At 47.7% G+C, this 273499-nt stretch overlaps 8 protein-coding genes across 17 annotated transcripts; 5 read left to right on the top strand and 3 right to left on the bottom strand.

Annotated features, from left to right (window-relative positions):
- Positions 1 to 15304: 15304 nt before the first annotated feature.
- Neurl3 (neuralized E3 ubiquitin protein ligase 3) lies at positions 15305 to 22055 on the bottom strand. Its single transcript, XM_057751733.1, has 4 exons — positions 21874 to 22055; positions 17366 to 17854; positions 16829 to 16882; positions 15305 to 15609 (listed from the first exon to the last, which is right to left on the bottom strand). Exons 1-4 carry the CDS (start codon positions 21899 to 21901, stop codon positions 15416 to 15418), a joined length of 765 nt encoding a protein of 254 aa, XP_057607716.1. The 5' UTR covers positions 21902 to 22055; the 3' UTR covers positions 15305 to 15415.
- Positions 22056 to 46506: 24451 nt separating this feature from the next.
- Positions 46507 to 59633, top strand: Arid5a (AT-rich interaction domain 5A). Of its 3 annotated transcripts, none has more exons than XM_057752000.1 (7): positions 46507 to 46564; positions 53715 to 53830; positions 54351 to 54471; positions 54753 to 54805; positions 55155 to 55252; positions 55595 to 55757; positions 56092 to 59633. In XM_057752000.1, the coding sequence occupies exons 1-7, from the start codon at positions 46561 to 46563 to the stop codon at positions 57298 to 57300; spliced, it is 1764 nt and encodes a 587-aa protein (XP_057607983.1). In that variant the 5' UTR covers positions 46507 to 46560; the 3' UTR covers positions 57301 to 59633. The 3 variants fall into 3 exon arrangements, with proteins under 3 accessions (XP_057607983.1, XP_057607981.1, XP_057607984.1); XM_057751998.1 differs by having other exon boundaries at positions 46543 to 46564; positions 53712 to 53830; XM_057752001.1 differs by lacking the exon at positions 46507 to 46564 and adding an exon at positions 50675 to 50786 and having other exon boundaries at positions 53712 to 53830.
- Positions 59634 to 74175: 14542 nt separating this feature from the next.
- On the bottom strand, positions 74176 to 108445 carry Kansl3 (KAT8 regulatory NSL complex subunit 3). Of its 5 annotated transcripts, none has more exons than XM_057794631.1 (22): positions 108351 to 108445; positions 106987 to 107252; positions 103470 to 103640; positions 95971 to 96061; positions 95671 to 95856; positions 91953 to 92084; positions 91472 to 91588; positions 91141 to 91242; positions 90964 to 91035; positions 89327 to 89401; positions 88966 to 89123; positions 86970 to 87033; positions 86398 to 86598; positions 86091 to 86247; positions 84796 to 84873; positions 83701 to 83892; positions 82553 to 82634; positions 82077 to 82207; positions 81045 to 81151; positions 80432 to 80654; positions 79979 to 80112; positions 74176 to 76109 (listed from the first exon to the last, which is right to left on the bottom strand). In XM_057794631.1, exons 2-22 carry the CDS (start codon positions 107199 to 107201, stop codon positions 76089 to 76091), a joined length of 2709 nt encoding a protein of 902 aa, XP_057650614.1. In that variant the 5' UTR covers positions 107202 to 107252; positions 108351 to 108445; the 3' UTR covers positions 74176 to 76088. The 5 variants fall into 5 exon arrangements, with proteins under 5 accessions (XP_057650614.1, XP_057650613.1, XP_057650615.1 ...); XM_057794630.1 differs by lacking the exon at positions 108351 to 108445 and adding an exon at positions 107885 to 108049; XM_057794632.1 differs by lacking the exons at positions 84796 to 84873; positions 108351 to 108445 and adding an exon at positions 107885 to 108049.
- A 2607-nt stretch (positions 108446 to 111052) lies between these two features.
- Positions 111053 to 162870, top strand: Fer1l5 (fer-1 like family member 5). Its single transcript, XM_057751457.1, has 53 exons — positions 111053 to 111137; positions 114707 to 114759; positions 115478 to 115569; positions 116148 to 116256; positions 117644 to 117698; positions 118245 to 118354; positions 119813 to 119941; positions 121177 to 121239; positions 122095 to 122145; positions 124643 to 124673; positions 126241 to 126356; positions 126591 to 126711; positions 127487 to 127545; positions 128431 to 128499; positions 129823 to 129866; positions 129955 to 130037; positions 130118 to 130212; positions 131832 to 131960; positions 134470 to 134647; positions 142380 to 142504; positions 143288 to 143388; positions 144001 to 144178; positions 144256 to 144411; positions 145465 to 145593; positions 147523 to 147686; positions 147973 to 148087; positions 148977 to 149079; positions 149615 to 149790; positions 149893 to 150060; positions 150213 to 150348; positions 150461 to 150538; positions 152433 to 152614; positions 152822 to 152983; positions 153278 to 153382; positions 154339 to 154485; positions 154562 to 154724; positions 154872 to 154897; positions 156469 to 156519; positions 156670 to 156774; positions 157216 to 157335; positions 157739 to 157900; positions 158096 to 158187; positions 158592 to 158762; positions 158927 to 159075; positions 159323 to 159462; positions 160530 to 160618; positions 160845 to 160940; positions 161107 to 161248; positions 161472 to 161571; positions 161648 to 161838; positions 162023 to 162132; positions 162386 to 162533; positions 162646 to 162870. Exons 1-53 carry the CDS (start codon positions 111053 to 111055, stop codon positions 162868 to 162870), a joined length of 6177 nt encoding a protein of 2058 aa, XP_057607440.1.
- On the top strand, positions 140810 to 141361 carry LOC130890573 (RNA guanine-N7 methyltransferase activating subunit-like). Its single transcript, XM_057794635.1, has one exon. It carries the CDS (start codon positions 140840 to 140842, stop codon positions 141194 to 141196), a length of 357 nt encoding a protein of 118 aa, XP_057650618.1. The 5' UTR covers positions 140810 to 140839; the 3' UTR covers positions 141197 to 141361.
- A 559-nt stretch (positions 162871 to 163429) lies between the features above and the next one.
- Positions 163430 to 184390, bottom strand: Lman2l (lectin, mannose binding 2 like). Of its 2 annotated transcripts, XM_057794636.1 has the most exons (9): positions 184196 to 184390; positions 182824 to 182942; positions 179275 to 179392; positions 178430 to 178512; positions 171005 to 171037; positions 169825 to 169986; positions 169628 to 169742; positions 166082 to 166201; positions 163430 to 165767 (listed from the first exon to the last, which is right to left on the bottom strand). In XM_057794636.1, exons 1-9 carry the CDS (start codon positions 184377 to 184379, stop codon positions 165625 to 165627), a joined length of 1077 nt encoding a protein of 358 aa, XP_057650619.1. In that variant the 5' UTR covers positions 184380 to 184390; the 3' UTR covers positions 163430 to 165624. The 2 variants fall into 2 exon arrangements, with proteins under 2 accessions (XP_057650619.1, XP_057650620.1); XM_057794637.1 differs by lacking the exon at positions 171005 to 171037.
- Positions 184391 to 208953: 24563 nt separating this feature from the next.
- Positions 208954 to 252099, top strand: Cnnm4 (cyclin and CBS domain divalent metal cation transport mediator 4). 2 transcript variants are annotated; one of them, XM_057751404.1, is made up of 7 exons: positions 208954 to 210409; positions 241177 to 241320; positions 241607 to 241741; positions 242708 to 242877; positions 243153 to 243249; positions 248866 to 248951; positions 249640 to 252099. In XM_057751404.1, the coding sequence occupies exons 1-7, from the start codon at positions 208969 to 208971 to the stop codon at positions 249835 to 249837; spliced, it is 2271 nt and encodes a 756-aa protein (XP_057607387.1). In that variant the 5' UTR covers positions 208954 to 208968; the 3' UTR covers positions 249838 to 252099. The 2 variants fall into 2 exon arrangements, with proteins under 2 accessions (XP_057607387.1, XP_057607386.1); XM_057751403.1 differs by having other exon boundaries at positions 248770 to 248951; positions 249640 to 252098.
- Positions 252100 to 256356: 4257 nt separating this feature from the next.
- Cnnm3 (cyclin and CBS domain divalent metal cation transport mediator 3) lies at positions 256357 to 271667 on the top strand. Of its 2 annotated transcripts, XM_057751087.1 has the most exons (9): positions 256357 to 257614; positions 263076 to 263219; positions 264285 to 264431; positions 264757 to 264926; positions 265051 to 265147; positions 265454 to 265587; positions 265968 to 266106; positions 268653 to 268751; positions 269578 to 271667. In XM_057751087.1, exons 1-8 carry the CDS (start codon positions 256378 to 256380, stop codon positions 268700 to 268702), a joined length of 2118 nt encoding a protein of 705 aa, XP_057607070.1. In that variant the 5' UTR covers positions 256357 to 256377; the 3' UTR covers positions 268703 to 268751; positions 269578 to 271667. The 2 variants fall into 2 exon arrangements, with proteins under 2 accessions (XP_057607070.1, XP_057607069.1); XM_057751086.1 differs by lacking the exon at positions 268653 to 268751.
- Positions 271668 to 273499: the final 1832 nt, after the last annotated feature.

The following is a 273499-nucleotide window of genomic DNA, read 5'->3' on the forward strand; positions in this document are numbered from 1 at the left end:
GCTATCGGACACCAAGACCTGTCCAGGAGACAGCATTTCACGGGACTCCTCCCACTCCTGAGTTCCTTAATTCTTTTTAGCCCGTCTTCTGCAACATTCTCGAAGCCATGGAGGATGTTACACAGATGATCTCCTCGGGGCAGAGTGTCCAACAGTCAGTTCTTTTCAGTACTTCACACGTCATGTTACTAAGATTGGAGGTAGGGTATCAAACCTGCAGAACAAGTGCCGGGATTTGGACAGGGTTTCAGTGGTTTTCCAGAAATTTTGTGTCTTCAAACTGTGGTCCTCCCATGGTGATTTTTTTTTTTCAGATTTTACTTTATTTACATGCATGCATGCTTGTCTGAGTGTACGGAGATCTGATCTGATGGCTTCTTCTGCTCTTTGCGGGTATCAGACATACACACGGTTCACATACATTCATGCAGCCAAAACACTCATGCACATAAAATAAAAATAAATCTTAAAAAAAAATGAAAAGAATGAAAAGGTCAGTACTAATCATTGCCCTATAGACTATCTTACTTTTCTTTTTCAGACTCAAAATCCTTCTGCTTCAATCCCTCGAGAGCTGTGATTAAAGGAATGCTCAACCTTGCCTAGCTCAGACACTGGGTTCAGATGTGAGACTGTGCTTTCCCCTGCATTCTCCATATGAGGTTGATGGAAATGATTCTATGGTTGCTCCCTCATGCATTTTTTGTGATCATGTGGCCAGTCTGGGCTGTGACACAGAGCTAAGATGGGTTTCCTCCCTGGATGAGGGTCAGCGCTGAGAAGCAGGCACAGGGGGCCTCAGCTCTGCGTTTTACATCATGTGAGTGCAGGTCACATTCTAAGGAACAGCACTGGTCAGTGTCTGGGGAATAGGAACACTGTCTGGCCTCTTAATTTGAACTTGGGTGAGGCCCTGGTAGATAAACTATGGAAAAGAAAACTCCCAAGCTGGACCTTGGACACAGCTGGGACAGTCTCACATCTGGTGCTTGCGGCTGATCTGCCTGCCAGGAAGCCACCTGGGTAGTTAGCAGAATAACAAAGGGCCCAGGTCCTTTGAGACCCTGAAGTCCATTACAGCAACTTAATGTTATTAAAATGCTGTGTGTTTGGACCTCTGGGTATAGCTGAAGAGCTCTGTGCTTGCTAAGCCTGGGTGAAGCCTTGAGTCCTCTGCACAAGGTAGTGGTGGGGTAGTGTGGTTTCTCTGGAAGAAGGAAGCAGCTATCTCCGTGAATTTGGTCCTACACAAAATTGTAAACGTACTTAAAACATTATGCAGGGGTTTCTTTTGACATTTATTTTGTAGTTCGTTTACTTTGTGTATATTCTTGCCTATGACATTTGCACATGTGTGGAGCTACCCATGGGAGTCAGGTCTCCCCTTCCTAGGTGGTACCCAGAGATATAACTCAGATCAACAGGTTCGGTGGCAAATGTCTTCACTCCCAGAGCCATTTCACCAGCCCTTGATGGATTGGTTGATTGATCGATAGATCGGTCGATCCATTGATTGATTGATTGATTGATCACTCGATCGATGGATCGATCAAATTGAGACAGGGTCTCACTGTGTAGCCCTGACTGGTCTGGAACTAGTTTAGTAGACCAAGCTGGCCTCAAACTCACAGAAATCTGTGCCTCTGCCTCCTGAGTGCTGGGATTAAAGGCATGCTCCGCTAAGCCTGTCCCCAGTATTGTTCTGGTTTTAATGGAATGTGCTTTCTTGCATACTTGTTAAAAAAAAAAAAGGCTTCAGTGCTCAGTGCTGTTTTGTTTTACAGGTGCATGTATCTAAGTAAAACAGCTGAGAAAAACTAATTACCATCTCGGAGAGATTCCTCTGGTATCCCCTGGGACGGGAATTGTTTATCTAACTAGCAGACAGTTGTAATGGGAAGGTCGGGCATGCTGGCAGGCACAGATCTGACAGATTGTCCCTTTTGAAACATTACTTTGTATAAAAAGATAGACAGAACTCAGTACAACAAATAAAGATGAGCTTCTATAAACTAATTAGATTTAAATGTAACTTTATTTTGAGAGTTCTTCTATATCCCAGGCTAACTTCTAACTTGCCTCCATCCGTCTCCCAAGTGCTGGTATTACAGGCATATTCTATTACTTTGGTCTTATGTAACGGTGGCAATCAAATGCAGGGCTTTATGCATGCCATGCAAGCATCCTACCAGTGGAGCTGCAGCCCAGAGCTTAATGTTATTTTGTAGAAACTTTTCCTTCTTCAAGAAACACATACTGAAGCTTTAGGCTCTAAGGTTTAGAGTTAAACTCCTTCAGCCTGCACTACTTCCCAGGGGTCCAGAAAAACAAAACAAATAAACAAAAAAAACCTTAGGAGAATGCCTACATGCATGGGGAGAGCAAGGACTCCAAGCCGAAGTGTGTACTGCAGATATTGCTCAATTGGTAGCATCCTAGCATGTATGATGTCCTGGTCCTACCCTCAGCACAGCATAGAACAGGCCTGGTGGCACATACCTACAATCCCAGCACTGGAGAGGTGGAAGCAGGACCAGAAGTTCAGAGTCACCCTTGGTTAATTTAGATGGTTCTCTAAGGCCAGACTCTGTCTCAATACAAACTGCAAAAGAAAACAGGTATGTAGACCATTATTTTAATTATGGAGTCTGTGGTTAGTGAGCTAGCTCAGGTGGTGGAAGTGCTTGCCATGCAAGCCTGAGGACCTGAATTCATCCCCAGAATGCAGGCATGGTAGGAGAGAACTGACTCCTAGAAGTTGTCGTCTGACCTCCACGGGAGTACTGCCAGCACTCATAGACACACAGACACATACACTCACACACACTCACACACACGCACTCACACAGCACACACACACACATGCACTCACACATTCACACTCACGTGCACATACACACACAGCAATAATAATAGATAAATACGATTTTAAGAAGCACTGAATCTAACTTTTATTATAACTTTCATTAGTTATATAATCCTTTCAAGTCTTCTGTAATCTTTGAAATGTTTCAAAGTAAGTTGGAGGGGAAAATGACATAGCAAAGGGCTTCTAACGCTCAGCTTAAAGAAGTTAAAACCCAAACCATCAGGATGCTGTCTGTCTAGAGGGAAGCCTGGGGGAGGCTAGATATATACCAGACTTGCTGCTTTCTAGACTCTCTGTTCTGATTCTCCAAATCTGGGGACTCCAGGAAGGGAGTGCTTGGTACTCAGGATGAGACAAGCTTCAGCAGTCAAAGATATATCTGGCTGTGACTGTCAATTAGATAAATATGGGCGGCGGTGAAGAGTGATGGCGAGCAGCCTCCATCCAGTAGCGCATTCCTGGCCGGGAGGTGGCTCAGTAGTAAAGATGGTTGGTGCACAGCGTGGAGTCCTGAGTTTGGGTCCCAGCACCTTTGTAAAAGTCCGGCATGTAGCATGCCTGTAACCCAAGCACTAAGGGGAAGAGATGGGAACATCCTGGGACTTGCTGGCCAGCCAATCTAGCCAAAACAACAGATTTTAGATTTAGTGAGACTGCCTTGAAAAAAAAAAAAAAAGAAGAAGAAGGAAGGAAGGAAGTTGTAAAGTAAGTGAAGAAGCAGCCTGAAGTCCACCTCTGGCCTCTGCACATGCATGGCCAACCATGAGCACACCTGTTGCACATCCACACACAATCCAAATTAATTAATTGATTAAAATGGGTTTTCTTCCTAAAGGCTACCAGAGAACATCATTGAACCTACGACGTGTGAAGAGAATGTTCTCAGTGAATGCTGGTGGTTCAGGGTTCTCATTTTATGTCTATGGTTCACGGGTTGCAGTCCTCTCATGATGGACAGCTTATCCAGAACGGGTGGCCTTACTTTTGTGGGTTACCGAACCACATCCATTCACTTTTAGAATCCTGGCTGAAAGAACTGAAGGACCGTGGGGCTCCTAGTCTGTGTTCCTGGGGATCCCTCTAGAGGCCAGAGTGAGGTACTGACACGGGTAGCGAAGAACCCCGCTACAAAACCTCGGCGGTGAGGGGTTGTTTGTGGGAGATTCAGTAGTAGCCCTTACCTGACACCTGAAGGCAATATTGTCTGTTCTCGTGGGAGTTTGTAATTCCTCCAGGTACCCGTCAGGTACGTAAACAGGTGTGCTGTGTGCATGGGGAATCAAGGGAGTGACTAGCAGATGGGTGTGCATAGATGTGTAATAAGATGAGAGATTCTGTACAGCCATCCACAGGACACTAGCATCTTCCACTTTGAAGACTTTGTATGGGACTACATATTCTGTTCCTGAGCCAGGATTCATGTTTCTCTCCTTCCCTCCCTCCTCATCTCTCTTTCTCTCCCTCCCTCCCTCCCTCCCTCCCTCCCTCCCTCCCTCCCTCCCTCCCTCCCTCCTTCTCAGGCTCTCTAGATCATTTTTGTTTTGTTTTGTTTTTGTTACCTTTTGAGACAAGGTCTCATTATGTAGCTCTGACTGTCCTGGAACTCTGTAGACCAGATTGGCCTTGAACTCACAGAAATCTGCCTGTCTCTGCCTCGCAAATGCTGGGATTAAAGGTGTGTGCCCCTACACCTGGCTTTTAACCTAGATCTTAATCATGAGGACTAAAGGAAAGAGAGGTGCTGGGGAAGAAAAATATACCCTAAGCCTATTAGGTTTCTCATAGAGTCCCCAGTTAAGCATCTGAAATTAGCCCTGGATATCATTTTGGTGGCTCTCAAATGGTTGCCAAGAAACATCCTCTCTCTCTCTCTCTCTCTCTCTCTCTCTCTCTCTCTCTCTCTCTCTCTCTCTCTCTCTCTCTCTCTCTCTCTGATAAATGAGATTATAGAATGGCTCTAGAGATACCTTGGTAGGATGTCAATCAGATAAAATAAAACCAAGATCAACTAGGGTGGTACAAAAGGGGTTGGGACATATATTTTGCTGTAAACAGGGCTTCTAATGGGTTCCTGGAGATCCACGGGTGTACATCTGTGGAACGAGAAAGGTCTAAAGGGTACTGGAATTCTTGATTCTCAGGTGGTGAGAAACTTCACCAGAAGCTTTTCCTATGTGGGGACTCCTTTCTCTTCCTGTGTCCCCAGAGTTTTCTGCCTTTCCATCCTGCCTCAAAACCATGAAGGGTCTATCCTGAAGTAAAGGTCTCTTAGCGGGGTTTCCATCTTGTCTCAGCTATACTAAGGACTTCTGCACGGCCTCGGGCAAGTCAGACACAACCTCCGAGCCTCAGGTGGCTTCCCAATGGGACTGCCACCGCCTGCTCTGCTCTTCTTCCTCTGTTCTTCTTCTGAGAGAAGCTAGGTGCACCAGAGGACCACAGGGGAGGTACCACCTCCAGGCACATGTGGAGACTCTTCCTCCCTTTTCTTCAAAAAGAGATGTGGGGACATTGGTCAATTAGCATCTAGCTGGGAAGAGAGATGGGACAGTCACATGGATGGTTCCTATTTCCCCTTCAACCAGACTCAGGAATCCGGCCTGCCACTCCCATCCTTCCCTTGTGGACATCTTCTAAGCAGCTTATCTGAGGTGGGAGGCCTCTGCTGTCATGCTGGGGCTGAAGACCACGTGAGGCGAGGTTGTTATGGAGAGCAGGTCTGCCAAACACCTCGTCAAGCCATGGGAATTCCCTCATGCTCAAGGAAAGCCCCTCAGCCGTCCCAGGACCCAGCTAGGCAGCATCCTGCTCACACCACAATAAGGATCCTGCGTGGGGATTTTGCTTTCCTTTCTCTCTGCCAAGGTTCCTTTAGAGGGTGATTAACTAAACACTCCCTGTTTGCTTTGATCCGATTCCCTTCCATCCCAGCGACCTAGGAATCAAGCTGGCTTCCAGGAAAATGAACCTCACCAGTGGCCCACCTGTCACCTAGGAGACACAATGAGTGAGCAGGCCTGGATGGGATTAGCACCCAGCTGGGACACACCCCTGAGGCTTGGCTCTCCTGAAGACAGATAGGAAGGCAAGCCCTGTACTCCTCCTGCTTTGGCCAGGCTTGTCGTTGAACTTGGGGACCACAGTCTATACCTCAAGAATCCACATCTGTACTTATCCCCAAGAACCCAAATAAGAACAGCCAAGTTGATAGTAAAAGGCAGAAAGGGGAGAGTTACTCAATGTGACCACATTGGGAATTGTATCCATTTTGGGGATCCTGAAATGAGACTGTTTAAATAAGTTTAAATAAAGGGCTAGGAATAGGCACATCTCAGCAGTTCCATCAAGGTGTGGTCCTGCCGACCATCATTCCTGGTTAGTCTGGGCTTCAGTCTCATCAGGTAAGGTGCTTTGACAGATTGTTGGAACTCTGTGGAATGTCTCTTCCTAGGATAAAAGTTCTACCTCCCTGCTCTTGGCTGGGGGCCTTTTCTTTTTCCTGGAGAAGTTCTCATCTTGTGGGCCCTTTGTTTCGGCACTCTGCTGGTCAGATTGAGAGACATAAATGTCTCATTAGAATATCTTCTCCAGGGGCTGGAGAGATGGCTCAGAGGTTAAGAGCATTGCCTGCTCTTCCAATGGTCCTGAGTTCAATTCCCAGCAACCACATAGTGGCTTACAACCATCTGTAATGGGGTCTGGTGCCCTCTTCTGGCCTGCAGGCATACACACAGACAGAATATTGTATACATAATAAATAAATTTTTTTTTTTTTTAAAAAAGAATATCTTCTCTATCTTCCTAGCAATTGTGCTGTCAGGACCTGATCTCCGTCTGCCTAGGGGCCGTACTGTCAGGACCTGATCTCCGTCTGCCTAGGGGCCGTACTGTCAGGACCTGATCTCTGTCTGCCTAGGGGCCGTACTGTCAGGACCTGATCTCTGTCTGCCTAGGGGCCGTACTGTCAGGACCTGATCTCCGTCTGCCTAGGGGCCGTACTGTCAGGACCTGATCTCCGTCTGCCTAGGGGCCGTACTGTCAGCCCCTAGGGGCTGGTGTCACTCAGGTGTCCCTGTTCCAGGATCCTTACTGTCACCTTGATTTTCTCTGGCGTGCTCTTGGTTGTTTGGTTCCCCTACTATTAGTTCAGAGTATCATGGAGGGTTTTGGTTTGGCTAATACATTTTTTGTTGAGCTATAACTCACAGACCATAACCATCTACCTAAAAATGTGCCAAATGAAACTCACTGTGGCACCACACACTTGGAAACTAAGGCAGGAACATCACCATGAGTTTGAGGCTAGCCTGGTCTACACAGTAAGACCCTAGTCTCAAAAACAATAACAAACACAGATTAAAAAAAAATGCCAGTGATGGCTTTAGTACCTTCAAAGTTGTGCAGCCATCAGCAAGACCAGGACCCCACTCCTTATCTCATCGTGAGAACAGCACCCTCAGTGTTGTTCTGTTCGAGACAAGGTCTCTAACCCCCACGAACCTCCAACTTACTTCATGACTGAACGTCTCGTCCTCTTTCCTTCTGCACCTTCCTTGCTGGGACTGCAGGTGTGCAGTACCACGCCTTGTGTCTGCAGTGCTGAGGACTGGACCCAGAGCCTCCTGTCTGCCAGGCAAGCATTGCAGCCAAGGCTGCATTCTCCACCCACATCCTTTTCCTCTTCCCAGCCCTTGCCGCCCGCTAATTTCCGTGTCTGTGTTTCCTATTGTGGATGTTTCATGTGTATGGGCTCATGTAAACATGTGACCCTTTCCTTTCGTTTTTGTTTTATTACTGTTTTTTAGGATCTCTGTGTCTGAGTGTTTTATGTATGTGCACCCTGTGTGTGCCTGGTGTTCAAGGAGGTCAGAAGAGGATGTCTGTAACCCCTGGAACTAGAGTTATACATGGATGCGAACCACCATGTGGATGCTGGGAATCAAAGGTGGGCCCTCTGCAAGAGCAAATGTTCTCAGCCGTCGGAGCCATCTCCCGGGCCCCCTTTATCTCATTATCATTATCTTTATATTATTACTGTTGCTTATGTGTGTACCTGTATGGGACCAAAGTAGTCCAGGGGAAGGTGTCAATCATCTAAAGCTGAAGTTAAAGTGGTTTTGAGTCACCTGACATGGATGCCTAAAACTGAACTTGGATTCCTGTAGGTTGTGCTTTTAACTGCTGTGCCATCTCTGGCCCCCATGCGGCCCTTTGTGACAGGCGTCCTTCTCTCGGTCCGTCCCTCAGTCTATGGATCAGCTGTTCCCATCGTTTTCATGGCCGAGTCATACTCCACCACTGTGACTGTGTCTCTGCTCTGCCATCTCTCTTTCAGCTGGCACACACTGGGGTTGTTTCCTACTTGGGGCTATTATGAATGGATGGATGGCTCTTCTCTGAACCTTCGTTCTGCGTGGGCGTGTTGTTCCAGGCCAGTTGGCGTACACCAAGAGTAGAACTGCTGGCTCATATGGTAACTATGCTTTCTCAGAAGTCATCAGAGTGTTTTCCAAAGCAATTATTTTTGTTTCTTAACCAAAAAGTAATGTATTCCCAACATAAGAATAAACAACAACATAAGCAAAATATACATGACCTTTGGGTCACTCTCCTTTCTTTTCCAGGGTGACCTTTCATTTCGTTACACATTAGCATGTATGTGAAAATATGCATACACACATTAGTCTATGTATTTTAATCTACATGACATTGGCTATATATCACATTCAGGATGTCAGAAACAGGAAAGTCAGACCCAGTGGCATAGCTGGGAGACTAAGACAAAAGGATTTCAAGTTCAAGGCTAGCCTGGGCTACACAGAAAGACCCTGTCTTATAAAAATCAAAGCGGAGTTTTGCTCAGAAATAGAGGACTTGTGAATGAGGGATTTATCATTAATGCCAGGGAGAAAAGAATAGAAAGGAAGGAAGAAGAGAAGAAGAGAAAGGTCAGGGGTGGTGGCGCACACCTTTAATCCCAGAACTTGAGAGGCAGAGCCAGGCCAACCTCTGTGAGTTCGAGGCCAGCCTGGTCTACTGAGTGAGTTCTAGGACAGCCAGAGAGGACTACGCAGAGAAACCCCGTCTTGAAGAACAAAGCAAACAAAAAACTGTTACATCATCTTCAGATTTGCTCTCCAGTGAGGACATCACCAAGGTACCAGGTCTCTGCCACAGGCAAGTAAGATGGATAGATTTTATTCCTGTAAGCTATCTGACAAGAAGGCAGCCTGAAACCAAACAAGTAAGATGGATAGATTTTATTCCTCTTTTTCCAGGCAGCTAAGGCCTCATCCAGACTGACATTCCCATGAATGTCATGGCCCAGAGACACCTGAGGAAGCAAAGCCCGTGTCTTGATCACAAGCTCTCTGTCTAAAGACCCAGAGCGACTGGGGTTAACCAAATGGACTCTTTTCATGTGAAGTAGTAATTCTCTGGCTTACACATACACAGGCCTGTTCATTTTCTTTATCCTCCCTGACACGGGCCCCACTTCAACAGGCATTGTTTCCATAACAAAGATCTGGGCGGGGTGATGAACTTGCATCAACACACCACCTTCCGCCATTGACTGAACTTTCCACAGCTGTCCAGCTGTTCTGCTTATGTCTCAACCCCCTCTCTGTGCTTAGGGATCGCCTTTCCGGGAAGACCATCACTATTACTCAATGTTATCACGGCAGTTCTGTTTTTTAACACTAGGTTCTTTTTAATACTGACACCTCATGGTACTGTGCCACCTCAGTCCAACCTCCACCTCCACACTGACCAACTAAGACCGTGAGGTGTTGACCCTTCTCCCCAGGACCAGCGGGCTATAGTATCTTGGGTCTCAGGCCAGAACCACCCCCTATTCAGGCACAGATACTATGTATCTTTATTTTGTTTCAGCCTTACAAAACCATGATTGACATTAAAAATTGTATATTCTTAAGGTGCACAATGCAATGGTTTGGCATGTGTGTAGATTGTAAAATGATCACCACAATCAAGCTAATTAGCCTTTCTACCGTTTCTCATAGTCGCCATTTTTGGCTGGGACGAGAAGATGGAGGATCTATTCCCTTAGCAAATCCCATTTGCCCAGTCCATCTCACTCACTGTAGTCACCGACTGTGCATCCGCCTTTCACAGCTGACTCTTTTGGGGATTATTTGACCCCCTTTATTAAGGTTGAATAATAGTAAATAAATTTAAAAAATTTAAAAAAATAGTAAAATCCCCATCGCTTTTTGTTTATCCACTGCGTGTCAACAAGCCACTAACGTTGTCCCTGTATTTTGGCCACTGTGAATAATGTTGTGGCACGCAAGGCAGTGGGAAAAATGCTTCCAAATCTGGTTTATTGGCTTTGGCTGCAGGCCCAGCAGAACTGCTTGCTGCTTGTTTTATTTTTGAGGAACCTCCATGGTATCCGTACCCCCGTGACAATGAATAAGAGTTCTCATTTCATCACACCCTCAAAAACACTTCCCTCTTGATTTCTTTGATAATGACCATCCCTGCAGGTACGAAATGACGTTTCACTGTGGTTTTGGTTTGTAGCTTCCTGTTGTTAGTGTGAAGTTTTACTCTTTTTCACATCCCCGTTGGCCATTTATAGGTTTCTATGGTGTAAGTGTGGTTTGTCTCCTCCAACACTCCTGCGGAAGGGATTGCCACTGGAAGGTGGGGCCCTGTGGGAGATGTCGGCCATAGGGGTGAATGGATCAATGCCTCTCTGGGGTGGGGAGACAGGATCTACTCTCGTAGGCATCTGCCCCCACTCGCAGACTGTGCTGCCAGCTAGGATGTTTAGTAGGCCCCGTAGGCTCAATGCATTTGACTTGCGATGTTTTCAACCCAGGCTGGGTTACTGGGCCAGAACCACAAGGTGCGGAATGGCTTCACACTCCCACACGTCACAAAGGAAATAAATCCATCAGCTCTGATTTGGGTGGCAGTGTCCTCCTGTCTGCTTTCTCTCTCTTCTACTGTGATCTAATTTAGCCTTACTTCTTTTGTTTTTGAGACAAGATCTCACTACATAGCCCAGGCTTACTTCAAACTCACAATCCTCCCACCTTGGCCTTGCTAGGATTGCTGGTATGAGCTACCACGCCAGGCTTCAAATTATACTTTTTCACTTCTTGTTTGGAGGTTTCCTGAGATGTCTGTAAATTCTTGGCTGTCTGCTCAGATTTAAGACTAAAGCATAAATAAGCCACGTCAGCGTTAGCCCTGGAGAGCAGGACAAGGGACTTAAAGGGATCAAGCTGGATGACCTCTGGGAATGACTTGGTGTTGGTCCTTTTAGATCTTTTCTCTCGGGAACACCAGCAAGTGTTCTAGAAGATGCTCTTTCAGTCTTCTACTTGGAGCTGTAATTATAGCCAGGCTCTGTTATGTACCCCAGGCTCTCTTTGAACTTATAGGAATCCTCCTGTCTCTGCCTCTCAAGCCCTAGGATTATAACCATGAGCCCCAACTTGTAAGTGCTTCCTGTGTCCACCTGGACCTGGAATCTTTCAAATCAATGACCTTCTGCTTAGCCTTTCAGGAAGTCCTGCTTCTCTGATCTTCCTTTGAGTATCTCCTCCCGCATCTCCATTTCCTTCTTTTTCAGTTCCCAGCGATAAGCTTTTGAACTTCTGCACCATTTTCCTTGTCCTCATCATCTATATTCCTCCAGTTAATCACTCTGCAGAGAATCTAGGCAATTTCTGCTGTGGTCTTTCTGCTCCTCGCTTCAGCTAACTAAGTTTTGATTTCCAGTAATCAAGTTTCTGATTCCCAAGACATCTGACTTTTTCTAATCACAGCTGTGGGAACGCCCAGGTCTGTCGGCCCTTCTGTTCCTTCAGGTATGAATGCATTCTGTATAACTCGGTGCCTTTTCTTCCACACCATTCATGTTCCTCAAATGCTGGCCTTCTCTTGACTGTGAGCTTACTCTTACACCTGAGGTAGATCCCTCGTTAGCCTCAGTAGCCTCCTTGAAAGATGGGAGGTGCCAACACATAGCTATGATGTGTACAGTGTTTGGCTGTTTCTTTTCCAGTTCCCTTTCAGATGCAACAAACATCTTTTCTTTCAAAGTATGCCCCACTTCCTCCCTTTCCAGACCACAAAAATTGTTTTTCAGTTCCAGTCTGGCTCTAAGCCACCATTTCCTGACCCTACTTCCTCCTTATACACACACACACACACATACAAAACCAAAAACAATTTGTGCTTTAATTTTTTTTCTTCCTCATCTTACCTCGATGCTCTGATTAGCAACTCAGGTTTGGTTTCTGTGGTTGGTCCTCCACTCATAAGGACAGTCCAGCTTCTCTTTTACATCAGGGATAAAACAAGGAGGACTCCGCCATCCCTGTGCTTGGGCTACCGCTTTTGTGGGTAACAGTTCTTATGCAGAAGTAAGGATGCAAACAGAACACTAATTTTAGTTACAGTGGTTGTCTCTTTCTTTGCGACCTGGGAAATATTCTAACTCTCTGATAAAATACCCTAACCAAAGCAACTTAGGAGAGAAAGGGCTTAAGTTAGCCTGGGTCACAGGCCATCATTTCCGGGAGGTCACGGTGGCACAGCTGGTTAAAGTGTGCCTGTAGTCAGGAAGCAGATCACTGGATGGCTTGCTGGAGGCTCCCTCTCCTTTTCAGTCCAGGGGCATGAAATGGTGCCCCCCACATTCAAGGTGGGTTCCCAACGCAGTTAACCCAATCAGGAAAATTCTTCACAGGCCAACCCGATGTAGACACTCCCTCACTGAGACTCCCTTTCTCAGCGATTCCAGTTCCTGCAAGCTGATGACTGAAACCAATCATCACAGTGGTTGCTGGGCAAAGGAAGCTACGCTCAACTTTGGGGATGCAGAGACTTCCTGTCCCTGAACTGCAATCATCAGGTTGCCGGCTTTGCCTCGCTTCTCTGAGCCAAGTTTACCCAGGGGCTCCTGCCCCTAGGCAGATCCTCCATGACTCACTGTTTGGCCAGAGGTTCGAATCTCCGACCTCCTCTGGCCACCAGCTTTTAAAACTGGGGGTATAGAGTTCTTCAAGCTCCTCCTCTTTGCAGGAACCCCCTCATCCACAGTCAGCAAAGTCACTGCTTCAGTAAGTAGACTTGGGTGGGGTCATTTCTTGGGTCCATCGTCAGTGCCCTGTGGTGAGAGTTTTTTCCTAAAGTGAAGGTACTTTGCCTGGCAAGAACTCGTATTTCCCTGAATCTTCTTCACGCCAATTAGTCTATCTGGTTGGATTGTGAAGCTGAGCTCCCACAAATGGAATAAAACACGGTCACCACCCACATCACAGATCAAAGAGGGGGTCCGTGTTGGCCCCGTGTATTACTAGCCTGGCTTGGACACTGGTGCACCCTTTTTGAAAAAACAATCACCTTGCTGCAATATTTTCACGTTCCTTCTGTGTGTTCTCTTTCCAGACACCCAGATTCTTTCTAACACTCACTGTGGTGAAGAGATGAAAAGCCTCTCTCATCGGTCTTCAGTTTGGTCCATTTATTTTCTATCTTTTATCAAAGTTCTTGATTCCTGAGGTGTTTCCTACGTAGTTTTCTGTGAAACATATAAGTTTGTTTAGTTCATTCCCAGCTGTTTATAGCTGGGAACAGAAGGGAGCAGCTACATCGCCTGGTGACTTGAATGAGCGGAAAGAATGCAGTCAGGAGCTGGTTCTCTGTAGGGAGCCAGGGAAAAGGGTCCATGGTATAAACTGCAATTCCATCCCACTGAGGGTGCAGGCTCTGCGCTGAGGTGTGTGTGTGTGTGTTGCTGGAAATTCAGAGCTGTGACACATGAAGCAAGCACTCCACCTCTGAGCTACACCCATAGCCCTCCTTTAACTCCTAGACACGGTTTCCTTCTGGTTACCCTGATGTAGTGTAACAGCGGAATTAAAAGTGTTTGTCTAGTAAATCTAACATCTGGGCTCTCTCAAGGACCGTTTTGAGCAACCAGTGATGTCATAAACATAAGCCATACTTTCATTTATTTCAAGTCTCACATAGCTTGATACATAGAAGAAAAACTATCTCTTTGAGTAATATAATTTGGCAGTTCTGAAGAATAAAGCACCTCCACTCAAAGGCTTACTGTTCTTGCTATCTTATTGTCCTTGATGGTGTGTGTTTGTTAGTTTAGCAGCTTTCTTGGGTAAACTCTGTAGAGCTGTCTCCCTGTTACAGCCACTGACTGAATTCTCAGTACAGATAGGTTACTGGCCCGCTAATAACTGTGCAGAGGTTTTCAAACAATGCTTTGTTCTAGTAAGTGTCTACACCTTGCTAGACACACTGTGGGGGCTGAGGCACCTTCAGTCCGTAGGCAGTTTACAAGTATACCTTAGCCTTCATCTCCTTTGTACACAAGGCCTCAAGATCAGCCAGAATTGAGAAACTAGGGGGTGCTTCCAGGCCATTCCTGAACATGTACGAGTCTTATAGATCCTTAGGAACACATCAGAGATTTCCAAAATTCTCTACAAAATCTTATTTTCCTAATGGGCGAAACAATCCCACACCAGTTAGGATTTAAAGGGGTATTTATTTTGGGGGGGGGGGGGTAAAACTCACGAAACACCAAACGTCAGGAAAGGAGCCTAGTCGCCGGAGCAGGATCAGGAATCAAGCGCCGGAACCAAGCGCAGGAACCAAGAGAGTGCGCCGAGGCTTGCCGCTCTTTTTTAAAGATAAATAGACCGCGCCCCAGTGGGCTGGTATTTCAGCGGCTATTGGCTGAAGGAGCGGAAGGTCCTCCTACAGCATTTTCCAAAGACTCTTTTCAAGTTTTTACACCCCCCCCCCCCCCCCCCGCCAGCCTCACTTTAAACGGTATAAACTGATTACATTTAACATTTGACAATGTGCTGTGGATAGGGGTTCCTCCAGAAAGACAATCCCAGGTTGGGCTTCCTGGCCGTTAATACCTGCTTTCTGTCAATGGCAGAGCTTCTGGAAGTCCCCAGAACCCAAGCTGGCAAGACTCGAAAGCTGGGTGAGTTGACCTAATCCCAGCCATGTTCATTGAATAGAACCCATGGACCTGGTGCCCAGAGTTCCTTGCAGCCCTTACTGTAAGATCAGTGTGGTCAGGGAGGGCAGGACAGCATGTCCCCAAATGCCACTGAGTATGGCGAAGGAAACAATACAAAAACAAACTTTATTTTGCTGTCTCATAAACCAGCAGAGAAATCACCACGATACATGTCCCCACTTCTGGTTCTTCTGCCAGACACAGACTGTTCCATCCCTTCGTGTCCTCAGCTATAACATCAGGGCTCAGGCTGCCCCTGCTACACTGGGGACTTCCCGAAGTGGCCGGAGAGATTTCTCTTTGCCATATCAACCTCTCCCAAACTTCTGTCTGGGGAAAGAGTCACTGAGTCTCCCTCGTGGGGAACAAGGCTTGCTGACCCAAGATCAGGCGTGGTGGCCTATGACCGTGTTTGCTGACCCATGTCCAGACAGAGGTTTTTCCTTTCACAGAGGCCTGTCTCAGAGCCAAGTCCCATCTACCGCCCACTCTAGGAAGCTCTCTCTTCAGGAGCCTTCTCCAGTCTTCGGTGAAGGTTCCACAGCCACCTCCTCGATCTGCCAGCGGCACATGGGGCACCTGGCCGTGTCTTTGAAGATGTGCCAGGCACAGGAGCTGCAGAAGTGTGAGTGGCCACAGGGCATGAGGCGGGTGTTGGCCGTGTTGTGGAAACAGATGACACACTCCTCTCCTGATACAACTGGAAAAGGAGACAGCGTGTGTCAGACACACATATAGAGTAGTCCACCTACCTACTGATGCTCTTACCACAGGGCAAGAAAGCACAGTGGTTCCACCTACCTACTGATGCTCTTACCACAGGGCAAGAAAGCACAGTGGTTAGCTAGAGCAATGGCTCAGTTGGTAAAGTGCCTACTTGGTCTGGGTTGAATCCCCAGAACCCACGTGAAATGTCAGGCACATGTTGGGAAAGCAGAGACCAAAGAAGCCCAGGTGGAGGGCTGGAGAGATGGCTCAGTGGTTAAGAGCACTGACTGCTCTTCCAGAGGTCCTGAGTTCAATTCCTAGCAACCACATGGTGGCTTACAGCCATCTATAATGAGACCTGGCGCCCCCTTCTGGCTTGTGGGCACACATGGAAGGAATGCTGTACACATAATAAATAAATAAATAAATATTAAAAAAAAAAACAAGGTGGAGAACTCTGGACTCCACACACACATGTATAACAGACCAATGTGTACACACACATGCACAAACATGTATACACAAACATGAACAATCATGTACGCATACATGCACACACGCGCACACATGGCTGGGGATGCAGTTCAGTTGGTAGAGTGCTTATGCACAAAACCCTGGGTTTGATTTCCAGCATTGAATAAAACCAGTAGTGATAGCCCAGCCAAGTGGTGGTGGTGCACACCTTTAATCCCAGCACTTGGGAGGCAGAAACAGGCGGATCTCTGTGAGTTCCAGGCCAGCCTGGTCTACAGAGCTGGTTCCAGGACAGTCAGGGCTACAGAAAGAAACCTTGTCTCGAAACAAACAAACAAACAAACAAAATACAGAAAGAAAGAAAGAAAGAAAGAAAGAAAGAAAGAAAGAAAGGAAGGAAGGAAGGAAGGAAGGAAGGAAGGAAGGAAGGAAGGAAGAAAGAAAAGAAAAGAAAAGAAAAGAAAGAAGAAAAAACAAGATTAAACTAGGCTGCAATCCCAGCATTTGAAAGAGTATTGAGTAAACCTGAGTCCAGATTCTGCCACCTGTTTCAGACAAAGGAATATACTTTCCTAATTTGGGAATGAGCTAAAAGGCAGAAACATCACCTTGTTTCTGAATCTCTAGCTCTAGGTAAACTGTGGGAAGCCTCTCTGTGGTACCTAGAAAGATGGCTTTGAACAACCCGATTTCCCAGCCACTCCACTCGGTGCTGGGACCTGGGGATGAGTGCTCACCTTCAGACTCTGGCACAGCCTCCCCGCTGATGATCCAGGCGTTGGCTTTGGGATCTAAGGCAGAAAGGAAGGTCAGGGTTAGCACAGCAGCTCCAGAAATCCACAAGCACGCATGCGTGCATGCATCCTACCTTTCAGCAGCCACTCCCTTCCTCCCTACTGATCTCTCGTCGCATTAGGAACCCAACTGAGAACTCTCACATCTTTGTCGGGTTTTTTTCCTTTCTTTTTTACTTGTGTAGGGGTGAACTTCCACTTAAGCGGAAAGCCTCATCCAAATGCTTTCTCCTTTGTGAAACGCGACCAGCCTTCTAACATTATTTATGGCACTGGTCATATCTTATCATCGTTTAGGACAAGGCTAAGGCGTGTGCCCATTTAGAGTCTCCCGTGCGCATCCTTACACTAGGCCATGGGCTGATGGCATACTGAGCATGAAGGAATGAACGGTTCCTTCAGGGCCTCTAGACAGGCTCATGAAGCCACCCGGAATTCTGTCTCCACGCCACACAGTCCGAAACCACAGGATTGTCTCACCCAGCAGCTCAATGGCTTTCGTGGTCCCGTACACATCCATCACCGCCCAGAGCGGGGCGCCCTGGACCAGTACATCTTTGCGTAGCACGAGGGGGCGGCCAGCGTTGACCTTGGCGTAGAGCCAGCCTCTCCTGTTCACCCAGAAGCAGACCACATTCCCCGCACGAACGAAGCCCTCCGGAAGCAGCGCTGCCCACGTGGGACTCTGTTCCTCTAGGTCCGGGCACACGAAAGGCGGCAAGCAGGACGCGGCCACGTGTGCAGGGTCGAGGCGCGTGAAGCCCACGCGGAGGCCACCGCACCAGCCTTTCTCTTGTCGCAGCACGCGCAGCGCAACACGCTCACCGGGCCACACTGGCCGCTGGCTGAATACGATTCCATCATGGAACGTAGAGCGCCTGTGCGCTGTGCTCCGCAGGTCATCCAGATGCACCTGCGCGCCGGTGGCATCCCCATGGAAACTAAGGGCCTCGCTGGGCACCTCAGCGTCTGTGGGGCAGAGCAGATAGCCTGTCAGTGAGGGCCCATGCTAAACTACTGGCTCCCCAAATAACGACCAGCACCCTAGGCTAACCGGGCCTCCTACTGAGGACCACTTCAACTGCCCCAAGTTCCCTGGAACCACCTCCACACCCCAAATGACCTCAAGCCTCACCCGGCAAACCTCAAGGATCTACTAAAAACCCAAAGGGCAGCCCACTCTACCTGCCTGGGTCTGTTAACTTCCCCTGTCCCCAGCCTCAGCTGCCTCTTCTGCCTGGCGTGAAAATTAAAAGAACTTCTATCTAAACCTTGTCTAAACTCAACCCTGAACCATAGTTATTACTGGGATTGAACAGAAAAAGCAGCTTCTTGGTGTGGTGGTGCCGTAATTCCAGTGCTGGGGAGGTGTAGGCAAGTTCCAGGCCTGCCTGGGCTATATAAGGGGTTCCAGGCCAGGCCAGCCTAGGCTATATAGACAGGGAACTATTGTTAAACAAAATGAAACCACACAGTTAAGCATATGAATTTAGATGAGGTTTATTGATTGGGTCTTGTTGTTTGGTTGGTTGGTTGGTTGGTTGGTTGGTTGGTTGGCTGGTTTTTGGTTTTTCAAGACAGGGTTTCTCTGTATAACAGTTCTGGCTGTCCTGGCACTTGCTCTGTAGACCAGGCTGGCCTCAAACTCACAGAGATCCACCTGCCTCTGCCTCCCAAGTGCTGGGATTAAAGGCATGCACCACCACTGCCCAGTTGAGGTTTATTGGTTTTTTTTTTTTTAATTTTTTTTATTTTTTTTGACACTTACTTCTTTATTGGGTGCCAGGATGTATGCATGGGTGGAGGTCAGAGGACAACTTGCAGAAATCAGTTCTCTCCTTCTACCCTGTAGATTCGGGGGGATTGAACTACAGATGTTCAGCTTGTCGGCAAGCACCATTACTTGCTGAGCCCCTAGATGAGATGTAACACTCATGGATTCTCATGCACCTAGCCTGGAGAAGCGGAGCTGGCTTGCTGACTTGTGCACGCCCTGGCAGGTGGCCCACCATGGCCCACTATGGCCATGCCTTCCTCTCTGTTTCTCTAACCTCCTTTCCCCACAGGTGAGCTGTATCAATGTCAATGTCCCCTTCACCCCACAAGGTGACTTCCTGGTCCTGGGGGAAGAGGGAACACAGCAGTTTCCCACAGGACAGAGGAACAAGTTGAGAAGGGTCTGTGGAGATGCCTATGATCAGCCAAGGCCTGAAGTGGGCTTGGCAGTCAGGAGGGAAAGGTCCCTGCGGGGCAGCCCCTCTTCCCAGCCCTGGATTCAAGAGAGCAGGAGCTGATCTGCTCCCAGAGACCTGCCTTGCCTCTTTAAGTGGGGGTGAAGAGAGGAAGTCAGCTGACTGTTGGCTGAAAAAGAAAGATGAACTCAATCTGAACTTGAGCCAGATTCGGGAGAGTCCCCATCCCCCACCAGCTGATTGTCTCCTGTTCCGCTTACAGACCACAGGTCTGCTTGCAGAGCCAGACATAGGACTGAGGGCTCCTGGTGCTGCCGCCAGAGCCCACCCCATCACGCATGTGGGTCATAGCTACCATTCATGTGAGGGACTCAAGAGAAGACCAGGGATAGGCTTGGTAAGGGACCTTACCAAGTGGATGCTGGAAACAGTCACCTACCACCCTGCTGCTGGAAAAGCCAGATGTACTCTCCCGAGAGCCCCAAGCTACAACCCTGGTCCATCACAAGAGCAGAAATAGAGCTAAGTGGGACCTTCAGCCTCATCCACGACAGCCTCGGTGGAAAGGACTCGCATCCTCTTTGGGTCTGAGAACTTTGAACTGCTCATCTCTAAATGGTGTCCAGTCCTCCCTGGCTGTGGGCAGGTGTTCACCTGGCCATGCCCCATCCCCAAGAGGATAGAAGACTGGAAGGGGCTGTTCTGAGAGAGAGAGAGAGAGAGAGAGAGAGAGAGAGAGAGAGAGAGAGAGAGAGGCAGTCAGTTCACTGCCCCATCTGTTTCCTAGAGGAGAAGCAGGAGAGTCTGGCTGGCGGAATGTCCGTTCGTGAGGAAGGGGACTGCCCTAGGAATGCCCTCTGGGAGATGCAAGGGTCCCTTGGCACCCCAGGAAAGGAAATCTTGGTCTGGATGCCAGTTTGAGTGGGCAAATCTCCACTGTAATGCAGGAGACTCCTCAGTGGCCTGCGAGAGTTACCTTCTCATGTCCTATGTTACAGGAGAAACTGAGGGATCACACCGATGCCTCCACAGGTCGCTAGGTGACCAGAGCCTCTTGTACCACCTTCTCTCAACTGCATGCTCAGGCCTTGTATCCCTACCTTCAGTAGCCTCTGGGCAACTCCCTGAGTGTGGCTCTCAGGAAGAGTCACGGCAGGCAAGCGACAAGGAGCCTCTTGAGGCTTGGTCTCTCTACACTCACTCTCTCAGATGGTTTGTGTGGGTTAGTCACTGAACATGGCCCAGGTTGAGTAGGGAGGAAAGCCACCCTCACCCAGCAAGTCTATCAAAGGCCTTCAGGACTTTGTCCCCGACAGAGGCCCCACCTTTCCTTTACAACGAGTTTTGCTTCCTGACTTTAGAGCCGGGTCACAGTGGCACTAAAGGGGTGGACACCGTCTCCATTCTGCCCTGTTCCGTCAGCAGAACCTTGGAGGGATCCTCCCACCCGTTGACTAAGCAAACTGACAGATCCCACTGCTGGATTGGGGAGAGGCAGAGGTGGGCACAAGCTAAACACGACCCTCTAATTGGGTCTGTTCCAGCTGGCAGGGCTGGCGCAGGGTTCAGAGCACTGTCTGCTGAGGGGTTGCTGTTTTTGTGCTGAGCCCCATTTTCAGGTCAGATCTTGAGGCTCCATGGAACAGAGTTAAGTGGAGGACCCTCTTCAATGACTCTGCCTTTGGGTTCCCCAGTGTTGTAGGGAAGGGGCATTGCTGGCCTGAACCTAGACCACTAGGAAGTTTGAGACACACAAGTCGTGTCCTTAGGGTCAGCCTATGATGGCCTCCCACTGTCAGCATCTTCATCACCACCACTCCAGCCACCAAGGCTTTTGGGGTGCCAGGCACCCACTCAGCCCTTTGCAGCCTCCTGTTCTACTCTCTGCATCCTGTATAGAAGCACTCAGAGCTTGTGGGAGAGGGGAGAGAGTCTCAGGAAAGGTCCCTTCTAATCCTCCCAGCACCAAGGAGACTGTGGACTTGGCTGCACACACACACACACACACACACACACACACCTGCACCTGTTACACGACATCCCTTTCAGCATTGGTGCCCTGCCTTGAATCCAAACACAGCTGCCACACAGAGGTGGCTTAGGGTGTGGCCATCCACTGTGAGTGAGCCTTGGGTGCTCACCATGGGGCCCTAAGCAGGGTTCTGCTTGTGCATCTCCAGGGTGCCTGGTCCCAGACTCTGTTCTAAGAGCTGGAATGCTATCTCCTGCCCACTCACCCACATCCTTCCGCTAAGGGACACTGTGACCACAGGTACAGTAAGTATCTCAGAGAAACTTCCTATCTCGTTACTATTCAGACTTAGATATTTGGAGCCCTAAAGGCCATCAGGGTGGGTGGCATTATCCCCAACCTTCAGATGATAAAAACCAAGGACCCAGCGTCAAAATGACTTGCCCCTGGTGCCATCTCTAATATGGCAAAGCTGAAATCCCTCATCTTCTACCTTCAGCCCTCTAAATTCTACTCATCTACCCACCCTAGTCCTGTTTCTCTCTTTGTAGCCAAGTCTTAGATGAACACTGGCTACAGATAGTGGGTGGGGAAGGAGGGGTGTTTATCTCTACAGCCATCTTGGATCTGAGTCACCCAACCTCTCCTTGGTTCCTGGAGAGCCCGGAAAGTCACTGCCTCGTGCACGCCAGACCTTGGCAGAAACCTCCTCTAGCTGGCAATGACCTCAAGGTCTCCGTTCTCCCCCTTCCAGACCTCCCACCTGCACTCCCTGTGGTCCGGCCTCCAGAAGCCAGCTCAAGGCATACAGGAAGTCTACTTACTGGCCTCAGGGCTGAGGCGGGCACCCATTAGCTTGGGCTCCTCCTGAGAGACAAGTCCTTGTGTCTGGAGATGTCTGTGAAGGCCAGTGGTCAGGTTTACAAGACTCTGAAGGTTCCCCTTTTATAGGCTGGAGATCACGTTACAGGGTTGATGATTAATTAGATGCTGTCACGCATGACGATATCCGGGACTTTCCCCATGATGTCTCCCGGCTCATAGTAGACCTACTGCAGGAGGCTGGCCTGAGAAAAGGAAGCGGGGACTGTGAGTGTGGCTGCAGCATAGAGTTCTTCCTCTCTGCCTTCTAATCAGCCCTTGCCTGTGAATGAGAACTGCCCACAACCTGTTTAGTAAACATCTGTGCTCACCCCCAGCCCCCTGCAAGGACTCTGGTGTCCCTGGCCTGGGGTGAGATCTGGACATCGGAAGTTTCAAGGAGTATGCAGCCGGCATGGCTCACCATGGCAACCCCACATACAGAAGGTGCACAGCACTACTCAAGCAGCTTAAACTGAATGAGCTAAATCCCGAGACCTGTGCCATTGAGCCTGCCCAGTGGCAAGGGCGGTTTGGAGGCTTATAAATACCCTGTATCCCCGCCGCCCCCAATAGCAGCAGCAGCCACCTAAGTCCTTCCTGAGACTCCAGATCAAGGCCACAATCAGTGGCTTCTTTGGACCCTTACAGAAATGAATAGTGCCAGGAGGTAGTGGCACTATTTAATCCTTTAAATTAAAGGTGGTGGCACTTTTAATCCCAGCACTGGGGAGGCAGAAGCAGGCACAGCTCTGGGAGTTTGAGGCCAGTCTTATGTACAGAGCGAGTTTCAAAACAGTCAGGGCTACAGAGAGAAGAGCTGTCTCGAAAAACAAAAAAGAAGAAAGAGAGAAAGGAAAGAAAATTTGGTAGATGAATAGTCCTCAGCAGGTCCCTGGGGCACCTGAAATGGCAGTGTCCTCTTCTGAGGAGGGGGCTGGAGAGTTGAAGACCCAAGTTATGCCCGCTGTGTTACCTTAGGCAGATCCCTCCCTCGTCTTTAGCTCTTGTGTTCCCACGTTATAAAACAGGGAACTAGTGGACCTCTTCCAGTCAGCATGCTGTGCCTAAGTAAGAAGAAGTGGCTAGAGGAAGGTGGGGGACATCAGTCTAGCCCTGGTTACCTCGGACATCGCTATAGCCCCTGAACTTTTCTCCTTCCTGCCCCGCCCTTACTGAGTGCCCTTTGTCTCGGCACTCGCTGTATTACTTCTGCCAAGGCCAGAGGCAGCTGTGCAAGAGCAAGACCAAATGCCTTGGCTTGGAGGCCTGTGGATCCTAAGAGCTGTAGTTGACCCAAAGCCCTGGCGAGCCAGTCTGAGAGGCTCGGGCTCCTGGCACCTCCTGGCAGGCACACCAGTCCCTAGGCAGTGCTGGTTGCTCCTGCCTTGCTGGACTTCACCTGTGGTATTGGCCGCCTTGAGTGGCCGCCCAGGGCTGGAACCAAAAAACTCCTTTTTGATAAACCGCATTCCCCTACCACAGGTGTGTGTGGCACCTTATCAAGGGACCTGCTCTGGAACTTTAGACCTTACAGAAAACCACTGGGTTAGTCGTACACCTGTAGGCAGGGGGTGTGGCCCCACGGGCCAGCAGGCAGCAGGTGGAAAAGACAGGCAAGCCCAGACACCCACATACTCCACTGATGGGGTGCAGGACATCCGTTCTAAACAGGAAGTAGCAGAAACAGGAAGGTCCCTCTCTTTTACCCCACCTTTCTCCCACAAAGCCACCCCTGACCCCTCACACGATGCTTACCACTGACCTGGGGGGAGGGGGGAACCTGAGCACACCTCTCTTGCTAGGCCCCGCCCAGCTCATCACCATTTGTTCACACCCACTTTGCCCCAGTATCCTTCACTATACTAGTGTTTATAGCCACACTTGGGCTCAACTTCAAACCAGCGTATGCACGCAGACTTCCCCCTTCTCTGGGTCTTTTTTGAAACAAGTTCCCATATGACCTAGTCTTGCCTGAACTCACCACATAGCTGAAAATAACCTAAGACTCACAATCCTCCTGCCTCCGCTTTCCTGCTGGGGGTCTAAACTGGGGCTGAGAGGCTGGTGAGATGGCTTCTGGGTAAAGACGTGTGCTGCCTAGCCTGGCCACCCAAATTCAATCCCAGGGACCCACGTGGTGTATAGAATGAACTGGTGCCGCAAGTTGTCCTCTGACCATCACACGTGTGTCACGGAATGTGCATATCCACTCCCACAAAAAACCAATTCATGTAATTAAAAAAAAAAACACACATACATGCACACACATGCATGCACACACCAGGGCTTCATGCTTACCCTACCAACTTAGCTGCCTTCCCAGACCTGTGTCCTCATCTTTTTTCTATTTTTATTTATTCTTTGACAATTTCATACACATATAAAGTGTATTTTTCAATCTTAAGTTTTATTTTTATTATGTATATTGTATGTTTCTGTATGTAGCTACACACACCTGAACATGGGTGTCCTTAGAGGCCAGAAGCTTTGGATCAGCCTGGAGCAGAACTTACAGGCGGTTGTGAGCCCTCGTGATTCGGGTCCTCTGGAAGATCAGTAAGCCCACGTATGATATATTTTCATTATCATCGCCCTGTTCCTCTGTCCCTTCCTACCCCACCTGGACCTTTCTTCTTCTTTTTTTAATTTATTTTTGTGTTGTTATTGTTTTCTGAGACAGGCTTTCTCTGTAGCTTTGGAGCCTGTCCTGGAACTCACTCTGCAGATGAGGCTGGCCTCGAACTCACAGAGATCTGCCTGTCTCTGGGATTAAAGACACACACCACCACCACCCGGCTGAACCCTTTCTTCTTCCCAAAAAGTCCCTCTCCTACTTCTGCACCTTTTTTATGACCCACTGAGTTTAACTAAGCTTGCCTGCAGACATATATCTGGGTATGGGGTTACTGGCTGGATCGCAGGCAGCTTTCCAGCAATCACGCTCTGAGTGAAGATGAGCCCCCTCCCTCGGCAGGCAATAATTACCAAGAACCCCTCAGCTTGGGGTGGGACCTTGTATGCCCCTCCTCACCAGGGTTTCTATTTCTGGGAGGCTCCAGGTATCATAAAACTTTACATCCATACTAAATTCTGTACTTTACCACGGAGGTGCCCACTAACTCTTGGCTCCAGGTGAGTTGTGCAATCAGCCAAGGTGCCCATCCGGCAACCAATGAGGGCAATGTGTGCAGTGCAGTGTAGTGTTATCCAGCCATAAAGAATGGAGTTATGTCACGTGCAGGTCAGAACCGGAGATTATGTGGCGTGTAATAGGCCAGGCTCAGAAGGACAAATGTCACCAGTGTTCCCTCCTATACAGAATGCAAAAATTTTAAAAGGTAAGGCACATACTGGTAGGAGATGTAGCTCGGTGATACAGGGCTTGCCCAGCATGCATGAGGTCCTGGGTTCGATCCCTGGCAGTGGCGAAGGAAGGAAGGGAGACTTGAAAGCAAAGGGACTCTTTGCGGGTGGACTTTTGTTGACCTGAGACAGATTTCAGTCCTTTATCCCAGGCGGGTTTGGAATTCACAGCAATCTTCCTGCCTTGGGCTTCGAAGATTTGGGATCATAGGTGTGAGCCACCATGCACAGCTAGAGGGAACTAGAGAACAGGAGAAGGCAATGGGAGTTAAATATGATTAAATGTGTGTGAAAATGGCGGGATGAAGTCATTGTTTTGTACGGCGAATATGTACTCATAAGAAATGCATGTTCCTCTTCTTGCCGGGCTGTCTCATGTAGCCAGGGGCCTAGCCATAATCCCTGTGAAGGGAAGAACAGAGAACACTCCCCCAAACGTTGCTGTTCTAAGTCCAATACTGGGCTAAGTTGACAGTTCTTGGGGGGAAGTCCTCAGAAAGGGTCTATCTGGAACCACTCCCAGTTCACAGAAGGGGAAACGGAGGCACAAGGAGCATAAACAGTTCCTGGAAAATGGCTCCGTGGGTAAAGGTGCTTGCTTGCCGCATGACCCTGCCAACCAAGTCCACAAATTGTCCTCTGACCCACACACCTATACACATACATTGTGTGCGTTGTTCACACAGACTGATAAAAAAAAAAACTGAGTTCAAAGTCTTCCTTGGACACATAATAAATTTGAGGTTAGCTTGGGCTACATCAGATCCTATCCTAAAAAAAAGACTTCTGCCGTGTGGCTGTGCCTTCTTTAGTGATTCCTCACTGGCTCTTTGTGGGTATTCAGTTGACTGGGTTGACGCATAGTAGGAGTTTTACAAATAGCACTGGAGGCCTGCCGTGGTGCCTGCGAAGGAGTGCTCCCAGGACGGGACAAGCCATCCTAAAGAACTGCGGCAGGGACTGGGGCGGCCTCTGCTGGCGAGAGTCAGTATTGCAGAATTCACTGAGGCCCTGTGAACCTACAAACCCCGCATGAGGCCAGCAATTGCCAGAGCACCTTCTGAGGCTTCTACACATCTTCCAGTTACCCGGAAGCTCCCGAGACACTCCTCCTACCCAGAGCCAGCTTGTCCCCTCATTGAGCCTCCTGGTAGCAGTCAGCCCTCAACTTGTCCGGTCTCTTTCATTACCAAGTGTTCTTGTGTGGACCACCTCATAGAGATCTCCTTTTCTGAGAAGGAGCTGAACTGGTGAGCAAGCTGCAGACTGATTGGGGGCCCAGGCTATCCTGTGGCTTGGCAGAGGCAGGAGCCCTGCACGAACTGGGACTCCACTGGGCCCAGCCATCAACATCCTAGTACCCCTACATTATTACATAATACGGTGGAAGTCTGCAGTGCCAGAATGCTAGCTCCTTGAACAACCAAAGTCATGGACACAGAAGTGAACAGCAAGGTTTGCCAGGTGCAAACAGGGCGGTATCATAGCCTCTTTGCCCATCTGGTGACCTATCAAGACACTGGGAGGGTAAAGGTGTCTGTAACCATGCTTGCTGACTTGAATCTAATCCCGGGACTCACACGACGGAAGAAGAGAACCATCTCTCACAAGTTATCCTCTGGATGCCTTACGTGCACTGGAGCAACACCCTGGCACACACTACAAATGTAAAATCTGCCCATATGCAGCCTTGGCATGGTGGTGCATGCCTATAATCCCAGACAGAGGCAGGGGAATCATGAGTGCAAGGTCAACCTAGCCTTGTCTCAAAAGGGGAGAGAAATTTCACCTTCTGAGAAGACATACAGACCTGTCATTGTTCCCTAAACAATACGGTCTAACAACTACTTGCGTAGCATTTACATAGCATTGGGTGTTCCAAAACAATTGCAGATGGTGTAAGTTTACCTTTCTCCTCCAGCGTGCATACATAAGTTGAACATTAACATGCATAGGTTGAGGTTAAGGACCAGGGCTAGGGATATGAGTCCACTGGTGAAGTGCTGGGCTAGCATGCACAAAGCCCTGGCTTCCACCCCTAGCAATACATAAACCAGATGTGATGGCATGTACCTGTGAACACAGTGAACCCAGGCCTAGGGAAGTGGACACAGGAAGCTGTCCAAGGGCACCCTGAGCTACACACCAAGTCTGAGGCCAGCTTGGGCTACAGGAGATTTTATTTCAAAAAGAAGAATAAGCTCTAAGTGACGGCCATTGTTGAACACCGTGATTTGGGCATCCACAGGGGTCCTAGAATTATTCTCCATAGAGACCAAGGGATCACTGTACAAAACACTGTTTATCACCTCAAGACTCTGAGGTAGATGTCAGGAAAGATCCAGAATATTCATGCACACATGACTGCACACACACACACACACACACACACACACACACTTCCATTCACAAAAAGTTTAGATGTAAAAGTCAGGAGTGGGCTTCTCTCGAGTGTAGGACTGGAGAAGGACCCCGAAGAACTGGGGTGGCTGTTCTATATCTGTGTGCACAGACAGAAAGCGCCGTCACTTGGATTTTCAAAGGGCACGTAATCTAAATCTACCTAGATTTACTTCCTTCCATCCTGAAACTTCTGAATGAGCTCAGGGGAGCCCAAGAACAGCTTGGTTAGCACTGCCCCCTGGTGGAGACAAGAGGGAGTGTGGGAAATCCTGTCACCAAGATTCGAAAGGTTCCTGGGCACCGGTTATCAATCACCAGCTCAACTTGTCCCATGGGCATTCTAACAACTCTGGGGGGCCACTGAGTCCTCCGAGTCAATAGCCGAAGTCCCCAGGCATGTGTCACTCAGCTGTTCCTGGCGGTAGGGTCCAGAAGTGGTAGACCAGAGCTTGCTGACACAGTAGCAGGGCAGAGGACCAGGGTTCGATTCTCAGCACAACTAGAGCAGCTCACTTCCATCTGTAACTCCAGTTCCAGGAGATTCAGCACCCTCTTCTGGCCTCCCTGGGTATCAAGGACACAGTACACAGACATGCATGCAAGTAAAATATTCATATGTGTAAAATTAAAAATTAATCTTTATTTTTAAAAAGTAGCCAACTGTTTGTGAGGCCATGCAGGTGTTCCCCTTCCCACCACCCCAGTGAGAGAGAGAGAGAGACTTATAAAGTACCTACCATGCCCCAAACGTTGTCTTAATTCTGAGTAACCAAAGATTAAGGAAAACTCAATTATTGTCCATTACCCACTCAGGTAAGTCTTGGCATTTAGGTAAGTAGTACAAAATGATCACACTGAGGGCCACTGTTATGTCCAGGGAATGGGTGGTGTGGTGGTTTGAACAAGGCAGCCCCCACAGGCTCATAGGTTTGATGCTTGGTTCCTAGTTCACGATGCAGCTGTTTGGGGAAGTATTAGGAAGTGTGGCCCAGTTGGAGAAAGCGGAGCCACGCTGAAGGAGGTGTGTCACTGGGGGTGGGCTTGAAGGCTTTAAACTCCACCTCCCCCCACCTGCCACATCATTGCAGTTAGCTCTCTCTCTCTCTCTCTCTCTCTCTCTCTCTCTCTCTCTCTCTCTCTCTCCTCCTGCCTCTGACTTATAGATTAGATCTAAGTACTCAGTTACTGCTCCTGCACCAGGCCTGCCTGCTGCATGCTCCCCTCCACAATGGTCATAGACTCGCCCTCCTCCACTGTAAGCATGTGTAAGCAAGCCCTCAATGAAATGCTTTCTTCATAAGTTGACTTGGTCATGGTGTCGACATCTTCACAGTAACAGATCAGTGACTAAGACAGGTGCTGGAAGTTTAGGGGTGGGACGGGTATAGAATTGAGCCCTGAAGGAGACTTAGGGTCTCAACAAGAGGAAACAAAAGAAAGGTATTCTGGGAAGAAGAGAAAGCATGTGCCAAGTCACAGAAACACAGTCATGCCTGGGGCCGCATTCCTGTCTGTTGGGATTGGCAGTGCTTGCATAGAACAAGCTGGAAGAATGAAAATTTTTAAATACCCGTTTATTTTTCACATAAGTCGAAAGCATTCAGTCTAGGTAGCAGCAAGAGCTACAGTCCTAGAGGTGCTGGACTACCTTCTGCTACAGCTTCCGTGTGCGTTCCCCAAAATGGGTCACTTTGTGAACCAAAAGAACTGCTGGCCTTTGCCCATTGCCAAACCTCTTGTTGGCCATTGCCTCAACCATGAATCCTTAGACACCGCATCCACCATAGCAGAGCTAGGAGTGACCTAAAGCTTTCCAATAGGACCAGCTTTTAGATGCACCAAAACCTCCTGACAGTGCCATCCTGGAAGCATGTCTTTAGTGCATGAACCAGTGTGGGACAGGTGGGGAACCAAACTATAGCCTGGGAAATAATTAGATTTATTGGAAACAGCTCTGCATAGTAATAGAAGCCATAAAACAGTAAATAAAATTTTGTTTGCTTGTTTGTTTTTCGACAGGGTTTCTTTAGGTAGCCCTGGCTGGCCTGGAGCTCACTATGTAGATCAGGTTGGCCTCAAGCAGACAGAGATCCTACAGCCTCTGCCTCACAAGTGCTGGGATTAAAAGTGAGCACCACCACATCCAGATGTGTGTGTGTGTGTGTGTGTGTGGTGTGTATTAAGGCTAAAATAAACTTCCTGGTGTCACTCTAGAAGTTTGACTGAACTGGATTTCCTTCTTGCCTCCCTTAAATCAGTTTTCTCCCAATCTTAGCATTTGCAGAGGCCCCCACAAAGACTTCAACATCATCCCTGGCTACACAGTGAGTTTGAGGCTAGCCCTCGGCTACATAAAACCCTGGTCTCAAAAATTGAAAACAAAACAAAACATTTTTTTAATTTAAATAAAAATTAGGAAGGCTGGTCACACTCTATACATGCAATTCTCAAACGGGAGACGAAAGCAAGAGGGTGGTGAGTTTAAGGCCAACCTAGGATACATAGAAAAGTCTATCTCAAGAACCAGAGACAAATAAAAGAAGGAAGGAGAAAAAAAGATACCTCCCGACAAAAACAAGGTCTATCATTCAAGAGTCTCAATAAAAAAAAAAAAAAAAATGGCTGTGGCTTCTGCTACTGTAAGAAGGAAACCAGACTCAGAAAATGTGCGATGGTGCACGTCCCCAGTTATCTTTTCCTGCCACAAATCACCCCAAAGTTAATCAAGTAAAAGACCAACGATTTTATCTTTTACTTAAATGAATTAAATGTATTATTGTTACTTTTGTTATTATGTGGGGTTTTGGTTTTCTGAGACAGGTCTCATGTAGCCCAGGCTGGCCTCAAACTTGCTATGTGTGTATCTGAAGACAGCTTTGAACTCCTGCTCCTCCTGCCTCTGCCTCCCAAGCACTGGGATTGCAGGCGTGCGTTCCCCCGCCTGACTTAATCACTTCTCTATGTCGCTCAAACTCCTTGGGAACTCATTGTGTGGCCCAGACTGGTCTCCAGCTCTTCTTGTCCTGCCTTAGTCTCCCGAACACAGGGATTACATCGTGCCTGGCATTCAACCGTCTTATTGTAGTCTTAGCGTCCGTGGGTCAGGAAATCTCCCAAGCTATGTCAGGGGAGGCTGAACTTTGTCTTCCGATGTTTGGGGCCTCTGCTGCAGTCTTGAGTTGCTGGGGTCTGGAAGCATATGGAGACCTCTTCATCCACAAGCCTGAACTTGGATCTGAAAGACCATGCTTAATGGAGACTGGCGGCAAATGACCTGTGCCCCGGGAGTGTCCAAAACGAGAGTTCTAAGAAATCAGGGACAGCCACACAGCCTCAGAAGTGACACAGTGCCCCTTCCACCACATCCGCTGACTCAAACAAGTCACTATGGTTAGCCCAGATGCTGGAGAAGAATTAGACTCTGTCTTCATGGGCAGTACCAAGGTCATACTGCCTGTGGGATGGGAGATGCCGTCATCTTACCTTGGGGTAAACGACAGCCGGCCACAGTTAACAAAACAGCCGACAATGTTTAAGTGTAAAAAGTCATTGATTTTTATCAACAGTGATACTAAATAATTTACTATGGTAAAATCAAATTGAAACACAGGATTAGATTACAATGTATAGACAGGGGAGGAGGTGATGGGAGCTGAAGCTTTTAAGACCCTTGCCATTGCTTGGGAGGCACACAGAGGAAATTGATCAGTTTTATCTCTCAGTCAGATATGCACGACAGAAATATAACTTAATCACTGAAAGAATCAACAGCAGGGGAAGAGGCAGGAGGCTGATGCTGAGCCTCACCCCCACACGAAGCTCTCATGGCATGCTCACTTTAATCCAGAGGGCTCAGGAGAGTCGGCCCTCTGTAACCTGAGCATCTAGACCTGCAGTCAACCAGCTGCATATACAGAATATTCTAGAAAAGCAAAACTACTGCCACCGCACAGGTTCTCTTCTGTCACTTTCCCATAGTCAATGAAGTATGTGAATGATTTGCAGGCTGGAGAGCTCTCTCTGTGGTTAAGAGCCCTGGCTGCTCCTGCAGAGGACCTGGGCTTGGTTTCCAGCACCCACGCAGTGGCTCACAACTTTCTGGAACTCATTATGGTTCCAGGAAATCCAGTGCACTCTTCTGGCCTCTGCAGGCACCAAACGCACATGGTGCACAGGCATACATGCGGACAAAACATTCAAAAGAACTTTTATAGAATGGTTTTCCAGAGCATTGACATTGCACTAGGTATAATAAGCCCTCTGAAGATGGTTTACAATAGACAGGATGTGGGCTAGGGAGATGGCTCAGTGGGTTAGCACTTGCCACATAGCTGGCTAGTTTTACGTCAACTTGATACAAGCTAGAGTCATCTGAGAGGAGGGAGCCTCAGTTGAGAATGCCTCCATCAGATCCAGCTGTAGGCAAGCAAGCCTGTAAGGTGTTTTCTTTTCTTTCTTTCTTTTTTTTTAAGCTTTCTTTTTATTTATTCTTTGTGTCTTTCCCATCATGCATCCCAACCCTGCCATCTCCTGTGCCCTCGCATCTGCCCTCTACCCCTGCCACGCCCCCCCCCAAATAAAATGTAAGAGAAAAGTGGAGGGAGGGAGAAAGGGAAAACCTCGGCACGGAAGCTGTAGTGTGAGACAGGAGAGTCATGCAGTAACCCCTTTATCCATACATCTTTACGTGCGGTGGTTCATTGCAAACAATCGCTGATCTGACTCCGCCCCAGCCTCTGTACACTCTGGAACACTTCCTGGACATTGCCTTGCTGCCCTGTGTCATAGAGATCCTGAAGCCCTGGGTCCTCAGGACCCCCCCCCCCGTGTTCCAGCTGATCACAGATGGGGTGGATGTTGGGGTGGGCCAACACTTAACCCTGCTTCTGGGCCTGGGTAGTTGCAGGATTGGTGAGGCTACCAGCTCTCCCCCATCTTCACCACCAACCAGCATAGCCCTGGCTAGTTCACCCCTTGCAGCCATGAGCAAAGGGCAGGCCCGGTTTCCGGCTTTCACATCCTCAGGGTCGGCTGTCCCACACACACACCTTCAGGACCAGCTCTACTGTGCTGCCCAGGTGAGGTATAGGGCCCACTCTTTGAGTATGGCAGCTGGTGAGGGACAGTTCTCTGGCTTTTATGACCTCAGGGTCAGGACCCCCACCCGCCTCCGGAGTTGATGGGGGGCATCTCCCCCCGGGCCTGATGCCACAGAACAGATGAGTAATAGGTACAGCTCTCCCATGCTCACACCATTGGAGTTGGCTCCCCTACGCTACCACCACAGGGGTCAGCTCTAACTGTGCTGCCCAGGCAAGGTGCAGGGCCCACTTTCCTGAGTGTTGCAGCTGGCAATAGGGAGGGCCAGCTCCCTCACCCAGCACAGGTGGTCGGGGCAAGAGAGGGGAAAGGAATCTTTCTCTCAGTAGGGCATTTTATTAATTAGTGATTGATAGAAGAGGGTCTGGCCCATAATGGGTGGGGCCACCCCAGGACTGATAGTCCTGGGTTCTATAAGGAAGCAGGCTGAGCAAGCCAGTAAGCAGTGCCCCTCCACGGTCTCTGCACCAGCTCCTGCCTCCAGGTTCCTACCCACTTTGAGTTCCTGCATTGACTTCTCTCAGTGGATGGTGGCTAAGAATACATTAGCCAAATAAACCCTTTCCTCCCCAAGTTGCTTTTGGCCATGGTGTTTCATCACAGCAATTAGCCACCCTGACTAGGACATCACGCACTGTGAGGACCTGAGTTTGCGTTCCCAGAACCCACAATCAAGTTGGATGTGGCAGGGCACACATTTATAATAATCCCAGTGCACCTATGGCAAGATGGGAAGCAGAAACAGCAACAGCAATAGCCTGTGCCAGCTAGCCTAGCCTGTGCATCAGTGATGGAGATGTCTCAATCAAGGGAGAAGGACTGGCACCAGAGTGTCCTTTGACCTCTGCACTCACACACAAATATCCATATGTACACATACACACACACACCTTATACTCACACAGAAACACTTTTTAGACAAGTACACAGAATGTACATATGCGGTGCCCTCTAAGGGACTTGAACTTCCATGGATTTGCTGCCGTGGATTTGCTGGCGTAAGGGGATCTGAGTCTGTATTTCAGTATTTCAACTATATTCCCATTAGACAAATAACTAGAGGCCTGGACCGTTGAATGACAGACCTTGCTACCCTTTTGCTGAAGAGGAGACTGTGCTTCTGACTATGACCTAGCAGGTGTGTACACGTGTGAGGTGGGTGCCCATGTCCAGGCTAGGCGACTGAGCATCACACTCCCCGACTATGGCTGCCTCCTCCCCCGTCACAGCCAGCAGGAACCTGGGTTTGATTCCCATCATCCACATGGAAACGTACAGCCATCTCTGACTTGGTGTCTCCTGAGATCCCCCTTTCAGTCTCTTAACCTAGGTCAATCCAGGGACTAGACAGAAAAGGCTCCCTGAGCCTAGACGGAGCACAAGCTTACTCGGGAGCTGAGAAAGAGAAATATTTAAGGTTAGGAATTTAAGCCGAGCCTGGGCAGCACAGCAAATCACCATCTCAAAAAGAAAAATGAAGGGGAAAGAGGCAAGGAGAGAGGGAGGAAGGAAAGAAGGGAGGGAGGGAGGGAGGGAGGGAGGGAGGGAGGGAGGGAGGGAGGGAGGGAAGAGAAAAGAAACCAGCTCCCTGGGTGCATCAGGCTAAGACTCAAGTCCAGGCCCCTCTAGTCTCCTACATTTGCCCAGAATCCAGAGCCTGCCCAGCTTTCTCCTCAGATCATGTGTCCTCTCTGCCTTGGGAAGAGTGGGTCCTGTGTTAAGAGGGCAAGTGGGGGATCCAGCAAGACAGGCTGAATGCCAGGGAGACAGGACCCAGTGCCCTTCACCAACTGATTCTCCCCCAGGGGAAGTGCCAAACACAGAAAACACATAGGCTCCAGACACAGGGTCCTTGGCTAGTATGGCACAGAGATTACACCGACTTTTCTGAGGAAGGAGAATGTTGTCTCCCTGGGAGGATATCCATTGGAGCAGATGGCCCTTCGGTTCCGAGGACCCACTGCCAGCATGGAGACAGTGTGTGGTACTGACTGGTACTGGCTGCTTCTGACGCGAACTGCAGGCTAAGCATGACTCCTTCCTGTTACAACCTCGAGAGTCAGCACTGTGCGCACATTCGACGGATAAGGAAACTGAGGTTATTGAGGTTAGGTAACTTGACCAAGGTCACATATTTAGAAAGTGGTAGAAGCTTTCAAAATACTAAGCTGGGGAAATGCCCATCATTTGTAGAAAAGCTTTCAATAGAGCCCAAGAATGCAGGCTTCCAGTTAACCCTGCCTTACCCAGAAAAGTGAATTCCCCAGAACCCCCTGCACCCCGTGTGCATCTGGGAGCATGTTCTGATTAACAACCGAGGTCTCGGTAAGCAGGGCTGACCACAGGAAGAAAACTGTTCGGAAATCAGAAGTGGTGTTCTCTGCATGTACTGAGTGCTTGGAGATCCCCAGGGCTAGAGATGGGAACTGCTGCATCCTCTAGCCTGAGGGGCACGAGTTTCCAGAGGGCCCCTATCCAACCTCTGTGGCGCTCAAGGAAAAACGAAGCTGCTCAGACACTCATCGACAGTGCGGCACATCTCAGTCTCGGTTCCTACAAAGTGGGTAGCAGACTGTTCAGAGGGAAATCCTATGGATTCAGTTGCCAGTTCAGAATTTTCTTGGATCCTGGGGACCTCAGGGAGGAGCCTCATGGAAAGCAGGAAGGGGTCTCCTGCTCAGCTCACCATGGCTTTCCTGGCTGGACAGCCCAGTCTGGTATTCTTAGTTAGCTCTTATGTCCCTGCTTCCCATTGACAGCCGACAATGAACCTGAGATTGACTGCTCAGCGAAAAGGAAGAATGCCCTCCCTCACCGAGGGAGTCCAACTCATTAGCGCATGCATCCACCTACCAGTGCTAGTGAGCCTGTACCTCCCCGCCGCTGACCCAGGGCTTTAAGAAGCCAAGGGACCCCACCGCGCCAGTTCTTTGGTCCAAGCTCTACCGCAGCATCCTTGCTATCCCTCACTGACAGACTCCTTTTTGTGCACCAGACCCTAGGGGCTTCCCAGCGCCTGCCACCACAATGTAAAGCCACCTGTGCTTCCTGTCCTGCCTTCAAGTCATCATTCAGTGTCTGAAAGGGAAGATGTTCCCAGTTGTCTCCTGGAGTCAAAGACTCACTCTGCCCTTGGGATTAACACGTGTCTCCCCACCCCCAAACGGCCTATCACACTGTCGTGCAAGTCATAGGGACCGCTCCAAGTGACGGCACAGGGCACCAGTCTTCTATAGATCAAGGGCTATGCCCAGCCAGTCTTCCCTACCTAGAGCCCAGGATGAGGACACAGACAAGTGTATTCTGTTCAGAGGCTCATCTGACTCCGTGTAGCTCATCCTTATGTCTGTCGGGCACACACACCCTGCATACAACACCGTGTTTCTGCCACTGTGTGTGCTTGTAGGACTCTTCCGGAAGACAGCAGCCGTGTGCCTGCCTACCTAGGAGTTCAAGACAGATCTTGCTTACCGGGTAAACTTTGTGCTGAGATAGCAGCCAGGCCCAGGCGGTGGTACAGCAGGCCCCAGCCAGGTGTCCTGGGTAGCCAGGGAGATGAGCCAGCAGCATCTCTCTCACACACCTGTCTCCAGGTCAAGATGAACTTGAAGCCAGCAGGGGCCCAAGTCAGAGAATTGCTGACTCTGCAAACCCTTGGATACCCCTCGAAAGCAAGGAACTTCTTGCAGCAGAAGCCAGCTCTGTAGAGACCAGAATCCACACAGGTGACCTTCAGTTAAGCTCTTGAGGGGAGCAAGAGAGATCCCTTCCTGCCAGCACCCAGTCCCAGGAAGTTCAACCTATGAGAAATAGGTTAGAATAATAAATGCTGCTTGAATGAGATTAGTAAAATGTTGGTTAATTGGGACCTCTGAGTGAGGGCCTGAACGATTGTCAGAAGACATGTGCCACCAAGCCAAAGGGTCTGAAACAGATTTTAGGGTCTTGGGGCAGGACATGATGAATAAACACTGATTCTTTTCAGGTTGACTTCAGGTATTTCCTATAAAAGGAACCATCAGCAACCAAGAGTAACCACCCCCAGGAACGCCAATATCAGGCTTTCAGAAAAGCGTTCACTGTACCCGCCTGAGTGTTCTGGATGCTGCAAGCTGGGAAGAGAGTCCCCCTACAGGGTTGCTTGAAATTGGTGAGGGGATGGCACAGTAGAAGGAGCCCTTATCCCTTTCCAGATGCCCCATTCCTTGGGCCTCCAGCGAAGGGAAAGACAGTTCTGGATGGCCCAGGACCGCAGAATGCAAAGTCCCCTTGATCAGCCCTTTGTGCCCCCTGCCCTTCTTACTCCCTTTTGGGGCGGAAAGAGGAACTGTATGGGGCTTGGGGCTTTCAGCGACACCCGAGGGGCCCGCGACGCTCCCGCCCTGGAGCTCCTACCTGGCAATTATTTGGGCCCCAGAGAAATATCGGTGGCCTTGGCTAACCGAATTATTCTTTCGGTTTGAACCAGCTCCTCTTTTTGACTCAGATCCGGCGGGGGGAAGGAAAGCGCCTTCCGAAAGTCCCGCAGGTCCTCTGGGCTGGGAGAAGCTGCCGGGTCGTGCAGTCCCAGCTAGACCTGCTCGTAGCCCCTGTCGCTGTCCCAGCAGTTCCCAACCCTATATCCGCGCAGCTGCTGGCGCCAGGAGCCCGAGCCGGCGTCCCTTGGGTATCCCCGGCCATTGGGTGGAGGCTCGGTTGATCCAGCACGTGCTTGAGCCACCAAAATAGCAAAAGAAACACGCTTGGAAAGTGATCTTTCCCAACGAGTTTCGAATCGCATTTACGGGGAAAAAGTCAAAGCCTTGTGGGACTTCCTCACAGGCGACAGAGGGACGTGTGGTCCTTTGCAGCGTTTTGTGCTCCCTCCAGTGGTCTCTGGGGCCCTTGGGTCACTAACATTTTAGAGTCCCCATCTCAAATCCCTGGAGACACAGAGGCTGCCCAGCTGTTATTTTGCAGAATTTTTTTCTTGTAGCAGGCGACAGTTCTGCTTACTGCTCCTAGGACTGACTCACAAGGGGATGTGGGGATTTCTGAGCTGTTTCAAAATGTGCCCCGAATATTAGGGTGTTCATGTAGCCCTTGTTTATTTAAAATTTAAAAACTAAAAAGCCCCAAGGCTAACAAATAAGACCCGTGCACGCTGAAGCTGGGAGGGAGAGGTAGGCAGGGGCCTTCCAGGACTTAACGACCTCTGCAGTGTTGCAGCTAGGTCCAGAACCCAGGTCTCCTGGGTGCCCCCACCCCATACTGTCTGCTTTGTCTTGGGCTGTGGGTGACAGCGACAATTTATGAGTTGCTTCCTTCTGCCTGGCTCACTGTTAAAGGCTTTGTAAGAAATAGTTCTTCCAAGATAAGCCTGGCAGTAGAGATCTGTCATCCCAGATGCTGAGGCAGGAGGATTTTGAGTTTTAGCCTGACCTGGGTAACTTAGTAAGATATCTCAAAATAAAAACTAAGAGGGTTGGGAGTGTAGCTAGACAGTAAAACATTTACCTAGTATGCAAGAGGCCCCAGAATTAAAGCAAAAGAAACAAACCCTCATCTGGTGCTCCTCATAGCATTAGGCCACATGAGGACAGCTATGTCACCACTGTGACCCTCCTGAGTTATAGGTGAAGGTGTTGAGCACAGGGAACCTAGCAGATTTAGAGCCCTTGGTTTTCTTGGGGAGTGGGATACCAGCTATGGATCCTGCTAGGGCTGGCCCTGCCAAGTCACAGGCAGACCTCAGACTCAGTGAAGGTAAGTACAGAGGTCACTGGAATAAAGATCTGGGTCAGAGGGTGCAGTGGAGCCCAAGGGATCATGCACGTCCCTTCCACCCAGCCTCCTGGAGCCGTGGGGATACCCAGTAAAGGGATCCAGATGGGGCAGAGAGATGGAGTAATACTACAGTCCCTACATAAGCTCCCATGACCCAGACCTGGGACTCTAGGGTCGTGGGAGCTTATGTAGGGACTGTGGTATTAATATCCTGCCCTTGCCAGCAAAGTGGCATGGCCGGAGAGAGGGAAGGGCAGTCAGTGGCACAGAAGGGGCATTGTACCCCTCGGCATCCCTCCCTGGCCTTCCATGGATTCCTCATCTGGGGATCATCATTGGACACCTCACTCACTTCCTCCTCAATCTTTCCAGTTTGTTTACTTACTGACCCTGAGGGTTCGTAAGCTAAGATTAAGACAACTTCAGGCAAGCCAGTTCCCCTCAGAACCTGAGTTTTCTCTTCTGGAACAAAAGGAGTGACCTGGAGGCACTGGTGCAGTGGGAAGCAGAGTTAGGCAGCTAGGAGGCACTGTTCCTAACAGAGAGATGCCTGCGGATGCCCGCCAGTCACACAATGGCAGGGACTGTTCCAGGGAGCATGGTGGGCATGCGTGCCACAGCTGAGGAGTAGGCTGGAAGCAATAGGACACCTACTTTAGATAGTGCATGAGAGTTTGCTGGGCAGACCCGGTGGAAACCAGCAAGTCTGGGGAGAAAACAGCAAGCTCAGAGGGGAAGGTACACATAAATGCTTGGTACTAGCAGCACCGTGGACGAGCACCGTGAACGAGCACCACGGAAGAGCACCGCGGACAGTCTCCCAGTCTGGCCATACACCAAATAAGTCAGGGAGACGTAGACACCAAGACACCATGCCTGGAACCATCATTGATCCCAGCACAAAACAAAGAGAAGCCCTCTTCACAAAGCCTCTGCTTTCACCTGGGGCCAAGAAAAGGAGAGAAGGCAGTTATGACAGAGCAGAGCCCCGCCAGGCTATGACCCTGGGTGAAGACTACAGGGCATAGGTGGGCAGTTGAGAAAAGACAAGCTGAACAATTTTAGGACATCCATGGTGAGTTAGTGTCGTTAGTTAGCCTGCTTTGGAAACAGAATTCACCTGTAATGGACAGAGAATGTATATAGTTGTGAGCCTAGCCTTTAATGGCCGAGACATCTCTCCTGCCCAAGCATGTATGTTTTTTGAGCCTGTGTGAGCTGTAAGGTTCTCTGTACACACCTGCCTACACACACACACACATTTGTGTGAACACGGGTCAATGTCCATGCTAATTCGGTGCCTGCAGTGACTGGAAGATGTACAATGGGGATGAGGAGCACGTGGTTGACAAAGAGGGAAAGAAAAGAGGCTTGGGGGGGATGTAGGACCACTTTGACCTGGTGGGCTCTTCCTGCCTCCTGCTGTTTTCAAATAATGAATACTGTTACAACATCAGCAAGGGCTGTCCTCACCAGTGGCAGCCGCCAGCTGGATGATATCAAGATAATGAAAGCAGACATCTTGGGTCTGGGGGTGGGTGGGGGCTGTAGGAAGAATAGGGAACAATGGATCTTGTGTTTTTACACCAAGGAAACCGGGACCCCTCCAAGCATTACTTAAGTTTTTATATTTGAAAGACCCCTTGAGTTTATTATCATGAAGTATAGTGCTATATACCTTTAATTCCAGCACTTAGATGGCAAGACAGGAAGATCAAGAGTCCAAGGCTATCCTGGGCTACATAATGAGACCTTGAAAAATAATAAAGCCCCAGAGCCCATCTGAGCAACCTCTCTCCTGAAACCTGAGCTCCTGGTATGGAAGGGGTTAACAGTGACTGTTCAGATTAGGAACAAGTCATTGCCTTCTCACCCAGTTCTAGGCATTTGGGACAGAACCTGGAACCCCACCAAGGACCCAAGGGTTCTTCAAGCTGACTTGAAGTCTAGGAATCCTAATCTGGTGGAGTCTCAGGATCCATCACCAAATCACCAAAGCCAGAGCCTAGGACCACTCTGTCTAGGCCTACCCTTGAGTGATCAAGGGACAGGGCTGACTATGTGGCCAGGGTTTGGTCCCTGGTACAAGAAAGAGGGCTACCTGGAGGTGGTGGCGCACACCTCTAATCCCAAGACTTGTGAGGCAGAGGCAGGTGGATCTCTGTGAGTTCAAAACCAACCTGGTCTACAGAGCAAGTTCTAGGACAGCTAGGACTGTTACACTGTCTCGAAAAAAAAAAAAAAAGGAAAGAGGCCGGTTGTCTGTCTGTCTCTGTTGCTGCCTTTGTGACCCCCCCACCCGTGTGTGTGTGTGTGTGTGTGTATGTGTGTGTGTTGAAGGTTTATTTCCTACTCATTTCTTCCCTGAGGTAGAAACACTCTGCCAGGTTTGGATGAGAGTCCCCAAAGGTTACAACAGCAGATATTTAACCACACTGTCAGGTATTGGGGTACGAACACAATGGAGCTTGCAGTGGCAGGACACTCTGAGGGGTGGGGTCCCAGTGGAGAGGCCAGAGGAGACACACTCCTGCTCTGGTTTCTCACCATGTAATGTCCTCCGCCCCCTTGGGACTCTGTCAGTAAGAACTCATCACCAGGTGCTGGCCCTCAACTCCAGACTTTCAGAATCATGAGGCGATATGAACTTGACTTCTTCATAACTCAGTCACCCTCTGGTGCTGTGTTGGAAACAGCGAGGAGGCAAATACACACAGAATCAGCCCGGGCAGAGGCTATCTGCACAAAGTGAGACAGCCTGATCATCGGGAAGGTCTGTTTTTTGCCCTCATAGTAATCTTCCCAGCTTTCCTAAGCATATTTCAGTCACAGGAAAACTGATTAGAAAAGTCAGTCACACCACTTGCAAGTGAGTCAGTCAGCCAGGACTGGAAAGTGTCCGCCTGGTTCCAGAGCAGGAGAGTTACAACCCAGGCTAGTCAAAGAGTCTTTATAATACCTAACTCAGGTGGATATGTAGCTCCATGGTGGACTGCTTGCCTAGCCTCCTTGAGACCCGAGGTTCAAACCTCGGTACCGAAAAAATAATATAAATACTAATAAATGATATGGTAAGCTGCCTAGCTAGGTGTACTCTAACCTCAGCACTCAGGCTAAGGCACCAAGGTCTGGAGTTCAAGGCCAGCCTGGGTTACTTAGCGAAAGCCTGCCTCGTTAAAATTAATTCATTCAAAAGACAAACCAGACCACTACAAGGAATTTAGGGCTGGGCTAGGCTCGCTAGCCTCAGGTATTGCCTGGAACTAGAAGCCAGGAGGAAGTGTCTGGGTGTGTCAGGGGCCTTATACACCAAGAATTAGAGTTAAGACCATTGGGAGGTGACACCAAACCTGTGCCTTGCTTTGGGGACACACTTGGGGGTTAGAGGCCACGGGGTGGGGTGGGGTGCTGCTGCTTCTGGATCACCCGCACTCCCCAGGTCATCAAAGGAATCATCCTCACCTCTCAGAAGCCTAGCTGTGGCCCTAGACTGCTTAACACAGAAGCAACTAAAAAGAAAGCGGGGAGAGAAAACATGAAAATCAAGGCAAACACGCACACGGCAGGAAGTTTAGAGGGAGACCTCGGCAGAGTATTGGGGACTCTTCTCGGTCTCTAACCCCTCTCTCTGAACTTGTCTCTGAAGCTCTCAGACATCAATTCTAGAATCCCGGGCAGGAGCAGGAAAGCGCTGTCTCACCACTTCCGTCCCCTCGCAGGGCGGTCAAACTTTCCCTGAGGCCCTTAACAGCAGGGTAAACTGAGACCTGGCTGGCTGCCCTCTTTCCCGCCCCCACTCGCTGGTTCCCGCCCGGACGGAGCCCAAGCTCGGCTGGCAGCGCCCAGGCACGCGGCTCCACTCTGCTCCCAGGCCGGGCTGGCCCAGCGCGGAGTCCGCCAAGCGCTCCCGCTCCTGGCGCTGCTGCCCGGGCCCGGAGCCCGCCTCTCCCGCTCTGATGTAAGCTGATATTTTAATTCTCTTACAAGGAATGGTGTTTAGAGAAATGACTTAACCGGATTACTCATCGCCGATAATGACTTGGCCCAGCTCCGAGGCTATTCCTAGACGTGACGCTGGAGGCTTTGATTCTCTCTTTACTTTTGCTCCCCCTCCGCAATTCCCCTCCTTCCCCTCCCAATGCCAAGAAATTACAGTGTGAGCGGCGACTCCGCCCCTACACGCCCCCCCAGCAAGGCATCCTGGGAGATGCAGTTCTCTCTTGACGCTGGGCGCATTTCCCCTCCCCCTTACACCCCCCCCCGCCCCCATGCTCTCCAAGGCTTGTGCTGCTGAGCATTGGACAGGGTTATGTGGGAAGTAGAGGCCCCTCAAGTGAGACATGCCTCAATTTATCCATCTGTCAAATGGGAGAAACAGTCAAGAACATTCAAACAGGACTGAAGGACCCTCTGAGACCTTAACTAAAAGCACTACACTGACCTAACCGAAATCTTTCTCCAGTGCATTTTGTACTGACTCCCTGGTCTAGATTTACCATTTTGTCACAAACTGTGACACAAGAAATCAAGGTCTGGTTGCCCTGTTCCTAGGAACTCTGGCGCACAGCGGACCTTTTCTTACTCGTTTCAGATTGTGGCTGCGCCCATGAACTTGTACAGCACCTGTTCTCTGTTCCTCAATGTCCCAAGAGTATTCTGGGGACAAATACAGTGCCTAGTTTGTGGGGATCAGGTGACATGTCTGGTAAGACAGGTGTGTGGTGGGGTCTGATGTAGATAACACTGTGCTGATTCTCCAGCACCCCTGCCGGCCCGGGCATGGGCCCTTTGCTGTCTGTTAGCGGCTACGACTGTTTCTAACTTGGTGCCAGCACACAGGACAACATGACACATGTTGGTTGGTTGGTTGGTTGGTTGGTTGGTTGGTTGGTTGGTTGGTTGGTTGGATAAGCACAGCATTCTCTCCACCTTCCCTGATAAAGCACCTGTGCACCTGAGAGATCAAACAACTTGCATGAGGTTGCGCATCTGGGCTGTGTATGAGTGCAGATGAAAACCCCAAGTTCTTCCCTACCCCAGGAGGATTCAACTGTCACCTTTCAGGTGCAGGCACTTTAGCATCTTGGGTTTCTGTTGGGTAGGGACAGGGCCATGAAGCCCCCCACCCAGAAACCAGCTCTAACCCAACACAGGAAGTTGTTCTAGATTCAGTGGGTTGGTGCAGAGGGGGAACGGAGCACCTGCTTCTAAGCACCCCTGGGGACAGCGACCATGCCTCTTCTCCTAGGAAATTGTCCCCCAGTGATCTGGGACCCAACCCTATGCTAACATTGCCACCTTCCCAGCCTCTCAACCCTAGCCCATCCCCAAAGGCCAAAAGCTATTCTTGTCTCTTTCTAAAAGATGCATTTGAAATCATGAGCCCATTTTTTCCATTCCCGGGCTCGGGTATGGTCTATTTCAAGCATTTGCTGTTTTCCATGAGTTGCGAATGCCATTGTGAAGCAAGCCTTTCCTGGACAGCTAGCATAGCGGGGTGGGAGAGTGGGGTGCAAAGCTGGGCCAACAGTTAAAAATACTCCCCCACTTCACTCCCCTTTGAAAACAAGGCCCCAGGGGGCATTTTGCGACTTCTAAGACTGGGAACAGAGCAGTAACAGCAGGGAAGACAGGCTGCTTGTCCTGTTTTCTGAGTACACCAAACAGCTTTGAAGGTCTCAGACGAAGCGTGGCACTGGCTTTCCTGTGTGACTTCCAGCAACTTGCTGAACCTCTCTAGCCCAGGTAGCTCCAGGATGAGCGCCCCCAAGGTCAGGTCGTTAGGGATGGACCAATGTGAGGTGTTAGAAGGTAGGCTTAGCCCAGTCTCCCCCCAAAAGTGCTCTAAGAGATCTAGAATTCTCTCAACAAGATTCAGGGGTGGGGGGGAAGACTATGGAGAGATCACCTATAAGACATAGACAGTAGCAGATGCTAATAGAGAAATGACCTGTATTTTTAACTGTAGATATCTCTATAGCAAAAACAGAATTGTATCAGCTTAAAGCACACACTAACCAAGTTACGTCTTTTACCAGACCATGGATACACGTATTCATGAGAAGAAGTAGGGAACATTCTAAAAGACTATCCAATCTGATAAGGAGAGGGAGGGAACTGGATTTGGGGCACGGCCAGAGAGGGCTGATTTATTTAACTCAAAGCTTTTCCCGGGAAGAGTGTGTTTACACATGAGTGGTGTTTTGTTTCTCTTCTGGAGGCTGGCAGAGAAACAACCCAGACACGGAGAGGCTAGTGGCCGCTCACGCTATCCTGGGCTGTCTCTGCGGATGGTGGGTGATGGAGGAAGGCGGCTGGGCACGCGGGAGAGGTGTGTAAAATGAAGCTTTAGCAAGGGGAGTGTTTGTGTTTTTAGGGAAGCAAATGGAGGTGTCACTCCTCAGCAGGGTTTATTAGCCCTCGTAGATCACTTTCTGTTGCAAACAGCTGCCTCGGGGAGACAATTAAATTTAGATCACATTGTTCTCAGGTTGCCCCAGACAGGTGCTGACTTGCTGAGGCTTCCCACAAACAGCCCTGTCTAAGAGTAAGCTCTCCTGCCTGGATGGTAGGGTCCTTCTCTCCAGAGGTAGGGTTAGCTGTGGTTTGGTCCGGCAGTGCCTGCCTTGCTGATGCAAGTATCCAATCCAGGAGGTAGCAGATGGCGCTGGAGGCAGTATCCAGTTCGCCATACCTAGCCTGGCATTGTGAATGCTCCAGTCAATCCTTACCAAATGGGTACAAGTGGAACTGAAAGAAGCTTCTGGGTGGTATCTTTTGGTAGATAGCATCTCGGCCAGTCTCAGATCTCTTGGGGTGGAGCGTGGCTTGTAATCTTGGACGTGGGAGGTACTGTTGCAATCATTATTCTGAGCAGTTAATAAATATTGACAACAATGTGTCTGTTACCAGATCTGTGAGCACAGGCTGTTCAATTATCCCACCAAGCCCAGTGTGGTGAACTTGCAGATCTGTCATGCCAGACCCCTGGATAAGGGCTGAGGATCAGAGTCGCCAACTGCTGCCAGTCCATTTGTCCACTGTGAATGGGAGCACCGGTAAGTTGGGAGTATGCCTATGGAGTCCTCCTCATCTGTGCCCCTATTTCCCGGTTGAGTTCTAACCTGACCATATAGCTCTAGCTATATGAGCTAATTAATCACCCAGACTTGTTTTGCTCTATAAAATAAGGACAATGATGGTGTGAAATGCACAGAGTTGTATGAATATTATAATAATGAGCAGAATTTGATTCTGGGGATATTAACTACATGCTAGAAGCAGAGTTCAAGTCCAAACCCTTCAGCTGCTGAGGCTTTCTGTTTTTAAATCTCAAGGCTTAGCTTCATCTTCTATAACCCACACAGGTCCAATGGACTGCTCTTCCTCCTCTTGTCCCCACTCACGATAAACCTCACCCTCTTCTCCCTCACTTCCTCTGCACGGTTCAGCTTGTGGCTGTCACCCAGTCTACATGACATATGTGAACATGGGCACTATGGGCAGGTCTAGGACATTAGGCATGAGCTACGGAGGACTTTCTAGATTGGCCCTTGGTAGGTCCTTGCTAGGCTAACAGTACTCACCCCTCTATGTGATGTTGAATAGGATGCAATTGGACCACTTCGGGTCAATTCAGAAGCACTTAATCCCACCCAGTCTTTGGCACGCTGCAGAGAGCGGGCAGTTTTCTAAGACTCTAGTTTTGCCTCTAGGGAAACAAGAAGACCCAGGGCGGCCATGACTCTTGAGTGTCCAGCATGAGCCCCTTGCTGATTAAGTGGGCGCACACTACAACTTCCAGACTTCCTCGGGCTCAAGGGGCGGACCCCACCCGCCCTAGAAGATAGGATCCACCAATAGGAGCCCAGAGCGCGGCGGGGCGGGCCCGGGGGCGGGCCCGCGGGGAGGCGGCAGTCGAGCCGCAGCGCGAGTCAGTCGCGCCGAGAGCGCTGGGATCGGACAGCTCCGTTCGTCGAGGGTCTCCGGTTGGCGACGCGCGATCTCTCTGGGCCATGGGTAAGCGGCTCGCGGGCGGCGCTGGGGTCGGAGGGCTGGGGAGCTGGAGCGATCGCGACCCGAGGGGCGACCCGAGGGGCACCGGGGTGTCAGTGTGCTGTCTTCTCGTGGAAAGTCGGGGCGGCCAGGGGCTTCCCAGGCGTTTATCTCGAAACTCTCCTCTCTGGCTCCGGACTGAAATTCACTGAGCCGCCCACACTTCCTGCTGCGGTTTCAATCTCAAGCTGCTCTGGGCCCATTTGTTGTGACAGCTGTCAGCAGCAGCTTCTCGGCCGCGGGCCCCTCCCTGCCCCGTGCCAGCCCAGCGCTTCTCAGAACCCGAGGCGCCCGGGCCGCGCACCGCGCTTCCCACTGCTGCCGCGATTCCTGAAAGTGACTGCGCGGGTTTTGAAGAACTTGCTCAATGCGCTTTGAAGAATCAACGGTTCCTCTTTCTGCCGAGGCACATGCTGATGGTTTGACGGTCACAGGCTTCAGGTCCCCTGCTCCTTCTCTTCTCTCTTCTCTTCCTTTTTCTATTTGTTTCTCTCTTTGCCTTCCCAGCCCCTGGCAGGAAAGACGGCTTTTTTTTACTTGCCTAGTCTTCTGACTTTTCCTCTCTTCCCTCGAATCCTTCCAGAGGGACAGGGTGGTGGCCCTGGACTGGGGGTGGTTAGTGGAGAGAGGGCAGAAAGGCAGCCTGCCAGAGTGCAACGTACAAGTTTGACTTTGCTCTCAAGCTCGAACTGGGGGCACAACCACGCCACCTCATCCTCAACCCTCCACACTGCCCAGGCGCCATGCCCTGGCTGGGGTCATACTCTACACCCTGGCCCACAGGCACATTGGGGTTGCCAACCCTGGGCCTAGAAGGCCTCAAATTCATCCCAAGTTGTGCTGCTATGGCCTGAATCCCCTGTTCGCAGAGTCTTCTGCTTCAGAGGAGGGGTCACAGCGGCCAAAGGAGGTGACAGGTGCTCCTTGCCCTGCCCGGTGGACACTGTTGGGAATTGATGTACATCTAAGGGACTCAGGGCCTAAGCAGGATGCCAGGGCAGGGGAGGACTGGAGATGTTAGCTAGAGGGTCCACAGCAGTTACAGCGTCCAAAGTGACTGCTTGGCCTAGAACCTGAAGTGAGAGGCAGAATGGGTCTCAGCCCCCTCCCCTGTTACAGTCAGAGAAACTGAGGCACAGAGGCAGGCTCAGGTCTGATAGTGAGTGAGATTTCCTTGACTTCCAGGACTCCTTGCCCTTCACCGCTTTCCGGGCGGCCTTCTTTCTGTTGCCCTCAGTGGGAAGCTGATCTGCAATGGTCTGCATTCCCTCACGGAGCAGGGCAGCAGGCAATGGGCTGGGGTTCGGAGAGTAGGAGGAGAAAAGTGGTGAGGTAGGGAAGTACCCTGTGTAGGGGTTCTCCCTCTACTGTTGACTCACCCCTCTGAGCCGTGTTTCTGCACAGGTGGGGTGGGAAAACCGGAAATGATCCATATATAGGACTCTGTTTTCACCAGCCCTAGGGGCAGAGGGGCGGGGCGGTGGCGACTCAGTCCTTCCAGGAGTAGAATTGCTTAGGCTGTTCCAGAGCTGGGTAGCACTGGGCATCTGGAATCTCATACTTGGTGCCCGTACACTTCTCTCTGCCTTCATGTACCCCTGAGGGCTCTCAGCTTGTCTCTAGCCACGGACAGAACTTATTTCTCCCTGCCTTGGCAGAGGTGCAGAGGCTAGGCTGTGGCTGGATCTGGATCCTCAGACTCTTGTCCAGCCGTCCTCGAGGCTGGCTCTTGATGGGACTCCCCCTCCCCAAACTGCCCACTGGAGCAAGCCCAAGGAGGAGAATGCCAGGCAGCCGGCTTCTGGGCCATGGAGTGGACTGACCGCTTCAAAGGCTGTCTTTGTTTCCTCTCCAGCTCGAGCTAAGGGAAACTTAAGCCAACAACCTCAGGCAAGGGGGTGGGGCTGTGTCTGCTGGTTGTTATTGAGGTTGCTGTTGCCATTATTGTTGTGACTGACGTCGTGTTCCCAGTCAGTGAGTTTTCATGAAAGGAAGTGTCACTTCCTTCCCATCACAGGGACGGTGGCTGGGGTAGGCAAATGAAAGAGAGAAGGAAAGTGGTACCCATGCCTAGCAAGCTTCTCAGCTTCAGGGAGGTGTGTGGCCTTGAACAGTCTCTCAGAGCAAGTAGACTCATCATCCCACAGACTTAGGAGAATCAGATGCCAGGGGGACAGGCAGGTATCACCAAGGATGTGTGCACACTTGCGACTGTGATTTGTAGGGGAAGCCTGCGTGCATGCTTTCTTCAGTTTAGAGCCATTGAGCCTAGCATTATAAAGCGAGGGAGCTACCTAAGCAGTGATGAAGGTGACAAAAGACACGCCCAGCTTGCTGTGGTGGTGCCAGCCAGGGAACACTGGGAAAGCTAATCCAGAAAACTGTCGGTTCGAGGCCAGGCCAGTCTGGGTTCTGCAGTTTCAGCTGATCGCAGCTCACTGGCTGGCAGGGCAAGGGGCAGGCTTACAGGGAGGGGCCTCTCCTTATCTCTTAGCCTATCCCACGGCCTCCTCACTGATTCCTCTACGGGGTGCCCCTCGCCACTTCCATCTTCCCCTCTTCCACAGAGCTTTTGTCTACTGAGACAGCAGTTCCCACTTCTTCAGGGACCCTCGGTTGTGTCCAGTGGTTTTCCTTCCTTAAAGGTTTTAAAGTGGTACCCTGGATCGCAATGTTGGGGCCCTGGGAGACTCCGAGGCCAGGCACATTGATTCACATGGAACTTCTGCCGCTTCCTATTCTGGGTGTGGTTAGCTCACTTGTCCATACTGACCTGTTCCTATCAGTGAAGTGGGGCTGCAGAGAGCCACTCAGGCAATGTGGGTAAGTCTCTACCCTCTGAGCTTAGATGAGAGAGCTGAAGGTCTCTCTGCCTATTTACAAAGCTCTAAAGTTTAGGGTTCAGAGTCTTGGAACAATCTGACTTCTGTAGTTTGGAATCTCGGCTTTGCCACTGGAAAGGTGTGTGACCCTGAGGCAAGTTGTCCAACCTCGCTGAGCTTCAGGCGTGACGTCCATTCAAAGGAGGAAGATTCAGTCAGGCTTGTATTAGGTACCCAGCCCCAGACAGCCCAGAAGAGATTAGCTTTGGTGGAGCCCCTGCTAGCGCAGAAAGGGAAATGGGGAGTGGCTTGAAAACACACCATCTTCAGCAAGCTTGCTCTGATTAGAAAGAGAGGCTGAAGCTGGGCCTGTAGCTTAGAGTCTAGGGGCCCAGCTGCCTCAGACATTTTTGGAATTGACCAGAAGTCAGTCAAGCCCAGGAAGGACTGGGGCAACCCTCTTGCCGCACCCTTTGCCACCTGCCTGGTGCCTGGGAAGGGACCCTGTCACCCTCTGATGGCTGAGCCTTCCCAGGTTCTTGTGTGGACAGTGGAGTAAGGAACCCCAAGGTGCTGTGGGGTGAAGCCCTGCCTGCCATTCCAACCATAAAATTATTTTCTTTGTTACTTCCTAACTAATTTTGCTACTGCTGTAAATAGTGATGTAAATTCCTGATATGCAGGGTATCTGATATGCGACCCCTGTGAATGGGTCATTTGACCCCCAACGGGGTCGCGACCCTAGGTTGAGAACCACTGCTTTAGAGACTGCGCCTACATCATCCTAAGTCTCAGATGGAGTGTTCTTCAAAGAGGAAGGTCGGAGGGGGCTGAACCTCCATGTAGTGAACTCAGTCATAAGACCCCAAATTGAAACCACCCATGGATGCCAGCACTCTGCAGTGAGAGGAGCGGAATAGAAAGTCAGGGATGACCCCATGACCCCGGATATGCTTCTGTCAGTGGGAGGTTGTGGGGAAAGTAGCATTTTGTTTACTGCAGAGGGGTCGCTCCACCGGCACTGGCAAACACCTGGCCAGCGGAGGAAGACATTGGTAGACCCCGCCCTCAAACCCCACACCCCACACCAGAAGAGAGTTTAGACGCGCTACAAGGACCCATCCATCCCCGTTATCATCCCTGTCTCAGGGATGGAAAGAATCCTGCCTGAGTGATGTGGTGGAAAGCAGACTGTGCTTTTAAAATATCGATCTTCTTCTCTACTCACGAGGAGGAGGAGGACATCGAGGCACTGGCCCAGAAGGGATCTCACACACGAGCGAGCTCTGAGGTGGACGAAGACTTGGGTTGTGCTGGCAGCAGTCAAAGAGAGAGAAGTGGGTTTCTCCGGTCTTACAGGCAGGGTATGCTGGGCCACCAGTCCCTTCCCACCTTCTGTACAGTGAGAGGTGGGACCCAGCCTGCTACTCCATGTTTGGGCCTCATATTAGAAGGTTTAGGAGCCAGGCAGGCCGGGGCATTGTCTAATCCTGTGGCTGAGGGTTTCACAGGAGAACTTTTCCTACAAATGCGTTACCTGGACCCCGTACCTATAAATGATTGGGGGAATGAGGAGTTAGGACTGCTAGGGATAAGACAAGGCAACCCTGCCCCCTCTAAAGCCGCAGAGGTCAGGGCCCAGAAGGTCCTGCCAGGGACAAAGAGAATAGTAGTCCCGGCCAGGAGAGAATGGACACCAAGTTCATTTGGGGACTCAGGACACAGTGATAAAGTATTTCCCTTTGTGGCTCAAGGTGGGAGCTCTCATCCCTCGTCCATTTGGGGCCAAACAGCTTGGACTGGCAACTTCCTTTCCAGTTAACCTGAGTGCCCTGCTCCAGGAGATCTTCCCTGAGTGAGCATCTAGATCCCGGAACTGAACGCAGAATCAGGACTAGAGATCACCTGCCTGGTGGCTGTTCACCTGCAACCCCCAAGATCCCTGGGAGCTTTCTATTCAGATGCTCATAAGCATGTGTCTTTGAAGTGCTCCCGCGGGTGGGGGGTTGTCATGGTCCAACGGCGTTATTTTTTTGAGATCTAGGGACTGCATCATGCTAACTCTTTAGCAGCTAGAAGCCCAGGTCACACTAAGGGATAGATGGAGAGTCCCTGCTGCTGCTGCCAGAATCTGAGGAGCAACTGGAAGGGAGATAGGAGCGTGCAGAGGCCTCAGGCTGGAGGAGGACTGGAGCAAGATAAGCTTCTGGTTCCTAGATTTGGGATTCACCCAGAGGTGGCAGAGGACCCCCACAGTCACAAAAGCAAAGCCTGAGGCACGGAGTTTCAGGGAATGTGGTAGAAAAGGGGGGAGGGGCAGTTGTCAGTTCCTGAGATTTCTGGAGACTGACCATGAATCTGATGTCATTTGCTGTCTAAGACAGCACCCAAGTCTCTTTGGACTCTGGCAAGAGTTAGAATGAGCGTCTCTGTGAGCTTATTTGGACAGTCCATGCGGACTTTGCCAGTGGTGATGATAATCACAGCAAGCCATCGAACCCAACGGTCAGACAGTCTTTGTCTTGAGTTCTGGTGCCCGAGCTGAAATGCTGAGCCTCGGGACCTCTCTGACTTCAGCTTTCCCCTCTTTAAAATGGGATCCCTGCCGCGACTAAATGAGGGAATGTACTGGCAAAGCCAGGTACCCAGAGGCAGGAACCGGTACAATGTGAGCAGACACAGGCATGGATGTCTGTACTGTGTGAACAACTGGCAATGGGAGGGCCTTTCAGGACCTGAGCATCCTAACACAGCTCCTCTGGGTCATGTGGCTGTGGGACAGTGTCCGCAAGGAGATTCTTTTCTGCCTGTGTTGGTAGGAAAATCTCAGCCTCCAGCAATGAGGGGTCTCGGAGCTGGAGCAAACCAAAAGTTGGTCCCACTGTAGCAAGTTGGTGAAAAGAAAAGGGAAAGTTGCCAGATCGCGCCTGTGATCACTTTATAGGTAGAGACGGGAGCTCAGAGCTTGTCTGGGCTACACTGCGAGGCTATTTCAAAACCCCTTGTGCTTGAAAGCATAATGAAATGTGTGAAATGCCACAGTAAATCTATTTCTTTGTGTCAACCTCACCCCAAAAATGATTTTAAAACGTGCCTGTGTAGAATGTACAAGCCCTAGGCTCCATCCCCAAAACCACAAAAGGACAGATTAGCAGAAGATGTGAGTTCTAGACCAGGTGTGCTGGCGCATAACTTTAATTGCAACATCAGAGAGATGGAGGCAGAAGGACCAGGAGTTCAAGATCATTCTTGGTTACCTAGGAAACTGCAGTCTGGGCTACACAAGACTCTGTCTCATAAAATGGGAGCAAAACAAGTTCCCTTTTAGTTGGACATGGTAGCACATGCCTGTAACCCTGTCCTTCAGGAGGCAGAGGCAGGGGGATTCCTGCGTGTTTAAGACAGCCAGGCTACACTGTGAGACATTGTCTCAATTAATTAAAAAGATTTGGCTCCAGATCTGATGCCAGCCCAGCTCTTCACCTGAGGCAATTTGAGTTGATATTTCTGCAGTAGCCAATCTGTGACATGTTTATAACCTCCTGCTCCTGACCAGACCAGAGCTGCACTAAACATATATGCAGATGGCTTCTCTCAGGCCATCGTCACAGTCTTGAGTCTCTGCCCTTCTTACCTGGCACATGTCTCGAATGGGGCCAGAGGACTCACAAGGTGTGGGCAGTCGCAGATCAGTCATACTGGACAAGAAAGGGAAGGATTTGAGTGCTGGAGTTAGCCAGGCCTGGGAAAGGCCAAGCAGAGGAAGAGATCATAGCTGATGTGAACAGTCATCAACAGTCTTGCAAGTGAGGGCAGCCTGGAGCCTAAGGGCCTACACAGGGGCAACTGGCCGTGCAGGGACTCGTGGATGAAGTCTTGATAGCATTCAGCTGAGCTACTGTAATGAGTTCTGCCTGAAGATGGGCAGGATTGAGAGAGAATGTCCTCAAAACATACCTGCCCGCATTCCTCTGACTTGAAGCTGAGGGTTTCCTGCAGGGATGTAGGGGCATGGCTAGAATAGAGGAAAGGGGGTGGCTGCCAAGCCAGGGTGAGTGTGTGTGTGTGTGTGTGTGTGTGTGTGTGTGTGTGTGAGAGAGAGAGAGAGAGAGAGAGAGAGACAGCGCGCGAGCTCACATGTCATAGCCGATACTGGCCAGTAGAGGGCACTCTAAAAGGACTATGAGCACCCACCCCATCCATGGCTGAGGGAGGGGGACCAATCCTCAGCCCATGTTCCTCCTACCTGCATCTCACCTGCTCTCTCCTCATCCGTTCTTCTCTCCCAGCAGCACCTCCTGCCAAGGGGACAAGAGAGCAGTCAGAAGAGGGCGACCCCCTAGAGCTCCCTGTGTCCCCCAAGCCTGATGAGGAGCAGAGCAGCAGCCAGAGCCCCATCCAGCTGGAGGTGAGTTGGACAAACCCTAGACCTCTTCCTTGCTGGGCTCAGTCTCAAGGGAACCTGAGACACCCTGAGCTTGGAGAGGGAGAGAGGCCTCTGCCCCATGCTGCAGAGTTGAGGGGCCCCACGTTGGAAGATGCAGGATCTGGGCGCTAGGCAAGGCAGAACCTCTCCCAGGATTCTGCAGATCAAACAACCCAGACTCTGATCAGAAAGCAGACAAACAAAAAGATTCCCAAACCAGGCGGTGCTGGCGCACACCTTTAATCCTTGGACTTGGGAGGCAGAGGCAGGTGGATCTCTGTGAGTTTGAGACCAGCCTGGTCTACAAAGCAAGTTCCGGGACAGCCAGGGCTACACAGAGAAACCCTTGACCTGAGCCTAGGCACTAAGCTCACAGTTGTAGCCAGGACAGGAGGCTGGGTGCTCCCAGGTAGCCTATGGTTGGGACCTTCAGATAGCCATGGTTCCCAGTGTCCAGCTGTCCATCAGTGGAGTCCACCCATGCCTCCTACTCTCTCCCCAGGACTCTCCTGAGGCCGGCGAGGAGCGGGAGGAAGAACAGGCCTTCCTGGTCAGCCTCTACAAGTTCATGAAGGAGCGACACACGCCCATCGAGAGGGTCCCCCATCTTGGCTTCAAGCAGAGTATGTTCCAAGGGGAGGCAGATCTAAGGGGGCAGCCAGGGGATCTTCCCAGACAGGACAACAGGCAAGGCACCTCAGCTCTAGGTGACTCTGGAAGCCTCCAGCCTCCAGGGGTTGCCTATGAGAAGGATGCCTCCCTGAAGGCCAATGGGTGGAGCTGGGTCCCCATCCTCTCCTCTTGACGGTCAGGCCAGCCTGCCCCATCCATCACAGTGGTCTTTCATCGTCTGGGAGTGTGTGGGTGGTAGCGCCTGACAGCCTGTCTCGCCTCTTCCCTTCAGTTAACCTGTGGAAGATCTACAAGGCAGTGGAGAAGCTGGGGGCCTATGAGCTGGTAAGGAAAGGTTCTCAGCCATAGCAGGAGCTGGGGAGCAGGGTGGTCAGCAGGGCTTCCTGGCCTGTAGATGTGAGGAAGATCAGAATTCCCAGGTCCAGCCCGAGTGCTGTGGGAGGAGAGACTGGTGTTTTGCGTCTCAAAGAAGGTTTCTTCCTACCCACATCTGGTCCACCTTCCCCTACTCCAAAACCTGCTTTGCCTAGCAGTCAAGTAGCTCCTGGGAGGGAGAGCTGGTGAGCACCAGCAACCTTCTCCAGCATCCTGCCCGTGGCTCTCGCCCCCTCCCTGCACGGGGAACCTGGAGCAGAGAGGGTCCGTTTGGCTCATCATCTCTGGTGTCTTGCAGGTGACGGGTCGCCGACTCTGGAAGAACGTGTATGATGAGCTGGGGGGCAGTCCAGGCAGCACCAGCGCGGCCACATGCACGCGCCGCCACTACGAGAGGTATGGGGTGCCCAGAGGGTGCTGCACACCTAGGCCTTCCCCTTTCCGGGGTCTTAGCAGGTGCGTGCTGGGAGTGAGGTGCAAAGACGGTATATAGACAGATACGCTGCTGTTCTGGGGGCGGGCAGTACATACGTGCCACGAGCAAGACCTTGTCAGGGTCATGATCTGCAGCGAGACCAGGAAGAGCTGTAGCGTGCTCTGTGCACCGGCAGGGAGGAGCGGGCAGCTTTGGAGACAGCAGGAGCTCTGGTGGGGAGGAGTCAGAGGGCCTTAAGGAAGTCCCGCTGGCTGCAAAAAGCAGCTGCCTGGCTTCTTGTGGACACACTGGCTCTTCCCCAGGCTAGTCCTCCCATATGTGCGGCATCTGAAGGGGGAAGATGACAAACCACTGCCCCCGACCAAGCCCAGGAAGCAGTACAAGATGGCCAAGGAGCTGAGAGGGGACGATGGGACCACGGAGAAGCCAAAGAAGGCCAAGGACTCAGAGAGGCAGGTGGACCAGGTAAGCGCCCAGCATGGCGAAGCTGTTTTCACAGCCCCATGCCTACTCTGGCCGGGGCTGCTGACTCCCACTTGGAACCTGCTTCAGGGTGGGAGCTGGCTGAACTTTGGGTTCCCTGAAGACCAGCTGACACCTGCTCACACACATGACGCTATGCTGGGATTGCTGGGATATTAGGCTGTATCTGCTTGGACGGGGCACCTTGGAAAACTTTTGACCCAAGGTGTTGCTGACAGCTAAGGTGTGGCCCCTCTGAGGCCTGCTACCTCCAGATCTCCAGGTTAGAAGCACAATCCTGCACCCGACTCTAAGCCAAAGCCTTTTCTTATTCCAGACCACACCGGGAAAGACCAAATCAGATGCCACTGGTCTGACACAGCCTCCTAGCCAGGGACCCTCAAGGGATAGCACAGAACAGCTAGGCCCAACATCTGGGTCCTCTTTGCCATTCATGGGTGCTAGCGGCTGTCCGGAGGCCTACAAGCGGCTCTTGTCCAACTTTTACAACAAAGGGGCACATGGTATCATGTCACCATTGGCCAAAAAGAAACTCCTGGCCCAGGTCAGCAAGGCAGAAGCCTTGCAGTGCCAAGAAGAGGGCTGTCGTCATGGAGCAAGGAGCCCCAACAAAGACCTTCAAGAAAGTCCCCAGAACCTAAGAGGGCCAGCTGAGAACTCTGAACACCAGCAAAACCCTCAGGAAGGATTGCTGCCCCCCAGTGGCACCAAGGTGGAGGTGCAGGAGGGGCCCCGCCCCACAGCCCCAACTTTCTCAGGCTGTTTTCATGCCTACCCAACTGAAGTGCTGAAGCCTGTTAGCCAGCACCCCAGGGACTTCTTCTCTGGCCTTAAAGACAGGGTGCTGTTGGAACGGCCTGCTAAAGAGGAAGGGCTGTCAACCAAAGAGCCCCAGCTGGTGTGGGGCGGGGATGCCAACCGCCCCTCTGCATTCCATAAAGGCAGCTCCAGAAAAAGAAGCTTCTACCCCAAGCCCAAAGCCTGCTGGGTGTCCCCCATGGCCAAGGTTCCTTCGGAGAGCCCTGGAGTCCCACCTCTCCTCCCCAGTAGCCCAGGCCTTGGCAACAAGCGCAACTTGGAAGAAGAGGGCTTTGCTCATGGTGGCAAGAAACTGAGGGTGGTGTCTCCCTTTCTGAAGGAGGTGGATGCCAAGGAGTGTGGGGGCAAGCCTGCAGCACCTGGCGTGGCGGTATCCTGTCTACTGGGCCCAGCCCTGGGGCCCACTCCTCCAGAGGCCTACAGGGGCACCATGCTGCAGTATCCTCTGAACTTTGCCAGAAGCCCAGACCCTCTGAAGGGCCAGGCAACACTCCCCTTCAGTCCCCTGGTCATCCCAGCTTTCCCAGCCCATCTCCTGGCTACGACAGGCCCTTCACCCGTGGCTACCAGCCTGATGCATTTCCCTCCCATGTCCTATGATACCGTCCTCCGCAACAGACTGGGCCCAGCTTCATCTGCCTGGCACACGCCACCCGTCACAACCTATGCGGCACCTCACTTCTTCCACCTCAACACCAAGCTGTAGGTCGGAGCCTGTTGTGCCGCGCTGTGAGGATCCGATGGGTCCTCAGGAGGGCAGATGCTGCCAGGAACCTCAGGCCAGAGCCCACTGCCTGGAAGTCGATGTCCCCCACCACTGGCACAGATAGGGGGTGTCAGTAGGCTTCTCTCAACAAATCAGCCTGAGTCCAAAGCCCGGGGACCGAATTGTGGTAAAATCACAAAAGTACCTGAGCTAGAAGTATTCTCTCTCTACAGAGGCCAAGAGGACTGAAAGGCTAAGGAGCTAGATAGCAGCTCATGGCATCCAGGTTGGCCATGAAAAGTCCAATCCACAGACACTGGTGTGATTGCCCTTGAGGTGTACAGGGTTTTTGCAAGGGGAGGTGAGGCAGGAACAAGCTTGTGGATGCGGTCACCCGTGTAGGAGCAAAGATGAAACAATGCCATTCTGGTCTGCATGTTACCACCCCACTGGAGGGCAGCCCAGAGCAAACTCAGCCTCTTCTACCCAGATGAACAGACATGCTTGCTTTTGCTCCTTCTTCAGGGCACCTACCTGGCTGTCAGGGTTGTCATGGTACAACGCCCAGAGCTCACTGGTGACTTGGGAGACACGAAGGAGGGACTGTGAGATTCCAGCCCTCCAGACTGAGCCACAGACCCAGTCCCAAGACGCCTATGCCCTGTATCTCTGAGCCAGCGCTAGGAAGGGAGCTGCTTGCTTTAAGAGGTTCGGGCTGTGTTGTTCAGGTTAGTCTCAGACTCCTGGCCTACAGAATTCCTGCTGTGGCCTTCACAGCAGCTGGGATACAGTTGTGAAAGGAGAGAGACTTCTGAGGGTACTAACACAAAACCCAAGTCATCTGTCCTGGTGGTGGGTAGACTCGTGAACCCTGCTGCCTCCTGCTCCCGGTGACCTGCCGCCAACACACCCACTTTCCTGCTCTCTATACTGGATTTGGGGTGAGGGGCAGAGGGACCCCATCTCTGCCTGGGAATCTGTTGCCAAGCCGAAGTAAGTTTCAGCTGTGTTTGCTCCAGGGGCCCACAGAGAAACCCTGTGGTTTAGCACCCTCCTCCCTTGGAGATGGCTTGATCTGCCAGTCCCAAGGAGACTGCCAGTACAGCTTCATAACTGTTCCCGGGAAGGTAGTGCCACCAAGGCCCAGTGATGCCAGGGTGCCAGTGAACCGGGTCAGCAGATGGCTACTGACCTGCATCATGGGAACGCATCCTGTTCCCGACCTCAGGCCATGGGTAGGAGGGCAAGATTTTATGCCCCCTTAATTCACAGGTGGCATGGCTAAGGCCAGGGACAAGAAGTGTCATTGAGGACACCTGGTTTGGGGAAACGGTGGTCAGAGAAGGTGAGGGGAGCTATAGCATAGGTGTCCTCCAGGCCGGGTACCCAGAGGGAGGAGGGGTGTCCAGTGATGCGCTCAAGCATTTTCCAGATCCCCCTCTTCCTTCTGGAGGCACTGAGGTGCTGGCCTGTGTATGCAGATGACTAGCCCTGAGCACCTGGCTGCCCCACTGCGCCCATGTGCTGCGGACTGCAGTGGTGGCACCCTCTACAGGCACATTTGGAACACATCTGGTGAGGTAGAGGAGTGGATGGATTCCTGGGCTGGACTCTGCTACCTCTGCCTAAGCAAAGACACTAGAAATGAACACAAGTCAGGCTTTTTGGAAACCTTTGGAACTCTGCACTGAACACCCACGTATCTGCCTCCTTCCCACTGTGAATGACTCCAAACACCATGGTAGCTGATGGGGGTGCATGCCGCATACATCTCCCCATGTTTGTACTCGTCCCCGACAGGCTGCCCCAGAAGACCCGCAGGCCAGCAGAAGTCTCAGTGCCAGTGTTCAGTGCATAATTTGTTTTCGGGGTCTACATTCAAATCTTTCATGGCATTTGAGCTGCTAATGGGGGGAGGAGGCAGAGGCCACCCTGGAATTGGTGCTGATCCTGCTCCTACCTGTCCGTGGCCCCAGCTCCTTTTCCTGGTACCAGCTTAAGTGTGATGAGTTAGGCATTCGGCAGGCAATGCCTTTGTTTGCTCTGGAGGTTGATGTTCGCTGCCCCTTTAACTGTCTTGGGTGTTCACCTTGGTGGTGTAGAGTGTGCATCACCCACACTGGCCTGGTGTCACCATCAGAGTTTTAAACAGTGGCCGAGAGTGTTCTCTAGAAGACCTTGAGAATGGCTAAAGGGGGTGACAGAGAAGCAGAGCAGCAAGTCCCCAAGGGAGTGGCCAGAGCATGGGGTCCAGGAGTCAAGGGGCCTGTGGGGTTGGGACAGAGGGACCCAGAGGTGACTCAGGCTGTTTGGTGCCTTCTAGGCCGGGGACGGTTGGGCTTTTACACGAAATAAAAGAAAGATGGAAGAGAGTCCCGGCTTCCGGAGTTTGTTGTTTGCTTTCTTTCTGGTGCTGAGGATAGGCTCCAGGGCATGACATGCTCAGCCAGCTCTGACCACTGAACTGCACCCCAGCCCCAGCCTGTGGCAGATGGTGGGCGGATCTGGATGCTCTGGAGACTAGAACAGAGCAGGGAGCCTCTCCTTGGAGATGGAGGAGACAGCATCTGGACCCAGGTCTGGCCAGTGTTGCTATCTGTACTGTGAGCAGAGCGAGCATGGGTGGGGGCTGGGCTTGGAGAAGGACGAGTGAGTGAGCTCAGAGTGGAGCCAGGCTGGCTAAGGGCATAGCTAAGGCATCTGAGAAGCTCCAGTTTCCACTTGAGGTTACTGGCATGAGTATCATTGCACCCAGCAGGCCAGCTGGATGCAGTCTTAAGGCAGGGGACAGTTAAGCCCCACTCCAGTAGGAGCTGCAGGGAAGGGCATAGATATGGGACCAGGGAGTGAAGCCAGTGAGGGCAGAGCTGGGGACAGGTGGTCAGACCTCCAGACCCGAGGTCCTGGTGAGCTGTGGGCACTTGGGGTGGGCTGGGGCGATGAGAGGATTGGCTGAAATCAGTTATTGGCTGCCTGATGAGGCAGAGCAGAAAGGGGCTGTCAGAAGAGCTCAGGCATGGGAACTCTGAAACACCACAGACAAGGACAGCGGGTATGCTGGGCGGTCACAGCAGCCAGGGTAAGTCACACAGTACGGGAGGCAGCAAAGTGTAGTTCTCACATGAAGTTGCTGTGGTGGCCAGAGCCTCAGGCTGGCAGAGTGGACCTTAGGGGAAGGAAGCCAGAGGTAAGTGAGAAACTTCCGTGGCTTTAAAGGGATTTCAGTTAAGAGCAGAGGCTGCTGGAGATGTTTCGATGTGTTTGTTTGTTTTCCAGTGTGGTGGATGGAACCCACAGCCTTGCGTATGCTAGGCAAGTGCTCTACCATGGAGCTACATCCCAGCCCTTCAGTGTTTAAAAACAATAGAACTGACAGCATTTAAAACATTGAGTGTCTTGCGCATGCCTTTAATCCCAACACTTGGGAGGTAATGGCAGGCGGGTCTCTGTGAGTTCGAGACCAACCTGGTCTACAAAGTGAGTTCCAGGACAACCAAGGCTGTTACACATAGAAACACTATCTTCAAAAACCAACCAACCAACCAACCACACAACAACCTGGTCTACAAAGTGAGTTCCAGGACAGCCAAGGCTGATACACATAGAAACCCTATCTTCAAAAACCAACCAAACAAACAAACAAACAAAAAACTCATTGCGTTTCTCTTGAGTAGCTACATTGGATGACTTTCTGAATCAGGACGGGAGGAATCCATCTACCATAGTCCTTCCGCTCCTCTGGTGCCCAACCCTTCAGGCAACTAAGGATTATTCCTAGCCAACCGTCCTGGTTCCCAACACTCAAGGTGGAGCTGTAACACTGTTCAGACACTAGGTGGCAGCTGCTGTTCTTCACTGGTTATAGAATCAAGAGCAATTTTCTTAGCTAATGACTCCAAGAACGTTACTGCTCAATGCTTCAGAGGGTTCCTGGGCAGGAGTGCAGAGCAATCACTGGTCTGGCAGGCCAGTGAGGGGGACACGTGGGTACAAGCTCCCGAGACGAGAGTCACTCACTGGGCCACCTGAACACCTGCCTTCTCTGACCCAGACTGTGATTTAGAACGGGCCCTAGACCCTGGTAAAGAGCAGAGGACGGCTGAACACACTCCCCAGCCTACCAGGGGCAGCCCAGCCTCTTGTGGGCAGCTGCTACTCCTGGAAGCCGCCATCTGCCTGGCCCTAGCTGTGGGGCTCCCCTGTGTAGGAAAGGCACTGGCATACTGCAAAGAGAGCAGGAAATGGGGGCTACCAGTGGGGGTCTTCGCAAGAGAGACTCCTACCACTAGGCTTCTTGTTGCATGCTTGGGCCTTGGGGTGGAGAGGAAAGACCAGGAAACTGGAAGGCAAACGGATTCTGACCGACACTCTCCCACAGCCAGTGTGCCAGTGACATTCTTGGGTTCCTTCCTTGCAAGCAATAGAAATGAAGGCCAATCAGGCAAGAGAGCTCGTGAGGGGCTCAAAGTGTGAGAGAGCCGAATACCAGGCCGTGATGGACGGACTCAATGTGAATCCTGTATTAGTTGCTTTTCTCACTACTGTGACCAGATGACCTTCAGAAATCACTTGGAGGAGGGGTTACTTCTTTGGTTCACATTTTCAGAGGCTTTATTTAGCCCATGGCCACTGGTTCCTGTATGCCCGAGTAGAAAATCATGGTGGCAGAGCCATGTGGCACAGGAAGTTCTTCAGAGAGCATTCCAATCAGGTAAAACCTCCAAAGACATGCCCCAGAGAGCTTCCCCCTCCGGCTCTGTCCCAGTTCCTAATTTTCAGAACCTTGCAAAATAACTACCAATTGGGGGTACCAATGTGTGAGGTACAGCTACCTCTTAACCCAGAGGTTGCTATGGACACCGGTTTTCAATCTGTATTCAGTGACATTTTCTGGTAGCTTAAACTGCACTGAAGCCATAATATTTGTGCACTCCAGAGTGTCTCCTGTCTGCAAAGCTTTTGTCGCTGTCCCCTGAGCTGCTGTCCCAGGCAGTGATCAGATGACCAGCAGCAAGCCACAGGCTCTGCCTGCCATCCTTCTCGTGAGTCTCAGTCCTAAGGGGCTCGTTAGAAGAGAGGCTGACCAAGTCCTGAGCTAACTGTGCTGAGGCTGAGAGTAAGCGTGTGTCATGTGGGTCGAAAGGCTGGGTGACACCAGGTGCACCCCCTTTCTCTGTCTCATCTGTAGTATCAAGTGAGTCGTTTAACCTCAAGAGCCAGGGTATTTAGAGAAAGCTCCGTAAACGAGGGCTCTATGAATGTGAGTCACCGCTTCCCTTGCCAGCTTGGCCATGCCTTGTCCTGTCCTTTACCTTACCAATTTTGAAACCCCTGCATGTGTTCTGACCGCTACCCTTTAGCTTGCCTTCTGAGTCAGAGTCACTCTGACTTTTGGATAGTGTCTGGGTCAAGAATGGCAAGTCAACCTTTGTGGTTGTCTGCAGCTCTGGACTGACTCATTGTGAAAGTGATGCAATTGATTAGTAATGTCTGCCAAGGCTATAGGAAGAGGAGGGGAGGTTCACCTGCCACATCGGTGCCATCTCTGTCTGGGGCTTGATGATGGGCTGTCTGATGCCGGTCCCTGACCTCACTGCCACATCTCAGCCTGGCTCCAGTGGTTTCCCTCCCACAGGAGCGAAGACTAGGAAAGGAGAGTTTGCACTGGGAGCTCAATCCAAGAAGCCTAGGTTAGGCATTGCTTGCCCATGAGCTACAGTTTGATGCCTGGGTAGTAATCAGAAAGGGAAGCAATAGGGAAAAGCTGTTAAAAGAGGTCTGAGGACACCTGGCAGTGGTGGCGCACACCTTTAATCCCAGTACTCGGGAGGCAGAGACAGGTGGATCTCTGTGAGTTCGAGGCCAGCCTGGTCTAAAGAGCGAGTTCCAGGACAGCCGAAGCTACACCAAGAAACCCTGTCTTCAAAAACAAAACAAAGAGGTCTGAGGAGATGGCTTATCAGACTTATGAACTTGTGTTTCCAAGCTTGATGAGTTGAGTTTGATCTCCAGGATCCACATGGTAGGAGAAAAACTACTGGAAGTTGCCTTCTGACCTCCGTATGTGTGCCATGGCATGCATGTACCCCCCAGCAGACCTCCAGATATGCACCATGGCATGCATGTACCCTCACCAGACCTCCAGATATGTGCCATGACACGCATGTACCCTCCCACCAGACCTCCAGATATGCGCCATGACATTCATGTACCCTCCCACCAGACCTCCATATGTGCACCATGGCATGCATGTACCCCCCACCAGAACTCCATATGTGCACCATAACATGCATGTACCCTCCCACCAAATGTAATCAATTGGAAGGGGGACCACAGGATGAAGGCAGAGCCAAGGGAGAAAGATCCTTTCAGCAGTGGCTAGGTGGGATGGAGAAGTGGAGCTTACCATGTCATTTGTAGAGTGACACATACACACGTGAGTACAGATGTCTACACACACAGCACACACGAGATGAGTGGGGAATCAGAGGATGATCTCAGGTGTCCATCTTTGCTTTCCATCTTGTGTGAGGCAGGGTCTCTTTGTTGCTCACTGCTGCCATTGTCTGGCTAGCTGGTGCAAGCTTCTGGGACATCAGGATTCCTGTGTCCACCTTCCATCCTGCTGCAGGAGCTGTGGGATTACCTACACAGGGTCCTGGGGTCAGCACTGTAGACCTTCAGACTGACAACCTGGTAATCCTCTCTGGTAGTGCATGCTGGGCCTCCTCTGTTTCTCATGTTCAATGTTTGAGTTTTTGGGCTGCTCAGGACTAGACTGTTCATCTAGACAAGGGTATTTGTTTTTTTTTGTTTTTTTTGTTTTTAAATATTTATTTATTTATGTAGACAACATTCCTTCCATGTATGCCTGCAGGCCAGAAGAGGGCACCAGATCTCATTACAGATGGCTGTGAGCCACCATGTGGTTGCTGGGAATTGAACTCAGGACCTCAGGAAGAGCAGTCAGTGTTCTTAACCTCTGAGCCATCTCTCCAGCCCTAGACAAGGGTATTTGAAGTTCTGTTGTAACCATGTACCAGAGCAAGGTAAGAGACACCAGAGGAGCCAGAAGCTTGAGAACACTCTAATGTAATTTGTTGACAATGGGAAATAAAGTCTGTATGATAAAGAAGCCATGGAGGGAGAATTCTAGATAAGTTTTGTGCTTATAACTATTGATCACAGCTAAGAAAAATGGCTCAAAAGTGTTTTAATAATAAATACACTTAGCCAGGCGGTGGTGGCGCGTGCCTTTAATCCCAGCACTCGGGTGCAGAGGCAGGCAGATCTCTGTGAGTTCAAGGTCAACCTGGTCTATAAGAGCTAGTTCCAGGATAGGCTCCAAAACTATAGAGAAACCCTGTCTTGAAAAACCAAAAAATTAATAATAATAATAATAAAAAAATACACTAGATTATATACTTGACCCAAAAGAAAGGTGGCCTCTTCATGAGTCATTAAATGATTACACTATCTTGCAAATAGAACTTCATAGTCAAATATCAGGAGAATGGCATGTTCAATCGTTCACATGTTTACACAATCAAGATACACATATATATTATTATATATAATACATATAAAATAATATATAAAAAGGAAAAAGGCACACTAACTCCCTACTTAAAGCAGTATAATCTGTGCCTGAATCCAAAATGTCAGAAAAAATTCAAAATTTTTTATTAAGTGTAAAGTGCTTTTTCTATATATTGCATATGTATTTGCATGTATGAATGTACATCACATGTGTACCTGGTGTTGGTAAGAGGCCAGAGAGGGTATCATATCCTCTGGAATATCTGTAACTGGAGTTACATATGGTTGTGAGCCACCATGTGGATGCTAGGAATTGAACCCAGGTTCTCTGCAAGAGCAGCCAGTGCACTTAACCACTAAGCTCTATCTCTAGCCTTGAGACTTCACATTTTTAAAGTGCATCCTGATTTAGTCCTGCCGGTTACCTTATAAGAGTCCCATTCTGCCGGTTAGAAAGCCCAGATCCGAGGAGTATTCTCCTTTTGAAGATCTAGGAGCTATGAATGGAACTGCCTGGGACATTCGCTCCACTGCCTAATCCTCACACTCCGTGGAATGTTATGCTGGGGAAAGTAGATGTTTCACTGTCCATGTCCTAAATTGCCTTCTTTTGCATTCTACTGGCAAGCTCATCAGAATTACTTTTTATCTGTGGATCAACAGATTCACAATTAAAAAGAAACAAATGGCCAGGCAGAGGTGGCTCACATCTTTAATCCCAGCACTTGGGATGATCTCTGAGTTCGAGGCCAGCCTGGTCTACAAAGTGAGTTCCAGGACAGTCAGGGCTACACAGGGAAACTATCTCAAAAAACAAACAAACAAACAAACAAAAAACCTAAAATAACAACAACAACAAAACAACAAAAAGCAGTCCGGCACTGGTAGCATACACCTTTAATCCCAGCACCCAGGAGACAGAGGCAAGCAGATCTCTGAGTTCGAGGCCAGTCTGGCCGACAGAGTGAGTTCCAGGACAGCCAGTGATACACAGGGAAACCATGCCTCAAAACAACCAAACAAACAAACATTATAGAGCAGATGTCACCAAGTATTTAAAAACTTGTCCACAGTCTTTGAGGACATATTGTTCTACTTTTTTACCACATCTCTGTTTAAGGCTAGCCTGGACCTTGTCTCAGAAAAGTGAAAATGAAATCAGACTATCGGGTCAGTGATCCACTCCCAGAACTCACTGTAGAACAAGAAGGCAGGAGTTGCTTAGTCATTCCATTTACTGCTCGCAGGTCTTGAAGGAGACCATGCTCTTGGCAGACTGCTGTCTGCACCTGTGGGGTTCAAACGATGAACAGAATACTATATAGAAAAACAAATATGTCAATCATATCATATGAAACCTACTATGTAGCCAAGGATGAGCTTGAACTTGTGCTCCCCCTGCCTGCAGCTCCAGAGTGCTGCTATAACAGATGTACAGTCCACGCCTGCTAGGCAAACATGACCACTGAGCCACATCTCCAGCCTTACTGGCCTATTTTCATTGTGTGTGCGTGCATGTGCGAGACTAGGGATCAACTTCAGGTGTTTTTCCTTAGGAGACACACACCTGTGGGTTTTTGTTGCTTCTGTTTTGAGAGAAAGTCTTTCTTTCAGCTGGGACTTGGGACACATCTGTTAGGCTAGCTGGCCAGCGTACCCTAGAGTCTCTGCCCCGGCTCTGGGATATACGTGTGAACCACCAAACCCAGCTTCTCACAGGGGTTAGAGACAAAACCCGGGTCCTTTTGCAGAAAACACTTTACTGAGTAAACCATCTCCCAGCCTCATCTTGTCTTAAATACAGATGTTTAGTAGTATTTGTTGTGATGTTTTTTTAACTTCTAAACTTCCTGTTCACCCCTCTCCAAAATGCTGGAATTCCAGACAGGTACCACCATGCACAGCACCTTTGCCAAAGCTTACCAGCTTCCTGGTACAGGAAGGACACTGGGCAAAGAGTGTGGCTTCCCTGATTTGTAACAAGAAAGCTTGCTGAAGAGTAGAGACTTTAGATATCACACACACAAACACACACACCACTACATTTTTCAGTAAGTACAGTTTTGAGTAGAGTTGCATCCAAGAACTGGGGCCAAGAAGAAATCCCGGTCTTCCTTATGGGAGGTCTAGCCTTCATGTTGAGGAAGCGACTAACATCTGGAGTGGACCAGGCAGCCCATACTTGCAAAGATCAAAAGAAAACCAAGGAGACAAAGGGAATTGGGAGTCCAACTGAGGGAGAAAAAAGGAAGGGAGAGAGAAGCCGCCTCCTCCAGGGGCAGAGGAATGAAGGTGGGTGAGGGACTTTTCATTGATGGCTACCTAACACCATGATAGTTACCTAGGTCCCTCCACACTGGTCCTCCTCATGTCACAAGTACCATCTTCCCAAAGGTGTCATCAGTCAGATGAGACATACAAACCAGCAAGGGCTCCAAGACAGGTCAGGGGCTCCAGTGGTTTACAGAGGTCACCGTGCGTGGGGGGAAGACAACAGGGCATGGAGCCTTCTACTCAGCCATTTGTCTGTTTGAGCTCAGGTCAGTAAGGAATTTGTAGCTGCTGGGAAGACAAAGGCTCACTGATGGGAAAACTTCCTGAGTTTTGTTTCCCTGTGTATTCTTGGCCCTGAAACTTGATGTAGTTTAGAACTGAAGCTGTAAGCTGTGTTTTCCCCAAGGATGGCTTTATCAAACTGTGTTAGAGACCTTTGAAAGGAAATGATGCCTATCTTTGTTTTTTGAGACAGGTTTCTCTGTGTAGCTCTGTAGACCAGGCTGGTCTCAAACTCAGAGAGACCCATCTGCCTCCTGAGGCTAGATGCCTTCCTGCCTGACCTGCCTGACTTGATGCCTGGCTTAGAGATAAGCTTACACACATTTAATACTTCTGAAATTCCCCAATTAAGCAAATTAAATTTGTAACTTTCAAGGTACAAAAAACTTTTTTTTTTTACCCAGCACTCGAGAGGAAGAGGCAGATCACTGAGTTCAAGGTCAGCCTACTCTACAAATAGAGTTCTATTACACAGAGACCCTGTCTAGAAGAAAAACATTTTAAAAAATTTATTAGATGTATTTATCACTTTTTTGCCTGCATGTATGTATATGCATCACATGTGTGCATGGTGTCTACAGAGATCAGAAGGCAGAACAGATCCCCTGGAACTGGAGTTGTTGTGATGGTTATGAGGCACCACGTGAGTGCTGGGAACTGAACCCAGGTCTTCTGCAAGAGCAGCACATGCTTTTAACTGCTGAGCCATCTCTCCAGCCACCGCAATGTGGGTTTTTGTTGTTGCTTTGTTTTGAAGAAAGGGTCTGGAATTGATTATGGAGCCCAGACTGACTAGATTGCTTTCTATGTGATAAAGACTATGACCAAAGCAAGAGGGGGAGGAGAGGGTTTACTGGCTTATTCATCTTGACCAATAGCCCATCAAGAGGGAATCTTGAGGCAGGAACTGAAAGAGGAGCATGAAGGCAGAAACTGAAGGAAAGGCCATGGCGGGGGACGCTTACTGGCTGGTTCTCCACGATTCCCTAAGCTTGTTTTTCTATATAACCCAAGACCTCCTGCCCAGGGTGGCACCACCAACAGTGGGCTGTGCCCTCCCACATCAATCATTAATCAAGAAATGTCTCACAGCCTTGCCTTCAGGCAATCTGACAAAATGCTGAAGCATAAGTTTTGAGTTTATGTATTTTATATAAAAATAGGATATCAGAAGGCTAAAAGGAAAAACCTTAACCAGGTCAACTTAACAGTGCTTAGTAGTGGGGCTGGCAAGACAGCTCAGCAGTTAAAACACTTGCTGGTCTTGCCAAGAGGACCTGGGCCGTTTACATGGCCGTTTACAACTGTAACTCCAGTTCCAGGGGACCTGACGCCCTCCTCTGGTCCCCTGGCACATGTGCTACACATACATGCATAAATGGAGGCAAGATGCTTCAACACATAAAATGAAACTGTGAAAACCCCAAATATCCTGTTGTCTAACTGTGCAAACAGTTCTCAAATTGGGCTGTCCTCAGAACCAGAACAAAGTCTAGTTACTCTAATTGAGCAACTTAGCCAAGCTATCTCAAAATAAACATGCGGCTCAATGTCAGTGTTTGTCTATCAAGACTGAAGCCCTGGGCTCAATGTCCGGAACCACACACAAATTCTTCCAGGGCTGAGAATATAGCTCAATGGTAGACTGCTTAGTAGGTGTGAGGCCAATGCCAAATGTTTTAGTTAGGGGGAGATTTGATTGCTGCGCTAAAATATGGGACTATGAACAACTGGGATAGAGAGGCTTTATTTCGTCTTACAACTCGCAGGTCACACTGAGGGAAGCCAGGAACTCAAACAGGGCAGGGACCTGCCTCATATAGCGGTCATAGATGGTGCTGCTTACTGGCTTGCTTTGTTAGAGAACTCAGGACCACCTGCTGTGAGCTGCTCCCTCTCACATCAATCACAAGAAAATACATGACAGGCTTACCCACAAGCCAATCATAGGAGCATTTTCTCAACTGGAGTTCCCTCTTCTAAAATGACCCTTGGCCATTTAGCTTAGTGCCATAAAACTCACCAGTAAACTGATCTCTAGAACCAACTCCCAGATGTTTCACTGTCCCTTTAGTCAAATGAGATTATTTTTCAGGAACTCATGATCTTAAGTGAAATTTTACGGCAATTTTTGACAGCTTGCTTCTCCCAAATCAAATCCTAAAACTGCCCCAGATTTCCCACAGGACCCTGTATCACTTTCTCTTTTTACCTCGGAGAGTCTGAGTGCTAGAAAGAATTCATTCCATCAGACATTACTAATGAGTTGCCAGAAGCCCTATCATGACCATCGGAAGAGACATTCTGAGTAAAGTGCTAATGACATAGACCGTTCAGCAACTATGTACTTTGAGTCTTCATTCCATCAGAGCCATCAGTAGCACTGGTGGCTTCTTCTATTAGTTCTACTTACCAGAGACATGGACTGCTCTGCCTGTTAAACAAAAGCAGTATAGTGTTACTGGCTAATATCTGTTAGTTTTAAATGTTTGCTCAGTTGAACTTTTTTTGGTGGGGGGTTATGGGGGAGGACTCAATTTGCATGCTAGGCCCTGGCTGGACTTTCAGCACCATAAACAAGCTATGCCATATAATGTAACACCTCAGAGCACACATCAAAAAGGCTGGATAGGGAGATACACTCAAAGACACTATAGGCCAATCAACTGCATTCTAAAAAAAAAATGTTCAAGAAACCCACAATGGCAGGAAAAAAGAAAACAAATACAACAGAAAACAGGAACTAAAAGGGCAGACTGAAGCCCTAACATATCTATAATTATATGTAATGGAAACAGTCTAAAGCTACCAATTGAAAGATTGTCAGAGGGAAAATCACATGCTAAACGCAGTCAGTCCGCTAGACGTTCACATTTCATATAATCATACAGGTGAGTTTAAAACAAAGAATGGAAAAAAGAATACAAACGCTAATCAAAAGAAAGCCAAGGGACTGAGTGCACCCCAGTGTGTACAGGCCCTGGGGGTGGGGGTGGGAAGAGACAGAAGTCAGAGAAAGATTAAGACAGACTTCAGACAGGGATAGGGACATTACACAGTGATAAACAGGTCAACCCACGAAAGACAAAGGATTCCTAAATGCATTTGTACCAAAGAACAGAACTGAAAAACAGATTACAGTTGGAGATTTCGACACTATCCTGACAAAACATGGCAGAATACCACCAAAGATATTTAAGAAGGTGTCTGCGAGCAGAATTTTACTGACATCTTGTAGAATCTAACAGCATCAGAATACACATTCCTTAAGTGTCAGAGCACTGGACAAAGTGGACCACATCCCAAGACTCAATAAATAAAAGACCCCATGAGCCATCACCGGCATGTCGTTAGACTGACGATATAAAAGGCACAAACAGTAGTGAGGATAAGACAGCAGCTCTCTCATACACCGCTGCTGGGAATACACACTGGCTGGTCTAGAGAAGCTAAGACAGGCTCTTATAAGAACTAAAACTTTACCACAGGACCCAGTAATCACACTTCTGGACATTTACCCCCAAGTGACAACAAATGTCCACATAAAAGCTTGCATACAACCACTTGGTGCAGATGCAGAAGCAAAATAATGGAGGGAACGTTGTATTTTGGAACATGCAAATAACTATGTTGCCGCTGTAGCTCTGAGGCCCTCTGTCTTCAGAAGTGGACCTGTAACAGATGTGGCTCACGAAAGTGTAAATGGGGTGTGAAAACCAAGAGACAGCACACTGGGACTGGACAAATAAGACATCCAAAAAATTACCTAATGCATATTCAAACATGACTTCTGAGAAGGAACAGCAGATAAAACCAAGGGACAGCTGCTGCAGCATCCAGTTAATCTTAAAAAATTCAATGACCGAACTTAAGCTACATGCTCTGGTTTCAAAAACAAAAGGAAACAAGGATCCCTCAACAGGCTAATGCTTAAGCTGTGGCATACCCACATGATGACTACTACTTAGCAATAAGAGGAATGAACTATATTAAACCCACACACAACTTGGATAGACATCAAAGGGATTAAACCAAGGGGAAAAAAAGAGACACCTCAAAGGTCATGTACTGTACGGCTCTATTTATATATTATTCCATTTACAGAGCTGTAGAAGGGATCAGTGGTTGCTATGGGCTAAAATGGGCAGTGACATTAAGGGGTAGGACAAGGGGCTGGAGAGATGGCTCAGCGGTCAAGAGCATTGCCTGCTCTTCCAAAGGTCCTGAGTTCAATTCCCAGCAACCACATGGTGGCTCACAACCATCTGTAATGAGATCTGGAGCCCTCTTCTGGCCTGCAGGCATATACACAGACAGAACATTGTATACATAATAAATATAAAAAAGGGGTAGGACAAGAACCCTGTGCAGAGGGAACTTATGCCTTGACTGTGGCTGCAAGAATACAGTGACAGAGAACCACACACATAATGAACCAAAATTTGCTCATTAAAAAGGAAAACTGTATGTGCGTTGTATGCCACGGCACAATAGTGGAGGTCAGAGGACAGCTTTGGGGAGCTGGTTCTTCCCTTCTACTTTGTTGAGGCAGGGTCTCCTGTTTCTGCAGCTGCACTGTGAACTCCAGGCTAGGTGGCCCACAAACTTCCAGGGAACTGTTTCCGCTTTCTACCTTCCTGTAGGAGTGCTGAGATTACAGATGCATGCAACCAATCCAGCTTTTTATGTGGGTTTCAGGGAAGCAGGCTTGGGTCATCAGGCTAAGAACTAGCACTTTTACCCTCTGAGTCAATCTCCCCAGTCCTTAATTTCCTCATTTTGGTATACAAGTCAGGTTCAATACAAGCAGTGGAGGGAACGTTGGTGAGGCCACATGGGCCCTATCAGTCTTAAAGCATACACACAGCAAAACAGACAATTGTCCATGTTTCTCAATTCTTTTAGAAAGACAGTGATATGAACTGCATGACTTACTGGATTATGGAGTGAGTGGGATAAGAATCAGCCCCTGAGTAGGCTCAGGTCAATTGGGCTGTTTGGAATTAGAACTGAGAGATAGGAATCCACTAAGCAGTCTGTGCTGGGCAGGGCTATGACAACAAAAAAAATTAATCCGGGGGAATGGAGAGATGACCCAGCAGATAAGAGCATATACAAATTGATCTTGCAGAAGACCCACATGGTGTCTGTAATACCAGTTCTAGGGATTCCAACAGACACATATATATACATATATGTATGCAGACAAAACATTCATACACACAAAGTAAAACAGTTAAAAGATAAAATTAAAAGCAACCAAATCCATTTTGAGCAGTTTGATGGCGCACACCTTTAATCCCAGCACTCAGAGGCAGAGATAGGCAGATCTCTGTGAGTTTTGAGGCCAGCCTGGTCTACAAGAGCTAGTTCCAGAACAGCCAGGGCTGTTACACAGAGAAACCCTGTTTCAAAAAAAAAAAAAAAAAAAAAACCCAACCAACCAAAAAAACCAACCAAATCCTGAAAACAAAACCACAAGGTAAGCACCAAGGCGCCCAGTCTGTAAGATGTTTTCTAAAGTCAGACTCAGGGTCATGCCTATAATCTCGGTACTCATGAGACTGAGGCAGGAAGATTGCTTGGAGCTCAACACTGGCCTGGGCTAGAGTAAGAACCAGTCTCAAAACAAGGAGCTGGGAGGTGAAGAATGCCCACTGGAGGTAGTTTTGAGTCTCTATTCCTTTCAACTACCAGAAAAGGAGAGGAAAAGCAACAAAGACTCGTTTCGTCTTAACTGTATCAGAGCCTCAACTTTCATCTGATGCAGCAGCAGATTTAGTGATCCTAAGAGGTAAAAGTGAGGGGGAAAATATCATCAGCTTTGCTAAAGATAGTTTAATGTGTGTCAAAGGTTCCAATCAGTCTACTAGAGCTCACCACAGGGGTACCAATGCCAAGGCAGGCCTGAGAGTCACTATACAGCTGAACTGGCCTTTCATTCCCGATTCTTCTGCCCTTTAAATGCTGTCACACTCAGCTGAGGAAGAAGTGTGTGTGGTCTGTTCTGGGTTCTGAGAAGAAGACTAGAAGGATCTAAAGATAAAAGGGGTGGAGGAGGTCCCCCTTGCTACAGATACACAAGCTGAAGGGTAGAATCCACTTATCTACCTTTAAGTCCTTATTTCAGGGTCAAAGGGCACTTAGGATGCCAATTGTCTGCTAGGACCAACAGTGAGGGACTCTGTGTGTAGACTGAGGTCTAGTGAGTGCTCCGCTAAAGCAAAATGATGGGAAAACTGAAAAGGACACATTCTCCTTACTTCCTAGGCTGCTTTCCATTTCAGAACCCAGGACAGGCATCAGTTCACACATCTTCCTCATCTATAAAGGGAATGACAGCTGGGTGTGGCAGTAGATGCCTGTAATCCCAGCATTCAGGAGGCACAAGCAGAAGAATGGTGAGTTAAAGGCCAGTTCAGCTACAGTGAATATGAGGCCTGTGTAAACTACATGAAACCTGTTTTTGTTTTGATGTTTTGTTTGTTTTTTTGAGACAGGGTTTCTCTGTGTAACAGTACTACATCTGTAGACCAGGCTGGCATCAAACTCAGGAGATTCGCCTGCCTCTGCCTCCCATGTGCTGGGAAAAAGGTATGCACCACCACCGCCCAGCTGTTTTGATGTTTCTTAAGAATTACAGTGCCTGGGCCTCAGCATCTGACAGCACCAAGATAACCTCAAGTACCATCTCTCTCTCTAGTCAGTCTCCACTACACAGGCAATTTCCAAAGCATGCAAAATCAAATGAAAACAAGGTAAAGCAACGCAAAGTTGGTTGTTTTGTTTTTTTATTCTTTTTGCTAATGTAAGATCAGAATCATCACGATGGCTCACTTCTTTGAATTCATCCACCCTCAAATTATTATAGTGATACAACCAAAGGTGGACAAGTCTCTATCCCTGTGACCTCTTCTGAAAGCCACAGACATCTTCCACGGGGCATTTACAATACATCTCTTGCCCAAGAATTTAAAGCCTTCCTGATCCTTCTACATACTCCATAAGAGTATTACCTTCTGAGGCTACGCCCTCAAGTCTGCCACAAGATGGGTAAGGTCAAGTGTCTTTCCACATTCCAAGTAGTGTGGTTTGAATGGGATCTGAGGAATGTGATCTACAGACTCCAGCCACTTCCTTGTCGGTCAGTCCCTCAAGGTGAAGGTCAGTGTGTTGTAGCTCCCCTTCCTCAGTTTTGCAGTTCTTCAAGGTATATAGGCCATGCCTCAGAAGTCACCCATGGGATGTACATAGATTCACCACCAAAGCAGGATACAAGTTTTCTTTGGTTCCAGAACACAGGGGCAGCATCTTTCAGGAACAGCCCCTCCAGTGTTGTTCAAGCTGTTCTCCTAAGTCACAAAGGGCTGCTCAGGGCTCCCTGCCAACCTAAATGATTTCTCAAAGCTTCACAGAGCCCCACAGTCTTATCCTCTCTTTTTTGGTGGTTATATGCTCTGAACTACGAAGCTAATAAAGCCCCAGCACTGGAGGCTTCTTCCAGATTTCATACCTTCTCAAATTCACTCAACGCCTTCTGAATTTCAGAATACAGCCCCGCTCTGTGAAGCACTGCGAGTGCAGCTCCACAGCCAAGGCGAGGGTGTGGAGTTTGGAGACCACTCTCTACTCCTATCATATGTCTGACCTGAATTGCCTGAGGCTCCTCAACACTACATGTTCCACTCAGATTACAGGGGAGGCCCTGTGAACAAAATCACATTTGAGTTGCTTTATTCTCACTTGACAGAAACTTTCTAAGTATGAAATGGAAAGGAGTCTGCTCTGGAACAGAAACTCAGAGTCAAGGTCCAAGTTACATCTATACAGTGTCATTGGAAACGAAAGACTCAGCTCTATCTTTAGTGCCCACATCAGCAGAGACCATGACCTGCAAGGCTCAGGCACAGAGCCTCACACAGTAGTCACCACAACCTACTTCTCAGCAGAAAGTCCAAGTTCTAAGGAAAGGAAACAAAACTCTTCACTGTCCTACCTCCCCAAGCCTCCTACAACAGCAGTGACAGCAGGGTAGCTGGTCAACTTGCTCCATCCCCAGGCACCAGAGAGGATTCTCAGGGATTCAGGTTTTCCCTTTTACTTGCTAATCTTCAAGTGTCCTCAAGTGTCAGGCAGAGTCCCAAGTCCAAACTGTCAGCAGCATAGGGTTTGTGGGTGTCTTGCCAATCATTTCCTCTGGCTGCTCCATCCCTCACTTTCTGTCTTTGGAGCTACAGGCTTTCTGGTACAGGAAGTACATAAAGCATAGTGAAGAAGAGAAAGGGGCCTGGTAACCACCGTTCCTCACTTCCCCAGCAGCTAAAGGACTCAAAGCTGACAGCCCAGTTCTCCCTGCCTTCACATGAAACTGCAGTGAGCAGTTCTATACTGACACTGGGGTCAAATTACATTAGTATTGGGGAGGAAATGCCAATAATCCATACATGGCGAGTCCTGCTGGGGATTCCAGGAACCAACCTGCTGGCCCTGGATAGCGCTCTCCTTGCTGGCACTGTTATTACCTGGCCTAATGCCTTCTCGAGACCCAGAGGCCCAACCCAAAAGACAGCTGGTAGAGAGGTGAAAACGACTGTCTTAAGGATGTCTTCAGACACTCAGATGGCTCAGCAGGACCACACTGTTCACCTTGAGGCAGCGGTCACCAACCTGGTAAGGACATATCGCTGGCGTAGTCAGGGTGCTGGAGGCAGGCGCTGTGAGGCAGAAGGGTGAAAAGGGGTTACCACTCCTCTGATCCAATCATCTCACTCCTAAAGCTCAATCCAATGTAATGATCAATAGGAAAGAAAACACACAAGACAAGGACCCTCTGGTGTCATGTACTTAATAGAATGTGCATTCTGGAGTCATGCTCATCTGGCCACTCCTTAGGGCAAGGGGCTCACTAGCTCACAGGCTCTGAGCTTCTTTTTCCTCACCTGTGGACAAAGATGGCAGCACCTGCTTCCCAGGATTGTTACGAGGATTAAGGGAGATAACTGCACAAACCATCAATAGTATAATCCATGCTCAACTCACAATCATCAGCTCTTAGTAGCATTCATCACACCCAAGGAAGGAGAGGAATGCAGAGAAACAGGTGAGTGACTAGACAGAATTAAAGGGTACCAGACTGCTGAAGCTTTCAGTCTGGGAAGAGGGAGGCCAGGTGGAAGGACGGCATCTTTTCAACAAGCCTACCACGTTTCTATACTTCACACTATCAAAAACACCACAAAAATCAGGACCACAGAGAAGGTGAAGAACATGTAAGGGGGAGGATGAAGAAGGGCCTGATAAACTCAGAAAATCCACTTTCTACTTGCTTACACAGACCCAAAACAGGGTTGCACACAGGAGTTGACTGTCCTGATTTTAAAGAAGCAGGGACTCCATGAAGGACTGACATGATCTCTTATAAAACTGGACAGTAACAGTACACACACACACACGAGGTGGAAGCAAGCAAACACACACACACGCAAACAAACACACACACACACACCCCTACCTATAGGCTAACAATAAATGGAGTTAAAAATCTCAAGTGAAATAGAAGCTAATCAAAAGGGCATGCTACTCCTCTTAAAATAGTAGGCTCTTCTTTTCTCAGCGTGTTCTCCTTTAATAGGGTCTTATTTCCTATTTCCTTTGTATATAATAAAACTAACAAGAGGATGTAGGAAACAGTAAGAAGGTGACATGGTGGCACAGGTCTTCTAAACTGGCACTTGGAAGACACTGCACATCTGACATCTGTCTAAACAACATAGGAGACCCCATCACAAACAAAACAGGACAAAACTGAAGAAAAATAAGATGAGATAGTTGCTGCATGCAATCCTAGCATCTGAGAGGTTAAGCCAAGAAGATCAAAGTTTAAAGCCACCCTGCAATAGACCCTCTCTCCAAGAAATACACCAGACAACAACAACCAAAAGAACAAATAGGACATACTGAATAAACCACTGACACTGGAATTGAGACAGTTGAATATTAGGAAAGCTATTTTTAAAAAATATTTATTTATTATGTATACAATATTCTGTCTGTGTGTCTGCCTGCAGGCCAGAAGAGGACATCAGATCTCATTTCAGATGGTCATGAGCCACCATGTGGTTGCTGGGAATTGAACTTGGGTCGTCTAGGAGAACAGCCAGTTCTCTTAACCGCTGAGCCATCTCTCCAGTCCCCTTCAAATGCATTTTTAAGGATAAACAGACTTACCCTTTCCTTTAATGGGTATGAAAAAAAAAATTACAGCTGAGCAGGTGGTGTATGCCTGTGGTAACAGTATTTGCAAGGCTGAGGATAAGGATTGAGAGTCTTCCTACACAGTAAAACCCTGCCTCAAAAACAAATGAAAGCTGGGCAGTGGTGGCACACACCTTTAACCCAGCACTCAAGAGGTAGAGGCAGCCAGATCTGTGAGTTCGAGGCCAGCCTGGTCTATAGAGTAAGTTCCAGGACAGTCAAAGTTACAGAGAAACCTTGTCTCGAAAAACAAATGAACAAAACAAACAAATACAGAAATGAAGAGGGACAAATAAAAGGGACCCTATGCTGCCCTTACATAGGCAAATCAAACAAAAATGGCTGGGTGTAATTCTAGCAAATATGGATGATCTCAGCCTGGTCTACAGTATCAAGTTACAGGTCAGCTAGAGCTATACAGTGAGACCCTAACTCAGAGAAATCTAGAAAATTTTCTGTCAAGCTATCTATAAGAACAGCAACATGAGAAATTTAAACATTTTCTAAATTACATTATTCCTGTAATGTTCCAATAATTTAAAGTAAGCATAATTATTTTGTAATTGAAAAAAAAAGATTAAAAACACTAAGCCAATAGCCAGGCAGTGGAGGTACAGCCCTTTAATTCCAGCATTTGGGAGGCAAAAGAAAGCAGATCTCTGAGTTCAAGACCAGCCTGAGAGTTCCAGAACACCCAGGGCTAAACAGAGAAACCTGTCTCAAAAAGAAAAAAACAAAACAAACAAAATAAACAAAAAAAATTCCAATAGGCCACGGGCAGTTCAGTGGGTAAAGGATCTTGCCACTACGTCTGATAACCTGTTTGGTCCCCAGAATCCACATGGTAGTACCCACATGGTCCATGTAGGAGATAGATAGTCCTCTGATCTCTAAAACATGCACCATGGCATGAGCACACACACACAAATAATGCTTAAAAAAAAAAAAAAAAAAGGAAGAAAGAAAAGCACTTTCAAACCCTGTCAAAAAGAGGTAACTAGATGTCCATGTATGTCAGGCTCTGGTCTCTGCATAGTACTTCCTGTTAAAAGTAAATAGACAGAAGGGCTTAGAGAATGGCTTGGGAACTGTATGGTACCTGCAGTAGTACTGTGCTGCTTTGAAATAAAATGGTCCCCATAGGGAGTGGCACTATTAGGAGGTGTGGCCTTGTTGGAATAAGTGTGTCACTGTGGTGGGCTTTTTAGTCTCCTATGCTCAAGCTATGCCTAGTGTGGCACATAGTTTCTCCTGCTGCCTGTAGATCAAGATGTAGAACTTTCAGCTCCTTCAGCACCATGTCTACATGCATGATGCCAGGTCCCCACCATAACAATAACGATGAAACCACTGAAACTGTAAGTCAGCCCCAATTAAATGTTTTCCTTTAAGAGTTGCCATAGTCATGCTGTCTCTTTACAGCAACAGACCTAACTAGACAAGCTCCTCTGTGCCCAGGCATGTTGGTCTGGTGGAAGGACAGAGACTGGGCTTACCTGCAGATAAGTAACCTATACAGCTCCTTGCTCAAATGCTGAAGGCCTGGTTGAACTGAGCTACTGGTGAAGAATACAATGTTAAACCAGGACTATTTTTGCTTGGACTCCTATCTTTGAATGATTCCTCAGATAACATTTTTAGATTAGGAGCATTTACTTTACTTTAAAAAGACATAATGGGGGCTGGAGAGATGGCTCAGTGGTTAAGAGCATTGACTGCTTTTCCAGAGGGCCTGGGTTCAATTCCCAGCACCCATATGACAGCTCACAACTGTGTGTAACTCCAGTTCCAGGGGTTCTGTCATCCTCACACAGACATACATGCAGGCAAAACATCAATGTGCATAAAATAATAAATAAATAAATAATTATTGGGTTTTTTTTTGTTTTTTTTTAAAAAAAGACATAATGGAAATCAACTAAGAGAAACTGATGGTACTTTCTAGGTAAATCCTAAAAAACCTACTTATATCCCCAAGACAGCAAAAAACACAATGTTTGAAAATCACTCCTATTCACAAGCTCTGGATGAGGAAACCAAGAGTGGAAGGAGAAAAGGAAGAAGAGGCAAATTTACAAAAACATTATACCCCAGCAGCAGCCATACTTGAATGTCCACAAACTCAATCCCCACAATAGCTAGTTTTATAGATAAGGAGACTCAAAGAGGTCCTGTGTTGATCAAAGTGATAAAGCTATAAGCCTGAGGGCTCAAATTTGAATCTGCTGTCAACAAATTTAGTTCAATGGCAGCTATGGTCAATCCTTTGGCTGGCTCCAAATTTACCTAGGATTAGAGTTCACTTCCTGGTCTGTGCAAGCCAACTCACCTGTGAGCTAGAGGGTAGCATCTGGGAGGTGGGCTCCTCGGATGGTACTGCTCCTGAACCTATAGGGCTTAGCGTGGTGATTCTGCTTGGCTGGCCTCGGAGTGTCAGAGTAATGGTGGTGGGGACCTTTAAGCCTAAGTAAGAGACAGACAAAGACAGGAAGACACGGGATTCATAGCCTCTTCCAGGTAACAATGTCTTCCCATATAAAACATCCTCTTGGTTTCCTTCCTGGGTGGGTAGGTCTACCCAATCAGTCAATTTGAAAGGCAGCAAGGAGGAAACTTCCTGTGTTCTCTAGACCTCTCTGGGGGCTGGCCCAACAGAACTGAATCCAAGAAATCAGGTCAGGACCATGCGGGGCTGGGTTTACACCTTCCCTATGTGAGATAGCCAGTAAAGTGCTATGGAAAAGTCCAGATCTGAAGTCCCCACTATTTTCATGAGACTTACCTGATGCTTGGTTAGAAATCTGAGCCAAGCCGGGTAGGCTGCTTGCCAACTTAGCGAGGCCCCCATTGGTCAGCAACTGGTGGATAGCAGTAGGCTTCCCACCAGGAGTGGCACCCAAGGAGGAGAGAGTGGTGGCTACAGGAATGGTGCGGACAATGGTGCTCGTGCCTGTGGTGATGGCACCCAGACTCTGCATGGGGGCTGGCAATTTCACACCGGTGGCCTATTGGATACACAAGATGATTAGAAGTTACTACCCAACAGCAACGTTAGAGCCTGGAGGGCCCACAGCTATTATTAAAAGCTAACATGCACAGTGTCTACCATATGCTAAGGTACTCTTCCAGGAATTCTGCATATTATCATCTTTAATCATCACAAATATATGAGGGAGCTAATATCTTTAGCCTATTTTATAGATAAAGAAACAAGTCAGAGAGGTCAGGAATCTCACCCAAGGCCATACAGTAAATCATAGATTATAACGTTTGGTAACTTTTTGGATGAATATTTAGAAGGTTCTTTGTCCTCAACCCACTGACCCCAGATATAATCTCCCTGACAAAATTAAGGAGTCCTAATTCCACACTGCTCAACACAACAGATGATATACCTGTGGGGCTGGCCCTGGAGAGGGACTTCCTGGGAGGCCAGAGGTCTTGCTAATATCCTGTAAGCTGAAGCTGAGGCCTTGGAGGAGGCTGCTGGCTGAAGTGGCCCCTAGGAGAGGACATGACAGGTAGCAGCAGAGGTCAGTCACTTGTACATAGCCAGAAGTGCCACACTTTCACCCTCACCAACAACTTACACTTGTCCAAAGACACTTTCCCGGCCTCAGAAAGATACCAGGAGAGTCTCCTGAGCAGACACAGTAGATACCACACAAGGAGAGGTGCATGCCAGACACTGCCCTGGATTTGCTCTGCACAATCAACTTGTTCCAAGCCAGTAGTTCTGCATTTTGAATGGCATTAGGAACAGCTGAGAGCTTCACTCCCACTTTTCAGAAACCTAAATCCTCTTTATTTCTAGGTAAGAAGAAAGGCTCTAGAAGCCAAGTGGATTCATATAGTTGACCACATTACACATAGTCCAACATTCTCAAAGTAAAAATCTGCTGAAAGGAAAGGTAAATCAGCAGTGCTCTAAACTATGGGATCAGGCAACCAGCCCTTCCATGAGACTGGGGTCAGAAAAAGTTAAGTGACAAACACAGGAAAAACATCTCATTTTCCAATATCCAGGTTAGGAATACCTCCAGCTTTATTCAGTCAGATGTATGAAAAAGAAGAATCAGTCGGGTGGTGGTGGTGCACACCTTTAATCCCAGCACTTGGGAGGCAGAGGCAAGCGATCTCTGCGAATTTGAGGCCAGCCTGGTCTACAAAGCGAGTTCCAGAACAGCTAGGGTTGTTACACAGAGAAACCCTGTCTTGAAAAATCAAAAATTAAAAAGAAGAAGAATCACAATACAGGCATTGCCCATGCTCAACAGTAGAGGATACAGCTCCTAGAGACCATCATCCACGCTAATTCTGGCAGAGATACTCCCTCTACCTCCAGTCCCAGAGCTCCTGGTCTAAGACTACCTCCTAGCAGCAGATCCAAAAGACTGCTGGTGGACATGAGAAGGGCTACAAGATACCTGGAAGGGCGCTGCCAGGAGAAGTGGCCACTAAGCGGCTCTGCAGGGTTTGGATGGCATTGGGTGTGGCACTGCTGGAAGCCACAGGTGGCGCTGCGCTGGCTAAAATGCCACCTTCAGAAGGACTTGACCTGGAAACAAAGAAAGGAGTCCTGTCATCCAAAGGGTAGCAGCCCACAGTCAGAGGAAGCATCCAGAGAGATTCAGCCAGGAAGAATTTTCTGTTTGTTTCAGCTTCTAAGCCCTTAACTTATCCTTCTAAAAGTCATGCCTAAATTAAAGAACTGTGGTCTTAACTCAGTAAATGCTCTGCAATCTCCTAAGGAAAAATGAACCCTAACTGTCAGAAATGAAGGAAAAGCTCCCACTGAGAAAAAAAAAAATCACATGCCCATAACTGACAGATTCCAGAATCTCTCAACTTCCCCGAACACCAAATGAACCATAGACTGAGTGAAGGGAAAGGAGGGACTCACTTGGAGGTGGTGAGAAGTCCAGTGAGTTCCTTGGCTCCCGCTGAAGCTCCCAGTGTCATGGTGATAGGTTTCCCCCCAGAAGCTGCAGAACAAACCCCACGACCAAAGGTCAGTTCTAATGTGCCCCTACAGCGAAGGCTAAACTTAAGACTGGAAAGTGTATCCAGATACTTTTCTCTGTCCTGTCTGGTCCCATTTGACCAGTTTCTTTCCCACCTGCTAGTCCCCGCAGCCACTTATAAAATAGTCATTCAGAGGCTTAATATTAATTACAATTGCTTGGCTGATGGCTCAGGCTTCTTACTGGCTAGCTCTTACATACAGATGAACCCATTTCTAAGAATCTGTGTATCACCATGTGGCTCCATGGCATTACCTATTCTCTAGCATATTGCTGCTCTGGTGGCTTGCTGGCATCTCTCTTGACCTTGCCCTTCTTCACCTGTATCTCTGCTTGGATTTCTCACCTAGCTATATTCTACCCTGCCATAGGTCAAAGCAGCTTTATTCATCAACCAATAAAAGCAACACATATTTGCAGTGTACAAGACATCCTAAATCACTTCCTCCTTTCTGTCAAGTTGAAAAGGGAGGTTTTAACTTTAACATTGTAAAATTACATATAACAGAACAGGTTGTCAAGCAAGAATTACAATTATAATAGTCTATTTGGATTTGGCAAAATTAAAGAAAATATCCACCCTATCTTTGTGAGTCTAAAGTTTTATATCTAATTCATCTTTTATCGTAACTAAGGAAAACTGTAATTAGTTTTACCTCTGAAGGCCCCAGAAGGCTATATGGGCAGGACAGAGAAAAAATATCCAGCTACAGAAAAGTGAAAACAGAATAGCTAGCTATGCTATTATAGGAGAGTTGGGAGTTCTTCCATCTTTTAAGCTTTCTGGAGTATCTCATTAACTGAGAACCAGAAAGGGACAAAATATAGCAATGTTCTAAATGGCCCCACAACTACTCTTATGCTCTCTCTCTTGTTGACACAAGGTAACTGCCACTTTCCAACATGTGTGACCTCAGACCATCTCTGTTTCGGGTGTCCTTCACACTGACAGAGGTTGGGCTGCCTGCCAAACTGTGTGCCTGGGAAAGCTGGTCAACCTTTACCAAACACTCCACAAAGGACTCACCTTCAGGCGTTCCACCTTGAGAAAGAGCACAAGGCCCTCCAGCTGTGTCCCCTTGGGAGATCAGGGACACTTTGATCTTTGGTCGCTTGGAGGGCTTTGCACCAGGAAGAGGACTGGAAGGATGATGCCGCTTCAGCTGGACCCTAAGCTCCTCTTTCTCTGCTTCCTCCATAGATTCTGATGAAATGGGAACTAAGAAATGGAGTTAAGGTAAGGTCTTCTGTAAGTTTATAAATACCATAGGTCAAGCCAGCCAAAAGCAGCCTTGTGGGAACACACAGGAGAAATGCCCCAGGTACAGGTCACACCTCATATTTCTACCTCAGCTCTCATCCATTGTGGACCTAACTTGGAGCATCACAGAGATAGTTCTAGCCCATTCAGCTGCGCTGGACTTGGTGGCTCTCAGGACCTACTAGGTGAGGCAGCATCTCGGATTCTGCCCAAAGATAACAGGGCAGAAGTGACCTATGTCACAACCAAGTCTGGGAATATGGGCTTCCACTAACAGATCACTAAGTATAAAGGCAAGCCTTCTGGATTCTTCTTTTGGATTTCTCAGTTCTCCTACTCTTTACACTCAGAAGTCTCCTCCCTTTAGTCTTTCTTAGCACAGGCAAACAAGATGGGATAGGGAGAAAGCATCCCAGTGAATTTGGGCTGGGGGGGGGCACTTGGTATGGGCCACAATTAGGGAATTGATTACCGATCAGTTAGAAGAACTGCTTAGGGATAAATGTACTGGCCTAAGACAGAGGAAAAAGGCAAGAGCTCTAAGTGCCTGGTATGCTTGCAGAATGGAAACAACTAAGGCAGGGAGAAAACAGACATGGAAATGCAAACTTACAGGTCACAGGCATACAAGAGAAACAGAACCAAGAAGCATGGCAAACAAAACAAAACAAAAAACAACACCATGAGAAACCAACAGAAAGAACTGAGAAAGGCAAAGGCCACTGCACAAGCAAAGGGAGCTTGTGGAAAGAATCAGGAGACAGAAGACAGAGGAAAAGAAGAAACAGTGGAGAGGGGGAAGAGTGAGAGGGAGGGGAGGAGAGCAGCAAGCCTGGGCGAGCAAGTGAAAGCAATACTCACCAAAGAGACAGGAGGAGGCGCCAGGAGGAAAAGCTTTCCTCACCAGCATGTTTTGTTTCAGAAAAGCAGCAAACTGTGCTGGAATGAATCAGAAAGAATTATAGAATCATAGCCAGCTAGAGAATGGAGGAACAGAGTGGGAACAAGGAAAAGATGAAAATGGTCATTGGGTGCTTTCAACTAGACGGATCTAGAACCTGACTGCTGTGTACTTGCCACATCGGGCCACTGTCAAGCCTCAACAAACTAGAGCAAGTCAACTGCAAAAAGGGGCAACAGGCAGTGAGGGCTCTGTTTATATTAACTACCACTTCCCATCCACCCATCAGCTCTGTCAAAGTCATGCTTTTATGGATGCTGCTGTCCCCACTGACATTCCTGGGTCTCATCCTAAACCCAGTTCACCACACAACCTTCAAAATCACCTTAGTAACTCCACTAATCATGCTACCCAGAAGTTCAGTAAACTGCTAGCTCTGCCTTCACCAAATTTCTAAGAGAATCCCACACCAGGAACTCAGCTCTTTTCCACCACTCAGGAAGTTAGGTCATAGCGCGTCCACACAGACTCTAGGCACCTAGCCTCTTTTGTTGCCTTCATCCACCCACTCACACTTGTTAGTGGTGTCTCATAAGACGTCTGGGTTTAAGTGACAACTCTGACTCCATTAAAAGCAAAAGGGAATGTGAACAGAGGATCGTGTTGGGATGGAGGGGGTGAAGAGACCAACATAAGGGACAGAGCCACTAATGTTTCCTTCTTGATTCACTGGATTTTTCTTTCCTACACCTCCTCACATAGTCTTTAGATTTCTCCAAACCCTAATTTCAACAATACAAATGTTTTTCACTCTCATCTGAAGCTCAACTGCAGAACCCTGACATAATTTGTAGATGACCCATCATGTAACTCTGAACTCGGTGAGCTGGCCTAGAACCTGAGGAATAAAATCAGTCACTCTGTACTTATCATCTGGAAAGCCCTCTGACTACTGGAATGGTTGGCAAAATATATACTTCTCCAATGAGTAATTAAACGAAAGGTCGGGCCACTACACACAGTCAGCTCATAAGCTCAGTGTCTCCAGCATACCAACACACAAGGCTGTGACTAACAAACACAAAGCCTAGTCCCAGTCTTGGCATTCATTTCAACCTGATTTTGCCTAAAAGCAATATGGGAAAGGGTACCTCTCACACTGAAAAAGCTGCAAATCTAATACTTTCCAACTGCCACAGGACATTAACTACAAGCAATAGAACCCCACTGGGGATGCTGGGACAGGAGACTATACCTTGGGCTTGTTTGTGAGTCAGCACAGCTTCTGTTCTCTGTACATGTCTTTTCAGCAGCTGGGAAGTCCCAATCTGACTGGACTTCTGGGCAGATGTCACTGTGGTCACTTTGGTCTTAGGACTAGAGGTGGGGCTGCTGGACACACTGGAGAGATCCTGGGTAGAGAAGGTCCAAAGGTTTGCATCCAACCATCACTTGGCATGTCTCCCTGGATCTCCCCTTATAGTAATTCCCAGATATCCTCATAAAGAAATACCCAATTATCCAATTATACATCTTCATACCTTCCTCCCTGCACACACTACCTCTGAGCCCGAGGGGGAGGTGGGGAGCTTGGCAGCTGGGGAAGCAGGCCGACTTCCTCGCTCAGGAATTTCAAAGGCCAAGTCTCTTCGGGCCAAGTCCCTGGGCTTCTTCTTCTTTTCAGCATCCTGATCCCGAGGCTCAGTACCCACATGTCCCTCAGCACGAGTAAGCACTCCAGTCAGGAAGTCCACAATCTCATCCTAGTGTGAGAAGAAGCTAAGGCCTGAGTTCTCCTCTGGAGAACAGGACCCTCCTAGATAACATCAAGGCAAACAGAACTCTACTCCTTCCCACTCACAAAGCCAAGCTGCTATCTTGAGAAAGACCAACAGCTGCCTACGTGAAAGAAGCTCTGAGCACATCCACCCTGAGGTGCCTCGCCTGTATCTTTATCCTAGCTCACCTCTCCTTTGCTCTTTTTTTCCTCTTTCCCTTTCTTTGATTGTGATTTAGGTATACCATAGAACCTACTTGATATCCTTCATAGTCCAAAGTGAGGCTGCTGCCATTAAGAGTAAACCTAAGGCAAGAGATAGAAGGCCCAAATACAAAATAAGAGAAAACTGTTTACCTGAATACATCTGTCCACCATGCTTTGAGTCAACCCTTCTGATTTCTTCTTTGCTTTGCTTATTCTTAAGAGGCAAAAAAGAGAAACAGTGAGGCCAGTGAGGTGACTGACTGGGTAAAAGCACTCCCAGAGAAAATCTAATGACTAAGTTCAAATTCTGCCACCCAGAGTGAAAGGAGAGAACTGACCTGGAAGCTGTCCTCTGACTTCCACATACATGCCATGTTCCCACATCCTGGTCCATGTGTACCTACCTCCATTCACACATCTTTCTCCCCACCTCTCTCAAACACACATACAGAAAGAGGGAGAGTTGTAAAAAATTCTTTAACTACAACTAAGATCCTTTCTCAAAATAACAAAAACCTGGTTTCTGACTGAGGCTCCTGGCAAAGAGAAAACCAGGCCCTTAAGTTATACAATGGAAGAGTTATTAGTAAGCCTCCAAAACAAATTAAATAAAGCTTAATACAAATAATACCCATGTTCATGTTGATCCTTCAACCTGAGTTGCTCAGGACCCACATAGTTTGAGGAGAACTAACTCCAAGTTATCCTCTGACCTTCATAAAAGTGCTGTGGCATGTGAACACTCACACACACACCAATCAATGATAAAAATATAACTTAAAAATTAAAAAAATTTTTTTTTCATTTTTTTCGAGACAGGGTTTCTCTGTGGCTTTGGAGCCCATCCTGGAACTAGCTCTTGTAGACCAGGCTGGCCTTGAACTCAGAGATCCTCGTGCCTCTGCCTCCCAAGTGTTGGGATTAAAAGTGTGCGCCACCACCACCCTGCCAACATTTTTTAAAACCAGGTGTGGTAGCGTAACCAGCACTCAGGATGCCGAGGCAGGCAGATCTCTGTGAGTTTAAAAACAAGTATCTGAAACTGAGCATGGTGCAGGAGACAGAGAGAGAGAGAGAGAGAGAGAGAGAGAGAGAGAGAGAGAGAGAGAGAGAGAGAGAGAGAGAGAGATATCCAGGACAGCCAGAACTAAAATTCTCCCAAAATTTGGTTCCATTTATACTCCAAAATGTATCCAGTCAGGATTAAGACAAGTGAATCTATGTTCACACTGACCCTAAGAAAAAAAAAATTTAAATGCCTACGCCAGGAAAAGTTTGACGACAAAGAATCTCAAAGTATCTTCTCCCCACAAGATGACTCCTAATTACAAAGGGAAAAACAGTAATTTCATAGTGGAGAACCCCACAGCAGCTATCTTAACTGCACGATCAAAGTTAAAACTACCTATAACTGGTCAGTGTCTTTAATAGTGTCAAGGTCACAGAAAAAAATCACTAAAGACTGAACACGAAGATTTAGTAGTTAAGGGCAGAAGGATTGTGTTCAAGGTCATCCTCAATACATGGTAAATATGAGTGCAGCCTATGTCAAAAACAAGAGAGACATTAGGGAGACACGATGAAATATAAGTTTGTTGTTTAGACCAGACAATGCTATCAAATTGACATTAGTTTCCTCATTTTGAGAATTATACTTTGGTTATACAAGAAACTTTAGGTGAAAGACAGATGAGATTTCGGATTTCTTATACTATTTTTGCCGCTTTAAGTCTTTTAAGTTTTTGAGATAGTTGGTTCAAGGGCCTGGCTGGCCTCAGACTGAATCCTTCTGCCTCAACCTTCTGAACGTATATTGGGATGATAGGATTCAACTTTTATTTATTTATTTTTTAAAAATATTTATTTATTATGTATACAATAGTCTGTCTGTGTGTATGCCTGCAGGCCAGAAGAGGACACCAGACCTCATTACAGATGGTTGTAAGCCACCATGTGGTTGCTGGGAATTGAACTCAGAACCTCTGGAAGAGCAGGCAATGCTCTTAACCTTTGAGCCATCTCTCTAGCCTGGATTCAACTTTTATTATTTCAGTCACACTGGTTTGTCACTGCACCGCCATCTTGGACAAGCTTTTTTTCCAACATCCTAACATGTTCCCTGTTGGTTCTAGAGGAATGCACCCACCTGAGATTATCATCAGCTCCTCCGACCACCACCAAGCTATTTTCTGCTCTAATCTTTTCCCGGAAGTCCTCCATGGCTTCAGGGTGGCACTGCAGAGAATTCTGACCAATGACAAAGAGGACTGGAGTCTTCATGTCCAAGAGGGGATCATCTACATCCTAAAAGAGGCAGGTAGCAGTTTAGATTTAGAATTGGTACTCAGGAAACACTGACCTTGAAGCTATTCAGAAAAGTCAGTTGTGAACCTGCAGGAGGCCTCAGCCTCAACCTACCCTGGATGCAATAAGCAAGCCACTGTCCCTCATTCCTGCTGTCCTCCATTCCCACCGCCAAAGACCAACCACTTTGACCTTGCTCTTACCCCTCGGGGGCCATCCACAGTAAGCAGAGGAAACCCAAGGCAGACAACTGCAGTGACGTACTCCATCACAGATACCTGTAAGTAAGGGCACCATTCATCTTTAGGGCAAATGAATTAATTGCGCCTCAGCCGCCCCAGAATGCAGGTGGGACTGGCTAGTCGAGAGTCACCAGTCAGTCCCAGCTTTTCTTGCTTGTCTTAGCCTTCAGTTTTGTCAGCCATGACACGATTAAGTGTACAGAACACAGGCAGTCACCTCCTAGAGACCTCCACATACACCTGAGCCTGATGACAGCTGTCACACTTCAGACCCACCAGCAACCTAGATTATAGCCCTCCTTACTGACTTCCTTATTGAGAAAATATAATCAAAAGAACAAAATGTTGCAAGCTCAGAGTAGCACACTTACCTCTCATGTGCAAGGCTCTGGGTTTTATCCCCGTAACAGAGAACACCCCAAAATATAGAAAAACCACAAACGCCAACCCTATCCCTTAAGCAGAGAAATCTCTTATCAGTGGTTTTAAGGGATAGCTTCCACACAGCAGAGACTTCTCAAGGTAAGTGGCTACGCAGACTTCTGTCCCAGGTTGTGCAGAGTATAGTGGGTGCTTGCTCTCACTACTTTGACTATGCTGGTTGGAAGAAGTGGAGCTTTCCAAAGTCAAGGACACTTACGCAAGCTGATATAAACATGCAGGGGAAAAAAAAATGTTCCTTAATATTTATAAAGGAACCAAACATGAATATAACATCAAATTCAAAACTACTAATTTGTCCCCATTTGAAATGTTAAAGAGAGAGCACAATATGGTGTTTAAGTCTAGAGAAAAGGAATCTTTTTACTTGTTCAAACATATATAAAAAAATACAGTAGTTGGAAATTTGTTTTTTGTTTTTTTGAGACAGGGTTTCTTTGTGTAGCCCTGGCTGTTATAGAACTTGCTCTGTAGACCAGGCTGGCCTCGAACTCAAAAGTCCCACTTACCTCTGACTCCCAGGTGCTGGGGTTAAAGGAGTGCACCACCACTGCCTGGCCATATTTGGAACTTTTAAATACAGTTTTGTTTTCTCTTCTCAGAAGTTTGGGCTATCCCAGAACTCACTACATATAGCCCAAGTTAGTCCCAAATTCACGGCAATCTTTGTACCTCAGCCTACCTAGTGCTAAGATTATAAGCCTGGTTGAGGTGATCACTGGTAAAGCTATGTGAGGAGATCAAGGAATTTATCTATTACTCTATTCTTCCTATAGTAACATATCTATAATAACATTCATTTTTTAAATAATTAATTTATTTTTACTTTATGTACATTGGTGTTTTGCGTACCTAAATGTCTATATGAGGGCATCAGATGCCCTGGAACAGGAGTTACAAACAACTGTGAGCTGCCATGTGGGTGCTGGGAATTGAACCTGGGTACTCGCCAAGAGCAGTCACTGCTCTTAACAACTAAGCCATCTCTCCAGTCCCCCATAATTAACATTTAGTTTGTCTTCCACAATGTAAATGCAGTTTCCCACACAAAGTATCTAGCACAAAGACGAAAGAAAATTTAAAGTAGTAACAGTAGCACGTTTCCATGACCACCTTTAAGTTTTCAGTGACCTCCAAATACAACAGAAATTACTTACATGACAGGCCACCAAAGCTCCTGTATTCCAACCGATCAAGATGATGGGCTTGTGTGGAAAATGGCTGTGGATCTTTGTGACAAGAGAAAGACGACAGTGAATAGGAGACTGTGCGTGGGCACAGACAACCCCACACTACTGGGTGCACCTCCATGAACTAAACCTGGGCACTCTCACCTCCAGCACTTTGCTTCTCACTGCCCCAATCATGTGTTCAAGGCACTGCAGAACTCCTACCCCACTACCATTGTTCAGCAGATGGGTAGCTACAGGGATAACCTGAAAGGGAAGAAAGAGCTCCATGCAGCAGTGCCAAGTTTCAAACCTCAATTCTGCTTAACTTTATCCCAAATCTCTTAGACAGTTGACAATTAAATGCCAAAATTAGAGTTAAAGGGATGAACACCACCATTTGAGTTCAACAAACTTGACCCCATCCCACACACCCTTCTCTTTAATCCTCCAAGACCACATTTTTACCCAGAATTCCTCTTGTCCTTAAAATTACCTTGCCTAAGCAGGAAAGTTGCGACTGCCAGAAGCGGTGGCGGCGTGAGGCAGGGAACACAGAGCTGGAGGGACCAGAGGAGGCGATGAGAATCAAAGGAGAACCAGGGAGTTTGCTCTGAGGAGAAAGAATCCCATCCAAGAACCACTGAGTGAGAGGTATTCACCTATAAACTCTCAACAGTTCTCACACCAACCACCAATCCTTTGCTTATGGCTGGAGGGACGGCTCAGCAGTTAAGAGCACATACTGCTCTTCCAGGGAAGCAGAGTTCAGTTCCTAGCACCCATGTCAAGTGCCTGTAACTCAGTTCCCTCTTCCAGCCTTCATGAGGACCTGTACTCATGTGTAAACACCCACTTTAAAAGAAATGAACCCAAGCTATTACTAAGAAAGTTAAGTCACTTATCTTCCCCTGCCAAGCCTCTAAGGGTCAGTCTAAACATTTTATGTGGCAGTAAAGGCTGAACAACCAACTTACTGGTTTGTTGTGAGAAAGCACACCAACAGCAGGGTCCCACGGCCTCTTGAGGAGGAGCGACAAGGCCTCTGCTCCTGCAGCCCCAGTCTTTGTGTTGGATGACACAAGCATGCGGTCGATCAAAGTTGGGATCTACAAAGAAGGATAGGCAAAGATATTTCCAGTGTGAAGTGAGAAACCTTCCCTCCAGCATCAGGGCAGTAGCCCACTTCTTAGCTCTTATGCATATCAAATCTGTGCACAGCCAAAGTACACTCCCACTGTGAAAGGAAAGCAGAGATGATCCTCTGGAAGGCAATTTGGTGAGCTGTATCAATGGACTGAAGTTTATTCCACCATCCCTTTCCCAGATGACTGTACTTTGGGTACTTTTCTTATCAGGATACACACAGAAGTCAGGGTGACATATTCCTATGTGATCCCAGCACTTGGAAGAGGATTAAAAATTCAATGTCAACCTCAGCTACAAAGGGGACAACCTGGGATACATTAGACCCTGTCTCAAAAAAATAAACATCCACGCTATTTTCTGGATATAGCCTTCAAGTCAAGACAAGTATAATGAAACCTGTTATTGTTTCCCCAAAATATATCCTACTGTATTATGCATATTGTGATTTATATTATATCCTGTTTTTAACTATCCCCCAAAAATGTGACCTCACCAATATATAAACATAGGTTTTAGACATGCTGATGCTTATATTGCAAAGAAATATCTTCATGAATCCCACAATACCCACAGAGAAGTCAAAACAATCTCAAAGAAAGAAAGATTTTTAAGTGTTAAAGGTAGATTCATAGGTATTTTAAAACGGTTTCCAGAAACTAGAGAATATGGTTTGAGGTAGGCATAAAACTCCAAAGGCAGCAGGCTAAGATAAGCTATTCCTAACTCAGGAGTGGGAAGGAGGGAGGGAGAAAGGAGGGAGGGAAGAGGAAGAGAAGGAGAGACATGCAGACAGACAGACTGATTAGAAGCTGGGAGTAACTCTTACCTAGGATTTGCAAGGCCCTGGTTTGATCCATAACACACAAAATAATTAAAATAAAACAGATAATGCATTGTGGTATGTTACTTGAAATCCTTCATCTGTCCTCCATATAAATATGCTTCACATAAGTAGTCTAAAAGATTGGAAATCTGGGCCCAACACTCAGGAAACTGAGGCAGGAGGATATCCAATTCAAGGCCAGCAAAGGGAAATCCTGCCTCAAAAACACAAGTAAATAAACAACATAGGAAGAGGAGATACTAAAAGGATCTCCACATGAGGTTTTGAAAATTATAATCTCTAGACTGCCTCAGTTAACTCACAGAAGTTAATGTTTATACAGTAGCTGCTCTTACAGAGCACCAAGCTAATCCTGCAGAGGGATTTAACCTCAAAGGGTGAGAAAGACAAACCAACGGGGGGCACTGCTAACTGCCATGGGAGGAAAAAGAAGCCCTACACTTGTGATTTCAGTCATCCAACAGAGCAGGGCAGGTCAACAGGAAATTCACATCTGAAGCAACAACATATACAGTGAAACAGGCTTAGGTTAGGCAACTCAACATCAGCACTCCAGCACAGCTGGGCATGGTAGCTGTAATCCCAGAACTTGGGAAGCAGAAGGAAGAGGATTAAAGCAAGTTCAAAGACTGTCTGGTCTACATAGCAAGTTCTAGGCCAGACAGGTTACCCAGTGAGACAAAAAGCAAGGATGTGTGGTGTTTATTCCAGACCCAAGCGGACTTAAGTAACAGATTCCAGCACAGAAGTAGGAGTCCACAGTGACAGGGGTTAAAGCCAAACTGCTTTAACCGCCCCAGGATCACCACCCCAAACTGGCCATTCTCACTGAGCATGAGCCACAACACTGTGAACACTATAAAGCTTTCTCAGGCAGCAGAGTTTACCTATGAAGCTGAAAAGTCTGAGGCTCACTGTCAACATGAAATAAGTCATCTATAACTTACTTTCACTTAGGAGCTAGAAGATCAGGATTCCCCAGCTCTTCCAGTCCTACATTCATTCTGTCTCAACACAATTAAGACCCTGAGTTTGCTGTCCCTTCTCTGCTCTCTTCATAACGAAATTAAAGGTGAAAATAGCTAGGCTAAGAGTCAGTTGCTGTCTAACACCTAACAAGTATTTTAAAGCAAAATAATCCCATATCATTAATAGCTTTAAATCTGGATCACCATGGAGATCCCAGGGTATACAGTACCTTATATTCAATGTGCTCACTGACTGGTGGTGTAATAGGCAGACTCATGCCATTCCACTTAAACCATACCAGACGCCAGCAGTATGTCCAGGTAGCACTGGCACCCACTGTTTACACTTGAGTCCACAACAGGCATCTGTCATGCTCAAAATATCTCTCAGTTCATTTACACAAGGCATGCCCCACTAGTATCTTAAACCAGAAGTAGTGCCAACTTGTCTTCATTTCTTCTTTTTTTGTTTTTTTGAGACAGGGTTTCTCAGTAGCTATGGAGCCAGTCCTGGAACTAGCTCTGTAGACCAAGCTGGCCTTGAACTCAGAGATTCACCTGCCTAAGTCTCTCTCGAATGCTAGAATTAAAGGCGTGCACCACCACCGCCCAGTGCAAACTTTTCAAGCAAGGGGTATTGCATCTAAATCCTGGTCACAGCAAGTGTGGCAGAGCTACCATTGCCCCAGGCACTACCAACACTTGTCTCTAAAGCACACTACTCACCAAATATATTTCTTTTTGTTCATTCCCATGCCTGATACATTATAAATACAAGGTAAGTATTAGCTGGATGAAAAAGATTAGGTCAAATATCCTACCACACATGTATCTATTGTATCTAGTCCTGAGTTTTGTTTTCACTTTGGCACAAAGTGAGTTTTCTCCAGCCTTCTGCAACTTCACAAAAAATCCAATTAAGAACCAATAAAACCAGAAGTTTTGAAGACATGACTCAGAGAACTAATGACTGGACAAAAGCAAGGGCCTGGACTCCATCCCAGTACCACCATGTAAAAGAAAAGGAAAGTGAAGAACTGAACTAAGTACCGCTGCCTAAGGCCATCCTGTGCTGGAGCAAAGCACACATACTCCTCAAGCCCCTATGAGGACCACTTAAATAATCCTCAGTAATTACTGTGGGCTTCTCATATGCTGGCTCTTGTGTCAAGATCTCTACCTTAATTCACTAACTCAATCCCTACAGAAATGAACTTGCAGTGTAGACCAGGTTACATCACCATCAAGTGATGGTGAGCCACCTACCTGTGCCTCTAGAGTACTGGATTAAAGGCATGTACCACCACACCCAGTCAATGGTTCATCACTTGATGAGAAGAGACTTAGTGTCAGACAGTTCCTTGCTATGTAATTTCCTGGCCCTCTGAGCACCACAGATCTGCTTCTCACAGCCTCCTTATTGACAGACCTCCTTGGTAAAACCTTCATCTCCTCCACCACAATTCAATTCACCGATGACTCAAAGCACAAACTGCAAGGCTATAGAGGTTAAATATGTATTCTGGTTTTCAGATGCCACACCTCATCCAAAAGATGGAAGACTGAAGAAATTTACAGCAAACATAAACCTAAAATGATACCTTTTTCTTATTTTAACATTCAAATTGTTAGACTCAACCATGCTGACCTGGTCACAATGGTCTTGTCCAAATCTAAACCCTGAACCCACAGCAAATACAAGCTACTGCTAGGAAAAAGTAACAAAAGCCTCACCTTCCCTTTCAGTGTCTGCAAAGCGTCCAAGTAAGCAGCCAGCATGGGCAGACTCAAGGTCTCCACGAGGGTGGTATGTAGCCACTGGATCAGCTTGGTGTCCCAGCTTACACTTGCCAGAGCCTGTCGCACCCTCCTTGCACACTTGTCCACAGCAACACGACGCAGCACAGGCTCATTGCAAGCCTAAAAGATGTTCATGAAAAGAGGTTGGGGGGATGGCACATGACAACACAGAACACAGTCAATCAGTGAGGCCTGAACTAAGAGTTAATTATAGACAGATTTCTGACGTCTTACCCCTTCGTTGGCTAAGCGTGCGAGTCGGTCAGACTGCAGGGCTTTGAGGATCTTGTTGAACAGCTTGCTCTGAGCCACAGTCCAGCCAGTCCTGTAACAGAGACTCTGAGGAATTAAAGTGTAACCTTAAAGACATTTCCCATATATGTTCACCATACAAAGAGATACTATCACATTTTTGTTCCCATTATGGAAGCATACTGCACTGAGCATAAAATTTTGGTCCCAATTCTGCCAACGAATTGGCTCACCATACACTCCAAGTCAGGACCAGTCTGGAGTCTTTGAGTGCTTGCAAAGCTAATTATCAATCTGGTGGCTAAAATAATCATATTAGTAACCAAAGACATGGCACCAGTACACAGTTAAATTCTATTGGTTATTTTCCAGATAGGGTCTCACACCAAACTGAACTCAAACTCCAAATTCCTCCTTCCTCAGCCTCCAGAATGTTGGGATTACAACATATGCCACAATGTCAACAAGCATCTTTCTTTTTTTTCTTTTTTCGGTTTTTCAAGACAGGGTTTGGAGCCTGTCCTGGAACTAGTTCTTGTAGACCAGACTGGTCTCGAACTCAGATGCGCCTGCTTCTGCCTCCTGAGTGCTGGAATTAAAGGCATGCACCACCACCACCCGGCTTTAGTAAGCATCTTAATGTGCTATACTAGAAACATGAGAGTAAGGCAAGAGCTCTTTTTAAATCAGTTTGAAAAGCAAAAATGCAAAAGAACTATTATCACAATTCTTCAAAGCCTCAATATTGTATCCCAGTTTACATTTTTTCTGTTACAAAACTAGCAAAACAACATTAACATTAACCTAGTACATGACAATAACATATAAATGTCCGCCTTCCCTATTTTTTCACAGCCCTCTGTGCCCTTCTAAACTCAGCTGTAAACTCTGCAATTACAAGTCTATCCTATTGTTCTTTTTTTTTTTTTTTTTTTTTTTTTTTTTTGGTTTTTCGAGACAGGGTTTCTCTGTAGCTTTGGTGCCTGTCCGAGAACTAGCTCTTATAGACCAGGCTGGCCTCGAACTCCCAGAGATCCACCTGTCTCTGCCTCCTGAGTGCTGGGATTAAAGGTGTGCACCACCACCGCCCAGCTATTGTTCTCCTTTTATTTGTTTACTTTTGGTGTTTCAAATGAGGGTTTCTCTGTATACCCTTGACTGTCCTGGAACTCACTATGTAGACCAGGCTGGCCCAGAACTCAGAGAGATCCACTTGCCTCTGCCTCCTGAGTGCTGAGATTAAAGGTGTGCCCCACCACTGCCCAGCATATCCTACTGATCTTAGCCCCACACTTCACTCCCAACGTAGCAGTATAGAGCTTATTAACATCACTCCCAATCTCAGTAATTCTGATATCCCAACTATGACTAATAATCTTAAAGACAGGAGGAGAACGGCAATATAAGACATTTAAACTTTATTCACTCTCTCTGCCATCAAGAAACTCCCAATATACTTAGCACGGTGGTGGTGGTGCACAGCTTTAATGCCAGCACTAGGGAGACAGAGACAAGTGATTTTTGTGAGTTCAAGGCCAGCCATGTCTATAGAACGAGTTCCAGGACAGCTCGGACAGTTACACAGAGAAACCCTGTCTCGAAAAAATAAACAAATAAGCACAAATAACTCCAAAAAACAAATTTAAAAACCCAGTCAGACGGTGGTGGTGCACACCTTTAATCCCAGCACTCAAGAGACAGAGATAAGAGGATCTCTGTAAATTTGAGGTCAGCCTGGTCTACAAAAGCTAGTTGCAATACAGGCTTCAGAGTTACAAAGAAACCCTGTCTCAAAAAAACAAAACCAACAAAAACAACAACAACAAAAAAACCCCAACGACCTGGTGCTAATGAGATGGCTCTAGGGGAAAGTGATCACTATGCAAACATGAGGACAAGGACATCAGTTTGTATCCCCAAACACCCATGTAAAAGTTGGGCATGGTGACATATGTCTCTAACTATAATGCTAGGTTCAGGAGTGGGGTGAGACAGAAGGATCCCAGGGACGTGCTGGCCAATCAGTCTAACCAATCAGCAATCTCTTCACTGAGAGAGTCTATATCAAAAACTAAGGTAGAAACCAGAGGAAGATACCAGACATCAACCTCTAGCCTCTATCTGTAGAAACACACGTGATAACAGCTTTATAATCTGCATGTACACTCAAATACATGTATACATACATGCAAAACACACACACAACAAATAAAATGAAAAAAAAAAAAGTTAAAGTTCTTGCAAATGAACCATGTGGATCCCAGTACCTTCCTAATTTCATCACCCAATGATTATCACTCAGGTTTAGTTCAGTGTGCTCTTCTGTTCCTGATCAATATTATCCATTCCCTTACATTCACGTGCATCATGCATAGCCCTGTATCTGGAGCCTTTTCATTCTTCGCTAAATTCTAACAGTAATGTCCTTTTTCCTCTCCTGCGAGATCACTGTTAAATATCACCTTCTACTGAGGCCTCCTTGAACCTTTTATACCACCGTGGGATTCTCTAGCTCCATTTTCCAATAACATCGCTACCTCACATTCCAGCCATTCTGTGTTTGGTTCCCTTTGTTAGAATGTAAAAGTCAAGCACAACAGTTCATGTTTTCCTTTCCCTTCAGATCACTGAAATGTACAGTATATTTACCCTAGTAGCACCTCTCCATGTACAGTGATTCTCAGGTGGTCTTGAGACTTGCATGTGGCCATGGGAGGAAACAATGTCCACAAACAGTAGAGAAAAGGCTTTCTGGAGACAGATATATTTCCATTTTAATGTACTTCTTGTTTTTTAGTCATTAGTTGAATTCTATCTGTAAGCACTAAGATTATTGTGTGTGTAGTGTATAATGTGGATGGGGTGTCAATGTGTGTACATGTGGAAGCCAGAGGTTGAATTTAGGTGTCCTCTTTATCTTTCTCCATATTGTTTGAAACAGTGTCTCCCACAGACCCTGGTACTCAATGACTGACTAAATGGCTGTCCAGCAAGTTCCAAGGACCCCCATCTCCTTCCTCTCAAACACTGGGATCACAGATGTATATTGCCATACCCAGCTTTTTTATGTAGGTGCTAAAGACCCAAACTCAGGTCCTGACGCTTACACAAAAGCCGTATCTTACCCACTGAGCCATATCTCTCAGCCCTTCCTTAGTTATTACTCTATTTCCACTATGAAATCCAAAATGACATGAGGAAGAAGTATGATCTGAACAACAAAGTAAAAATGTATTTAGAAATGACTACCATACAACACATGAAATTAAACTTGAAAGCTACACAGAATCTAAAGTCTCAGGAAAAAAATTCTTGTGACTGTTGCTACACATACAACCAAGTGAACCAAACTGAAACATGTTCTACGCATTCTGTCAGCTCCGTGGGAGGCTGAAAAATTAAATGGGCAGAGGGAAAAGATCTAACCAAAGATTAAGATAAAGAGCATGCTAAAGATATAATTAAGTAAAAATTCAAAAACAGGAGACCAAATTTTAAATACAAGCCTAAACAGTCAAGGAGCTGATGGGAACTGTGGTGAGTCAACTGCCCTCCCTTTGGGCCTAAATCTATTTAATTTTCATGAGTGCAAGAAATGCATTTTCTTTGCTCCATAGATGAGATCAGATAGTCTTTTGTTTTCTTCAGTCTGACCAACCTGAATGATATGCTGATGTCAGGCTTATCTAAGCTAAAGCAAGCAAAATAGCACGCTGGTCCTAGAAAATCTGACTCTTTCCCTTTTTTATTTCTTTTTTAAAGAGACAAGGTCTCACTATGTAACCCATGCTGTACTCAAATTTAGATTCTCCTATCTCTGTTTCCAAAAGGCTGGAATTATAGAAATATGCCACAAAGCCAGACAAGCCCAGTATTTTCAAAGGTAATTATTAATTCCCTGATTCTGTTCCAAGGGAGACTGATTCAACGCAAAAATGTCTAAAGGACATGGAGGTCAGAAAAAGGGCACTGAATCACCTGAAACCAGAGTTACAATGGTTATAAGCCATGACTTGAGTGCTGGAAACAGAACTCTGGCCCTTTGCAAGAACAGCAAATGCTCTTCACCACTGAGCCATCTCTCCAACCCCAGATTTTTTTTTTAATTGTGTATGTGCATGGGAGTAGGTGTGATGTATTTAGGAGGGAGGCACATGCCATGGCACTTATATGGTCAGAACTTTGGAGAGCAATTCTTTTCCTATTTACATGAGTTCTGGTAATTGAACTCAGGTCAACTTGCACCACGCCTGTGTTTTGGCAAATTCTACCTGATTGGCCCCATTGAAAAGAATTTAAAACAAACAAACAAACAAACAAAAAACATCCTCTTATTTATTAATTTGTTTGTTTATTTATTCACTCATTCATTTAGTCATTATTTGTTTTGTGAGACACGGTCTCTCTACATAGCCCTGGCTGTTCTGGAACTCACTATGCACACCAGGATGGCTTCAAACTCAGAGATTCACCTGCCTCTGCTTCCTAAGCACTGGAATTCTATGTGTGCACCACCATGCCCAGTCTAAAGAAATTTTTTTAAGTGAAAAGTTAAACAGAGCAAGACAAAAAACATCAGAAAAGCTCAATTAAATCAAACAACTAAGAAAGGGAAGAATAAAAGAAAGGAAAAGAAAATGGGCAAGTGGTAAGGAAGGAGGGAAAACAATCCAACAGTTTAGGACTTGAAATACGAAACATTCGACCTGATATATAGATACATATCATAGTACATAATCACATAAAGTTCAGAAAAGGAGAATGGGAAGATTTTTGGTTGAACATCTAAAGTTCTGATTTCTAAGATAGACAGCCTACTTTCCAGTACTAGATTTAAAAAACAAAAAACAAAAACAACCAACAACAAAACTTAAATGTTTTAAAACTCACCTGAGCAAATGCATCTAATGCAACTTTCTATCTGATGAATGAACAGATGGGGGATAGCTGGCCCAACATCTTCAGGACTATATTACTGGCCACCAAATAGAATTTTCAACAATCCTCCAAGGTATATGACTGTGACACACAAACACAAGAACATGACCCAGACCCAGTCAGCTAACTTCTTGGATAGGAAATCAGAATGTGAATACATGAGGGATTATAGATCATATGGTCCCTGACATAACCACAAAACTCTTTGTTTTGGTGAAAAAGCAGCCATGAGCAATATCATTAATAGGCATAGCTGTATTCCAATTAATTGTTAATCATAGACACTGAAATTAAAATTTTATGTGTCATGAAATAATATCTTTTTCTCCAAACACTTAAAAACAAAAACTACTCTTAAGGCATACAAAACCAAGCAATGGAACAAATTTGGCACATGGATCAGTTTAACAACCCCTGCCTGATCTAGACAATTAAATCAAACAGAGATTGAAACCATTTCATCAAATACCAGCCATCATTAGATAAAACTAGGATTAGATGATGGTAGTAGATTTTGTTTCCTACACACAAAATGATCCGTAGGAAGTTTCTACTGAATAATTCAAGAGTCAGGGAAAAGAGCCCTAACAAAGAATGGAAGTTTCTGACTCTACAGCTACAAGCCAATCAGTCGTCTCCCTGAAGATAAAAATCTAGATTATAGTGAGCTGTCCTATAGAGCTGTCCATGGAGGTCTCAGAGTGGAAAACTGTAATTTTACATGGCTTATACAGGAAAGGAAGCAGCAGTTTAACAATCAAGAGAAAGAAGGCAAAATGATGATTATAATCACAACAGAGGCAACTGCAAACTTCCAAACAAGCTACAGAAAAATGATGACCTCTTGAGCTAGTAAGTACTAACAAATAATGAAATCAGCTATCTGCAAAAGTGACCTAACCAAAGAGATAGCTTAAAGCCTGTTGATATTAAAACACCACCCAAATCTCACCAGACACCAAAACACAGTTACAGTTTATTTCAGAATAACAAAACCCTATCAGTGTGCAGTGGTCGTCCTAATAGAAGATGGAGGTTCACTTTGAGACTACAGAAAGATAAGCCAAAGATAAGAATCTCTCAAGTGTATTCTGTAGCACCCAGCAGGTGAAAGGGCACCCTAGTTACTTGGTGTGCCCATCTTTCTCCTGTAAAGATTCTCCACGTATCCACCCCAGGGAACAGAATGCCTTCTCAGACTTTTTAACTGGGACTGGACACTCTAGCCAGGCACTCCAATGTCTCTTCTGCTTTGCAGTTTTATCTTTCCTTATAAATTAAGAAACTAGTGACCATGTGTGTGGGCCAGACTTGGCTTTCACAATAAAACCATTTATAAAAGTAAATAAAGGCAACACATGGGGGTGACACACCTATAATCCCAGCATACAGAAGGTAGAGGCACAAGGATCAAGTCAACACTAGTTACATAGGGAGTCTACATCAGACCAGAGACCCTGTCTCAAAAATCAATAAAGGGGGCTCAACAATTGTAAGCACTTGCTACTCTTACAGAGGACTAGAGTTCAGTTCCCAGCATCCATATCAGACAATCCACAAGTGCCTACAACTCCAGAGGATCCAACAATCTCTTCTGGCCTTCAAGGACACCCATCACACGTGGTATACACTGGCATATACTCATAGACAAATATATATGAATATAAAATCAATCTTTTAAAAAAATGACTGTAAAAAGGCATTAACTGGTTTTTAAAAGTTCTTCAATTTTTTCATACATTTGTTCCCATATGTTTTAAAAGTCATATTTTAACTGTGTGTGTGCACATTTGTAGATATGTACATGTGCATTCAGGTGCCCAAGTAGAACAGAGGCATCCCCCTTGGAACTGGAATTACAGGTAGTTGTGAGCTGCCCAAGATATGGTCCTCTGAAGAGCAGTACATCTCTTGACCTCTGAACCATCTCTCTAGTCCCTCTCACCTTTTATAAATTAAATTCTGTCAAGGAGTTATAACCCCAACCTCAAAAATTATATTTTAAAGCAATTCAGGCATATTAGCTTTACACATGACTCCAAACATTTATTAAACTAACTCCAGATCATATAAATGCAGATCTTACAAATATAAATTTAGTTTTTTAGGTTAAGCACATCATATAGTTTTGTGGTGCTGGGTCTCATGCATGCCAGAAAATGCTTTACCACTGTGCTCTATCTCCAACCCCCTACCTCTTATAAAAATAAAGGTTTCACTATGTTGTCCAAACAAATCTTGAATTCTTAAGTGCAAGTCCTCCTCCTGCCTAGGCCTTCCAAGGTGCTGCAACTACAGACATCTGTCACTATGTACATCAGTCAATGTGATAGTTAGGGACAGTGAGGAAAGTAACTGAGATGCAACTCCTGCTGCCAAGTGGTTCATAGCAGTGAGCTGAGATATAATGCAGAATAAAAAGAACATCTCCATTTACACAGCTACAAATAAAATAAACTCCAGCAAAATGTTTCAATGAAGATGATATCCAAAAATCACAGGTACTAACCCAAAGTGACCAATTTGATCAAGGAATGGCCTACCTGTTGACATGCTCTTCCCAGTCTTCTGGTGGAGGAGGAGCATCTGCATCTGTCCTGGCGAAGATAACATGCCGCTCACACTCGTTCATCACACTTCGCGCCTTCTGATTGTCATACAGTGGAACAGGAGTTGACGTGACTGTCTCCACATCTATTGGAACGTCTGATTCACTGTAAACAGGTGAGGAAATAGGACCAAGCCACACACACTTCACACAACATAAGTGCTTAGCAATCATCTTGTTGCCAAATAAAAAATGTCTATTGAACATAATTAGCTTTAAATGATGAGTAAGCTCATCACATCCATAAGAAAATTCTGATCCAAAGTCATCTTCCCCACACTATCATCTTGCTCTCTTGCTGGTATGGCTTGGGAAATGCAAGGTCATTATACTTTTAGTGGCTTTGGTCTTTTCTTTTGAAGCAGTTTCACACTGGCCTGAAACTGACTATGTTGTCTAGGCTAGCACTGAACTTGGTTGTTGTTTCATTTAAGATTTTTAAAACAATTTTTGTGTATGTATGCAAGTGGTTATGTGCACATGAGCTCATGTCCACAGAGGCCAGAGACATCTGACATGGGTGCTCTGAAAGAGTAGTATGTGATCTTAACTGCTGACTCATCTCTCTCCAGCTCCTAGCCTTAATCTCCTGACACTTCTCTTGCCTCAGCCTCACCAAATGCTAGGACTATAGGCATGAGCCTACCACACTGGCTCCAAAGTCTTTTTAAAATGCAGCTATACAAAAACTAACAACAACAACATAGATAGATAGATAGATGGATGGATGGATGGATGGATGGATGGATGGATGGATGGACGGACGGACGGACGGAGGGGGGGGGAGAGATACATCCACAAGCAAATAATTGACTATCTAGGCATATTGTTCAAATGCAGAAGCTATAGGCCACAGAAGGCTACTTAAACTTATTAATGCAAAATAGGATTAGGATTAAAAATTTATTCCTCATACAGTGTATGCATGCCTTTAATACCAGCACTCGGGAGGCAGAGGCAGATGGATCTCTGAGTTTGGGGCCTGCCTCGTCTTCAGAGCAAGTTCCAACGATAGCCAAGGCTACAAAGAATCCGACTTGTGTAGGAGGGGTTCTGTTCCTCAGGTCCAGAGAGACGGCTCAGCAGTTTAAAGTGCTTGCTGCTCTTTCAGAGAACTCAGGTTTGATTCCCAGCACCGACATGAGATGGCTCACAACTACCTGTAACTACAGCTCCACGGATCTGATGCCTCTGATCTCTGAGGACACTGTCACTCAATGTACATACCCACTCTCATAAACACAACTAAAAATAAAATAAATCTTCCAATAAAGTCAGTTAATCACTGAGCTTCATTTTAAGAAAATGCCACGAGATACAAGCACATGAGTTTTAATGTAAGCAAGTTTTTTTTTTTTTTTTTTTTCGAGACAGGGTTTCTCCGTAGCTTTTGGTTCCTGTCCTGGAACTAGCTCTTGTAGACCAGGCTGGCCTCGAACTCACAGAGATCCGCCTGCCTCTGCCTCCCGAGTGCTGGGATTAAAGGTGTGCGCCAACACTGCCCGGCTAAGCAAGATTTTTTTAACACAGTAAAAATTAAAATCAAATTCTAAGTAAAGATTTTCAGTTATGCCTCAAGCCAGAGGCATTAGGATTATGCTAGAATGTTTCTTTAAGTCATGGCTCATGGACCTTGATCAAACTAGAAGTCAACAAAATGTTACTATCATTAGGAAATAAAATCCTGTCTTCTGAGCCGGGTACAGGTCTTTAATGCTATATGGGAGGCACCAGCCTGGTCTACATAGAGAGTTCCAGGATAGCGAGGGTTACATAGAGAGACCATGCCTCAAACAAACCTACTCTTCTAATCCACACCTAAGACTGCAATCCTAATACTTGAGAGGCAGTGTTAGGAATACTTCTTAAAACAAGCTCTCTGAGCCGGGCGGTGGGGGCGCACGCCTTTAATCCCAGCACTCAGGAAGCAGAGGCAGGCGGATCTGTGAGTTTGAGGCCAGCCTGGTCTACAAGAGCTAGTTCCAAGACAGGAACCAAAAGCTACGCAGAAACCCTGTCTCGAAAATCCAAAAAACAAAACAAAACAAAACAAAACCCAACAAGCTCTCCACCTATGCAATTAATCCCAATCAGACTGAATCAGATCAAATTAAAAGATATCCAGGTTTAATTGGACACCTGCGTTCTCGGGTGGCCCGATTGGGGGGAGGGGGCACCTACACGACCATCACCAGAGAGGAAGAGGGAAAAACCAAGTGATTATTTTCTGGGGAGCAGTTTAAATAGCCTGTGGGACTGGTCTTGACCTTTCCTAGGGAGGGGTCAAGGCCTGGCAGGCTCCCTTGAGGTGTTCAGACCAAGGCAAGGGGGGGGGGGGAGTGTCCAAAACTGGAGGCCAGAGGCTGGGATTATAGGCATCAACAAGAAAATCAAGAGTTTGCTGCCACCCTTAGCCACACTGCAAGTTCCAGGTTGGCCAGGGGAACAGAGTAAGACCCTGTTCCAAAAGGAAACACACAAACTAATCAAGGTGGCATATACCTATTATCCTAGCACCTGAGATAGCAGGAAGGTCAAGAGTTCAAAATCATCTTAAATTATACTACTGTCTGGAGAGGGGAGTGGTGTGTGTGTGTGTAAACAAAACAAACTTCAAAACTTCAACAAACCAACAAAAACATCCAACATTCTACACTTGCTTAAAAACACATATGATCCCTCTAACTCATAAAGACTCAAGGTACTTGTGTAGGGGTGTGTATGTGTGTGTCTGTATAGAGAACCTACTACTCCCACAAAAACAACAAAACTTGTGTTTGAGGAAAGATAAAACAAAAAACAAACACAAAATCTCTTATCCAAATTTTTTTAATGATCAGACTAGAACATTTCTACAAATCCTGATATGAGTGAGATCAGAACGTTTAAAATAATTAATTAGGTCAAATGTAACCAAATCACTTATCAGATAGTAAGTTTTTGAAATTTTCTTACCCTCTAACGTAGGGTGGCTGGAAATATAATGAGACTTAGGAGGGTTTAGATTAACCCACAGGTGGCTTTCTGTGAGGAGGTAAGAATGAAAGCAATGTTTTGGGAGCTCCCTCCGAATCTGTGAATCTGTGCACTAAAGCCAGGGAAATCGAAGAATAGATTGTGGCCACTGTGAAGTAAATCAAATGCTGCAGTAAAGTGACAAGGAAATTCTTCAGTTTCCTCCTTCCACACAAGCTCTACGACACTCTTCTAAGTGGAGTAGGCTGTGTGTGAATTTGCACATCGTGCTTTTCTACCTCTCTTCTGGAAATGTCTGAAGATCTCCACACTTGCCCTGATATGCTTATGCTGCCCATCCAAGATCTCCAGTCACCCCCTCCCCCAATCACTCCCAGGTACACCTCTCTAATCCCCACCACATGATCACTGCCAAGATCAGGCACAAGTAGCCCTTAAGAAGGAAACCCAAACTCACATGGTATTCTCAAACTCACATAGTATTCTCCTGCTGCCGACGGGGAGTTACAAAGAGCATGCGGGTGGGTCGGGCACTACTGGCATCTGGGTGGGCACTCCATGGTTTAGCATAGCTATGATCCAAAAAAACGAGGTCCAGCTCCCGCTCATGCACTGAAAGCTGGAACAGCAGAGAGGTACCCATCCGCCGAGCTGAAGTCTGGAAGTCCCTTTCCCCACCCCGGTGGGCCATGTCAATGGTCAGGCAGTCAAGTCAGGGGGTGAGTATCTGCATGCTAGTGACCTGCAGTGAAACGTGGTTTGTCAATTCAGTATTGTCAATTTCTCCCAACTTACAATATCATATAAAAGGCTTTTGTGCCTATCATTCTTATCATCGATCATGCACAACTCTGTCCACTAAGGTAAGAGTTCCCACACCACTACCAAAAAGGTACAGTGCCATACAAAATCCTTGACAAGACTCCACAGTTCACAAAGACCTGGACTTTGTTTGCAAGGCACAGTGGCATACGTCTTTAATCCCTCAACTGAGAGGGATCTCTGTGAGTTCGAGGACAGCCCAGTTTATACAGGGAATTTGATGACAACCAAAGCTACATAGTTCCTGACTCAAAAAAAAAAAAGTTAAGAAAAGATCTAAATCTGCTGTGCAATTTTCTTCCTGGGTGATAAAGATTTTTGGCAAACAAGAGGAAATCACAAGCATGAATTGTCCAAAAGCTAGGGAGTCCCTACTTTCCATCCCCCTAAAGAGGACCTGGGCAGGGCCTGTGGGCTCGGGCGCCCCTGGAACAAGCTAGGCACCATGGGCGTTCAGGAAGCTGATCGCTGCCAAGGGCTCCAGGCTTCACCCGCTTTGGGCTGAAATCAAGGGGCGTCTCCTAGGGTCACGTTCCAAAGTTTTGCACCGACCTCTGGTTACACCCAGAGTTTTGAAAAGGTAAACACGAGAGCCCGCCCTCAGCCCGTGCCGGGACGGGCCCTCGGGCCTTTCTTCCTTCGTCCTCCCTCAGCCAGGCGCCTAGCAAACTGCCCGCTCCTCCGAGAGCTTCCAGCCACAGAGCCGCAAAACCTCCAAACGGCCCACCCGGGCGGCACGGCGACGGCGGTGGCTCGGCGGCCGGGGCGACTGGGCCAAGGTCAACCCCAGTTCGTGACGACGAGGAGGAGCCGCCCGGCCCCGCCTCCCGGGGCCCACGTCGGCCCCGCGCCTCGGCCGCGCCAGCTCCGTCTCGGCCTTCCGCGCCCGGTCCATGGCTCCAGCCCCGGCGCCCGCCCCCCGCATGCCCGCGGAGTCCCGAGGGTCTCGCCCAGGCCGTCGCCCGCCGCCTCGAACCCCACGGCCCGCCACCCGCGCCGAGCCAGACCCGCGTCTCACCCGCAGTCGTCGGCCGCGCGCTCGCCCGAGCCGGATGCCAGCGCGCGTGCGCTTTACCGCCTTCGCGCCGAGCGTGGTGGGCTCGGAGGAAAACGCGGAACTGGATAACTGTCTGGGAACCGCACGGCGGTGAGCTGCAAAACCCGGAATGGATTCACACCCGCGATTTCACTGGCCGGTGGATAATGCCGAAAAAGACACACAACTACGAGGCAGAGACGTCCTCCCTCTGTGTTTTCTGCAGAAAAAGTGTGAGGGCAAAGAACAAGATAGTTGAGACAACCAAAGTGTTTGGTGTCCCCACAGTCAGTTGTCCCTTTGGCCATTAGAGGCTAGGTTCAATTTGCAATAGGAGGGTGGGAGTTACATTCAGTCTAGCACGATGATGTATCCGTGTAATTCCAGCACGCAGGAGGCTGAGACGAGAGGATCGCGGTGAATTCCGGGACAACCTCTGAGCTACACAGTGACACCCTCTCTCAAAACTTCAAAACAAAGCGGAGAGGGGGGAGAGGGAAAGCTTTGCAGAGCGCTGGGAACCAACACTAGTGCTCTGCGGAGTTTAAGGAAAAAAGGGTTGGTAGAGTTCAGGCCGGCACGAGGTAGAGGTGGGTTGTTAGCGTAAACATTTTACTGCCGGGCTCAATAGACGCCGGCAGGCAAGGCTTCTGCCTTTTCTCATCTCTTAAGTATTCAAATGCCCGCCTCACCGGGTTGCCAGCGGAATGCAGCAGCGCTTTAATTCAGCCACCTGTCAAAAAGAGCTCAAATTGATTTCCTGATGGCAATTACCATGAGCTACCCCTACCTCCATGCTTTCTAACTCAGCATCTTTGGCTGTTTATTCATTTATTCATTTTATGGAGGGGGCGGTGAGACAGGGTCCCATGTATTTCCGACTGGTCTCAAACTAGCTATGGAGCAGGGATGGCCATGAATTTTTGATCCAACTACCTCTTTACCTTTGAAGTATTGGGATTATGGGATTATAGGCCTGCATCACCATGCCTAGAGTAGAACTCAGTGGGGTTTTTGTTTGTTTGTTTTGGCTTTTCGAGGGTTTCCTCGGTGTGTAGCCCTGGAACTAGCTCTGGGGACCAGGCTGACCTCGAACTCACAGAGATCTGCCTGCCTCTGCCTCCCCTGTACTGGGATTAAAGGCATGAGCCACCACAACCCAGTTTAAAACACAGTGTTTTCAACTCTAGGCTGCAATCCCATTTAGGTTTGAAGAACTGAAGGCGGAGGGTCAGGAAAATTAGGCAGTTGCAAGAGCTTTCTAACGTACAACGACCTGAAATTAATTCAACCGGTGTTTCTGGCAGTTTGTTGTAGTGGCATTTCATTTGTATTTTAATAAATAAAACTTGCCTGAAGATCAGAGAGCAAAACAGCCCCACTGGTCAGCCTTACAGACTGGGCAGTGGTAACACACACCTTTAATCCCAGTAGCCACACTAGTTTGTCATAGCAACCGGGCACGCCTTTAATCCCAGTGGTGCACACTTTTAATCACAGTCCTAGAGAGGAATATAAAATGGGAGGAGACAGCTCACAGATACAGTCTCATTCTGAGATTCCTGGAGGCAGGATCACCATTTTCAGACTGAGGTTGAAGGCCAATGTCTGTCTCTGGGTTTTTATTAATCGTGCTTCAGTTTGTGATGTGTTACACCTACAATGTCACTACAGCCTTGGTTCTGAGCACACAACATGTACACTGTAAACTACTCCTGCTGGATAGTTACAGCACCAACAAGTGCTATCTAAAACCCCTTGGCTCAGACGCTAGACAATTGTATGTTATGAATTGCAGTGCTTTAACTGTAGACACGAAGTTTTCTGTTCTTACAGCAACCTGATAGTTTCATTATGAAAAACAAAGGCTCTTAACATTTTCCTATCTTTCCTCGGCATGTATCAAAGTAATATTATCTTTGGATTGTGGTAGAATGCTTGGTTTTAGAGATTGCTTTTTGACTGGCTGACTTAAGCTTCATAAAACATTCATTAAATGGATTTTAGCTTGGGATTAGGACAGAATGTCCAATCATTCCTGAAAACACTTCTGCCATTTTGTAGTATGTCTTTATATGAAGTAGCTTTCTTAGCATTAATTATTAGGAGAAATATTCATCACCTCAGAGGTTAGAGGATCAGTAGTTCAAGGACAGCCTACATAGTAAGTTCAGAGCAAGCATGGGCTCTGTGAGACTCTGTCCCCCCCCCCCCACACACACACAAAAAAATCAAAGAAAAAAAGAGGCCAAATGTTTTTGCTTCCCCGTTAGGAAGCACTCCCCGAGGCCTCATCGATTTCCCTGTATATATTTTATGATGACCTCACTTCTTTTATTTTCTCATCTAAATTGCATGACTTTGCCAGGAATTCATTCCAGACAAAAGAGAATTCTGTGCCTGATATTGGGCCCAAAAGGACAGCAATAGAAGAAAAGAAAGGGGTTGACAATGGAGCTAGGTCATCCTGTTTGTATAGGCCTCGTCACCTCCAGTCACTCGTTTTCTACAGTCTGTCCCATGTCACTGCGTCTGGAGATTCTCTCCGGAACCAAGAACCACTTATCTCTGTGATGTCCCTCTGTTGCTAAGCTCCACTCTCCCTGTGAACCTGGGACGGAGGAGCTTGGAGGAGGAAGCCACGGCGCAGCAGAAGGAAGGAGGGGAGAAAGCAGGTGTCCAAGATGCTAAGGCTTGTCGTGGAGTCTGCCAAGATTAGCCCACCACTCAGCCCCCCACCCAAACCCTGTGTGACTGTCTACTTCAGAGGTGAGAACCAGGAGCCCCGCCAGGCATCACAGTCTCAGAGAAAACTCGGTTATTCATGTTCTACCACGTGAAAGAGGTCCGTGTGACACAGGAGGAGGTAGATTCTGATTGCTTCACAACCTGTTCATTGTCAATCCCTAGCATCTCAGGTCCTGGGTTTGATTCCCCCAACACAGTTTAAAACCCAGCCAGGTGAGAGAGGAAAAAAAAAAGGACAATAGTTCCTTTTTAAAGTTTTTTTTTTTTTATGCATGTGTGTGTGTGTGTGTTTTGTGTGCTTGCTTGTTTGGAGATGAGGTCTCACTGTGTAGCCCAGGCTGGCCATGAACTCCTCCTGAGTCCTGGAGGTTACAGGTATGCACCAGCTGTGTGTGAATGTTTAGCCTGCATCTAAGCACATTTACTTTGTGTGTACCTGGTGCCTACGGAAGTCCAAAGGCTGTTAGATCCTGTGGAACTAGGTTTACAAATGCTTGTGAGCCACCATATGGGCGCTGGGAACTGAACCCAGGTCCTCTGTGAATGGACCTCAAGTCAGCACATGTTGGGGACTGCAGACCACCAGACCCGAAATTCCTGTAAGCAACTTGTTTTCCTCTGTTCTGCGCAGCCTGCAGCTTCTCTGAGCACGAGACCCTAATTGCAGGGGAATGGTTTCTGAAGGGTCTACAGCTGAAAGATCCCAAGAGCTAGGGCGTGGCCAGAGCACTATATAAGCTGCCCCTGTACACGATAAAGGGGGCATTATTGTTTCAAGGATGATACGTGTCTCCGTCTGTTTCTGTATTTAAATCTCCAGGCCCTTGTCTGAGACTCAAACAGTCTCGTAGGGCAGGCGCCATACTACAGGCGTAGTACACATAGTAGCGCAGATGGTACAAGCACAGAACACACCCAGACACCAATTCTCATCACAAAAGAGATTTACTACCTCACAGGGAGAAGTGGGGAAGGGAGGGGTGTCTCTGGATGGGGCAAAGACATAAGCAGGTGTTTCTTTTTTTTTTTTTAAATATTTATCTATTTATTATGTATACAATAGTTTGTCTACATGTATGCCTGCAGGCCAGAAGAGGGCACTAGACCTCATTACAGATGGTTGTGAACCACCATGTGGTTGCTGGGAATTGAACTCAGGACCTTTGGAAGAGCAGACAATGCTCTTAACCACTGAGCCATCTCTCCAGCCCCATAAGCAGGTGTTTCTGCAGGAGTGGTCTGTGCTAGGATGAGTTGGTAAGTCCTGATTGTTCAGGTTAGGCACGGGAGCCAAATAATGAATTTTGATAGCTGGACCTTGGTATTTTAGTCAAGCATAAGGAACAAGGGAGAGGGAAGGGAGGAGGGCAAGACCGGCCAACGCCATGTTTGCAATGATTGGCCCTGTTAAAGAGCCCTTTACCCTGCAAGAGCAGCCTGTGCTCTTAAACAGAGAGCCATCATCTCTGCAGTCTCAAAACCTACCATCTTCATTGTTGTTATTGCTTTTATTTTGATTCTCTGCCTTATTTTCTCCTGTTGACAGAGGTTTCTGTTCTGCCTGGTCCTGCAGTCGTTCAGTCCCAAAGAAACACACAGAGGTCTACATTAATTATAAACTGGTTGGTCTATTAGCTCAGGCTTCTTTTTTGGTTTTTTGAGACAGGGTTTCTCTGTAGCTTTGGTGCCTGTCCCCGAACTAGCTCTTGTAGACCAGGCTGGCCTCGAACTCACAGAGATCCGCCTGCCTCTGCCTCCCGAGTGCTGGGATTAAAGGCATGCGCCACCACGGCCCAGCTGTCAGGCTTCTTATTAACTAATTCTTACATCTTACATTAACCCATTATTCTCGGCTGTGTTAGCCACGTGGCTTGGAACCTTTGTCAGCAAGGGATTCTCATCTTGCTTCCTCTGTGGCTGGGTGACAACTGCTGACCGAAACTTTCTTCTTCCCAGAATTCTCCTGTTCTGGTCTCCCCACCTATACTACCTGCCTGGCTACTGGCCAATCAGTGTCTTATTAAAATATAAGTGACAAATCTTTACAAAGTATAAGACCATTGTTCCACAGCACCCTCCCAGATAGTGGGGGGTGGGGTGGGCAAAGTAAACACCTCCTCGCCTTCTTCTGTGAACTGGGGCTGTGCTAGAAAGTAAAGGGAAAAGGAAGAAACCCCAAGTGGTTTCACTACCTGGAACTCCAGCACTTGGAAGGCTGTGGCAGGAGGGGTTTGAGCACTAGGCTAGCCTGGTCTACACATTGAGATTCTATCTCAAAAAGAAAAAAAAATCTGTGTGTGTGTGTGTGTGTGTGTGTGTGAGAGACAGAGAGAGAGAGAGAGAGAGAGAGAATGTGTGTGTGTGAGAGAGAAAGAATGCTTGTGTGTGAGAGCTCTGATTCATAGAATTATGAGACTTAAAAGATAGCACAAGAATAACCTTTAGTATGATTTTGCTAATAGCTGCTCAATATTATCAATTACACGGGAATGAGCCTTACAGTTAGCAGTGCCTCACAGCAGTTCCAGGAGGCAAATGAGGCAAGATTTATTATCTCCACTTGTTTGGTTTTTTTTTGTTGTTGTTGTTGTTGTTGTTTTTTTTTTTTGGTTTTTCGAGACAGGGTTTCTCTGTGGTTTTGGAGCCTGTCCTGGAACTAGCTCTTGTAGACCAGGCTGGTCTCGAACTCACAGAGATCCGCCTGCCTCTGCCTCCCAAGTGCTGGGATTAAAGGCGTGCGCCACCACCGCCCGGCCCACTTGTTTGGTTTTTGAGACGAGGTTTCTCAATGTAACTGCCCTAACTATCCTGGAACTAGCGCTTGCAGACCAAGCTGGCCTTGAACTCACAGAAATGTGCCTGCCTCTGCCTCCAACGAGCTGGGATTAAAGGCGTGTGCCACCACCGCCTGGGGCTTTATCTCCACTTTTTAATAATAGAAGGAACATATATCTAAGAAGGGAGAGGAAGAGAAACGAGTGAAAGAATCTATGAGACAGATTAAGTATGTTTAGGAATCTCAGAGCTGGGCGTCAAAGGGGAAGTATGGCCTGGGTTTGGGTCAGCAGTATAGTTCCTGTCTGCCACGTGAAAGGCCCTGGGTTTTAATCCCACTGCCACCAAAAGAGGGGAAGAAATAAAAGAAAACATGTTGGTCATCTTTTGGTTGAGTGTATGGAAGGTAGGACAGGCCAACAAAGTTTCAGAAACGTGTAGGGAGTGAGAAAATCAGGTTGGAAAAAAAAAAAAAGACGCAGTGCTGTTGGCTCTCCATATCTGGGAATTTAACCAACACGAGTCAAAATGGCAAACACCATTCCTACACTCCATTGACCAGAATGAGTCATAAGTCGTAACTCTGTATGGCTTTGAGACTCTGGGTACTGTGTACTGGGAAGAAAGCGAAATGAAAATAGGGTTATCTATCACACAGGGTGACAAGCTTGAAATACTCGAAGCTATAGATGCTACATCACACCTGCCGATGTAGACTTGACTTTTCATGGTACCCTACCTCTCCTGACCCCACTCAAAGCCAGACACTGAAATACTTCCCCCGATTCATTCCAGCCCCTTTGGTATCTTTGCAGCTATGAAGAAAAGAACCCGTGTGGAGGAAGGAAATGACCCCCTATGGAATGAGGTAGACACACCACTCCTGGGAAAGGACTGAAAACTCCAAGAGCAAAGGGCCGGGTTGGGCACTAAGCAGGTGCCAGAGGTCTAGGGAGTCTCACCTAGGTTTCTGAGGCATCTTAGCCCAGGTTAGCCTCTAATCTCATAGGACTGTGAAGGTCTCATCTGTCCACAGCTCTTCTTGATCTTTCTCTCTTGCTTTTGGGGATGAATCACAGCATGGCCCAGCAGCTAATCCATCCACGCTATTCTGATAGACCTAGAAACCTGAAGCAGAGACAAGGCTGCTTGTGCAGAATCCTCTCTCTCTCTCTTTTTAAATCCACTCATACTGTCCCACCCCACCGTCACTCAATTCCTAACATGCCTAGGAAGCTTCATCACAGAAACACATGTAGGATGTCCCACACGTGGGACAAGATAGCAATCCTCTTAGGGAAGTAGACATGATAGAAAACTCCTGAGTTCCAGCCAGTTCCTTAGACTTGTCTTCACTTCCTAGAAGGCTGGGATGGGAAGGAAGAGGCAAGATGTTGCCCATCATGATGTTACATGCTTGTAATCCCAGCACTCTTGAGGCTGAGGCAGGAAGATCACTGAGCTCCAGGCCAACCTGGCCTACCTAGTGAGTTCCAGGCCAGCCATGGTTACATAAGACCCTGTCTCAAAACACCAATTTCAAAGTAAAATAAAATCTAATAATGATTTCTCCCTGCCCCTCACAGACCTTAATCTGGTACCTCTGGAATCAACCACTGGAGAACGACTCCTTCTTGCAGGTCATCCTCCGGGATGCGGGTTCTAAAAAGAAAGAAAGGTGAGACAGAAAGAGGTAGGAGGAGCCTGGCTCCTTGACCAAAGCAGCAGTGAACCAGGCATCTCACTTCTACCCCATAACTAACTCAGTTTAAGGACTGGCCAGCGCCCGTGCCACACAGTAAGGAAGAATGTAGGGTGGGATTAAAGGAGCACCGAGACCCAGAGATGAAGTTGGTTAGGATACAAACAGCCCAGCAGTAGCTCTGTTTGAAAGTCACAGATCTTGAATGTCCGCCTCATTCCAGCGTCTCTCCGTCAAAGCCCAACTCTAGTACCCAGCCCAGGCTAACATCCCACTAGGAGTGAAGCCATGTCATACCACAGGCCTTTACCAGAACACAGAATCTCATTGGTCCATCTTGGCCAAGTGCCCATCTTTGATCCAGTGAGCTACTAATTTTCTTAGGATTCCCCAAGTGGAGAGGCCCCTGCCCTTCAGTCTTCTGGTGACCGCTCTGCTTACCTGGACTCTTCAGGCTCTGGGGGAAAAAAATCATCCCTAGTACGCAGCCTGGGACACAGGAGGAACCCTCTAGCCTGGCTCAGAATTTCATACCTGCTCCTTGCCTCCCCCAGGTTCATTGGCCTGGCCACTGTACTGCTCAAGCAGCTGGTGAAACGACCCAACGAAGTCCTTTTTGTGAAGAACCTGATCCTGCTCAACCATTCCATGAGGCCCACTGATGTGAGTCAGGCACCCGATACCCAGGCAGGGCAACTTGAGGAGTATGGGCTGCTGGTAGAGCTCAGTGTCTTGCTCCAGGAGCAGCCAAGGGCTCCCCGACAAGAGTCCTTTGTGCCCCCAAAGGGCCCCATCGCACTGCCCTTGCTGTCATCTAGTTCCCCATCCTGCCATCCATCTTCCCTGGAGACAGTTGCTGTGCTGAGCACTGGGATTCAAGACTGAATGAGGGCAGGCAAAAGAAGGGGAAAGCTTTGCAGTAGAGAGAAGGGAAGACTTTGGTGTACCCCGGTTGGAGCCTGCTGCTCTGGTGGAGACCAAAGACAGGTTCACTCCAGGGATTGGTTAGGAACTCACACGTGGCTTTTCTTGGTTGGTCCTATAAGATGGAAGCCTGAGAACCTGAATTCAGTCCCCAGGAGGGGAGGATATTGACTCCCATAGGTTGTCCTCTGACCTCCACGCACCTTGGCACAAACATGCTCCCCTCCCCCACTTACACAAACTAAGTAAAACTCAGGTCAGCTCTCAGCTTGCTATTTATCAAATCCTGGCCATTTGGGGCTGATAGCTATTGCTTGGCTTCTTGGCTTGTTGTTAGAGATGGCAGACCGACTCCCTCCAAGTCTGACACAGGGAAGGAAGGCTGACCTCCTGGGCTGCTTTCTGTGTCTTCTGGGCTGGTGGCTACAGTGAGAACTCTGTTATATGTGATATGGTCATCATCCACGTAGATATAAAGTCTCTCAGAAGGATGAGTTTTCCCACAGGCCTGGAGAGGCAAGTTCCCCAGTAGAAGTACCAAGGATTTGGGGAGGAGGCGGATTCAGGGAGGGCAAGCTGCCTGCGCTACTGGGACAAGGCGAAGGTGAAGACAAAGGCAGGGGTCAGAGATGAAGGGACTTGTGGTGTGTGATGTTGGCTAGGACTTAATTCTAATAATTTAAACAGGTAGTGGGTGTCCGGTGGACAATTCCGAAGGTCTAAAGATGGGTGGTGGGTGAGGAATATTTGGAGGAAGGACGACAGTTAGGAGGCTTGGCAGTTTTCCTAGATCAGAAGACATTAAAATTGCAGTATGGGGGTGGGTAACACCCTAGTTAGCATGGTCCAGGACAGGTCCTGAGTCACACTTCCCTTTTCTCAGCAACCCCTTGGTATTCTGCCATTGATATCATTTTAATTCCGTTATCTTCCAAATCCCCTCCATTGTAACCCATTGCTATCTCTTCACCAGTCTGATGCTCCCGGCAGCAAGCCCTGTCTCATGTCCCCCAGGAGGAGGAGGAGGAGGAGTATTGAATGAACCCAGTTAGATGAGAAAGTCTGGTGCTATAAATTATTAAATATTTCAAGATCTGGCTTTCAACTCCCTGCTTTTGCTTTGTAGTGTACCGTCACCCTACAGGTGGCCCAAATACATGTCCAGGATACTGAGATGACAGGTATGTGTTTCCCTAGGGTGCTACCAAGCATATCTGAATGGGTTCTTTGGGACCTTTGAGACCCAACTCTTAAGGTCTACCAAAAGATTGTGATCAGATAAGGGTCCTTATGAGTTCTATGAACCTTACACTGTTTATTGGCTTGCACCCCATGGTTGGTTCAGGTTATTTTCTTAGACAACCCAGGACCACCTGTCCAGGGTGACACCACCCGTAGTGGGCTGGGCCCTCCCACAGCAACCATTAATCAGGAAGAATTGCCCATAGACTTGCTCACATGCAATCTGACAGGGGACAATCTCTCAATCAAGGTTCTCTCTTCCCAGACGACTCTAGGTTTGTGTTGAGTTGACAAAAAATCTAGTCAGCACAGCCACGAATCTCCCTGTCTCCATTTCTCACCTCTGGACAAGGCTTATCTTAATGGGGAGGGGGCAGAAGGACATAAGGATGGCCATTTCGAAGAGCTCCCGTGTATGAAGAATAGGGTCCAGGAATCCATGCCCGAAAGCCTTCTAAACTGCCAACCCTGGACCTTTTCCTTAGACGATGAAGAACTCCTGAACTCAACCACAAATAAGATGACCCAGCAGAAACTAACAGTTCCCGGTCTCACCATGCACAGGGCTCTGGCTACCAAGCCACAGCACTTTCAGGTGAGAAACTAGAAAGACTGTGTAGCCCCACCTGCTGCTAATGCCCTTTTTCCAGAAAGCAGAACTTCCCATCCTCAGGTTCTCACTGCCCCCGTTTCTTCAGGGACTACTCTGGAGAGACTCTACCTGCGGCTGGAGCCGGACTGCTCCAGTGAGGCTAGGAGGGGTTTGCTGAGCTCTGGAGGCTCTGACAGACCTATGTGCAGGGAATGCAGAGCAGAAGGTACAGGCGCCACCTTTCCAGAGCACTTGCGAGTTGTTGGCAAAGAAAGCCACCTGTGACTTCCGTGAGAATTCAGGAAGCCCAGCCCAGGCCTCACCAAGTTCCCTCGGACCCCCACCACTTGACCTAGCACTTCTACTGTGGGTTTGCCCATTCTCTGACCCTGCATATCCCCAGGAGGTGTGATCCAGCCTTAAGGGCCCCTTTTTCCTGCATCCCGTCCATGGCCAGGTCATGTCACTTGACTGAGCTCTCTTCTCCATCACCTCTTCCCCTCCCTGGCCTGAGCCTCACTGTCCCTTCCTTGGACCCTGTTCTCCTCCTGAAGCCCTGATCAACATAGCTATCCATTCCTTGGTCAATAGTATTTTCAAAGATGGTCATGTCATACATCTGTCTGAAATCCCTAGAGTCAATGCACACCTAGAATCCCAGCTACTCAGAACAGGGTTGGGAGCTGAGGGTGTCGGATCAGGTGTTAGAGACCAGTCTGGGCTACATAGGGAAAAGCTATTTTTAAAAAATTAGCCACAGTGTTTGGGTCCTTATGGTGACTGATCAGGCCCCTTGATAAACCAAGCCTGCATGTTGTTGTTTTTGTTTGGTCTTAGTTTTTTGAGACAGGGTTTTTCTGTGTAGCCTCCTTAGCTGTCCTGGAACTCTCTGTAGACCCAGGCTGGCCTTGAAATCAGAGAGATCTGCCTGCTGCTGCCTCCAAAGTGCTGGAATTAAAGGTGTGCGCCACCACCACATGGCTCCCAAGCCTACTTCTTTTTTCTAATTAATTTTTTTCCATTTATTTTTGTATACCAACTACAGTTTCCCCTCCCTCCTCTCCTCCCATTTCCTCCCCATCTCCCATCTACCCCCTCCCCACCTCCCATCTACCCCCTCCCCACCTCCCATCTACCCCCTCCCCACCTCTCATCTACCCCCTCCCCACCTCCCATCTACCCCCTCCCCACCTCTCATCTACCCCCTCCCCACCTCTCATCTACCCCCTCCCCACCTCTCATCTACCCCCTCCCCACCTCCCATCTACCCCCTCCCCACCTCCCATCTACCCCCTCCCCACCTCTCATCTACCCTCTCCCCACCTCTCATCTACCCCCTCCCCATCCACTCCTCCGTTCAGAAAGGGGCAGGCCTCCCATGGGCATCAGCTCGGTTCTGCCTCAAATTGCTGTAGCAAGCTTAATGTTCAAGTCCTTTCAGCTGGTGTATCTCCTCTGCAGGTTCGGCTGAAGGTGTTTGAAGCCCGTCAGCTCCTGGGCAACAACATCAAGCCGGTAGTGAAGATAAACATTGGAGGCCACCGGCATCTCACGCGGATCAAGATGGGGAACAATCCTTTCTTCAATGAGGTAGGCTGAACAGAGGGCAGAGAGGGCAGGCGAGCCAGTCAGGAGCTGGGTGTTTCCTGGAAGCAGCTGGCAATCTTACTTCCCGAGTGGACTGTCTGCAAGCTACAAGCATTTGTAGAGCACCTGAATGAACACCAGTCCATGTGCCTCTCATCACTGCTAAGACCTGAGAGCATTGCATCAGGCACACAGATGGCGCAGGTACTTGTTCATTTAGCAGGTGACTAGATGAGTAGAGGAAAGATGAAAGCTACAGAGACCAGGTGCTGGGACAGTGGAGAGGCCTCAGAAAAAGGCAACAAAAACGATGAAGGAAAAACTTACCAGAAGCCGGGCGGTGGTGGCGCATGCCTTTAATCCCAGCACTCGGGAGGCAGAGGCAGGCGGATCTCTGTGAGTTTGAGGCCAGCCTGGTCTACAAGAGCTAGTGCCAGGACAGGAACCAAAAGCTACGGAGAAACCCTGTCTCGAAAAATCCAAAAAAAAAAAACAAAAACAAACAAAAAAAAAAACTTACCAGAGGTAGATGGAGAGGATGGAGCAAGATAATTCAAAGGCTTGGAAGCAAGAAGCCACTTTGATTCCCTGCCCCTCCAAACTGTAGATGAAGGGTGTGGTTGGGAGTGTACAATGCAAGAGCTGGAGAGTTGGCTCAGCAATTAAGAGCACTGACTAATCTCCCAGAGGATCTGAGTTCAATTCTCAGTACCCACGTGGCAGCTCACAACTGTCTGTAACTCTAGTTCCAGGGGATCCAACCTCCTCATGCAGGCAAAACACCAATGCATGCAAATATAAATCAGTTTAGGGGAGTGTAGAATCAGATTGGGGTCCCACCGCAGATAGCACTGGAGAACCATGGAGGGCATAAGCAGGAGCGTGACAGGAGAAAGGAGTTCTCACTAACACAGAGAAGGGTGGAGCAGACCGGCAGGGCAATCTAGAAAGAGCTCAAGGCTCAGGTAGCCACCCTGGAGCAGCTGGCTGGGGTTCGAGTGGCTAGGTTCTCTAGGGAGCCCTTTTACTTTGGGCAGAACAGCCCATGGGAGCTGAGGGATCCTCTGATTCTGGAGGAATGTGAGGGTGGTCACAGGCAGAGAGACTCTGAAAAGGGCCCACAGTGAGGGGGGGTCGGGGCCGGCAGTGGAAGAAGCTCATGGTTCTGAAGCTTCAAGTTTCCTAGGCCTTTGGATGAAGTCGGGGAAGAGACTGTCTGCCCCATCTCTCTGTTCCAGATGTTCTTCCAGAATTTTCATGAGGTTCCCGCAAAGTTCTTTGAGGAGAATATCTTAATCCGGGTAAGGAGCCAAAACGGCCTCCAGCTAAATGGGACCATTTTCTTGTCTTGCCTCAGTCCCAGAAAACACTTTGGCCCCAGTGACTGTTTTCAGAGGTGAGGCCATTTGTTTCCTCTGTCTCCAAAGCAGAATCTCCAACTTTCATTCCCCTTGATGGAACAAATAACTCATCCATCCATCCATCCATCCATCCATCCATCCATCCATCCATCCATCCATTCAACCAGTGTTAGAGACTGCCAACTGGCTAAGCTAAGTGCTTAGGTGAACATAGCAGCCAGAGTCTCTCGTTACCAGAGTGACACCCTTGGTTCTCCACCATGAGGGAACCAGCAACCATGGTGAATGAATGTCTATCAAGTGCCTACTAGGTACCAGCATAGGGCTGAGGGTAACTAGGTAGCTGTTCCCCTAGGGCATTTTCATGTTCTTGGGCACAAGACACAATGGGAACAACCAGAACAATCTGTGGTAGAGTCAATTGCAACAGCTTGCTTTGTGCTGACCCAGGACAAGTAAATTGATCTCTCTGATCAATATCTTCGTCACTGAAATGGAACTAAAAATATGGTCTTCACAATGTTCCTCTGAGAACTCCGTAAGAACAATGGCATGCAAGCACTGGTTATTAGGAACCACTCGGTGAGGGGGGTGTGGTGGCCTACACCTGGAACCCCAAAGTGTAAGAGGTGGAGGCAGAAGTATCAAAAGTCCAGGGTCATTATTGGCTGCATGGTGAATTTGAGGCCAGCCTGGGCTACATGAGACGCCAGCTATATCCTTGCTACCTCTTCCACAGAGGGCAGGGGTAGTTGGCATTGTGAATGATAAGATCTTTCTGGAAACTCCTTGCAGGTGGTGGACTCCGCAGCATCGAGATCTAAAGCAGAGATTGGGAGATTCCAAGTAAGCCCCGGATGAAGGAGGAGGCTGGGAAGACTCATAGAAATCCACTCTGGGCTCCAGGACCCAGGATAGGGGAAAGTGCTTGACCTTTCACACAGACCCATACTTGGATTTGCCTACCAACCTGGCGGGGGGTGGGGGGGGGATGCTCAGACAAGTTACTCTCGACCTCTGCTTCCTCAGCTGTGAAATGCTAACAATAACAACCACAATAGTAATGTACACAATCTGCAGGGGACACCGTGAGGGTTAAAGTGTGTCATGTTTAGATAAGGATTGTGTCCCAGTTCGATAGTACTAGGGACACTAGTCAAAGGTCACCCTAGATGTTGAAGAACTCCGCGAAGAGATTGCTGCCTTTGAGGACAGGTGGGGGCAATGATGTTCTTGTGAAGAACTGGCCAAGAAGCCGGGCGGTGGTGGCGCACGCCTTTAATCCCAGCACTCGGGAGGCAGAGGCAGGTGGATCTCTGTGAGTTCGAGACCAGCCTGGTCTACAAGAGCTAGTTCCAGGACAGGCTCCAAAACCACAGAGAAACCCTGTCTCGAAAAACCAAAAAAAAAAATAAATAAATAAAAAAAAGAACTGGCCAAGAATTCACTTTGCCGTTCAAGCTGGCCTCAAACTCATGGCAGTTCTCCTGCCTCAGTTTCCCAGGAAACCATTCCATGCTGCAAGGACAGACATGAGCCACCATGCCCAACTTAGTATTTTTTTATTTATTTTTATTTTGTGTGTATGTGTTTGTGCACACGTGTATGGGTGTGCTTGCATGTGTGTTTGTGGAGGTCAATATCATGCCTAGTTTTTATGTAGGTACTAAGGATTGAACTTGGGTCCTTGTGTTTGTTTAGTAAGTATTTTACTAACTGAGCCATCCCCCGAGACCCAAGATGTTTTATTTTTATGTTATTTATTATTTGTGTGTATGTGTGTGCGTGTGTGTGTGCATGTGTGTGTGTGTGTGCCCGTGCCACAGCACACAAGTCATGGTGCATGTGTAGAGGAGAGAGGACAATTTTTAGAAGCTGTTTCTTTCTACCTTGGGATCTGGTTATTGAACTCAGGATTTTAGACTCACACAGCAAGCACTTTTCAATTGCTGATCCACCTTGCCAGTCCAATACTTCTATTTTTACAGCCAAATGGTGTACCCATGACCAAAAAGCAGAAACTTCTGTTTTGATGACGTCTAGGGATGGGGATGTAGCTCAGAATAAAGGAATTGTTTTGCAGGCACAGTACCCTGGGTCAATCTCCGACACTAGGCATAGAAGAGCAGGAAAGCCATTCTGGTAAAGTCCAATGTGTCAGTTTTGTATGGGCTATACGGGGTGTGTGTGTGTGTGTGTGTGTGTGTGTGTGTGTGTGTGTGTACTGAACCCAGGACCTTGTGTAAGCTAGAAAATTACCCTAGCCCAGCTTAATGCTTTTTTTTTTTTTTTTTTTTGTCTAAGAAGTTTTGCCTACCTAACACAAGAGGGTGGATGAGTTTGAAAGCAGGCTTATGTATAGAATCTTGTTACTGATCAGTGGAACCCGGGCTCTCGCCCTATTCACATGTCCCCTTGTCCTGTTCCACACCACCAGGCTCCAGTCTGAGACCGTTTCCTAGGAGGAAGGAAAGCCACCTATAGTTTCTTTGCCAGCTACCATTTATCATCCTCATCCCCCAGCATGGAGATGCCCTTCCCTACCCAGGGGCAGAGAAGAGTTGAATGTGTATTCCAGATGTTTACGGCATCCCCTCTTAGTAACTGTTAAGCCTTCAGGACATCTCTCAAACTCGGCATCCTCTTCTATAGAGATGACAATGGTCCTGCCAGGATTTTTGTTTTTGTTTTTGTTTTTTTGTTTTTTTGACAGAGTTCAGCTTAAGTCCACACTCAAGCACTAATCTAGTATGCCACTGGGTTAGGTGGAATTACAAATCTTGGTGTTGGCATGTCCTACACAACTTTCCCCCACTAAAACACATGCCTGTGATAATCAACATATCATGAGAAAAGGTTCGTTTTGTTTCAGGGTCATAGATGTTAGTACTGTTGCTTTGGGCCTGTGGTGGCACATTATAGATATAGATATAGATGATTAAATAGATAGATAGATAGATAGATAGATAGATAGATAGATAGAGAGTATGGCTCAGCAAATAGAAATATAAAAGGGAGAGAATGGGTTGCCCAAATTTCCTTCAAAAGAGTGCTCACCAATGATTAAAATCCTCCCAGTATGTCCCAACTCCTAAAGTCTCTACTACCTCCACATAGGAACAGGTTGGGGACTGGGCCTTTAAGGCGTGGTCCAAGCTTACCAGGCATGGTGGCACACACCTTAAATCCCAGCACTCAGGTAGAGGCAGGCAGATCTCTGTGAGTTCGAGGCCAACCTGGTTTACAGAGTGAGTTCCAGGACAGCCAGAGCTACATAGTGAAAACCTGTCTGAAAATAAAAAACAAGCTATAACTAATCTTCAGTTTACTCTTATCTTTTCAGACTGACATTGGGTTTATCTACCATTCTCCAGGTAGGTGACAGTTATTCCAAGTATGTACGCCTTCTGAGAAAAAGTAGGCCAGGAGTCAAAATTCCCCAGAACCCCCAGCAAATGGAGAGAAGATATTACAGGATATGAGTTACTTTCCATGCTTGAAAAGATTTACTCTACTTTATGGAATATTTTATCATAATTTCTACTAATACCATCTTTCTCAGTTCAAGACATTTTGGGGGGCAAAATGCTAAATTGTTATTGAAACTCTAACTTATATTTCTAATGAGTGAAGCCAGGACCAGAAGACCACAGCTTTGTTGTTTTTCAAACCTGTTGTATTGTTTTTCTTGAGGCTGGCTCTTACTATGAAGACCAGGTTAGCCTAGAACTCATAAACCAGCCTCTGCCTCCTGGGATCACAGGCATATGTTTCATACCATGATTTTTAAAAGCATACTTATTTTAATTTATATATACATATATATACATATATATATTGATTAAATGTGTTCTTGGACATTTTCACACACATACACGCACATGCACGTGTAATGCTTGCTGGTTTTTCCTACTCAACTGTCACATACATACAGTTTTGTGATCCACACTGAATTTAACCAGAGCCATCTGTGTGGCCATAGGTTTAGAGCTATCCACTGGAGCCTGGTAGGCTCAGCGGTAGGTGCACAGCTAAAGGCAGTGGCTCTCCATCTCTCAAGTTTATTGACAGACAATAGTTTAGCAGTGAGGGATAGGAACCTATGGCCCCCTCCTCAGTCTGTGACTGATGGTTAATAGGGCCATCCTTGCACAGGCTCAGAGCAGGTGAACACAGCTGCTATGAATTCATGATCAACAAGGGCTGTGTTGTGCCTAGTGGGTGGCAGTTCTCAGCCCATCTCCCTATCTTCGGCCTCTTCCTACCTCTTCCTGCCTCTTTCTGCCTCTTCCTGGTCTTTTGACCTTTAGAAGGAAGATTAGAAGGGTACTGTGTCTTCAGGCTGTGTCCTCGGTGTCGCAGACTCTCAGCATCTTGGCCAGCCCTGGGTCTCTGTATCTACTGGTGTTTTTGTTTTGTTTGCTCTCATTTCTTCGTACTGAGAACGTTCAATAGCCAATTGCAATATTATTGCCAATCATCATCATATCCAACCACATCCTGTACCCTCTATCCATCCTCTCTCTGTTCTCCTTTATCCTGCCCACCCCAGCTCTTGTAACCGCTATTCTACAAGAGATTGAGATTGAAGTGGGGGATCTTACCGTAAGCCGGCCATAACTGAGATACCAGGTTGAGCTCAGATCTAGGGGTGGAGAGCGGCTTGCCTCCAGATGTCTGGCTTCAGGCCTGGTCAGTCACAACGTCAGGATGCCAGGGAGGAAAGGGGATCCCTGTTTCCCAGAGGCACCCATTAGCAGGCTTGTGATTGATTGTACCATCACGGCTTGGTGGCAGAGGAGACTTTTATTCTTCTTTACTATTAGATGAGAGCCAGAATGTGTGAGACATTGCCTGACCTGTTTTCCTGAGAAACAAAGGCTGTTTTCAGGGGAGAGAGAGGGAGGCTGGGGGCCTCTCAGTTTGGCTCTGCCTCCCCAGGTCACACACTCCTGAGGAAATGGTTAGGCCTCTGCCAGCGAAATAAGACCACCAGTGGTGTGCGAGGCTACCTGAAAGTCACCATCTATGCCCTTGGTGTGGGAGATCAGGCACTGGTGAGGCTGCCCCACCCCCAACTCCCCAGGAATATTTCTTACCTGGCTGCTTCCTCGGGTAGCTCTGAGCCTGCCAAGTGGCCATTGGTCTATGTTTCCTGTGTTCAGTGTGTCACCAAGGGGGTTGTCCACTCTCTGTGCATCAAGTGGGATTCTGGGAAAAATCAAAAGTGGGTGAACTTGACTGTGCCCTGCCTCTGATCCTACCCCTGCCCAATTCTCTGCTGTCTCCAGGTAGATCAAAAGCTGCCCTACGAGGCTGACACCCAGGTCCAGATCTTCAAGTCCACAGCAGTCCCAGTCAGCCTGGCGTACTTGCAGTTCTTCATCTACTGTGCAGAGGACCTCCATTTCAGTTAGAGTCCGTGGGCAGGGAGGAGGAAATGGGCACACCTCGGATCTATACCAGATTATTATTTCTTCTTCTTCTTCTTCTTCTTCTTCTTCTTCTTCTTCTTCTTCTTCTTCTTCTTCTTCTTCTTCTTCTTCTTCTTCTTTTTTCCTCCTCCTCCTCCTCCTCCTCCTCCTCCTCCTCCTCCTCCTCCTCCTCCTCCTCCTCCTTCTTTTTAACCAGCCTGAGCCTGACATTTGGAATGGGGGATGAAGTAATACTGAGAATCACAACTGTTTTTTTTTTTTTTCAAGGCAGGGTCTATGTGTAGCCCTGGCTCTCAGGCTGGCCTCAAACTTAGAGATCCACCTGCCTCTGCCTCCCAAGTGCTGGGATTAAAGGTGTGCACCACCACACCTGAGTACAATTGTTTCTTAAATTTCCCCTAGATACCTTTTCAAGGCTCCAGGCCATTGACCTGGTGCTGGAGTCCATATGCAGGTTTAGGCTTCTGTAAGACATTCTGTATGTACACACACACACACACAGAGAGAGAGAGAGAGAGAGAGAGAGAGAGAGAGAGAGAGAGAGAGAGAGAGAGAGAGAGAGAGAGAGAGAGGAGAGAGAGAGAGAGAGAGAGAAGCATATATGTACACTGGGACAGTCTGCCCAGAGGGAAACCAAGCTAAATTGGGAGGGAGGGTAAAGAGTTGTTCAGCTCCTCCATTTCTGCTTCCTGATGTCTCAAAAAAAAAAAAGATGCATCTGTCTCAGAAGTCCTTATAACCTCCTGTCCTAGGGAAGCACCACCACTCAGCCGCTCCTCCTGCCTTGGAGGTGGAACTAATTGGGGACAAGGTAGGTACAGAAAGGGTTTGAGACCTAGGGTAAGCAGCAGATAGGAAGAGAGAGGACTGGAGAGCAGGACCTGGGTCTGAGTCCAGCCTGGGCTATGTATAGTGAGTTCCAGGCTAGTCAGGGCTACACAGTGATACTCTATCTCAAAATCAAATAAAAATGTATGCTAGCCAGGCAAGGTAGGACAGAAGGACCAGGAGTTAGAGCTAGCCTTGACTACATGAGACATGTTTCTGTTTTAAAAGGGAGGAGAGGGCTTGCTATTGCCATCAACCATATTTTTGGCCATATTTCTATTGAAACTGATCTAACAAAAACTTTGTATATGCCTCATGTCAGAAAGTTGGCAGTCCTATTTGGGAGGTGGGAAGATCACTGCTAATTCTTCTAGAGGACCTGGGTTTAATCACCAGCATCAGCCAGGTAGCTCGCAACCATCTCAAACTCCAGTTCCAGGGGAGCTGATGCCCTTTCTGGGTCTCCTCAGGCGCCAGGCATCATGGGATGCACAGACATACATGCAAGCAAAACATACACATAAATAAGTAAATTTAAAAAATAAAACTCCAAACCAAAACCAAAAAAGAAATTGAGGTGTTGCTCAGTGGGAGAGTGTTTACCTAGCATGCGTGATACTGGGTTTTCAATCCCCAGCACAGCCAGAAAGAAAGGGGGGAGGCAGGCACTTTAGGATGGTCAAGAGGAAGAAGCTGAGGCTGTGGAGAAAGTATCGTTGAAAGATAACTTTAGGACAAGGGTTGGGAGTTAGCCCATTTACCTGCTCTACTGCAGAAAGTGTTTCCCTGTGGACTGGACAGGGAGGTGGGAAAGGAAAGCCAGCAGCAGAAGGGAATAGGCTGACACTGAGTCTCGGGATGCTCTCAGCTCAGGACATATCCGCAGAGCCAGAACGACAGCCCAATATGGAACCAAATCCTCACCTTCCAGATTCAGGTATGGCTGCTCCATCACATCCTTATTCCCCTTCCTCAAATTCAAAAGGGAAATTCTGGGGTTAGTGTTGGTGTGGATAGAGGCTAGGGCCACTGAGCTCTGCCTGGTAGGAAACATGGGGAAGCCCAGGATATGCTACTCAATCCAGCAGAGAACAACCTAATTCTAATTAGTACAACCTAATTCTAGAAATTTAGATGTGCCCTTTCACCCACATTAAAAAAGAAAACAGGCATGGGCTGGAGAGACGGCTCAGTGGTTAAGAGCACATGTTGCTCTTGCAGAGGACCTGGGCTCAGTCTCCAGCACCTGCATGGCACTTGTGTATGTGTGCGTGGGCATGGGTGTGCCAGGGTGAAGGTGTGGTGGTCAAACAACAACTTGAGGGACTTGGCTCTTTACTCACAAAGAGGATCCAAGAGGCTGAACTTAGGGGGTTGGATGTGCACAGTCACCCCCTCCACCACTGAGCCTTCTCACCAGCCCCGGCCCTGAAGTATAAATACACAGGGGTCTGTGTTAATATCAAGACTACAAAATGGACTAGAGAGATGGCTCTATGGTTAAGAACTCCTGTCAGTATTGGAGAGGACCCAGGTTCAGTTCCCAATACCTATGTGGAGGCTCACAACAATTGGTAACTTCAGTTCCAGGAGATGCAATGCCCTCTTCTGACCTCCATGGACACTAGACACACATGTGGTATACTTACACAGACACAGGTAAACGCTCATACACACAAAATAAATCTTAAAAACAAAATGAAGCCGGGCGGTGGTGGCGCACGCCTTTAATCCCAGCACTCGGGAGGCAGAGGCAGGCGGATCTCTGTGAGTTCGAGACCAGCCTGGTCTACAAGAGCTAGTTCCAGGACAGGCTCCAAAACCACAGAGAAACCCTGTCTCAAAAAAAAAAAACAAAACAAACAACAACAAAAAAATGAATACAAAGCAGTATGTTATCTCAGGGTCTTGCCAGCCATTCTTATAAGTGGGAAGCCTGAGCCAGGCAATGATGACGTGAGCCAGGCAATGGTGGCGTGTGCCTGTAATCCCAGCACTCGGGAGGCAGAGGCAGGCAGATCTCTGTGAGTTCGAGGCCAGACGGCGGTCTACAACGTGAGTTCAAGGACAGTCAGAGCTACACAGAGAAACCCTGTCTCTGAAAAATAAAATAAGTGGGAAACCTGGAAACCAAAAGTACTCCAGCACAGTGACAAATTTGGTTTGCTGGGGATCAAATAGGAACTGAGGCAGACTTTCCCAACTGCTTGTACGGTCCCCCCAAAGACCACACACTGTGCCCCCTTGCCTTCCTTTGCAGCTTCCCTGCCTCTCTACCTACATCAAGTTCAGAGTAGTGGACTGGTGAGCACATGGGATAGAGGAAGACCCACGCCCCCGGGAGGAGGAGGCCGAGCTGAGCCAGGGGCTCAGCCTGCAGTGTGTCTTTCAGCTCCAAACATGATTGCTGGGACGAGATTGGGTCTGCCAGCTTGTGCCTCAACCAGATCTCATCCACTGGAGAGGAGATCCAAGGCAAGCAAAGCCTGGGACCCCTCCCTGGGCACCGCTCCCACCTGAGTCCCCGAGTGCTCTCATTCCCTCTCTCCTTCCAGGAATGTATTCTGGCTTCCTGCCCTGCTTTGGCCCCAGCTTCCTGACTCTCCGTGGGGGTAAAAGGGCCCGTTTTAGAACCCCAGAGGAAGGCACTGTAAGTGTTCCCTGACAACTTTGGGGGACAGCAGAGGAAAAGTTGACTGTGTGTGAAGTACTAGAGGCTTGGAAATGTCCAGGGAGGACTCTGTCAGGCCTCTGTCCATCTCCTACTAGGAAAGGATGGACATGGGTACAGAAATAACCATAATATATACAAGGGTGGGCTGGAGAGATGGCCCCGAGGTTAAGAGCACTGGCTGCTCTTCCAGGGGCTCTGAGTTCAATTTCCAGCAACCACATAGTGACTTACAACCATCTATAATGAGATCTTGGTGTCCTCTTCTCTCCTGGCGTGCAGGCATACATGCAGAGAGAACACTGTAAAAAAAAAAAAAAATATATATATATATATATATATATATATATATATATATACACACACACACACACACACATGTGTGTGTGTCCTAATATAATATATACCTAAATTATAAGGGTCCTAATGCCTGATACCAGAAAAGGACAAATGGGGTGCTCTAGATGGTCACTGAGGTAGGGCTCTTAAGATGAAACCTTGGTAAGGTTTCCCACAGGTAAGGAAGACACACTGGGTAAAAAAAAAAAAAGTGCATGGTTGCTCAAGACTGTTGATTACCCAGGCGGTGGTAGCTCACACCTTTAATCTTAGCACTCAGAAGGCAGAGGCAGGTGGATCTCTGAGTTCGAGGCCAGCCTGGTCTACAAGAGCTAATTCTAGGACAGGCTCCAAAGTTACAGAGAAACCCTGTCTCGAAAACAAACAAACAAACAAACAAACAAAAAACCAAAAAAGACTGTTGATTAACGATGGAAACCCAACTCAGATTACCTTAGTCAAGAATGGGAGCACTCAGGAGGTTAGTACAAGAAGATCATGAGTTTGAAACTAGCTAGGCTACATAGCAGTTCCTTCTCAAAAAAAAAAAAAAAAGATGGGGGCTTGGAAGATGGTCAAAGCAGTACGGATGCTTACTAACACACTAGATGGCCCTGGAACCCACAGAGTGGAAGGGAAGAGCTGACTCTCGCGAAAGTGGTCCTCTGACCTCCACTCTTCATGCCATAGCACACCCCACCCCTCAACACTTAAGTAAAAATAAAATTAAATAAATAAAAGGAAAAAGGTGTGGGAGCTTAATGAGGCTGTCAGGGAGTTTGTGAGGAGCCCTTCACTGTCACAATCTCTGCCCCCCACTTCAATGCCACTCTATAGGTGACTTCTCAGCTGTTGTATCTTGCCACAGTCAGTTCTTGCTGGGAATCTGCCCACAGGACCAGGGAAACACTCTGGTTGGCCTCCTTTGGCCTTCTGTGATAGAGCAATCACTTTCAGCAAGGAGGCAGAGCATAGCTTGATTAGCCAGGTTGGGAACATTCACTCTGGTGATTGCCCTCCCTCCCCTCCAAGCCCTAGGCATGTGTGGAGTTCAAAATCCTTCAGGTCAGCTTGTCAGGCAAAGTGCATGAAGAAGAAATAGCGGGTGGGAAGAATGCAGAAGCAGGGTCAGGACCCAGAGACATCTTGGTTACCTGGAACTTTCTAGTGGCTGGAGTCATCCCCAAACAGACTGTCACTGGATAGTCCTGCCTTTGCTGTGTGGGCTCCAGGATTTGCTTATTCTTTCTTTTCTCTAGTGTATCCTCGATGCTGTTAAGGATGGTTTAACTTATCAAGGCCGAATCTTCGTGGAGATAATCACCCAGCTGAAGTCTCAGCAAGACTCTGTGATAAAGGATCTGTCACGGGAAGTGACCCAGATAGAGGTAATCACAGGAAACAGGTAACCCAGGAAAAACAACGCAGTTTCTCTGCATCCCCCGATCTACTGTGAAGCTGGTCCCAACACTGCAGGGAGCATTGGCCACCAATTTGCTGGCAGTATAAGGATGCTTGATCAGTATTCCCCAAGCTCCTTCCGGGGTTTTCATGCTGAGCGAAATCCCTAGTGGTCACAGATCCTATAAACACAGGGCTTCAGCTTTGGAAACCTGTTCTCTAAGAAGGAAGAAGTCTCATCCACATTCTTATTCCTCGGAGTTTTGTAAGAGAATTGAAAGAATTTGGATTTCTTCTTAAAGCCATTGGAGATCCCCTGACCAGGAGGAGCAGAGCAGTGGTTTTCAACCTGTGGGTCGCAATCCCTTTGGGGGCCCGAACAACCCCTTTCACAGGGGTCGCCAAAAACCACTGGAAAACAGATATTTACATTAGGTTCATAAAAGTAGAAAAATTACAGTTATGAAGTAGCAATGAAAGTAATTTTATGGTTGGGGGTCGCCACGGCATGAGGAACTGCATTAGAGGGTCACAGGATTAAGAAGGTTGAGAACCACTGGAGTAGAGGAACAAAATGAACAACAGATCAAAGGGGAACAAGCTGAGGCGGCTCGGTCAATAGAGATAAGGATCCAGTCTCAGCACAGACAGTAGGAGGAGAGAAGGCAGGGTCCAGAGACCCCTGGGAAAAAAGACAAAAGTGAGATGACAGATCCCATCTCTGGTATGTGCTTGAGAGATGTACACATATCTCAGCCTGGAAGCTGCTAGCCACAAAGGTATGGGACAAGGACACCATGACTGAATCTGTGGTCCTAGAAACAATGGCCCAGGGAAAGTAGGTGAACCGAAAGGAGATGAGGGTTGAGGATGGAGCCTATCATGGCACCATGGCCAGGGTAGGAGGAGAGGAAAAGAGATCAGAGATCCTGAGTGTGTGTGTGTGTGTGTGTGTGTGTGAGAGAGAGAGAGAGAGAGAGAGAGAGAGAGAGAGAGAGAGAGAGAAAGAGTTCCTATCATGGCACCATGGCCAGGGTAGGAGGAGAGGAAAAGAGATCAGAGATCCTGAGTGTGTGTGTGTGTGTGTGTGTGTGTGTGTGAGAGAGAGAGAGAGAGAGAGAGAGAGAGAGAGAGAGAGAGAGAGAGAGAGAGAAAGAGTTCCTATCTTAATCCTATCACCCAGAAAACGAAAGCAAGAGAACTGCCATAAATCCAATGCCAGCCTGGGCTATTTCTCTAGGACTAGCTGGTTTTTTTGTTTGTTTTGTTTTGTTGGTGGTGCACACCTTTAATCTTATTTAATCTCAGCATTTGGAAGGCTAAAGCAGGCAGATCTTTGTGAATTCAAGGCTAACCTGGTCTACATAGTGAGTTCCAGGCCAGTCAGAACTACACAGTGAATCCTTGTCTCAATTTTAAAAAATGGTTCCTAGTTTTGTATTTAACATATTTTCTACCTGGTCTTTTTAAAAAATTGTTTTTATTGAGCTATATATTTTTCTCCACTCCCCTCCCTTCTTTTCCCCTCCCCTTCTACCCTCTCCCATGATCCCCATGTTCCCAATTTACTCAGGAGATCTTATCATTCTGGAAGTAGCTCTTATAGACCATGCTAGCCTCAAACTCACAGAGATCCGCCTGCCTCTGCTTCCTGAGGGCTAGGGTTAAAGGCTTATAACACCACTGTGTGGCTGAGACTGTTGAAAGAAAGAAAGAAAGAAAGAAAGAAAGAAAGAAAGAAAGAAAGAAAGAAGAAAGAAAAGAAAAGAAAAAAGGGAGGGAGGGAGGGAGGGAGGAAAAAGGGGAGAAAGGAAGGGAAGAAAGGAAGAAAGAAAGCAGGGAAGAGAAGGAGAAAGAAAGAAGGGAAGAAAAAGAGAAAGGAGAATGGGAGGGAAAGGAAAGGTAAGAGAGAAGGAATACAGGGGAAGCTAGAAATAGGGCAGATGTTAGCAACAGAAATGAGCAGCTGTTGTAGTGTACAGAGGACCCAGGCAGGAGGGTGGCATAGTGGAAATAGACATTAGGGAGCAGTTGACAGTTGAGACAGAAGTGGAAAGGGGTAGCCTTTCTGGAAAAGGGAGGGGTACTGGCTGAGAGCCACTGAGGCTGGGCTCTCTCTTTCTCTCCTCTGTGTTTGTGTGTGTGTGTGTGCACGCAAGTATATGTGTTTGAACTCTACTTGTTCCAACTCAGTGCCAACCTTAACCACAAAAAAAAAAAGACCCTCCTGCCCGGTTTCAGAAAGAGAAGGATGATCCAGCTGGGTGGGGTAGGCCAAATGATGGGGATACTTTGAGCAACCAACCGCACTTGATTAGCCAGTGCAAGACTTCAGTAATGATCTGCTTCATCCCAAAGTAGAACACAGAACACATTAAGAAAAAAAAAAAAAAACCCCAGATACTCAGATACTTGTCTTCTTGTCCCTGCCTGTCAAGATAACCATAGTCATCCCTTAGGTACTGAGGATGTGTGTGTGTGTGGTTATTGTTTTAGAGACAGCAGTATCGCCAAAAGTATGGGCTGTGCGTCATTTTCCTTTCCTGTACTATGATGCCTAAATTCAAGGATCTGATCCAGTTCGAGGTCAGCATGGGCCACTATGGAAACAAGATGGATCCTACCTACAAGCCTCTTGTGTCAACCACACAGCACAGTCCGGTGATATATGACGGTAATAGCCAGAGTCAAGCAAAAAATGAAGCTTCCCATGTGCACGCTGGGCGCTGCCAAGGGAATTAGCTCATAGAACATTCGTAAACATCCCTGGTGGTTGTCTTTCGGCAGGGTCTCATGGTCCCCCTCCCTCAGGCTGCCAAGTGCTAGGATGTCAGGCATGACCACATCTGGTCATTGGTACACACTTCACACACGATAACGATGGAGTTCAGGATAGTGAAGTCACTTGCCAGACATTGCATAGTTAGAAGATGATGACCTCATGATAGAAAACCATCAGCCATCCAATTATCTGCTATTCATCTCTCTATGCTTTATCCGCTACTCCATTTATTTAACTGTAGTCATTTCTCTGTGTGTGTGTGCACGTGTATAAGCTTGTGCGTGCACTTGCAGAGGCCAAAGTTGGGTGCTGGATGTCCTGCTTTATCCCCCTCTATCTTGCTCTCTTTTGAGATCAAGCCTCTTACTGAACCTGTGACCAGCAATCCTTAGTAGCCTTCCTGTCTCCACCATCCACAGTATTAGGGTTACAGCCCTACGTGGCCACAACCTGCTTTTCACATAGGCGACGATATCTGAACTCAGATATTCATATGTGTGCAGCTCTTAGCCATGGAGCCATCTCTCCGGGCCTCAACCCACTTATTGAACCATTCAACATTCACCTATCCATTCCCCCCAGATGCTCAATCCATTGCCCCCCCCCCATGTGAATTAATTAGGCACCTTATCTTTCCACTATAGTCCCTGGGCCAACAGCATCAGCATGTTAGAAAGGCAGGTTCTTGGGATGGAGAGATGGCTCAGTGGTTAAGAGCATTGCCTGCTCTTCCAAAGGTCCTGAGTTCAATTACTGGCAACCACATGGTGGCTCACAACCATCTGTAATGATGTCTGGCGCCCTCTTCTGGCCTGCAGACATGCACACAGACAGAATATTGTATACATAATAAATAAATAAATATTAAAAAAAAAAAGAAAGGCAGGTTCTTGATCCCACTCCAGACCTATAAAAATCAGAACGATCTATGAGGAGGACCAGACAGACTGTTCAGGCCTGTAGGTGGATTCCTGCTAAAATTCGAGAGTCCCTGACACTGTCTCCCCTTCCCCTTCGTCAGCTTCACCATCTCATGGCCCATTGAGATGCTTTCTCTGGGCCCCACTTCCCTACCTACTCTCTTAAATGAAAGCTTTGTTGAGATGTGATTCCCAGAACATGTAATTTGCCCTTTTGAAGCATGCAATCCCATGGATTTTAGGATTTTCACAGTTATGCAACCGTGACCACAATCCATTTTAGAATGCTTTCCTCTCTCCCCAAAGACACCCCAGGCCCGGGCGTCAGCTCTCCTTGTTGCTCTCTCACCTCCACAGCTGTAGACAACCACTAAGCTACTTTAAGTTCCAAGACATCTTCCTAGTCTGACATTTCACACACGTGGGGTGGTACGATACATGGTCCTTTGTGACCAACTGGCTCCTTTCAGTTCACATAACATTTCTGCTGATTTTATGTTGAAAGGTATGTATGCAAAAGGTATCTAAGATGTATACACACAGCTTAAAGGAGGAGAAAATGAGTTCTCCCAAACTCGTCACACAGAAGGCTGCTAATGCCTTAAATGGTCCCTTCGTCTGCGAACTAACTATGCCTTTGGCTTCCCTTCTCATTTTTATCCTCTGTGTATGGAGCCCACGAGCAGCATGCACTTTTTCTGTTGTGTCTGAGAGGACCCCATCCATCCATGTGCATCTGCCTTATGCCTTCTGCCCCACATGACTAGACTCTGGGTAGCTATAGCTTATTTTCCGAATGTACCCCACTGCATGACCAGACCACAAATTACGTAGTGTATATAGATAAGCTGGGTGGTATAATAACTTGGTGAGCATTCTCATACATGTCTTCTGGTCACAAGGACAGGGGTTCCTCTAAATTATATACCTAGGGGTGGGAGAGAGTCTCAGAGCAATAGTGATTATACCAAATTACATTCCCAACAGCAATGGGATGAGAATTCCTTCTGTGCTCCGTTCTCACCAGTACTTAGTGTTGCCAGCCTTTTAATTGTTGCCGTGCTATTGGATGTGAAAAACGGTCTCCCATGACCAAAATGCGCTTTTTCTCATAATAAATGAAGGTTGAGCACCTGTGTATACACACCTTTTCCCCTTGTCCTGTTCCTCCTTTTTTCCGGTATATAATCATTTGGCTGTGTCTTTCTTATTGATTTGTACATTAAGTCTCTTTTCAGATCATTCACCTTAAAATATCAAAGATCAGTTACCACTTTTGTTTTGTTGTTTGAGACAGGGTCTCTAGTGGCCCAGGCTGTCCTCAAACTCACTACTAACAGACAATGACCTTGACTTTCTGATCTTCCTTACTCCACTTCCCAACTGTTAGGATCACACTCCTGCAGCACCATGCCTGTTTTTATGTGGTGCTGATGATCAGACCTGGGCGTCCTGAATGTTAGGCTAATATTTGACCAACTGAGCTATGCCACTAGCTCCTCCACATATCTTTCTTTAGGGAAATGACTGTTGAAGTCTTTGGCGTATTGGATTTTTATAACCTTTATTTATTTGTGTGTGCACTCACACATGTGAGTGTGTGGATGTGGGTATGCACGTGGAGCTTAGAAACAACACGCAGGAGTTGGTTCTCTCCTTCCACCATGTAGGTCCTGGGGCTCACACTCAGGCTGTCAGGTGGGAAGTGTCTTTATGGAAGATGTATTTTAGAGGTCGGGTTTCCTAGGGGTTTGTGTTATTGCTTGGGTTCTCTTTTTGAGGGGGGCAACCTTGAACTCAAGATCCTCCTGCCTAAACGATACATCAGCTTCTCTCTCCACATTTCAAATAATTGATTAGATTAGGTGGCAAAGCATCCTGCTGACCCATCCACAGGCCTTGACTTAATTTTGTTGCTGCTCTGTTTTGTTTTGAGACAAGGTTTCTCTGTGTATTCTTGGCTGCCCTGGGACTCTCTCTGTAGACCAGCCTCAGACTCAAAGAGATCCACCTGCCTCCCAAGTGCTGGGATTAAAGGTGCACACCACCTAATTTCTGCATGTAATGTGAGGAAGGAGTTGAAATTCTTTCCTTCTATATAGCCGACTCAACACTATCTGCTAAGAAACATTTGATTTCTGCATTGAACTACCTTGGCACTGTACCTAGTGATCAGTTAGCCATGTATTGTAGTCCTTTTCTAAAATGTCTATTCTGTCCCCTCCCCTTCTTAAATTTTGGTTTTGTTTTAATTGCATGTGTGTGTGTGTGTGTGTGTGAGAGAGAGAGAGAGAGAGAGAGAGAGAGAGAGAGAGAGAGTTCAGGTGACTATGAAGTCGGAAGAGGGCATCAGATCCTCTGGGGCTGGAGCTGCTGTGGCCATCTGACGTGGGTGCTGGGAATCAAACTCAGGTCTCTGGAAGAGCAGGAAGTGCTCCTAATACTGAGCTATTTCTCTAGTCCTCATTATCTTTTGAAGTGCCAAGAGATTCAATGTGGATCAAATATAGTTTATTTTTTCTCCACCATGTGATTTGAAAGAAAATGCCCCCCCAAAGGGAAGAGGCACTATTAGGAGGTGTAGCTTTGTTGGAGTGGGTGTGGCCTAGTTGGAGGAAGTGTGTCATTGTGAAAGAGGGCTTTGAGGATTCACATATGCTCAAGCCACACCCAATGTGTCTCAGTTCACTTCCTATTGCCTTTAAGATATAGAACTCTCAGCTCCTTCTCCGGTATCATGTCTGCCTTCAGGCTGTCCTGTCCTGCCATGATAATAATGAACTAAATCTCTGAAACTGTAAGCCACCCTAAGACACACAGTGTCACATCTCAAGAACTCGACCTTACTGATGGATATGAAATTTTTTCTTCCTATTTTTTCTTCAAACATTGTTAAGTTTGGTTCTTGCATTTAGTTCTATGACTCATTTTGAACCAGTCTGTGTGAATATTTGTGATAAAGCATGCAGCTGTGCTTGTCTTTTCCCTCCAGGGCCTCCGGGTACCGGTCTCACAAGCCCCTTGCTCCTCTTTTAGCTATCGCTTTCTTCCTCATCCTTTTATGACTCTGTCTTCCCATTTCATTTTGATCACTTGAGAAATTCTTGTACTCAGTTTTATGTCCCTCACTGAATTGTCTGCAAGGTAAATGAAACCCTGGGACTTCCCCTGTTGCCTTTCTGGGGTGTTTTTGTGTCTCGTGGCCTGCTGGCTGAGTTCTGTCGGCTCACATTTCCTCTTCTGCTCCTGCCTTCCTTCAGGGAGTGTGTTTTTGCTGGCCTCCCATCAAGCCTTGCTTCCCGCTTCCCCGCAGGTGCCTTCTGCCGTCTTCACTCCTTGGTGCTTCAACGGAGGCCAAGTAACTTTTGGCAGTCCTTATGTGTATTTTGAGTCTGCAGATTTTCTCTGACTCCCTGTTTGCTGGAACTGGACTTTCTTTCTTTCTTGTTGCTGTTGGAAGCTCTCCAAGAATGGAAGAAGACAGTTGCCATCTTGGATCCTGGGTTCTCACTCAGAACCTCACTCACAGATCTCTTTGTATTCATTATGCAGCCCATTCTTTTGGTACCTGAGTCTGAAACTGGTGCCTTCCAGCAATCCCAGAAAAATTTTAAAGATGTTTCTCTTTGTAAATTGTCCTTTCTAGTTTTCTCTTCTGTTTCCTTCTGGAAGAATTCTGTGCTTGTATACCATCTCATTCTACGCCCACCCCATCCCTATTTTTAAATCTCTTGTCCATATTTTTCTAGACTACATCTAGAAGCTTCTGAATCCTCTCAGAAAGGCCGTAGGGTAACCACTCCGTTTTAAAGGGCTTGGCAGTGCCTCCCCTCCCCCACTTTGTTCTCGGCAGCACTTTCTACCACTCCGCACACTGTATTGTACACACCGATTTTGTCCTCACTATCTGTCTTTGTGTGTGTGATACAAATGATAAATTATATTTTTATAATAAGTATTCTCATAGTCAGTGAATCCAAAGCCAACCATAGCCCCTGGGACTGAAAAACAGCTGGTGGCTTCCTCCTCCATGGTGCTCACCAGGGCATCGCTATTTTTCAGTTTAAGTAAAGGTTTGAGTGAAGGGTGATTGCTCATGGAAGTGCCACACAAACCAAAGTATGAGTTCAGTGACCAACCCCGCTGCAAATACAGCAAATAACAGCACTCAGATCAGGAAGTAGAATACTCACACCCTAGGGGCCTGTGCCTCTTACCCCCACCCACGGTAGGCAATTACATTCCTAACCTTCATCTCATGATATGAATTAAAGAACACATAGTGTATGTATTTGTTTTCATCTCTACCTTCTTTGTTCATTAGTTTGGGAAATGTGTCCACAGATCATTATATTCTTGAACATAGCTGTGGCTTGCTTACTTATTCTTACTTCCATGGAGTTAGTATTCCATTGTACAAATATAGTCGGCCGTGTGTAACCACGGGTAACTGCAGGTTTAATCAATCAGGCATCAAAAACACTAAAACAAGCCAGGTACGGTAGTGCATGCCTTCAGTCCCAGCACTCCAAAGGCAGAGTTAGGGGAATTGTGGTTTGAGGCCAGCCAGGTCTACATAGAGAGTTCCAGGACCAGTTTGAGGTCTGACCCAGATTTAATTCTCCAGGAATATCTGCCTGTCCCTTACCAAGGACCTGGGCCTGCTGAGGAAACACTTCTAAATTGCCTGCTTGGCATCCTTCAGACTGCACCAGGACCATCCCTCAGGACGCTGAGAGCTCTGCTATGTCCTGGGGAAGGTTTTCTTCCCCTCCACTTGGAGCCACAGTAGAGACAGACAGGCATCCTCACTGTTCCATTCTGGGTAGGGGCCATCTCTTAATTACCCTGGCCTGAGAGCAGAGATTATGGAGTACCCACTTTTCATTCTAGGTCTGGCATTACCTTGTCCAAGAAACTGGGTGACAAGATGTCTCAGTGGGCAAAAGGGATTAAACCCCAGGAGTTATGTGATAGGAGGAGAGAAGTGACTCCTGAAAATTGTCCTCTGACCTTCCCACACATGCTGTGGCATGGGCATGCCTACACTCATACATGTATAAAAAAATTAAAAAAAATATTTTAAAAGTTTAAAATAGAACAAGAGGGAGGCCCCGCCAGGCCGTCCCGCTGAAGGATCTTAAAAACTGTACAGAATTTCAAGATGAGCGATACTTCTGAAGCGATTCCAAATTTTGAAGAGATGTTTACAAACAGATTCACACAAGACGACAAAGAGTACCAGGAATACTTGAAACGTCCCCCTGAGTCCCCTCCAATTGTTGAGGAGTGGAATAGCAGAGGTGGCGGTAACCAGAGAAATAGGGGCAACTGGCTGCAAGATAACAGACAGTTTAGAGGTCGGGATAACAGACGAGGGTGGCCAAGTGACAATCGATCAAACCAGTGGCATGGACGGTCATGGGGTAACAACTACCCACAGCAGAGACAAGAGCCTTACTACCAACAACAGTACGGACAATATGGCCCCAACCAGCGGCCTCCATATGGTTACTACTGACAGAAACGAAGCGGCTTTAACAAAAGGTCATTCATTTGATAATGTGCTAAATGTTCGTTTGTCTTCTTTTGGTCATAGTTTTTCATTCTATTTTACAGAATGGGTTGTTAATTGTCTTGAACTTGACTTGAAAATAAATTGATCTTGCTAGAGGTGTGACAATTGATGGGAACAAAAAAATAAGAGGGTGGAAGTTGGAAGTGGGGGTCAGGATTGCCCTGAGAGAGTGCTGAGGGCAAGCCTTGGTATTCTTCATCTAGCAGATGGGCCACTCCATTTTTTTTTTCTTGGTTTTTCGAGACTGAGTTTCTCTGTAGCTTTGGAGCCTGTCCTGGAACTAGCTCTTGTAGACCAGGCTGGCCTCGAACTCACAGAGATCTGCCTGCCTCTGCCTCCCGAGTGCTGGGACTGAAGACATGCCACACCACCGCTTGGCGGATCATTCCATTCTTTGCCTTTAGCTTCCCTTGGTTTCTCCCTGTGGCGCTGGATCTTCTCATGGACACCATCTTTCTGTCTCCCAGTCACATGGGCTTAAGGAGCCATCCTCCTCCACAATGAATGGCTTTGTCCTGACTAGTCACATCGTCAGTGATTCTGTTTCCATGTTAGATATGAGGCAGCAGGTTTAGGACCTCATGTATCTTTCAGGAGTTACAGGTCATGGGGTGTCCTCTGCCCATAGTGGGCAGAGCCCAGCTTTCTGTCCTACTTCAGTGCCTAAAGTTATCAAAGAAGAAGCACAACTTTCCAAGATCTGAGCACTAACCTCACACAGGTTTTCTCCTGCTTAAACATTTAGGGTGTTTGTGGTTTTGTTACTTTGAGGCTGACAGAGCAGGGTAGCACAGAAAAAGTCTCCTGTAGATGGTTCCCATTGCTCTTCCAGAAGACCTGAGTTTAGTTCCCTGCACCTGCATCAATACCACCTGGTTTTCCGACGTGTAAACCAGGAGTTTTGAAAAGTCACACGACATACGGAACAATCCACGCCCAATAGGAACCCGCTGTGTTCACCAAGTACCCACTCTGGGCTTAGGTTCCAGGGCCCACTTGGCATGGTTAGCAGATCCTTGGGAACCAAGGTGGCCCTGGAGCAATTCTTTAGGAGGATACAGGGATTAGGACCCTCTAGGTGTAGTCCCTCAGATATCCACCCCTCCCCTGTGTCTCTGTATCTCAGGGACTATCTACCATTATGTGCCCTGGTACAACACGAAGCCTGTGGTGGCTGTGACCTCCAACTGGGAGGATGTCGGCTTCCGAATGGATTGCCTCAACCTCCTCCACATCACCCGGGATCACCTGGTGAGTGTGCAGAAGGGAGGAGGGGGATGGGAGGCTTGGGAACGTATGTCACACTACCAAGAAACCAGTCACACCTCACACTTATACACACCATGATACTGGGACCCCACATCACTGAGAACTGTGCCAGATACAGCACTGGGCACTAGAGACACAAAGATAACAAACACACACTTGTTCTCACTGACGGAAGAAGTTAGGATGTACATTACTGGGCGGTGCAGCTATGGTTACCATGGAAATACAGGTGCCGAGAGATTTAGGATCAGAGGGAGGGGAAGGGAGGAAGAAAGCGGTCAGGAGGTAACAGGGCATCAGGGAGTTGCAAAATTCATAGGTAGTGTTGGGGGATGGGAGCACAAAGGGAACAATGTCTGTAAAGTCACGGTGATGTGACAGGTTTTCAAGCCATGAAATGAGTTACAGCCATAAAGGTATCACAGAAATCAGGGAGGGTGGAAAGGGTCCTACCACAGAGTTTTGGGTTCTTGCCGAGGAACACAGGTCTCGGGAGATGTTTATACATAGTATCTCTACATGTCAGGACCTTCTCATGTCTTCAATGGCCTTCTGCATATCTCCATCCCCTGCCTCCCATTTTCTCTGCTGGGTACAGGAAGCAGGGAAGAAAGTGTCTCCTAGCGTTGCTAGGGCACGCGGCAACTTGCAATTAACACCACCAGATTCCTCCTTAAAGGTCTCTAGGGCCTGCCAGTCCTTCAGCCTATCCCAGGAGAGCTCCAGGCTGAGGCTAGCTCTCTCTCCCTCTCTCTCAATGGACAGAAAGCCAACCTGGATACCCTGAAGTCCATCCGGAATCCGAAGGATCCAGCTATGCTCCAGCAGTGGGAGAAACTGCTGAAGGAGCTGATGGTGGACTGTCGGTAGGAGCTGAGGATCCTGGCTGGGGCTGGCCTTGGGGTGAGCTAGGGAAGACTCAGAAGAGGAGCTGGACGCTTGGAGTAGCACCCAATGGACCCCCGTTTCACAGGAACACTACTCAAATCTCCCCCAGCTTGAACCTACACACAGCTACTTTTCCTGCCCATGCAGGACAGCCCTGAACTCCAGTTCAGCGCAGGCTTTGTTGCCCCATGTCCACACTCAATGCCTGTAGCATATGGCAGATCTCCATCGCCTAGACCGCCATACTATTCTCACCCACAAATCTCACCATTGTTTATCCCATCCAGAGTGGTGCCTGTTTCAAGCTCACAGGAAAACATCCCCCTGGCCCCTACCAGGTTTTGGCCTCTTCCCTGGAAAACATCTACCCACAAGAGGTCTTTGGGAACCAACCTAATGCACTGCAGGGCTTTAAGGATGGAAGAGGGCAGGATGAGAGCCTGATTCAGACCCAAAGCGGGCCAGTTTCCTAAGGAGAGCTGGGCAGGTCTCTCCACATCAGGCCAGCTGTGGGTAGAAGCGTCTCCAGGCTAGAAAGGGAACATTGTCCTCAAGTAGGACCAGAAACAGTCATACCCTCCTGGCCACAGGCGACCTCTGCCTTGTATGACTGATCAGCCCATGGCTAACAGCTTGGACAGGAATAAATGGCAGCTCCGCAGCCGTCTTCTGCAGCACCTAGCGCAAAGAGCCAAGGAAGCCAAGCCGAGGAACATGGTGGTCACAGCAGAGGACTGGTTGCGCCGTCTCAATGCTGTGATCCCTGAGGTGGGCACTGGGCACATTGGCTGGACAGTGGGGCCTGGAGCTGACCAGATGGTCCTGATGCTCTCCCACCTTGGCAGCCCCAGGAGAGCCTTCCTGATGTGATGATTTGGCTGATGTCCAGGCAGCAGCGCGTGGCCTATGCTCGGGTACCTGCCCACACTGTCCTGTTCTCCCCAGCAGGACCCATGAGCTCTGGCAAGTTCTGTGGGAAGATTCAGAACCTCCTCTTACAGGTGGGCAAGTAGGGGGTGTCATTCGGGAAGGATGGGGTTCCCATATTGCCAGATAAAACCCCATGGGGCCTCCCTGAGGGCATGGCCCACGTGCTGTTTCCTTGGCCCTACATTAAGTAGAATAGAGCTCAGAGTCCCCAGAGGAAGGCAGGGGCCTGCACTTCTTAGTATGTGAGCTGCTGCCAAGCCCACATCTGTGGTAAATACTCCTCAAATCCTCCACCATCTCCATCACACCTGTGCCTACCACTTGTTTGTCATCTCTCCTGTGAACCACAACTGAATAACTTCCAGAATATTCAGTGACTGTAACACTTGGTACCAGCTCCTCAGATCAGAAGTAAGCTATAACAGAAGACTGAACCCCCAATGATGGCCTTTTGTCTTGGAGAGGAGGGTTCTCATAGCCCCTTCAATGGTTCCCATTGCCTCTCAGGGAAGACGCAGGCTCCCTAGCCCCGCCCTGGCTACCTGTATCAACCCTGTCAACAGACAGGTCACTTTGGGGCTCCCCATCCCAAATATACTTGCACTCTGCCCTTTCTACCATCACGCAAAGCCATTCCTCCTGTCTTTGCCCAGTGTCTGACTGCACCCTAGCCTCAGGGTGTTGCTCAGTCCACCCTCATGTGGGGTATGAGGACTGAGGTGCTTAGCAAAGTGCTGGTGCAGGGCGATCAAGCAGCAGGCAGGAAGTAGATAGCCAGGATCACCAAAAGCACAATTATCACTTTCCTCTGGCAGCCTGGTCCACCTCCCGCACCCCTCCTCTTTTCCATTTGTCCGTTGTCTCCCTCCGTGAACAACAGGGCAGAACTCAGTCCCTTTCCAGTGCTGGTGATCCACCCAGAGCTTTGTACTATTGTAGACTCTTTGACACCAGCACAGTTTGGTGTGAGGACCCTGATCCCACAACTCAGGCAAAAGGGGTGGATGTGACCCTTCTGGGAACGTGTGCCCCTCCCTCACCCTCTCCCTCAGCCATACCCCTGTGCCCCTGGGGGAGTGGTACCCCCGTGGCACTCCCACGGGATTGATCTGCCTCTGGCTCAGTACCCAGAAGGTGAAGGACAGGACACATTCCCAGCTCACCTCCGGGTCTGCATGTGGCTCGGCAATGTTCTACACAGCAAGAATCTGAAGCTGCTTCAACAAGGCAACATGGTGGTGTATGCAGAGACGGTGAGTGGACGTGCACGGCACTGGGAGGGTGGGGTCAGAGGTCGGCCAGGTCAGGGCCAGGCCAGGGAAGAGCAGGCCTGACAGTCGGGCATGCAGTTCAGAAAGAGAAGATGAAGAGACCCAAAGGTAGAGGAGGACACTGACCAAATCTGACAGCAGCGAGAGAGCTCTGAGAGGTGTCGGTCATGAAAGCCATTGTGGATGGTGCCAGCCTTGTATCCCTGCTCACAAGCCATATGCGTGTGCTAATAAAATGGGGTCTGAGTGGCCTTCTGGTACTTGGTCACTGCTCCTGGTGGAAGTTTATGAGGAGCTTTCTCGCAGCTTGCTCAAGGCATGTGACCAACTCAGGTCTCCAAATTGTATAGCATCTCATTTGTCACCAATGGGCAGTCTGGGGACCCTTGCTGACCTCTGCCAGACCTCCGGGCCAGAATGGAGGTCACAGGAGGTGGGGAAAGGCCAGGAAGCGTGAAAAGAGCAGGAGATGAGATGTCTGCCCGCAGAGCATCAGCTTGGGATACAGGGAAAACAGCTGGGCAGACTGCTCTACAGAGGGCAAGGGATGACCTTTGTTCTTTCGAGAAGGGCTGGCCCGGGAAGATAGCTCCGCCAGTAGAAGGGAAGTAAGGTTTGCATGCCGGGCTCTCAAGTGATCTTTTCTGGGGAGATGAGAATAAATGTCTACCCACCTCAGATAGGTGACTCATGACAGAGCAAAGAATGAGTTCCATTCAGCTTGGGGAACCAATGAGTTTAACTGGAGTTACAGAAACATGAGCAAGGTATGGGTGTCTACACCACTGGAGGAGTCTTCCTCCCAGCAATTGTTAACTGTTTATATATTGGAGAAGAGAGGAGCCCCCTGAGCCCTTTAATCTGCTCATGTACTCCAAAGAAGGAACAGGTGGCCCCATCTTCCAAAGGTAGACACAACTGACCTGATTTCAGGACGGCAATGGCTATATCAAAGCTTGAAGACAGGATTCCACCACACAGGCCTTTTAAGTTACAGAATTATGACTTTGTTTGTAGTTGGTTCACACATGCATGTAATCTCAGCACTTGGGAGGCATAAGCAGCAGAAGTGCTGAGAATTTGAGACTGGCCTGGGCTATATAAAGAGTACTAGACCAGTCAGAGCTATTTCAAGAAAGAAAAAAAATGCATTTAAAACATTGTTATGTTTTAAGGTTCATGTGTTGATAACATACTGTAACACAGTCAGCTCCCCATTCAACGGTATCTCCATTCATGTACTGAACCAACTGTACATGAAAATGCAGTCAATAGCTGGGTGGTGGTGGCAGTCAAGTTCATGATGGCTGCATCTATACCAAACATGTACACACCTTTCTCCTTGTCACTATGACCTTAGCAATACACTAGAACAACTCTTGACATAGCATTGATATTAGGTTTTATGTTATCTATAGGTGACTTAAAGTATATGTCATACACAGATGCTAGATCATTTTCAAATGTAAGGGGCTAGAGAGTAGATTGGAGTACCCAGGGGTATTCTGGAACCAACTCCCTGAGGTAGTCAAGGGACAGCTTGTCTAATCAGCCCTGAATAAGGCAGGGACAGAGAAGGAATGGAGGGGGGTGTAGGAAAAACATGGGGAGTAGCACAGAGGGTATGTGTGTAGAAAGACTGGATTTCTCAGATCTGCAGTGACTAGGGAGTAGGCAGGTCACATCGAAGATACAGGCTTTGAACTGGGCATCACCCCACTCCTCTGCTAGCTTCTCGGTGCTGGGTAGTGTTGATTGCTGAGCCTCTGTCTCCTAGGTACAGTTGGGATATGGCCCTGCCTTTCTTGGCTGCTCCATGTTTTGATGTTGGGAAACAGGAGTCTCAACATCCCCAGCATGAGGTGGCTGATGGAGGCGGTATGGGCACTGACTAGGACTCTCCTCCCCCAGTATGAGAATCAGGCCAAGTTCAAAGACCAGTGGGGACAACAGGGACTGTACCACTGCCCCAACTTCTCAGATGTCACGGGACACAAGGCTGTCCCCAAGACAGATTTCAAGGCTCCCCCGGGATGGCGCTGGCAGGGTGACTGGATAGTGGAGCCCCAGAGGAGGTAAGGATGATACATGCCCTGCCCTGGCACCTGCAATGTCTTACTGTGAGACTTCCTCTCACCTGGGAGGGCTAGTGGGTACTTAAAGAGGTGGGCTCCACAGCCCTCTAGTCCCCGTGAGTGAGAATACACAAGATCAACAGCCTTGCCTAACACCTGTTTGCATCATGCTAGGCTCTCTCTAGCTAAAGGGAGGTGGGATGTCACATAAGGGTGCTTGGCCAGCAGAGAATGACCCCTGGGAGTTCAGACAGCTCTGGGAACTTGGGGTCTCACTGCTACCCAGACTCCTCCTGGACATAGACATCAACAAGAGCCAGGTGCTGGAAGAGGTGTATGAGAACCAGATCCGCAATGCCACAGGCGCCTGGGTGCCTGCAGCTATCCCTACCACAGATGCGGTAAGTGTCTCCATCCTGCCACAGGGTACAGGGGAGAAGCAAGGAGGCAAGGACCAGATTGGGGGGCCTCAGAAGTTGGGATGTCCCAGCAGTGAGAGCTATGTCTGAGCTCTGTTCCATACAAGCTGTGGGACTCCAGATAAGTATTTACAGCCCTGAGGTTCTTCTAGCACCAATGAAGGGGTTGTACCCAAGGAGAGGAAGCAGCAGACCTCAAATTGGATGTCAGAGATAGATCCTGTGTCGTCTGTAGTCCAGCTGCTTTGGAAGCAGAAGGATCACTTGAACCCAGGAGTTGGAGTTTTAACCTGAATTCTATCCTAGTTCTCACAAAAAAGCCAGGCATGTTGGTCTGTACTTACAGTCCTAGCGGTAGAGAGGCAGAAGCAGATAGCCCCACCACCACCACTGCTTGCTGGCCAGATAACAGGTAAGCCCCAGATCTCAGAGATGTTGTCTCAAAAACTATGACCAATGGGATCCTGAGCAATGAGACTGAGTCCCAGCTTACACACACACACACACACACACACACTGTCCTGACAGAAATATTCTGTCCTCTCTATCACCCCATGGTTCTTCAGGAAATACGGTGCTAAGATACAGGAACTAGTCTTTGAGTTTTGGTTTATTTTAATGGAGTTCACCCAGAGGCTGCTGACCACTGAGTAGAATCACGCGAGTCTAACGTGTCCCCAGTGCAACAAAAAGAGAGCTGTTCATCTCTAAATAAATGAGCCAGGAAGGGCATTAGAAGTTGCAAGATTTTTCTGCCATAGAAGGTGGCTGGAAGTTCAAAGACAGGAGAGAGAAAGAGAAAGAAAGAACAAGTGAAAGCAAGCTTCATATACCTCACCTGGACCCTCTCTCACCCTCAACATCCATACAGAATGGACAGCCCGTGGAAGCCCTGGAGAATGTGAAGTGTCCCCAAGGCTGGCACTTTAAGAAGAACTGGACTGTGGAGCTCAACCATGCAGTGGACAGCGAAGGTCAGTTTCTGGTCAAGTCTGAGGGCGTGAAGGCCTGGGACCCTGAAGCATTCAAGTCTGGTTCTTCTAGTAGACTGAGTGACTAAGCTCTCAGGCAGGATGTGTCTGAATCCACCCCCCCGGGGGGGGGGCTCCCAGCCTCTTAGGGAATTCTCAGCCTCTAGCCATTCCACAGAGTCAGCCCCTCTTGTTGAGACGCCCCACTTCCTGAGGCCTGACCCTGAGCAAGCCTGGTGGATAAATGCCTGGATTTGGATTTGGCATAGATTTGGTTGCAGAGCTTCAGTTCACCCAAACAGGCTCCAGGGAGGGAGCCGTGGACTGGAAGTCTTGATGCTTGGTCTCCAGACGCAAGCAATTGCTGCAATTGGTTCCATGTAGTCCAGGTTACACACTTCAAGCACATCTTCCGGGACATGAGGACCCCTCTGCCCCCAGGACCTGTCCCTCTAAGGCCCTACTCTCAGGCGTGTGTCAAAGCTCCCGAAGTCTGCAGGTGCAAATGGACCCAGAGGCCATGTTGCTGCCCCTGCAGGCTGGGAGTATGGAGTGGGAATCCCACCCTCCGGCCTGCCCCAGATCTGGAACTCGGTGGAAAAGACTTACCATTCATGCCGCCGGCGACGCTGGGTGCGTGTGCGTTTCCGGAATCACAAGGAGCTGGGCCAGGAGCTGAGCCAGGAGCAGGAGACCCTCTCCTTCCTGCAGAAGGTGAGGCTGACGGAGCAAAGGCCCTAGCTGGGATACAGGCAGAGGCCACTTGCAGAGTGGAACAGGAGCACAACTCTAAGACCCCCGTGTTCTTCCCCGCAGCAAGACCTCTCTGAAGAGGGAGAGGGCTGGGAGTATGGCACCTTTGACTCCAAGTTCCACCTGGACCCACAGCCCGCAAGCCGGTTCCGTCGCCGCTGTTGGCACCGACGGCTGGCACCCAAGAAGGAGAGGGGTGTGGCTCCCATATTCCTCCTGGAGGGATCCTTGGTAAGGCTGCCATGGTCTGGGTGACGCTTGTTTATTACCTCTGTCTCCCAGAGGCTCGGGAACATACACATCCCTGGTCCCTGCTAGCTGGGTCCCCAACTCTTCAAGTTTGGCACTGGCTGCAAACCTTACGGGAACCTTTGCAGGCGCAGGCAGTGACGTTGGAAAACGAAGCAAAGAAGGAACACGAAAAGACATGGTCATGGCAACACTGGAGGGACTCGTGGAGGCACACCCCGGAGGATCTCAGGATCCCCACCATGCCTTTCATCTACTTCATCTTCGACAGTGAGCCCTGGCCTGGGAGTCTCTGGAGTGGCCCCAGGGCCTGAGAAGAGGGAGAAGGGAGGAGCCTATGAAGAGCGGGGACAGGAAATGAACGAGACTTCTCTTTACCCAGAGCCTCACTACTACCAGCTCTTCTGCTACATCTACCAGGCCCGGAATCTGATGTACAACCAGATCCTGACCTTTCAGGGTAGGAGTGCTGTAGCTGGTTGTTTTTACTCTTTGTTCTTTGGGGGATCCCGCCGCACAGCTCCCAAATAAATACGTGGAGACGTATTCCTACTTATGAGTGCCCAGCCTTAGCTTGGCTTGTTTCTAACCAGCTCTTCTTATATTATCCCGTCTACCTTTTGCCTCTGGGCTTTTATCTTTCTCCATTCTATATACTTTGCTTTACTTCTTACTCCATGGCTTGCTGTGTAGCTGGCTGGCCCCTCTCCTCCTCTTCTTATTGCTCCTCGATCCTCTTTTTCCTCCTATTTATTCTGTGCCTGCTCTGCCTATCCTTTCTCCTAACGACCGTTCAGTTCTTTTGGACCATCAGGTGTTTTAGACAGGCAAAGTAGCACAGCTTCACAGAGTTAAACAAATGCAACACATCTTTGCATCATTAAACAAATGGTCCACAGCATAAACAAACGTAACAGACTGCCCCTTGTCATTCAGCCCTGTCCCCTAGCCCCCAAGGCCTGGCAACACATCCACGTACGTCTGTGATGAATATGTAACCGAGATGCAGATTCCTCTCCCGAGAAGCTTGTCTTAGCGAGGGTTACTCTTGCTGTGATGAAACACCATGACCAAAAGCAACTTGAGAAGGAAAGGCTTTATTTCTTCTTATGGTTCCACATCACAGTTCACCATCAAAAGTGGTGAGGATAGGAACCCATACAGGGCAGGAACCTGGGGGCAGGAGCTGATACAGAGGCCATGGAGGGCTGCTGCTTACTGGCATGTTCAATCTGCTTTCTTATAGAACCCAGGACCACCAGCCCAGTGGTGGCTCCACCCACCATAGGCTGGACCCTCCCACTTCATAAGAAAATGCCTGATAAGCTTGCCTACAGACTGGTCTTATGGAGGCAGCTTCTCAGTCGAGGCTTTCCCCTCTACAACGGCTCTAGCTTGTGTCAAGTTGACATGAAAACTAGCCAGCACAAAGCCTATGAGTATAATTTTGGGGAAAGACACCAAAGACTACAAATCCAGGGTGCTCTTGAGATGTGACACCAATGTTGTGAAATCTGGAGAGGGGTTTGAAGAACTCAGTTGCTTATCTGGAGTCACTTAGTAGGCCTCGAAAAAGGAGAAGCTTGCATGGCAGAGAACTGGAAGACAGGGTGGGACATGAAAGACAGTGACACACTGGGTTGGAGAGATGGCTCGGCGGTTAAGAGCACTGGCTGCTCTTCCAGAGGACCCAGGTTCAATTCCCAGCACCAACATGGCAGCTCACAACTGTCTATAACTCCAGTTCTAGGGGATCCAGCATCCTCACACAGACATATATGTAGGCACAGTACAAATGCACACAACATAGAAATAGACAGACAGACAGACACATTGGGAAACCATGTCACTTGAGGCTCTGTAGAAGAGGTGGGGCAGGGAGGAGGCCCTGTGTGAGGGAGACCCATAGAACCATTCAGGAGGTGAGCAGAGTACTCCCACCCTGCCCTGCTAATGGCACTGTGACAGAAGATAAGGAATGGGTGGCAAAGCTTCCGGGCTGTTTGCTGAGCTCTGTCCCCCAACATCACCAGCTATATTAAAGGCCACTCACTGCTGCTGCAGATGATCGATTATGGAAGCCTTACCCCCGGAACCCCTCCTCAGCAGCCCCTTCCCTCCATCCCAGAGAAAGTCAAGCTGTCGCCACAGCAGGCACGGCATTCACACGGATGGAAGCAAAGGTGCCTATGGGGTATGCGCAGTTGATCTGCAGCTCTGGCTGAAGCGGCATTCGAGAATGGCTGGCACCCATCCCGAGTCTCCTCAGGTCTAATGGCTGCCACTGAAGAGAAGGGGAGAATCTCACTTGGCAGTTTGGAGTTGTGATGCCCCGTCTTCCCTCCCTGCCCTAGAGCCTTTCATTCGAGTGGTCTTCCTGAACCACAGTCTGTGCACCCAGACACTACAAAGCTCTGCAGCCCCGACGTGGTCCCAGACGCTCATCTTCCAGCACCTTCTGCTGTTTGAGAACCCCAAGGACACCAGAGAGAACCCTCCGCTTGTGGTGTTGGAACTGTGGCAGCGTGACTCAAGGGTACAGCAGTAGGCTGTGCTTGAGGGAGGAAGATCTTCCTCAGAGCCCTGCTTCGGGGCTAGAGGTGTATTTTAGAACCAGGTGTTGAAGGGGTTAGACCATGGTTCAGGGGTCATAGAGATGTGTTAACTGAGCCCCACTCCCCTCTTCCTCAGAAGCCCATGCTGGAAGCCTGGTCCACATTCTCTGAACTCCGTTCTCCTCTAGGGAAACAAAATCTTGTGGGGACGGAGCATGTGGCCCCCGGTGGTTTGGCTGAACCTCCAAGGCTGGGCCGTGACCCCCCTGAGGTGGCATCCCCTTGTGAGAGAGTTGGGAGAAGAAGAGGGTGAGATCTTGGCATCCTGTGAGCTGATCCTGGAAACTGAGGTACAGATGAGAAGGGCAGGGCTCGGGTCCCTCCTTGGTGTACCTTCACTTCCAGGTTTCCACAGACACGAGGGCCCATCCCTCCCCTTCAGGAAAAGGCTGAGGCTCAGAGTCACACACTGGGTTCAATGCTGTCAGCCTGGCCAGTTTCCCCCTTAACCCCCTTCCAGCTCCACCCATCTGTTCCGGGATCTCTTTAGCTGAGCCTTCTAAGGGACGTGCAGGGTGAGGCAGGAGCAGCAGGAGCAGCCCCCAGGGCTTTATGCTTCCTCATTTCCCTCCTCTACCTTCCAGAAGTTGAAAGACAGACATCTGCCAATCCTCAGTGTCTCCTGTAAGAACGGGATATACACACTGCCCAAGAACATCCAGCCTGCAGTGAAAATGATGGCCATTGAGGTGCGTGCAGATGGGGAGGGGTGCCAAGGGAAAGCCTTTCCTAGAGCGGCCTAAGGCACCCTGGAGCTCTTGGAGAAACTTTTCTGACAACCTGGCCCAAAGCCTGAACGCTAAGGACACATTCTCAGAGGCAGGAGAGACAAGAGAAACGAGAGCAGAGGCTTGGACAACATGGGGACTCGGGCAGCAGATAGTAGATGCAGGACTGTCTCGTGTTGGTCCCTGTAGATCAGGAACTGATTTCTCAAGAAGGAAATCAAGGCTCAGAAACAAAACATTGCAGACACAGTGACCAGAGACTAAGTGACGGAGCCACAATGTAAGCCCATCCCTGCTTCAGACCAAACGTAGGTCCCCACGTTGGTTATTCTGTGTCCTGTTACAAATTGACAGAGAAGAAAACAATCAAGTAGTTCAGGAACTAGTAACTCCTTGAGATCAGCTAATGTAGTTAGTCCCCCACTCAGTTCCCATGGAGGCTCTCATGAGGTTCTGGACATTCCTGAGAATTGAAAGAGAAATCATAGGGTGCCAAATCAGTGGTTGGTCATGGAACTGTCTGGGACACAAGTCAGCTATAAGATAAATGGCATACAGACCTCAAAATCTGTGGGCTCTAGAGGCAACTAGCCTCAGGAGCTCAGTGTCTGAATACTGTCTGGAGCCAGAAGTGGGCAGGTGTACCACCTAACCTGCTTGTGGGCCAGCTGGGGTGAATGGCAGGTCAGCTGGTGGTTAGATACCACCTACTTCACAGAGACAGCAGACGGCAGGTCTTGAGAAGCAGCCTGTCCCCTCACAGGGCAGGGAGACCCAGAGGAGCCTCAGATACTAGCTCTGGTACTGCCATATTCCTAACCCTGGCATGCTTTAAACTGCACTTCCAGACCAGTTTGTGCCTGCCCTGGTTAAGAAGTGCTATCTGCCCCAGCCCTGCTCTCTCCTGGTTCTGACAGATTATGGCTTGGGGCCTTCGAAACATGAAGAATGTGCGTTACCCACAGCTCCTGGTGGAATGTGGGGAGGCTTGCCTGAGGACAGAACCCATCAGCAACTTCCAGGAGAATCCCAACTTCCCTAAGACCAACTTCTTCCTCACGGTGGTAAGAGGCCTTGGGAAGGGGCTGGACAGTCTTCTTCTCTTGAGGGGCCTCACGTTCCCCTCTCTTTGGGCTGTAGTTCATGCCTATGGAAGAGACTCACGCATTGCCCCTGGTGGTGAAAGTGGTGGACAACCAGGTCTATGGCCAGCAGATTGTGGTGGGTCAAGCCAACATCGACTTCCTCCAGCCCTACTTCTGTGACCCCTGGGCTCTGAGCTACACTCCTGTAAAGCTTCCAAGTATGGTCCTTTCCCCAGCCCTGCCTCCTGTTTTCCATAGGAAGCCCTCACTGGGAGTAGAGGGGACCCTAGCTCCCTTGTGGGGTTGGTGCCCCTCTTCCTTGGCTTCTCTCTTCCTGACGCTCACAAGCTGTGTTCTCTCTGCAGCCCTGTCTATGAAGAAGCCTGATACTGTGAGTAAGGGCCCCAGGCACCTTCTCCCCTCCCAGTTGCATGAATGACCCTGTTCTTGCCTCTGAGGAGGCTTAACTTTACTGGAGAAGGCTAAGGGTTGGGCCTCAGTCAAGTGTGTGCATGTGAGAATCATGTGAGCATTTTGGGGATGTTCTCATGTATCTAAGGCTGATCTCGAACTCGTATGTAATAGAGGATAACCTTGAACCAATCTTCTTACCTCCTCCTCCCAAGTGCTGGGATTGCTATTTTATTCATTTGTGCGTGGGGTACATGTGGTATGTGTGTGTGCACGTGCATGTATGTGTGCATATGTACACATGTGTGGAGGCCAGACATAACTCCCCCTTGCTATTTGAGACAGGGTTTCTTGCTGATCTAGAAATTGTTAATTAAGTTAGGCTAGCCAGTCAGCCCAAGGAATTCCTGTACTTACCTCTCCAGTACTGGGATTGCAAACAAACCACCATACTGGGCCTTTTTACATAGATTTTTACAGAGACTCCCATGCTCACAAGACTTGTGATAGTAGCTAACACTGACTGTCCACTTGACAAGAGTTAAAGTCACCCGGGAGACAAGCTTCCAGGTTTATCTCTGAGGGGTTGTCTAGATGAGGGTAACTGAGGTGGGAGGAGCCACCCTGGAAGTGGGCAGCAACTTCCCGTGGGTTGGGGTCTTAACTAAAAAGGAGAAAGTAAACTAAACACTGGCATTTGTCACTCTGTGTCCTGAATTCATACACAATGTGACCAGCTGCCTCAGACACCTGCCCCATCTCCTCCTCTCCATGACTTCTCGAACTGTGAGCCAGAATTATCCCTTCTCCCCATAAGTTGCTTCTTGTCAAGGTACTTAATCACAGCAACAAGGTTAAGACCCCTTACCTGAGACCCTGGGATCTCACTGAGGGATCCCACTAAAGTTGGCAGTCGTTAAGATTTTGTTCCAAGTGCCTCTACCTCTGCTGTGCTCCAGGGTTATAGCTCTAGGGCAACAGCATCACTTTTAATGCACAGCAGTTCCCAAATGCCTTCATCAAAAGGATATGCTGCCGGGCATAATGGTTTGTGCTTGTAATCCCAGCACTCAGAAAACAGAACAGGAGGATTGAAGGTCTGAGACAGCCTGAGCTACATAAGCAAGGCACTGTCCCCAAAACCAAGGGCTAGGGAGGTACCTAAGGGATAGACTGCCTGCCTAGCATGCACAGACCCTGAATTCCTACCTAGCACAAGATATGGGAGGGAGGGAAGGTTGATTTTGCTGGGAGGGGCATAGTGGTTAGTAGGCCTGTAATCTCAGCACTGGAGAGGCTGAGACAGGAGGATCACAGACTAAGTACATGGTGAGACTCCTGGGGGAAAAGATTCTGCCTTCAAGGGTTCAGATAGAGTAGAGTGCATTTCTGAGCCCGTGTGAGTCCTGTGTATACGGATGGGCAATGGACACTAAGAAGCACAATTCCCCACCCTGGCTTAACTGAAAGGCCTATGGAAACTGCAAGGGGACAGGAGAGCTCCCACCCCAGCCTCTTCCTCCAGTCTTCTCCAACCTCCTCACTTTTCAGCTCTTCGACTTCCTTTTCAAGAAGTTCTGGTTTGATTCCAGCAAAGAGGAGGTAAAGAAGACTCAGACCAGGGAACAAGGGACAACCCCAGGGGGTTGGCGGGAGCACCGTAGCCCAAGGACAAGGGACAACCCCCAGGCAGTTGGCGGGGGTACCGTAGCCCCGCCTGAGAGCCAGCGAGAGTCCCCCCTTCTCTGTCAGGATGACTATGAGCACGACGTGGACTGGTGGAGCAAGCTGTTCTGGGCCACGGGGGACGCTGACAAGTCTCTGCAGTACAAATATAAAAGCTACCACACTCTGACGGTGAGGGTCCTGGGAAGGGCAGCACACAACCTCCCCTGGGAGGGGCCAGAGACTTGGCCATGGTTTGTCAGGGAACCACCAAGCAGCAGAGCTGCTGGTTTGGTTTTGCCTTGTTTGGAATAAGGTCCTGCATAGCCCAAACAGGTCTCCACTTGGTTCTATAGGTGTAGATGACCCTGAGCTCCGACCCTCCTGCCTCTACCTCTAGGGTGTTAGCACTGCAGGCATGCCCACCACATTCAGGGTGCAGGGATCCTGTAATACAAGTACTCTCCCACCTAGGTGGAGAGGGGGGACTGTTTACATTGTCCCCTAAGAGCCCCCAGAAACCTTGCCACCAGCTGCTCCATCTGAAGCAGGCTTGGGGGCTGGTGATCCCTTCATCTCTTGACTTCCAAGATGGTCCCCAACAGCCCAGGTACTGCATCTGCCCCCCCACAGGTGTACGACTGTGAGCTGGAGGCAGTTCAGGCTTTCCAGGGCCTGCAGGATTTCTGCCACACCTTCAAACTTTACCAGGAAAAGCCCAAGGTGGACAGTCCTGTAGTAGGGGAATTCAAGGTGCGTCTAAGTCAGCCAAGCTACCTGTCTATAGCCCATGGAAGATGAGCCAGGGCCTAAGAAACAGCCCCAGAAATAGGGAGACAAAGGTCAGTCTATGCAGGCAGGGATCGAGGGAGGCAAGACATTCAGATTTCCAGCTCTACCTCATGCTGGTCCCACAAAGATGCAAGCCTCAGACATATTCAGACCCGAAGGGATGGGTGTGCAGTCCCGTCATAGTCTGGGACACCAAGTAGCTTTGAGTGCTTTTGCCCAATGCCCCTTTAAACTCGGTCCCTGCCTGAAGACCCCTGCTGCTCACCCTCAGCCTAACCCTCTCCCTGCTGTACTGGTGGCTTTACAAAGTTAGGCTAGCACTGCCGGGTTGGGGATTGGGCTGCCAACATCTTCTCACCCCCAGGGCCTGTTCCGCATCTATCCCTTTCCTGAGGACCCAGATGCCCCCAAGCCTCCACGTCAGTTCTCATCTTGGCCTGAGACTGAAGATTTCCCTCAGACATGCATGGTCCGGGTATACCTGATACGAGCCATCAACCTGCAGCCACAGGACTACAATGGCCTGGTAAAAAAAAAAAAAAGTAGTCCCACTTGTCACCAGTGGTCCGCACCCCATGCCTAGATCACAACCATGTTGCAGTAGCTTCAGGCTGCTCCTACCCACATAGCCACCACTTAAAGGCACCACGCAGTACACATCTACTTCACTCTCATGACTGACGTCCCCCTTCCTTTCTTCCCTCTGCTTCTCTTCCCGCAGTGTGACCCTTACGTGATCCTGAAACTGGGGCAGACTAAACTCGGCAACCGGGACTTATACCACCCCAACACTCTGGATCCTATCTTTGGCACGTGAGCTGCCCCCAGTCACTCACTGTTGTTTTTCTAGTCCTCCACGCTAGACTGGAAGGCAGTTCCAGTAGGCAGATACATTTCTTCAGAGCCTCTAGGATCCCTGTGTGCAGCATCTCACTGGTTCTTAGGGGCTCAACAAGTGCAAGACAGGTGGATGATCCGCCACTTTTTCACACGCCCCACCTACACCCAAAGAGAGGCACTCGGGCCTCCATGCACAGGCTGTCTTATAAGTTACTTTTAGCCATGTTCAGGGACTGGATGCTGGTGGACAAAAGCCTATGCTCTGCTGCCCACATTCACTGTGAATGAAGAGGCGGGCCAAGGACCCTCATTCTGAGATGCTGGCCAGTCAGGCAGAACCCATGTCCGCAGCCACGTTCCAACCCCCTTGTCTCTAGGATGTATGAACTCACATGTAACATCCCACTGGAGAAGGACCTAGAGATCCAGCTCTACGACTTTGACCTCGTTACTGCCGATGATGAGATTGGATCTACAGTGATCGACCTTGAGAACAGACTTCTGTCTGGCTTTGGAGCCCGCTGTGGGCTCTCTACATCCTACTGCAAGTGAGTGTGGACCCACTCAGCAAGAAAGCTGCGTGGGGGGAGGTGTGAGCCCACAGTTTCCCGAGGAGAGGTGGAGAGCTGGGCTGGACCTGCCCCTCTGTTTCCAGCACCTTCCCCTGAAAGACCTGTTCCTTCCTATCTGTTCCTCTTGCATACTCCCACAGGTCAGGGCCATTTAGGTGGCGGGATCAGCTATCCCCGAGCTACCTCCTGGACCGCTATGCCAAACAGAAAGGGCTGCCTCCACCTGTATTTGACCTTGACGACGACTCAATTGTCTACAATGGGAAAACGTTCAGGTTGCAGAGCTTTGGTAAGCCCAACACACTTCCAGACAGCTAAGGTGTGGTGTTGGGGAACCAGTGTGGACCCTAGAATGAATGAGTGCAGAGAGAGAGAAGAGGGCAGGATGAGGAGAGGGTGCCCTTGGGTAGAAGAACATCTTTCCAGTTTTCCCTTTTCTTCTCATAGAAGGCTACTGGAGCCAGATAGCCAGGCAGGGCTGGGGAGGGTGCTCAGATGGAAATGCTAATGACCTCATGATCACATCTTCCATCCAGAGTCCACGCCCCCTACCTTTGAGGGTTTGGGGCCTAAGAAAGAACGCCTGGCACTGTACATCCTGAACACCCAGGGCCTGGTTCCTGAGCATGTGGAGACCCGCACACTGTACAGTAAGAGTCAGCCAGGTATCGACCAGGTATGTGACGACAGAGGGGCTGCTCCTGCCTCCTACGGATTGCACTGGATAAGGAAATGGGTGTCCATCCACCCAGGACATAGTTCACAGTGAGAAGCAAGGGCAGGTCAACAATTCACATGTGTGCACAGACAGGAGTCAAGCATGTTTTGCACGTTAGTAAGAAAGATGCTCCAATGATATTACTTAGAGAAGGCGACGCCTGGAAAGGCTGTAAGAAATGGATGCCTCACAACAGTGTGGGACGCTCTAGGGTGTCCCACCAACCACTAGTACCATAGATGTTGCTCTCCTGAGGTGTAGGAGGGGGCACCATAGCTCAGAAGGCACAAACACTGCAAAACCCAGTTCGCCACTTAACTGCAGACTGTCTTCCCTATATGAAGGAAGCCAGGGGCACAGCTCCCACAAGGGCACCTTAATCATGGCTCACTGTCCAACTATAAACATGGCTCCATCGTTCCACAAATCTTTCACATTCATGAAGTCTTCTGCTGAGCAATTTTTAAAATAACCATCCTCATTAAACCGGCTTCCTCAAATGGGTCAATGTGGAAGAATAAAAGCAGGTCAGGTGGCTGGACAGGCAGGACATATTTACCTATTTTCTAAGGCTGGTGGAACCACCCTTTCCCTTCTTCTACTTACCATTTCCACCACTAATTCTTTCTCTCGGGACTCTACTTCGTGGCCAGCATAATAACCTTAGGTTATGGTCACACAATACAGAGTAACCTTACTGACCATCCAACTTTCTTACTTAAGGCTTGCATGCTGCTGAATACATGAGGCCCAACCCCAACACGGATCCCCATCAACAGGCCACCCAGCATGACCTCCTCACGCCCCAGCCCCAGGACATAAGTGATCTCTCAACAGCCACTCTTAGTCTCCCTTCACCCTCCCTCACTTGCCTTCCTAGCCAAAACTAAAGGAGCTGGCAGGTGATCACTTGCCACCTCCCAGCAATCTCCAGGCCCCGCCCCTCATCCAAGCCTCAGACCCTCATGCTACCTAATGGAAGGGAGACCAGCAACCTCCAACCTGTAAACCCATTCTGGCTCTAGGGGAAAATACAAATGTGGGTGGATATCTTCCCCAAGATGCTGGGGCCTCCTGGCTCCCGAGTCAACATCAGCCCCAGGAAGCCTAAACGGTGAGTATATGGGAGCCCAGTTCCTAATCATGGCGTTCCAGCTCAGCCCCCAGGGTTCAGGGAGCCTCCAATCCCAGGCGGTGGGAATTCTCTATCAGATTTCGAAGGAGCTTTCCTGCCCACGTTCAGGCTCTCTGGGCAGGCCCTCCCTCTGCAGGGCTGTGGCTGGGGTCTGGGTGGGGGTGGGGCTGGTCCTCAGCCTGGCCTCAGAGCATAGCGGCTACAGGTACGAAGTGCGCTGCATCATCTGGAGCACCTCCCAAGTGGACCTGGTTCGTCAGACCTTAAGTAGAGAGAAGATGAGTGACATCTACGTCAAAGGGTGAGGCTGGGGGCGGGGGACACGACTCCAGAAGTTATCCCTTAGTTCTCTGGTTCTGTCACCCTGCTGGAGCCTCCTAGTCCTGAGGGAAACATCTGCCACCACTTGTGTGTGGTGGGATGGGGACCACACACAGGAGCCCCAGGTGAAAGGACTCTGGCCCCAGGTGGCTATTTGGGCTAGAGAAGGACATGCAGAAGACAGATGTCCACTATCACTCCCTGACTGGGGCGGCCGTCTTCAACTGGAGGTTCATCTTCACCATGGACTACCTGGTCACAGAGCATGTATGCGTCCAAAGCCAGAAGGTAAGGGATGGGGAAGAGAAAACAAGGGAAGAGCCTTAGGGTCCAAGTGATTCACCATTGTTTCAGAGACCTGCAAGCCGTGACAGGACGTTAGGGACATGTCCTCAGGCAAGGCAGAGCCCCCCTTCCTTGATAGTCTGTCGTTACTGACTAGTGGACTAAGGGGTATCCAAGGGAAATGTCCACGAGGTAGGCCATAACACAGCCTTCTGCTGTCCTCCAGGACTACATATGGAGCCTGGATCCCACATCGCAGAAGTTTCCAGCCCGGCTCATCATCCAGATATGGGACAATGACCTCTTCTCCCCTGATGACTTCTTAGGTGAGGTCCTGGTGTAGGGTCTGTGACACAGGATAAGCAAGTCTTCTTGCTGATGATGGCCTTTGTCTGGGCTCAGGAGTCTTGGAGCTGGATTTAACTGACATGCCCCTTCCGGCTGAGAAGAGCAAGCAATGTTCCCTCAAGATGTTGGAAACTGACTCCAAAAGGCCCTCCACGCAACAGAAGCGTTTCTCTCTCTTTAAGAAGACCAACGTAACTGGATGGTGGCCTTGTCAGGTCCACGACGGTGAAAAGTGGCGTTTGTCGGTAGGAGCTGGGGAAGGTGTTTAGTGACTAGGAGCGTGATGCCATCTAACCTGGCTCTCGCAGACTTCCAGGACCTTAGTCAAAGCTCCTCTCCTTTGCGGAGGTGGGGAAGTGGTTCTGAAATGACCTTGCCCCTACTGTCTGAGCAGAGCAGCCCCTACCCCTTTGTCTTTGGCATTTCTAGGGTAAAGTGAAGATGACCCTGGAGATTCTGCCAGAGAGGGAGGCATTAATCAGGCCAGCCGGGCGAGGCCAATCAGAACCCAACCAGTTCCCTACACTCCATCCTCCCATGTAAGGGCCCTGTGGGGCACAGGCACCAAGCCTGTCATTCCTCCCCCTTTGTATACGGTGGTGACTGGCGGGCCTCCATGTGGAAAGGGAGAGTTACTTCCTCCTACATGGCTAAGCTATAGTCAGGAAATAAGACATGGGGTTGGGTATAAGGGGTTCCCAACCTGTTACAGAAAAGACCAAAAGGCTGTGGGTCACTTGATCTGAAGGTTCCTCTTGCCCTCCATTCTCTGGCATCCACTGTCATGGGCAGACGAAATGACTCCTCTTTCTTGTGGTACCGGTCACCTATTAAAAACTTCTGCTATGTTTTCTGCAAACGCTACCGCTACAAAATCATATGCCTTTCGGTGATACTGGCTGTAGGGATTATACTGTTCAACTTCGTCTATTCGGCTCCGGTGAGTGTTAACCACTGGGAACAGGACAAAGGCGCTGGCCACTCTTGTGTCCACTCTGAGAGTACACTTACATTTCTACTTTAGGCTACTCTGGTTTCTCTTCTCTCTCTAGAACTATTTGGCCATGGCCTGGATCAAACCTGAACTTCGGCTGAACCCCCCCATTAAAATCGTCAACCTCATTGGCTCAGTAAACACCAGCAGGATCAACTCTTCCGTCTTTAGCATGGAGGGCTCGAAACTACATCCTTTAAAAGACCACGGGCCGACATTCCTACAAGGATCCAGGAGACAAATAAGAGATGTCATCCCAGAGATGCCAGCTCCACAAGGCTAGGTGACCTGGCTTCTCTCTCACCTGCCGAGCAAGCACCCTGTCCTTTCGGCTTCCTAGCAGATCCTTGTTTGAGTCTTCTAGGACACGTCCAAGGTACCGTGCGTATTCTGACTCAAATGTTTAGAGACCACTTCTCACAAGAGCAGAGCTGTTAATTTTCTACCAAAATAAATATGTTTATCTAACAAAGTTACCTTGGAACTTGGGGGTTGGGATTAAAGACAATGTGAAAGGCTGAAAAAGCCAGCTCTTTATTTGAGACTTGGGGAACGATGCCACATTTAGTCACCCCATCTAGTCCTGGGACAGAGAAAATAAGGGAAGGGTTAACTGTTGAGTCATATGCTGAGGCCATGGCTTATCCCCAAGTACGAGTGCACTAGAGCCACACCAGGGACCAGGCACTACCTCATCCACACACTCTGGGGTTACAATGCCCAGAAAAATAGCCTTACTCGCCACAGAAATCATTTGTTTCTGCAACAAAAAGCAAGAGCTGGGGTAGGATGTATGATGCTGAGCAGGTGGTTTCCTTCCCTCCCTCCCTCCCTCCGTTTGTTTTTGTTTACCGAAACAGGGTTTCTCTGTGTAGTCACGGCTGTATAGACCAGGCTGGCCTTGAACTCAGAGATCCACTTGCCTTTGCCTTCTGGGTGCTAGGATTAAAGACATGCACCGCCACTGCCCGGCACAGGCAGTTTTCTTATTCATTTCTCAAACGGGAAAAGACTAGTTCCCAGGCTATGTGGGGACCACAGATCAATCCTCTGGCCTTCTTTCTCAAACGGGAAAGAATAGTTCCCAGGCTATGTGGGGACCACAGATCAATCCTCTGGCCTTCTTTCAAGGAATCCAGGTGCTCATGAGCAGGAATCACACAAACCAAACCCACGCTTTCTCTCACTCCTCCATGATCAAATCCTTCAATCCCACTGCTATGGCAGTCTTCTCAACAGCCCACTTAGGTCCACAACCACACCCACCCCTCTGCCTTCCCTTTGGACTCAAAGTGGACAAAACTAACTTAATTTCTTGACATTCTCCTGGTACTAAGGCCAACCTCCATATCCCAGTTCATCCCCTAGCTCCCCTGAAGCTATTCTGCTATTCTGCTACTGTGGGAAATTGTTAGGAGGGGGCTCTCTGCACTTCACCTCTCTTGCAGAAGGGCAACATAGTATCCTGCTTACACACACAGGAAAGACAGAGGCCTGAGAAGATCAACACCCATCTGCAGCCAGGGTGACCCCTCCTCCTAGTCGAGGGATGAGCACGAGGGAGGGCTTTCCCAGTCACCCAGGAGGGGCAGGGTAAGAGCTGACATGCCTGAGGCTCAGAAAACAGGCTGGCACCTCCCCGCTAAGCCTACCCCAGAAGAAGGCCACTGAGCCAGGACTCATGATTGGTTCCATCAGTCACTTTAAGAATTTTCCTTGGGCTTCAAAGACCCAGAAAACTCAGTTTCAGGCCCTCCAAGGAGACTAGCCTGTAACCAATTTAATCACAGGGCAGATAGGTGAGCAGCATGTGACATTTGTAGAATAAGGCAGTGTAATAGGGGTGACACACACATAGGACCACACTCAAGCTGTGCTACTCAGTGATCAGGACTTTGCCAGACAGAGAACGAAAGTCTTTTGCTCTCAGAGATTTGTTACGTGAAATCAGCAACTGTTGCTCCTCATTAAGAAGCCAAATCTCTCTCTGTGAGTTCGAGACCAGCCTGGTCTACAAGAGCTAGTTCCAGGACAGGCTCCAAAACCACAGAGAAACCCTGTCTCGAAAAACCAAAAAAAAAAAAAAAAAAAGCCAAATCTCCTCTTGGGGTCATGTCTAAGCCCAGGGAATAAGAAGCTGCTTTCCACTTCAAATCCTCCAAGCAGGATCCTAAGAATCATGAGAAACAAAACATGCAGCTAAGCAGGCTCCAGTGGGTCCAGAAACACCTCCGTGTGGTCAGAGGAGACGAATGCAGCTTTCTGTGGCACACCTGGGCCTGGATGATGTCACAGCTAATCTCACGGCATCTGTGACTGTGACGGTGTCTAAGCTTCACTTCATTTGTAACAACTTTTAGCCAAATGATCCAAAAGCCTGGAGAGCTCCAATTAGGAAAGCTGAAGATGCAGGGACAGACAGGAATGGAACAAGATCCACCCAGCGCAGACCAGAGGCTGAAGCAATGAGCTAATGCAGAAAGTCCTAGGGCCGCCTAACGGGAGCAGCAAACTTCTTTCCTAGCTCAGGATGCACACACGGAGGACGAGTGAAGGGACACAGAGAGGCAGGTGCAAGTGTGGCTGACGTCTCCATCCCGATTGCCAAGAAGCTCAAGTAGAAAGAGCCATGAGCAGAAGCAAAAACTAGTAAGTGGGTTTCCAGGTTGTACGAGTTCTGGTTTTCTATTTGGAAATTTAAAAGAAGTAGAAGGCCTGCTGCATCCAGTCTATCTTTAGGGTAGCTATCCGATTTTGTAATTTAGGCATCACAATATATATTTTTTCCATGTCTCTTCACTCCTAAGTTTAAGGACTGCAGGGAAGGCACATCACAGCTGCTCGGCCCTGTGGGTGGCGTCTGGGGCCAGTGAGATGTTCCCGCGGATGACCATGAGAATGCAGGGTCAGTGCATTCAAAGCCCCAGTGATGTAACACAGTCCCTGAACAACTGGCGACTCAAGCAGACTTGCCAGGCTGTATGCTCAGACCCACACCTCATGGGTGAACATCATAGAGGGGCTGATGGCAGCAGGCTCAGTAGAAGCGTTTTCGACTCTGGTCCTGCCATTTGTTGTAGAGTATGATACCAATGACAATGGCAAACACAGAAAACACCAATGAGAAAAAGACGATAAGAAAGAGGGCCAGGCCACTCAGGGGTGCTGGTGGTACCGTCACTGAGGAAGCAAAAAAAAAAAAAAACCAATCAGAGATATGGAGCCCATTCAACAATGGGTCAACAGCTGTCCAGTTCCTGATTTCTGACCCCACTTCTGGGAGTCCAAGCCCTGACTCCCCCTTTCTAGATGACTCAATTTAAAAATGAAGTAACTGTAACAGGACAGGTGGGAAGGTAGTGCAGGCATTCCATGTGCCTCAGAGGAGCACCAAAACACCAACCCGACAGTTGTAGGTGCCAGTCACCCCGGAATCCATGAACACTGTAACCTCCTCCCTGACCATGCACCATCTCCCAGGATCCCACACTCACTCTCAGGCAGCTTCAGATTGTCCACTGAGGGAAGAAATACATCTCGATGTAGCTTTTCTTCTTCTGGGGTCCTCACCCCCGTCAGCTCAAACAACTTGAGGGAAATGACATCATGATTATCTAGAGGAGAGAGTACAGAGGATTACTCCAGCTGCCTCAACATGAGGGCTTCTGGAGTTAGTACCTTGGCTCAAGTCTCTGATCCAAGCTCCTCTATCCACTGACAGCAATGCCTTGACACAACCTGGACATCTAAAGCAGAACAAGAACTGTTTCAGGGGAGCAAGGAGACTAACAGAAGGGAGGTGGAAGTGAGACATGGTGATGGGGGAGGCAAATATAGCATGTTGTCTCTCATATGGGGAATCTAGATTTAAATACAGAACACAAATGCAAAAGGACGATATAAGGGAGAGAGAACTAGCAGAAGGGGCAAGAAGACGGGGAACCAGGGCAGTGAATAAGGGCTAAGGAAGGACAATGACACACACGGATGAAAGTGTCATATGAGGCCCTGTGATGGCACATGCCTGTGATTCTAGCACTTGAGAAGCAGAAACAGGAGAACTGACACAAAGTCAAGGCTAACTTGGTCTACACATTTGAGACTTAGGCCAGTGTGGGCTACACAGTGAGACTGTATCTCAAAAGCAACAACAGCAAAACTCAACAAAAAACAAACTTTTTTTTTTAAAAAAGTTAAAGCCTCATCATTTTCTCATCTAAAAGAATAAGAAATTGAATATATTCTATGTATTTTGCTGGCAAATATCTATTATATAATAAAAATCAAAAATATTGAAAATAACTGGGGCTAGAGAGATGTCTCAGTGGTTAGGAGCACTGGTTTGAGGACCAGAGTTCAGTTCCCAGCACCCACATCAAATGGCTCAGAACCATCTACAGCTCTAGATCCAGAGGATCTAGTGCCCTCTTGTGGCTTACGTAGGTACCTGCATACACATGCACCTATAATACACATACACACAAATATAATTCAAAACCTTAAAAAGTACAAAGATAATTAAATCCTCTATCAGACCTTTTGGTAGTATGAGGAGACACAGTAGCACCGCAGCTTTCTCTCGGTAGAGTATAAGCACACACATGCACACAGAGGCAGAGAGCAGAAAAGCTTTCCCACCAACTGTTTAATGGGTCTTGGTCAGGGCAATGTTATGTGAGTGAATAATTACTTGAGTAATTCCAACATTACTTGGAAGATGCTGCCTTACAGACTTTGCTTCTTTGTGTCTGTTTGGAATACTGACCCTGATCTCCCTAATGCTACTAGAAAGGAGACCAAGAAACTAGAGACTAGATATCTTAAACTAGAGACTAGATTTCATAAAACAAGTTTATGTGCATAAGTACTAGTGTGTAAGGCAGAGTTTTGCAGTGCAGTGCAGGCTGGCCTTGATTGATGGGCCTCCTGCTTCAGCCTCCTGGGTACTGGGATTACAGGTGTCTGACACCATTCCCAGGCCCTGCTTCTCTCATTTGTTTGTTTGGTCTCTGCTTGGTTTTAGGAGACAGGGGCTTAGTATGTAGGCCAGGCTGCTGACTGCAAGCCTGCGACTTTCTCGTCTCAGCCTTCTAAAATGCGGGGATTGTAGGTGTGAGCCACTGTACTTGACTTCTCTTTTTAAGGTTTTTGTTGTTGTTGTTGTTGTTAAGTTGGTTTGGGGCTTTTTAAGAATTTGTTTGTTTGGCTGGTTGAGACAGGCTGTACTGGAACTCACAGAGATCCATCTGCCCGTCTCCTGAGGGCTGGAACTAAATGCGTGTGCCATCACATATGGCCTTCCTGGCTTTTCTCAGACGTTCAGATCTGCTGTCAACTAACCCTTGAGGAAGCTCTGCCCGCTTCAGTGGGGACTAATATTGAGCACTGATATTGAGCCTAGCCTGAATTTCTGATCATTTCTAGGGCCACATCCTAGCCCCTTGGTCTGCTCTGCCATCAACATCCAGAGCAGAAGAAACTGCCTTCATCTTCATTTAGAAAATGTTTTCACTGTCAGAACCAAGCTTAAACTCCAGGTCAGGATAAGAAGCCAGGGCAGGCCAGGTATGGTAGCACATAAGTAGTCTCAGCACTTGAGAGGCTGAGGCAGAAAGATCCCGAGTTCAAGGCTAGTCTTGGCTACATAGTCCCTCTCACAAAACAAAGAAATAAAACATCAAAAGAAGTTACACAGAAAATGGATCTTCCCTTTTTTCCTTTCCTTTCGAGGCAGGGTTTCATTTTGTAGCTCAAACTAACCTGGAATTGCTATGTAGCCCAGTTCATCTTTCTTTTCTTTTATTTCTTTCCTTCCTTCTTTGCTTCCTTCCTTTCTTTTTTTTTGTTTTTTATTTTATTTTTTTGAGACAGGGTCTCACTTTGGAGCCCTAGCCGCCCTGGAACTCACTATGTAGACCACGCTGGCCTTAAACTCAGAGAACCACCTGCCTTGGCCTCCTCCTTTTTCCTTTCCCTTGCCTTTCTCTGTCCTTCCTTCCTTCGAAACAAAGCCACGGTAAAGCTCTCTACAGTGTGTGGACATCAAAGCCTGGGACAGCTGAGAACTATTTGAACTTTCTCAACAAGTTCTTGAATAAGAAAAGTGAGACAGTGCTAGGTATGGTGCCTATAATCCCAACACATAGAAAGTGGAGGAAGAGCCGGGCAGTGGTGGTGCACGCTTTTAACACCAGCACTTGGGAGGCAGAGGTAGGAAGATCTCTGTGAGTTTGAGACCAGCCTGGTCTACAGAGTGAGTTCCAGACCAGGCTCCAAAGGTACACAGAGAAACCCTGTCTCGGGGTGGGTGTGGGGGGGCAGATTGTATCATTGGCTCAGGGTCAGAGTACAGATTGTCTAAAACTAAAACAAACAATTAAAAGCCACACAAACTAACAACGACAAAACTATATTTCTACAGGTTAGAAATTTCTGTTTTTTTTTTTTTTTTAATTGCCTGCCTGGCCCAAAACTAGGTAGAGCGTTAGTGTGTCAGTCAAGGAAGGTTAGCATTTCAGAATGCGGGTGAAACGAGCTGGAATGGCCTAAGAATGGTGAGGACAAGAGCACTGTGCATTGGCAAGGAACAAGCTCAGCTTGGGAGCAGGCAGACGGCTGGCAAACTGGACATATGCTCCGTTCAAAAGTCTGAACAAAGAGGGACTGGAGGTTGGTTAGGAGAGGGATGCTGGAGTTGAAGCACAGCTCTGTGAGGGGGGAAACTGGGCCCAGTAGTAAGTGCAGGAGAGAAGACTGGCAGTAGGAAGGCCAAAGAGGCAGGAAGCAAGGCATTCACACCGGCTAGACAAGCGCAACTAACACTGCTTAAGTTAGTTCCTGCACACAACTGTCCCAAGAGAGCCTGGGTTGGAGTTTTTACAGGACCTATACAAAAATGTACAGCATTCTTAAGCCATATGCATGGCTTCCCAAAGCTCTTTCAATCGGCTCTCCTCAGAGTAAGGCCTCATCAAGCACTGGGGACTGACCAAAGGGATCAACTAAGGCAAACAGAGAAAACAGAAAACACAGTGTAATACCAGAGAGATCCCCGGTGATGGAGGAAGTGCCGAAGTAATAGCCCCGGGGGAGCCGGACCCCAGGCATCTCAATGCAGTCCCTCCACTCATGTTTGCCATCAATGTCCATCATTATCTAGAACAAAGGAAAGATATATCAGGACAGGCCACAGGAGCAAGGGTAGTGCCTATCACCAACTGCTCCAGACAGAACTCACCGTCAGGTGCCTCTTAACATAGCGAATCACGAGGAAGGTGTCATAACGGAGATTGCGGACAATGGCTGTGCAGCCCCCAAGCTCTGTGGGCCGCCCATCCCGCTCATGATCATAGCTAAGGGAGCCGTTGTTCACCATGGCGGAGATGTAGGGGAATACCCGCTGGGACACAGGGAGGGAAAAGCAGACAGTGAGGAAGAGCTCTTAGCAATGCCTGTACAATCGTGAGAGGAAACAAGCACCTTTTGGATCAGCAGAGCAGGTCACCCTGCCTCATCTTAAGCACCACCCCCAGCACCCACAAACAGATGATCACACAAGGGACACGGACCCAGGAAGCACTGAATTCCACACGACGTTAGTAATTCTCCTTGCTCCAGGCCTCGGGTAGACCTGAAGTGGCCCTGCAAGACTCTGGAGACTGGCTCTATTCCTCCCAGCTATCATCATTTGGTACTTAAATGCTAGCAGTTTCCTCTTAACGGGCAGATACCTTTCTCCCCAGCTGCTGCTTAAAGAAAAGGAAATCATCTTCCAGGTCTCCACTTCAGCCCTATCCCTCTGCCCAAGCAAAGGGTTTTGCACACAGCAGGTATTCTGAAAATACCTGTTTGAGTGGGCAGGGAAACCTTTCCAGTCTGGATAGCTCCTCTCAGACTCTAAAACCCTACCAGTGTATGATGCTAAATGAAGTGGAATCCAGAAAGCTCTGCTGGAACAGGCTCTGGTGGGCTTCTCTAGCCACAACTTTTCATAGTCAAAACTTTCAGCCCAGCCACACATAACTTCCAAGACTGCCAATAGTAAGAGGGCAACATCCCCCGTAAAGGAAAACTTAAACATCTCAATGTTACCAACTTGGGTTTTACTTCTTAAGGTGCCTTCTCTCCAACAGAACTGGAGAAGTAAACTTCCTCACAACTGTTGAGCTACCATTCCAGAATGATCCCAGTGCAAGTCAATGCAGAGGGGCAGGGCGATGGAGGGGGAGGGGAACACAAGGCATGCTGCTCCTTGGACAAGCTCCACTCTGTCCCAGTGACCATGCAAGGAGGAAATGCAGCCAAGACCAGAGACTTGGAATTCCTGGGACAACAGCCACACGGACTCTGAGCAGCAAGACATGTCAGGTGGACATATGAGAATGAGGGAAGACCACGGTGAGTCAAGAACCGGGTACCTGGACTCCTGGAGAATAGCGCCTCTTCTGGGCCTGAGAGGGTCCAGCAGGTTATTACAGAAACAACATAGAACACAGGAGACCAAGTGAGAAAGAGACAGCCTTGGAAGAGCTGTGACCCTGCTGTGGTAGATGAATTCCCAGCCTAAATACCCAGACAGAATTCTAGGGTCCACAAAGGGCACCCAGCAAGTTCCTGACTCTCACAATATGTCAGAGTAGATGCACAGGTGTTTGCGCTTTTGTAAGGCTGTCTGGTACTACCATCACCAGATTCCCAAGGGAGGCTACTACAAAGGTCTCTCCACCCCATGGAGGGGTCTGGGGCTTCCAGCAACTTTATAAAACACACCATCTTGCACTGTGCCCAAACACAACTGGGTTATGTCTCCCAGAGCACTGTATTTCTATAGCACAGAGGGGACAAGACTACACTCTTCTAAAGTTGAGATGTCTTCTCAGGGCCTCAGGATACAGCTCCTGCCCGAAGACAAAATTCCCACTGTATGAGACCGTGAAATTAACTCTAATCCAAAGGGATCATCAACCCTCTAATTGAGCCTCACGGACATCCATTTCCAAATAACTGCTGTCACTCCAACCTACAACCTGGGGCAGGGTGAAGCTCTGCGGAGTGCAGTAGCCAGCAGCGTAGGAAAACCACTGGGTTTGAGGGCATTTTAGCTCTGCCTCAGCAAACTTCCAAAGCTCTAAACTACCAGCATTGATAGAAACCCGTACAGGCTCAGCTCAGTCTGGTTCATAGGTGGGGGAAGGGGACCCCAAAGCATTCACTCCTCTCATCCTCAGTGAGCACTTATGGTAAGAGCCAGTACTGTTTGAAATGCTGGGTCCAGTGGGAAACAGCCCAGACTGGTATCTGCTCTCACAGGGCTAACCCACAGTGGGAGAGGCAGATAAATAAAATTTAGTAAAAAGCAAGCACATAAATAAAATTATTTCGGCCGGGAGGTGGTAGCCCATGCCTTTAATCCCAGAACTTGGGAGGCAGAGGCAGATGAATCCCTGTTGAGTTCGAGGCCAGCCTGGTCTACAAGAGCTAGTTCCAGGAAAGCTAGGACTGATACACAGGGAAATCCTGTCTCGAAAAACCAAAGAAAAATAAATAAATAAAATTATTTCAGACAATGATAACTAACTGCTATGGTGAAAAAAAGGCAACACAATGGACAAGGGAACTCTGTTCTGATGGGACCCAGTAGTTAGAGGGATCCAAGGATCCAACATATGATCTGATGTGTTAAGAACAAGAGGTTGGCACGTTGAGAACTCAGAGAAGACAGGTGTATCTGAAACCCAGCTAGTAAGGAAGAGGCTGGTGAAAGACAAGGTACAGGACAGCATATCAGTCTCATGGGTGGGCAGGGGGCGGGCAGAGCAGCTTTGCAGAGTTGTTAACCACTGGCAGAAGTAAACAGGACCCAGAGGCATCTGTCCATCCAGGGTGATAAAACACCATAAAGTTACTCTTGTGCAACTGTCATTTAGGGCAAGGTAATTGCCAGTGCTATTAAGCAATTAACAGAAATGGGATTCTGAGAAAGCTTGTAACTTCAGAGAACAATTAAGGAAAGGAAGGGATTAAAAAAATGCCCTGGGGTGCTCTGATGACTCTAAGATTTGCTTCATTTATCACCTCTAATCACAAGTTTAATTTAGAATTTTAGAATGCCTAGGACAGCATTTCTTAGTCTTCCCAAGGCTGGTGTGTGTCATCTGATCATCCAGGAAGAGCCAGGTGGTGTGCTGTGCCCAAGTCAACTGGAGGATCTTTCAGCATTACACTTACAAGGGTACCCCCGAAGAAGAATTTCAGCATCGTCTAGAGTGGGACACAGGGATTCATTCTTGTTTTTGTGTTTTGGGACAGAGCTTCACGTAGCCCTGGCTGGCACCAAATTCTCTGAGTAGGGATGACTCTGAGTTTCTCATCTCTCTACCTATACTTCCCAACTGCTGGGAGTAAAGAATGTGCATGCAGTCAATGCAGTTCTGGGGGTCCAATCTAAGGCTTCCTGAATGCCACAGAAGCACTCTAATTGAGCTACATCCTCGACCTCAGGAAGCCCACGACACGCAGACACTGCACTAGATGACACTGGGCCCCAGGGCCCCAAAGCTACAATCCGTCTGCTTTAGCAACTCATACTATTCCTTCAACTCTTAACCTCACATAGCACTAAGTCACTGAATGCCAACTCGTTTTCCATTCCTCGTTAGTTTTTAAGTGTTTCTTGCATAGCCACCAATTCACAGGGCAGCAGATTGACAGCCCTGCAGCAGGAACTAAACTGAATAACCTACCTAGATAAAAACAAACAAACAAACAAACAAAATAAATAAATAAATAAATATAAAAATTTTTAAAAAGGGGGAGGGCATTTGGCAAATCTGAGTTAAGCCTGAAGATTTGTAACAATGTGTTCATCATCCTTTTTTTGTTTGTTTGTTTGTTTGTATTGTTTTGTTTTTTGAGACATGGTTTCTCTGTAGCTTTTGGAGCCTGTCCTGGAACTTGCTCTGTAGATCAGGCTGGCCTCGAACTCACTGAGATCTGCCTGTCTTTGCCTCCCAAAATGCTGGGATTAAAGGCGTGAGCCACCACTGCCCTACTAGAACATACTTTTCTGATACCACACAGGCTGGTATCAAACTTCTGGTCCCAAGTACTCTTCCTCTTCCTGCTTCAGCCCTCCGAGTAGCTGGGATTGTGGTCATCTACCCCTTTGCCTCCGGCCTGTGACCTGTGTGTGCCTTTGCATGCCCACAGTTGCTCACACTTACACATTTTATTTTCTTCAAATAGCTGAGAGTAATTGTTGCCTCCTTAACCTGTAATACTTGTGTTTTTCCTAAACAAAACAAAACCCCAAACAAACAATACTGTTGCTCATCCCTAGCAAGTACAGTGATTAGAGTCAGGGAGTTAAAAACAATGAACACGGCCAGGCAGTGGTGGAACAGCCAGGACTGTTACACAGAGAAACCCTGACTTGCAAAACCAAAAAAAAAAAAAACAACAACAAAAAAAAAAACACTAAAAAAAAAAAAGAATATATTCTAAAACTCTCTAATGGATTAACAATCTATAAATCTAAAACTTTTCTCAAAATAAAGATTAATCAGAATCTAGTATTTATACTCTTGGGTTTCCAGATTTTCACAATATGTTTTTAGAGAGTTGCTACATGATGCGACATTTTCATTTGTAAAAAGATGTCTGTATAGATTTTTCTTTTCTTTTCTGCTCTGGATTTCTGTAGCAACAAAAGAAAGGGCTTGTCTACTAGATGCTGCTAGGAGCCCAGCTCCTCTCAAGATGTGCACATAACACCTCAGCTAGGGAATGCAGCATCCAATGCCACTTCTAGCTGCACCTGTCCTTTCCAAACCGGGCGCTGCTGGCCCTATGTAACTCTTTAGTAACCAACCCTTTGTGCAGGAACCCACACAGAAGGGACACGGGGTAACTAAGCAGAGTCCAGGACACTCAGAGCAGGCATCAATCAGGCAAAGTCTCACCACATGACTCCATCAGCCCCACACACCAATTAACCTCCCACTAACTCAGTGACTCTAATCTCCACACTCTCAGCCCCTCAAAGAATGTGGAAAAAGTGATACTTCTAGGTCCCCAAATGACATTTACATTCTTGAACATCATCATGAGCTAAGAAACTAAAAAAAGAAAACGGAAGAAGCCAGAGTTCCTCTGGAAAAGATTCCCTCTGGCTTCCTGCTGGATCCCAGCACTCAGGTGCAGTGGCAGGGAATCTCTGAGTTCAAGCCCAGCCTGGTCTACAGAGTGAGTTCCAGGACAGCCAGGGATATACAGAGAAACTCTGTCTCAAAAAAAAATAAAAATAAAAATAAAAATGAAGAAGGAGAAGGAGAAGGAGAAGGAAGAAGAAGAAGAGGAAGAGGAAGAGGAAGAGGAAGAGGAAGAGGAAGAGGAAGAAGAAGAAGAAGAAGAAAAGACTCCCTGGGCCAAAAGTAAAAAGATCAAGAGGGATTCGTTTCATTTATCAAGATAAGGACTAAGGGAACACACAGTGTGCATGCATGTGTGCTGCTTGTATGTCTGTGCTGTTAGTAAGTGTGGGGGTGGGAGTGTTAGGGACTGCCAGGATCTTCCACACTCTGGGCACAAGTTCTATCACTATTTACCCAGCTTAGAATGTGCCCTTAAGACACTGGTATTGGTTTTTCCTCCAGTAAGGAGGAGGAGAAATACATAAACAACTATATATGTATATCAGTTATATAGTCTGTGAGGAGTGCCTCAAACACAACTTCCAAGCCAACTTAGTCAGGGCAGCCTGCAGAGCTGTTCATTTCACTCCCCAGCCAGCTGCTTCTACCTCCTGTGGGTGAGGCTCAAACATGTCACAGACAAGAATGAGGGCCAAGCCTGCCAACAGCTGCACTTCTGTGCTGTTCTTCCAGGAAGTCTCTTGCCACTAGACACTGATTTCAACTGAATGAAGACATCTGTGCTCCAAGGGTGCTACCAAGTTCCCCGCAGTGCTCACTAACATCTGGGTTCACCACATGGGAAACATGTTCATCACTGTAGTCTAAAATGTGCCAAAAGGCCACAGACTCATCTTTCAACCATTTCTAAATCAGCAGCAACACTGAGACATAATCCATATATGACTTACCCACCCAAAGTGGGTTTTGGTATGTGCTAAGTTAAGGTGATGACTATGATAATTTCTGAACATTTTTATCACCCATAACTGTGTGCCCACTGGTAGTCACTCTCCCCCAGCCTGAGAGTCCGAGCCCTAGACAATCACTCATCTGTCTGCCTCTGTGGATCTGACCACGTTTCATAGGGATAGGCTAACATGACTCTTGGTTGGCTTCTTTCTTGTAACCAAGCCACCCATGTTGGAACCCACAGCACTACTTATTGCTGAGTATTTCAGCTGATGAACATCTGAGGTGTATCTGTTTCGGCTGCTAGGAACATCTGTGTACAAGTGTTTCTGTAAATGCCTTTATTTCTCTTGGCTATACATACACAAGTGATTCACAAGATAAGAGCATCCCTACCGTCAGTCATCTGAAGAAATGCCTGCTTTCCAACTGTATCCTTTTACACTGCCAGAAGCAATGTATGTGGGTTCCAAATGACATCACATCCTTTCAACATGTACATTCTTCACTTGCATTCTAGTGGCTGTGAGGTTTTCATCTGTGTTTCTCAGAAAGTTAATGATGTAGAACATCTTTTCATGTTTAGTGACCATTTATCTTCTTCAGATAAACATCTATGTAGATCTTCTGCCTATTATTTTATTAGCTTGTCCTTAAGTTACAAGTTATTTATTTGATAATTTTCTATATATTCTAGAAATGGGTCTTTAGTAAGATTTGCATGTCTTTTCTCCCATCCTACAGATTTCACTTTCTTGTGTGCTCTCAGTGCTGGGGCCTGAATCCAGGGCCTTACACACGAGGCAAATACTCTCCTGAGCTCCAGCACCAGCCCTCCTTCTGATAGTGTGCTCTGAAGCACATGTTATTACCTTAAAAAATTAATTTTAGATTTATTTTATGTGTCTAAGTGTCTTCCCTGCAGGTATGTCTGTACACCATATGCATGCCAACAGAGGTCAGAAGAGGGCATGAGATCTGTACAAACGGAGGTATGGATGGTTGTGAACCACCATGTAAATACTGGGAACTGAACCTGTGCCCTTTGCAAGAGACCTGGTGTTCTTAACTGCTGAGCCATCTCTCCAGGACCAAGTTAACACTTCTCATGAAGCCCAGTTTGTCTGTACTTTCTTTTATCATTTCTGTTTTTGTTATCATATCTAAGAAGCCAAAATAATGGAAGTGGAGTTTTTGGAGTCAGATCTATGACACCAACAAGCTTTACAAACTTTCCTCTGCACTTTAGTTTCTTACCCATAAAGCAAGATAGTAATAGCTGTAACAAAGAGTTGCTACAACTAAATCATACACGTGAAACAATGCTGGCACCCTTGTGCATAAGAGTAAACCACACTGTTGACAAAACACATTTGATTTTTATCCTCTGAGACACGGAAGACAATTTTCTACATTCTCTGAACTGAATAGAAACTCAAAGAACTGAAATCACATATATGAAATTATCTAATGTTTCTTCTTTCAATAAAGAAATCAACAAACAGGAAGACAATGGGTGGGTGGAGGGAAAGCACCAAAATTAAAGGAAAGCCTCTGAATGGATAGACCCTACGATGGTTGCTACCTTATTTATTCATTGGTAAAGAGGGGTCATACTGTGATTGCTTTGGTCTGACCTACAGCCCAGTTGCTAACCACTTGGGCACACAGTCTCAGTGTGGCTAATGTGCCTAAAAGGGAAGAGAATGAACAGTCAAGAATGCAGCTCCCAAAATGTGCAGCATAACAAGGCTGCCGGCTGCTTTTCTATTTTCTTACACTCCCTGCCCTCTCTCAGAGTGCCTTAATAGATGTTTTCCCTCATCATGGGACAAGGCTCCTTCCCCTGCAGACCCCAGTGTAAATGTTATTTCCTGGAGGAAGGCTTTACAGCCACACTACTGCCTCATCATGCTTCGATGAGTCTACTGTGTCCTCTCAAAGTGCCACAGAGTCTCCACGAATCTCCACACTACAGCGCACAGAGAATATGCTGATCTTGCCAATTCCCAGGCCCTGGCATCTAACAAGAGTGTGATGTACCTGGAACAAAAAAGAGCCCAGAGGAACAAGGAAGCACAACTCTATACCAACTATAGAAGGTTATTCACCTAACACAGGTCTCACTTTCCAGCTCCTCTAAAGTGAGCAGGGAAATTCTGACCGTCACACCTGAGTGTGGCACATATAGTGGTCACTGTACACATCTTAAACTTTTCCTGATAAACTTTTTGGGGAAAATAAGTGATCTCCATCTCCCATTCCCAACCCTGCGTTCTGTAGGGTGCCCAGTAACAACTTGTCATTTTTCTACCATCTGATGGCAATGTCACAGGACCCGTGACCAAAGAAGCTAAAGATGCTGGGAAGGGTGAGCAAGTGGCCCAAGAGTCCACGGTAATGGTTAAAAGTTCCAGGCCCTCATCTTTCCCCTCACTCTGGTCCTAAACTAGGAGCCAAGATACCACCAGCCACCTGTGCTCAACCCCAGTGGCTACCTTATGGAAATGAGTGAATGTTGCAGGCACTATAGAAAAAGCACCCAGAGTGAGGCTACTCCTGAAGGACTGCTGGGGTCACAAACAGTTCTCGCAGGGAAAAAAAATACTGCCAAGGACATTAACTGCGAAAGGTCAACAGATGGGGCCTCAGTGCTCCCCGTGCCCTCCTGCACACTGCTCCTGAGGGAAGAACTGTGAGATGAGCGTGGCTGTCCTAAGCTCTGACACTCGCCATTACCTCTTGCTGCTTCTCCTCATTGGGATAGGTGTCTACAAACACTCCCAGCCCCACAAATTTGTCCATGTTTCCAAACACAGGCCCTAGAGAGAGAGAACAGATGATGAACAATGACGTAAAGCCAAGAGTTGACAAAGGAATAACATCTTATATGACAGAGGAAACAGTGATATTCAAATGACTCTTAAGTATTTCCTAAGATGAGCACACACACATACAAGCACCAGCAAAGTGCATGACCTACAACTGGGCCCACTGAGCAACTGTAGTTGTTTGCTGCTGACAGCAGAAAAGAGGGAAGGCCACTGTAACCTTGTTTGGTACTGTAGTAGCTCCCTGATCCAAACTGGTTGCTAAGACACCCCTACCTACAGAATTCTGCTTCACAAACACTCGGTAAAGATTATGCCCCCAAGAGAGAACTGAATTCCCAAGTTCTAGTTCTTGTTGCAAGAGACCAGGTCAAATCAGGTTCAGCCTGTCATCCACTTGGAGCACTGACTCCAACAACAGCAAGGAAAAGAGAATTCATCTCTTAACTCAAGTATTGAGATTGTTGAGTGTTTATGTCCAGAAGAAATCAGCTCACCGGCCTCCAGTGTTCATGAGAGCCAGTGCATTTGGCCAGGGAAACACAGAAGAAACCAACAAGCAAGAAATCATCACAGGATAGCCAAGTTCAGATTGCTTAGGACTCAAAATCCCATGTCAGAGACTCAGTAAGTTAATGTTCATTTACAGACATCAAGGGAGAGAGAAAACTAGAAGGGCCCTTCTCAAAAAGAGGACACAGGAATAAACAAGCCTGATACAACCATGAGGGAGCAACCCAGGGTCCCTAATACCTGGCTGCATTCGATCCTTTGTGTACCAGATTGCCAAGCCATCTCCGTGCAGATTCTTCTTCCCTTGTCCGTGGATCTTGAAGTGCACCTGCAGTTCCCAGTCTTTCAGGAAACATGGCTAACATGAGGAAGACAGAAGTGTAAGGGAGGAGCATGAAAGCTGAAGCCCATAAAGCTCTCAGCAGCCATCTACAGACATGGAAAGCAGCTTCGGTAACAAGCTAGAGTTAAAATGAAGTCTAAGACTCTGGAAGTACTCCTGTCATAAAACCAAACAGACTGAGCCATTCAACTGGTTAAGGCGCTGCGAAGAAAAGGTAAATAAACCACCTGATCATCCTCACATCTTCCAGCAGAAACAGGACAGTCCAGGCAAGCTGGCAAAGGCACCTCAGTCTGCCACGATACTGCATCTACCTAGAAGCGCCTCTCAGCTGACTGAGGAAAGAGGGCTGACTTAATACTTGTTTGCAACTGAAGATTATTCCTCTGACAAAAACACTCTAAAAAGCTGGGCTTCAAAGAAAGGTCAAAGCCTTGTTCATTTAAAAAAAAAAAAAAGAGTAAGAAAAGCTAAGTCTACACGAGGTTTCCCGAGGTAATTAGTAGATGCGATGAAGAACTCTAATTAGCTAACTCTGGCATTTGGCCAATCTGAGGGGCAAGCCTGAATTCCCAAGAGAACAAATAGTAAGCTACAATCCCCCAAACCTTTGTGCCCACAACTGGGAAGCATAAACGTGGCCAAGGCAAACACCATCCCCTTCCACTGAGACAGCCTCTTGGGGGTGGGGGAACACTAAGGAGATGGGTGTCACTCAGACTTCTGTCTAGTTTTGGAATTGTGTACCAAAAAACAGAGACAGCGGTGAGTGGCTGGCTAAGTGTTCAACACGGTTACAGTGTTTTCAGGAGACACCAGGGTGAGCACAGTCTTTGGTTTGGGGAGGCATCGAGTTAAAGTCTGCTATGAAGAAAGAAGGGAAGGGGTCAGCTGGGTTTGGCCAGGTTCAGCCAAAGGCTTTCCAAAAGCCTGTTCTGGGTCTTGAGCAACACATTGCTTGATCATTTTCAGTGTTTTGTTTGTTTGTTTTTAATTTCTGGGACATCATCCAAAAGAATTAGCATTAGGAATACAGAGTCAAAATGAAAAGAGGTTGGACACTTTTTCACAGCAGGGCACCCTGATATCTCCAATACTCTGCCCTAGTCTGTCTTTTCATTCTGGGTTATCTCTGCTTCATTTAGCTTTCAGGGCAAGAAAGATTTCAGTGGCAGAAAGCTGTCCTGCAGCCAGAGGCAGCACAATAGTCCTGGGAAGAAGGTAGGGCCAGAAAAGCAAGTCAGGAGTAATTGCCGCTAATTCTTGGCCTTGGGTATCACAATGCTATATAGTTTTGTTCAGGGTGATGTTTAACCATGGCTCTGAAACTTTGCTGCATGTCTGAAAACCCCAATGACCTAGCCAATCGTGGTGTTCATGCCTTTAATTCCAGCACTGTGGGGCGGGAGGAGCAGAGGCAGGAGGATCTCTGAATTCAAGGTCAGCCTGGTCTACAGAGCCAATTCCAGGATAGTTAGGGCTACACAGAGAAACCTTGGTGGGGAGGGGGAAAGCAAACCAATGACCAAATTGTACCGTATTCCAATTAAATCTGAGGTGGCACCCACGCATTAAGTCCAGTGGACAGTCAAATCTGAGAGCCACTGGGCTGGAGAAATGGCTCAGCAGTTAAGAGCACTGGCTGTTCATCCAAAGGACCCAGGTTTAATTCCTAGCACCCACATGGCAGCTCACAACTGTCTGTAACTCAAATTCCAGGGGGAATTGACACCCTCACACCAATGCACACAACATTAAATTTTAAATAAAATTGAGAACCACTTGCACAAACTATGTATCCTACTCAAATAGCTCAAAAATAATTCCTGATTCATTCTGCTGAGAATATAGGTATCAGAAAATCTTAAAGATTAAGGATTAATCCTTGTCCACAAATTAGTAACTCATGAGAGCCCATCAATGCAACTAAGGGCAGGTCTGATAATAACATATATTTCTGTTACCGTTGTAACAAACTCTGCACAGTCTTTTCATGCCCACAGCCTGAACTCAGACAGGCAAGTTAAACAGTATTATGAAGTCAGTTAAACAGTGAAGACATAGAAAACTGAGAGGCTAAGCGACCTGCCTGGGGCTCATGGTGGCTGGGTAACCAAACTGGATTTAGAATCCAAGTCAGTCAACTGATTCTTGCATCTTCTGCCACGCCCCCTACGGAGCTCCACATTACAATCTAGGTTACAGGCTAGCCTGTGCAGACAGCTCGCAGAACAAGTGCTCTTGGCCCTCTGGTCCTTTAGAACTCTTGGTTAGAGAGAAATGAACAGGGAAAAGAAAGTCCTCTTATGAGACCCACTCACACCATCCACAACTGACGAGTAAGAACATGAGTGTGGTAAGATTTCTTCCCCCTCATTTATAGGAGCCCAGGAGAAAATATCAACAAACACCAAAGTCATCCTGAAAAGTAATGTGGGCGTGAATGTTTAGGAAGGACCTGGAAAACAAAAGGATCATCTTACACTTGCACAGCATCACCGTGCAGCCACGCCAGGTGCTCATCTCGGCATCATACCTCAAGGAAGACAAGGTAGCTAGAAAAGGCCCAGAGGACAAGCAAAATGACTAGAATAGCTCAAAGTGGTTCTCACACTAAACAGAAACGCAAACTCTGGACTGAAAGAAGGGAAGGCTACTATGATTAAGTTTGGGATATATGCATTTTTCATACTTATTAGCATTTATTTCTCTAGTCATAGTGTCCCACTATGTTGCCCAGGCTGAGACTGAATTTCTGGGCCAAACTGACTTCCCTGCCTTAGCCCCACAAGTAACTAGAACTCCAGGTGCATAGCTCCATATTCAGAGTCGAGCAGCTGACTCAGAAGGATCACAGATTTGAAGCCAGCCTGGACTATTACCAAGTTCAAGGACAGCCTGGGTTACACTTCCAGAAGCAAACAACAAAAACAGTAACAGCAATGAAACAATAGTTTTTTTGTTTTATAAAGTAACTAAATAAGATTTAAGCTATTAAACCCCAAAACATGGTATGTTAGACCAATGAGAAAATGAATTATTTGCTCTAACAATAGGGCAACAGAGAAATATCTGATTTATTTATTATAAAGTTCATCATTATCTCTGAACTAAAGACTTTTGCTTGTTTTTTTTCTAATGATTTATTTATTTTTTATTTAACGTGCATTGGTGTTTTGCCTGCATGTGTATCTTTGAGCGTGTTGGATGCCCTGGAATTGGGAGTTACAGACACTTGTATGCTACGAGTGCTGGGATTTGAACCTGGGTCCTCTGGAAGAGCAGACAGTGCTCTTAACTGCTGAGCCATCTCTCCAGTCCCCTAAAGAATTTATTATCTTTAGAAGATGGAATTCTGGAAAAAGACGGTAAATGAAGTAAACTCCAAGTCATTTCTGAGGGTTTTTTCTAGGACAGTCAGGGTCCTAACACAGGAAGCCTCTTACCACCCGATTCCACAAGGCACCCTGTTTACTTTGCATATCTGGAGTGAGGCGGATATACTGGGTCATCACCATGGCATTGCCCATCAGGTTCCACAGCGAAGAACTGCTTGTTCCCACACCTATGGGAGGGAATACATCAGCTCATATTCTTCATCACCAGTCACAAAGCCACCACATTCCTACCAAAGCTGCTGCCGTCCTCCTTTTCCTTTAGTATTAACAAATAAACATTTTATTTTTGAAATAGGATCTTAATATGTTGCCCGGGCTGATCTCAAATTCCTAAACTCAAGCAATCCTTCTGCCTCAGCTGCCTGAATTACTGGGACCACAGGTACTTGGCATCACACCCTTCTCCTTCGGGTGAACCCAACACACCCCAGAGTTGTCATTTGTGAGTGACACAGTAACCATAGTTCAGATCTATTATTCCCGTTTTATGTGGGGGCGAACTTCAGCACATTGGGAAAGGACAAGGGTTTTCTCACTTATACCAAAAGAGATTGACCCTCAAATGCCTGTGGGCTTCATCATATTCTTTTACAATCAAGTCTCTCAAATGTGAAGCTGACTTCTCCTCCAAGTCTCTCCGACTAAGCATCTCCAGGTTGAAAACCAGTCTAACCCATAGCATCAGCAGGGACCAACGCTAAGGAGGTATTCGATACACCTGCTACATGAACGACCTCTGAGCAATAGCGTGTGGCTTTCTGCGGTTTGGATCTTGTTTTCCGCACCCCCTATCCGCAGTTCTGTGGGGCAAACAAACTCGTATTAAGCTCTCTGCACTCACTGCTCTTCTCTGTAGACACCTGTGTCAATTTTCTGGCATTGAAGCTGTGATCAGAGACCTAGAAATCCCTAAAGAGAGCAAAGCTAACCACCCTCTTTCATCATCAGAGCTCGCGGCCTGGGAAGGAGCAGGTGTTCTAAACAGCAAACAGACTTATTTTCTCCTTTCTCACTCGGACCGAGTTCTACCCGGCTTCTTTCTCCTGCTTTAGTTCTAGATCAGCCACCTCTCCATCCCGACACTGGCGCATCGCTAACGGTCCTCAACCATCCATCCCTCACTATTCTCAGTTCTCCCTCCTTCTCATACTTCTGTCCAACTCCAAACTCGTTCCTCTGAGCCTGACACTAGTGACATCTGAGAGCCCTGACTAGACCTACTAGAAACTTCCAGCGCTCGGGAAGGGACGGGGGTGGGGGCGGACCCGGTCCTTCGGACCTGTGGCTCATCATAGGAGCGGGGATCTTCGGGGCGCCCCCTCCCGCTGGTGGCAGCGTCTCCGGGGCCACCCTGACCTGCGTCGCCGAGCTCAGTCCCCGTGCCCTCCCCTACGCGACCACCTCGCCCCGGGCGCCTCACCCTGGTAGGGCTTCGACAGCGAGTGCTCCCGTTTCAAGTACTCCACCGCTTGGCCCGCCCTGACGTGCCACGGCCCCTGCACAGACCCCAACAAAAGGAGAAGGAGCAATAGCCTGGCCCCGTCCCGAGCCCAAGCGCGCAGCCGCCACCGCTGCCACCAGGAGGGTCTCACAGCCGCCGCCATCTTTCCCACCGCCGGCCCTTCATCAAAAAGCCCGCCCCGTTGCCCAACCCATTGGCCTGCAGAATCACCGGCCCGACCTCCCATTGGTTCCTAGCGAGTCCCCGCCCCCGCAGGTGAGTATCTCACCGATTGGCTGTCTGGTAGCAGTTGCCTTGCCAACCCAGGCAAGGGGCGTTGCCGAAGGTCCAGACCCCCCCTTTTGTTTTTTGCTTTTGTCCTAGGCTTCACCAGGCCTAATAGTTAACATAGTGATTCTTACTTTGTTTCTGCGTTCTGTAGTAAATTTAAAGCAATAAAACATTTTTTTCCGATCCCAAGTAAATGTTCTATCGTCACTGCTATTTGCATTTACCCGACTGTCAAGTTTCTGTTAGGAAGACAGAAACAAAGGGAGCAATAGGCAAATCCGTTGGTAAAGGACCTGGCCTAAAATGTGGGGAACCATTCGCTAATCCCAGCTCTCTGGAAACTGAGGCAGGAAGATGGGGAGTTCAAAGTCAACACAGTGAGGTAAAGAGCAACCTCAGTGATTCATTAAAATGAAACAGCTGCAAGAGAAACAAGCAAACAAAAAAGAGAAAGCTGGCAAATTATAAAATGTATATAAAAGACTAAACAAGCACTATCAAGCAACATCACCAAATAATATTTATAGAAATGAAATGTTTGTCAAACTGTGAGGAGAAATTGAAAACACGCAATCCTTTTCTTCTTTCATAGCTTCTTTCAAGTGTATCCAACATGGTTTCATCATCTTGTTATTAATCAGCCCTTAATAGTTTGCCTTCATCTACAGGAAGGAGACTGGGCACATAAAGTTCCCTGCCATCTGGCCCTGACCCTCCCCTACAGCCAAACTGCCCACAGAGTCCTTATTTCACCAACAGGTTCTGGCCTCTTCCCCCTGCTCACTCACTTCCTACTCTTTCAGAAACTGGCTTCCTCTTACCTACTTCCTCCTGGAGGCTTTTGTTGATTCCCTTGGGCCAAAGCCTGTGTGCATCTCTGAATTCTGAATATGCTCCAGGGATATCTGCAAAGGACTTATCAGATCTGTGTTTACTTCTTCCCAATAGATGTAGTCGAAGTTGACACTCTCCTGAACGTGAATAACAAGAAACGTAACATGAGTTTGCTTCAGGGAAGAGCAGCTTTTACCAATGACCCTTTACAAACTCCACCCAAAACAGATGTGTGGCGACAGACACAGTTAATCTGTTTATGTCCATACCTTGACTGCAAAGCCCTTCATGACCCACAATGGCCGTAGGATAAAATCCAATCTCCCTAGTGTGGCATTCAAAGCCCTTCACAACCAGATCAGATCAGCGTGTACACAGCTCTATTATGATGGGTGTCACTGGAATTATGTAACTCGGTTAATAGATTATGCATTTTTCTCTCACAAGGAATGCAGCTAATGAGCTACAGGAAGCAGTTCTTACTCACTTCCTACACCAGGTCCCACCCACTTCCCCACTCCCTAACCTTCATCACCATACAGAGTAAGGGTTCTAATGGTTTGGAAGAACTATTTCCACTGTATTCCTCTGTCAGCTACGTTGCTTACATGGTGCTTAAATAATAAAATTTAGTCTTTAATTACTTTTATTTATTTCTTCGACTATCCCATTGCCTTGGGTTTCCCCCCTTCCTTGTGGAGCTGTGGATTAAACCCAGACCTTGTACATGCTAGGTAAATGTTCTGCCATTAAACTATAGCTCCAGCCCTATTTATTTCTTTATTTTTGTGCACTATAGAGGAACTAAATGAAGAATTTCATGTATATTAGGCAAGTACTATACCACTGAGCTATGCTCCCCCAACCCCCTTTCCCTTTAAGACAGGGTCTCCTTTGTAGCCCAGGCTGCTATTGAACTCACTTGGTAGCCTAAGGGGGGGAGGAGGGGCTTTGAACTCCTGATCCTAGTTTCTCAGCCTCCCAATGTCAGGCCTGGCTCCAGCTCCCCATTTCTAAGTACACCATACAGCACGGGCTTAGTAATATGAACTCATTTTACATAGCTGGCAGCTAGATTGCTGATAGATTTTCATCACCAAATTCTCATTGTAAGGTGATGGGAGAATAAGGCAAATGAGCAGGCAAGGTGGATTTGCCGGCCAGGAAACCAGATGGCTTTCTTCAGACTATCGCAATAGGGAGAATGCCCATTAATGATGAGCATATCTAAAAGGAATGGAACCCGAGGTTCTAGGGAGCACATAAGCAAGGTGGTCATCACGAAAAGGAGGAAGGGAGAATCTCTCACCAGGATTACTCTGGAAGGATTAGGCAGTGGCTCACACCTGTATCAAACACTCAAGAAGCTGAGGCAAGAGAATTGCTACAACTTTGAGGCCAGTGTAATACATGTAGCAATTACCAGGCCAGCCAGGGCTATACAGGAAAATCCTGTCTGGAAAAAATATATACGTACATACATATGTATATGTATATAAAAATATACACACACATATACATACAGAGAGAGAGAGAGAGTCAGGTTTAGAGGTATGTAACTTTTATTTCAGCACTTGGTAGACAAATGCAGTTGGATCTTTGTCTAGCCTACATAGTGGTTCCAGATCAGCTGGGGCTATAGTGAGACCCTGTCTCAAAAATCATTATTGTCATCATCATTATTCAATAAAGAAGTGGCTTTTACTTTAGACTATTCTAGAGAAAGACAATTATTTAAAAACATTCATTTCTCTGAACAGGAAATGGTGAGGGGACACAGAAAAGCTGCCTTCCAGAAGAACAGCCAGTCAATTAGCAAGGTCAATGAGCTGTAAAGAGAAAGAAGAAAAGCTGTGATATCCTCCCCACATGACCCTCCTCACCAACTGCCTTCTGAAGATGGGTCAGGGGTTAACCTGCCACCCTTTCTGCTGTCAGACATTCCCGTGATCTGGGGCTGCCTATCTCCAGGGCAGGTAGCATCTGTAAAACGCCAGTTGTGTACCCCATCGACTCTGGGGACAGTGGTACCTCCACTTTATAATTCTCTTTTTTTTTTCTGGTTTTCAGAGACAGGGTTTCTCTGTGTAAACCTGGCTGTCAAGGAATTTGCTTTGCAAACCAACCTGGCCTCAAACTCAAAGATCGCCCTGCCTCTGCTTCCCTAGTGCTGGGATTAAAGGTATATACCACTGCACCTGGCTGGAAAAGGTGTTTCTGAGTCCCCTAGTTGGGTCTCCTTATAACTTTATTCAAGTCAAACCTGGTTTTCTAATAAGTTCATGAGGACTCCCAACATTCTTGCTGTCTTAGCTGTTTTCGTTTCTCAGTAGAAATCAAGAACTTGTCGGGGAGAACCTGTCGGTTAAGAACCCTGGTTCTACAGAGGTCCGGGCTTGGGTTCCCAGCCCTTCCATGGTGTCACAACTGTCTGTAGCTACAGTTCCAGAGGATCTGAAGCTCTTGTCTTATCTTCAAGGGCACTGTACACCTGTGGCACACAGATACAGGCAGGCAGAACAGCCACACACATAAAATAAAAATAAATAAATCTTTAAAAATAGAAGTTCTAGTCATAATGATGCATGCCTGTAATCATGGCACTCAGGAGGGTGAGGCAGAAGGAATGCCTCACATTGAGGCCAGCCTTGGCCCTTGGCAACTGAGCAAGATCTAAGACTTTGTCTCAAAACTCTTATTTTGTGGGCTTTTTTGTTTGTTTTGTTTTGTGACAGGGTTTCTCTGTGTAGCTTTGGAGTTTGTCCTGATACACTCTGTAGCCCAGGCTGGCCTCAGACTCACTGAGATCCACCTGCCTCTGCCTCCCAAGTGCTGGAATTAAAGGCATGTGCCACCACTGCCTGACTCAAAATTCTTTTTTTTTATTAAAAAAGAAAGAAAAACTAATTAAGAGCCAGATGTGGTGATATATACCTATAATCCCAGAAATATGGGTAGAAGAATAGCTGGATTCAAGACTGGCTTGGGCTATGGTGCAAAACCCTGTCAAAAAAAAAAAAAAGAAAGAAAAGAAAAGGATGAGCCAAACATGGTGGTGCACACCTTTAATTCCGCAGAGGCGGGAGGCAGAGGCAGGCAGGTCTCTGTGAGTTTGAGGGCATCCTGGTCTATATAGTTAGTTCCAAGACAGCCAGAGCTGCCTCAAAAAAAACAAAAATAAAGAGATGAGGATGTAGCTTAATGGCAGAGGACTTGTCTAACAGACACAAGGCCCTGGATTCAGTTTTCAGCATAGACATACTCACACATGCACACATTTACACATGCACACATACATGCATGCACACACATGTAGAGGGCAGAGAAGAAGAGAAGGAGGAGGAGAATAAGGAGGGTGAGGAAGGGAAGGGGTGAGGAGAGAATTGTAGCTCAAGGGTAGAGCATTTGTCTAACATGCTTGAAACCTTGCCCTAATTAAAAAAAAAAATCAGTCTGGGTTTCTGACTTCATTTAGTCAAAGGTGAACTCATCAAAATCAAAGTCCTGATGACCAGACCTCAGATCTGTGGCAGCTGTGTCAAGAGGCAGAGTTCCCATGAATTAGGGTCTGCTCTAGCACCCAGATGTCCCCTGCTACAGAGTCAAGGCTTATGATTGATAAGCATTTGCAGAATGGGGCGAGGAGGAGAGCTCTGTCATATGCAAGTTGGAATTAAATGTCTTTTTTATATTTCCTTTTTTCTCTTAGGGGTAGTGTTTGAGACATGGTTTCTCTATATAATAGCTCTGCTATCCTGGAACTCTCTCTGTAGTCCAGGCTGCCCTCAAATTCACAGAGATCCTCCTGCCTCTGCCTCCCAAGTGCTGGGATTAAAGACATGTGCCACTACCCCATTGATTTATTTCATTTTTATGTGTATGAGTGTTTTGCTGAAATGTATGTTTGTGTACCATGTGCATGAGGTCAGAAGAGGGCATTAGATCCCCTGAAGCTGGTATTAAGGATGGTTGTGAGTCACCATATGGGTGCTGGGAACTGAACCTAGGTCTTCTGCAAGAACAACAAGTACTCTTCACTATTGGGCCATCTCTCCAGCCCCATGTCTGCCTTTTTTTGAGACCAAAACCTGCTGTATGAACTCGGGGAACTTCATCTGTCTGGGTCTCTGTGGGTAAAATAGGTGTGAGAAGATTAACTGAACCCGGACTGCTGAAAGCATGAGATCAAAGACTCTGTGAAGGCTATATATGCACAGTGGGATTCTAGAAAGTTCTATAAGGCACATGAGAATTTGTTACAACTAGCCTACTAATTCTTTTTTTTTAATTTCCTTTTTAGGAAATTATTTCTTTGAGAATTCGGTACAATAAATTTCGACATTATCAACACCCACAATTCCTTTGAGATCCACTTCCCTTCCCTACCAACTAATTTTGTGTTCCTTTTTTCCCCCCCCACATCATGTCTGGTTTGCTGTGCCCATATATTCAGGGATGTGTGGCCTTCCACAGGAGCATGGTCAACCTACCAGGAACAACACAGTTGAAGAAATCTCTCTCTCTCTCTCTCTCTCTCTCTCTCTCTCTCTCTCTCTCTCTCTCCATCTTCCAGCAACAGCTCCCAATAGATCCCCAGCAAGGGGCGAGGCTTCATGTCTGCCTCCCTTCTCCCTGCTGAGGTTTGGTTTGGCTTGACTTTGCACTGGGCTTGTACACGTTGTCATAACTGCTCTGAGTTCTTGTGCGCATCTGCTCTGCTGTGTCTGGAAGACACTGTGCTCTTGCAGCTTATCCACTGACTCTGCCTCTTACACTCTTCCCACGCTCGCTTCTGCAAGGATCCCTGAGCTTCGGGAGGAGGAAGTGCAGTATAGGCATTCCATTTGGGACAGAGCATATTCTCTTACTCTCTGTACCTTAGCCAGTTGTGGGTCTCTGTGTTCATCACCATCTCCTGCTCATAGAAGCTTCTCTGATGAGGTTTGAGAGATGCATTCATCTATGAATAAAACAACAGGTCATTAGGAGGTGGCTGAAAGGGTCTCAGTATGTGGTCCAGGTGTGCCTCCAGCTTGAGAAGCTCGTACCTAAACTTGAAGTCTTCCTGCCTTAGCCTCTTCAGTGTTAGGATTATTGATCTGCAGGACCATGCATGGCCTTAAATGCTTTGTGAAATGTATTCTGGGAAAGTGACTCTGGCCCTTTTAAAAGGAAGTATTTGGAAGAGTACATGCCTATTAATCTGGGAGAGCCAGCTGCAGTATCACATGCTTATAGCCGCAGCAGTCAGGAGGATTGCCCCAAGTTGGAGGCCAGCCTTGTTTACTTAGCAAGTACGTATACACACACACACACACACACACACACACACACTACACAAAAGGAAAGAAAAAAAGAGAAGAACTTAGAACCTGCAAGGTTCTATTTATTATGTATTCAGTGTTCTGCCTACATGTATCCCTGCAGGCCAGAAAAGGGCATCGAATCTCATTACAGATGATTGTGAGCCACCATGTGGTTTCTGGGAATTGAACTCAGGACCTTTGGAAGAGCAGACAAAGCTCTTAACCACTGAGCCATCTCTCCAGCCCCCAAAATCAGCTTCTTAGAGACAAATAGAAACCCTGAGAATGTCTAGGAATCAGTCTGGAACCTGGGAGGGTCACCTGGTCCAAGTCCTGAGCCAGCTTGATGGTGGCAGTTCCCAATATAAGCAGAGGATGCTGGTTCTTGTGGAAAGCTAAGAGGCCAAGGTTAGACTGAACACTGAAGGCTAGGCTTGTGTGGGTATGGTGGTGTATACCTGTAATCCTAGCACAAAGGAGGCACAAGTTCAAGGCCAACCTGGTCTACATAGTGAGTTTCAGGTCAGCCAGTGCTACAAACATAATAAGACTGTCTAAAAAAAAAATCCACAAAACTCTGGCACCCAAAAGACATTCATACATATGCGCAAGCACACACACAGAATACAAACTGAAGAAAAACTGTGTGTTAGGAGTCAAACTAAAAACATTGTAGTGTTTCTCACATTACTCTATTTTTTTGAACATCTAAACTCACATATGGCTAAGACCTTTTGTTTTGTTTTTCTTTGCCTTGGGGGGGTGGGTTGTTTGTTTGGAATTTTCTGTGTAATCTCGGCTGTCCTGGAACTCTGCAGACCAGGCTGGCCTGGAACTCAGAGACCTGCCTACCTACAGGCCATCTCTGTGAGTTCAAGTTCAGTCCAGTTTACACAGAAAGTTCCAGTCTAACTTGGGCTACACAGAGAGATCCTATTTCACAACAAAACACAGACAACATTCTCACTAGATAGTCCAGGATGGCGTCAAACCAATCCTCCTGGGTTAGCCTCCAGAGTGCTCAGCTGACGTGAAGAGCACCCTCAGCAGCTTCCTTCTCGTTGGTTTGCGCTGAGGATGGTTGTTGTGCGAAGGTCACAGACTACCACTGAGCTGTATCTCTAGCCCATAACTGTTCCTTAAATAAAGATTTCTAGCTTCTGTCCTGAAAATGTGTGTATCTTTTAGCTTCAACATTTCTCAGTGAACATGGCTCCTTGGAATGCTGGAGACAATCAGGGTTGGATTTCAGCATTGTGCTGTGCTGGCCTCGTCTAGTCACAAGGCTTCAAGCGAGGTATTTAAAGTATTTGGGACCTATTTTTTTCTGTGTGTAAAATGGGAATATCACAAAGACTCACATCGTAGAATTACTCTAAGTACCAAAATGGGGTAAGGAGAGAAAGGTGAGAGGCTGAGACACAGTTAGCACTTGATAAGTGGGCATATGGGTTTGATTTGCTTTGTTTTTCTTTTGGTTTTATGAAAGAAGGTCTCACTATGAAGCCCAGAATGGCCTAGAACATGCTTTATAGACCAGGTTGGCCTTGAACTCATAGATTTACCTGCTTCTGCCTCCCAAGCACCAGGGTTATATGCAAAATCATGCCCAAATCAGACTTAGCTTTTAAAAAAATTGTTAATACTTATTCCCTCATATCTTTGTGTTTTATTATTTTAGACAGTGTTGTTATGCAGCCAAGGCTGACTTCAAACCCTTAATGGTTCCGCCTCTGTCTTCCAAGTGCCGAAATTATAGGCATGCATCACAATGAAGCTTCTCTAAAAATCTTTATTACATTATTGGGGGCCGTGTATATGCCACACTCTGTGTGTGTGTGTGTGTGTGTGTGTGTGTGTGTGTGTGTGTGTGCGTGCAGGTCAGAGGACAGCTTGTAATCCTAGGGATTGAACTCAGGTTGTCAGGCTTGGCAGCAAGAGCCTTTATCCACTGAGTCATCTTGTCAGCCCACAGTATAACTTCTCAGCTGGACAGCTTCTTATCACAGGTACCTAACAGACTGTCAATAGTACTCTCCCAAATGTTCACATTTCTATCACATCCATCACTCCTCCACTAAAGACTCTTGTCTTCCCCCTAACTGGATTCAAACCAAACCACGGGTTGTAGGTCAATGCCAAGGCTTTGACTATGACGTCAAAAGAAATGAGAGTGCTTCTGGTAGGTTTTGATCAGAGCGAATATAACTTCTCAGTAGTTTTTAAAGGGTCACTCCGGCTGTTGTCTTAAAAAACAGACTGTAGGGGAACAGGATGGAAGCGGAGAAGCCAGACAGGAGATAAATGGGCGATCCGAAGGAGAAGGGAAAGTGTCTGGGCTGGGTGATGACAAGGAAGTGGGGAAACCTAGTTGGTTTTATGTTATTTTTAGATTTGATTTATTTTGTTTGTGTTTTGCCTGCATGTATGTAAGCATACCATGTGTGTGCAGTGCTTGCGGAGGCCAGAAGAGGGAGTTAGGTCCCCTGGAACTGAAGTTACAAATGGTTATGAGCCACCACTGTGTGGATCCTGAGAACTGAACCCAGATCCTCTACAAGAACACAAGTGTTCTTTGTTTTTGTTGTTTGTTTTGTTTTGTTTTTCGAGACAGGGTTTCTCTGTGGTTTTGGAGCCTGTCCTGGAGCTAGCTCTATCTGTTGTGGTTCTGAGGATTGAACCCAGGATCTAAATGAGCTATACTATCAGCCCCAGCTATCTAGATTTTACACAGTTTATGCTTTGTATCCACAGGTTAGTTCTAAAAAGACTTACTATGTAGCCCAGACTGGGCTTGTATTCACATCCCTACCGCCTAGATTTCTGACTGTGGGGATTATAGGCCTGAATTACCACACTTGGTGAAAACATTTTTTTTTTAATTTTTTATCAAGGCTTAGATAAGGCACTCACCACCAATCCTAATGACCTGAGTTTGATTCCCAGTACCCACATGGTAGAGGAGAGAACTGACTCCCAAACTTTGTCTTCTAATTTCTATATGTGTACCATGCATATATATATATATATATATATATATATATATATATATATATATATATATACACATACTTGCGAGTGTGCGTGCATGCATGCGCACACACAAATAAATGTAAGATAAAAATTTAAATTTGTCTGAAAATATTTTTTTTAATCTGAATTGTATGCATTTCTGCAATCCCAGCACTCAAAAAGTTGAGGCAGGAGAATCTTGAGTTCAAGGCTATTCTGACTACACAGACAGACTTTGTCTTTAAAAAAAAAAAAATCCCAGAGGCTGACGAGAAAGCTAAACACTTTAGAGTACTGGCTGTTCTTCAAGAGGACACAGGTTCTATTCCTTGTACCTGCATGGCCACTCACATTTGTCAATAACTCCAGTTCTCAGGGCTCTGACATGTTCTGGTCTCTCTGGTGTACATCATATACATGCATACATACACGCATACACATAAAAGAAAAGTTTAAATTAAAAAAAATGTGATGAGGTTTCTCTCCTACCCACCAGCTCCTGAATGTCCACTCTGAGGATTAATATTAATTACAAGCTGTTTGGCCTATGGATCAGGCTTATTACTAACTAGCTTTTACATCTTAAATTAAACCATTTCTATTATTTTAGATTTTACCATGAGACTCATGGCTTGTTACCTCACATCTTGCTTCTTCAGCAACTGCCGGCATCTCCGGCAGCCTGGCTATTGGCCAATGGTAATAAAATGGTAATAAAACTTATTCACAGCATACAGAGAGGTATTACACATGAAAAAAATCCTGCATTTGGCCGTGCCTGGTGGCACAGACCTGTAATCTCATTTACTTGGAGGCTGAGACCAGATGGTCACAGTCCAAGGTTTGCTTGACCACCAACTAATACACCTCCTATGAAAAAACTTTCTCATACAATTTCAGACCAGTTTAGGGAACATGGAAAGACCTTCTCTCAAAATAAAAAGTGAAGTGGTGGATGGGGTAACACTGGGGTTAGAGTTCAGCAGAAGAGCACTGGCCGTGTAGGCATGAAGCACTAGATTCAATCATTAAAATGGCTAAATATAAAAATAGTACCTGTACTAAATGTGTAGAAACTTATCTTGTGACCATTCCATACATAAGTTTTTTTTTTTTTTTTTTTTTTTGGTTTTTCGAGACAGGGTTTCTCTGTGGTTTTGGAGCCTGTCCTGGAACTAACTCTTGTAGACCAGGCTGGTCTCGAACTCACAGAGATCTGCCTGCCTCTGCCTCCCAAGTGCTGGGATTAAAGGCGTGCACCACCGCCCCCATAAGTATTTTTTATAACTTATTTAACCTTATTTTATGTGCATTAGTGTGAAGGTGTCAGATCCCATGGAACTGGAGTTACAGACAGTTGTGAGCCAACCATGTGGTGCTGGGAATTGAACCTGATTCTCTGGAAGAGCAGCCAGTGCTCTTAACCACACTTGGGAGGCAGAAACAGGCAAATCTCTGTGAGTTCAAGGCCAGCCTGGTCAACAGATCGAATTGCAAGACAGCCATGGCTACATAGAGAAACCCTGTTTTATTTATTTGTTAGTTTGGTTGGTTGGTTTGGGTTTTTCAAGACAGGGTTTCTCTGTAGCTTTTGAGCCTGTCCTGGAATTAGGTCTTGTAGACCAGGCTGGCCTCAAACTCAGAGATTCGCCTGCCTCTGCCTCCCGAGTGCTGGGATTAAAGGCATGCACCACCACGGCCTGGCTGAGAAACCCTATCTTAAAAAAAAAAAAAACAAGGGGGGGAGGGAAGGAGGGAGGGAAGAAGAAAGAAAGAAAGAGAGAAAGAGAGAAAGAAAGAAAGAAAGAAAGAAAGAAAGAAAGAAAGAAAGAAAGAAGAAACATGAGGACCTGACTAATTCTCCAGCAGCCGCATAAAAAGCCTCTAGTGGCTGGGCGATGGTGGCGCACGCCTTTAATCCCAGCACTCGGGAGGCAGAGGCAGGCGGATCTCTGGGAGTTTGAGACCAGCCTGGTCTACAAGAGCTAGTTCCAGGACAGGCTCCAAAACCACAGAGAAACCCTGTCTCGAAAAACCAAAAAAAAAAAAAAAAAAAAAAAAAAAAGCCTCTAGTGGTACGGAGGAGAACAGACTAGAGGAATGCTGGGCTTTGCTGGTTGCTAGTCTAGCTATGGTTCAGTGAGAGACCCTGTCTCAGGGCAGTAAGGCAGGGAGTGACAGACTACGAAACCTATGTCCTCTTCTAGCCTCTCCACCTACATGTACATAAACCACAGACATACATCAGACACACAACAAAAAATAAATATTCTCAAGTAAAAACAGAACGGAGGAGTAGCACCATGGTAAGTTGCTTACCTAGCGTGCATGAGGCTCTGGATTCAGCATCCAGTACAGAAAGAAAAGAGAGGATTACCAGAGTCTTAAAGAAAGAGTGGCAGTTCGCCTCTGGTGGTTCTGGGCTTATTTGCCTGTTAGTCACCCTAGTAAGCCGAATTTCCAATCTTTAAAAGAAACTATTAGCATCCCAGGAGGGGAAATCCCAGGAGGGCTGATCTGTGGTTAGCATTCTAGTTCCTTTCTGAAACTGCTGGAACAGAGTATCTGACAGAAGGTAATGAAAGGATTTGTTTCCATCCATCACGGTGGGGAAGGCATGGCAGCAGAAACAGGTGGTAGCTGCTGCTCACATGATGCTGGAAGATAATCAAATAGAACCTTCTTCAAAGATCCACCTTCATGACCCACTTCAGCTAGCCAGGCCCCGCCTCTTAAAGGCCCCGCAGCCTCTACATTAAAATGGTACCACCAATAGAGAGAGATTGGTTATTCAAAATGGGAGCCCATAGGGGACGTTTAAAATTCTAGCTTGAGCTAGTCATGGTGGCCCAGGCCTTTAATGCCAGCATTCAGAAAGCCGAGGCTAGGAGGCCTTCCTTGAGTTTGGGGACAGCCTGGCCTACACAGTGAGTTTCAGGACAGCCAGGCTTAAGGAGAACCTATCTCGAATAAGCAAAACAAAACAAGAAACAACCAAACATTCAGTGAAGGGATGTTTCTGTATATCCTGCGAGAGCCAGACCCCTGATGGCTATTTTCAATTTAGGGTCTTTATGTGGGTTCTTCCCTCCAGAATATCAGATACGATCTATGTGACCCACGAAATAGGAATTTAATAGGAAGTAGGTAGTGATTTGTTCTTTTGTGAGACAAGATCACAAAACATACCTCGTCTTCCCACCAACCCCCTTCTTGGATCACTTGTTTGGGGAAAGCCAGTTACCTAATCCTTCGAACAGACAGAATAATGCAAAACTCCAGCCTCTTACTGGTGGCCAGGGATGAGAATTTGGAAGTGGATTTTCCAGCCCCCATCAACCATTCAGATGACTGCAGCTCCAGATAGCCCTGAGTACAATTTGTGGGCCAGAACCACCCCGATAAACTGTTTCCTGATTGCTGACCCATGGGAATTTGACTTAATAAATGTTTACTGTTTTGAGCCTCTCAATTAAGAGGGGGCAGTAATTTGCTACACAGCAAACAAACGAAACAACAACAAAACTAACATACCTCCCACGGTCAAGAGGTGGGGGTGACCCAAGAAAGAAAGAGAGATTGTCACTTCATGCCACCATCAAACCTCTACTTCGGCAGACGTAACACTCCGCCCTAGGACTATGCAGAGGGACAGGAAGGCAAAAATGCTCACCGCTAGTAACCTAAGATCTATTCTGGGACCCACATGGTGGGAGGAGAGAGCTGACCTTTGACCTCTACATGGGAGTCGTGGCATACACTTAAATGTATACACAGTCACACAAATAACTGTTTTAAGGATCCGCCATCTGAGCAGCCCGGGCATACCTATAGTCCCAGCTCTCATGAGGCAGAAATTGTAGGATTAACCCAAATTCAAGGCCAGCCTGGGTTACAATGAGCCCCAGGCCTGTCAGGGCTACATAGTAAGGTCTTGTCAGTCACAAGACCACAGAGAAAACCCAAAATTTGGAGACAAGTTATACTCTTCGAAGCAGTGATGACCGAAAGTGGAGTGAAGTGGAAGAGTTAAATTGTGGCAGATTGCTGAGTGATGATGGTGCACACCTTTAATCCCAGCACTTGGGAGGCAGAGGCAGCTGGATCTCTGTGAGTTCAAAGCCAGTCTGGTCTACAAAGAATGGTCCGGGACAGTTAAGGCTACACAGAGAAACCCTGTCTTTAAAAATGGAAAAAAAAAAAAGATAAAAAGAAAAAGAAAGGAAAGAGAAAAAAGACTTTAGTTTAAAAAATAGATTTGCATGTTTTTCTTACATGTTTATTTTGCATGTTTGGATGTTTTACCTCCATGCATGTATACCACGTGCATGGTTGCCAGCTACAAAAAATCAGAAGAGGGTATCTGTTGGATCCCATGGATTTGGAGCTCTGGATGGTTGTGAGCCGATATGTGGGTTACTGGGAACTGAACCTGGATCCTTGACAAGAGCAACAAGTGTTCTTCACCACTGAGCCATCTCTCTAGCCCCTTATTTAAAAATGACGTCTAAGTATGTGTGTCTGTATATGAGTACATGCATGACAGTGTAGTTGCCTGCTAGGACCAGAGAGCATATCGGAGCCCCTGGAACTGGAGTCACCGTGAGCTTCCTGACGTGAACTAGGAACTGATTCAGGTCATCTGCAAAGGCAGAACACACTCTCAACAGCTGACTCAGCTCTCCAATTCTTGGCCAGCTTTATTGTTGTTCATTTGGTTTTGAGACAGGGTCTCACTATGTAGCTCTGGCTGCCATAGAACTTGCTTGGTAGACCGGGCTGGTCTCAAACTGAGAGAGATCCACCTGCCTCTGTTTCACGAGTGCTGGGATTAAAGGTGTGCACTGTCACACTCAGCTTGACTGGGTTTTAATGCTAAAAGTAACAATAAAGCAGTGGTATCCTTCCAAATTTTCAGGAGAAATTTGATAGAAATCGCTTAAGCACCTTTACTTGGAGGAAAAGGTTGAAATTCCTCAAAAAAGTATTTACTTTTCTGTTCCTTGAACACAGGCCCACAGGAAGATGTGCAGGGGTCCTGAAGGACAAGCATAAATGGGGTCAAAATCCACTTCTGTGTAAACCTTAACAGGTTTCTTAAGCTTTCCAAATCTCCATTGGAGAAAGAAATGAAAACTCCACCTTGTTCTAAAATAATGTAAAGCGCACACCTTTAATCCCAGCTCTCACAAGGAAGAGGCAGGCGGATCTCTGTTAGTTCAAGGCCAGCCTGGTCTACAGAGAGCATTCCAAGACAGCCAGAATTACAGTGTGATATCTTGTCTTGCCAAAAAAAAAAAAAAATTTAATTGACTTAAATTAAAAACACATAAAAATGATGTAAAGTGAGCAAAGATTTGTGCTGCCGATGGGGCAAGGCATGTAATAAGGAACAGAGAAAAGAAACAAATAATAATGACTAGTTTTCTTAATTTTTCATTACTATATACAGGGGCCATAGAGATGACTAAGTGGATAAAGGTGCTTGCTGCCAAGCCTAAGGACCTGAGTTCAAGCCCCAGTGCCTACACAGCAGAAGGGGAAAACCAACTTTGGAGATCAGTTGTCCTCTGATCTCCAAACATGTGTAGCAGCACACACACATATACTCGCGCTAAAATAAATAAATGCAAAAACTAGTTTCCAATATTTGTTTTTATTTATCAGTTGATTCTCTGCAATCATAGGGAAGCTCACAGTCTGTAACTCCAGGCCAGGGGATTTGATAACCTCTTCTGCTCCTCCATGGGCCCTGAACACACATGGTGCACACATATATATTTAGGCAAACACTCATAAAAAAAAAGTAAAATCTAAAAAAAGAAAAGACATTGGAGAAGATGAAAGAGGTGCCCATCCATCCCCAAGGGCAGGAGTGGATTGAGCCATGGAGAGGACAGGCCCTGGAACAGATCAAAGTAATTCCCTGCAATTCAATCTAAGCTAGCCTTTTTCTTCAGGTAGTGAAATTATTGTATTTTTCCCCTTTGGTTGACTAATATCTTTGTTTATTTGTTCTTATAACAAATTCCTTGAGACCAGCTAGTTTATAAAGAATAAGTGTTTGCTGTACTCATGGCTCTGGGGTGGGAGAAGTCCAAGAGCAGGTTCTCAGCAGCCGGTGAGAGCTTGTGCCTGTGTCATACCATGGCAGAAGAAATGCCATGGGGAGACTGAAAGTATGCCAGGCCCTCTCCCTCTTCTAAAGTCACTAGTGCCCTCATTCTATTGCCCTCATGGTGATCTTGCCTAATCCTAATTCCTTCTCAAAGTCTCTACTTGCAGATACCATCAACACATGACTTTGGGGGCTGAATTTCCAACACATGAACTCCAGGGGACACACCCAAACTATAGCCCCAGGAAGGACTGTGCAGCCAAGAATTTAGATTAGGACAGAGCCTGCCTCTGATCCAGTCCTCTTGTGGAAAAGGCCCTGAGGCCCAGCAACACACACTCCAGGCTCTTCCGAGGTGGCAATCATTAGCTAAACCTGAGGAAATCTGAACACCTGGGAATGAAGATCTCGTGCCCTGATTTCTGGGTGGGGCGGGGACACAACCAAAACTTGCCTCATTGATTTGCCCGAGGTGATTGATTGCCACATTGTAAAATTACCATGTTACTATCGCTGTGATGAAACACCAAGACCCAAGCAACTTGGGGAGGAAAGGGTATTCAGCTTATGCTTCCACATCATAGATCATCATCAAAGGAAGTCAAGACAGGAGCTCAAGTCAGGCAGGAACCTGGAGGCAGGAGCTGATGCAGAGGCTATGGAGGGGTGCTGCTTACTGGCTTTCTTATAGAACCCAGGACCACCAGCCCAGGAATGGCACCACCTACAATGGGTGGGACCTTCCCCCATCAATTACTACTTAAGAAAATACCTTATAGTCAGATCTTATGGGGGCATTTTCTCAGTTGAGGTTCCCACCTTTCAGATGACTTTTACTTTTGTCCAGTTGACGTGAAACTAGCCAGCACACCATGAATGTGCCAATAACACCAATGACAGAGAACTGGCAAAGAGAACATTCTAATCCTCTCTCCCAGGGTCAAGGGCAGTTCCAATGGGATGCTTTTAGCAACACATGAGACCAGTATTGTTCTTGTTGTGGATTGCTGAAGACATCAATTTAAGCTGGGTGGTGGTGGCCAAGTGGTTCTAGCTAGCACTCAGGAGACAGAGGCAGGTGGGTCTCTGAGTTTGAGGCCAGCCTGGTCTACAGAGTGAGTTCCAGGACAGCCATGGCCCAGTGCTACACAGAGAAACTGCGTCAAAGAAAAAAAAGAAAGAAAGAAAGAAAGAAAGAAAGAAAGAAAGAAAGAAAGAAAGAAGAAATTAATCAACCAATTTGACTGGGTCAAGATCAGACTTTTTTTTTCTCTCTCTTTGGAAGTAAAATACCAAGGCTAGAGAGATGCTTCAATAGTTAAGAGCTCCTATGGAAGCCGGGCGGTGGTGGCGCACGCCTTTACTCCCAGCACTCGGGAGGCAGAGGCAGGCGGATCTCTGCGAGTTTGAGGCCAGCCTGGTCTACAAGAGCTAGTTCCAGGACAGGCACCAAAACTACAGAGAAACCATGTCTCGGGAAAAAAAAAAAAAAGAGCTCCTATAGAGGTTCTGGATTCAGTCCCAGCACCCACTTAGTGGCTCACAATTATTTATAATTCTGGTTTCAAAGGTTCTAAAATCCTCCTCTTACCTCCATGAGTACTGGGCACACATGTTACACACACACATGCAGGAAAAAATACATGCATATAAAAATAAATAAATCTTAAAAAATAAAACACAATAGATGGGCTAGAGAGATGGCTCAGTGGTTTAGAGTATATACAGCTGAGCTGGGTCCAGCACCACATCCTGTGGCTCTCACGACTGCCTCTATTCCAGCTCCTCCAGTTCTAGGGGTCAGATGCCTCTAGCTTTCCTGAGCTCTAGTACACACGTACACACACACACACATACACACACAGGAGAGAGAGAGAGAGAGAGAGAGAGAGAGAGAGAGAGAGAGAGAGGCGGGGGGGGGAAGGGGAGTGGGGGAGCATGGGGAGAAAGACTGAAGAAAGAGAGGAGAGAGAAGAAAGGGGGGGGGAGCCTGTGCGAGCAAGGAGTCTCAGGAAGCCAACTTGTAGTTTTATATCTAAAGCCACTGGCTAAGTGCTTCCTCCTCTTCTACCCTAATCCCTGGCACTGTCATTCCTGCCTCTTTTTTGTTTGTTTTGTTTTTCATTTTTTTGTTTTGTTTCATTTCTAGAAACAGGGTTTCTCTGTGTAGCCCTGGTTGTCCGGGAACTCGCTTTGTAGGCCAGGCCAACCTCAAACTCACAGAGAGCTGCCTGCCTCTTCCTCTTGTGTACTGGGATTAAAGGCGTGTACTACCATGCCGGGCTTAAGAATATTTTTAAAAGCTAGGGAGATAGTTCATGGAAATGGCAAAGGCCCCATATGTACCCGCAAAAGGCAGAAACAGGGAGTCCCTAGAAGAAGCTGGCTCGCAGGACTAGCCATGCTGGTGAGTGCTGGATCTGTTGAGAGACACTGCTTCTGTCTTGCCAGGGACTGCAAAAGTGGAAGAAGCTTCTGTGAAATTTCTTTGAATTTAATTTTACTCAAAGCCAGGTGGGCACTGGAATGGTCCTTAATCCTTACAATTATTCTCTTGATATTCTAGTCTCCTTTTCTCCACGCTGCAGATTGAGCCCCGGGGCCTGGCATACGCTAGGCGAAGCAATCCGGCAAAGAACTGCTTGGTATAAGCCTAGGGAAGGCTCACTGATCAGGAGGCCCTACAGCATGCTGCCCTTTGTATTTTCTCTTATCTTTTCCAGTCAAGGCTGCCTCTATCTGCTGATCGTTTGGGATAAGAAGCTTCATTCAAGGCCAGGAATGAAGAAACCCACTGATCAGCTTCAAATCCACACAAAGGTCAGAGGTGCCAGGGAGCGGTGATCCCAGGCACTTCGCTTTGAATCCTCTGTAAACAGTCAGGTTTGTTATCTCAGTCTTTCCTTTTCTCTAGCATCACTAGCTAATCCCTAACAGTACAAAAAGGTCAGGGCTGCGGGTTCAGCTTAGTGGTAGAGCATTTTCTTACAAGTGTGAGGCCCTGTGTTCCCTCTCCAGCACCAGATACCAAAGCACCCTGAAGGGTGGGGGAGATGGCACTGGCCTGGAATGCTAGCACCCAAGAGCTTGGTAGCCGAGGATATTGAGTTCAAGGCCAGCCTGTCACCAACAAAGAAACAGACAACCCGTTGGATGGAATCCATTGATGTAAACCACAATCTTAGAAAAGAGGACTTGTTTCAAGAATATATAAAGAACTAGGGATGAAGCCCAATGTTAGAACACTTACGTGCTACCAAATAAAAACCTTAGGTTTGATCCCTATACCAAAGAATCAAAAGAGATAGAAACAGACATCCAGACAAACAATCTTTGTGTGCTTTCAGAAGCAGAAGAAAAATCTTGCTGGGGTAACCAGACTTGGAGACAGTGGATGTTCCAGTGCACAGGTGGCAGTGGGCAGCAGAGGGAAGAGGACGGTGTATCCTGGGGTCTGTAGAGCCCCTCAGGTCTATGTGACCAAAGACCTGGAGCTTTACAGGGGCTCTGGATAAACAGGGTCTCCTGGATGCTGAATGGTGGGCTGAATGCTGGGGTCTCCTGGATGCTGAATGGTAGGCTGGTTGCTGGGGTCTCCTGGATGCTGAATAGTAGGCTGTATGCTGGGATCTCCTGGATGTTGGACAGTAGGTTGGATGCTGGGGTCTCCTGGATGCTGAATGGTAGGCTGGATGCTGGGCTCTCCTGGATGCTGAGCGGTGGGCTTCTCTCTCCCTGATTTGCATAGACTTCCAGGTTCTGACCCCTTTGAAGACCTGTCTCCAGCTCACTTCTACCCAGCACCACTGCCACTCCATCTTCCTTGCTCCCTTCCCCAGAGGCCAGTGTCCAGATGTGATCTGTTTGGTCTTATGTGACCTTTCTCTCAGCTTCTTCCTCCTGCCCCACCATTCTCTACAGATCTCCCTTTGGAGAAAAGGGAAGAAGAAGACTGTGTGGCCAGGGGTAGATGGGGACACACAGTGATTAAATAAAGAATGAGGGACATCTAGGGAGGAACCTACTATTATTGTTTTGCTAAATGACCATGTTGCCAGACTGCCTTTTAAATATTTATGTGGATACCCATAGATTTGAGCTGCTCTCTCCTTTGTTGGGGAAGTGTCTTGGGAGGGGACTCAGAAGTAGGCAAAGTGCTGAGAGCGAGTGACTGAGCGCACAGCTCTAAATGGGGCGTCTATACTAATGGCTCCCTCCTCCATAAGCACCACTAAGGCTCAGGCTTAGGAGAGCTTTAAAACAGGAGTGTGGAGGGCAGAGCTGTGGTATGCTATCTTCTGGAGATGACATGCTCACTACACTCAAGAACTAATAGCACTTGTGGTTACCGCACAAGATCAAGCCAGTGAAATTTTCGGAACGAATGGGGGAGAGGCTCATGAGATCCCCCACGCCGACCTGAGAACTATTGGTAGTTAATAGCTGGTGGGGGAGGAAGGGTAATATCTCTTGATGAGTGCAGCCACTGGTAGGTTGCTCGTGTTCCAGGCTACAGCCCCACACCCAAGCACATATGGGTAGCACTAATCTGACACCGAAGCTTATTAAAAAGGGGTGCAGCATGAGGTTGGAGGGAGACATGTTGTGGGTTGGAGATCCAGGGGGAATTGAGAAGGGGAGTAGATATGATCAAAATACATTAACTATGTGTATAAAATTCCTAAATAATAAGAGCAAATGTTTTTTCAAAGCAAGGGACAGGGGCGTGTCCTCTTTAAGACTCCTGATTACATCACTTGTATCATGATCGTTATCACTAAGCACATCTATTGAATTCTTGTCATAGCCCATGAAGACCTCACCGAGCATCATCACATAGCACTCAAGAATATTCCAGAAACCTAGGCTTCATGGGTAGTCAGCAGCTGAACCAGCCCGCAGTGTACCTGCAGAACTCTGACCCCCAACACAGGGGAATTCAGCCCCTTGTGTTTCTGCCCCCAAGGAGACCTTTGAAGCCTACTTACCCAATTAATACCAACTTCTCTCTGCTTTGTGGCTTGGCATTCCCGCATGAGGCACATCCTTTCCTTGGTATGGCCCTCTAACCCGATGTTTTCACTTTATTCTCCGACTCAGTGAAGTCAGAAATCATGACACTCGCTATACCCAGGTAACCATGCCCTCACTTGCTGTGATTTGAGTTGGGATTTAAGCTAATTTTCAGCTCATTTTGTTCCCCTATACATGGAGAAAGGTCCCTTGCCTCCTGAGACAATACAATGGCTTGCACATGTCCTATAAATTACAAGGACATATGTAGGCTTACGAGGGGGCTAGTGCAGACTTGCTATGCATACCAACGATGGCTTGCACCATCCTCTGATAAATGCCCCTCTGTCCCCAATCAGGCTTTCCACTCCAGGGTCCATGACACATTTCAACTGACTTCCAGTGTGAATTCAGGGCAGGCTGCAGATTCTGGGCATCATTAGCAGAAAGGCAGATTTATTTATTTTTCACAGTTTTTCCATCCTGGGGACCTAGAAGGTGAAGAGACGAAGAATCTAGCTTGGAAGGGTAAGATCCTGGTTCGCCAGTTCAGAGTCCTTCATCACTCAAACCCAGCATCAGTGTGAAGCCAGGGGCAAGAAAGGGAGAGACACCGGTTAAGGTAACTCCATTGCCTAGGACTAAGAAGCAGCTGCAACTGTGGGAGAGGTAGACACACTGCCATAGGGTCTACACTCAGAAAGGACCATCCACGTCCAAGGAGCTCATGCATGGAATGCTTTGAGATGCTCATCGCCTAAGGAGGACTTTCCCCCACATTCCTTACTTGCAAAAAGAGACAACTTCGATGAGTAAGGGCCAGCCACTCGGAGGCGGAGAGACAGGGGTCTTTGTCCCCAAAGAGAGAAGTTTCTCCATTCTCACAGCCTAGTTGCTGTGAGCCACACAGCCATCCAGATTTAAATCTCCTGATGCTATATGCCATAGATTCTTCTCTGTATTTATGAGAAAAGAAGGCAGATGCCCTCCTTAGAGGTGCAAGCTGACAGTCACAACCACCGAGTCACAAGCCTGAGCTCTTCTAACATCTCTTATATTACCATTTCTTTCTTTATTTAATCCGTGTGCCTGTGTGTGCATACAGGGAGTTTGGAGGTCAACGTCAGGTATATTCTTATATCTACTCCGCCTTACTTTTTGAAGACAGGGTCTCTCACTTGCTCTGGAGTTCACCGATTTGGCCAGACTGGCTGGCAACAAACCCCAGGGATCCTCCAGTCTTTGTCTCCCAGGGCTGGGATTACAGACAGGCACTGTTACACACAGCTTTTTTTACATGAGTGCTGAAGATCAAACTCAGGTCCTCATACTTAACATGGCAAGCACTTTAATAACTGAGCCATCTCCCCAGGTCCCATTGAGCGTTCATTTTTTTATAAACCAAGTCTTGCTTTTGCTCTGTTAGATCAAAGAGGAATTTCATTTCCTTGTAGATATATTTAATTTATGCGTTTGACCTTTAATCCCAGCACTTGGGAGGCTCAGATTTTTTTTTGTTTGTTTGTTTTTCGAGACAAGGTTTCTCTGTAGCTTTGGAGCCTGTCCTGGAACTAGCCCTTGTAGACCAGGCTGGTCTCAAACTCACAGAGATCCGCCTGCCTCTGCCTCCCGAGTGCTGGGATTAAAGGCGTGCACCACCACAGCACCACCCGGCAAGATATTTTTATTCTTCTTACTATTATTAGTTTTATTAGTTTTTTTTTTTTTTTTTTTTGAGACAAGGTTTCTTTGTGGAGCCATGGTTGTCCTGGAACTCGTTCTGTAGACTAGGCAGGCATCGAACTCACAGATCCGCCTGCCTCTGCCTCCTGAGCACTGGGATTAAAGGCGTGCACCACCACTGCCCAGCTCCAAATTACATTTCTTTACTTCATGGAATCCACTCTTCTCCTCCTAATCACTATGGGAATCCAATTGTGAAGTAGCTTGACTCTAACAGAGAGCAGACCTCACCATCGTCCCTGTCTTGCTTATTTCCCCTGCTTCTTTACATCTTCTTTTAACCCAAGTAGCTCGAGAGCTTATTTTCTTTCCCTTTGTTGGCTTCTATTGCTTCCACTGAGTGCCTACCTACAACGTACCAGTGAACACAGCCCCAAAAGGGCAAAATAAAAATAGCCAATCGATCGATAATAGAATGGGAAAGTTTGTAAGGACAGGAAGGGCAGTCAGGGGGCCAGTGGACAATTGGGATGATGGGGAAGCCGGGTAGGGGATTTTCAGAGACCTGGGGTTGCTTTCAAATAATGCAGGTGACCTTACCAGGTTGGAGGAGACAAGGAGGGGGGGACAGGAAGTCTTTGCCAGTGCCCAAAAAAGTCTTCTGGACACACTGGGTGTGTGAGGTGAGGCACCTACTCACAAGGAACTTCCTCCAGCAGGCTGTTTACAGACACCCTCGCCCTTGATGCCAGAGCATTTAATCCAACTTCTGCTACCAAGCCTCCCCCACAACACCCCACGAGTGTTCCCTTCTGTTTAGGCTTTTAGCTGCTGGTATCGATTGTTGCTTTTATTGGCAGACTGTGTACCAAAGTAAAAATAAACACAGGAATTTGTACAGGGAGGCAGAGAAGGGCTTTCTGTGTCTCCAGGGCCTGGGGAAGCCTTGTTGGGAGACCCAGCGGTCCCTGCTGCTCAGTGTAGCTCCACAACTAAGATAAGGACGTTTGTCCTCCACGTCCTGCCCTTCACAGGCGGACAGCTCTGGGTGGAGGGCTGTGGTCATCCTCACACACCCAGTTCACAGCTGCCGAATGACATCCAAGCAGGGCCGTTCAGGAAGTGGTGATCTCAAGGCTACCACACCTCTCTGTTCATTTCCACATGCAGCTGCCTCAGCTGGCCACTCACCACAATTTGGGGTTAAGGGTATAGTCCTGAAAGAGCCGGCAGCGGCAACTATTACTCCATAGCAAAGCCTCTTCACAGAGCGTTGTCCTGTCGTGCTCAGTGTGTAAGCCAATTGTTCCCACATGCTTAGCCAGGTGGTGCTGTTATCATTCTTTCAGCCATCAACTTAAAAACTAAAACTGTAACTAAAAAACACAGTCAACCCAGGCATGGTGGTTCGTACCTGTAAACCCTGCACTTGGGAGGTGAAGGAAGGAAGACCAGGAGTTCAAGGTCAGCCTCGGATTTTGAAAGTTCAAAGCTATCTTGGGCTACCTAAGACCTTGTTTCAACAAAACAAAGCATTCGTTCCTACTGTCATTTACAGACAGGAACTAGGATTAACAGTGGAAATCTGAAAGGCCTAGGATTTGTGCCTAGGTTCTTTTTTTTTTTGTACTTGTTACCAGTTTATTATTAAGGGCACAGCGCAGGACCATGTGCCTAGGTTCTTACAGAGGCAAAATACTTTGTGTTGCCAGAAAGAGTCAATAACTGTTCTGTATGTGTTTATCTGCTGACCGCCATCCTTCCAGTTCTAGGCTGTAAACTACGATGGACAAAGGTTTTAACTTGTTCATTACTATATCGTCAGAGGCTGAAACAAGTGTTTGGCACATATTGGGTATTCAATGAAAACCCAGCCCTAAATAGAAATGACAGGTGGTCAACCTGAGTTAGAGCCTGGCCGCTCTAGGCGCTTTAGAGGTCGGGTAGAGCGCCTAGGCAGAAGTGAGCGGTGGATGGGGGAAGCTGGAGAGCAGTGACCACTTACTTCTGGTCTCGGGTCAAGGTCAGCAAAAATCCCAGAAGTGAGGAGGTTGCGATGCCAGCCTAAGCCCTCAGGTTCCCTTTTCTTTTTCTAAATCGGGAAATGCATTTTCCTCCCTGTGCCCGAGGAGAAGCGCCACCGCCCCAGAGCAGAGCCACAGCGTGCAGAGGATCCGGAAGGAGCAGGGCGCGCGGGGCCAGGGAGCCGGGTTCCCTAAGGGGGAGCGCGGGAGAAGCCGGGCTCCACGCGGAGGCTTGGCTGGGCGCACCCCTGCCGCGGGCTCTCGCGTTTGCCCAGCGCCGTTCCACCTTAAGCGCGCAGACCTCCTTAAGCCGGGCGCGTGAGCGCGTGTAGGGGCGGGACCTCTCATGCAAATAAGAGGCGTGGGGCGGCGGGGCGGGGCGGGCGGGGCGCGGCCTGACGTCAGGCCCGCTGCTGGGGCAGTTGGCGCGGCGGCGGCGGAGCGGCAGGAGAGCAGGAGCGGCGGCGCCGAATGAGGCGCGCGGCGGGGCGCGGGCAGCGGCGGGGCCGGAGCAACATGGCGCCGGGGGGCGGGGGCGGGCGGCGGGACGGCTGGCCGGCCCGAGGGCGCCTCCTCCTGGCCGCGCTACTGCTGCCGCTGTGGACGCGGGCGGCCAGCGGCCAGAGCAGCCCCCAGCAGAGCGTGATCCTGGGCATGAGGCTGGCGAGCTGCAACAAGTCGTGCGGGATGAACCCGGATGGCATCATCTTCGTGTCCGAGGGCAGCATGGTGAACTTGAGGCTCTACGGCCACAGCCTGAGCGAGATCTCCAGCAACCTGATCTCCTTCACTGAGGTGGACGACGCCGAGACGGTCCACAACTCCACCAACTGCCTGGAGCTCACCAAGGACTTAGTGGTCCAGCGACTGGTCAACGTGAGCCGCGGGAACACGTCGGGGATGCTAGTGGTGATCACCAAGTTCTTGAGGAGGAGCGAGAACATGAAGCTGTACGCGCTGTGCACCCGGGCCCGGGTGGACGGGCCCTGGTTCAAATGGACAGACAAGGACTCCCTGCTCTTCATGGTGGAGGAGCATGGGAGGTTTCTGCCTCTCTGGCTGCACATCCTTCTCGTTTTGGTGCTGTTAGTGCTGTCGGGTATATTTTCTGGCCTCAACCTGGGGCTTATGGCCCTGGACCCGATGGAGCTGCGCATCGTGCAGAACTGTGGAACTGAAAAGGAGAGAAGGTACGCCCGCAAGATAGAGCCCATCCGGCGCAAGGGCAACTACTTGCTCTGCTCGCTGCTCCTGGGGAATGTGCTGGTCAACACCTCCCTCACCATCCTTCTAGACAACCTCATCGGGTCTGGCATCATGGCAGTGGCCTCATCCACTATTGGCATTGTCATCTTTGGGGAGATCTTACCTCAAGCCCTGTGCTCCCGACACGGGCTGGCAGTGGGTGCCAACACTATTGTTCTCACCAAAGTCTTTATGCTGCTCACCTTTCCTCTGAGTTTCCCCATCAGCAAACTCCTGGACTTCTTCTTGGGTCAGGAGATTCGCACTGTTTACAATCGGGAGAAGCTGATGGAGATGTTGAAGGTGACAGAGCCCTATAATGACCTGGTGAAGGAGGAATTAAATATGATCCAGGGCGCCCTGGAACTAAGGACCAAAACTGTGGAGGATATCATGACCCAGCTCCACGACTGCTTCATGATCCGCAGTGATGCCATCCTGGACTTCAACACCATGTCGGAGATCATGGAAAGTGGCTATACTCGCATTCCTGTGTTTGAAGATGAGCAATCCAATATCGTAGATATCCTTTATGTCAAAGACTTGGCTTTCGTGGACCCTGATGACTGCACCCCGCTCAAGACTATCACTCGCTTCTACAACCACCCGGTACATTTTGTTTTCCATGACACCAAGCTGGATGCCATGCTGGAGGAATTCAAGAAGGGTAAGGACTGGTATGGTCTCTGGTTAAGTTTCCTTTGACTCCCCTTAATCCCCATGAAGCATCCCCTGCATGTTTTGTGTCTGCTGATTTTTACCATTCTGTTTGTGTGATTGGTTCTGTACTCCTCTGTCCATCACTTCCTATGCCTTTGAGGTGCATGTTATCAGGCGTGGCAGAAACAGTTCCCAAGCCTTTGCCTTCTGCCAGGTACTGTGCTTTGTGTTTAGCTGAGTCGAAAAGAGGCGCACTTGTCTGGAGCTGGGGGAAGGAGAGAGAGTAAGGCTCATGCCTGTTTGTAAAGAGGCAAACACCAGGCCTCTTGGAGATTTAGAGGGCGAGGAGGGGAAGTAGTCCGAAGAGCTGAGGATGTCACAGGAGAGGAACGGTTTGAGGGGAATCTTAAAAGATGAGTGGCATGGTTCTGAGTCAGACCCCTTTCCTGAGGAAGCCAAGGATGTGCTTGTGGCTCAGCAGGTGGTCCTGTCTAGCGGACCTCGGTGACCACCAGGAGAGGTTGGAGTATTTGCACACCTCTTCCCTCTAGTTTGTTCCCAGGTTGGAGCGCTGGAAAATTTGGGGACAGGGGAGTACAGTCAGTAGCCTTCCAGCCCACAGAAGCATAATTGGAACAATGCCAAGTAGCCATTCCCACTGTTTAGCAAAAGCATGGAGAAAGCTTTGGTTATTGTTCCACCTTTCCCAGGTGCCAAACATAAACTTGCCTCCCCTCCCCAACCCCCATCCTAAGCTGGCCTTGCACTACTTAGTGTGTGTGTGTGTGTGTGTGTGCGCGTGCGTGCGTGTGTTTTCTAACATGCTTGGCTGGCTCCTAGGTAGAGGGTTTACTCCCCTGTCTCAAAGCTCAGGGCTCACACCCCTTTCCTTATTCCCAACAAAGCCTTCCTCCCTCATCTATCCTGAAACCCTCAAAGTGGCAGTAAACAGGGTGATTACAAAGTAAAACCCTCCTAGGCTGGAGGAGGTGAGGAGGTGGAAAGGGCAACTCTTTAGAGAAGAAGCTGAGGCTCATTTTGTAGGGACTTTTCTTCATAATCTTGGTCCCAGCCTTCTTCCCATATGTAGAATCGTTTCTGGCAAAGGCCCAGGCTAACCTAGGAACCACTTTGAACCCTAGTTGTGGATAAGCCTGGGGTCATTTCTGAACTGGAAAGTGGTGGGCAGTCCTGAAATGGGATCAGGAGAGAGGAGATGGTCTTGCCAGTCTTAAAAAGTGTGCTTGGGTTAAGTCAGGGTCAAGGCCAAGGGGGCAGGTTGGTACCCGCTCTCCTTTAAGTGTTCTAGACAGAGCTCAGCATCAGAGCTAAGGATGTCTTGAGGATTATAAACCAGGACAGAAGATAGTCTGGGTAGTATAGAAGATTTGAGGTTGCAAACCCCAGAGCCTGTTTGGCCGGGGGTCAGAGTTGGGGCACAGGGGCAGTGGGGAGTATGTCTCGTCTCACCCCATCTTGCAAGGAGGGACCCTGAGCATTTATTTCTCTTCAGTAGCTTCGTTAGGGACTGGTGAAGACTCACACAGCCTCCTTCTCACCTGCCTCTGTCTTTGAGGTGGTTGCTGGCAACTGGTGACGTCTACACCCACCGGTACCTCCTCATCTGTTTGGTCAGATCTGGATCCAGCTAGTATGGATTGACTTAATTTGATGTCCAGCTCCTGATCAACAGTGCTAAACTCTGTTCTGTGGGTGCATGCTGGGACTGGGCAAGGCATCTTTGAACTCTACTGTCCTGTGAAGAAGGGTACATTCATTGAGTTGGAAAAAACAGAGCTGGCATCTCTTAGGCCAGAGCTCTTCTGGGCCAAATCCTCCCCCACAGTTTGGTCTACCAGGCTCTCCCAGACAGAGGTCTGTGCTCTGAATCCCCGCCTTGGATCCTAAGCAGTTGGTGGAGAGGCAGGTACGGTCTTCCCTGTGCGTCAGGACACTGGTGATACCAGTGGGTCGCGGTGGCCACCCCTTATAACAGACCCTGGGCCTTGTGTCGTGCCTTCTTGATGTCTGGAGGGCTTAGGAGACCAGTCTTAGTTCATAAATTACCACAGAGCTGGCCTACCATGTCCATGCCTCCACTCTGTGGCCTCTCCTGGGTTTTTTCATCTGGTGCCTACTCTTATTTTGAGGCTTCCCCGGTTGTGGCAAACACACCTAGTGTACACTTACAACTTAGAAGATGTTCTCTGCAAGTCTAGCATCTGGAGGGCTTTTTTGTTTCTTGTTGTTATTAAGAAGGAACAAGTGATCAATTCAGCACCGCCAGCATTGTGTCAGATGGAGTGACATATATTTTAGGGTCCTTGCTGGATCGTTCACCCCCAAATTGTGTAAGGGCATTAGACTCACTATGCCGGAAGCCTTCTGCCTAGCTGTAATTATATTTCTGTCTGTTTGGGTTTCTATTTTGAGTCAGTCTTGCTTTGTAGCTGAGACTGGACTTGCCTCCCAAGTACTAGGATTATAGGTGTGTGTCGCTAAGCCTGAATCTGTAAATTTTTTTTAACCAGGTTTTTTTTATCCCCACTCCCCAGCTTTGTAAGTTCATTGTGTGGGGGCACCTTACTGATTTTTACCACTTAAGGCCTGGCCAACAGATGGGGCCCCAGTGAGCGTTAGCTGAAGAAATGAATGGATGGTTGTCTGCCAGGCTTCTCAGGCTTTCCTGCTCTTTGAACACACCTCGACACTCCCACTCTGGGGCCTTTGCCCTAGCCTTCTCCAGGAATGTTAGTGTGGCTCCCTTTCCCTATCTTGCCTCTTCAGCTTTGCCTCTGTGAGGCTTGGCTGCTGCCCCGTTCTGGCCTCTAGCCCCCACATAGCACTTGACCTTCCCAATCCACCCCCACCCCCACCCCTGTGCCGCTTTTTCCTTTTCTCATAGCACATCTCACTGCCAGCCCTGGCGCTTAGTGGTTTGCTGTGGTAGTCCGTCTCCACCCAGTAGAATATGAGATCCAAAGGGCAGGCTCTCCGCTCTGAAGATTGTATCGATAGCTCTGGAATGGCCCTTGGCACATAGTAAGGCCTCAATAAAACATTACCTAGTGAATGAATAAATGAATGAATGATTTGTCAGATTTGGGAGGCAACTGTTTCTATTCTGGAAGCTTTAGAATGTCGAGGACACCAAATGAAGTGCTGTGGCATCTCCATCTGCACCCGGAACAGCCAGGGGCTTCCTGTAATGATGTCTTAATCCTAGGCCTGAAGAGTTGGGGGCTCTGAGTGTGATGCTTGAGTCCTCTCTCCAGTTCCTTCCATTTGCCTGCTGGTTAGCCATCTTTGGCCTTTTTTACACAGCCTCCCTCATTAAGATGAGTCATGAAATGCCCTGCAGGGTGTGGGGAGCGGAACTCCCCTAGGATTAAGGCAAAGAATCCTGCTTCCTACCTCAAGACAGTTAACATAGGATGCTTATCCGCCTTCCTGCCACATTCAGGACAGACTGCAGGTGCTCCAGGGACCTTAGGAGTAAGACTTTGTGTGGCATGAAGATATGCCAGTTCATCAAGGCCACCCAGATTCGTGTAGTTTGAACCTTGGCCCTTCTACTGGAACCTCGCCTAGAACTGTTTGCAGAACTGGGTGTTGGGAGTGGGTTTGTCACAGTGACTCCTAGCCCAATTTCCATTTCCACTTATATGCTTTGCAAGTGCTGAGACAGAGTCACAAATGGCACCCCCCACACACCTTGAGCTCATCTTCCAGCTTTTGCTGTGGCCTTCTCTGGGGGTAGTCCTGCCCCTCCCAGGCACTTAGCTCATCTTTAACCGTCTTATCGTTCCCCACCCACCTTATAACCCTCTGGACCACTGTATAGCGAAGGACACAAACTGCACCCAGGACACAAACTGCACCCAGCCGAAGCTGGGCTTATGTTCTATCCAGCTTGGTCACTGAACTATGAGGTGACCTTGAACCTGTTAATACTCCTCTCAGCAAGTTAGTGGGGTGTAATTTGAAGGAGAAAGCAAGCTAGAAATATTTTCATTTAAAAAAAAAAATCCCTTCCACATTTCTGTCTTTGCCACGTCAGATTTTCCCATCTACTTAACTTTATTCCCAGAATAACTATAAAGTCAAGGGAAAAAAAATAACAAAAAAAAAAACACCCCATGAGTTTTGCATCTTGTCTTGATTCCTGCCATCTGACACACCTTCCTAACTTCTCCCCTACCCCGAACACCTACTTGTTTTTGCATTTGTTCAGTAAACATTTAACTTTTTGCAGCTCGTGTGTCAGACACAGTGCTGGCTGTTGGGAGTCAGAGATATGTCAAAGCCATTTATTCACAGAGCTCACAGTCTGCCAGGGAGACAGACATGCGGCCGAGGCTTGGTTGTGCAAATGCACAGATGAGGCAGGAGGGGCCAAGGCTGAGTGGGATGGATGTTCAAGCGTTTGAGGCGTCTAGCGTGGGATTTGGGATGGCTAATGTGATTTACCCGTGGCAAGGAAAGGAGAAGGAGGAATCGATTTGGTGAGATTGGAGCAAGAGGAATGAAAACAAGCTTCGCCCTCCATTGACTCCTTGCTCAGTACCGAGTACATCCCACCTTCTCACCCTCGCTGTGTCCTCAGATCACCCAGACTTTTTACTGAAACTCTGTTTCTTTTGTGTGTGTGTGTGTGTGTGTGTGCATGCGTTGCTCTAACTTTTAGGAGTCAGTTTTTTTCATTCTGCCAGTGCGTTCCAGGAACCAAACGAGTATTTTTACCCTGGTCTCATCTCACTGGACTGGTTTCGTTTTCTTGAAACAGCGTCTCACATTGTAGCCCAAGTTAGCTACTGCTGTGTAGCCCACTGACACTGAACTGGCAATAATCCTCCTGCCTCCGCTTTCTAGATGCTGGGATTATAGGCATGAGTCATCAAGTCTGCCTTTCTGATGAGGTCTCAGATGTCACTTCTGTGGACAAACCTGGCCCACATACTGTGTAGAACATCTAGGCACCTGGGCAGGTGGATGTGCTCACATGGGGTTAGGGAGGAAGGTCAGGGCCAGGATGGACATTGTCACTGCCAAGAGCACAAAGAAGGTGAGAAGGTGTCAAGGGTAGTACTGGGAGCGGCAGTGTGGAGAAGCTTGGAAAGCCCAGGCTGTTGGATGGGACATCTAAGCCACAGGGGCTCAGGGACAGTACAGTGGCAGCTGTACACTTGCTGTCCATCAGCTCCTCGTCAGTCAGTGATCTGTGTCTGAGAGTGACAGTTGCTGCCTGTGTGTGGATGGCACTCTGGGCATGGGGCATCGGTCCCAAGTGTGGGCAGCTGACAAAGCCCTCTGCCAGCTCAGGTTGCTGCCTCCTTTCTTTTTGGTACTGTGCTGTGAGCAGGGAGCAGAGCTCCGTGGAGCAGGCTGGCACTGTGCCACCTACAGACCAGTTCCCTCTAAGGAGCCAGGGCTCAGAGATCTCAGGGATCTACGGCTGATAGACCTCTCTTAAAATCCTTGATGGGTGTGCTAGAGGGTGCTGCCTGTGTCCAGGCCCTAATAAGAGCTTTTCAGCATAGCAGTATTGACTTTGCGAAAGTCTCGTATTTTTTAATTAAGAGTGCCCAGCTCTAATGTTTTCCTGATAGCACAGGTTGGGGTAAGGATCACTGAACAGAGTTGAAGCTGGAAACGGATGAATACTGAAAGCACAGGATCACAGGACAGTGTGCTACGGAGGCAGTGAATAAAGGGGCCTCCGTGAGGACGCTGTCTGTCGCTAGAAGTCTGGAGAAGCAGTGACATGAGACGACCTTTCAGGGGGCTCTTCACAGGTGCCAGGACTTAGAGAAAGACTGTCAGACAGGAAGTGACCTCATTGATCTTTGAGCCAGTTTTGGGCAAAAGTACTTCTGCCTGTTGTAACTGTTTTCAGCTCTTGGGAGGGGCTCTGGGGTGCAGGTCACTGCTTTCTCCGTGTACTCCTGCTCATCTTAGTACCATCCTATAGACAGGCCTGACACACTGAATAATAAAGACAGAAAGAAGCCTGTTGTGCCTTTAGAGTTACACGTTCCTGCCAGCTTGAATCTCCTTAGAACTGACAGGGAGTCTGTTTAGCCTTCACCGAATGTTGGTTACTAAAAGGTTGCACAGCCAGGGAAGCATGTATAGGAGGAAGGTGGGCCAGACTTCTGTGTTACTGTCTCAGTGCCTGATTTTGTCAGGGCCTCCTACTTGCTTTGTCTAGCCCATGAAAAGCACTTGCTTGTCTGGCTCCCTCTTATTTCTTGGGGGCTTAAGGACACTTTGAATTTCTGGAGGGAACTGACTCTGAGGTTATAAGAACTATCCAGGCTCCCCAAGTACCCATCATGACCCTGGGCTCTGCTGCCATTTCATCCAGCCTTGATCCAGGCACATCTGTGTGGGTCACAGCTGCCCTCAGGCACTGCCTTGTTGGGTCCCTCTGCCTCACTTGTCCTGACCATAGTTATCCTCACAACTGAGCATGACAAGATCCCTGTTGCAAGGAACTTGGAGGCTATGTAAGGGATTTCTGAAGTCTGGATTCCTTATTTGTCTTACTGTTTTGTTTATTTGGCATTTTCTTTTCTTTCTTATTGCTGTTCATTATTACTTTGTAGCCTTAAAAGTCACACATCTCATTGCCAGAACTTCAGAAAAGACAACAGAAATCTAAGCCAAACCAAACTACCAGCATGTGACCAAGAAGGAACTACTTTGAATATTCTGACGTGTTGTGGCAGCTTTTTGAGAGATTCACTCTCCTGGCTGGGTGTAGTGGTGCACACCTGAGCTAGCGCTCAAGTCTGTAAACCGAGTAGGAAGATTGTGAGTTTAGCCTAGGGCAGCCAGACGGTCCCCGGAGGAGGGGAAGATTGAGACTGACTTCCATTGTTTGACTTTTTAAAAATTCTTACCACAAATAGCAGTATCGAAACCATGTCCATGGTAACGCAGGTCTATAGTTCCGGCAACAAAGGAGACAGAGGTGGGTAGATCTCTGAGTTTCAGTGCAGCCAGGGTTGCATAATGAGACCCTGTCTAAATCAGAACAAAACAAAAACCATTTTCATTTTCTAGCCGCATGCTCTGCCTGGAGCTGCCCATAGGTACTTTGACATGAGAATCGTTGTCTGCACAGTTTTTTGTCTTACTTTTGGAATAGCTTCTGTCAGTTCTTCGTAGGTAATAAATGACTTCCTATCGTCCTGTACTTTCGTTCTTGTTTTGCCCCATGTGCCTCTGCAGAAAGGCGAGCCTAGAGGCCAGGTCTGCAGTGCCAGCCTGTTTGGCTGAGGGGTTAAATGTGGTGGCACTGGAGCATTCCTCAGAGCTTGCCCTCAGAGTGGCTTCCCTGCTGCAGGCCTGATTTACTGTGACATGGGCAGGGTTCTAGAAAGACTGGTTCCTTGGGCTCTCTGGAATGCCTACTCTTCGGCCAGCAGGCAGCCTGGATCCTCCGTGGAAGGAAGATCCCTTCCCTACCCCAGTCAGGCACATGCACATGACCCCACGTAGGCAGGAAGGCTCGTTTACATGATCACATGCATGCCCCTACCCCAGATTTGCATTTGCATAGATGTGAACACATACACACTCCCACAGCCCTTCCTACATGCACAGGCAGGGCCACACCCTGGTACTCACACACTTGTATACACATGCACTATAACCTGGAGACCTATTCTCAGCTTAAATCTTTTTCATCAAACTTTACCAAGAGTTAAAATTAAGTTGGAGCCGGGCGGTGGTGGCGCACGCCTTTAATCCCAGCACTCGGGAGGCAGAGGCAGGCGGATCTCTGTGAGTTCGAGACCAGCCTGGTCTACAAGAGCTAGTTCCAGGACAGGCTCCAAAACCACAGAGAAACCCTGTCTCGAAAAACCAAAAAAAAAAAAAAAAAAAAAAAAAAAAAAAAAATTAAGTTGGAAAAATAAGTAAACACATATACAGCCAGTTGTTTTTTTTTGTTTTTTTTTTTTGTGAAATGTTTAGAACGGTGAATTGACTCTTGAACTCAAAACAATTTCCCTAGTGACCATGACTCTGCCCATCCATGCTGATGACTGTGTCCACCTCCGGTTGATGTGAGGACTGAAGGAGGTCAAGTATGCAAGGCATTTAGCTCTGTGCCCAGTACTATGTCATTCTACAGTAAACATTAGCTGTGTTAACTGTTCCTGTTGTCTAAAACGTGCTCCAGCTGGCACTCACGGCAGCTGGTGACCACAGCCCATGATAAGGGCTGTAGAGGTGGCTCAGTGATTAAGAGCAATTATTGCTCTTCCAGAGGACCCGATATTAGGTTCCCAGCACTCATATCTGGCAGTCCCCTGTAATGCCAGCTCTAGGGTCTGATGCCCACCACACTCATATGCACAGCCACCCCCCCAGTTAAAAATAAATACAAAAGAGCTGAGTCTCTGTAAAAAGCCAGTCACTCAGTTTTTAAAAGGCCATATAACCATATGCAGAAAGTCTGAGATTATCTTGTTTGTAAGGATCCAAGCCAAGTTTAAAGAAAGGAGTTCTGAACGAGAACTGAAAACTGAAGCTATTGTCTTTTAAAAGAATGATTGTGTGCGTGTGTGCGTGCGTGTGTATGCATGTGTGTGTGTTATGATGTGTATATGGTGGGGGTTGTTGGTCAGAGGACAACTTTTGGGATTGATTCTCTCCTTCTACCACGTGGATGGAACTCAGGTTGTCAGGCCTGCTGGCAAGTGCCCATACCCTCTGAGCCATCTTGCCTTCCTCGCTATCACCAACCCTTCCCTTATGGTGCTGGAGATCAGACTCGAGGACTTGAGCAGGTTAGGCAAGTGTCCTATCATTGAACTACAACATTGTTTTCCTGCTAATTGGAAAACATTGACTATCATCTTAATTGCTGATGCATCCATTTCCCAACTACGAGGGCATAATGTCAGGCTAGTCAAGCAGGAGGAACATGGCCTTGCGTACCAGTCATAGCTCCACTTGGGTGTTTTCATTTCAGGATAGGGAGGCAGAGGCCATACTGGTGGACAAGAGGAGAATCAAAGGGAACAAAAACATACAAAAACATGCCAGGAGGCTCCAGATACAAAGAATACATATTTGTGTGTTTTTTCCTTTTTTTTTTTTTTTTTTTAAGACGAGGGTCTTATAATGTAACCCAGGTTGGTCTGGAACTCATTGTGTAAAAGCCAGACAAATTCATGGATATCTCCCTCAGAGATCTGACTGCGGAAATCATAGGCATGAACCACCATGTTTGGCTCAAAATGTTTTTCTTTTTTTCTTTTTTTTTTTAAAGATTTTTTTATTTATTGTATACACAGTGTTCAGCCTCCATGTGTGCCTGCAGGCCAGAAGAGGGCACCAGATCTCATTACAGATGGTTGTGAGCCACCACGTGGTTGCTGGGAATTGAACTCAGGACCTCTGGAAGAGCAGTCAGTGCTCTTAACCTCTGAGCCATCTCTCCAGCCCTCAAAATGTTTTTCTTACGGTGGTACACACCTGTAATCCCAATAGCACTTTGGGAGGCAGAGACAAGAGGATCCTGAGTTCAAGGCTAGCTTAGCCTACATGGAAAGACCCTGTCTCAAAAAAACCGACACGCAAACAAAAACAGAAAGCTTTTCTTCTAAGTATCCAAGCAGGAAGGATGAGGAAGCATGCAAGTGCTGCCTGAGGAGTGTGGTGTTGGCAGGGGATGGCTTCTGGGCCAGTGGGTAAAGACCCGTGCTGCCAAGCATGATGACCTCTGTTTGATCACATGATGCAAGGAGAGAAGTGACTCCCTCAGTTTGTTGTTTGACCTTCATATGTATACGGTGGTATTTCACCCCCTCTCAAATAAGTGAATACACAGAGTTGAAAATAATAATAATAAAATAGAAGAGGGGCAAACAGAGAGAGTAAAGAAGAAAACGTTTGCAAGTTGACATTTATGGAATGCTTGTTTGATTCCTAGGTGGGTGCTGAGGCTCAGAGAGGCTGAGTCTCCCTCACGCGGTGGCTTAGGTGACACCCCATGCTGTTGGTCCTAGAAACCGCACTGTTAAGCACTGGGCTTTGGCACTTCAGTTAGCTGTTTAGAGAGAGACTATGAGAGGCTTGGGAATGGTGAGTGGGGGAAGGGAAGGATGGCTCTAGGACTGTGATTCTGGCCATTAGGGAGGCTGAGGCAGGAGGATTGCAAGTTCAAGGTCTGCCTGGACTTTAGCATGAGTGTGGAGGCCAGCGGGCCCCTTTCAGGGGTAGGTTCTCAGCTTCCGCCTTGTGGGTTCTAGGAATTGAACACAGTTCTCCAGTCATGGCTTGTGTAGTCCAGGCTGGATCCGCCTGCTTTTGCCTCCTGAGTGCTGGGTTTAAAGGCGTGTGACACCATGCTTGGCATTTTTTCCTATATATTCTTTTTTGAGGCAGAGTCTCACTAAGTACCCTTGACTGTCCCTCAACTGATAATCCTACCTCAGTTTCCCCAAGTGTCAGGATTATAGGTGTGTGCCATCATGCCTATTTTAACATGTTTGTTATGTGTACACATTGTCGAATGACTACATTGAGCTAATGTATGAATTCCCTCACAGAATTAACATTGCTTTTGTGTGTGTGTGTGTGTGTGTGTGTGTGGTGAGAACGCTTAGTCTCGCATTATTGGTGAATGCAGTCACTACGTTGTACAATAGAGCTGTTCAACTCATTTCCCAGAACAGTATCTGCCCAGTCCCCAGTCAGTCCCTCTCTTGCTTTTCAAGACTTTTGATGACTTGAGCATCTTGTATATGCATGTTTGTGTGTGTGCACGGCACACATGTGGTTTGAACCTGGGGCCCCATGTATGCTTTCACGCCTAGCTACTTCCCCAGCAACTTGGCCCATCTTCATTCTGGTGCAGTGGTTCAGTTAATCAGCCTTTTCCTTTGGTTAAGTAAAGCTTTTGTTATTCTGTTTAAAATTCATTGCCTGTGCATGAGTCAGGAAGTTTGTCTATGCTGTCTGCTAGAATCTAGAGTTCGTCTTTCTCTTTTAGATGTGTAGCCCTTCTAGAATTTATCTTTATTGTAGTCTGGTAGTTCAGATTTATTATTATTTTAAAAATTATAATTTTATTTATTTTGGAGAATTATATACATGTATACAAAGTCTCCCTCCTTTCCTTTCTTCCTTTTTTTTTTCTTTTGTTTTTAGGGACAGTGTCTTTCTATGCAGCCTTGGAAATCACTGTGTAGAACAAGTTAGGTTTGAACTGCCTTCCAAGTGATAGGATTAAAGGTGTGCACCACTTAAAAAAAAAGACAATTAAAAAAAACCCATACATGGGGGCTGGAGAGATGGCTCAGCGGTTAAGAGCATTGCCTGCTCTTCCAAAGGTCCTGAGTTCAATTCCCAGCAACCACATAGTGGCTTACAACCATCTGTAATGGGGTCTGCTGCCCTCTTCTGGCCTTCAGGCATACATGCACAAAGAATATTGTATACATAACAAATAAATAAATAAATATTAAAAAATCCATACAGGCCGGGCGGTGGTGGCGCACGCCTTTAATCCCAGCACTTGGGAGGCAGAGGCAGGCGGATCTCTGTGAGTTCGAGACCAGCCTGGTCTACAAGAGCTAGTTCCAGGACAGGCTCCAAAACCACAGAGAAACCCTGTCTCGAAAAACCAAAAAAAAAAAAAAAAAAAAAAAAAAAAAAAATCCATACAGTTGCCTGCATACTCTTGTATTAACTACTGAATACAAAGACTTCTTTTTGCTGGTGCACGCCTTTAATCCCAACACTTGGGAGGCAGAGGCAGAGGCAGGCGGATCTCTGTGAGTTTGAGGCCCACCTGGTCTACAAGAGCTAGTTCCTGGGCAACCAGGTCTGTTACACAGAGAAACCTTGTTTTGAAACACACACACACACACACACACACACACACACACACAAAGATACAGGTTTTCTCAACTACAAGAGCAAGTTCCAGGGCAACCTTGTATGAGGTTGTCTCTAGTCTCTAGTTCAATAATCTATTTATTACTCCTTGTTCCAATACTACCTTGACATAATGCAATAACTTTGTACTAAGTTGGTATCCGGTAACAGTGAGGCCTTTATTTTTAAGGGCATCTTGGCCATCCTTAGCTTTTCTCCTGGGAATTTTTATGGAACTGTAACATAGATGTCAGTCGCAGGTGTGGTCCTTATTCCCTTGTGTACTTCTGATCAACTTGTTATAAGTTTTGGGTTTCCCACAGACCTCCTCAGGTTTACTAATTTTAATTTTTGATGCTATGGATTGGAGGTTGAACATAAGTCTGAAATATGCAAGACAAAGCTCTACTGCTTATACAAGCGGCCTTTCCCAGCCCTGTTAATTCACTAGAACAATTCAAAAGAATTGGGGAAGTGCAGCATGCAGGATTGCAGTATCATGTTGAAGGGTGCATATTGACAAGTTCAGGGAGAGCTGGAGTTTCAGGGTCTGTGCTTGTGGAGTCTAGGCAACTTCCCTCCTGGGACAGCAGTGTGATCACCGAAGCCCCACCCAGCTTGCGTAAAGGCTGCATTATGTAGGCATGATTGATTAAAGTCATTGTGCTCAGAACTAAACTCGGTCCTCAGTACCCCCATGCAGGAGCCCAGCAGTGCAAAGCCCCAAGCTTGAGTTACTGAGTTTGGTCTTCTGGAGAGCAACTCCTGAAGCTACCTGGTAGCCTTCCCCGAGCTGCCTCCTTAGTGTAGCAACGACATTTGGGCTTTTGAAGCCCCGTGCTAAGAACCAGGGTTAAACACCAGATGTGCTCTTTTATCATACATACAAATAAGAGAAATAGAATTAACTTTTATTGTTGACCTTGTTATCAACTCACCCAGGCTAATAATACTTACTATATTTTTTCGGATTTTGTGCAGTTACATCATCTGTGAGTGATGGTGTTTTATTTATTCATTGCCAAATCTTTTATATTCTCCATCTTGTTTTTGTCTTATTTCGGTGGTTGGGACATCACAGGTCATGGCATCCTCACCTCAATCTTGATTTAGGGGACATTTTCAAAACCGGTTATCATAAGCTGCTGTCTTAGTTAGGGTTTCTATTGCTGGGAAGAGACACCATGACCATGCCAACTCTGATAAAGGAAAACATTTAATTGGGGTGGCTTACAGTTTACAGCTATGTCCCACCATGATGATAATGGACTAAAACACATACATAAACACACACATACACACACACACACACACACGCATGCACACACACACATAGTTAGTAGACAACTGTGGATCCAGGCTGCTAGATTTGCATGGCAGTTCCCTTTACTTGTTGATATGATTGAATGATTAACCCCTTTTTTTCTGAAATGTACTGATTTTTTTTTCCCCATGTTGATTGAAACATTGCTCGACTGGAGTCAGCCTGTCTTACTTATGATTTATTACCCCCCTTTAACATCACTAAATTTAATTTGCTAATATCTTTCCTGGGAATGTTGGCACCTATATTCATGAGAGATGGAGCTATAATTGTTTTTCCTGCTATTAGAAGATGCCATCAGCTTTTTTAATAGCAGGAAAAATAATTGTTTAATAATTAAGTCTTTCCCCTTCTTGTAATTAATATCTCACTTTAGGTGAGCAAGTTTAAACGTATCAGAGAATCCTCTCATCCTTGTCTCTCCCTCCCTGATCTAGTACTGACTTCTTACATCACCTCTGCGATTGCTGTAGTTTTTCTCCTTGAGGTTTGACTATCAAGATCTAGAATAATTTTAATAGTTTGTAAACAATTTGGAAATGGCATATGACTACTAGGAACCAACTGGGGTTCACCAAGGGGAAAAATTGTTAACTTTCTTTTTATTAATGTATAATGGGGTAGAATTTCTACGTTCATGCAGTGGAAAACCAGTCGCGGGTTAGAATGTGCTTGGATTTCAGCAAAGCCTTTAGCAGAATTTCCTATCAAATATTTATGGCTAACATGCACGTGTGTGCTCATTATGGTCTGACTTTTTGATAGATATGGCAGTAAATTATTGGCTAACTGCCCACAGGTTTGAAGAATAGGAACCTCCCAAGGCGGTAAGCTTGGAGCAAAGACCTGATGGAGACAGGGCTCTTTGGCTGGGGAACCCTGGAAGAGGAGGCCAGCACGCGTCCAGCTCTGTGATTCCACTAGACAAAGCTGAGGGGCTCCTGAAACAAGAGAACTGGGTGGCAAGGGAGCTGCAGTTTGCTGGAACAGGATAAACCCGGAAGGAGGCAGGCAGTGCTGGTGTAGCACTGGAATCCCTGGGCCCTCCAGGCTCCATGGCTCCGCCTTCTCTTCGGAGAGACACCAGGTTATGGGACCAGGTCAGCCTCTGGGCTGGACTTGGTCACACTCCTCTCTCATTTCCATCCATTGCAAGCAGTGGAGCTAGTTCTGTGTTTTAGTCCTTGCTGCCTGACTCTGAATCCCTGCTTTCTCGTGAGTCCTAACTGTCCCTAACCATCTCACCCAGACACATTAGATCTGAACTGAATCTATATTAGATAATTTCAGAAACTTTAAAAGAACCCATCCTCAGACGCCTATCTCAAATAATGGAAATACAGATACAGGAGTTTCCAGTATCTATCTGTCTATCTGAGGCTAGCCTTAAATTCACATCTGGCTCGATAAAAACTTAATGACACAGGAAACAAAAGAATGCAAAGTACTTAAAAGGCAAAATGCAAAGCCCCACATGTGGTGATCTAGTTCAGATAGTGGAAATCTGTGGATTGTTACCTGTAGAGATAGAGGTTTTATTTTTGAGACAGTTGTGCTAATCAGTTCCATTCGTCCCAGAACTCATGCTTCTTCTGCATCTGCCTCCTCAGGGCTGGGATTGTATGTCCATGGTACTAATGCTAGACATTCTGTGTGTTCACTGGAAAATACCCCACTCCCCCAAAACTTGCAATCAGCTATAGTTATTTCGGAAAGGTAGGCATATTTTTGCGTGCTAGGGATTAAGCACTAAACATTGTGGATTGCTGTTAAACTACACTCCCAGCAAGACAAGATTATAAATACGCTTTATATCCTTGCTTCCTCTTTTGTACCAATGCCAGTGTGTGTGTGTGTGATAGTAAACATTTGTAGATGTGTGTTATATACATATATACACATACAGAGTGGTGTCACATGCCTTTAATCCCAGCTTTCAGGAGACAGAGGCAGGTAGATCTCTGGGAGTTTAAGGCCAGCTTGGTCTTCATAGTGATTTCCAGGACAGCTAGGGCTATGTAGTGAAACCTTGTCTCAAAAACACAAATATATATGCCTACCTTCCAAGATAGCTGCAGCTCACTGTAAGATTTTGGGGAGTGGGGGGTATTTTTAGATGAATACACACACATATGCATGCACATGTATGATAATATTTTTGCTTTTAACAGGCCATTTGGGGGTTGGAAATGGAGTTTAGTTGGTGGGATACTTGCTTTGCCAGCACTCCACAAACAGCGCAATGGTGCCTGTGTGGACCCCAGTGCATGAGAGGGAGAGGCAGGGGGATCCGAGACTTCAAGTTACCCTCAGCTGCACAGTGAATTTGAGGTCAGCTTGGCTACGTGAAACCATGCCTCAAAAAAAGAAAAAGTCCCTTTGTACAAGTATTTGTACAAATACTGGTAATTTTTTTTTTATCTTGACTCAAGCTACAGTCAACTGAGAAGAGGGAACTTCCGTTGAGAAAATGCCTCCATCTGATTGGCATATAGACACGCCTGTGGGACATTTTCTTGATTGACGATTGATGAGGGAGGGCCTAGCCCACTGTGGGCGCCGCCACCCCTGGGCATGTGATATTGGGTATATAAGAAAGTAAAGTGCACAAGCCATGAAGAGCAAGCCAGTGAGCAGCCTGTCCCCTGGCTTCCACCCCAGTTCCAGCTCCAGATTCCTGCCCTGAGTTCTGTCTTAATTTTCGTCTGTGCACTGTGTGAGACACAGCTGAGAGCTTATAAAATAAGCCAAAGAATCTCTTTCCTTCCCAATTTGCCTTTTTTTTCGGGGGTGGGGTGGGTCATGGTCTTTATCACAGTAATGGAAACCTCACCAAGATAGCAAGTTTGAGGGCAGCCTGAGCGAAACTCTGTCTCCAAAAAAGTCCTCTTGAGCTACAAATTGAAATATTAGATATCTGCAGGTATAGTTTTACAGATGTTTACAGATAAAGCCTGGGCTTTACTTCAAAACACAAAAGCCAGTAAAGTGAGTGGGGGTAAAGAGGAAGCAAGATTGGCCAGGAGTAGTTAAGTATTTAACGTAGAGGAGGTTGCAATTATGTTATTATCTCTACTTTTGTGCATGTTTAATATTTCCCATCATAAAAAGGTTCAAAACCTAGAGATTAACAATGGAATGAAAAAAATCAAGAGCATGTCCCTGGGGTAGGGGACCAGTCTCAGAGTCCCTGTCTTGTTTTTGTCAGCAGCTCCACCCCTGGGTGCTGAGGTTAGCGGGGCCGTTTGGCCAGGGCACACAGCCATTATCACTTCTTGGCATAATGACCCTGGATGTGGCTTCTCTAGTTAAATTCAGGGTCGAGGTCAGTAGTAGGAGACTCAGGGGCACTTCCTGGGATCCTTCTCAGTACACGACTGTGGGGACAAACAGACTTCTGGAGGGAAGGTCACCCAAGGCTGTGGTGGTGACACCATGTGGGCATCTCTGTATAAGGAGGCAAGTAAGACAGGCACGGCCATCTTGATGCGGCTGTTGTTTCTTTTAATTAAATTTCATTTATTTAGCTATGCTGGTAGGTAAGTAAATAGACAGACAGACAGACAGACAGACAGACAGACAGTGTGTGTGTGTACACGTACTACAGCATAGGTGTAGTGGTCAGAGGACAGCTTGTCTCAGTGGGTCCTTTCCTCCTAACCATATGATCCTGGGCTGGGAATTGAGCTCAGGTCATCAGGCTTGGTGGCAAGGGCCTTTATCCACTAAGCCATCCCACTAGCCCTAGTCTTTCTCCTTTTCCGCCAGTGGGGCCCCACCGTATTGTCCATCCTGGTATTAGGTAAACTTCCCAAGCAGCCAGCCTCCTGAAGAACTGAGACTGCAGGGCTATTTTACAGGGCTTTTCCTTTCTTTCTTTCTTTTTTTTTTATTTACAAGATTTATTTATTTATTTATTTATTATGTATACAATGGTCTGCCTGCATGTGTTCCTAGGAACCTTTTTGATAGTATATCTTATAAAACAAGCAAATAAAAGCAATTTTCCATACACTTATTATTATTTGTATATGTACATGCAAGAGTATACCCTGGTGTGTGCGTGTGGTCAAGGGACAACTTGTAGAAATTGGTTCTCTCTTCTACCATGTGAACAAAAGATCAAACTCAGTGCAGGGACCTTTACCCACTGAGCCATCTCACCAACCCAACATAATTTTTAAACAAGAAAAGATGAAGTCACCGTGTTTAAATTTGTTTTCCTAATAGTTAATACTGTATGTTAGCTTTAGAACAAAGTCTGTTCTCTCTCAAGACACAAAGTACACCCAGGGTGGGATCCACAGTTAATAACAGTAGCTAGAAGTCGGCTTTAAATGGCGTTCTTAGGGAACAATTTTGAATCATTGTGGCCAGCTCCCGTCAGCCCCAGCCCAGTCATCACACTTCCCCGTGCTGTGGTCAGCAAGGCTGGCCTTCCTAGCCTGCTGCCTTCTGTCTTCATGTTCCCTCCCGCCTGCCATTGGCTTCCAGGAGTCACAGTTGAGCCTCTGTCTGCTTGGTGAGGATTTGTCTGACTTAAAGTGTAAGGAACCTCTCCGGTGTGTTCCCTCTCGGCTGCTGGGGAGGGGGTAGAATGTACGGACCCTCCCCACGCACAGGCAGATCCGGACAGGGCCTTGGTCAGTGTGTGTGCAAATAAAAAGGAACTTTACTCATTTTGGATTCGGAACTAAGTGTGAGCAGAGCTGGCACTGACAGGTTCCCGGTAGGCCTGGTTCTGCAGTCTGTGTAGTGTCCTTGTGCTGTGCTGTCCCCAGGAACCCTCTCCTCGCCTGGCCCCTGCCTGTGTTTTTGACAAGTTGGCCACGGTGGCTACATCACTGCCTCTCTTTTCTTTGAGGTTGTCATCTATCAACTTTTCTCTCTTTTTCTGCTTTACTCCATCGTTTTTCCCTTTGTCATTTCCTCTCTCTCTCTCTCTCTCTCTCTCTCTCTCTCTCTCTCTCTCTCTCAAACTCTCTCTCTCTCTCAATCTCTCTCTCTCTCTCTCTCTCTCTCTAACTCTCTCTCTCTCTCTAAAAAGGATACCTGGGACTGGAGAGATGGCTCAACAGTTAGGAGCTTTGCTCTTGCATAGGACCTGGGATTGGGTCCCAGCATTCACAGGATAGCTCACACCTGTCTGTAATTCCAGTTCAGAGGGTCTGATGCCCTCTTCTGGCATTCAAGGGCACTGCATGCACCAAGTACTGCATGCACCAAGTACATGTATATGCACATGTATGCAAGCAAAACACCCACACACATAAAATAAATATAAATAAATAAATAAATATTTTTAAAACATTAAAAGCTTATCTAATCCAGACATAGTGACACACACCTTCAATCCCATCACTTGATTATGCCCATCACAAATAGAGGCATGAGGATCTCTGAGTTCCAGGCCATCTAGGGCTACATAGTGAGACTCTATCTTAAAAAAATTAAGTCAAAAACAACGACGTACTTAGTCTCACTGTTCTCATTGATGGCATCTATTGAATTGCTTGCTGGTTTATTGAGCACCCACTATATATAGCCTTATGCAAGATGTAGAGGAGCGGATAGGAATTAGCACCCGTGACTCTGCTGGGAAGAGTGGAAACCTGAGCTCCCACTGAGAAGGGGTTGAGAGCATACTAAGTGTACCATTGTAAGGGACCCTTTGGCCCGGTAACTCTGTTTTGCAAATGTATGGGACTAATTCCTATGAGTCAAGCAATAGATGTTTATGCAGAGGTTTTCACTACAGTATTAGTCACAATAGAAAACAAAAGACATAATTTGCCTGTCCCTTGGAAGGAAGGAGGCTGGTATGGCAGTGGCACACCTGGTGGTCTAGTAGGCGAAACTGGGATCCAGGTGAACTGGCTGAGGACAAAAGCCAAGGCTCAGGAAGGGGCACACTCTTTTCTGTTTGCTTTTAGTGTGTGTGTGTGTGTGTGTGTGTGTGTGTGTGTGTGTGTGAATGTGAATATTTTGCCTACCTGCATTCATGTGTACCATGTTGGAGTCCTTGGAAATGGGGCTATGTATGATTGTGAACCACCATGTGAGTGCTGGGATTTAAACTCAGGTCCTCTGCAAGAACAACAAGTGCTTTTAACCACTGAGCCAGCTCTCCAGTCTTTTTTGAGACAGGCTTTCCCTGTGCTACCTTGGCTGGCCTGGAACTGGATATGTAGATGAGGCTAACCTTAAACTCACAGAAATCCTCCTGCCTCTGCCTTTTTTGGGCTAAGATTAAAGTGTGCCACCATGCCCAGCCCTATTTACTTAGTTTTGAGCTGGATTTTGTTATATTGCCTGAGTTAGTAAGAAAGAAACTGCTTGCTTTCCGTGACTCATCGTGAAAGCGGCATTCTCACCATTTTTCTTCTGTAAAACTGAGAAGACAGAGTAGAAGTTAGTATAAAATGCCATTTCTGCATCATGAAGCATGGCCACCACTCTTCCTGCACTGGCTTTTGTTGCTGCCCTTATTTGCTTCTCTGAGCCAGTCTCACTGCGTAGTCCATCCTGACGTCAAATTCACTCTGTAGTCCAGGCTGGTCTTGAACTAGTGATCCTTTAGCCCCAGCCTAAAGTGCTAAAATTACAGGCATGCACCACCACGCCCAGCTTCTGTGGTGGTCATAACTTTTCTGTTTGTTTTGTGCATATTGTGAATCACTAGTTCCTTCAGTAAATTTAGGTCTGAGTCATCCCTTTTAGTGGCTGCAGTTCTGTGTTATAAATATTGGCTGGGTCTTCCTGGATACACCTTGCACACTCTGGGTGTTTCCTTAGTAGTAAATCACTAGGAGTGGAAGAAAGGGCTGGGTCCAAGGTCTTGCACATTGTGCACTTTAACACACTGCCATGTTCCTGAAGGAAATCGTTAAAACCCAGCAGCAGTGACTGGTTCTTCTACTAATGCAGAGTACTGCTCTGATGAATCGAAAAGCGTCGGTAGCTCACTGGGTTGGGGTCCTAGCACTGCCAAGACAACACAGCAACAAACTCGAAGGTCGTTTTTAGAGTTTGCGTCTCATTGGATCAATTTGTAGTCATTGTATTTGTAATTAAAAGTAAGCTTGTGGGCAGGGGACTGCAGTGAACCTCAGGCCACCCTGAGGTGCAAATGGAGACCCTGTGTCAAAAAAACCAAAACAAATCACCAGGAGCCAAAGAGATGGCTCAGTGGCTAACAAACAGACATAAAACAAACGTGATTTTCCCCCTTGGTTTATAAAGGCTTGCAGTGAGAGCTGGCCCAATTAGCCTAGTACCTTCCAGTGAATAGTCTCTTTTTTCTTTTGATTCAAAATGTCAGATTTGTAATATGATACCACACACACACACACAGGGCGGGTGCCAACTGGAGGTTTTGTTTTGTTTTAAAAACAAGGTTAGTTTGGTTGACCTGAAGCTCTCTATATAGCCCAGGCTAGCTTTGAACTTGTGGCAATCCTCCTGCCTCTGTATTCTAAATATTGGACCTTATTTCTTGAGTGCTGCTGTGGTCACTGTAGTCTTATTACTAGGCACGGTGGCATGTGCCTTTAAGAGAGGCCAAGGTAAGAGGGTTACTTGAGCCCAGGAACCCAGGACTTGGAGAGAAGCTTAGGCACCATAATGAGACAGTATTGAAAATACTGAATCACAGTATTGAGAATGAATAAAATATGGGCCTGTGAGCTGGCTCAGAGGGCAAAGGTTGTTACTTCACAAGCTAACCTACCTAAGATAGAGCCCTAGAACCCATAATATGGAATGAGAGAACCAACCTCCAACCTCCATCTGTGCACTGTGGCATGACCCCCCCCCCACAGAAATAATAATAAATGAAATTATTGAAGTATGTAAGTGAAATTAATTGAATTGAATTAAGGGTTTCTTTAGCATTCCTTTCTGTTATGACTGGCTAATCTGTCGCAGGCCAGCCCCCACCCTAGCTGTGGATAAAGGGAGCTCTAATGTTTGAATGGTCAGAGTGGGAGGGTTGTAAATTGAGGACCTTTATGTGAGACCACTGCGTGTTGCTTCTGAGCTCCTGCTGTCCTGTGGTATAGCCTGTCTATGATACTCCTGGGCAGTTGGGCAGACTGGTTCTCTTATCTGTTTTCCAGGGAAACAAGGGTGGCCATGCCCCTCCCTAGCCTGCCTACTCACATGATTCCCTTAGATCAGTGGTATTGGCCCGCCTCTCAGTGCTCAGGCAACCCCATTTTTTTTTCTTTATTATTTATTGGTGTTAATTATCATTATTTTACGTAGAGTCTGGGGATCAAACTTGGGTCCTTGTGTTTGCAAGGCAAGTACTTTACCAACTATGCCATCTCCTCAGCCTCCCGCTGTTTTCTTACAGCCTTGGAAATCCAGCGTGGCTGAGCACAGTGGGTGCAGGTCCAGTCTGCTGGGCAACCACAACCTCTTGGTCTCCTAGCTTCTGCCAAGTCATGTGTCCAGCCTGGGAGATAAACCTAACATGATGGATAGATAAATTGTCCCAGTCTTCCCAGGCTGGAAGGCAAGGTGCTTGTCCCACTCTGGCTGACTCCTCTCCCACCCCTTCATGCTGGGAAGGGCGGCTGCTCCTCCTGCTGGCTGAGGTCAGCACTATTAATAGCCAGATTAATCCTGCTCAAGCCTGGGCAAAGGGAGGCAAAAGGAGACAGTTGCTGGGAAGTCAGAGTGCCCAGCCATCTCTAGGTGCAGAACTTAGCCTCAAGGCCATGGTGTCTAGCCACCAAGTCAGCACCGAGGACCAGCTCTTGGAACTTAGGATTTTGATGTATTGAGTGACCCACTAAGGACACCATCTCTGGTAGTAAGGGTTTTTTTGTGAGTGTGATCTGGGGCCTTGTTTCTTCCCCAGGAGAAAAGTAGCTGGGGCTGCTGGAGGCCCCTGTGGACTTTGAAACCCAGAACCCAATAACACATTTCCTTATAGTGCTGGATAGATTGTAATTTTTTTTTTTTAAGTGGAGGGAGGAGGACATGACAGTTTGCTAAAATAAATGCCATGCAGGGTGGGGTTCTGGCCTTCTAGGGCTCTAGAGACCGCTGTTTTAAATCTGGGTGAGGGTTTGGAGCACCTGACACTACTGGTGAGCTGAAATTCCAGATGCCGTGCAAGGAAGCAACGAGGTCTGGGCTGGGTGTAAAGAAAACCTTCCAGGTCTGGGATGATATGTGAGCTTTGGGCGGGGAGAAGACAGATGCCATGCTTGGGCAAGGTGCACACCGACAGGTAAACCCAATGTTTAGGAAGGGAGACAGGATCAGGAGTTCAAGGTCGTCATAAGCTACTTAGTGAATTCAAGGTTAGCCTGGACTACAGGAGACTCTGGCTCAAACAAAAACAAACAAAAAAGTAAACAAAACCAGATATGACATGGGAAACCTGGAAGCAAAAGGAGGTGCTGAGAGACTTGAGTGATAGGTTCTTTCTCTTCTTGCCTTCAATTTTTAACCTTTTCTATGTGAGACAGGGCCATGACTGAGGGGATTGGTGGAGGCCTCACCTGTGGCTGTCTGGAGAGGGTAAGATTTCCCCTGACTAGTTCTGAATAAAGGTCAGTAAAGGGGAGAGTGGGCAGGCTTGCTGCAAGGTAAGACTTGAGATACTGAAGATTCCAGGATGCTCCTTTTCCAGGTTCCCACCCCCTCAGTTGTCCCCTTTCAAACAGTGCTTGCATTTAGGAAGTCACTGAGAAGCAGTTTCAGAGTATCTTTACAGTATTCCTTTGCATCTCGTTTTGTTTTCGTGTGTGTCAGCATGCGCATGCTATGATGTACATGTGCAGGTGTCAGAGGACAGCTCTGTAATCTGTCCTCTCCTTCCACCAGGTGGGAGCTGTCTCCAAGACCTTAGCGTGTTTTGTGTGTGTGTGTGTGTGTCTTGTGTGAGCAGATGATCTAGAACTGTAGTTTCTTTCTGGCAGTTGTGAGCCACCCAGCATGGTGCCAGGATCTGAACTCTAACTTAATGCTGAGCCATCTTTCTAGCTCCCCGTTACTTTGTGTGTTCCTTCTGATTATAAAATTAATACAATTAATTATAGAAAATGTGGAAGTTGTATAGAGGAAGATAAAAATGAAAAAGCCCATCCTTAGGTTATACCATATGAAATTGCTGTTTTGGGTCAAAAGTAGCCAAGTATCAGCAGTTATATATGTCTCAACCAAATATTAACATTTTATTACATTTCCCCAGTTGTTTCTCTTTAACGAATACTACTTTGAAAAATGTGGAATTTTCCTCTGTAGGTACTATTTATATACTCTTCATTTCTTGTCTCAGCCACAGCCCAAGTCCAGTCATCTAGTAGAATGATCATCAACAACAAAGTCAGGTGGCTCATTAAAATAAACTTGTATATTAGAGTTACAAACTTATAATAAAACTATAAGTTCAAGCCTTAAATTGATATATCTAATTTTGTTTTATTTCTTGGTACTGGGGCATACAAGCTTTCTAATACTGAGCTGTACCCCCAGTTCCTGATCTAATATTATTATTATTTTGGTTTTTTGAGACATGATTTCTCTGAGTAGCCCTGGCTGTCCTGGAATTCACTCTGTAGACTAAGCTGGCCTAGAACTCAGAGCTCTGCCTGCATCTACCTCCCAAATGCTAGGATTAAAGGCATGTGCCACCACACCCAGCTCGAAATAATTCTTTTATTTCTTTTATTTGATATTTCAAGGCAGGGTTTTCCTATGTAGCCCCAGCTTATCCTGGAACTTGATCTGTAGACCAGGCTCGCCTCAAACTCACAGAGATTCTCCTGCCTCTGTCTCTGGAATGCTGGGATTAAAGGCATGCACCCCCCCCCCATGCTTTATTATTTTTATAAAATATTTTTCTTTATTCTTTGAAAATGTTGTATGTCATACGTAGTAGATATGATGTATTTTGGTCATATCCACTTCCAACCCCTCTAACATGTACCTTTCTAGCTTTGTAGCCTCTTTTCTTTTTCCCTTAGATAGTTCAGGGGCCAGAGAGATGGTTCAGTAGTCAAGAGTAAAGAAGCACAGAGGACCTGGTGGGGTCCTCTGGTGGTTCACAACCATCTGTAACTCCAGTTCCAGGGGATCCTTTGCCTTCCTTGGTCACAAGATACATGTCACACATATATATGTGCAGGCAAAACACATATACATAAAAAATAAAAATAAATCAAAAAAAAAAAAAGAAAGAAAGAAATCCCTTATGCCCGTTTGGAGCTACTCATATGCACATAGGTGGGGGCCATCCACTAGAGTATTAATAACAGCTTCCAGTTTTGCTGGCTTGTGCAAGCCTTGTGTGGGTAACCATTGCTGCTGTGAGTTCGTGGATGTGTTGCCCGTGTCGTGTCCTCTCCATCCTCCAGCTATCGTGTCCTTCCCATCGCAGCCCTCCCGATGACCCCGAGCCTTGGTTGTTGATGGTGGCGTGGGGTTTAGGGCTGACCATTCTCAGCCACTCTCAGCACCCTGACTAGTTAGGAATCTCTGCATTAGCTGCTGCCTACTGTAAAAAGTTTCTCTAACTAAGGTTGAGAGCAGCACAAATCTGTGGGTATAAACATAAATAAAAAAATATTTAGCAACATGACATTTAGCCAAACAACTCTAAGCTCCAGTTTGGGGTCTATGACCTTCTCAGCGGTGGGCTTTTGACCAGGTTTATTGTACCAGACATGAATTCTCTCCTTTGGAGCAGGCGTCACATCAGTCAGAAAGTGGTTGGTTACCCCGTAACAGTCATACCACTGTTGGCAGCAGTGGGCACGTCTTGACAGGCAGGGTATTGTTGTTTCAGCATGCAGTGGCCAGTGATGGCTAAGCCCATTGATGGCCTTTCTTCCCCAGTGATCTGTTTACTCTAAATGGTGAGTCAGTAGCATGGGAACTTCAAAATTACTAAAACCTAAAGTGTTTCTTTCTCCAGTCTGCATCCCTTTCTCCTTCCTCTCTTTTGCAGCTGAGTAGATAAAGAGGAAGGGGAAGACAGGCAGTAAGGCTCACCACTGCCTCTGAATCTGACTGGCTGAAAGGACAAATGGGACTGTCTTGAGCAGAGATGAGAAAGGCTGGGGGCATGTGAATTAGCTCTTAGCCCTTAGGTTCAAGGTGTTAAGGCTTTTAGCTTGCAGTTGAGTAGAAAGGTTGTGGGGCACAGGAGAGGGCTATACAATTTTACTTCGAGTCTGGGAATGTAGCACAATTATTAGAGTGCTTGGCTAGCCTGCGCAAAGTCCTGGGTTGGATTGTGAGCACTATAGAAACTGGGCAGGATGGTGCAGACCTCTAACCCTAGAATTTGGGCAATGGTCACAGGAACCTCAGGAGTTTGAGGTGATTCTCAGATCCTACCTCAAAAACAAACAAACAAACAAACAAACAACCCCCCCCAAAAAAAAATTACAAGGCTTTGTTTTTTGTTTTGAGATTTTTTTGGTTTTTCGAGACAGGGTTTCTCTGTAGCTTTGGTGCCTGTCCCAGAACTAGCTCTTGTAGACCAGGCTGGCCTCGAACTCCCAGAGATCCGCCTGCCTCTGCCTCCCGAGTGCTGGGATTAAAGGCGTGCGCCACCACAGCCCGGCACGTTCCCGGCACATTTTGAGATATCTTGACATATGACTATTTAAGTCACTAGGCAAGGTATTGACTGCACAGACTCAGCCCTCCAGCACTAAGAAATCAGGAAGGAACCAGACTTAGTGGCATGCCTTCACACACATTTGTAACTCAAGCACTTAAAAAACTGAGTCAGGAGAACCAAGAGTTCAAAGTTAGCTTGAGTTATGTGGTACACCGTATTTCAAAAACAAAACACAGAAACCTGGCGTCTCACCATTGCTGTAACTCCAGTTCAGTTCTGAGGATCTGATGCCCCCTGCTGGCCTCCAGGGACATCAAGCATGCTTGTAGTGTACATGCATACATCCAGGTTAACACCTACACACATAAGTTTGGTTTTTATTGTTGTCGTTTTTAATTAAAAAGCAAACTAGAGCTGGGTGGTAGTGGCGTACACCTTTAATCCCAGTACTTGGGAGACAGAGGTGCGTGGATCTCTGTGAGTCAAGGCCAGCCTGGTCTACAGAGCTAGTTCCAGGAGAGGCTCCAAAGCTACACAGAGAAACCCTGTCTCAAAAACCAAAACCAGACCAAACCAACCAAACAAACATAAAACCTAAGAGACAGAGAGAGGAAGAAGCCCTGGGATCAACCACAGCAGAACAATGGAAGAAGGGTTTTCAGGAGGGAGGGAGGACCCCTTGCCAGCAGGGCCTCTAAGAATGAAACCTCACCATGGAAGATCACTGAAAGAAGGACCCTGAAAGAAGGGTCTTTCACCAGAGAGGAAGGTTCTTCCAGGATAAACAGGTGATCTTTTGACAAGGCTTAGTAGAAAGAGGCGCATAGCCTGGGGGTCCTGAGCTGGCCCAGCAGAGGGTACTGAATGGCTTCTTAGCCAGAACATTTTTGTAGAGCCCAGTGGGAAGCCATCTTTAGGGAAATGTCCAGAATTCTTGGCATAGAGCAGGGCTCACTATTCAGTTTGGTCCCCAGGGCTACATACCTACAATGTGCTTGTCACTTGTGTGGCTGCCACCAGAAGGTGCCTAAGTGTGACAATGGATCCCACAAAGGAGCCTTGGAGTAGAGGCCGAGTCAAGACAGCTCAGGTGGCTGTTGAGGGTTCAGCTTCTTCTATCTACAGTGGGAATTTCCGTCCTTCAGAGAAGCCGCCAGCCTTTCCTGTAGCCCCAGTAAAACCATGACTATGTGTTAAGATTTGCTCAGAGCCTGTGGCTCTTTTGAGGAATTCACTGAAGGGTGTGGTAATTGAATTCCTGTCCAATCAGGATGTTTATTCCCCAAACCTTGTCAAAAGTTACAGGCTAGAGGAATGGCTGTCTGGTTAAGGGCACTTACTGTTGTTAGTTTGGTTCCCAACAACACAGCTTACAACACCAACGACTCCAACTTCAGGGAATCTGGTGCCTTCTCACGTCTGTGCACAGCTACACACATGCACATCCCCTCCCCACATGCACATAATACGGAAGGTGATGATGATGATACAGCCTGGACCAGAAACACAGACTCTTTCCCCAGCCTAGAGATTCCCATCAGTTTCCCTTTGTCCTCGTAGTTTTTCTTCTAGGTTTTATTTTGCAGTGCTGAGGATGAAGCCAGGGCTTGAGCACACCTGACACACATTCTACCCCTGAGCTACCGCTCAGACCTTCAGTTAGAACACATTCATCTAATAGAACAGCCTAGCAGTGGCCAGAGAGAGGGTCAAGAGGACCCCCCACACATACACACCCAAACTCCATACACTGTTAAAATAGGATCCTGTCACCACTTCTAGATGTTTCTGGGCCAGTTCAAGCTCTTAGGCCTCTTCATTCCTGGGCAACCGATGACATTGTTCTGCTAGTTAAGAGCATGTGTGGTTTCGTTCTGCATTTTGTCTCTCCAGCCCTGTCACATTCTAAGAGCAGCTGGGGTCACTGTGTCTGCTGATTTAGGAGGGTTTTCTGCTTGGGGTTGTGAAGGAGAAGGTTGTGACGGAATCCTATCTTTTGTGTGTTTGTGCTTCTGTGACAGTTGTCTCTACAGGATAAATTCTTAGAGGTGTTGTTAAGTTCAAGTTACAGACCCCTCATTTTGAGACAACTTGCCTTGTCTTAGTCTGCTTAACTGTTATGCCCTATCACCTGTCCACCAGCTACACTGAATGTGAGGGCCTCTTCCTATGCCCCGCACACGCAGACACACTGGCCATCATCAGTAGGGTTTAAGTGGTGCCAGTCTGAAAGCTGCTAAAAGCTACATGCTTCCTTTTAATTCTTAGCCCTCCTTAGTCGCGTAGCTCAAGGCCCTGGATATGTCGCTTGTTAGAGACACTCCTGAAAGAGAAAGAGGTCCTAGAGTTGGGTACCGAGGTCTTGGCTCTGGCAGATATCTTGCCTTTATTGGTTCCTCTCTAGACAGGCTCTGAGAATTTATTATTGGGTGCAGACGTGGTTCTGCCTACAACCTGTGGGTGGCACAGTAACTGGCATACATGTAAAAACCTTAGAAGCAGAATGCCCTCATCCTGTGGGTGAGCTGTGCCAGTTTACTTTCTTCCTGAGACCTCAGTTCTCCCCAGTCTCCCTAGGGGGATACCAGGGGATGCCAGGGGACCCTTAGGACTGAGGAGTCAGTCCCTCTTGGGACTGAGGCATTGTTTGTGGCCTGAAAACCCTGGCAAACACCCCCTCCCAAGAGTGTTTCGAATGAGTTCTAGCCTGAATGTGAGGCCTGAACATTAGTTTGGGGGATGGGGCAAACCATGTGGGAGACCCAGACTTAACCTGCAGAATCTCCAGAACTTTTACCTTAGTTGGCTCTGAGTCTTCATGTGTGTTGGGTGCTGGGCATGTGTATATATGTGCCCTTTCATCTTAGTTGGCTCTAAGCCTTCATGTGGCTGGGTGGTGGGCATGTGTGTATATGTGCCCTTTCATAGTTGGCTCTAAGCCTGCATGTGGCTGGGTGGAGGGCATGTGTGTATATGTGCCCTAATAAGCACACCTTTTTATTCTTAGAGTGGGTCAAACCCCTCTTAGCTAACTCTTTTTGTTCCCTGGGGTATGAGAGCCAGGTGGGCACCTCATAAAAAGCCTGAGAAGCATCTCTACCCACAATGCTTCTGCAGAAGGTCCTGGTGCACCTGCCTCTTGACTCTGTCTCAGACTGAGGGGAAGGAGTTGGGAGCCATATGTCCTAGCTTTGGCCCAGTATATGAGTGCTTGTCCAGGGCATCTCCAGATGAGTCAAAAGCCCATGGGGACAGTCTCACTCAGCAAGGCCCAGTGGACTTCGGGACAGCACAGAATACTGCTGGGGCCGTGTGGCCTGCACGCTCTCTTCTCTCTTGTAGTATTGATGATTCTCTTGGCACTATTACTGTCATTTTGTCAATCTTGCATGGGACAGATGTAATCACTCCTAGAAACCCCATTTTTTTCTTGATATATTTTCCCCTAAAATTCTTTGGAAGCTGATGCTTCTCAGGTTTCTTGTCTGGGGATGGCAGCTGTCACTCCAGACCTCAGGAGCTGTTCTGACTTAGTGCTGACAGGATCAGAGGCAGATCACCCCTATTTCTGTAAATATATTTTGAACAGGATTGTTGTTCTTGAAAATGTTTGCCTATGTCAACCACCTTTTAGTTTTGTAAGGACAAGATATGCCTGGCTTGATATTTGGCCAAGCTAACAAAATGGTAAATGTTTTCTTGGTTTAAAGATGTTTTGATGTGGGCTGGAGAGATGGCTCAGAGGTTAAGAACGCTGACTGCTCTTCCAGAGGTTCTGAGTTCAAGTCCCAGCAACTACATGGTGGCTCACAGCCATCTACAATGAAATCTGGTGCCCTCTTCTGGCATGCAGGCATACATAGAGACAGAACACTGTGTACATAATAAATAAAATTTAAAAAAAAAAGATGTTTTGATGTAAACGTTGGGAGAAAACATATTTGACATATTTTTGCCAGAGTTAACATTGGAGGATGGGAAGAACTTGTTTGTTAATATGGATAAACACACTTGTTTTTGATGTATAAATAAAGACGGCTGGCCGGGCGGTGGTGGCGCACGCCTTTAATCCCAGCACTCGGGAGGCAGAGGCAGGCGGATCTCTGGGAGTTCAAGGCCAGCCTGGTCTACAAGAGCCGGCTGGAGCTATTCAGGGCTGGACACTTGTGTGAAATTCATTTGGTGGTGGGGCAATTAATTTCTTTGCACCAAAGCCCCTTCCCCGTCTCAGGACCTGAACCCAGGCTGTGACTTGACCACCCCAGGAAGGCCTTCCCAATTGTGGATGCTGCCTGGCCTGATACAGTGAGTTTGTTAAGTGCTTTTGAGACCCAGAGCCTTGGCTTTGGGCAGTACAGCAGTCCTTGGTTCCCTGTAGGGGAGTTTGCTAGGCAGAACTGTGTTAGAGAACTGGGTGTGATGGTCCATGAGGCCCTGGGCGGTGTGAGACCTCCTGTCCAGCTGGCATAGACACATCCCTGACCAAGGGCTTCCTGTGGTCTTGTACTATAATAGCCTCTCTTTCCTGGGGCCTCGGAATCCCTGAGATGCAGTGCCTGGCAGAGCCTGTCATTTTTTATCCTCCTTAGGTTTTTTTTCCTTCTTCTTCTTTGGTATGTGACAGGGGGTTACATATAGTTCAGGCTGGCCTGGGATTGACTGTGTAACCCAGGATGGCCTCAACCTTGCAGCAATCCTCCTGCCTCCGCCTCCTGAGTATTGGGATGACAGATGTGAGTTACCACACCTGGTTTCCATCCTCTTTAAACAAAGGACCCCAAGTGTAATACATTTAAAAATACTGTGGGTCTTCCTGTTCGTAAGGGCAGTGTCTGCTTGTAGAAGAATCATCAGAAACCTGGGAAGGAAAGAAAACGTCAGGGACTCTGCCCCAGCGACTCAGCCCTAAATGTGTTGACCTTGTGCTGAGGGAGCTTCATACCTGACTTAGTGTCCTCTCCTACAGGGAAGTCCCACCTGGCCATCGTGCAGAAGGTGAACAATGAAGGGGAGGGCGACCCCTTCTACGAGGTGCTGGGCTTGGTCACGCTGGAGGACGTCATTGAGGAGATCATCAAATCTGAGATCCTGGATGAGTCGGACATGTACAGTGAGTTCAGCCCTCTCCACGGGCCCAGAATCCCATGACAGCTCTGAAATTAGTGTCTTTAGGTAACAAGACTTCAGTTCAGGGGCGTGGGGGCCCCGACCCACTGAGCCAGGCCTCTGGCCAGCCAGGTGCCTTTCACTGGCTGTGGTGAGGAGGGAACACGATGCTGAGCGCAGTGCCTGGAGTCCTCCTCTGTCCTCCCTGTGGAGAAGGGCCTGGTAACTAGAGAGTCAGGTTCTAGCCCTCAGAGGTCAGGGGTCTCAATTCCAGACTTCTCTTTTTACAGCTGATAATCGAACCCGGAAACGGGTATCTGTGAAGAACAAACGAGACTTCTCCGCCTTCAAGGATGCTGACAATGAACTCAAAGTGAAAATCTCACCTCAGCTTCTTCTAGCTGCTCATCGCTTCCTAGCCACAGGTAAGAGTATGGGAAGTGCCTTCCTCATGGGTGGAGGTACAGTCACAAAGGGGGTAACCCTGAGCCTCTGGCCACTCCTCCTGGAGAGAGAAAGCAGTGCGAGCTGGGACACATTCACTCTGGAAGGGTTCAGGTATTCTCCCTCTTCCTTCTTTGTTCACCATGACTGGCTATCACAGACTTCAAGGAACAATCTAGCTAACAAAGCAAGCACTGAGACTTCCAAGGGAGTACCTGGGAGCCCCAGGCCCTTCAGGCTGTGGCCCTGCAGTGTGCTCTGCCCACTCCTGGCCTGCTCACCTGCCCTGAGGAGCCTGTTCCCAATACCAGCTTACCCACTAGTTTCCGCCTATGCAGGGGAAGACCTTGTGCTCCCACAGGTCAGCCTGCAGAGCTGACTTGTAAATCAGTGGCATTTCTCTCTTACCACCTCTAATTCAGACCACCCTTCGGGGCCTGGGTGACAGTTCAGGAAAGCACTGGCTACCCGTGCTGTCACTCTTACTCCAGCTTCCTTCTGGCTCACTTGCTAAAGGTACAAGAATTCCTTTCCCTTTGTGTTTTCTTGCTAGTAGTCGTTGGTGCAGAGAGTAGTAATTGTAGGAACACTTAATGAACATTCTCAAGGGAAGAACGCGTCTAGATGTTGGGTCATCTCACTTGACCACCCAAGGGAGTTTTGTCCTCATCTTACTGATGAGAAAACTGAGACGGGTAAGTCCAGTCATCTGCCCAAGGTCATGACTGTTAGTACTAGAGCCCTGTGGGCGGACAGATTCCATTCAAGCAGCAGAGGCCAAGCCTGGCCCTTCTCAGGGAGATGTGGCTTGAAGAAGCAGTGTCCCAAGCAGGGAGGACTTAGTACAGAGTGGCCATGGCCACTTAGATGTTGATACAGCAGTGACCTGGCTCCAGGGCTACCTGGTCCCAGCCCCATGTGAAGTCTCCCCTCTCTCTCTCCCGCAGAGGTGCCCCAGTTTAGCCCCTCTCTGATATCAGAGAAGATCCTGCTCCGATTGCTCAAATACCCAGATGTCATTCAGGAGCTCAAGTTCGATGAACACAACAAGTACTACATTCGTCATTACCTGTACACCCGGAACAAGCCAGCTGACTACTTCATCCTCATCCTGCAGGTGAGCCTCTAATGCTGGGCCTCAAAGCACAGGCCACTCGCCCCTCCAGCGCCTGCATCTCCCCCTTCCAATGGACCCTTGGAGAGTGTGTAACCTACACTTGAACCTGTGCTCCAGGTGCCACTCTTGTGCCTTGAACACTGCGGGGCTCTGGGGCCAGGGTTCGCACCTCTCTGTTTTGTAGAGCCGTCCAGTTTAACTCCTCTCTTATTGCCACACAGGCTTCAAACCACCTGTCTAAGCCGTGTTGTAATCTTAACCGCATGTTCTTCCAGGGGAAGGTGGAAGTAGAAGCAGGAAAGGAGAACATGAAGTTTGAGACGGGTGCCTTCTCGTACTATGGGACCATGGCCCTATCCTCGGCAGCCTCAGGTGAGTTGTGGACCAGGTCCCTGTGACCTACTGACACTTGTAAATTAAGGACAGCCTTGATGGCTCATAGCAGAAGGAGGCAGGTAAGGGCCAGAGCTACCAGGCCTAGGGGAACAGGATGACCTTTCCCATCAGAAGGCTGAGGTAGTGAGGGGCGGGACTGGCTGCTGCGAGGACTGCAGACAGGGATGGTCAGGGAGTCGGGCAGTTCATGGGCTTTGGAAATTGAAATGATCAACTGCCCTTGACTGCAGACAGCCTGATGAGATTAAGATGGACCAGTAGGAGACTCCTATACCATCACTGACTAAATCATCAGGGCAGAATAGGAGGCACATGAAGGTTAGGGACTGGGGATTTGGGGTACACACAGTACTGGTGTTGGGAGGTAGCTCCAAGCCTGTATGCCTGGATAAGTTGTAGATGACTGGCTTCCCAGGGCCTCAACTACTGCATTTTGTTCAGGTTTGGTTTTGATAGTAGGGGCGATCATTGGGAGATGGGTCCTGGGTGACTCAGGCATCCCCTGGCAAGTCGCACTTTCCTGGACTTTCCCCTGTGTGGACACTCTGACCTTGGCAGGGAGGAGTGTGCCAGCTTACTGCAGGGAAAGAATAAAAGCTATCTTTGGTGCCTAGAGCAGGCGGTGCCAATAGGGCATTGCTGTAACTCTTAAAGAATCCCTGTGCCACGTTTGTCACTGTCCGGTCACTGTCCTTTGACAAGAAGCTCCCGCTGCATAGCGCCGAGGCATCCATGAATATCAACACATGAATATCTAATACAGCCACTGTATTAGAATGAGCCAGGGTGTTACAGGCTCCCAGGGCAGGATCCAGGGCAGACAAGTTGCGCTACAGAGCAGTTGCACCTCGCTTGTAGGAAGCCTGACCTGCTCCTACCGAGAGCATCCTTGTCTTTTTCTTAGGGAATTTTTGATATTTTGGAATGGTCTTGCTTTGTAACTGGCCTGGAACTCCTCATCCTCCTGTTGTACCCACCTAATGTTTGGGGAATTCTTGTTCAGAAGGGACTCCTCTCAGTGCTGAGGTAGAGAACTCTCTGGGTCTTGGGCTCAATCACTTGACCCTAGGTCATCACATTCCATTTGGCGTGGCTGGAAGGCAGGGGAGATGTCTCTGGGTACACTTAACTCTGATAGGGCTCTTTGATCTATCCTGAGCACCCTTCCCATCTAAGAGACGCACTTAGACTGTGCCCCACTCCCACCTCACCCTGCTTGAGGTAGCCTGGCCCATCGAATCTGCCTCTCCATCCTGTTCCTGTGGCTTGTGACCCTCCCCTGGTCACTGACTTCCTCCTCTGTTGCTCCAGCGCCTCCTGTGCAGGCTGGGTGTTCACCCAGCAAGCTGAACTCCCTGCTCTCCTGGCTCTCAGGTAACCTGGCATGCTGGAGAAGTGCACAGTGCCACCTGTTGCTAGAGCTTTGTACTGCAGCTGCACTAATAGCTCCCGTAGGAACCTGGGAACTCCCTCCTAGGCACACTTAGGGTCCAGCCTGATTCTTAATGGGTGTTGTCTCTGCGTGACCTAGGACTCAGTTTCTGGATGGGTTTGCCACAGTCTTGGAAGGGCCTTTCCAAGGGTCTTTCGGTCTTTGAGAAAACATCATCAACAGACAGACACATACAATGCTCAGATAATGGGTTTGGGAGTGGAGGATTGTCCTTACCAAGTCAAGTGCGCACGCTCAGCCTGTGTCTGCTGTGGCCTGGAGGAAACAAAGCCCAGCTGGCCAGCACCCTGCTCCCACTCGCTCACAAGCCTCTTCGGATGGCATGTCATTCCACCAGCTTTCGTAGACCTTCTCATCCTTCTTCACAGCAGGACGGCAGCATGAGGCATCTCCGCCTGTTGTTCTCAGCCAAACTCCACCCCGTCTTGTTTTTTCTCACTTGAAAAATGGAACTAACACTGTACCCACTTCAAAAGCTTGGGACGGGAGCAGTAAGTGAGATAACTGATGTAGAATATGCTGAGCCCAACTTTCATTATTTCTGTTTTCTCTGTAACAACTAACGTGTGACATTCCTACCAGCAAGTACTTAGGAAAAAAACAAATGCCAGGTGCCACTTCTGGACTTGGCCTCTCCTAGGAATCATGGGAGCAGTTAGAGATGTTTAGTTTGAAGATGCACGTGTACTACAGCTGCAAAGGGTGTGGGAAGGACCCAGTCAGCCCTGATTCTGGCCTAGCTGGTGAGGCTGCTCAGGTCAGGACCAACCCAGGCCCTGATAGCTCTAAAACTTGACAACCCAGTCAGTTAGTTCTGGTTTTTTGTTTTTATAATTAGTCTTTGTTGTTGTTGTTGTTTTAGAGACAGGGTTTCTCTGTGTATCTCTGGCTATCTTGGAACTCACTCTATAGACCAGGCTGGCCTTGAACTCACAGAGATACACCTGTCTCTGCCTCCCAAGTGCTGGGATTAAAGGGCCACCATACCAGACTTATAATTAGTTTAATGTCGTTCCCCGACCCCATGTCTGTTTGTGTGTGTTTATGGGATGTAACCCAAAGCTTTACACATACTAGACAAGTAAGTACTCCACCAGCCCCTCAATTTTTACTTTTTTTGTGTGAATTTTCTCTTAATGCTTCACAGTACATGCTATTCTGACCCCCTGGTTTAAAAATAATAAATAAAATGGTTATTTAGAGCCAGGCAGTGGTGGTGCACACCTTTAATCCCAGGGAGGCAGAGGCAGGCGGATCTCTGTGAGTTCAAGACCAGCCTGTTCTACAAGAGCTAGTTCCAGGACAGGCTCCAAAGCTACAGGGAAACCCTGTCTTGAAAAGCCAAAAAAAAAAAAAAAAAAAAAAAAAGAAAGAAAAAAGAAAAAAAGATGATGACTTAGTTGTCACTGGCTTTAGTCGTCCCCCTCTTCTTATTTCATGGATGACCAGGAGTTTATACATCTGTGGCTTGAACACTGGTATTCTTATCTAAAATGGATGCTTTTCCATAAATCCCCTCATCGGGGTAGGCAGGAGGCTCAGAAGGTGGAAGGTCTTGCCTCACAGCCTGGTAACCTGGGTTCAGTCCCAGAATCCGTGGTGGGATGAGGCAACCGACTCCTGAAAGTCATCCTCTGACTACCATCAATTCACCCCACACACACACGCATATTCTTTCCTGCACACACACAGACACAGATTAAAAGAAAAAATAGTGGGACTGGAAAGATGGTTCAGGGTTTGAGAGCATTGGATCCTCTTCCAGAGGTCCAGAGTTCAATTCCCAGCAACTACATGGTAGCTCACAACCATTTATAATGGGATCCAATGCCCTCTTATGGCATTTGGATGTATATGCAGATAAAACGCGCATAGATAGAATATATAAAGAATTTTAAAAATTGTTTTAAAGAATTGAAATAGGAGCTAGAGAGAAGGCTCAGTGGCTAAGAGTGCGAGCCGCTCTCGTAGAGTCCCGAGGCCCAGTTCCCAGCACCCACGTGCCACCTTACAGTGCTCATAATATTTTTTTGTTTTTCCCTTTTTTTAAACATTGGATCTTACTCTGTCACCTAGGATGTCTTGGAACTTACTGTGTAGCCCAGGCTGGTTATGCATGCCAGGCAGTACTGGGAACTTTGAATTCAGCTCTTGGGACTGCTCCGTGAGAGAGTTTTAACTAGTGTGGTCCAGGCCCTGGGTTCGATCCCCAGTACTGCAGTAAAACAAACAGAGTCAGTACCTGTTGTGTTAGTAAACACTGACTAAAGAGCATCTTATCATTCAAATAATTAAGATAGATAGTTTTAAATTTTATTACAGCTTATTTGTGTGTGTGTGTACAAGCAAGTGTGCACTTGTGCACATGAGAAGTCATAGATCATCTTGTGGGTGTCAGTTCTCTCTTTCCACTGTGTAGGTCCAGGGGACTGAACTCAGGTCATTAGGTGTGGCAGCAAGTGCCTTATCCTGCTGAGCCATCTTGCTGGCATTTAGTGTAAAAATGTTAAGTAATAACGCCAGTATCTTGTCTTTCTCTTCCTCTCCCCCTCGCTCCCTTTCTTTCTTCTAGAACATAAGTGGAGTTTTCATTCACATTAGCACCTTGTACATGGTCTTCCAGTGCCCGCTCTTTTCTGGTTTTAGTATTGGAACCACTACCCAGTCATTGTCATCAGACTGTATGTTTCTAGATTTTTCTAAGTGGCAATCACAGCCACCTGCGTGTAGGCACTCAGCTAAAGGCTGTGTCGGTCCATTGAGTCACTGGGCCCAGCCTTCTTTCTGTCTCCACTGTGTTGTAGCTAGCCTAGTGGCTAGTAACTTAATAGCTCTACAAAGCAAATCTGCTCAGCCTACTCCATCTGCTCAAAGATCTCCCTTCCTCTTCAGAGTTCATTTCTCTCATAACTAAGAGCCAGGGATGGTTAATTAGTTTCTTCTCTCCCCCTCTGGACTTGAGTTAACTAACCTTGCCTGGGGAGGGAGGTCTGTGCTGCTTTTGGAGCCTCTGGCTTTCTGGGACAAGGGCCTGTTACCCCGTTCCTCTGCCAGGGTTGCAGTTACACACAGAGCACACCTCTGACCCTCTTCTGAGCATTGTAGGGTATGACAGGTTTCACGTTGCCAGGGTAGGATTCATGAGAAAGCAAACTATACGTGTCTTTCCTTTTTCTGGAGATAAGGTTTCACTAGTAGCCGAGGTGAGTAAATTTCATGATCTTTCTCACTGTGGCCTCCTGAGTTCTGGGATTGCAGGCGTGTGCCACTTGGCTCAGCCTGTGCATTCTTCCTTTTACTACATGTATTTCTGTCTTAGAATACACAGTTTAAAGCAGTTATGGTCCTGTGTGCCTTATAACCCCAACACTTGGGAGGCAGGTAGGAGAACTGAATTGGAGGCCAACTTATGCTGTGTGATGAGACCTTGCTCAAAACAGTTTTTAAAATACTTTGCATTTTACTTACTCCTGTCTGCATGAATATCTATGCATGTGTGGGTGTGTATACCCCTATGTGGAAGCCAGAACATATCAGATCCCTTGTCTATTGAGTTACGGTTCTTGACTGGAAACCAGACTGACTTATGAGTGCTGGGATCCCAACACCAAAAATCCCCATAGCTATGCAGCTAGCACTCTACTGAGCTGTGTCTCCAGACCCTCTCCCAATTGTTTTTAAGTGTAGGTCATTTGACATAAGTTGGTGTTAGAACAGGATAGTGGTTTGTCTGTCAGATGAGGGAAATCACTGTGTTATATTCACTAATGAGGGGTTTTGTAGCCATAAATGTCTTGGTTTTTATTTTCTGGTTGGTTTGCTTGGGTGACATTCTTAATACTTACCATGTGACACTTTTAAGCACACTAATAGCTCACTGACCCCGTGCAGTTAGATTTTCTGTGTGTGTACTTCTGTTTGCCCTGAAGAACTGTGACCTGTTCCTGGTGGAGACATGGCCCAAACATCCATGACTGAGGTCAGGCCACGAGCTGCAGTGAGCCCTAGGGCAGACCTGTGTTGATTATGTGCTGTCCCCACAGACCGGTCCCCAGCCCACCCAACTCCACTCAGTCGCTCAGCCTCCCTCAGTTACCCGGACCGCAACATAGACATGACATCCGCCTCATCTCTGGCAGGCAGCAACCAGTTTGGGAGCTGCATTCTGGGCCAGTATGTGTCTGACTTCAGTGTCCGGGCGCTCACAGATCTGCAGTACATTAAGGTAAGTGCTACCCACAGCTTTCCATTTCTGCGGTCCTGCCCTATGCATTTAGATAGCTCTGTTTTGGAGCCAGCATAGGCAGTTCAGACCTGAACACTTTTTTTTTTTGGGGGGGGGGTCTTTAAAAAAATTAGATGTCACTTACTGTATTTCTCTTGTCATGCTGGAGATCTAGCCAGGCCTTCATCCATGCCAGGCCAACAGTGTACCACTGAGCTCCAGTCCTAGTCCTTCTTGTGTTTTTGTTTCCTAAAGACATGGTCTGACTGTGTAGTCCAGGCTGGCCTCAAGCTCTGAAAGCCTCCTGCTGCAGCCTCCTGAGTGAGGGGATTACAGATACTGTACCATCATGCCAAGCCTAGGACAATTGATGATGATGATGGTGAGACATGCGTGTATGCGTGAGTACGTTTGTGTGTGTGAGTGTGTGTGTTGATCAAAGGACAAAGAACAAGGTTAGTTCTCTCTCTTCACTTTGAACTCAGGTCTCCAAGCCTGTGTTGCAGGTGTGTTTCCCTACTGATCCCTCCTGCTGACCCCTTGAACACTTCTCCTTCCAGCTCTTTGAGAAGGACCGACCTGGCCACATGTCTCCTGACCCAGTCTAGCTGGATCTCCACACCTCAGCCCTGCTTCTCACACACTTATCCTTCTTTCTCTCTTTCTCTTTCTCCTCCTCCCTCCACAGATCACAAGGCAGCAGTACCAGAATGGGCTGCTGGCCTCCCGCATGGACAACAGCCCTCAGCCCACCTTGGATGGCTGTGCCACCTGCTCAGAGAACTTTACTGAGAAGTCTGAGCTTCCTGTGGTGGATGAGACCACAACTCTTCTCAATGAACGCAACTCCTTGCTGCACAGAGCCTCCCAGGAGGGCGCCATCTGACAGGAGGGCCCGGAGACTCCTGCCCACCCTGCGGGGGTCTCCCCAGTGGGCCCACATGACATCAGGGAGCCTGTTAGGCTAGAAGGGGTGCAGGTAGATATCCTGCCTGACTGAGCAACTAGACATCCCTCCCAGGGGATCTGGCTGTAGATGGGGACCTCTTAACAGCTCTGACATGATGCCTGCCCAGCCCAGCTAGTGAGCAAAGGCTGTTTTTGTCTTTTTTTTTTTTTTAAAAAAAAAAAAAAAAACACTGAGAGAATTTGTAAGCTAGGCTCATTGCTCCTCTTTTTAAATGTCATTTTGGGAAGGGAAGACAGGGTTAAGGAACTTTATGTATAAAAAAAAAAAAAGAAAAGAAAAAAAAAGAAATTTTTTTTTTCCAAGAGACCATACAAACTTTAAAAGGTGAAAAGGGTTCTTCACCCCAGGAAATAACAGCCATAACCTGTTACTGGCCAAGACCTTGTAGCCTGTGTCTGTCGCTCTAGGAACCACTCTTTTGCAGCAGTGGAGGTCTGGAGCCCACAGGAGGGGACTCCTGGGAGGAAGACAGTTCTACCTAGGAAGCAGGGATCCAAATGATACTGACATCAACTGCCAGGACACATGCACTGAGGTCACTGAGGCTGAAAGGTGCTGGGTAACCGACCAGGGACACGACGACCCCGGCAGCAGAGAGGAAGACATCAACTCTTGTCAACTACCGGATCCAGTGAGCTCCTAAAACTCTGTCCACAGGCTTTCCTGGTGAGTGGGGACTCTGCCAAGAACCACCCCCTGGCTCTCCTCTTCCCCTTTGGACAATTTTCTCTTGTAAGGGTCTGGCTCCAAGAGTGAGGCATGGTCTTTGGCTCTACAGTTGCTTATCTGCTTCTTGGCCATGCCCTCCGTTTTACCAAAGGTCTCCTCTCAGAGGGACGGCACCTACATTAGAAGTGACTTATCAGCTACTCCTTTTGGTTCCAGGGCTGAATCTGACCGTAGGTATCTGAGTTAGCAGTCACTGCTATACCCACCCACAGCTGCAAGAAGAGTCAGGGTTCAGTAGCTCCCCCAGGAAGACTTCTTCCCCAGCTCCCCGTTCCTCTCTCTATACTCATCCCTCTAGGGACTGGGGACAGGACACGCTGGAAGTCACCCCAGCTGGGGCATCACACCGTTGCCTGTATCTAGCTGAGGGTCATCTGACCTCACTTGCCCACTTAAGGACTCTCTGCCGTTAGGGTTTCACCTAATGGTTCCCTTTGCCTGAGGATTACCCTGGTGAGAGGGCAAAGCTGAGCTTGGGCTGACGCTGTGGGTACTGCTGAACATTGTACACCATGGGGAATCCTACCCCATTGCCACCCTGGGAACCCGAGTGGAGTCAGGCCATGGGGCACAGTTCCACAACTCTATTGTAAGGAGACTTGAGGACCATGGGCCACATCTTCCCTTTTGTTAGGAGGAATAGGAGCTGGGGTGTAAGATCCAGGCAAGTCAGAACGTGGCCTTTGGTGACATTTAGTCACTCTTTGTCTTAGCTGGTGGAGTTCTGTCACCCCAAACGCTGTGTACCCAGAGAATCCTCACTCCTAGGACCAGGGTGTCTTGTACCCCTGGCCAGTCTGAGGTCTCCCCCACTCACAGAATTTACTCCTAGAAGCCTGGAGAAGAAGGTGGTTTTCAACTCTAAGGGAAAAGACACCGGACCTCCGCGTCCTTAAGAAACCCTTAGTTTTCTGTAGGTGCAGCATGCTCCCGTGTCCCAGCTGTGTTCCTGAGAGACCTAAGTGTCAGGTAGAGCAAAAGCATGTGGTGGGTGTGAAGCAAAAGTAGCAGGTACACACGCTTCCACAGCTACCTCTCTGCACACACAGTTACCACCAACAGACAGGCCTCTCCACCCAGCCCTCCCCTCCCTCATTTAGAATCACTTCTTGCAGAGGGTCATAATTATTTTCAAATATTACTGTCTGATGGCTTCCTCCTCCCAGTGCAATTTTTCACTTCCTCTTCCAACCTCTGGTTCCTGGGCTGAGCCATACCCTGGAACTGGCCTGGTCTGTATGTCTTCCCAGGTAAGGAAGACTTCGCAGGTGACATCCAAATGGGGAGGCAAGTCACAGTTGCCGTAGCAAATGACTCCTATTTATTTTGCATTAAGATTTTAATTTGTATATTTTTGTGATTTATTTTGACATTGTTATGAGTTTGACTCTCGGGGAGTTTTGTTGTTATGACTCTTGTGTCTTTTGTCACAAAACAATGATAATATTTGCTAAACAATATATGGAATTTATTTTTGATTGGTAATAAAAAATGAAATGCATATAAGTCTTGGTGAGCATATAACTCGGGTGTTTTGCTTCTGAATGCATTTACTGTATGTTGTAGAGACAGAAGTGACTGGCTGTCACTTGTGACAGGACAAGGGCAACTGAATATTCCGAACTGTTTGGAAGTGAAATGCAAGCAGAACTCTAATTTACAAACTATTATAATCATGGCAGTTGCCACAGGAGTTGTGGAGGGGTAGCTGCTGGCAGAAGCAGGGCAAATAAATCAGATGTCAGTGCTGGAATGGAGCAGCTGGGAAGAGCAAATTGCCCTTCGGCCCTCTGGGGGATGAGGGCTGTTTGGCTGCTTTGTGTATATTGATGGCCTGGCGGAAAGTGTCCATCTCCTGAGGACAGTGTCCAGCTGACTGAGGGTTTCCTTGCTGTGGAACCCTTTTGTGGCTTGCACATATACTGAAAATTAGCTTGTGCAGTTCTGTGCTCCAAGGCCCAAGAATCAAGCAAGCAAAGTTCAACATTAAACTGGAGGTTGTTCTGCTTGTGCTTGAGAGGGGGGTCTCACTATGGAGTATCAAATTGGTGGGGATCACCTCGCCTCCACCTCCTGAATGCTAGGAGTGCAGGTGTGCATCGCCATACCTACGGTTTTTGATTTTGTTTTGAGACAGAGTTTCTCAGAACAAATTATGTACCTCTAACTGTCCTAGAACTTGCTCCGTAAACCAGGCTGGCCTCGAACTCCTCAGAGTTCCACCTACCTCTGCCTCCTGAGTGCTTGGATTAAATGCATGTGCCGCCATGCCTAGCTCTGATTAGAGATAAGATCTTGCTATATACAAACTGGCTGGTCTCCTTTTGCTTTCCTTTCTTCCATTACTCTGGTTGAGCTACACATGCTAGCACATGTAATTGAAGCACACAGGAGGCTGAGTCAGTAAGATCATGAATGTGAGGCTATCCTAGGCTGTATAGGAAAACCCTGTCAATGGAGGGGGGCATAGGGAGGAAAGCACTTGGGTAGGCAACAAAGAGAATATCCCAAATGAAAGGGTAGCATCGATATAGGGATACAGGAATGGGAAGAGATGATATCCATCTGTCCATCCCAAAGATGAGTTTGGTGCTGAGTTCCTGCTACGCACCAGCCGATACCAGCCCATTAGCTGACTTGTGAGGAAGAGCCCCTGAAGGGATCATCATCCAAGGCCTTTCACTTGCTGTCACTTCCACTTAGTGAGTCTGTAAGATTTGCCCTGCGGTTCATCTAAACCTCTGTTCAAATGTCACTTCCTTAGAGAAGCCTTCCTTGATTACCTTCATTCAGAGAGCATCTCCTCAGTGTTTCCTTATTTTCTCTTTATAACACTTTCCACTAAATCTTTTTTTTAAGATTCACTAAATTTATTTTAAAAATCATAAAACGTTTCTTACAAAAGAGCATTACATTCTGCACACTGCTCTGAACAAATGCCGGGGACACGTGGACTATTACTTTCCTCCCCGTCCTCCCCACCCCAGTGTTACAGTGACCACAAAGCAAGGTGTTCACAGTAATTACACGGGGGGAAATTTTTTAAAACCACCAACAATAAAGAAAAATTAAATTCACTCTGCTGCGGTTTCAAATTTTTAATGTTTGTTTTTGCATGCCCTCCCCCAATCCTGTAAGTAACTAAAACATTATACATCTTGTCAACACTACACCTCAAATGCAGAACACCTGTGAAGCAGAGGAATGTTGGCTTTTTAAACAGAAGCAGATAAAAAAAAATGCAGGACTCCTCCAGTTCTTCACTAGTCTTAGAACAACTTTCCATAATACTGCTTCACACTGTTCTGCAGCAAATACTGTGGTTCTGTATCTGGTCCTGTGTTCCTGTGATGGTAACGATCCGATCTTCGGATCCTTCCAAGGGCTCATCAATTTTGATCCATGCTCCTGACTCATGACGGATTTGTTTAATCCGCTGACCACCTTTGCCATTAATAGATCCAGCCAAATCTTCGGGACTTTCCACTAAATCTTAAACTATAGACTCGTGTCTTCTGTTTTCCCAGCATTAGATTCTGAGCACCACGAGGTGGGAGGCTTTTGTCCCTGCCAGAGTCCCAGCCTTTAGGAAGATGCCTGTCCTGCATGCACCCTGTGTAGGAAATGCTTATCAAATGAGCAGATGAAAACCTTGGCTGGATACTGGCCCAGTCTAATCAGCATAACCAGGGAAGTTCCTCTGAGGGAAGGATGTTTGAGCTAAGAAATGCAGGAGCTACCCAGGGAGGTCATATTCCAGGGCTGGGGGGTTTTTGCTTTGTTAGATTCTTTTATTCTAAAATTTAATTTGTATGTGTGGAGGTCAAAGGACAACTTTGTGGAATTGGTTCTCTCTTTGCTTTACGTGGGTTTCGGGGACTGAGCTCAGGACACCAGGCTTGTGTGACTTTATCCACAAGCCATCTCACCAGCCCACGTTTTGTTTAATGCGGATCTCTGTAGCCCAGGCTGGCCTTGAAATCTCATTTACCCTGCCTCTGCCTCCCTAGTGCTGGGATTATGATAATTATGAATTTTAAATAACAACAAATGTTTTGCTGGGCAGTGGTGATGCACACCTTTAGCCCCAGCACTCAGAAGGCAGGGGCAGGCTGATCTCTGAGTTTGAGGCCAGCCTGGTCTACAGAGGGAGGACAGCCAGGGCTACACAGAAAAACCCTATCTCATAAACAAACAAACAAATAAATAGTTTTGATAAAAAGTAGAAATGCTCTGACTTAAATAATCACTAAGGAAAATGACCCAGGGAGGGCCAGTAAGAAACCTAATAAAAGTCAAGTGTCTCCACTGAAGTTATGATGAACCAGAGATGGGGCAAGAATGGCAGAGAGAAAGAAGAGCCCTGAACTGAAACACCACACTAGCGGCCTGGATTCTTCATATGCTCAGATACTGACAGTGTAAAGGACCATCTGTTGGTTTCCAAATTGTACTCGATCTTCTTTTACTTGGGGTTTTTAGCCTCAAAAAAAGTAGAAAGGGACAGGGCTGGAGAAATGCCTCAGAGGTTAAGAGCATTGCCTGTTCTTCAGAAGTCCTGAGTTCAGTTCCCAGCAACTAACTACATGGTGGCTCACAACCATCTGTAATGGGGTCTGGTGCCCTCTTCTGGCCTGCATGCATACAGACAGACCGAATACTGAATACTGTAAAAAAAAAAAAAAAAAAAATTAAAAAAAAAAGTAGAGAGGGGAAAAAAAGTTCCCTTGAGGTCCTTCCTTTCCTGTAGATTGTTCCTTGCTAGCGGATGGCCTCAGACACGTGACTCATTGCACCATCTGTTCCCTCTTGCTGTCAGCGGTTTATCTTGCCTCGGAGACACAGTGGAAACTAAAGGTTGAAGCTACGCTAAAGCTCTGGGACTTTTTTCTTACAGGCAGCATGACAGTTCCAGTGCAGAAGAGCATCCATGGCTTAATTGCTTCTGCGGGTAGCTCGTTCTGTCATTCGCAAGAGGCAAACTTCTTGGAGCATATAGCAGTGCTCAGATAACAAAAACAGGGAAGCAGAGATGGGATTTGCCATCCACTGTTCTGGGTTGCCGTGTATAAGAGTCACTGCCGACTTTGGAAAGACTTGGGGAGAACTTTTAGTTTTTAATGGTGTGTGTGTCTTGATGTCCACAAAGTCCGACACAAAACAGGAACACCTTCAAGAAACCTCAGTTTTAAAACAAACCAATAGGGCTGGAGAGCTGGCTCAGAGGTGAAGAATGCTTGCTGAGGACAATTCCCAGCACCACCTCACTAGTGACTCCAGCTCCAGGGGGATCCGACGCCCTCTTCTGGCCCCCAAAGCACTGCACTAGCACGCAAAAACCTCACACGCATACACATAATTAGAAAATAAATCTTATAAACAAAGAACCGCTGGCTTCCCTGCGTCCAGTCCCTGGTTCTTATTCATCTCTAAGCCTTGCAGGCCAGGGGGTCAACAAGCTTCCTTTCCTCCTGCACACGCGCCGGGACCCTTAGGTCGTCCCAGACCGCCGCTCGAAATTCTCCCTGGCCGGCCAAGCCCCACGCCCCCCGGCCCGCCCCGCGCCGCTTGTTTACTCCCCGGCGCAGCCTAATTCTCCCCGGAGCCCGCCTTCGCCGGCCGCCTATTGGTCGAAGTGACGCGAAGGCCTGCGCCGATTGGCCGCAGCAGCGGAGGCGCGGGTGAGTGGGGTAGGCTGCGCCTGAGGCCCAGAAGGGGTAGCAGGCCATGGCGGCGGCGACTGCGGCTGTGGCGGGTTGGATGGGCTGGGTGCTTGCCGCGCTCTGTCTGGGCAGCACCGCGGGGGAGGCGGCGCCGGGAGCGGGACTGCTGGGCTTCTGCATGGAGGAGGACAGCGCGCCGGGCGCAGGCTCACTGCGCGGAAGGGCAGCGCCGGAGGCCACTCTCTGCTTGCGACTCTTCTGCTCGGGCTTAGCCAACAGTTCCTGGACCTGGGTGGCCCCGGAGGGCGCAGGCTGCCCCGAGGGCGGGCGGGCTACCGAGCCCGACGAGGCGGCCGCCCCCACGGGCGAGTGGCGTGCGCTGCTGCGCCTGCGCGCCGAGGCCGGGCGCCCGCGCTCCGCGCTGCTGGCGGTGCGCGTGGAACCGGGCGGCGGGGCGGCCGAGGAGGCGGCGCCGCCCTGGGCGCTGGGGCTGGGGGCGGCCGGGTTGCTGGCCCTGGCGGCCGTTGCGCGCGGCCTGCAGCTGAGCGCGCTGGCGCTGGCGCCGGCCGAGGTGCAGGTGCTGCGCGAGAGCGGCTCGGAGGCGGAGCGCGCGGCGGCGCGGCGCCTGGAACCCGCGCGGCGCTGGGCCGGCTGCGCCCTGGGCGCGCTGCTACTGCTGGCCAGCTTGGCGCAGGCGGCCCTGGCGGTGCTGCTGTACCGAGCGGCCGGCCAGCGAGCCGTGCCCGCCGTGCTGGGTTGCGCTGGGCTGGTGTTCCTGGTGGGCGAGGTGCTGCCGGTCGCCGTGAGCGGGCGCTGGGCGCTGGCGCTGGCGCCGCGCGCGCTGGGCCTCAGCCGCCTGGCGGTGTTGCTCACCTTGCCCGTGGCGCTGCCAGTGGGGCAGCTGCTGGAGCTGGCAGCGCGTCCGGGGCGTCTCCGGGAGCGCGTGCTGGAGCTGGCGCGCGGCGGCGGCGACCCCTACAGCGATCTCAGCAAGGGCGTGCTGCGCTACCGGACCGTGGAGGACGTGCTCACGCCCCTCGAAGACTGCTTTATGTTGGACTCGGGCGCTGTCCTGGACTTCGGCGTCCTCGCCAGTATCATGCAGAGCGGCCACACGCGCATCCCGGTGTACGAGGAGGAGCGCTCCAACATCGTGGACATACTGTACCTCAAGGACTTGGCCTTCGTGGATCCCGAGGACTGCACGCCGCTCAGCACCATCACCCGTTTCTACAACCATCCCCTCCACTTTGTCTTCAACGACACCAAATTGGACGCTGTCCTGGAGGAGTTCAAGCGAGGTAAGGGGATGGTGGGAAGGGTCTCACTCCACTGGACAGCTCACAAAGACTTGACCTTTTCCAGAAAGTGGTGGCCTTGAGTCCTGGAATGATCTTTGGGAATATTTAAAGACCATCTTTTAGAAATGGGAAGGGAAGTACTGTGTAAGTCTGATGCGGAAGGATCGGAAGGTGATTCCAGGCCAGTCTGGGTTGTGTAGTAAGAGACTGTTTATTTAAAAAAAAAAAAAAAAAAAAAGAAGAGAGAGAGAGAGAGAAGACATAACTCAGTGCTTGCCTAACATACACGAAGCCCTGAGTCACTAAGTAGGTGGTGGCCTACCTACTTAGAAAGATGGAAGCCAGACTGGGCTAAAGATTCTGCCTCAAAAGTAAATGAATGAACAAAAGCCTCCCGTGGTCCCTCTCACTCAGTTGGCAGCAAGCTTGTCTACTTGGCTCTAACCCCAGAGGTTTCTTTCTCCTGGGCCATTTCTGTGCGCTTGGGTTTCCAGGCTCACCCAGATTCTTGGATAGTAACTAAAAGGATGTCAGAAGGCTATGGTAACTGGAAATTGTTATCTTCGCCTATTTAATATTAAATTAGCTGGACCTGTGATGTTTTTGGTCCTTCCAAGTTGCAGGATAAGGAAGGACTCATAAATAGTTCTCTACGGGTACCGAGGAAACTTTCATTTAATGTCACTGAAAGCAACATCATGAATAATGATTTAATTACCCTTTCTGGCTTTTTTCCCTTAAAGGTTTTTTTTTTCCCCTGAGATTTTTATTTTTACGGGTATGAGTGTTTGTATGTATTATATCTGGGTACTGTTTGCATGCCATTTCTATGGAAGCCAGAAGAGGGGACCAGGTTCCTTAGGACTGGAGTTATAGTTGTTAGCCGTCCTGTAGGTGCTGGGAACTGAACCCTGGGTCCTCCAGTGCTCTTAACAGCTGAACCATCTCTTTCATTTAAATTGTTTTTCATCACCAGTCATTAAGCCCAGGTTCTCACGCATGCCAGGTGCTCTTCGCCATTTCCAATTTCCAGTCTCCCCCTTTTCTGCCTAAAGCTTCTGGGATTCTCCCTTAACTCGACATTTTTCATCAACTCCTTTCACTGCTTTGTTTAAGCAGCTTTTAAGATTTACTTATTTTATGGTTATGAGTGTTTTGCTTGCGTATATGTATGCTCACTTAGTGCATGTCTGGTACCTGAGAAGGTTGGGGGGGGGGGAGAATCAAAAGGATGTGACTTCCAGTATCGCTCTCTATCCTCATCCTTAGGGTGCTTTCTAGAGCCTGAGTGTTCCTTGCCTACCTGCTAATGCCTCTTTGGAGGGTAGGGGAGATGCACACCAGGGCTCTAGGTGGGCTGGACTGTGTGATTAGAAGTGGGTGGAGCACAACCCCCGTGAACTGGGCAGCTGGCAAATCTTCTGGCCCCAGGTCCACTCAGTGAGCCCCAGGACAGTCAGTACAGGAGGCAGCTCTCGGTAATGAACACACTCTTGTGTTGAGTGCTGTGTGTGCCAGGCTCTGACGGGCACTCTGCATGCCCGGTCTCCCTTTGTCTTTGTCTACCTGTGTGTAGACCATGAATGGGTGTGTGGGAGACTGGTCTGTTGGAGGACTCAGGTGTGTCTTGGCTTTTTCCTATACCTTGGTCCTGCAGTCTCTTTCTAGGGAGTTGATAGGGTCTGTCTGGGCTGCTGTCACCCTAAAGTGCTCGGACTAAAGTGCTGGGTGTTTCCTACACCCAGATTGTAACCCAGAGTGGTTTTTACTGATGAGTGGCTGATGTGGACAGCAGTGGTGCAGGGAACCCAGGAAGTGTGCCACATTGGCTTGAGGAGGTGACCAGGGAGGCATTAGGAGGTAGAATAGAGGTCATTTGCTGCTTGGCTAAGGCTGTGGAGCTAGAGCTAGTACTGGAGGAAGCCTGTGTGTATGATAGTATTGGCTGGAGCCAGGAGCAGGTGTTTTCTTACATTGGAATTTGTGTCCCAGGGAGCAGATTCCTAAGCAGGCAACTGATATGAACTGCAAACAAAAAATTGAAGAGGAGGTGAAGATTCAAATGTCAGCGTAGAAGTAATCTATCTCCTGGGGTACAGGAGTGGTACAGAAAGTGGAACACAAAGCACACAGGAGGATGGGGCAGGAAAAGATACCAGGAACATTCTGGACCCCAGAAGTAAGAGGAACCAGAAGCTTAGGATGTCCTGAGGGCTAAGAGAGCAGACCACCTTTTAAGAGAGGTCAGCAATCAGAATGACTTTGACTTTTTTCCCTCGCAGTGCTAAGGAAGGAACCCAGAGCCAGGAATTTGTTAGTCAAGCACTTTGCCATTGAGTTTTTGTCCTTGATCTGTGGATCTGGGGCAGAGGAGTAATTGGGAGAATGAGTGTGGATGGCCTTCCTTCACTGTGCACAGCTGCAAAGTAGAGCCCAGGGATCAGTGACCAGCAGAGGACCAAAGGATGAAGAATGTGTGGCAGAGGAGAAACCTTCTGCTTTTGGGTTTAGGATGGAAAAAGACATGCCAATTAGACATGTCAACAAGAAGGAAATGTCACACACAGGGAAGGCCATGGGTGTGGTTGCTCCAGATTTGGGGTTGACCTCTGGAGGACTCAGCAGGCAGGTTTCAAGCATCCTGATACTGAAGGATTTGGGGCTGAATGCCTCTCTATTTAAATAGATTATCCCAGAAGCTTCCCAATAACATGGCTTCTAGGAGCAGGGTACAACCTAGAGACCAGTGGGATCCTTTCTGTCCCCTGACTTTGGTCCTGTTATGAATGGGGAGCTTCCTTGGCTTCATTCCCTTGTGTGGATCCTTTCTGGCCCAGCTCTTTATACTTTTCCTCTTAAGAACTAGTGACAGTCTTCCTGATGTCACAGTTTTTAGATCAGTTCTCTCCCCTCTCACAAGCATCAGAGACTGTGGTGGCCTCTGCTCTTCCTGAAGCTTGAGTCTGTGGTACCTTGTCTAGCACCCTTTGGGAGTGCTGGTCCATGTGCTTATTTCAAGCAGCATTAGGTTGGGACTTTTGTAACTGGGGAAGAGGTACCCCTTGCAGGAATTGTTTTGTGCACAAGTTGCCTGACAGAGAGAGTACTTTGGAGTAAAGCAAGCAGTCAACCCATTGACTTCTTCCCTGTCAACCCCATGAACTCTTGAAGCAGAGGAAGGATTTAGGGATGACGTCTGGTTTACTGTCTGTCGAGCCAAGGGTTGTCACGGTGCTGAGATGAGTCAGCTTTGCCCAGTTGCTGGAAGGATGTTGCCACACGATTTTTCTCAGTGTGCATACATACATGATAGCTTTAGGAGATATCAAAGGGGGCTTGAGGCATAGGTCAGTGATGGAGGAGTGAGAAAGACCCTGGTTTCTGTCCCCAGCAACACACATACACACAGTGTTCCAGCATCCAAATAATTACACTGCTTTTGAGCCTGCTAACTAAAACGAAAATTCTAGAGCCTTCCAGTTTGTGGTTAATTCATCAGGTCATGTCAGTCATACCTGCCATGGTTCTGTGGAGCTGGTCTAGCCAGACTGTACCCTAGGGAATATCCAGTCCTGTCCAGTGGAGACAAAATGTTAATTCCTCCAGCCCCTCTTTCTTTCTCCCTGCTGTTTCCTTATAAAAGGCCTTCTGTCCCTCCAAGCTCTCTATCTTATGTAGTCATATGGCCAGGGACTCCTTCCATTTATTATTGAACTACCCAGTCCAACAGGTCACAGAATTGTGAGTCTTTTCAAAGAAGTTTGAGAGCACCGGAGAGGTTAATCCCTTTCGGTACGTGGCATGTTGGAGTGAAGGACTCACTCTTGGAAGGAGGGAGCTGCCTTGAGGCTTCTCTGCTCTGAGTGGCCTTTTAGAACCCAGACTTTGGTTTTGAGAATCCAAAACTTGCATCTTGCACTCTTGACCTTCCCTGCCTGGCCTCACAAGTTCGTATTCCATGGCAGAGCCATGGAATGCCTCGTATTCCTTGAGGAAATGGCACCTGCCTGCTAGCTTGAGTTAGTTCCAGGACTATCACCAAGGATTGGAAGGAATTAGAAACCTGGCACTTCCCAGTACTTCTGACTCAACAGAATGAGCAGTTATCAGGGGCATGTGGCCTTTTCCCCCTGAGAGGCTTTCATCTTTTCCTGAGGGCGTTGAAGCCTCCTGAAGAAAAATGCATTATTTGGTTTATATTTCATGATTCGTGTGAAGGCCGAGGCATTTTCTTCAAAAGATCCTGGGAGTAAATAGCCCCCATGTGGGTCTGGGCCAGTTTGTGTTCTCATTGCCTTGTGGGTCTGGGCCAGTGTGTGTTCTCATTGCCTTGCCTCGGACCTGCTTGTCTCCATCCTATAACCCTCTAACCCACCTATGACTCTGGCGCCCTTGAGTGGACCCTTTTCTGGGTTGTTGTGTGCTACAAGTGTTAGGCACATATATATCAGGTTTCAAAGTTGTGTTATAAAACATAAAAACAGGTGTAAAGTGTATATTGTGTTTTCATGTTGGTTACGTGTTGGGATGGTACTTTAGCTCTATTGGATAACATATAGTGTTAAAATGTTACTAAAAGATTTTAAATTACATATATAACTTGCACTCTGTCTTGGAGATAGATATAAAGTTTTATGGATGGAAAACATTTTGTGACCCCAAGTAAATTTGAGAAGTTTCCCCAACATTTGCCAGCCCTGTAAGAGTTGGGTTTTGTCCAGCGTTTCTGTCCTCATTAAATCAGCCAATAGGAAAGTGAGTGAGAAAGACACAGGAGCAAGGGGGCATGTTCCAGCTCTAGTTCTTCTTGACATACTGCGGATTCTAAATGCCCGCACTTACCAGTTCCATCCTCTAGAAGACCCCTGAGGGGCAGCTCCAGAATTGGGAAAACATGCTGAGGATGCATGTCTACCCTCTTAGCACTAGAGGCAAAAGGGTCACATTCCAGGCCAACCGAGATTGTATAGTGAGACCCTTCCTCAAGAAACAAAAGGGAAAACTAAGTACAGTAGTGTACATTTGATCTCAGCACTCCTGAGACTGAGGCAGGAGCAGTGTAATTGCCAGGACTTTGGCTGCAGTAATGAAGCCCTGCATTAAAAATAAAGTCAGATAGATGAGTAATAAAATAAAATCAGGCCAGGCAGTGGTGGCACCCACCATTAATCCCAGCACTCAAGAGGCAGAGGCAGGCAGATCTCTGTGAGTTCCAGGACAGCTAGGGCTACACAGAGAAACCCTGTCTCGAAAAACCAAAGTGGGGGGGCGTTTAAGAAGAGGGCAGAAAATATAGCTCAGGGCAGGGGCTAGAGTGCTGTGTAGCAGGTATGAGGCCCTTGTGTGCTCACTAGTGTGCAGAGGAAAGGGTGTGCTGTGGTCAGTATAAGCATCTTCTGTTTTTTGGTGTAAGAAAACCTGGGAGGTCCTGCAGGCTGCAAATACGTGTCCTCTCCTACAGGGAAGTCCCACCTGGCCATCGTGCAGAAGGTGAACAATGAAGGGGAGGGCGACCCCTTCTACGAGGTGCTGGGCTTGGTCACGCTGGAGGACGTCATTGAGGAGATCATCAGGTCTGAGATCCTGGACGAGTCTGAAGACTACCGTGAGTTTGACCTTCGTTCCCTAACTCAAGAGCTCTCCCAGCAGCCTGAAAGACGTCTGATTCAGGGGCCAGTGGGTCTTAGTGCTGCTGAAAACTAGCTAGAGCTCCATCAGACCTTATCTTCCTACTATGGTGTGGGCCATTGTTACCCTCCATATAAGCCATGCAGACTGTCCCATTGTTGACTTTTGTGGCCCCTGTGTGAGCAGGGGCTTTGTAACAGCCCTCCATCACTGAAAGAAGTGTCTGCCCTTGACTGGCCAGTGCCTTTCTGCTGCTTTTGCTGGCCCACATTCTGTTGTGCATAGCTCCTTAACGCCTTCTTTGAACTGGGTGTGAAGCTCAGTAGTAGAGTATCTGTCTAGCTCGAATAGGGCTGGGTATGGTCACCTGCACCATATAGGCTTAAAAAAAAATTGCACGTCTTTAATCCTAGCAAGGCAAAGTCAGGTAGCTCTGAGTTCCTGACAGAGGATGTATAGTAGACCCTGTCTCCAAAAAAAGAAAAAAAATAATATTCTCTACAACCAGCTGCTGAGCAGGTCTTCTGTAGCAGACAGTCATGGGACCTTTGATTGTGTCTTCCTCTTCTAAGGATGACTGCCAACTCTGTCGGGCAGACGCAGAGCCCATGCTTAATAGCTGGGGCCTCACATGGCCTCTTGGGACCCTGCTCTGCCACGCCTGTGTCTTCAATTCCTGAACCAGTGCAGGGTCACCAGGGTAGCTGCTGCCGTTTGCTGTGGCTGATCTTCAAGCACTTGGATCTGAAAGATCTCCACAGCATCAGTCTCTTCTGCAGGAGAGCCAGACCTCCTCTGGGCATGGCTAGAAGTGTGGCTGTTGCCTACTCTGTCCTAGGCACTGGGATTATAGTGTGGTGGGCATGGCAGCTCGGTGTCTTGCAAGGAGCAGTGCCAAGGATGTTTCCTTGGGGCCCTGGTGATGTCTCCCCTGAAATCCCTGGACCTTGGCAGGAAGGAGTGGATGGCAGTGCCATTGGCTCTGTTTGTGTTCATAATCGCGTGCTGATCACCGCTCATGCCATCTTTTCTGCCTCTGCAGACACCAAGGTGAAGAAGAGGACTGTTGCCCTGAGCACCCCTCTTAAGCGGAAGGAGGAATTCTCCTTATTCAAGGTGTCTGATGATGAATATAAAGTAAAAATCTCGCCTCAGCTGCTCCTGGCCACCCAGCGCTTCCTTTCCCGAGGTGAGGGTGAAGGATGGTCCTTGCCCCTGGTCTCACCACCCAGAGGGTCAAGAAACCACCCAGACCAGACACCAGCTTGGCTCCTAGTGAGCTGGAGGCTCTCGAAGAGCATCTGCTTCCTTCTGCAGAGCTAGTGGGTGTCTCTTGATAAGGTGTGTTCTGGGAACCTCATCTGGCCCATGTTGTATGCCCTGCTTGGCGCTCTTGTATGGATTACCGCAGCCCAGGGACCACTGGGAGAGCCCAGGAGGCAGCAGGAGGCAGGTGTGATGACAGGCCATTTGGGCCCCAATGGACACTGTCCCTTTCTCCCACCGTGGAGCAGAGGTGGATGTGTTCAGCCCATTGCGAATCTCCGAGAAAGTCTTGCTGCATCTGCTGAAGCATCCCAGTGTCAATCAGGAGGTGAGGTTTGATGAGAACAACCGCCTGGCCGCACACCATTACTTGTACCAGCGCAGCCAGCCGGTGGACTACTTCATTCTCATCTTACAGGTAACCATGGTTGCCCAAACCTGGAGACAGATTCAGACAGCCACTCTTAAACAATTGGGGCTGTGGTTTCTCCTGTACTCTCTTATGATGGGAGAGATAACCTGTCCACCTGTCTTCCTCCCAGGGCAAGGTCGAGGTGGAAATTGGGAAAGAGGGCCTGAAGTTCGAGAATGGGGCCTTCACATACTATGGAGTGTCTGCTCTGACAGCTCCATCTTCAGGTAAGTCATGGTTAGCAGACACTCTGGATGCTACAGCAGGTCTTCATGCCCAGGACACTGGCTTGGCAAGAGCCTGTGTCTCTGCCCCCCAAGGGGCTTCTTGTCTCTAGGCAGTGTAGCGGGCAGAGCAGCATCTCTACCTTGTTTATATTGGTAGCCCACTCAGTCCCTGCAAACGTTTCAAGGTGACTTCTTCATGGTCTTCCATGTTCCCACCCATCTCTCAAAGGTGACTTAAGGGGTGGGCCCTAGAGGCTGTGCGGTTGTCCCATTGCCTTCCACCGTCTCTGATTATTCCTTCCATAGCTCACCAGTCCCCAGTGTCTTCACGCCAGCTCATCCGCCATGACCTGCAGCCTGAACCAACTGAGAGCACTCGCTCCTCCACATACTGTCCTGACTACACCGTGAGGGCTCTTTCTGACCTGCAGCTCATTAAGGTGACTGTTTGGGCTACACATTGGTGCTACTTTAACTGACTTTGTGCTCCCAAGGGGCTAGTTCAGCTGATCACTGTGAAGTTGGAGAGTGAACTCAGCACAAGATGACAGGCTCACATCCTAAATGGTAGGACCTCCCTCTCCCTGGACTGTTGGGCTGTTGGGGTCTGGGCATATCTGGAGACCTTGCACCTGATCTCTCCATGATAGATCTTAAAATCTTAAAATTTGGCTGTAAAACAAAACCATGTGGCTCAAAGACTTTCTGCCCTTCACTCGTTTAAAGGTCATGCTCATGCCTGTCTAGTGCAGGTCAGAGGTGTGAGTGCTGCTCTGTATCTCACAGATTGCACCTACTGTGTAATTTCTCTGTTCTCTAGGTCACACGGCTGCAGTACCTTAATGCACTCCTGGCTTCCCGAGCCCAAAGCTTGCCTCCGTCCCCAGAGAATACTGAGCTCCACGCCATCCCAGGCAGCCAGACCAGGCTCCTTGGTGATAAGTCCACTGAGACAGCAGGTAAGCCCCACACGGAACATCCTGCAGTGTTGGGGTCCAGGGGTCATGGGAAATCCTGCTACTGCGCTGCTTGTGCTCCCTGCTCCCCTGTCTTGTGTCCTCGTTTCTCTGCCCATCCTTTCTGCTCTTGCTGTTTGGAGTAGCTTGAATTACTTGATCAAGTGGCACACAAAATAGAGCAGAACGCCTTTTCTCTCTGGCCTCTTAGAGATGACTTAATTAGTTCTTGATAAGTGGGGAAATGTTCAGTTTAGAAACTCTCAGGTCACTTAGAGAATCAAGATTTGGCTTATCCTCGGCCCTGGCTTGAAGGAACACTTGCTGTAGAGCTGAGCCAGCACATGTTGGTAGTGAAGTTCTGTAGAGGTGGATGCAGAAAGCACTCGGGTCGAGGGTAGATTGCATTATGGGTAGGCACTGGGCTGCCTCAGAGTCTATGGTTTGGGTAATGAAGGCCAAGGGCTTTCTGTTGTTTCTTGAGTTCATTGATCCTGGCCAAACTGGACCTCGGAATTAGCTCCATTCTGCCACCCAAGGGACCCAAGTTCTTACCGGGTATTTACTCTGCAAGAGCCGTGTTTAGAGCTGACCCCACCTTCACCAGCGAAGCTGCCCACATCCTGAGGGGTGGGAATTGCTGGGTTTGTCCGACAGATGAGGAGTGGGGTTTGAGGGCCCGGAGCTAGACAGCCTCCTGGGGACTTAGGGCTGTGGTCACTGAGACCCACATTTAAAATCACAAACATGATCTTACAGTAGAAATTGCTTTTTTAATCAAGAAGTGACACAAGGCACAAAGGACAGAAACCCCTGACCACCTGAGCCACCATGATGGCTCAGCTCCTATGGGCTCTGGCTCTAGGTATTACTAGGGACAGCTGTGAGGCATTGCCTTTCAGTCTTGGCTGCGGGCATGGGTCGCCTTCCATTCTAAAGGAATGTCAATTTCAGAAAGGTATCTCTGTTCACACGGTGGTCAGTGTTCCCCACAGTGGCATTTTGTGGAATACCCCAAAACAGAAGTACACACAGTCACATTAGCCTTACCAAGACTTGTTTCTAAAACATGAATGTTTTCTGGCTCCAGCCACTAACTCAGACTGCATGGACTATATTCAAGGTACAAGAGTGAACTGGGAGGATAGGATAGTTCTCTTTAAGAGTGACTTCCTGGCTGGAGAGATGGCTCAGTACTTAAAAGCACTGGCTGCTCTTCCAGGGGTCCTGAGTTCAATTCCCAGCACCCACATGGAGACTCACAGCACCCGTAATGAGATCTGGTGCCCTCTTCTGGCCTGTAGGCATACACGCAAGTAGAACACTATACATAAATAAATAAATAAACAAACAAAATCTTTTTTTAAGAAAAAGAGTGTCGGGCTGGAGAGATGGCTCAGTGATTAAGAGCATTGCCTGCTCTTCCAAAGGTCCTGAGTTCAATTCCCAGCAACCACATGGTGGCTCACAACCATCTGTAATGAGGTCTGGTGCCTTCTGCCCTTTACACAGAAAGAATAGTGTATACATAATAAATATTTAAAAAAAAAAAAAAAAAAAAAGAAAAAGAGTGTCTTCTGCCAGGGATTTTTCTCCCCTTCCCCATTCTGTCCTCTCCCCCTTAGCTCCCTCCTCCTCGTTTCCTTTGCCTGCTTTTCTTTCCAGGTGCCGGGGGTTGAAGGTCAAGCCTTGCACACCTCGGCCAGCATTCTACCATTTGAGCTGCACCTCTAGTCTATAGAGAATTTGTAATCCTCTTGGCTTTGCCCGTTCTTTGGACATCCTTTACAAAGAGTAATTTACAGTGGCTTGAGGGCCATTTCTTCCTTAATGGTTTATGCCAGTTTTCACCTAGGTGTGACCTGATGTTTACCTAACTCTGGGGTCTTCCTGTGTTTGAGTTACTGCACAGTGCTGCTTTCAGAGGGCACTGTTTAAATTAGTACAGAGAGACTCAGTCCCGGTGGATTTGGGCACTAAATCCCTGGCAGAAAAGTGCTTTTGTTGAAATATTTGGAAGGTACAAGAATTTTAAATTGATGTATAGGGGTTGGGCCAGGTGGTGGCAATACACACCTTTTATCCCAGCACTCAGGAGGCAGAGGCCGGTGGATCTCTGAATTCAGGACAGCCAGGATTACACAGAGAAACCCTGTCTTGGAGGGAAAAGAAAAGAAAAACAAACAAATAAAAAAAAAATCCACTTACATCAGGGATCAACGAACTATGGTGTTGGAAGCCTGATTTGGCCAGGTTCCAGAGTTTATGAATAAGGTTTTATTAGAGTCCACCCATTTGTTGGGGTTGTCTGACTGCCTCTGAGTGGCAATGGTGACTTGCAAAATGTAAACTCCTGGCCCTTTTCTGAGTTTTCTGACCCTGGGACCCCTGGCCCTGGCAGCCCTGTGATCGGGACTTCTCTCTGTGGTCCCCAGCAACCGCTGTGTAGCACAGAGCCCTCCCCAGCCTTCCGCGTGGCGCTGAGGAGCTGAGGCCCACTGCCACTCAATAGCGTGTTTCCTCTTCTCTCTTCTCTCCGCTCTCTTCAGCCTTCCCAGTAGGCCTTTCCCTCTTTGGCACATTTGGAAACTGCAGTTGATAAATGACTGTGGACTAGTGAGCATTTTTTGTTTTAAGAAAACACCAAGGTAAATATCTGTTTCCTTTTTCTTTGATTTACTTTCCCCATCCTTTAGCTGTTGGCAGGCACTACAGACAGCTTCCCCAGGCAGTGGTGCGTTTCTTCTGGTGGGGGGAGTTGGGAGGGATACTGTATGTTTATGTATTTACATGATACACCTGTTAGTCCTGGAGCACAAGGCTTCCTTGTAGCACAGGGGCTCTTGATCATCCACAGAAGTTTCTTATTGCCCAGCATAGCTGCCTGAGCCCCCAGGAGTCAGAAATACATAGCACCCCCTAGGTACCATGGCTCACACCTATAATCTCAGCACTCCAGAGGATGAGGCAGGAGAACTGCCTTGAGTTTGAGGTCACTCTGCACTGCATGGTGAATTCCAAGCCAGCCAGCAAGACTTTGTCCCAAAACAAAATAAGGGCTGGCAGTATAGCTCTGTGGGTAAAGATGCTTGCCACCAAGCCTGATGACCCAAGCTCAGTCCCCAGCACCTATGTGTAGAAGAACTGAATCTCACAGGTTGTCCTCTGACCTCCATACATATGTCTCAACCCCTGCTGCCCCAAAGAAGTGGGGGAAGGGCAGACCCACAAACCAATGACATAAAAAAAAATCAATAGCTTATCTTTGTCCTTTATGGGTGACATCTGCCCTTGGAATGGGTTTCTCTCTTGAGGCCTACTGACCATGTTCTTGACTCTGCTTTGATGGTTCCTGAGGTGTCCTGGGGGCCCATCTATCCAAGCTGTTTCTTTGTCCTAAAGGTTCAGTACTTTGTTTTGCTAGAGCCTGCTCTCTTGACTAGTGTGAATACCGTTCTCTTTTCCCCCCCTTAGGGTCCAGCAACAGCAGACCTGGCATCCCAGTGGAGGAGAGCCCTGGGCAGAACCCAGCAGTGTAACTGCTTGTCAGGCAGCCCTGAGCTGGAAATCGACAAGCGTGTGGGGAGCTGGGGAGAGTTAATCAGGAGCTTCATGCCAGCCTGTCTCCACCTATTCTGGCCACGTTTTAGATGGCCATTATAAGATGTGGGTCCTGGGCCTTCAGCTGACCCTGCCTTCCCTTAGGAGATTGGATTGGCAGGTCAGTCCTTCAGAAGCCTGTGTCTGGGGATGGAAGGAACAGCATCATCTCTAGTCCCCAGCTTCTCCCCTGATGCTGTAACAGCACAGTGTCTATACCTCCCTGAGCTAGGTGCCATGTGGGTGCACAGTTACTGCCTTTACATGGCCTTGGCCTCTTTGTTTTTGGTTGGCCAAACCTCTGTTGCTGGCATCACTTTGTGAGCAAACCAAGAGTGCCAGCTTTAGATGGAGATTCGAATCTATGGCCCTGTCATGTACTTTTTGGCTTCCCTTACAATGCCATATTTTGATTCATACACTCCAGTTTTTTCCATGTGCCAAATCTAAGAGCACGGTTCCCCCAATAAATATGTGCCCTAGTTCTGCTCCCTCCTGTGGAGGTGGCTTCTCTGACTCCTTCTGAAGTCATAAACAGACTGGCCCAGTTACACAGTAGGAAGCCTGCCCAGCATGGCCCGGGGTCAGCTTGCATTTCTCCTCCACCTGTGCATAGTGCCACTAATGGTATTGTCAGTTTCTGTTTGAGGTCATGGGTGGAAGGCTAAAAGTCAGTGTTGAGTGACCGCTTATTGTACCTGCCTTGTACTTCTGTCCTAAGCCCAGGGAGATGTGCCGCTGTCCCGTGTGGTGAACAGTAATCAGGGAGGACTGTCTGCAAACTCGATTCCTCCTTGTTACCTGCTGAGAAGTCAAGGTTTTCAGATTTTGTGCCCTTTTCTGTTTCCAGTGGTGATGTTTTGGGGATGCAGGGGTGGGAAAGCTCTGTTTTTCTATTCTAGTTTACCTACATTTTCCTTCAACAGTTTCAGCTCTGGGACCATAGGTTGGGGTGGGAAGGGAGATTTCTGGAACTTTCCTCAAAAGAATGTGGGTCCTGGTAAGTGAGATTGCAGGCCAAGGGAACAGTGGTATGCTGAGAAAATATTCTCAAGGAATATGCTCTAAGAACAAACTCAGGTTGGAAGCAAATACTTAAAAAAATCATCTCTCCCCAGAACAGAATTTTGCATTTTGGCTGCACCTCAGAATCACCTGGCCAATTAGAACCTTCAATAGCTGGGCCCTGCTGGGCTTCTGAGGTAGTCACCTTGAACACCAGGGTTATGGGCTTGAAATAGTGTTAGATGCATAGAAGAGTTCCACGTGCCCTGTACTCAGCTTCCTCTACTATTAACGTATTAAATAACCTTGTTACATTTATCAAAATTAAAATGCTAACATTGGTGCCATACTATTTAACTGGAGACTTGATTTGGGTGTTACTTTTTTTTTTTTTTTTGGTAATATCCTTTTCTGTTGCAGGATTCCAAGGTAGGATGCCAAAATTCACTTGGAGCTATTGTTTTCCTATTTACCTGACTCTGTATTTTATAGTACTTGCAGATTCATAGGGAGTTACAAAGATACGGTCCATGCACCCTTTATCTGCTTTTCCTCAGTGATCCTATCTCACAAACTAGAATGTAGTCTCAAAGCCTGGATTGGTGCAGATGGTACCTGGCACCTGTGTAGACCCAAGTCTAAGCCACTGTCCTGTCACTACCAGGGTACCCCCTGGACTGCCACTCAGAGCCAGCTACCCCATCCCTAAGCCCTGGCAACCATTCTTAGACTGTTCTCATCTCTGTTATTTTGTCATTTCAAGAATGTTTCAGGGGCTGTGCAGTGTGTGGCACTTAGCACAGTGCCCTGGGGATTGACCCAGCTCATTGTGTCTGTAGTTTGTTCCCTTTCTTGCCAAGTGGTGTTCCATGGTGTCCTGCCCCGTCAAGAGGACATCTGGGTTGTTTCCAGTGTTTGGCCTTCTCTAAATAAAGCTGCTATGAACATTCATGTTCAGAGTTTGGTGTGAAGATTGGTGTTGACTCTGGGGGAGTGCCTTTGGCTGTAGCTGTGTACAACCTTCAATTCCTACATGAAGTATAGGAAGGATCCAGTTTCTCAAATCCTATAGATGGTCATTGTTTTTACTTCAGCTATAAGGTAAGTGACCACCAGAACCACTGTGGTTCTCGCCTGTTTTTCCTGATGGAATCCAGCACTATACATGAATCTGTTCATGTTTCCACTTTGGTGTCGTGTCTGTGTTCTTTGCCCATTCATTTGCCCCTCCCCCCACACACACACCTTTTTTGTCTGAGAACTTCAGATTCTAAAGCCCTTTGTTGGATGTTTGGTTTGCAGAGATTTTAAGCCTGTAGTGCTGTAGTCTAGATCTGAAGTGTCCCCTCAGGCCTGTGCACTAAAGACTTAATCCCTTTGAAGTGAGCCTTCCTGAGGTCACTAGGCCTGCCCTCAAAGGGACTGTTGGTGCCTTGGCCTCTTCCTCCCTCTCCCTGATGACTGTGAGGTGAAGAGGCCTCCACCATGTTTTCCCTCCTTAGAATGTACATGGCCCAGAGGACCAAGCAACCCCAGGCTCCTCTGAGCTGCCCATCTCAGTTGTATGCTCACAGTAACAGCATACTAACAGTGAGATTGTGTTCTTACAGCACGGTCTTATCTGGAACAAAGGTTTTTAGTTGTCAAATTCATTTTACCAAACTTTCTTTTGTGCTTTCAGTATATCCAGCTGTTCTAGATCTCAGAAATTGTCTACCTTTTCCCCTAACAGTTTGAATTCCTGTTCTACATGTAAGTTTGTGATCCATTTTAAATTAGTATCTCCATAAGTAAGGCTTGGTCACAGCTGTTTTGTAATTTATGAATATGAGCGTTTTGCCTGCATGTCTGTACATCACATACATGCTTAGTGCCTGCAGAGGCCAAAAGGCATCGGGTCCTCCCTGGAACTGGAGTTAGGGGTGCTGAGAACTGAACCCCGGTCCTTTGGAGGAGCTGGTGCTCTTTGCTGCCTAGCCCTCTCCAGCCCCCACAGCTGATTTTTTGTTATTGGTGTTTAGGGTTTTTGTTGTTTATAGGCTCAGGCTGGCCTCAAATTCATAAACTTGCTTTCTCTGGCTCCCCCACCCCATTCCTTGTTTAGCCTAAGGATGTCCGTTTGTTGAAAAGGCATCTCTCCCTCTGTTGGGTGTATTTGTGTGTGTGTGAGGGGACTGTTTCTGAGTTGTCTACTACATCACATTAGAGTGAATATATCATATCCACTATACTCAGGATCACTGAAGTTGGACCGACTTTTCCCTTTTTCCCCCATTAATTTTCTCTTAGGGTCCCAGGCTGGGTGTGATGGTGTGCCTTTAATCCTAGCACTCAGAGGCAGGCGGTTCTTGGAGTTCAAGGCCAGCCTGGTCTACAGGATGAATTCCAAGAAGAAACCTATTTTAACAACACCCCCAAGGGGTGGGGGGGTGGGGTCTCAGTCTGTGGGCCAAACTGATTTCACAGTCCCCCTGCCTCAGCCTACCCAGTGCTAGATTTATGACCATGGAACATCATGGTCACCTTCTTTTGTCTTTCAGAATTTGGGTGTTTTTCGTATATAGTCTCACACTTGTTTCACACTGTGTGGAATCTAAGCTGCAGCACAAAGCGATCCTCCTGAGGCCTTCCAAGTGCTGGGATTACTGGCAGGAGCTGCCACGTATGGCTCAAAATTGCTTAGGGGATACATTTTCTTACAAAGTTTAGATAATCTTGTTTACATCTTTCTTGGATTTTGGAAGGAACTGTGTTGAGCCTGTATGTTGTCAACATGGGAAGAGCTGACATC

This window comes from Chionomys nivalis, chromosome 19, assembly GCF_950005125.1.
Source record: "Chionomys nivalis chromosome 19, mChiNiv1.1, whole genome shotgun sequence".
Lineage (NCBI taxonomy): Eukaryota > Metazoa > Chordata > Mammalia > Rodentia > Cricetidae > Chionomys > Chionomys nivalis.

Coding starts and splice junctions, on each gene's coding strand:
- Neurl3 (XM_057751733.1), bottom strand. CDS start 21,901: ATGGGTGCCCGCCTCAGCCCTGAGGCCA. Junction 17,855..21,873: donor CCGCCTCAGCCCTGAGGCCA/GTAAGTAGACTT, acceptor TCTGCCCCACAG/ACGCTGAGGTGCCCAGCGAG. Junction 15,610..16,828: donor GGCTGTGCCAGAGTCTGAAG/GTGAGCACTCAT, acceptor CTCCTTTTCCAG/TTGTATCAGGAGAGGAGTGT.
- Arid5a (XM_057751998.1), top strand. Junction 54,472..54,752: donor CCATCTTGGCTTCAAGCAGA/GTATGTTCCAAG, acceptor TCTTCCCTTCAG/TTAACCTGTGGAAGATCTAC. Junction 55,758..56,091: donor CAGAGAGGCAGGTGGACCAG/GTAAGCGCCCAG, acceptor TTCTTATTCCAG/ACCACACCGGGAAAGACCAA.
- Kansl3 (XM_057794631.1), bottom strand. CDS start 107,201: ATGGCCCACCGGGGTGGGGAAAGGGACTTCCAGACTTCAGCTCGGCGG. Junction 91,243..91,471: donor AACTTTCCTGCTTAGGCAAG/GTAATTTTAAGG, acceptor CTTCCCTTTCAG/GTTATCCCTGTAGCTACCCA. Junction 76,110..79,978: donor TGCTACCCTCTAGCTCACAG/GTGAGTTGGCTT, acceptor TCTGCCTCACAG/CGCCTGCCTCCAGCACCCTG.
- Fer1l5 (XM_057751457.1), top strand. CDS start 111,053: ATGCTAAGGCTTGTCGTGGAGTCTGCCAAGATTAGCCCACCACTCAGC. Junction 129,867..129,954: donor AAGTTCAGAGTAGTGGACTG/GTGAGCACATGG, acceptor TGTGTCTTTCAG/CTCCAAACATGATTGCTGGG. Junction 162,534..162,645: donor ACTTCGTCTATTCGGCTCCG/GTGAGTGTTAAC, acceptor TTCTCTCTCTAG/AACTATTTGGCCATGGCCTG.
- LOC130890573 (XM_057794635.1), top strand. CDS start 140,840: ATGAGCGATACTTCTGAAGCGATTCCAAATTTTGAAGAGATGTTTACA.
- Lman2l (XM_057794636.1), bottom strand. CDS start 184,379: ATGGCGGCGGCTGTGAGACCCTCCTGGTGGCAGCGGTGGCGGCTGCGC. Junction 169,987..171,004: donor GCTATTCTCCAGGAGTCCAG/GTACCCGGTTCT, acceptor CCTGTGTCCCAG/CGGGTATTCCCCTACATCTC. Junction 166,202..169,627: donor CATCACCGGGGATCTCTCTG/GTATTACACTGT, acceptor TCTCTCCTCTAG/ATAATCATGATGTCATTTCC.
- Cnnm4 (XM_057751403.1), top strand. CDS start 208,969: ATGAGGCGCGCGGCGGGGCGCGGGCAGCGGCGGGGCCGGAGCAACATG. Junction 243,250..248,769: donor CCTATCCTCGGCAGCCTCAG/GTGAGTTGTGGA, acceptor CTGTCCCCACAG/ACCGGTCCCCAGCCCACCCA. Junction 248,952..249,639: donor CAGATCTGCAGTACATTAAG/GTAAGTGCTACC, acceptor CTCCCTCCACAG/ATCACAAGGCAGCAGTACCA.
- Cnnm3 (XM_057751086.1), top strand. CDS start 256,378: ATGGCGGCGGCGACTGCGGCTGTGGCGGGTTGGATGGGCTGGGTGCTT. Junction 264,432..264,756: donor CCAGCGCTTCCTTTCCCGAG/GTGAGGGTGAAG, acceptor ACCGTGGAGCAG/AGGTGGATGTGTTCAGCCCA. Junction 265,588..265,967: donor CTGACCTGCAGCTCATTAAG/GTGACTGTTTGG, acceptor TCTGTTCTCTAG/GTCACACGGCTGCAGTACCT.